Below are 252,447 nucleotides of genomic sequence, written 5' to 3' on the forward strand. Positions count from 1 at the left end.
GGAGTAAGAGGTATTAAACTGCTAAGAATAGTACTACTTAACACAACCTTGTTACCGTAGGTCCCAGACCACATGTCAGATTGTTGTACTTTGTTAGGCTAATTATATATCATGCCGGCCATATAGACCTCCCCGATAGGGGGAGTAACTGGTATTAAACTGCTAAGAATAGTACTACTTAACACAACCTTACCATGGGTCCCAGGCCGCATGTCTTATTGTTATACTTTGTAAGGGTAATTATATATCATGCAGGCCATATAGACCTCCACCAATAGGGGGAGTAACAGGGATGGAAGTGCTAAGAATAGTACTACTTAACACAACCTAGTTACCATGGGTTCCAGACCACATGTTTTATTTTTATACTTTGTCAGGGTAATTATATATCTATCAAATCTATCTATTTATCTTCTATCGATTCTATCTAACTATCACTCTATGTATATCTATCTATCAAATCTATCTATCTCATGTCCGGACTGTTTTGAGACAGCCACTTGTGTTTAGGCCAAATTTGAAGTAGTAGGACAGACCAATCACAGGGATTAAACTGCTAAGAATAGTTCTACTTAACACAACCTAGTTACCCATGGGTCCCAGTCCCAGACCGCATGTCTTGTTGTTATATTTGGTCAGGGTAATCATGCAGGCCATATAGACCTCCCCCGATAGGGGTAGTAACAGGTATTAAACTAATAAGAACAGTACTACTGAAATAAACCTAGTTACCATGGGTCACAGACCGCATGTTTTATTGTTGTACTTTGTTAGGCTAATCATGATGGCCATATAGACCTCCCCCGATAGGGGGAGTAACAGGGATGAAAGTGCTAAGAATAGTACTACTTAACACAAGCTTACCATGGGTCCCAGAGCGCATGTTTTATTATTATATTTTGTAAGGGTAATCATGCAGGCCATATAGACCTCCCCCGATAGGGTGAGTAACAGGTATTAAAATGCTAAGAACAGTACTACTTAACACAACCTTACCATGGGTCCCAGAGCGCATGTTTTATTATTATATTTTGTAAGGGTAATCATGCAGGCCATATAGACCTCCCCCGATAGGGTGAGTAACAGGTATTAAATTGCTAAGAACAGTACTACTTAATACAACCTTAGAATGTGTCCCAGAACGCATGTTTTATTATTATATTTTGTCAGGGCAATCATGCAGGCCATATAGACCTCCCCTGATAGGGTGAGTAGCAGGTATTAAAATGCTAAGAACAGTACTACTTAATACAACCTTACAATGGGTCCCAGAACGCATGTTTTATTATTATATTTTGTCAGGGAAATCATGCAGGCCATATAGACCTCCCCCGATAGGGGGAGTAACAGGGATGAAAGTGCTAAGAATAGTACTACTTAACACAACCTAGTTACCATGGGTCCCAGACCGCATGTCTTGTTATTATACTTTGTAAGGGTAATCATGCAGGCCATATAGACCTCTCCCGATAGGGGGAGTAACAGGGATTAAAGTGCTAAGAATAGTACTACTTAACACAACCTAGTTACCATGGGTCCCAGACCGCATGTTTAATTATTATACTTTGTCAGGGAAATTATATATCTATCAAATCTATCAGATTTATCTTCTATCGATTCTATCTAACTATCAATCTATGTATATCTATCTATCAAATCTATCTATCTTGTGTCCGGACTGTTTTGAGACAGCCACTTGTGTTTAGGCCAAATTTTTATGTAGGAGGACAGACCAATCACAGGGATTAAACTGCTAAGAATAGTACTACTTCAGACAACCTAGTAACCAGTACCACCATGGGTCCCAGACCGCATGTTTTGTTGTTTTACTTTGTCAGGGTAATCATGCAGGCCATATAGACCTCCCCCGATAGGGGGAGTAACAGGGATTAAAGTGCTAAGAATAGTACTACTTAACACAACCTAGTTACCATGGGTCCCAGACCGCATTTCTTGTTATTATACTTTGTAAGGGTAATCATGCAGGCCATATAGACCTCCCCCGATAGGTGGAGTTACAGGGATTAAAGTGCTAAGAATAGTACTACTTAACACAACCTAGTTACCATGGGTCCCAGACCGCATGTCTTGTTATTATACTTTGTAAGGGTAATCATGCAGGCCCTATAGACCTCCCCCTGATAGGGGGAGTTACAGGGTTTAAATTGCTAAGAACAGTACTACTTAATACAACCTTAGAATGTGTCCCAGAACGCATGTTTTATTATTATATTTTGTCAGGGCAATCATGCAGGCCATATAGACCTCCCCTGATAGGGTGAGTAACAGGTATTAAAATGCTAAGAACAGTACTACTTAATACAACCTTACAATGGGTCCCAGAACGCATGTTTTATTATTATATTTTGTCAGGGCAATCATGCAGGCCATATAGACCTCCCCCGATAGGGGGAGTAACAGGGATGAAAGTGCTAAGAATAGTACTACTTAACACAACCTAGTTACCATGGGTCCCAGACCGCATGTCTTGTTATTATACTTTGTAAGGGTAATCATGCAGGCCATATAGACCTCTCCCGATAGGGGGAGTAACAGGGATTAAAGTGCTAAGAATAGTACTACTTAACACAACCTAGTTACCATGGGTCCCAGACCGCATGTTTAATTATTATACTTTGTCAGGGAAATTATATATCTATCAAATCTATCAGATTTATCTTCTATCGATTCTATCTAACTATCAATCTATGTATATCTATCTATCAAATCTATCTATCTTGTGTCCGGACTGTTTTGAGACAGCCACTTGTGTTTAGGCCAAATTTTTATGTAGGAGGACAGACCAATCACAGGGATTAAACTGCTAAGAATAGTACTACTTCAGACAACCTAGTAACCAGTACCACCATGGGTCCCAGACCGCATGTTTTGTTGTTATACTTTGTCAGGGTAATCATGCAGGCCATATAGACCTCCCCCGATAGGGGGAGTAACAGGGATTAAAGTGCTAAGAATAGTACTACTTAACACAACCTAGTTACCATGGGTCCCAGACCGCATTTCTTGTTATTATACTTTGTAAGGGTAATCATGCAGGCCATATAGACCTCCCCCGATAGGAGGAGTTACAGGTATTAAAGTGCTAAGAATAGTACTACTTAACACAACCTAGTTACCATGGGTCCCAGGCCGCATGTCTTGTTATTATACTTTGTAAGGGTAATCATGCAGGCCATATAGACCTCCCCCGATAGGGGGAGTTACAGGGATTAAAGTTCTAAGAATAGTACTACTTAACACAACCTAGTTACCATGGGTCCCAGACCGCATGTTTAATTATTATACTTTGTCAGGGTAATTATATATCTATCAAATCTATCTATTTATCTTCTATCGATTCTATCTAACTATCAATCTATGTATATCTATTTATCTATCAAATCTATCTATCTCGTGGCCGGACTGTTTTGAGACAGTCACTTGTGTTTAGGACAAATTTGAAGTAGGAGGACAGACCAATCATCTTCTTCCATCTCCCTGTTCCAAAAATGCAGGTAGTAGTAAACTGCTAAGAATAGTACTACTTAACACACCACGGGTCCTAGACCACATGTCTTATTGTTATACTGTTATTGTTATATATATCTTTCAAATCTATCTATTTATCTATCGAAACTATCTAACTATCAATCGTATCTATCAAATGTATATTGCATCTATTGATCTATGTAATTCGTATCTATCAAATGTATATTGCATCTTTTGATCTATGTAATTCGTATCTATCAAATGTATATTGCATCTATTGATCTATGTAATTCTTATCTATCAAATGTATATTGCATCTATTGATCTATGTAATTTGTATCTATCATATGTATATTGCATCTATTGAGCTATGTAATCTATGTATCTATCTATCAAATCTATCTATCTCGTGGTTGTGCAAATGGACTGTTTGCGGTTGTTTGCGGTGCGTTACACTGGGAGTTTGGTCTGTCACTGTGAAGCGGGTGTAAACCTTACACTACCTGATCGATACAACATCATACCTGATGTTTTAAAGCACGTTATTCCAAACAATTTAGGAATGTTAGGTGATTTAGGCCCTTTATGAGTTAAAACCAGACTCTGCATCAACTATGTAATTTTCCATGGGAGTTTTGCATGGATCCCCCTCCAGCATGCCACAGTCCAGGTGTTAGTACCCTTTAAAAAACGTTTCCATCACTATTGTGGCCAGAAAGAGTCCTTGTGGGTTTTAAAGTTCGCCAGCCTATTGAAGTCAATGGCGGTTTTGCCCGGTTCGCCAGTTCGCGAACAATAGCGGAAGTTCGAGTCCGAACCGAAATTTTTAAGTTCGCAACATCACTAGTCAGGACTTCTAAGAAAACAGGATGAAAAAAATTTGCTCTCAAAAGAAGCAAATAGTTCCCCCTCAATACTATACTAGAATATATTCGCTGAGTTATAACGTCTAACTCAGTTAAGGGAAATTATCAAATGAATTAGCTAACTTCCATGAGATAGGAGCTGATCTAGGAAGGAAGAGCACTCTGTGGTGAGAGAGACAGGAGTCTACAAATAATACATACAATCAGGGATTTCAGGAACTAGTTAATTTTCACACTTGTGTATATCTATAAACAAGAGAAGTAAAACCGATTACTCTCTGAAAGTTCTTGAATACACAATTCTGTCTCGGAGAAATTTGCTAACTCATATTGGCATACAGTATAAAATTGTGATTTTATATGAAATAACTTGTGTATAAAATATTGATATAGATAATATACATCAGTACTGTATAAATGTACCTATATATAAATCGAGAATAATCTGAGACCTAACACACTATCAGCCAGATTACTAGTTTTGCGTTATGAGGGGTGCGTTGCTAACTTGCACGTTATTGTCACCGCTCACTTACCTACAGCGCTGGTATTACAGGTTTTTCTAAACCCAGCGTTATTAGGCAAGAAGTGAGCGTAGAGCAAAATTGATCTCCATACCGCACTCCAATACCAGCGCTGCTTAAGTCAGCGGTGAGCTGGTTGTACGTGCTCGTGCACGATTTCCCCATAGACATCAATGGGGAGAGCCGGGTGAGAAAAAGTCTAACACCTGCAATAAAGCAGCGTAAAGCTCAGTAACGCTGCCCCATTGATTCCTATGGGGAAACAAATTTTATGTTGACACCTAACACCCTAACATGAACCCCAAGTCTAAACACCCCTAATCTTACACTTATTAACCCCTAATCTGCTGCCCCCGACATCGCCGACACCTACATTATACTTATTAACCCCTAATTTGCCACTCCGGACATTGCCAACACCTACATTATACTGTACTTATTAACCCCTAATCTCCCGCCCCCAATGTCGCTGCAACCTACCTACACTTATTAACCCCTAATCTGCTGCTCCGGACATTGCCGGCACTAGAATAAACATATTAACCCCTAAACCGCTGCACTCCCGCATCGCAAACACTAGTTAAATATTGCTAACCCCTAATCTGCCGTCCCTAACGTCGCCGCCACTATATTAAATTTATTAACCCTTAAACCTAAGTCTAACCCTAACACCCCTAACTTAAATATAATTAAAATAAAACCTACAATTAATAACTAAATAATTCCTATTTAAAACTAAATACTTACCTATAAAATAAACCCTAACGGCTAGATTTGGAGTTTGGCGGTAAAAGGGCTGTTAACGCTCCGCGGGTTTTTTTCTGGCCGCACCATAAATTTAACTCTGGTATCGAGAGTTCAAACAAATGCTGCGTTAGGCTCCAAAAAAGGAGCGTAGAGCATTTTTACCGCAAATACAACTCTCGATACCAGAGTTGCTTACGGACGCGGCCGGCCTCAAAAACGTGCTCGTGCACGATTCTCCCATAGGAAACAATGGGGCTGTTTGAGCTGAAAAAAAACCTAACACCTGCAAAAAAGCAGCGTTCAGCTCCTAACGCAGCCCCATTGTTTCCTATGGGGAAACACTTCCTACGTCTGCACCTAACACTCTAACATGTACCCCGAGTCTAAACACCCCTAGCCTTACACTTATTAACCCCTAATCTGCCGCCCCCGCTATCGCTGACCCCTGCATTACACTTTTAACCCCTAATCTGCCGCTCCGTAAACCGCCGCCACCTACGTTATCCCTATGTACCCCTAATCTGCTGCCCTAACATCGCCGACCCCTATGTTATATTTATTAACCCCTAATCTGCCCCCCACAACGTCGCCGACACCTACCTACACTTATTAACCCCTAATCTGCCGAGCGGACCTGAGCGCTACTATAATAAAGTTATTAACCCCTAATCCGCCTCACTAACCCTATCATAAATAGTATTAACCCCTAATCTGCCCTCCCTAACATCGCCGACACCTACCTTCAATTATTAACCCCTAATCTGCCGACCGGAGCTCACCGCTATTCTAATAAATGTATTAACCCCTAAAGCTAAGTCTAACCCTAACACTAACACCCCCCTAAGTTAAATATAATTTTTATCTAACGAAATAAATTAACTCTTATTAAATAAATGATTCCTATTTAAAGCTAAATACTTACCTGTAAAATAAATCCTAATATAGCTACAATATAAATTACATTTATATTATAGCTATTTTAGGATTAATATTTATTTTACAGGTAACTTTGTATTTATTTTAACCAGGTACAATAGCTATTAAATAGTTAAGAACTATTTAATAGTTACCTAGTTAAAATAATTACAAATTTACCTGTAAAATAAATCCTAACCTAAGTTATAATTAAACCTAACACTACCCTATCAATAAAATAATTAAATAAACTACCTACAATTACCTATAATTAACCTAACACTACACTATCAATAAATTAATTAAACACAATTGCTACAAATAAATACAATTAAATAAACTATCTAAAGTACAAAAAATAAAAAAGAACTAAGTTACAGAAAATAAAAAAATATTTACAAACATAAGAAAAATATTACAACAATTTTAAACTAATTACACCTACTCTAAGCCCCCTAATAAAATAACCCCCAAAATAAAAAATTCCCTACCCTATTCTAAAATACAAAAATTACAAGCTCTTTTACCTTACCAGCCCTGAACAGGGCCCTTTGCGGGGCATGCCCCAAGAATTTCAGCTCTTTTGCCTGTAAAAAAAAACATACAATACCCCCCCCCCAACATTACAACCCACCACCCACATACCCCTAATCTAACCCAAACCCCCCTTAAATAAACCTAACACTAAGCCCCTGATGATCTTCCTACCTTGTCTTCACCATGCCAGGTTCACCGATCCGTCCTGGCTCCAAGATCTTCATCCAACCCAAGCGGGGGTTGGCGATCCATAATCCGGTGCTCCAAAGTCTTCCTCCTCTCCGGCAAGAAGAGGACATCCGGACCGGCAAACATCTTCTCCAAGCGGCATCTTCTATGTTCTTCCATCCGATGACGACCGGCTCCATCTTGAAGACCTCCAGCGCGGATCCATCCTCTTCTTCCGACGACTAGACGATGAATGACGGTTCCTTTAAGGGACGTCATCCAAGATGGCGTCCCTCGAATTCCGATTGGCTGATAGGATTCTATCAGCCAATCGGAATTAAGGTAGGAATTTTCTGATTGGCTGATGGAATCAGCCAATCAGAATCAAGTTCAATCCGATTGGCTGATCCAATCAGCCAATCAGATTGAGCTCGCATTCTATTGGCTGATCGGAACAGCCAATAGAATGCGAGCTCAATCTGATTGGCTGATTGGATCAGCCAATCGGATTGAACTTGATTCTGATTGGCTGATTCCATCAGCCAATCAGAAAATTCCTACCTTAATTCCGATTGGCTGATAGAATCCTATCAGCCAATCGGAATTCGAGGGACGCCATCTTGGATGACGTCCCTTAAAGGAACCGTCATTCGTCGTCTAGTCGTCGGAAGAAGAGGATGGATCCGTGCTGGAGGTCTTCAAGATGGAGCCGGTCGTCATCGGATGGAAGAACATAGAAGATGCCGCTTGGAGAAGATGTTTGCCGGTCCGGATGTCCTCTTCTTGCCGGATAGGAGGAAGACTTTGGAGCACCGGATTATGGATCGCCAACCCCCGCTTGGGTTGGATGAAGATCTTGGAGCCAGGACGGATCGGTGAACCTGGCATGGTGAAGACAAGGTAGGAAGATCATCAGGGGCTTAGTGTTAGGTTTATTTAAGGGGGGTTTGGGTTAGTTTAGGGGTATGTGGGTGGTGGGTTGTAATGTTGGGGGGGGGGTATTGTATGTTTTCTTTTACAGGCAAAAGAGCTGAACTTCTTGGGGCATGCCCCGCAAAGGGCCCTGTTCAGGGCTGGTAAGGTAAAAGAGCTTGTAACTTTTTAAATTTAGAATAGGGTAGGGAATTTTTTATTTTGGGGGTCTTTCTTATTTTATTAGGGGGCTTAGAGTAGGTGTAATTAGTTTAAAATTGTTGTAATATTTTTCTTATGTTTGTAAATATTTTTTTATTTTCTGTAACTTAGTTCTTTTTTATTTTTTGTACTTTAGATAGTTTATTTAATTGTATTTATTTGTAGCAATTGTGTTTAATTAATTTATTGATAGTGTAGTGTTAGGTTAATTGTAGGTAATTGTAGGTAGTTTATTTAATTATTTTATTGATAGGGTAGTGTTAGGTTTAATTATATCTTAGGTTAGGATTTATTTTACAGGTAAATTTGTAATTATTTTAACTAGGTAACTATTAAATAGTTCTTAACTATTTAATAGCTATTGTACCTGGTTAAAATAAATACAAAGTTACCTGTAAAATAAATATTAATCCTAAAATAGCTATAATATAAATGTAATTTATATTGTAGCTATATTAGGATTTATTTTACAGGTAAGTATTTAGCTTTAAATAGGAATCATTTATTTAATAAGAGTTAATTTATTTCGTTAGATAAAAATTATATTTAACTTAGGGGGGTGTTAGTGTTAGGGTTAGACTTAGCTTTAGGGGTTAATACATTTATTAGAATAGCGGTGAGCTCCGGTCGGCAGATTAGGGGTTAATAATTGAAGGTAGGTGTCGGCGATGTTAGGGAGGGCAGATTAGGGGTTAATACTATTTATGATAGGGTTAGTGAGGCGGATTAGGGGTTAATAACTTTATTATAGTAGCGCTCAGGTCCGCTCGGCAGATTAGGGGTTAATAAGTGTAGGTAGGTGTCGGCGACGTTGTGGGGGGCAGATTAGGGGTTAATAAATATAACATAGGGGTCGGCGATGTTAGGGGCAGAAGATTAGGGGTACATAGGGATAACGTAGGTGGCGGCGATTTGCGGTCGGAAGATTAGGGGTTAATTATTTTAAGTAGCTTGCGGCGACGTTGTGTGGGGCAAGTTAGGGGTTAATAAATATAATATAGGGGTCGGCGGGGTTAGGGGCAGCAGATTAGGGGTACATAAGTATAACGTAGGTGGCGGTCGGCAGATTAGGGGTTAAAAATTTTAATCGAGTGGCGGCGATGTGGGGGGACCTCGGTTTAGGGGTACATAGGTAGTTTATGGGTGTTAGTGTACTTTAGGGTACAGTAGTTAAGAGCTTTATAAACCGGCGTTAGCCAGAAAGCTCTTAACTCCTGCTTTTTTCAGGCGGCTGGAATCTTGTCGTTAGAGCTCTAACGCTCACTGCAGAAACGACTCTAAATACCAGCGTTAGAAAGATCCCATTGAAAAGATAGGCTACGCAAATGGCGTAGGGGGATCTGCGGTATGGAAAAGTCGCGGCTGTAAAGTGAGCGTTAGACCCTTTAATCACTGACTCCAAATACCAGCGGGCGGCCAAAACCAGCGTTAGGAGCCTCTAACGCTGGTTTTGACGGCTACCGCCGAACTCTAAATCTAGGCCTAAGATAGCTACAATATAACTAATAGTTACATTGTATCTATGTTAGGGTTTATTTTTAGTTCACAGGCAAGTCTGTATTTATTTTAACTAGGTAGAATAGTTACTAAATAGTTATTAACTATTTACTAACTACCTAGCTAAAATAAATACAAATTTACCTGTAAAATAAAACCTAACCTGTTTTACACTAACACCTAACCTAACCCTACAATTAAATAAATTCCCTAAATTAAATACAATTAACTAAATTCAATACAATTAGCTAAATTACAAAAAAACAAAACACTAAATTACAGAAAATAAAAAACAAATTACAAGATCTTTAAACTAATTACACCTAATCTAATAGCCCTATCAAAATAAAAAAGCCCACCCAAAATAAAAAAAAACCCTAGCCTAAACTAAACTACCAATAGCCCTTAATTAACTAAATTCAATACAATTAGCTAAATTACAAAAAAACCCCACAAAATTACAGAAAATAAAAAACAAATTACAAGATCTTTAAACTCATTACACCTAATCTAATAGCCCTATCAAAATAAAAAAGCCCACCCAAAACAAAAAAAAAACCCTAGCCTAAACTAAACTACCCATAGCCCTTAAAAGGGCCTTTTGCGGGGCATTGCCCCAAAGATATCAGCTCTTTTACCTGTAAAAAAAATTACAAACAACCCCCCCAACAGTAAAACCCACCACCCACACAACCAACCCCCAAATAAAACTGTAACTAAAAAAACCTAAGCTCCCCATTGCCCTGAAAAGGACATTTGGATGGGCATTGCCCTTAAAAGGGCATTTAGCTCTATTGCGGCCCAAACCCCTAATCTAAAAATAAAACCCACCCAATACACACTTAAAAAATCCTAACACTAACCCCCGAAGATCCACTTACAGTTTTGAAGAGCCGACATCCATCCTCAACGAAACCGGGAGAAGTCTTCATCCAAGCGGCAAGATGTCCTCAACTAAGCCGGCAGAAGTGGTCCTCCAGACGGGCAGAAGTCTTCACCCAGAGAGCATTTTCTATCTTCATCCTTCCGATGCGGAGCGGGTCCATCTTCAAGACATCCGGCGCGAAGCATCCTCTTCAATCGACAGCTTCTTCTGGAATGAATATCTCATAGGCAATAGGAATCTAAGGGACGCCATCTTGGATGACGTCACTTAAAGAGATATTAATTCCAGAAGAAGCCGTCGATTGAAGAGGATGCTCCGCGCCGGATGTCTTGAAGATGGAGCCGCTTCGTGTCGGAAGGATGAAGATAGAAGATGCCGTCTGGGTGAAGACTTCTGCCCGTCTGGAGGACCACTTCTGCTGCTTCTCCCCGCTTCGTTGAGGATGTATGTCGGCTCTTCAAAACTGTAATTGGATCTTCGGGGGTAAGTGTTAGGATTTTTTAAGAGTGTATTGGGTGGGTTTTATTTTTAGATTAGGGGTTTGGGCCGCAATAGAGCTAAATGCCCTTTTAAGGGCAATGCCCATCCAAATGCCCTTTTCAGGGCAATGGGGAGCTTAGGTTTTTTTAGTTAGGGTTTTATTTGGGGGGTTGGTGGTGTGGGTGGTGGGTGGGTTTTACTGTTGGGGGGGTTGTTGTTTTTTTTTTTTTTTACAGGTAAAAGAGTTGATTTCTTTGGGGCAATGCCCCGCAAAAGGCCCTTTTAAGGTTTAGTTTAGTTTAGGCTAGGGTTTTTTTTTATTTTGTGTGGGCTATTTTATTTTGATAGGGCTATTAGATAACGTGTAATTAGTTTAAGGATCTTGTAATTTGTTTTTTATTTTCTGTAATTAAGTGGGGGTTTTTTTTTGTAATTTAGCTAATTGTATTGAATTTTGTTAATTGTATTTAATTTAGGGAATTCATTTAATTGTAGGGTTAGGTTAGGTGTTAGTGTAAGACAGGTTAGGTTTTATTTTACAGGTAAATTTGCATTTATTTTAGCTAGGTAGTTATTAAATAGTTAATAACTATTTAGTAACTATTCTACCTAGTTAAAATAAATACAAACTTGCCTGTAAAATAAAAATAAACCCTAAGATAACTACAATGTAACTATTAGTTATATTGTAGCTAGCTTAGGGTTTATTTTACAGTTAAGTATTTAGTTTTAAATAGGAATTATTTAGGTAATGATAGCAAAATTTTATTTAGATTTATTTTAATTATATTTAAGTTAGGGGGTGTTAGGGTTAGGTTTAGACTTAGATTTAGGGGTTAATAAATTTAGTATAGTGGCAGCAACGTTGGATGACGTCCCTTAAAGGAACCGTCATTCGTCGTCTAGTCGTCGGAAGAAGAGGATGGATCCGCGCTGGAGGTCTTCAAGATGGAGCCGGTCGTCATCGGATGGAAGAACATAGAAGATGCCGCTTGGAGAAGATGTTTGCCGGTCCGGATGTCCTCTTCTTGCCGGATAGGAGGAAGACTTTGGAGCACCGGATTATGGATCGCCAACCCCCGCTTGGGTTGGATGAAGATCTTGGAGCCAGGACGGATCGGTGAACCTGGCATGGTGAAGACAAGGTAGGAAGATCATCAGGGGCTTAGTGTTAGGTTTATTTAAGGGGGGTTTGGGTTAGATTAGGGGTATGTGGGTGGTGGGTTGTAATGTTGGGGGGGGGGTATTGTATGTTTTCTTTTACAGGCAAAAGAGCTGAACTTCTTGGGGCATGCCCCGCAAAGGGCCCTGTTCAGGGCTGGTAAGGTAAAAGAGCTTGTAACTTTTTAAATTTAGAATAGGGTAGGGAATTTTTTATTTTGGGGGTCTTTGTTATTTTATTAGGGGGCTTAGAGTAGGTGTAATTAGTTTAAAATTGTTGTAATATTTTTCTTATGTTTGTAAATATTTTTTTATTTTCTGTAACTTAGTTCTTTTTTATTTTTTGTACTTTAGATAGTTTATTTAATTGTATTTATTTGTAGCAATTGTGTTTAATTAATTTATTGATAGTGTAGTGTTAGGTTAATTGTAGGTAATTGTAGGTAGTTTATTTAATTATTTTATTGATAGGGTAGTGTTAGGTTTAATTATATCTTAGGTTAGGATTTATTTTACAGGTAAATTTGTAATTATTTTAACTAGGTAACTATTAAATAGTTCTTAACTATTTAATAGCTATTGTACCTGGTTAAAATAAATACAAAGTTACCTGTAAAATAAATATTAATCCTAAAATAGCTATAATATAAATGTAATTTATATTGTAGCTATATTAGGATTTATTTTACAGGTAAGTATTTAGCTTTAAATAGGAATCATTTATTTAATAAGAGTTAATTTATTTCGTTAGATAAAAATTATATTTAACTTAGGGGGGTGTTAGTGTTAGGGTTAGACTTAGCTTTAGGGGTTAATACATTTATTAGAATAGCGGTGAGCTCCGGTCGGCAGATTAGGGGTTAATAATTGAAGGCGGGTGTCGGCGATGTTAGGGAGGGCAGATTAGGGGTTAATACTATTTATGATAGGGTTAGTGAGGCGGATTAGGGGTTAATAACTTTATTATAGTAGCGCTCAGGTCCGCTCGGCAGATTAGGGGTTAATAAGTGTAGGTAGGTGTCGGCGACGTTGTGGGGGGCAGATTAGGGGTTAATAAATATAACATAGGGGTCGGCGATGTTAGGGGCAGAAGATTAGGGGTACATAGGGATAACGTAGGTGGCGGCGATTTGCGGTCGGAAGATTAGGGGTTAATTATTTTAAGTAGCTTGCGGCGACGTTGTGTGGGGCAAGTTAGGGGTTAATAAATATAATATAGGGGTCGGCGGGGTTAGGGGCAGCAGATTAGGGGTACATAAGTATAACGTAGGTGGCGGTCGGCAGATTAGGGGTTAAAAATTTTAATCGAGTGGCGGCGATGTGGGGGGACCTCGGTTTAGGTGTACATAGGTAGTTTATGGGTGTTAGTGTACTTTAGGGTACAGTAGTTAAGAGCTTTATAAACCGGCGTTAGCCAGAAAGCTCTTAACTCCTGCTTTTTTCAGGCGGCTGGAATCTTGTCGTTAGAGCTCTAACGCTCACTGCAGAAACGACTCTAAATACCAGCGTTAGAAAGATCCCATTGAAAAGATAGGCTACGCAAATGGCGTAGGGGGATCTGCGGTATGGAAAAGTCGCGGCTGTAAAGTGAGCGTTAGACCCTTTAATCACTGACTCCAAATACCAGCGGGCGGCCAAAACCAGCGTTAGGAGCCTCTAACGCTGGTTTTGACGGCTACCGCCGAACTCTAAATCTAGGCCTAAGATAGCTACAATATAACTAATAGTTACATTGTATCTATGTTAGGGTTTATTTTTAGTTCACAGGCAAGTCTGTATTTATTTTAACTAGGTAGAATAGTTACTAAATAGTTATTAACTATTTACTAACTACCTAGCTAAAATAAATACAAATTTACCTGTAAAATAAAACCTAACCTGTTTTACACTAACACCTAACCTAACCCTACAATTAAATAAATTCCCTAAATTAAATACAATTAACTAAATTCAATACAATTAGCTAAATTACAAAAAAACAAAACACTAAATTACAGAAAATAAAAAACAAATTACAAGATCTTTAAACTAATTACACCTAATCTAATAGCCCTATCAAAATAAAAAAGCCCACCCAAAATAAAAAAAAACCCTAGCCTAAACTAAACTACCAATAGCCCTTAATTAACTAAATTCAATACAATTAGCTAAATTACAAAAAAACCCCACAAAATTACAGAAAATAAAAAACAAATTACAAGATCTTTAAACTCATTACACCTAATCTAATAGCCCTATCAAAATAAAAAAGCCCACCCAAAACAAAAAAAAAAAACCCTAGCCTAAACTAAACTACCCATAGCCCTTAAAAGGGCCTTTTGCGGGGCATTGCCCCAAAGATATCAGCTCTTTTACCTGTAAAAAAAATTACAAACAACCCCCCCAACAGTAAAACCCACCACCCACACAACCAACCCCCAAATAAAACTGTAACTAAAAAAACCTAAGCTCCCCATTGCCCTGAAAAGGACATTTGGATGGGCATTGCCCTTAAAAGGGCATTTAGCTCTATTGCGGCCCAAACCCCTAATCTAAAAATAAAACCCACCCAATACACACTTAAAAAATCCTAACACTAACCCCCGAAGATCCACTTACAGTTTTGAAGAGCCGACATCCATCCTCAACGAAACCGGGAGAAGTCTTCATCCAAGCGGCAAGATGTCCTCAACTAAGCCGGCAGAAGTGGTCCTCCAGACGGGCAGAAGTCTTCACCCAGAGAGCATTTTCTATCTTCATCCTTCCGATGCGGAGCGGGTCCATCTTCAAGACATCCGGCGCGAAGCATCCTCTTCAATCGACAGCTTCTTCTGGAATGAATATCTCATAGGCAATAGGAATCTAAGGGACGCCATCTTGGATGACGTCACTTAAAGAGATATTAATTCCAGAAGAAGCCGTCGATTGAAGAGGATGCTCCGCGCCGGATGTCTTGAAGATGGAGCCGCTTCGTGTCGGAAGGATGAAGATAGAAGATGCCGTCTGGGTGAAGACTTCTGCCCGTCTGGAGGACCACTTCTGCTGCTTCTCCCCGCTTCGTTGAGGATGTATGTCGGCTCTTCAAAACTGTAATTGGATCTTCGGGGGTAAGTGTTAGGATTTTTTAAGAGTGTATTGGGTGGGTTTTATTTTTAGATTAGGGGTTTGGGCCGCAATAGAGCTAAATGCCCTTTTAAGGGCAATGCCCATCCAAATGCCCTTTTCAGGGCAATGGGGAGCTTAGGTTTTTTTAGTTAGGGTTTTATTTGGGGGGTTGGTTGTGTGGGTGGTGGGTGGGTTTTACTGTTGGGGGGGTTGTTGTTTTTTTTTTTTTTTACAGGTAAAAGAGTTGATTTCTTTGGGGCAATGCCCCGCAAAAGGCCCTTTTAAGGTTTAGTTTAGTTTAGGCTAGGGTTTTTTTTTATTTTGTGTGGGCTATTTTATTTTGATAGGGCTATTAGATAACGTGTAATTAGTTTAAGGATCTTGTAATTTGTTTTTTATTTTCTGTAATTAAGTGGGGTTTTTTTTTTGTAATTTAGCTAATTGTATTGAATTTTGTTAATTGTATTTAATTTAGGGAATTCATTTAATTGTAGGGTTAGGTTAGGTGTTAGTGTAAGACAGGTTAGGTTTTATTTTACAGGTAAATTTGCATTTATTTTAGCTAGGTAGTTATTAAATAGTTAATAACTATTTAGTAACTATTCTACCTAGTTAAAATAAATACAAACTTGCCTGTAAAATAAAAATAAACCCTAAGATAACTACAATGTAACTATTAGTTATATTGTAGCTAGCTTAGGGTTTATTTTACAGTTAAGTATTTAGTTTTAAATAGGAATTATTTAGGTAATGATAGCAAAATTTTATTTAGATTTATTTTAATTATATTTAAGTTAGGGGGTGTTAGGGTTAGGTTTAGACTTAGATTTAGGGGTTAATAAATTTAGTATAGTGGCAGCAACGTTGGGGGTGGCAGATTAGGGGTTAATAAATGTAGGTAGGTGGTGGCGATGTTAGGGACAGCAGATTAGGGGTTAATAATATTTAACTAGTGTTTGCAAGGTGGGAGTACGGCGGTTTAGGGGTTAATATGTTTATTCTAGTGGCGGCGATGTCGGGAGCAGCAGATTCGGGCTTAATACATTTTATTATAGTGTTTGCTATGCAGGAGGGCCTCGGTTTAGGGGTTAATAGGTAGTTTATGGGTGTTAGTGTACTTTTTAGCACTATAGTTATGAGTTTTATGCTACAGCTTTGTAGTGTAAAACTCCTAACTACTGACTTTAAAATGCGGTACGAATCTTGTGGGATAGGCTGTACCGCTCACTTTTTGGCCTCCCAGGACAAGCTTGTAATACCAGCGATATGGAAGTCCCATAGATAGAAAAAAATCTATACGCAATTTGTGCAAGTTGATTTGCGGTAAGGCCAAATAAGTGTGTGGTGCCCCTAAATCTGCAAGGCTCGTAATACCAGCGGTAGTAAAAAAGCAGCGTTATGAGGCATAACGCTGCTTTTTTACTCATAACGCAAGACTCGTAATCTAGCCGTATATTAACTGTGAAGCAACTGGCACATACTAATTCCTAAAGTACTATTTTGTTTTAAAGGTGAGTTTTATATCCATAATTTGGTATTTCATAGATCAGTACCTTCTAGATAATAGTTATATTAGCATTGAGAGATTTTAATATTGGAGGAAAAGGGGTTCTGTATTAAATATTCTTAAATTGATTTTAAGTTACTTTAAGATATTTTAGAAATTGTATTTAAAGTTTAGCTATATTGTATTCATTGTTGTTTTAGTGATTAATAAGATTGATGAATTGGAATTATATAAGTCTATTTTTGGGTTAGATAGTTAAATTGTACTTCCTGGAAATTCTATTCGATTTGTTTGATTTAAGTTAAGATTTCTATTGTGATATTTGGCTTATATTCACCAATTAAACGTTATTAAGTAAGCCATATTATGTATTTTGTTAATGTTACTTGCGAATTCTAAATTATTCTATTATATTTTGATTGTGATATTTATCTTTTAATTAATTGTGGGTTAGGATTTAATTTCTCAACAATATCGGGTTCATATCCAAGGTAACAGACAATTAAATTGAATATAAAATAATGTATATATTTCTATAGCTTGCTTTATTTTTTAATATTGTAATAATCAGTCATTTATATCTGGTCATAATTGATACCTTGATTACTGCATAAATATAGTCGCTGTGTATATAATCACATACCTATCAGAACTTAGTATATACTGTATATTTGGGATTAACTTTTAACATTTAATAATAATTTTTTTTTTTTTTATAAATTTTCTTTTATTGAGATTCTTGAGTTAGATACAACATAGAAAAATTCAATACAATCCAGCTGCAATAAGCAATCTACCCTATTCAATACGGTGTTGACATCCGCATCTGAATTTGGCAGGCAGAAATATAAGTCCATATATATTTGCATTTGAAAAAATGTTGAGTATTTAAGTCTTTGAGAATCTAATTTTCTTCTTTATAATCTTAGTATAAACTTATATTTCCTTTACATTTTGTACTACTTTTGTTTTATTTTCATCTACACACCTCATACCACTAACATGAATCCAAATATGACCATACTGTTATTTGTGTTAACCCTTTCCTCACTCAAATTTTGTTCACACCACTACTGCCATAAGCACACACCTCAAACTGAAAAACAAATTATCATACACCATGGCCTGCTCTGTTGCTGCAACTTATCTGCTGAGTGCTGGTGGAGAGTTATAAAAAATAACTCTCCTACCCCCACCTCTCAGAACTATAAAATATCCCATTCACTAATTGGCAAAAAAAAAATATGCCTAAATTCCTATTCCTTCTGTTACTTGCCCTTGCAAATGATGTAGAATCTAACTCTGGTCCCCCAACAAATTCCATTCCTAGCCTTCCAGCTAAAAAAGGAATCTCCTTTGTGCACTGTAATATCCGCAGTTTACTACCAAAAATCGATGCACTACAAGCTTGGTGTTTACAATACAAGCCCAAAATCATTGTGATCTCTGAATCGTGGCTAACCTCAAAAATACCCGACTCTGCCATTGCAATACATGGGTATTCATGCCATAGAAATGACAGAGCAAAGAGAGGAGGCGGCATTGTAATCTATGTTGACAACTCCACAAAGTACACCCCCTTACAAAAATCTAGCTCTCCTGCCAACTTTGATTTCCTTTCTGGCACAATTGAGATCCCGTGCAGTAAATCAATCATTGTTGTTGGAATCTACCGCCCACCTAGCTCTCCTGTTCATTCACTTTCAGACATAGCCCATCTCCTTAGTGAAACCATAGCTCAAAACCCAAAAAGTGAAGTTTTGTTTTTTGGAGATTTTAATATTGATTGGCTGAATCCAAAAAATAATAGTTGTTGCTCTGTGTTTAAGTCTTTGCAGCTAACGCAATTAATCTCCTCCCCAACTCGCATAAACAACAAAAGCCATAATCACACCCTGCTCGATTGGATTCTCTCCACCTCTCCCGACCGAATCCAGGAGGCAGGTGTTCTCCCTAACAATTTCAGTGACCACTGCTTAGTGTACTGTGTGCGCAAAATAAAGGCAACTAAAACCTCTCCCAAGGTTAAAATCACCAGATAATTAAAAAAATTAATCTTCAATCATTTCTAAATGACATCAAGAACCTCCCCTGGCACAGATTAAACCTAATCCCAGACCTTGACTCTGCAGTTGAATTCTTTCAGTCCGAACTCCTACAAGTTTGGAATTTACATGCCCCGCTGCATAAGGTGAGAGTAAAAGGAGCACACTTGAATTGGATCACAGCTGACCTCATTCAAATGTACCAGTTTCGAGATTCATTGTGGTCAAAGTTCAAGCATACTGGCTCTATGAACGATCACTGTGTATATAGACAATGGCGAAATATATGCAATAAACAAACAAAATTGGCCAAGGCCCAATATTTCTGTGAAAATCTGAACAATAACATATCAAACCCTAGAAAGTTTTGGAAAGTCATAAATAATTTACAAACTCCACCAATCCACTCCCAACCCTCCACTGTCAATGTGGACAACCAAACCCTGCAACTCCCCTTAGATGTAGCAAATGCCTTTAACAAATATTTTGTCGGATGCTCCACCACCCTGATTGACAAACTAATAAATGGCACGCATCCTGAAGCTACAAATGTGGATCAGGCCCCACTAAATCAGCAAAGACCCAATATAGAGAAGTTCAATTTTAGACCTGTACCCATCAATGTCATTAAGAAACACCTTAATAACCTAAAAATGAAAAACCAGTCTGGACCTAATCAAATCCCAGCAATGCTGTTGAAGCTTAGTGCACCAGCAATTGCTAAACCTGTCACAACCCTAATTAACGAATCCTTGGTGTCTGGATACATACCCAAACTCTGGAAGACTGCAAGAGTAGTGCCTATCCATAAAAGTGGGGAGATAACCTTGGTTTCTAACTATCGCCCAATATCATTGCTCCCAGTATTGTCAAAAATCTTAGAAAAATGCGTCCATATGCAATTATGTGAATATTACCAACAATCTAACTATCTGACCCCTGATCAATCAGGTTTTCGTACAAATCACTCCACTACAACTGCCCTCCTAAAAGTTTGCAACGATATCCAAACTGGAATGGAACAAGGAGACCTAACTGGAACTATTTTCCTTGATTTTGCAAAGGCCTTTGACACAGTAGACCACGACATACTACTGCTCAAACTAAAAAACTCAGGTATTGGTGATCGTCCGCTAATCTGGTTTCGATCATATGTATCAGATCGATTACAATATGTCTCCATTTCTGACAGCGACTCCCTCCCTCTCCCAGTCACGTGTGGTGTTCCCCAAGGTTCCATTCTCGGCCCCCTGCTATTCACATTGTTTATAAATGATCTGCCTAATGTCTGCAAATCCTCAACTGTACACATGTATGCAGATGACACGGTAATATATGCAAACAATTCCGATCTACCGCAGCTTGAAGCAGTACTCCAAGACCAGTTCACAGAGGTAGAAAAGTGGATCTCAAAAAACAAACTCTTCCTAAACACTGACAAAACTGTCACAATGATCTTTGGAACAGGACCTAAACTACACAAACTACAAAATTCCCATCTATGCATCAAAACAAAATCAAATTGCACACTGACCGCAGTCCACTCTTTTAAATACTTGGGTATGTTGTTAGACCCCAATCTATCTTTTGGCCTCCATATAGAAAAACTGGCATCTAAACTTTATCCAAAACTAGGTGCCCTGTACAGAAACAAATCCTGCCTCAGCCCTACTGTAAAGGAAAAGATTGTACAGCAAATGCTGATGCCAATCGTGGATTATGGGGATGTAGTATATGCACCAGCACCGCAAACTCACCTTAATAAACTTAATACATTGTATAACTCGTTCTGCCGCTTTGTGCTACAATGTAACTACAGGACCCACCATTGTGACATGCTAAAAGAACTAAACTGGCTGTCGCTGGAATCCAGACGCACCCTCCATCTTTCCTGCCTAGTGTTTAAGTGCCTTTCTGGGAAGCTCCCACCCTACCTGAGCAGAATGCTCTCACCGGTTATTCCCACCTCCTATAACCTCCGATCCAGTACCAGCACATTATTTAGCGTGCCTCAATACAAAAAGAAAGCAGCTCAATCCTCCTTTTCCTACAGAGCACCACAATTATGGAACGACCTCCCACACACTTTCAAACCTTTCCCCAAGCTAAAATCCTTTAAGAGAGCCCTCTCTACATATCTCAAAACAGAATGCACCTGTCATGGTTGATTATATATTTCATACTTGTTCTATATTAAATTTTTGTGCACATATCATGTATTATTATTGTTTTGTATTTTATTGTACCCATTGTATCAATGCAATGTTTTGTGTACCCAGGACATACTTGAAAACGAGAGAAATCTCAATGTATCTTTCCTGGTAAAATATTTTATAAATAAATAAATAAAAATAAAATAAACAATGGTTAATGCGATGGTTCAAAAATTGAACCAATTGTTATAGGCAACAGGAATATAGAAATGGTAACCATAAAAAATAACATAGATACAGAACCACAATAACATTGTTCTAATACACAAAATAGTCTATATTTTTTGACACCTTCATCTTAAACATTTGGGAGCCCCCAAGGAGAGAAATGATAAAAGAGATAGTTAAGATCTAAAACCACTGTCTTTATCTCTTATAATAGGTTACCCCAGTTTGACTAACTTCAGCGGGTAAACACCACTTAGTAGTAGTCTAAAAGAGAGAGAAAAAGAGGTGTCAAGTTTCTAATGTAACAATGTATGAGGGGGGCAAAGAGGGAAATGCTAAAAGTTTGGAGGGGCATATATATAGCAAACTTTCCTAATGAGATAGCGCATCTTATAGGCTATAGTGGCGTGGGGGAGAAAGGTGTAATATAAGTTATGGGTTACGAGGGGGCAATTGCGATGAATTTGTGGGATAGACTATCCCAGATATTGAAAATTAAGGCATATATACCATTATTCAGCCAAGAATGTGAATACGTTATAAAACAGGTACATTAATGATAAGTAGTGTAAAAATCACCCGCAGTGTGCTGTGAATTGTGGTCGCTATATAAGACCCATAAAAAAGAAAAAAGAAGAAAAAATGATGGTGCCTATAAATAGAAATTATAACAAAGGAGTAGAAAGCTATTGCACACCTCGTTATTTCTGGAAATTATATCGATAGAGGCTCGCTATAGTAAAATGGGGGAGGTTTTCCCAGTTATAGTAAAACCATGATATATCCTAAGTAAGACTACAGGCGCATGTATCAATTACTTTTAAGGGGCATATAGCAAACACTAAATGTGGAACCTATCCAAAGGAGACAAGAGGGGGTCATTGCATTCACAGCTATTTGTGAAATAACAATCACACAGATACATAGCGATGTTAAACTACATTTTACCCTTTAGGCCATTAATAAATAGTCCCTATGAGAGCTAGGAGGGCAATTATAAGTATGCTAAGTGTCAGTGCCCTCAAGAGTTGGTAGAATTTATCCGAACAATGAACACCCACAATTAGAAGCTCATGTGTACTAGGATTATATCTACAGTATAACCAGAAGCAGTTCTTCAGCTTATGCAAAAGGAGGCATATGTACTCAAAGACCTCCCACTATATATGATCCTCTAATTCCCTCGCCGGCTGAGGGAAAGAGAGGAAAACATTGGCCAACTACTATGCAGATACATCTATCTATTACCTATAGACTTGGTATATTTATATAGACGACTTCTAGTAAAGGTTCTGTGCCAGGAGCTATCTATAGCACTTAACGGTATAGGCTATAATGATTCTGGGATTAGTAGATTAACCTAGGGGATACCGTGCTGTAAAAACTGCATAGCAGTGCAAGCATCTCAGGGGAGCCTTACTCTAATCACTAATATTATATATCTACACCATCAATGAACAATGCTTATAGCTAATTCACAGTGCGCTCCAATCAATGCTATGAGAATAGACAAGAAAACAGACATTAGAAGAAAAAAAAAACAACACACAAATTAGGTATGAATGTTAACATCGCTAAGTGTGCCCTTTAGTATAGCAAGGGAAAATATAAAACCCAACTCTCAGTAGAAGGCAATGTCCATTAATCAAACAAGAGAGTAAACTATGAGCCTATAATACTTCATTTTGGTCTCCATTGTAAACTGAGTCCCCAAACTTTCGTGACTTGACCCTCCGAATCTCCCATAAGGAATAACTTGCATGCTGCGAGTCAGTGGTATCTCCCATAGTGCTCCCGCTGCGCTCACAAATATATATGTCCGTATACCTCCGCAGCTTCTCTGTTACTGCTAAAGCATCTGCAGTACATGTGAGATGGGGAGCTTCCGATGGCCATTTCCTCTGCCTCGCCGCTGCGCTTAATTTCACTCTGCTGATTCTTCTAGATCCGCGGCGTGCTAAAGAGGGCTGGCGAGTAGCGTCGGGGCCCCAGAATGCTCTCCCGGTTGTGTAGGATGACTTTGCTGCTATTAGGTAGAAATGCAAGAGGCGCGGCAATAGAGGGTAAGTTGACCACAGTCCACAGTGTAGCCTTGCAGATCGCCTGATGATAATCCAAACGAGTGCCCAAATCCTTCAACAAAGAGATAATTACTTCCTGGGCGTTTGTCGGTCCTACATAGTTATAGGACTCATTCATTGTAATGTCTCTGGCTGGTTTGATGACATAGGGGAAAGGCAGCAGCGGTCAGTAGTGCGTAAGTTTTAGGCCTCTAAAGCCCCTTTAACTGCAAATCTTTGTCAGGGAATCTAGTCTCAGCTGCGATGTGAGCACAGGCTCTCAGAAAATGTCTCGAATTTTCTCGTGCAGGACTCAGCAAGATCAGGACTAGGAGTGCCGCATAGGCCTCAGCATACAGTGATGTAATGTGGCAGTCTCGGGAAAAGTTTGAACCACAAAAGGAAATTTAAGGAGTCCACTGTCCTCCACGGTGCTTATGCTTGGTAAAAGTGTCTTTTAAAGAGAGTAATACAGCTAGTTTAGCCACTTTCTTTCTTGGTTATAGCTGGAGCTCAGAGTAGATGCGACTGTGTCAGGATTCTCCTAGCTGACAGTCTAATTTTCTTTGACATTATACTGTTTCTTTAAATTTCAATTATCTTTTCCAGCCAGCCTATAAATCTCCCAGTATCCTTTACTTCATTGCTTGGTATTGGATTTTTCCTCATCTAGCTACTGAACAACACCCAGTTGTTACTAACCTAAAGCCATTTTGATCTTTGTCTATTTTGATTGCTGTCAAGTTCAAATTTATTATCCTCACTTGCCTGCATACCTCAACCAGGCTCCGCTATTAGCACTAAGCGTAGCAACTCTCCTACGTTTTCTCCCGGATCTTTTTCTCAGCCAGCAGTACAGGGATTCCTCCGCGGTGACGTCACACGCCAACTTCACGGAACTCACCAGCTCCTCACTGCTTCTACCGCTCCGGATTTTTACACACAGGTCAGTCAACTTGCCTTCCTGACTACCGAAGCAAACTCTGTAGTATACTCTAGCTTCACTGTTTTGATAAATATCGCTGTACCACCAACGACTTGTGTGTATATACTAGTGACATTCCATTCTCTCTAGTCTGCCTTATGAAATGTTGTTACTAGCAATGCCGGTTTATAATACATTTACTGCCTTTATATTTTTTTCCTATTTTTTCTTTGCATATTAAGTTTCTCATATTGGTTGGCGGAATAGTTCCCTGCTGCACATATTTCACACTGTGATACAAGATGCAGGAATAGAGTTCTATTTTCCAGTATTCCAATTACAATAAATGCTATTTGTTAATGGGGTTTGCAAATCACCTCTTAGGTGATTTATTTGCTCATCCCACACATCCTAGCTACAAACCTTAAACTATAAATATCTCAGCAGCTGAGACTCACATTATTTCTAACACTTATTTCTTTAGTGTTCTAGTTCGCCTGACAGAATACCAAGCCCTTTAACAAAATGAATCCAGCTGAGATGACTACACTTCTACAGACTCTAACTCAGAGAGTAGATTCCTTGACTGAAGGGTTAAGAAAAGACTAGAAGGAGAGAAAATAATCTTTGTCTCTACTGTGCATCAGATGAGCATACTGTAAAAGAATGCCCAGTTCTCCAAAAAGCTAACAGGGGTAAGTCCCTATTATTTTCCTCTTGTTGCAACACATATGATAGTAGAAGTGCCTATTGTAAACTTTCACTTCTTTTCCAGTGAGATCTCCATCGTCTCCACGTCCCCGCAATTATTGACTCAGGAGCTACTGCCTGCTATATTGATAAAGAATATACACTTAGAAATAAAATTCCACTTATGCAGAAAAAGTCTCCTGTTTTATTAAGAGGAATTGATGGTAACCCTATCTCATCAGGTCCAGTAGCTTATCAAACTATTCCTCTCTTAGTTAGTTCCACAGATCATCATAGAGAATACCTTACATTTGATGTAATCTCCTCCCCGGTTTCTCCGGTTATACTTGGTTTAAATTGGTTAACCTTACATAATCCCACTATCTCCTGGGACACTCTCTCTGTAACTTTTGACTCAAAATTCTGTTCAACAACTTGTTTCCCTATCAGTATTATGCACACTTCCACCACTGACTTAGATTTCCAGTTACCTAATGAGTATAAGGATTTTGCTGATGTCTTCTCCAAAACTGAATCTGAAACTCTTCCACCTCACAGGAAATACGACTGCCCCATAGAGCTAGTCCCTGGAGCACAGATTCCTTATGGCCACATTTTCCCCCTATCTAAACCTGAACTTACACACCTTAAAACTTATTTAGAGGATAATTTAAGGAAAGGTTACATACGGCCCTCTACCTCACCAGCTGGTGCCGGTATGTTTTTTGTAAAAAACAAAGACTGCAGTTTACGCCCCATAGTTGACTACCGACAGCTTAATAAGGTGACAGTAAAAAATCGCTACCCCTTACCGCTTATCCCAGAGTTAATAGAGAGATTGGAAGGGGCTAAATTTTTTACAAAATTAGATCTAAGGGGAGCGTACAATCTTATCCGAGTAAGAAGTGGTGATGAGTGGCTGACGGCTTTTCGTACTCGCTACGGCCTGTACGAATATACTGTGATGCCGTTCGGGCTATGTAACGCCCCGGCCACTTTCCAACACCTAATAAATGACTTATTCAGAGATTTCCTTGACGTTTTCTTAGTCATTTATTTGGATGACATTCTGATCTACTCAAAAACTTTCACCCAGCACATATCACATGTCAGACAGGTACTTTCTAGATTAAGAACTAACTACCTATATGCAAAACCTGAGAAATGCATATTTAATTCTAATAAAATAACCTTCTTAGGCTACGAGATTAGTTCTGAGGGTATACGTATGGAGGAAGGTAAAATTCAGGCGATTATTGATTGGCCTGTCCCCAAATGCAGAAAAGAGGTTCAGAGTTTCCTCGGTTTCGCGAACTTTTATCGCAAATTTATTAAAAACTTCTCTAACATTGTTAAACCCTTAAAAAATCTGACTAAACAAAATGTACCTTTCCATTGGGATCAGCTTACTCAAAAGGTTTTTGAAGATCTAAAAAATAGGTTCACAACAGCTCCTATCCTCAAATTTCCTAATCCTGAATTACCTTTTGTTCTCGAGGTAGACGCTTCTGATGTTGCCGTGGGAGCCGTGCTCTCTCAACGCCAAGGTTTAGATCAACCTCTCCATCCAGTGGCCTTCTATTCTCACAGTTTGTCCCCCCCTGAACAAAACTACCCTATTGGGGATAAGGAGCTTTTGGCCATCAAGATGGCACTTGAACACTGGCGACATCTCTTAGAGGGTACCAAGATACCAACTTTAATTTATACAGACCACCGTAATCTGCAATATCTCAAATCCACAAAGACTCTGTCGGCCAGACAGGTACGATGGAACCTTTTTTTTTCTAGATTCAATTATCAGATTGTTTATCGACCCGCAAACAAAAATCATAAGGCAGATGCACTATCAAGGCTTCCAATGTATGTCCGTTCAAAGTCCTCGGTAGAAAGCATTATACCTCCTGAAAATTTCATCTCCTTTGTTATTGACTCCGAATCTTACCTAAAGGGAGAACAACTAAATGATACACACAAACCTTTACATCTACTACAGAAAAGAAGTAACGGTCTCTACTATTTTCAGGACAAATTGTACATTCCACCTACTCTACGTCAGATGGTTCTTGAATCCTCACATGACTCTTTACTCGCAGGTCACCCTGGTGTTAGGAAAACCCAAGAACTTATAGGGAGGAATTACTGGTGGCCGGCTATGTCGCGAGATGTGAGGACCCATATACTCTCCTGTAGAAAATGTACCATATCGAAGAGGTCAAAACATTCTCCTTATGGCTTATTAATTCCTCTTCCTACTCCCAGTAGGCCTTGGCTAGAGATCGCCGTTGATTTTATCGTTGATTTACCTAAATCAATGAATAACACAACCATCCTGGTTATTGTTGACCTATTTAGCAAAATGTGTCATTTCGTTCCATATCACAAACTACCGACAGCATCTGAAACCATCCAACTTCTCATCTCTAACGTCTTTAAATATCACGGAATACCTGATAGCATCACCAGTGACAGAGGAACTCAATTCTCTAGTAAATTGTGGTCTGAGTTTTGTAAAACCTTTGGAATAAATAAAAGATTAAGCACCGCATACCATCCTCAGTCAAATGGCCAAACTGAAAGATCAAACCAGTGGCTAGAACAATTTCTCAGAACGTATTGTGCATCTCAACCTCAAAATTGGTCCACTCATCTATCGTACGCTGAGTTCTGTTTTAACAATACCGTTCACTCCACCACAAAAGAAACCCCTTTTTTCGTGAATTATGGGTTCCATCCAAGGTTTCAAATTCTACCTAATCTCCAGACTCCCTCATTGACTGTTTCAGAACTAGCTGATATGATTTCTTCTAATTTCACTACCATAAAGGCCAGTATCGATGAGGCTAAAAGAACTCAAAAGTATTATTATGATAGGAAAAGGACTCCGTCACCGGTCTATTCTGTAGGTGACTTGGTGTGGTTATCCACGAAGAACCTCAACATGAACACCCCTTCTAAAAAACTCTTGCCTCTGTTCATAGGGCCTTATCCTATATCTCACATCGTTAACCGGAATGCTGTTCGTCTCCAACTTCCAGATTCCTTCAAGATTCATTCTACCTTTCACGTTTCGCTGATAAAACCCTACAGAGCTCTCAGGGATTCTCTTCCTTCTTCTTTGGCTGTCCCGTTGGTAGTGGATCCAAACACCGAATATGAAGTACACTCCATCCAGGACTCGAGACTTTCCCGTGGAATCCTCCAATATTTGGTCCGATGGAAGGGCTATTCTCCAGAGGATGACTCCTGGGAGCCTGCCTGCAACATATCTGCTCCCAGACAGACTTGTTGCCTTATTCCATCGTAGGAACCCAGATCGCCCTAGACCTTGAGCCCCGGGGTTGCTCCTTGAAGGGGGGGTCCTGTCAGGATTCTCCTAGCTGACAGTCTAATTTTCTTTGACATTATACTGTTTCTTTAAATTTCAATTATCTTTTCCAGCCAGCCTATAAATCTCCCAGTATCCTTTACTTCATTGCTTGGTATTGGATTTTTCCTCATCTAGCTACTGAACAACACCCAGTTGTTACTAACCTAAAGCCATTTTGATCTTTGTCTATTTTGATTGCTGTCAAGTTCAAATTTATTATCCTCACTTGCCTGCATACCTTAACCAGGCTCCGCTATTAGCACTAAACGTAGCAACTTTCCTACGTTTTCTCCCGGATCTTTTTCTCAGCCAGCAGTACAGGGATTCCTCCGCGGTGACGTCACACGCCAACTTCACGGAACTCACCAGCTCCTCACTGCTTCTACCGCTCCGGATTTTTACACACAGTTCAGTCAACTTGCCTTCCTGACTACCGAAGCAAACTCTGTAGTATACTCTAGCTTCACTGTTTTGATAAATATCGCTGTACCACCAACGACTTGTGTGTATATACTAGTGACATTCCATTCTCTCTAGTCTGCCTTATGAAATGCTGTTACTAGCAATGCCGGTTTATAATACATTTACTGCCTTTATATTTTTTCCCTATTTTTTCTTTGCATATTAAGTTTCTCATATTGGTTGGCGGAATAGTTCCCTGCTGCACATATTTCACACTGTGATACAAGATGCAGGAATAGAGTTCTATTTTCCAGTATTCCAATTACAATAAATGCTATTTGTTAATGGGGTTTGCAAATCACCTCTTAGGTGATTTATTTGCTCATCCCACACATCCTAGCTACAAACCTTAAACTATAAATATCTCAGCAGCTGAGACTCACATTATTTCTAACACTTATTTCTTTAGTGTTCTAGTTCACCTGACAGACTGCTTGCCTCGGCTACTGGCTCCGCCCCCCATTTAATAATAATTTTATTGTCATTAATTACTAAACCTCTCAACATTTATTATTTGGAATGCACAGCTGAGAATACCCTAATATTTATTCAAGGGCGCTGCCAAGATATCCTAATATTATTTTGGAGGTGCTGCTGACGATAATTTTAATATTATTATTTATTAATATTCATAGATTACCTAATATTAATTGGAATACACCGCTGAGATATTCCATAACATCTAATAAGGTCTATAGTCACATTAAAGTGATGGTAAACTTGACATATTTTATAATCACGTCCGGAATCTAAACAATATTTTACAGGGTCGTACAATTTTAATACCCTGCACTCCTGACGCGGGTTTGAAAAAGTAATTTTTTTGGTGACCTGTTTGACCAGTTCTCCAATTGATGATCTAGCTACAAAAAAGTGCTGTATGGCTAGAGAGCTGGTTGGAGATCAGTTGAAACTGTTAGCTCACAATAATTATGACTTTAGAAGTGGGCGGCCGGAGCGCAGGGTTATAAAAATGGCACAGTTAGATTAAAAAATGAAGTTACAGGGGGCATGTACGACTAAGATGGCTGCTTTTTAGTTACGGATGCCTATAGTAGCTGATAAATCCGCTGCTTATTACTCCTTCATCCTAAAAATCAAGTTTTTCTTAAGTGGTGAAAATTTATACGCTTATTTGATCTACTTTTATATATGATTTCGGCCCGGCAGACCTGAAACGATGAGGTGCGCAGCGGAGGCCTGGTAACAGTATGGACCTTCATTTACCCCCACTTTCCTTATGAGTCAGACTAAAAAGCTATATAGGCTAAAGTTTCAGCATTTCATTCTGTAAGCTATCTATGATAGAGCCTCTGAGGTCAACTTTTGCAGGAGACACTGGATTACCTACTGTGTGATAATTTTTTGCAACTCAAGGAGAACGTGTTGGTGGCATGGGCAAGAAGCCGATGAGTTGGAGATACAGGGAGCTGAATTAAAAGCCCCAGAGAGTGATCCCATCTTGCAAATGGGGGACAGACCCACAGATTATGAGAACTCAAGAGCAATAACAGAGGCAGGGGAGAGAGACACTTCCCTTCATACCTTTGAAAATATTGTACTGCTGACTGCAGATCTGACTTACGCACCTTTTGTGGAACTTACAGACAACAAGACTTGGAGTGGATTGTACTGTGATGGTGTCTGAGACAGCCGGACACGTAGATCCCCAAATGAGAACGACAGCTGCTTTGGATCGGCAGACACTGGGGAATGTGGAGAGTCAGATTTATGGCCGAGAGAAAGCATCTGCTGAACCGGCATGGACAGAGGGGATTTGTCATACTGTTGGAGGTGACCAAGTATCTGTGATAAAACCCTGGTTTGAGTGTTCCGGGTTCGCATGGAGTAGATTGTGGCTAGAAGGTGGGACCTTGTTAAAACTCCATATCCAATGCACACAGTCTCAGTCTGGAGGTTGTATGGGCTTATTTAGAAGTCCTGTCTATGTAAGCCTGCACAAAAGAATTGGTATAGGATAAAAGAGACCCTTTGAAGTAGTCAGCATAGTGGTTCTCTTCAGATCACATAGCTATACCTCCGAAAGTTGATAAACTTTTATGTTATCAACATCTACCTATACATACCTTTAAACTTGTAGAGATTAATAATAATTATTTATTTTGTATTTATCATCCCCAAAATGTAGTATCTATGTGTAAATAATATTGAATTTACTGGGGTTATCTTTAAAGAGCAAGCACAAATACTCAGTAGGTACAACCTCATCTTTTGTTTAGAGGTCCTTATGGAAGAAATACCAGATAAGTTAAGAAACGTAGTGAGTTGAAACTAATTTCTCTAAGTTAGAACATCCTATCTGTGACTCATTTACCATTTATTTTTTTCTAGCTATTTAGGCCATAGTGAAGTGCTGCCAGCAATTAGGGTGGCATGACTGCACTGCTTTAAAAAAGATACTGCATACTTAAGCTAAGAATATAAGGCGAGATATGATAAATGAGTAGGTTTATGACCCACATCATTTAATGTCAAATCTAAAAATAAAAGGGTACGGAAAATTTCCTCATAGAGTAATATGTTTATAAAAAAAAAAAATATATGCAATTCCCCTGTGAAATGGCTACTCACAGACTTCAACCTCAATCGATATGAGGTAAGGATAACCAGGGCCACCCTTAGTACTTGCGGGGCCCTGGGCAAAATAAATTTGTGGGGCACTAACCCAGCCCAGCTCCCTTACTTGGGCTAAAGGGCCAATCTGGGACAAAAAAAGGCCTGGGAATTTTAGTGCAGAGCAGCCCCCCCCCCCCCCAATTGTTTTGTAACTATACACCAAATATGACAAGTATAATGCAGAAATCTATTTATTTGGATATATCTAGAGCATGCCCAATAGACGCAAAAGAGATACTATTAACTTGCCATAAGAGGTTTATGTGAGCTTCAATCCCAGATATTGTTCAGTATTTTGCAGTAGCGCATTAGACACACACATAAAAATATTTTGTTACAGTAAAAAAACGAAGAAAATTAAATGTCACAAAATTATATTAATATCTGAGTTTAAAGTGATACTAAAAGAAGAAAAATTTATACTAGGAGTAAATTAGAAAGTTGCTTAAAATTACTGCTCTATCTGAATCATGAAAGAAAAAATTTAGGTTTAGTGTCCCTTTAAGTTAAAAAGCATGAAAATTACACCATGAATTTCCCTCACCCAACATAGTTTAATAATATAATGCAACTATATATATATATATATATATAGGGAGTTCATTTCAGAATCTCTGTGCTTTTTAATGTTTTCTTGAGAATATAAACTCGGGCATTGATATAAATTTATTGCAACTTAATAAATAAAAACTTGATTAACACATCGTTTGACCTGTGTGATTGTCAGTAACAGATATGCAATGGCAGCAGTGAATGAAAACCCTGGAAACAAAATGGTTAACTACTGAATTGCATATTTGAAGATTTATGCTTATTCCCATAGACAGTGATGTGAGCTAGAACTAAATTGTCAGGAATGAGATGGCGAGTATTGAACCTGGCCTTTGGTGGACCTTTTACTTCTCTCCTCAAACCAGCGCATTTCCTTGGAGCCAAAGACCATTTTTAGGATCAGTTAAGTAATGGCTACAAAGATACCTATAATTATTACAAATAAATACAAGTGAAAAACAAACACATTTACACACACACACACACATACATATACAAACACATACACACTCATAGACGGAAAAAGAGGTATAAACCTCCTATGGATTGTACAGCTAGATAGCACTCCTATTCCCTATATTAGTGAAATATTGACAGAGTACTAAGTGACGGGTGAAACTAGGTAAGATAAAATTTAACTTTTATTGGGACTTATTAAAATCAATGGTAAGACAATACATTTAAAAATTGCAGGAACTAAATTAACTTAAATCCTGGACGGGAAAAACGGTGGGCTGAGTGTTTGTGAGGTAATCAGCATGGGCTGACAGATAGAATGATGTGGTGATATTAAGTATCAAAATATGTACTAATGCACTACTCAATATAGGGATATTAATGCTTAAAAGGTAAAGCCCGGGTATGGGCAGGCTTGATGTAATCACAATACTGTCTATTTACTAATTAGGGGTTTGTAATCTCATACGGTATAATGGATGTACCAATTATCAACAGAAATAGTTTAGGCTCAGTATATCCAGATAGTATCCTACTTGTGTGAGGTGATTTATGGTATAATGGGGTATACCATGTACATGTAATAGAATATTTGTATCGAGTCTTTTTTGATACTGCAATTAGCTTTGCCACAAAAAAGCTGTATGTATGAGTGTTTTTAAATAACACAAGACCAAAGTACTACCACAGTAGCTTCACAGTTAATTAACGTACTCTTGTTCTAATTCTACTATTCAACAGCATAGACACCGCAAACTATTAGTGACACCCCGCTTACAGGGATAGGTCAGTTATCGCAACACTCCTTCATTAAAGGTGGAGTTACTGGGTATATATACCCGCGAAACCGTAACCTCGGTAAACCCTTTTGATAAAGCCGTGTCTACGGCGAAACATGTCAGGGGAGGTGGGGAGTGTATGGGCTCCTATTGTGTGTAAATTTTAAATTCTAGCAAGAACTTAACTTAAAACCTAAACTTGAATTTTGTTAGTTTACTCACAATCCTAGCTGGCGTTATTGAGCCGCATATAGTTATATGTTAAGACGGCTGTGGGTAGCTATCAGCTATATTGTTTTAATATGGACGGGAAGCCAAGTATTTTTTGTTAATATCGGTGGAATGTAGGTTCACTCAGATAATCAATTCACTTTGATTATAGTCTAACAAGACAGTTATTTCAGTAAACTTAACTGCTAACAATTTATTAGTGAATTCTGTTAAGCATAACTGGCACATAGTTGTCTTTAAATATTTATTTAAAGATCAATTGGTGATAATCCTAGTGGTACACCAGTACTATTGTTCTGATTATATAAACTATTAGCCATACAGATGCAGCAATACTAATTTTGGGTTCTGTGTACGTTATTAATAAGCAACTTAGCCACTCCACAAGGGAACTGCTATCCACTACACCAGAGAAACGGGTACTAATTATATGTACTAGATATAACTAACATCATGCTATAATTTTAGTGGGAAACAAATATTACCACTTAATAATTAATTGAACAAGAGTACGTTAATTAACTGTGAAGCTACTGTGGTAGTACTTTGGTCTTGTGTTATTTAAAAACACTCATACATACAGCTTTTTTGTGGCAAAGCTAATTGCAGTATCAAAAAAGACTCGATACAAATATTCTATTACATGTACATGGTATACCCCATTATACCATAAATCACCTCACACAAGTAGGATACTATCTGGATATACTGAGCCTAAACTATTTCTGTTGATAATTGGTACATCCATTATACTGTATGAGATTACAAACCCCTAATTAGTAAATAGACAGTATTGTGATTACATCAAGCCTGCCCATACCCGGGCTTTACCTTTTAAGCATTAATATCCCTATATTGAGTAGTGCATTAGTACATATTTTGATACTTAATATCACCACATCATTCTATCTGTCAGCCCATGCTGATTACCTCACAAACACTCAGCCCACCGTTTTTCCCGTCCAGGATTTAAGTTAATTTAGTTCCTGCAATTTTTAAATGTATTGTCTTACCATTGATTTTAATAAGTCCCAATAAAAGTTAAATTTTATCTTACCTAGTTTCACCCGTCACTTAGTACTCTGTCAATATTTCACTAATATAGGGAATAGGAGTGCTATCTAGCTGTACAATCCATAGGAGGTTTATACCTCTTTTTCCGTCTACAAGTTGTGTACAGAGCACCCAGTTACAACAATAACTGACATTATTATACTAGAGGAGCTAAATTGTTATTCAATCATCCCCTCTGATTATTGTTTATAATTATATTCCCTATTATATTTCTTAGTAGTGCCATTGGGCTCTCGTTTTCTTGACATACACACTCATACATACACACATTGTATATATATATATATATATATATATATATAGAGTACTAGTAAGGAAGGAGGGCACTCACAGGACTTCATACATAAGGTAATCTTTTATTGTAGTTCTTAACAAAAGTGCATTGTCAACGTTTCGGCCTTTTCTTAGGCCTTCTTCAAGACAAGTTTCATAATCTAAAAACATGAACAGAAAAAATAAAATAAAATACATTGCAAATATATGATATCCAAATATACACCGAATCGTGACCCTCCACCAAGAAGGACCAAGATAGCCCAAGTGAAATTTAAAAATGCTTCAATTGAAGCAAAGAAGTCATGACATTCACCTACCAGGGTAGACGTGAACAGAAGATAAAAGAATAATGAAACAGACAAAAGAAAAAAGAAAAAAGTGAAGAATGAAAAGAAGAACAACAAATGATACAAAGTATAGCAAAGAGAATAAGATTGTAGCCAACAAAAAGAAAAAGGACCACATATGGAATAACCATAGTCCACTTGACAAGCGTATATCAAAATGCACTGACATAGAAATAAACCGCCTTAACAACAGTTCAACTAATAGGCTAAATAATTCAGGGATAGCACGCAACAAACTCAAACTATTTCAACACACCCCACGTAAATCCTATATCTATGCTCATATATTACATATAATCAGGACAATTGAAGATAACTATAGTGGGTACCATCCACTGATCACTTACTCTGTTATCACATCTCTATTAGACAAAACTGTCACAGCGGTGTACACCATATCAACCAAGATCCGTCATACAGTGACGGCAATAGTCTAAATGGCAACCATTAACCGCTGAATAACAGACCCCAAGGCAGCCTTACAGTTATCACCGCACCATTCACAACAGCTCAACTCGTAATCAAGCCCAAACAACAATCAGTGCAATACTTCACATAGTGATTAACCAACACGCATGCTGCCGCTATACATCTATACCAATAGGAAACCCCAACCTGAGTCATATGGATACAAATATTATCATAGCCGTGAACCGCGGCGAATCCTTGAACCCCTCACTCATAAGCATCAGCTCGTACAACAACCATTACCGTAAGCGTGTGAAATAAAAGAAAAACCTCATGGGCCATAGCCCTTCTTACCCGAACTCGTGCGGAACACAGCGTCCGCGTTATAGTCCTAGAACGACTGAGACATTAGTGAAAAAACAGCCGTCACATACGCCCTTAAAAAGGGGCGAGCCCGCCCCCCGCAGAGGCCAATCAAATCACGCGCCGCTGACACACCTCAGCTGGTCGCATACCAGAGACAAATGCATAACAAACCACTCTACGTGTGTGACAGGTGGCTAACCCTGTTCAGTTCATAACCACAGGTGCCGGTCCCCTAGCCCTGATCGTAAAAGGAAACAAAGTCCAATATAGATACTTAACAGACCTCAGTGCACTATTCATGGTGCAAGATCATGTCCCGGCTGCCATAGACAGAAGGGCCCGGTGTCAATCATATTGAGGGTACCCAAATACCAGTACAGTGATGCAACCCACGGCTGCGTGTGAATCCCAATTAAAATAAACATAATAATAGTGTGGGCAAAATACTGAACATACAGCCGCCACAAAAGTGGCATATCCCATCAGACATAGAATCTTACCATACAAAGACACACTATGGGACCCCTAGATCACGGAACAGGAGGTCAGATAGCTATGACTTATTAGTCTAATCATAAGGGGAGTTGCGTGGTGGAAAAAACACCAACCAATCACAGACATCCATACCCAAAAGTGGGGTAAAAACCCTCTAACTAGTGATCAGAGTGATCTAAAGAACTAACCTAAAATAAGATAAAACATACAATCATAACATGTCTATGTCGTACACCTATCCGTCTAGGGGTCATAAAATAATTCAACCAGTCCGTCAGAAGTAGTAGTAGAGCACCCCAAGTGGGGACCTAAGGATAGCAGGAAACCACGTAGATCCAATACCCACAACAAGTGTGCCCAAAGTGAAAAAGACATCCAAGAGGAAGACAAGCAGTAGATGAACCAGTGCAACAATGGGGCTAGACCTGTAAAGGCAACGAGATACAATACAAGAGCGATGAAAGGTTAAAAATGCATGAGATTATCAAAAGAATAAAGCATAGTCATTACTGGCATTTAAGCCATTTGGAGCAAGAGTATTCAATCTATGGATCCATCTGGCTTCACTCCTAAGGAGTTTTGAATTTCTGTCACCCCCCCCCCGTTTCAAGGGTGCCACCCTATCGATGAGCATGGCCCTAAGGGTGGATACAGCATGGCGTTGCTCCAGAAAATGTCTTGCCACAGGCTGGTCCGAGTGGCCATCTTTTAAGGCCGCTCTAATGGCGCTCTTATGATTAGCGAGTCTCTCTCGAAACGGGGTGATGGTTTTGCCTACATAGAACCTTCCACATGGACAGGATAATAGATAAACGAAATCAGATGTGCACGTTAATCTGTGCCTTATCACAAAGCTCTTATTGGTGGTAGGATGGTGAAATCGTTCCCCTGTGATGAGGGAGCTGCAAGTCACGCAACTCCCACACTTATAGCATCCATTCTTAAGTGGTTTTAGCCACGTTCTCTCTTTCTTCCAAGGGTCAGTTCTCATCAAATTTGATTTGAGGCTTCTTCCACTTTTGTGCACCACCCTAGGAGGGGGGTTTTCTTTGAACGGTAGTGATTTATCTCCACTTATGAGCGGCCAGTTCTTATAGATCACCTTCCGCAATGCACCTGTGGCCGGAGTAAACCTGGTCACCAGGTTCAGGGTCAGTTCATCTTTGGTAGGGTCTCTACCCAATCCTCTGGCTACTAAGCAACTTCGTTCCTGCTGCTTCACTTCTTCAAGAGTTTTTTGCACCATCAATGGATTATAACCTCTATTGAGGAATTTTGTTTTCATATCCTCAAGCTGGTGCAACATCATTTCATGGTCGGAGTTGTTGCGTATAACACGCATCAATTGGGACTTGACGATTCCCTTCTTGAGTTGAGGAGGGTGGTAACTGGTGAATTGTAGTAGTGTGTTTCTATCTGTGGGCTTGGAATATAAAGTCGTATTCAGTTTACATTCCCCAGCTCCCTCAGATTTAAAAATGCATAGGTCAAGGAAGTGTATCTTCTCACGGCTAATCTCATGCTTGAACTTGACTGGGATCAGAAAATCGTTAAGTGATTCAATCCACCTCTCCAGATCTCCTATTGTTCCACCCCAGATGACCAGCAGGTCATCAATATACCTGCGGTATAGTAATAAATATGGATTATTTTGGCTGAACACGTATTCCTCTTCGAACCATGACATAAACAGGTTCGCATAAGACGGGGCCAAGCTGGACCCCATAGCCGTCCCTACCATCTGAAGATAGAAGTGCTCCTCAAATCGGAAATAGTTGTGTGTCAAGCACATCAACAACCAGTCCAGTAAGATTTCAACAGGAGGGCCCAGATATTCATCTGATTTCATCAGTGACTGTCTCACAGCCTCCACACCAAGATCATGTGGGATGATGGTGTAGAGGCTGTTGACGTCAAGGGTAACAAGGTAGCAATCAGCCGGAAATGATCTCTCCTGAAGCAGATTGATGAGTTGGATCGAGTCTTGTAGGAAAGCCCTTGTGTGTTTTACAATCCCCTGAAGGTGAAAGTCAATAAATTTCGCCAGATTTTGGAACAGTGATCCCACCGCTGATACAATAGGTCGCCCAGGTGGTTTACATGCATCCTTGTGGATTTTTGGAATCGAATAAATAATAGGGTACCTGGGAAAAGTTGGTACCAAAAAATCCCACAGTGTCTGTTCAATGTGGCCACCATTTAGGGCAAAAGTTAGACTGTCTTCTAACTTTCTTTTGTAGGTCAAGGTAGGATTGGCAGTTAGCCTTTTGTAGGTGGTGTTATCATTCACAGCGAAAAAACTAATGGATATGGAAAACATGGTGATTAACATAAGTAATAGACCCATGGATGAAGATGAGATCAAATTACTCAGCAAGGGTTTAAGCTATGTACCCACACCACGTGTGGATGTTTTTGACAACTTGGTGGATATACACCGCCTGCAAAGAACATTAAAGATTAAGAACCATTTCAAGAACTCCAGGCCATTGGATGGCGACAATAGATTTATCATCAAATCTGGGTTCAAACCCAAGAACACGCATCCTACTATTAAGACATTCACTAGTGTCTGCTCCCGGCAGATTTCCAATTAACTTGGCGATATGGGCACGTGTAGAACAAATCTGGAAAAACAGGAATGGGCAGCCCTACAAAGACTGAAGAAAGATGATTCCGTAGTGATTAGACCAGCGGACAAGGGGGGTGCCATTGTTATCCTGGACTACCAGTATTACAGAGACGAATTAACTGCCAATCCTACCTTGACCTACAAAAGAAAGTTAGAAGACAGTCTAACTTTTGCCCTAAATGGTGGCCACATTGAACAGACACTGTGGGATTTTTTGGTACCAACTTTTCCCAGGTACCCTATTATTTATTCGATTCCAAAAATCCACAAGGATGCATGTAAACCACCTGGGCGACCTATTGTATCAGCGGTGGGATCACTGTTCCAAAATCTGGCGAAATTTATTGACTTTCACCTTCAGGGGATTGTAAAGAACACAAGGGCTTTCCTACAAGACTCGATCCAACTCATCAATCTGCTTCAGGAGAGATCATTTCCGGCTGATTGCTACCTTGTTACCCTTGACTTCAACAGCCTCTACACCATCATCCCACATGATCTTGGTGTGGAGGCTGTGAGACAGTCACTGATGAAATCAGATGAATATCTGGGCCCTCCTGTTGAAATCTTACTGGACTGGTTGTTGATGTGCTTGACACACAACTATTTCCGATTTGAGGAGCACTTCTATCTTCAGATGGTAGGGACGGCTATGGGGTCCAGCTTGGCCCCGTCTTATGCGAACCTGTTTATGTCATGGTTCGAAGAGGAATACGTGTTCAGCCAAAATAATCCATATTTATTACTATACCGCAGGTATATTGATGACCTGCTGGTCATCTGGGGTGGAACAATAGGAGATCTGGAGAGGTGGATTGAATCACTTAACAATTTTCTGATCCCAGTCAAGTTCAAGCATGAGATTAGCTGTGAGAAGATACACTTCCTTGACCTATGCATTTTTAAATCTGAGGGAGCTGGGAAATGTAAACTGAATACGACTTTATATTCCAAGCCCACAGATAGAAACACACTACTACAATTCACCAGTTACCACCCTCCTCAACTCAAGAAGGGAATCGTCAAGTCCCAATTGATGCGTGTTATACGCAACAACTCCGACCATGAAATGATGTTGCACCAGCTTGAGGATATGAAAACAAAATTCCTCAATAGAGGTTATAATCCGTTGATGGTGCAAAAAACTCTCGAAGAAGTGAAGCAGCAGGAACGAAGTTGCTTAGTAGCCAGAGGATTGGGTAGAGACCCTACCAAAGATGAACTGACCCTGAACCTGGTGACCAGGTTTACTCCGGCCACAGGTGCATTGCGGAAGGTGATCTATAAGAACTGGCCGCTCATAAGTGGAGATAAATCACTACCGTTCAAAGAAAACCCCCCTCCTAGGGTGGTGCACAAAAGTGGAAGAAGCCTCAAATCACATTTGATGAGAACTGACCCTTGGAAGAAAGAGAGAACGTGGCTAAAACCACTTAAGAATGGATGTTATAAGTGCGGGAGTTGCGTGACTTGCAGCTCCCTCATCACAGGGGAACGATTTCACCATCCTACCACCAATAAGAGCTTTGTGATAAGGCACAGATTAACGTGCACATCTGATTTCGTGGTTTATCTATTATCCTGTCCATGTGGAAGGTTCTATGTAGGCAAAACCATCACCCCGTTTCGAGAGAGACTCGCTAATCATAAGAGCGCCATTAGAGTGGCCTTAAAAGATGGCCACTCGGACCAGCCTGTGGCAAGACATTTTTTTGAGCAACGCCATGCTGTATCCACCCTTAGGGCCATGCTCATCGATAGGGTGGCACCCTTGAAACGGGGGGGTGACAGAAATTCAGAACTCCTTAGGAGTGAAGCCAGATGGATCCATAGATTGAACACTCTTGCTCCAAATGGCTTAAATGCCAGTATTGACTATGCTTTATTCTTTTGATAATCTCATGCATTTGTTAACCTTTCATCGCTCTTGTATTGTATCTCGTTGCCTTTACAGGTCTAGCCCCATTGTTGCACTGGTTCATCTACTGCTTGTCTTCCTCTTGGATGTCTTTTTCACTTTGGGCACACTTGTTGTGGGTATTGGATCTACGTGGTTTCCTGCTATCCTTAGGTCCCCACTTGGGGTGCTCTACTACTACTTCTGACGGACTGGTTGAATTATTTTATGACCCCTAGACGGATAGGTATACGACATAGACATGTTATGATTGTATGTTTTATCTTATTTTAGGTTAGTTCTTTAGATCACTCTGATCACTAGTTAGAGGGTTTTTACCCCACTTTTGGGTATGGATGTCTGTGATTGGTTGGTGTTTTTTCCACCACGCAACTCCCCTTATGATTAGACTAATAAGTCATAGCTATCTGACCTCCTGTTCCGTGATCTAGGGGTCCCATAGAATGTCTTTGTACGGTAAGATTCTATGTCTGATGGGATATGCCACTTTTGTGGCGGCTGTATGTTCAGTATTTTGCCCACACTATTATTATGTTTATTTTAATTGGGATTCACACGCAGCCGTGGGTTGCATCACTGTACTGGTATTTGGGTACCCTCAATATGATTGACACCGGGCCCTTCTGTCTATGGCAGCCGGGACATGATCTTGCACCATGAATAGTGCACTGAGGTCTGTTAAGTATCTATATTGGACTTTGTTTCCTTTTACGATCAGGGCTAGGGGACCGGCACCTGTGGTTATGAACTGAACAGGGTTAGCCACCTGTCACACACGTAGAGTGGTTTGTTATGCATTTGTCTCTGGTACGCGACCAGCTGAGGTGTGTCAGCGGCGCGTGATTTGATTGGCCTCTGCGGGGGGCGGGCTCGTCCCTTTTTAAGGGCGTATGTGACGGCTGTTTTTTCACTAATGCCTCAGTCATTCTAGGAGTATAACGCGGACGCTGTGTTCCGCACGAGTTCGGGTAAGAAGGGCTATGGCCCATGAGGTTTTTCTTTTATTTCACACGCTTACGGTGATGGTTGTTGTACGAGCTGATGCTTATGAGTGAGGGGTTCAAGGATTCGCCGCGGTTCACGGCTATGATAATATTTGTATCCATATGACTCAGGTTGGGGTTTCCTATTGGTATAGATGTATAGCGGCAGCATGCTTGTTGGTTAATCACTATGTGAAGTATTGCACTGATTGTTGTTTGGGCTTGATTACGAGTTGAGCTGTTGTGAATGGTGCGGTGATAACAGTAAGGCTGCCTTGGGGTCTGTTATTCAGCGGTTAGTGGTTGCCATTTAGACTATTGCCGTCACTGTATGGCGGATCTTGGTTGATATGGTGTACACCGCTGTGACGATTTTGTCTAATAGAGATGTGATAACAGAGTAAGTGATCAGTGGATGGCACCCACTATAGTTATCTTCAATTGTCCTGATTATATGTAATATATGAGCATAGATATAGGATTTACGTGGGGTGTGTTGAAATAGTTTGAGTTTGTTGCGTGCTATCCCTGAATTATTTAGCCTATTAGTTGAACTGTTGTTAAGGCGGTTTATTTCTATGTCAGTGCATTTTGATATACGCTTGTCAAGTGGACTATGGTTATTCCATATGTGGTCCTTTTTCTTTTTGTTGGCTACAATCTTATTCTCTTTGCTATACTTTGTATCATTTGTTGTTCTTCTTTTCATTCTTCGCTTTTTTCTTTTGTCTGTTTCATTATTCATTTATCTTCTGTTCACGTCTACCCTGGTAGGTGAATGTCATGACTTCTTTGCTTCAATTGAAGCATTTTTAAATTTCACTTGGGCTATCTTGGTCCTTCTTGGTGGAGGGTCACGATTCGGTGTATATTTGGATATCATATATTTGCAATGTATTTTATTTTATTTTTTCTGTTAATGTTTTTAGATTATGAAACTTGTCTTGAAGAAGGCCTAAGAAAAGGCCGAAACGTTGACAATGCACTTTTGTTAAGAACTACAATAAAAGATTACCTTATGTATGAAGTCCTGTGAGTGCCCTCCTTCCTTACTAGTATACATATCAATTGAGGATTGCACCCAGGCATTGGAAACAGTAATGTGGATGGAGTGCTAGGCCACCGGCTACCACTATATATATAAAGTAGATAAAAAACGCACTCACTGGACTTTTCAAAAAACTTTTACTGTGAAAAAGTGTAACGTTTCGGGGACAGAGTACCCCCTTCCTCAGACACAAAATATACAGAGTGATACAAACTTATAACAATTGCAAATATAGCCTCACCCCCTAATTAGGACAAAAAGACCGCCAAACGGTCGCCATGGTGACCACTACGTCACAAAATCAACAAAACACCTTCATGTGGTATATACAAGTGGCTATCTAAGCCTTATATCAAACAATATTAGTGAACAGTGACTCATATTTTAAAACAGGGGAAAAGCATAACATGATTTACAAAAATAGGAAGTATATACAGGCACAACCTTCCTACATATAATGAAAATATACAGACAAAATGCGGCATCAGTATTGATTCTAGATACTTGCATAATAATCGCATCTCTAACCCGTGCATTGGTGTTCATAAATTCACCCCCATGGCAACATCATAATCCGATCACCGGGACCGCAAACAATCCTTGCAGAGCGGCTGCGCTTGTAACCGGAAGTAACAGCATCCTACACTCCGGAGCACGTCATAGTCATGTGCTTCTCTAGAGCCAATCTGTGATTGGCCTCACGGTTGCCATGGAGATGAGTAAACAACCAACACAACGACAGGAGAGCTTGTCACAGTACGTCTTCTCAGGCACAATACAGGGGATAAGTTAACTCACAATGCTTGCTAGCGGTGTTATGTGCATTAACTTGTAAGGCTGCACTTGTATATAGGGGACCGTACAGTACACTACGAAATAATGTAGCACTATATATGCCTGAGAAATAAACAGCACATAGTACCTATATAGGGACAAAGCGGAGCCCAGCATATATGCAAAATCCAAAATATATACTACATACAGAATATATACAAATTAAAGCAGCCTCACTAAGGCCCAGTAGCTCAGAGCCAATATCTACAATCAGCATTACATATATACAGGCTATTTAAGAAGATTCTCTAGAGAATATAGAAGACTATCAGAATGGTCATTATTATGGACTCTCAATACAGGACAGTTGTACTCCAAAATAGGTTAGCATCAGTCAACTATAGTTCACAGGAAGCAATGCCAATCAAACATGGTGTTCAAACCATTTGGTTGTAGAGTGTTGAGTCGGTGGATCCATCTTGCCTTGATTTGTAATTGAATTATATTCCTATCTCCACCACATTTCAGGGAGGGGGACATGGTCAATCAACACAAAGCGAAGATTGTTGACCCCATGGCCGGACTACAAAAAGTGTCTCGCCACTGGCTGGTTACTCGTTCCTTTCTTAATGGCACTTCTAATAGCGGACCTGTGATTAACAAAGAGTGTCCTGGTGTCATCTGTGGTGTTGCCTACATAAAATCTGCCACAGCTGCAGTTTAGCATATAAACTACGTGGGTGGTAGTACAGGTCATGAAATGTCTGATATTGTATCTCTTCTGTTTGTGTGGGTGCCCAAAGGTTGACCCTGGAATCATTGCACTGTATGTTATGCATCCTGTGCACCTGAATGAACTGTGCTTCTTCCCCTGTTGGAGCCAAGTATCTTTTTTATAGCAATGGCTGGGATCTGTAATCTTTAGTGGATCTTTTAAGCTTCTGTTGCATTTAAAACCCACCCTAGGGTAAAAGGAAGTGTGGGGTCACTTTGTATAATATGCCAGTGTTGGTTCAAGCTTCCCCCCAATGATATTATAGACGGGCTATATGTGGTGGTGAAGGTCATTCTAAGTTCCTCATCCTTAGTTTCATCAGTGGATGCTAATATGGCACCCTCGGCACCCTCGGACATTGTCTTGCTCTGGCCAATCCAGCGTGGATTGTAGCCTCTCTGGATAAATTTCTGTTCCATTTCCAGTAGTTGGTCTTGTCTCTCCTGAACCTCACTATTATTCCTAATGACCGAGATCATTTGAGCCTTTGGAATAGCTTTCAGAAATGCGGTAGGATGACTGCTGGTTGCGTGCAGGAGAGAATTTCTGTCAGTTGGTTTCCTATACAGAACGGTACCCAACTGGTTATTGTCCTTCTCAAAGAACTTAAGATCTAAGAACTCAATGGATGTTTCACTGTGTAGGACCTTGAACTTAACCCGATTGTTCAGAGAATTTAACTGTATAAACCAATTTTCCAGTTGTTCTACAGTTCCCTTCCATAAAATGAGGAGGTTGTCGATGTACCGTCTATAAAACAATATTTCTGGTTTATCATAGATCTGCATCACTGTTACTTCATATTTCTCCATGAAAAGGTTGGCTAATGAGGGGGCCACATTGGATCCCATGGCCGTACAAGAGGTTTGTTGATAATATTGACCTTCAAAGCAAAAATAATTGAGTCTTAGACTCAAATCCAGTAGTTCTATTCAGAGCTTCTGTTAAACATGCTTTTCCTGCCTCATGAGGGATGATTGTGTAGAGGCTATTTACATCTGCTTATATTGTTTGATATAAGGCTTAGATAGCCACTTGTATATACCACATGAAGGTGTTTTGTTGATTTTGTGACGTAGTGGTCACCGTTTGGCAGTCTTTTTGTCCTAATTATGGGATGGGGCTATATTTGCAATTGTTATAAGTTTGTATCACTCTGTATATTTTGTGTCCCCGAAACGTTACACTTTTTCACAATAAAAGTTTTTTGAAAAGACCAGTGAGTGCAAGTTTATCATCTACTACTATCAATTCTACTAGCACCCTGGCAGTTATTTAAGAAAGTGAGAGTGCACTTCTCAGGTATATTTATCAATTTCATTGTGGCACCCACAAATAGATTGACCTCTTCCTAAATTGGACTATTTGCACCTGCACTTCACGTGCACCACATCAGCAGGATTGCTATTTAACATGGATACAGATGTGGAAGATATACAGACCCTAACCTTCACAGAAAGTGACACACCAAGGATTTTGTTTAATCCAGAAGATGATACCACCAATGGGGACACGGCACAGGCCGTTTATCTAGCCCTCCTCAAACTAAAGAAAAAGGAGGTAGATTTTAGACTCCATGGGGTCTATCTATCAGAATATTATAGGAGGAAAATGATACCCAGAGGGTTTTGAATTAGAAATCTCCCTACTTTCGGACATGGAAATCCAGAGTTCTGCAAGCGCTGGTGCGCTATTTTGAACAAGTGCTCTTTAGATTTAATCTTATTGGTCACTGAGGAAGTGAGAAATCTTCTTGATAAAATAAAAGTGGTAATCCAGGAGTGTAATAATCAAAAAGCACAAGTCCTGGTTGAAGACACATCTGAACAGTGGCTTGAAAAATTAGCCACACAGATCAAAGAATACAATGATACACTTGTACAATTTAAGAATAAGAAACTACACACAGTGTGTGAGGACCACAAAGAAAAAAACTGTATATATCGCTGGCTGAGTGGGGGTGATAACAGGAGACCCTTTATGCAAAGGAGAAGAAACCAACGCTACTATACGAAGCAGTCCTTACAAACAGTCGACAGTAGCTCAGGCTCTGACACTGATATGCCCCAAGGAGGAAGCGGCCACACCAGCAGTCAAACCAATGGGCATTAGGTTTTTCAGGGTGTCACCACCAGAGTCGGACCAAGAAGAAGAGGGGGAGGCCCCATATACGGAGGGGAGGCTGGAGAGAGAAAGCCGCCTCTACCACCGAGATAGATCAGAATATTGGAGAAAAGGATGACCTGGTAGTCAACATCAGTGACCGGGTCCTCACCACTACTGAACATAGCTTTATTGAATAAAGGATTAAGCTTTGTTCCCACTCGCATTTCAACGTGTATATAGATTGTCAGAAATTCCAGAGATCATAAGATTAAAGGAATTCTTCAGGGACTCTGAGAGTTTGGAAGCAACATACCCATTTAAGAAAAAGAGTTCCTTTGACCCCCACAGCAATAACTCCAGCATCAAAACCTTCATAAGGTTGGTGACCAGCAAAACAACAGCTATCGTAACAACTTGTCCAAACCAGAGAGGGAGGCCATTCGGTCACTATCACAAGATCCTGAGATAGTGATAAGGACGGCTGATAAGGGGGGTGCTGTTGTAGTTCTTAATTATGTGGACTATCAGGAGGAAATTATACAACAATTGAATTATGTCAATACTTATCAAGCCTTGAATAGTGATCCTACAAAGGATTTTCAGAGGATAATTGATCAAGCAGTGGAATGAAGTTTTAGGGGCGCTTGGGTTAAGGAGAATACTACCAAGTTTTTGAAGATAGAACATCCATCATGCTCGATTCTCTATACGCTGCCAAAAATTCATAAAGACCTAAGAAGGCCACCTGGCAGACCAATCGCCTCGGCCAGGAACTCTATTACTTCAAGATTGGCGGTCTTTGTGGACTTCTTCCTCCAGCCCCTTGTGAGAAATATGCGCTGTTATTTGAGAGATTCATCTCATCTGATTGAGGAACTAAAATCCGTGTCCGGCTTCCTCCAATCACAGCTTTACGCCCAGGGGAGTCATTGCCTGAGGCCATGCCGTGATTGGAGGAAGCCAGATTAGTCATTGCTGACGTGTGAAGAGAGGATCTCCGGTGGGGGGAAGCTGCTCCAGCTGTGAAAAGAAGAAAGGTATGTTTTTAAACAAAACGGCTGCTTTCTAAACTTTGATGAATAAAAGTGCCCCTGTTTTTAATAGTATTTTTTAAAAAATGGGCTTTCATTCATCAAAATTTACCTTCACTTGAACTGCTTGGATGCTCCCTTCAACCTGGGCTGCTGCATCCCTGTGCTTTCCACTAATCAACTGTACTACCAACAATTTTGTCCTGGTTTTGTGCGAGGCCCCCAAAGCGCGGGGCCCCGGGCCAGTGCCCCGCTTGCCCTACTCAAAGTGTGGGCCTGAGGATTACACTCAATACACTGCGCAGGTGAAGTAAAGATGTCCAAACAAGGCGATATTGAAAGGAGCAGGATTAAAAATAAATCCACAAACTAAGCCGTGTTATCGTATTGCAGTGCAGGTATAGTCCAAAACATATACGGGCAGTAAAAAATGATCCGGTATCTCCAAATATAGCTAGGAACTGAGTTCGCTACAAACACCACTTGTTAGCGTTGTAGAAACCTCTGCGTCTCTCACACAGTAGAATTGCATAATTAACAAGAGCATAATAAAAAGACATAGCAATAACACCTACTCTGCTCTGAATTTCAAATAAACAGTAGATTGTTTTCTGACAAAAAAATTTTTACCGGCCCCCTGTATCATGTAACAGAAATCAGCCAATCATAGACTAGTATACGTATATCCTGTGAGCTTGTGCTCAGTAGGATCTTGTTCCCCAGAAAGTTAACATAAAAAGACTGTGCAAAATTTGATAATGGAAGTAAATTGGAAAGTGTCTTAAAACTACATAATCTATCTGAATCATACAAGTTTATTTTCACTTGTGTGTCCCTTTAAAGGGACACTGAACCCAAATGTTTTCTTTCGTGATTCAGATAGAGCATGCAATTTTAAGCAACTTTCTAATTTACTCCTATTATCAAATGTTCTTCATTTTCTTGGTATTTTTATTTGAAAAGCAAGAATGTAAGTTTAGATGCCAGCCCATTTTTGATGAACAACGTGGGTTGTTCTAGCTAATTGGTGGATAAATTCATCCACCAATAAACAAGTGCTGTCCAGGGTTCTTGACTTTTTTTTTCAAATAAAGATAGCAAGAGAATGAAGAAAATTTGATAATAGGAGTAAATTAGAAAGTTGCTTAAAATTTCATGCTCTATCTGAATCAAAAAAGAAAACATTTGGGTTCAGTATCTCTTTAAGTTACAGTGCATCTTTATTAGAAGTGATGAATTAAAATCCCTCTAAAATATTGCTTAGATTCTGTACTTGATTTTTTACATTTTTGAAACCTGATTTTTTTTTTTTTTTTTCTTTTTCTTTGCAAACTGGAGAAATTAATGATTTTATGACCAGTGTGTAATTCAATTTGGGCTGCAGTTTACAAACATGTCAGTAGATGTCGCTCTTATAATACAAAAATACCAATGTCAATGACGTTACATTATACAGAGGCTTGTAATAAGTATAAACAGCACTTTTCCATTGCCGGGCACAGTGGCGCGTGCCTGTAATCCAAGCTACTTGGGAGGCTGAGGCTGGCGGATCGCTTGAGTCCAGGGGTTCTGGGCTACCCTGTGCTATGTCGATCAGGTGTCTGTACTAAGTTCGGTATCGATATGGTGACTCTGAGGGAGCTCGGAGCCACCAGGTTGATCTAAGGAGGGGTGAACCGGCCCAGGTCGGAAACGGAGCAGGTCAAAACCCCCGTACCGATCAGTAGTGGGATCGCGCCTGTGAATAGCCAGTGTAGGACAGCCTGGGCAATAAAGCGAAACACTGACTTTTTGTCCCGCAATATCGTCTGAATATTACTTATCTCTTTTAAATAAGTCATAAGAAACATAGCCAATTATTTTTTATTTACTTTAAACCTTTAACATAGACAAATCATTTTTATTTACTTTAAACCTTTAACATATGTTGGTAATTATCTTTAACATACACACCGGTAACTCATTTAATATGTTAAAAAATAAGACTAAATATCCCCTATTACTTAAGAGTCTAAAAAGATTTTTGCTTCATATCCATATGTGAATTGAAATTGTACGACTGGTACAGTCACTGCCTCCTACTGGAGAACGTATAGTAAAACCTGACAAGAGTATGTATTATTTTTAATGAACTGTTGAGGTCGCTGTTCTCGTTCTCAAGCTTTTGACAGATTTGTCCCTTACGATCCACCATATTTCTCTGCGCATGTACTATCGAGTGGAGTGAGGATCCATAGTTCAGTTTCCTGAACCAGTGTTATGGATCGGTGTCGTTAGTTTCTTGAATCATCATGAAGAACAGATTTAACACTATAGACATCCGGGCTGTCATTGCAGAGCTAAATGACAGGTGATGTTACTGTACAAAACATGTATATACTGATTTGATCACAGTTACATCTGTTCACTTTCATCACAATGTTTCTTTTTATTTTTTTGCTAAAATGTTAAGTAAATTAAGTGTAAGGCTGCTAATGGTGAGGGTCGTTGCTGTGTGTATGACATATGATACATTTTATTTTTATAGTAGACTAGTGCATTATTAAAAATACAATTATATTATATGATATTCATTCGTATACTTAAGACTCTTCCTGAAAATAAAATACAATTATAATTAATTTCTTTTTTTTAAAAAAAATACTTTATTGATAAGATAAAAAGTCATACAATGTTCACAATTAGACAGAATGATACAATGTAAGTAAGAAAGATATTTTTATTCTGACACAGGTACCTGTCCTTAGGAGAAAGGATAGACTAAAGTGAGGTACATTTAATCACCCATTAGAACTAGTTCTGTGCTTTATTAATAACAGGTCAAAATATATATGTAGGTGGTTATTTTGTAATACTTTTATTAGAACTGCATTTCACCCCAAACTGCTTATGCTCAGCATATGGCTGTATGCTGTTATACTGAAACATTTACCTGTGATCAAACACTACTTTATGTCTCCCTATTAGTAACATACACTAAAAGGAAATGTATCACTCTGTATTCACAAACAAATATATTTATTGGTCTATACCAGTTTGTTGCATAGTCAAAGCTGTATTAGCAAACTAGTGCAGTCCCAGTACACACCCCTTGTAGTTTAGTATTGTTTATCTTATCATCTTTGCTGTGACCAATCAGGGACAGATATGAATGTGCTCCTGCACTGGTCAAGCAATTTTTGTATAGCACGTCAGAGTTTTGAATTCCACTTAATGCACTTTAGGCACCCTGGAGGAAGTAGAGAATGGCCATTTTAAATGTAAGTTATAGGAAAATGAGGTAAAATAAAAGTGCATTGCACTTAAAGCGACTGTAAACAATGCAAAAGTTCCTCTGCAAACTACATTGCCCTGATGTATCTATCTATTTATCTATCCATCTATCCATTAAATATTTTATAAATACTAATTAGGCCCATGCTTGCTCCCAAATGTTTGTTTAGTGGGGAAATATAAGATGCGCATGTGCAGTAGCAGGTGCCGGTGGAATGATGGATTAGAACTCTCCTAGCACGACCTGTATGTGTGTGTGTCAGGCATGTCCTCACTGTAAAAGTCGCAGGCTTAAATGGTGATGTTGGTGGCTTCAAAGCAGGCTGTCTTTTTGGGCAGGGCGAGAGGGGCACCCCAAAGGCCCTGCACTTTCAGGGGTGGGGGTGTGAGAAGGTGCAATGTATATAATATATTTGGTTTATGAAGAAAAATTTATTGTATCAGGAGGTGTAATATATATACTGTTATTCTTTATAAAGGTAACACTGAATATTGGGACTGGGCGGGCCAATCAGGGGGCAGTACACACAAGGGGGAGGGGAATAAGAGTGCTGGGATGTGGTGTCCCTGCTTTAAAGTGAACATGCTAAGAAGCTGGTTGATTGATAGTGAGGAGCATGCACGTATCCCATGCACACACACATATATTTTACCTTGGTAGCCCTCTTTGACTGGACTCATATATTGAGTCTCACGGCTAAGAAGTACATAATAATTCAAGTAGTGAATGCAACAGAGAATTGCATAAGAAAAGTGATTTAAAAGACACAGTGCATCATCACTCACTTAAATCATATAATATGCATGGGAAATAGAGCAAAAGGTAAACCATCTTAGAACACACCCCTCGATACAAACACCCTAAACCCATCGCACAATAGGAGATGCAGACTCCAAATAGGCCTTTCCCCTCCATGAGTGAATTGTTTAACTTATAAAAACAAGGACATTGTGATGCTAAAGTTTCAATATTCAATGTTTTGTCCTCATTTGGTTGAACAAGCCGCCTTACTTTGTGCCTTGTAATGTAAATTTACTCTGATGACAACTCGTTTTGTAATCTATTGCTCATTCCAAATGTACTTGACTGTTCTTTTTCCTCTGTTAGTCAAATGTAAATGTTATTTTGAAATTTCAATACAAAAATTTAATACTAAAAGACACTGTGCATCAACTTTACACTATTGGAAACAAAATGTAGGGGTTTCATGTCCCTTTAAACCTCTCATGGGGGAAATTCCATTTTTTAGTTTGGTGTTCCTAATTGTCCTCAGCAAAGTAAATACTATAAACTACGCTCAAGAAGCTTTGTAAGTATATTATTTTTTACAGTTCAATAATTTGTCTAATGCTTATATATATATATTTATAAAAAAATAAGACTTTAAAGGCACATGAAACACTACTATTATCTAATGTGCTTTGTTTTCTTGGCATCCTTTGTTGAAAAGCATACCTAGGTCGACACAGGAGCTGGGAGATAGCTGCTGATTGGTGGCTCAACATAGAAATCTCTTATCATTGGCTTACTGATATGTTCAGCTCACTCCCAGTAGTGCATTGCTAGGATACAAGGAAAATGAAGCACAATTGATAATAGAACTAAATTGGAAAGTTGTCTTAAACTCTAGTGGATTTTGAGATGACAGTGAACACTCCTTGTGTGATTGTATCTGGGAAAGGAAACAATGGTTTAGCGAAGCAATTAGTTTTATTGTATAGAATTATTTGCATTTTCCACACCGTTTTACAAAGCCGTTCACAGAACTCTTCATCTCTTGAGCATGTTTTTCCCTGGCTCAGTAATATAAGATTGTAAAGAAATGATGGTCATTAAAAGAACATGAAAGAGCTTTTTATTACACAATTGCTTGTATATAACAATGCTTTTAGCCTCTGCAAAACAGCAATGCACTACTGGGAGCTAGCTGACTACATCTGGTGAGCCAATGACAAGAAGCATATGTGCTTGTGTGTAACCAAAACCATTAGCTAACTCTCAGTAGTATATTGCTGCTCTTGAGCCTACCTGGGTATGCAGTATGCATTTCATCAAAAGATACCAAGAGAATTAAGCACATTTTCTAATAGAAATAAATTGAAAATAGTACAATTTGTGTGAGTTATATGTATGATGTGTATGACTCAGAAGTGGAATTTTCTTTATTCTTTCATTCTTTATTATTTTTGCAGTTTGCTGGGCATGCGCGTGAATAACGTTTATGATGTGGACAATAAGACCTATCTAATTCGTCTTCAAAAGTAAGTTTTATTGTAGTAGACCTTCTATTACAAATGAATAATATGCTGGCATATCTTTCCGTAGGGATATATATTTAAAGTTGTGCACCCAGGTATAATGCATTACCACTCCTGAGAAGAACATATATACTTATCCACCAATCAGTGGCTGTGTCTTGCTAAGCATTTCCTGAGAGCACTTTGGGTGCATGATTTAAATATGCGTTTAATGTTTTTGCAGGTATTACACACAAGGAAAAATAAAATACTTTAATTAGATATTTGCATTCAGCAGTTTTGTTCACTGCTGAATGGGGAAGAAGGTGGACGCTTGCGTCATTCGGCTCTTTTCGGAGCCGGATTTATTCTTGTGAAAGAGCAACACACTAAGATGTATGCAAATCCAGATTTTAGTGTTCTGCACTTTCACAAGAATTAATCCGGCTATGAAAAGTTCCTTTAAATAAAGCATTTTAAAGGGACATTCCAGCCAAAATTGGAATTTACATGATGCATTTCAGTTTTAGATGGAAGAATTTTTGTAATATACATATATTAGCAAAAAGGCTTCTAATAAAATATATAGTTGTTTCAAAGTGTATTTAAGTATGCACCAGCATTTTAAATACAGCACTTTCTCAAAGAGATCAATAACCCCATTTGTTAATTGCTGACATTAAACAAGCCCCACTTGCTCTGAGCAGCTGCAGTATTTAAAATGCTGGTGCACTGACAATATCTAGTTATGCTTCACATGCACGTGCAGAGGAAGATGTTAACACTAAAACAGAGAGAACTTTTACTAAAAGCATTTTTGCTAATACATGTTTATTGCAAATATGTTTCTATTCAAATAAGTAATTAATCTATGTGCATTTACATTTTGGGCCAGACTGTCCTTTTAATTTTACAACTCTCTGTGCTATTTTAAAATAACAATGTAGCTTTGAAAAATGACAGAGTACATATTTAAAGAAAAAAAATTGTGTTTCATTTTTATTTAATATTGTGCTAAGAAACATAAAGGGTAATCCTCAGATAATATAATGATAGTCTATCGACAAATCCAGAAAGCCACAACTTTTAAAATTTGTGCTTTTGGCTCTTATTGTTTTAGGATTTCCATGCACATTTTGTGTGGCATCAAATTAGCTTAATTTAAAGTATTCGATAAAGTTTAGTTGCGATTTTATCAAAACTGTGAGTTTGTAGTTTGAAACTGCTTGTGTGAAAGATTTTGCTTTTAATTATCTCAACAGACCAGACTCAAAATCTGTACTTTTAATTGAATCTGGATACGAATTCATACTACAGAATTTGAATGGCCGAAAAATATGATGCCAGTCAGGGTTCGCCATGAGGTGAGTGTTACGGCAGCTACTTTCGTTTACCAAGCAGATAGCAAATAGTATGTTTGTTTAATTGGGATATCAGTAGGTCAAATGACCTAATATCAAATGATTAAAGTGAAATATGGGCACAATGTGGTTTTAATTAAATTCATTACATTAAAGGGACAGTCTAGTCCAAAATAAACTTTCATGATTCAGATAGGGCATGTCATTTTAAACAACTTTCCAATTTACTTTTATCATAAAACTTAATATGCTGCAAGGTCCTGTGCACCAGTATTCAAACACCACACCTTCAAAAATCTGAACTTGAATATTGGTGCACGGGTCCTCAAAGCATATGTGCATATGCCCCGGAAAAAAAAGGAATTACTTTTACTAGAAGCATTTTTGCTAATTGAAGTATATTGCAAAAAATGCTTCTATTTAAAATTGAAATGCACCTATGCGCTTTTCATTTTTGACCTTTCTATCCCTTTAATAGGAAGAAAGCAAGTATGCAAAAAAAAGTGACCTCACAAAAGTACATACTTTTAAAAAAAAAAAAAATAACCTCTAAAAAGCTTTTACATTTTTTGGAAGACAATATACATAATATCTTATGAGGATAATTATAATATTTGTTAGCCATGATATTCAAAGAAAAAATCTCTGTTGCCATTTTCATAAATTTATTTTGCATGCACAAAGTTTCCAAGCACGCTTTATTACACACATAGATATAAAGCATTGAAATAACGCAGTATATATCCCTAGTACAGTAAACCTAATCAGGCTTATAAGAAATGAATACATTTGTTTGTGTTATGTTGTTTTTCTTTAGTGCCGCAAACATTTGAAATCTCGGCGATTGGTCAGTGTTAAACAGCTGGGCGTGGACAGAATTGTGGATTTTCAGTTTGGCTCAGATGATGCCGCTTATCATTTGATTATAGAGTTGTATGATCGGGTAAGGAATAAAGTGGTTATAAAGTAACATTACAACCAACTAGACAGTTTTATATATACATGGCCATACACAAAACTGCTTTGTATTTGATTATGGTATTGATTTTAGTATATAATGATGATAACTGTGTTCTGTGGTATAATTGCTAAGATTTTTCAAACTATTTTGGCCTGATAGAAATTTCTTCATGAATTAAAAAAAAAAAAGTTTCCCAAGACTTAAATTCCAGTATAATTTGTTATTCAGTACAGCACAGCCTTTTAGGTTGAACCTATCTTTTTATAAAGAAGCTTGATAGGGGATTCCATTTTATTTATTTTTCAAGAAACTTTATTAAAAGGACAGTATACACAATTTTTCATATAACTGCATGTAATAGACACTACTATAAAGAAGAATATGCAAAGATACTGATCTAAAAATCCAGTATAAAACCGTTTAAAAGCTTACTTAGAAGCTCCTAGTTTACACTGTTGATGAGGTTAGGCTGGGACACCCACTGAAAGGGGATTGGAAAGCAAGAAGAGCAGGCACCCCCCCTCTCTTGCATATGAAAAGACCAATTATACAAACAATTCAAGCAGGAGTCTGTAGACATCAGTATACAGCTAATACTTTGGGGCTTGGTTAGGAGTCTGAAAATAAGCACAATGTTATTTAAACACAAATACAAAAACGCCCCCAGATGGGCTATATAAATTGATCATCTACAAAACATTTATACAAAGAAAAATCTAGTGTACAGTTTCCCTTTAAGTGATACAACACGATTTTGGTACAGGCAATTACAGCAACTAAACACCTAATGCTCATTTGACTTTTTAGGGTAATATTGTTCTCACAGACCACGAATATCTGATTTTAAACATCTTGAGGTTTCGCACAGATGAGGCTGACGACGTGAAGTTTGCTGTTCGAGAGCACTATCCTGTTGATAATGCAAAACCACTGGAGCCCCTTCTCACCTTTGATAGGTAAATATTAAGTTACATTAGCACATTCTTCTCAGGTGAATCTAAAGGTTAAAGGGCCACTGTACGTAAATATTTTCTATGCCTGTTACTAACTAACTACCCCAAATACGCTTTTTATCAATAGCATTTCATTAACATATCTCTACCGTATATCAGAAATCTTGTCTGAAAATTTAATTGTTTTCCAAACCCACTCCGTGGGTATCCTTTGCTCTGTACCAATCCGTTTACAATACCTAGGTTTCAAAATGGCGCTTTAAACACAAAGTTATTGGTTTAAGTATTTTGAACATGCAGTGCTGAAAATAGTGGGCAGGATAACGTGACATCATCGGCGAATAAAAGATATAACGTTTAGAACGTTATGAAACGTCGTTTTGGAGAAAATATAGGTCAGTAGGTTTTAATTAATGTTTATTAACTTTAATATGTTAGTTGTTTAGCTTAAAATTATAACAGAAAGTAATCCTTTAATATGAGATGAAAATACCCGATGGATCAGCTTAAAAGGACATATAGTCAAAAGTGAAATGGTATTGAGTGCATTTTAATGTTGAATAGATGCATTTTTACAATATTCTTGAATTAGCTGTAAAAGTTATTACTGTTTCAGGGGTCTATGTACATATGCTGCATAAACTGCAAACATTTCAACTCAGGCACAATGTTTAATGCCAGCTCATTGGGCATGTGCAGAATATGTATATATTCCACAAAACCAGGAATAACTTCTACTACTCGAATAATGTTTGCTAATGCAAGTATATTGCAGAAAGACTTCTATTCAAATGAAATACACCCATGCACATTTCAATTTTGACTAGTATTTCCCTTTTAAGCAGCTTGAGTAATGTAGGATAACTATTTTGACAATTTCGCTTAAAATAAGTAATCATTCTGATACTATTTTCCTAACGCTGTGTGGTCCATTTATCAAGATGCTGGGGAATGCATAACCTTCTATTGTGTTTAAAGTGATTGAAAACGTTTAATGAATTAAAGCCCAGTATCAAAAAAATATCTTAAAAACAGGGGCACTTTAATTCATTAAAGCTTACAGATGCTTATTTTTTAAAATACCATTGCGTTATGGGAAAACATAATGCCGATCCTCTGCCCTCAAAAAAGTAAGCGTCTGTAAACTTTAATGAATTAAAGTGCCAGTTTTTTAAGATTATTTTTTGATACTGGGCTTTAATTCCATTAAAGTTTACAATCACTTTAAAGAAAGACACAGCTGATAAGACAATAATAAGGAGCAGAACACATCTTTAACATCTAGTCACCAATTGTATCCTGATAATTAATAAAACATTTTTTACCTTTTTATTTGTTTAAAGAGTTTTTTTGCGTTTAATGATTTAACTTAAATGTGTCACAAACTACCGGTAAGTGGCTGCCTTTCCATGTGTATATTCATCGATTACAGAGGTTTTGTTTTGAAGCATCTCCCTCTCTCTGAAAGATTGTGATTAGAAAGAAATAACTTTTTCCGTTCCTTTTTTGAAAAGGAAATGCAGTAACATACCAGTGGTGTGGTAAACATTTAACTTATTTATTATTACATTTTATAATTCACAGAGTAATTGAATTTAAGTGACTTTGACTGACTTGTATACAAGATTCTTTCTTAATTTGGAGATAATACGTATTAATTTATTGATTGCTGAAGACCTTTAGAAATGAGTTGACAAGTCGATCGTACATACTGTATATTCATCTGGCTGCATAAGAGAACATTGTGTTGTGTTGTATTTTGTTTCTTTCTGTTGGAGTCCCTTATTATTGTTTTCTGAGCTGTTTCATTCCATTTATGTTATTCTACTAAGTCAATATTATGAACCAGACCTGTTTAATACTGGGTCTTACTATGTTGTATTGTGCAAAAAGAAGAAAAAAAGAAAGAAAAGGATCCTTTAGCACACACAACAAACAAATTCTCAAACTGTATCTCCTTGGTCTAGACTCAAATATTGTGAACTGGGTAAAATGCTGGCTTAAAGGGACATAAAACAAGTTGGGATAGAGACAACATATAATAATATGTACTTTAATTACTTTAGCTGCAAATTTATACTACAGTGCCTCGCCATTAACCCTTTATTTTTAGCTTCTGAATTGTAAAGCTTTAACTCCCCCCACACATTTCCTTCTATGGCTGTATCTATATCTATTATTGTTTTGGTAGAATACAAAAATGCATAGGGATTATCTGCTGGAGCATGCCTAGAAGCTGTGAACTCAGTTAAAATACAATGCCTGTGTCTAAACACTGATAAGGGGGGCGGGGTTGGCTTCTTCAGGCAGCTTAGCTATGTAATTAATTTTGCTTATTTTTGAAAATTATTTTAAAATACTTGCCAGCAATTCTTAAACAAATTTTTATGCAAACTATTTTTAATTAATTAGCTTTTTTAGGATATGCACCGATCTCAACCTGTTTTATGTCCCTTTAAGGATATAAAGCAAAGTGTCTTAGTAAACAGATTACATTCAGCAGAGGGGGCAGTAACTAGTGGTGTTCCTCAGGGGTCAGTACTGGGGCCTGGTTTGATTTATCAGTGATATAAGCAAAGGGCTACAGGGAAAAGTATGTTTGTTTGCAGATGATACAAACATTTGTAATAGAGTAGATGTTCCAGGGAAAAATAAAAGTTAATTACAGACTCAATGACACTTTCTGGCTGTTATAAATGAGGAATGGGACTTAGGAATTATTATTTCAAATTATTTTAAATTTTGTAAAAAATGTAGTATTGCAGCGAGTAAGGCCAGTAGAATTTTTGGTTGTATTAGTTGAGGTATTTGCAGCAGAAATTAGTAAGTTTCTTATACTACTTTACAGATCACTAGTTAGGCCTCACCTTGAGTACTGTGTGCAGTTCTGGAAGCCTCATCCCTAGAAGGATATAAACAAACTGGAATCTGTAGGTGGTAAATAAGTCCTCGGATGATAAAATTGAAACTGAGCCAACCTAAATAAACTACTCTTCCCAGAAAAAAGTTTAGAAGCAAACAATATCAGAAAAACAAGGTGGCGCCACTAACATCGCTAGTTTTAAAATTATCATACAATAATAATTACTCACAAATAAAACATGTTGATTTAGTTTAAAAATGTATTCAATGACATGACTTCAATTAAAAAAGTAAATTGCTCAGATGGACACCGGTGTCAAAAATAACAAAACAATGTTCTAAAATTACACAGATTTGTTAAAACAAGTAAATTATTAAAAAGTGTTGCATGCTGTTATCACAGATATTATTACAATCAAGCGGTAGTTGTAAAAGTGAATATGGCAGTCTGCATCAGCTGTGTTGGTAACGGAAATGCTGAAACAGCACGCCACAGTTTTATAATTTAGTTGTTTTATTTGTGAGTAATTATTATTGTATGGTAATGTTGAAACTAGCAACGTTAGTTGCGCCACCTTGTTTTTCTGTGTAAAGAAGGGCTACAAAATGGTATATGGTCTAAAAAAATAAAACATACCAGGAGAGGCTCAATTATCTGAATATGTATAACTTAGGGGAGAGAAGGGAACGAGATGATATGTTAACAAAATTCAGGGACAAATACCTCCACTATGCTGAATTGAGCACAGTATTAAATAAACAATATGTAGGTTGTGGAAAATTTAAAGAAATACACATTTAAAAAAATTTAACTTTATTTATAACCATATTAAAATTCCTTCAAAAAAGTAAACAAGGAGGATACATTTAATTCCTTCTTGTTATCTGATCAAAGGGTTAACTCTCACTACTACCCTTTGGTAACATCACTAGTCAGAAATACAGGAACGATACAAACAAGGGAACATTAAAATGGGCCATGGGCTTAGGGTATACACGTGCAAAAATGATAGTTTGTTGTGTGCTTTAATTCTGCTACTGCTGAATATACGGGAGTACACCTCCACTATAAATATATAGAGTTACTTTACACTCCCTCATATATTGAATATCAATATATTCAAGACATCCAATGGATAGTAACTATTTAATATTTTATAGCCCACCTATATTTTGATGGTAGTGATGATTTATCGACTCCACGGAGTATATATCATATCAATCTCTTACCAGTCAGTAACTACAAATCTTAGCCACACCACCACATACAAATTGGTACTGCTCTCTGTTTACATATATAAATGTATCAGTGTGTCACAGCGTTATTTGCATATAATGAAACATCCATAGTTTAAACATACTGACTCATCTCATAGCTAAGTCTTTATAATTCAACAGGTGCCGATATTTTTCAGGCCAATAACCCTGTGACACTGATTCATTTAAGGCTTTGAGTATTTTACATAAAAAGAAAAATTCAAGAACAAGTGGTCATGATCTCAAGCTGAAGGGTAGTATATTCAGGAGTAATTTGAGGAAGCACTTCTTTACAGAAAGGGTGATTGATTCATGTTTCTATAAAAAAAAATTTTTATTAAAGGGACAGTCTACTCCAGAATTTTTATTGTTTAAAAAGATAGATAATCACTTTGTTATCTATTCCCCAGTTTTGCATGACCAACATGGTTATATTAATATACTTGTTACCTCTGTGAGTACTTTGTATATAAGTCTTTGCAGACTGCCCCTTATTTCAGTTATTTTGACAGACTTGCATTTTAGCCAATCAGTACTGACTCATAAATAATTCCACGGGCACGAGCACAATGTTATCTATATAGCACACATGAACTAGCGCTGTCTAGTTGTGAAAAACGGTTAAAATGGTAAGAGGTGGCCTTCAAGGGCTTAGAAAAAAAAGCACATGAGCCTACCTAGGTTTAGAATACCAAGAGAACAAAGCAAATTTGATTATAAAAGTTAATTGGAAAGTTGTTTAAAATGACATGCCCTATCTGAATCATGAAAGTTTTATTTTGAACTAGACTATCCCTTTAACTGGGAATTGGCAGAGCTATTAACAAAAAATTGAAAGCTACTTTTATGATTATAGATAAACCATAAGCAAAATCAGTGTCAGTTGTTTTTGATGTTTCAGATACGGGATGCTCTTTGATAAGAAGCACTTAAATGGACATGAAACAACATTTTTCTTTCATGATTCAAACAAAGAACCCAGCATATAACTTTAATCCCTTTACTGAGTGTGATGAACAGGGTCATCATCTGCAAAATGCTTCTAATGTGAATGACAACCTTGTGTAGTCATCCTGTAGGGTGGGGTGGGCAGGTGTACTCTTTCAGAGCCTGCACATCCCTGGTGATCTAGGGGCCTCTGAGGATGCTCCGCATAATTAATCACACATGAGGGGTCCAATTTAACTAAGGAAGAATATTTGGGAACAAGCGCAAGATCCATCTATTGTCATTTGTAGTCCAGATAAGGGCGGGGCAGTCATGAATTATGCTGAATATAGAAATAAGTTTGTCTCTCAGCTCAGTGATGTACAGACATATAAAGCTCTATCCAATAACCAAACTGCTAACTACAAAATGTTGATAGATACAGTATTGGAGTCAGGTCTGAGTGAGAGCTGGTTTGGACACTTGACTATCTACAAGTGAAGCACCTAAAAAGAAATGTAGGTTCCCATCTGAGGAGAAGATGAGGCATCCTGACATCAGATCCCCATTTACCATTTGATGAAAGCAAACCACCTTGAATGAGATACTGTAGGGGTAGAAGTATTAGGGACAGACTGATGTTGTCTGATCCCATACAATGCTACAACAACAATACTTGGCTTAAAACCATAGAGATGCTTCCAATGCATGCTACAGGGCATGTCCTTACTGCACACTAACCAACGGTTAGACATTAAAGGGCCATGATACCCAAATGTTTAAACACTTGAAAGTGCTGCAGCATAGCCGTAAAAAGCTGACTAGAAAATATCAGCTGAACATCTCTATGCAAGAAAAGGATTCACAACACATTGTAAAGGACTTTAAGCAGCAAATCAGTATGTCTGTCCTGGGACAGGCAAGGGAGCGAGCTTTGTGCACACTCATCTTATTTCCCTATTCAGTTTAAGGAAGTTTACTATGAAATCTCATGAGAGTTAAGTGAAATCTCGTGAGATCACAGTTAATGAGTTCATGACCTGCTGAAGATGATTGGCTGCTGTTCATTTCTTCCTTTTTTTTTTAAACCTGCAGCTGGGCAGTAACTGAAGAATAATTTTTTACAGAATACTTACTCTGGTGAGCTGAGGAAGTTGCGAGTTTAAATATCTACCCTTTTTACATAGAGATTCTCAGGTGATATTTTCATGTCAGCTTTTTACAGTTATTCTGCATCACTTTCAAGTGATTTAGCATATGAGTATTTTTTTCCTTTAAGTATTATCTCACCTGTGCCACCAAGTTTGTCATCTACCCATTAAAGTGTTCCTGTGAAAGATTCTAAGTTGGCAACACTTAAAGGGACACTCAAGTCAAAATTGAACTTTCATTATTCAGATAGAGCAGCAGTTTTAAACAACTTTTCAATTTACTTCCATTAACAAAATGGGCACAGTCTTTTATTTATTTAAACTTTTTGAGTCACCAGCTCCTACTGAGCATGTTCAAGAATTCACAGAATAAGTGTGTATGCATTTGTGACTGGCTGATGGCTGTCACATGGTACGTGTATGCATTTGTGATTGGTTGATGGCTATCACATGGTACAGGGGGAGTGGAAATAGACATAACTTTTAATATTGTCAGAAAAAAATCTACTATTCATTTGAAGTTCAGACTAAGTGTTATTGCATTGTCTTGTTATCTTGCATATGTTAATTATGCAAATCTACTGTGTTGACTGGTCCTTTAACACAACATTCGTACAAGGGTGGTGAACCATAGAGCAGAAATCAGAGCAGTGATTAAAGGGACAGTAAAGTCAAAAGTAGACTTTCATAATTTAGACAGATCATACAATTTTAAACAACTTTCCAATTTACTTCTATTTAATTTGCTTCCTTCTCTTGTTATCCTTTGCTGAAAGGTCTATATATGGAAAGCTCAGGAGCAGCAAAGAACTTAGGTTCTAGCTGCTGATTGGTTGCTGCATATATATACCGATTGTCATTGGCTCACCCATGTGTTCAGATGGAAACCAGTAGTGCATTGCTGCTCCTTCAACATCTGATGACCAAGAGAATGAAACAACTTTGTTAATAGAAGTAAACTGGAAAGTTGTTTGAAATTGTATGTTCTACCTAAACCATGAAAGAAAAATTTTGGGTTTCATGTCCCTTTACGTGACACTTTACTGAGATGGGTCACACAGTCAGTGACTTACGTTTCATTTTGATAGATCATATCTCCCCATTTGGGCATGATGGATATATAACCTCAACACGGTTCAACACCCTGATTGACCTTTGTAGTGATCGACCAATGATTTTGTTTTGGTGAGGTCAGTTTATTGCAGTTTGTAAAATTTTGTCCACCCTTTTGACCTTTGTGATAACGGACTAATAATCATATTGTTGTAAAGTTAGTTATAGTGAACTGCCACAGGGCTCTATTAGTCTAGATATGATCAACATTGCAGCATTGTGGAGCGTGTTTCTGGACACTATAACATTGCTAAATGGTTTATTTACTATGCATTATAACTATGTTCTGCTAAGGTTCTTTCTGCTATGTACTCTAGTTCTACTGGGGAATTTCAATAGCTGTTATGTTTTACACCATTGCAAGTATCGTAGTAAATACTTATAGTCCCTACATGCGATTGATTCTAAGTATCAGATCATTGTCTTTGTTACAGATGTTCAATATGAAACAGTTTTATTTCTGTCTGTGATAGGTTAAGATCCCAAATAGCCACTGTGTTTCAACCCCTCATGAGCACCTTATTAAGAACTCAGTTTCCTAGAACTCCTTACATGCATTGGTGCTCCATTATTAACGATTCATTGTTTTATATATATATAGTTGGAGGGAGGGGTTGATGAAATTGACTCCTGTAAGAGTCTGTTTCGGTTCTGACATTGCAACTATGCCCCCTCGCACTGATTGGATTTATAGTTGCTTCTTGTAATCTGATTGGTCTCACAATTTACAACGATTATATTTAGCATATTGTTGTTTGTTATTAATTTAAGATATCAGGTTGGCCTCTTTAAATTGGGCATGGCTAATAGTAGTTATCTATGATCCACAAAGGTGTATCCACATCCTTAGTCACACACAGATTAGTTATTAGGCTTGAGCGGCTGTGTTGATTATGTTCCTATAAATAGCTGTTTCATCAAGTGACACTTTATCCCCGCAATCGGCACTCTATACACTGATCCCTGTTATACTTAGGTCAGAGCCGAATATCTATACAGATATCTTGCCTTATCTAATATGGTCATATGTGTTAACCACTTACATTGATGTTTTACACATTTAATCACACATAGTGCTAGCGGGTTCTTTGGGATTTTTTGTTTATCTAACTACTAGGCCATAAGCCTGCCCAGAGGGCAGTCTATTTAAAAAAAAAAACTCTACAACCCCCAAAGCAAAAATTACAAAAAATAAAAAATTTAAAATTAAAGAAAAAATAAAGCTATCCAAAATAAAAAAATTAAACCTAAACTAATACCCCTATAATAATAAAAAATCCCCCCCAAAATAAAAAACACCCCCCTAATCTATTACTAAACCACCAATAGCTCTTAAAAGGGCTTTTGTAGGGCATTGCCCTAAGTTAAACAGCTCTTTTACATTTAGAAATTACTAAATCCCCCCTAAGAGTAAAATTCCCCACCCCCAAAATAAAAAAAAACTAACACTAGAAAAACCTAAACTACCCATTGCCCCTAAAGGGGCATTTGTATGAGCATTGCCTTTTAAAAGGGCATTCAGCTGTTTTACTGCCCTTAAAAGGGCAATTAGCTAACACTAAGCCCCAAATAGGTACTCACCGTTCCTGAAGTCCGGCAGAGAAGGTCTTCTTCCAGGCAGCTCTATCATCTTCTATCTTAATCCGGAGCAAAGGCGGCGTGGAGCGGAGGTGCGGAGCTGTGGATCCTCAGCGGCGACCCTCACCGGCGGCGCGGTGTGGAGCTGTCTTCCCCTACGAGTTGATCCTCAGCCGCAGTCCTCAACGGCAGCGGTCCTCGGCAGCATGGAGGCTCCTCTTCACTCCGATGTCCGCGTACCCTAAAGATTGAAATGCAAGGTACCGCAATCAATTTGAGTTACCTTGCATTCCTATTGGCTGAAATTTTGAATTCAGCCAATAGGATTAGAGCTACTGAAATATTATTGGCTGTTTAAATCAGCCAATAAGATTTCAGTAGCTTCAGTACCTTGCATTTAATCTTCAGTGTGCGATGGATGATCGCATGAAGAGGAGCCTCCACGCCACTGCGGACCGCTGCCGCCGAGGATGGCGGCCATTTAGGACTGCTGCTGAGGATCCATGCATCGGGGAAGCCAGCTCAGCACCTCCGCTCCGGATTAAGATAGAAGATGATGGAGCCGCCTGGAAGAAGACCTCCGCCGGACTTCAAGAATAATGAGTACCTATTTGGGGCTTAGTGTAAAAATATCATGAATAACATATGTCTAGTGTATTTGTGTTTTGGAAACCTTTATTATATGTAGGTAACAAGTGTGGATTTGTACTTTGCAGACTGACAGAAATCCTGACAAATGCACAAAAAGGAGAGCAACTAAAAAGGATTCTAAACCCGCATCTGCGTAAGTATTGCAGGTATCTGTAATCACTTACAATGTGAGTATACAAAGCTAATTTATCCTCCGTCTCTTGTAGCCTATGGTGCCACTATGATTGAGCACTGTCTGTTAGATACTGGCGTACCGAGCAACATTAAGATAGACCAACTCTCAGGAACCACAGGTCAGTGAAATTACCTACATTTAAAGCCTTTACATGGAACTGTTGCTTCTGCATTGTCATCACTTAAATTTAAATTAATATATGTGGTTTGAAAATCCAGTTGTTTAATTGGTTGTAACTTTGCAATGTATTTTAGTTGGATTATTTCTACATATTGTTCTGTTTTGTTTTGTGAAGATTTTGAAAAGGTTCATGCGGCCTTGAAGAAGGCAGAGGAATATCTGGATCTCACCCTGAACTTCAAAGGAAAGGTAAAATGTTATTACTAGCATGTATACGGAGCATTCTAGTCTAATGATGTATTATTAAACAAATGCTTATTGCAAACTGTAAATTAGATCACAATCCTTTAGAAAAGCTTAGCAACTGATTTAGCCACAAAAATCCCCATAGATTTTACTAATGAATGTTGTAGAAAAATCATTAGATAAACTTTTTGTATAGGATGTGTACAAAGTTACATCTCAGACACCAGGCATGCTCCAGTGCTGTTCCCGACAGAACATGGCTGTAGATTTGTAACTCTACATTTGTCACTTCTGTAACTACTGAGCTTGACTTTACTTTTCTACGCATTAGATTGATAAAACAATGATCTAACAAGTTAAGGCATTTTATTATTAGACTAGCAAGTTCATTTTAAGGGACAGTCCAGTCAAAAAAAACTTTCATGATTCAGATAGGTCATGTAATTTTAAACACTTGTGCTTTGTTCTTTTGGTATTCTTAGTTGAAAGCTAAACCTAGGTAGGCTTATATGCTAATTTATTAGCCCCTTAAAGATGTTAGTTCATATGTGCCATATAGATTACATTGTGCTCACGCACATTGAATTAGCTGTCAGCATTGATTGGCTAAATGCAAGTCGGTCAAGGTAATCACAGAGGTATAACTAGGTGTATTAATATAACGATGTTGGTCATGTAAAAACTAGGGAATGGGCAATAAAAGGGATTATCTTTCTTTTTAAACAATACAAATTCTGGTGTAGACTGTCCCTTTAAGTTACCTCCTGGCATAGTTTGATCCTGGGTGTGTTGAGTGGCATAAAACCCTAAATTTTTTCTTTCATGATTCAGATAGAGCAAGCAATTTTAAGCAACTTTCCAATTTACTTTAAATCATAGTTTTCATTTTTAGAATAAAACGTTTTCAGCTTAGTTTTCCGGTTATATCAGACCATTACTGATTTGGTTATATATCATTAGATATGCATAGATAGATCATTGAAATGAATGATATTATTGGTAGGTGAACTATCTGCAGTTTAATAGGTTAATCTTTCATATTTGATCAACTTTTGAGCTAAACTTTAGTGGAAGGAGAAAAATAATGATTGCCTGAATAATAACAATTAAATAGTTTTATTTAACTAAAGAAAAATAACCATTTACTTAATAACAATTTGAATAGTTTTATTTAACTAAAACAATAACATATTTCATTTTTAATGCTTGTCCCTCCCAACTCACACTTAGGTCCTTGTGCAGATCTATTCCACTCAAGCAATCTTCTATTCAGAGCACTTCTTGAAACTTAGTAAGGGATTGATTCTGTGTACATAGATTTGCAGGGGAGCAGTGGCATTAAAGGGACAGCAAAGTCAAAATTAAACTTTCATGATTCAGAAAGAACATGCAATTTTTTAACTATTTTCCAATTTACTTCTCTTATCTGATTTGCTTCATTCTCTTGGTATAAATTGCTGAAAATGCACTACTGTGAGCTAGCTGCTTGTCACTGTGTCACCCTATGTGTTCAACTAGGCCCCAGTAGAGTATTGCTCTCCTGTAACAAAGGATACCAAGAGAATGAAGCAAATTTTTATAATCGTAGTAAATCTGAAATCTAAAAATTGTATGCTCTATCTGAAACCGGAAAGTTTTCTGTCATGATTAAGGTTTATTTTTCAACTCTGTATCTTATCCCATTCTTGCTGCTGTAAAGAAGGGGCTTGTTATTTCTGCAGACACAAATTAACAGTTTTGAGAACCACAAAATGATCTAAAAGCACTTCTATTCCTATACCAAATAATTGGGACATCGATATGTTTTGTAAGTTCTACTTTTTCCTAATCCTTTTTTCCCCCACAAAACTGATCATTTTTATAATTTATTACAAAGACGTGGTAATTTAAACAGATATATTATAGCAAATTGACAAGTTTTGTACTCTCATCCATACAGGGCTACATTATCCAGAAGAGAGAAAAGAAACCGTGCCTGGAGCCTAACAAACCCTCAGAAGATATCCTCACGTGAGCATTCTCATAGTGTCCTCTCACTGTAAATGACCTACCTAGTATTCCCAAACCCAACCACAACCGTACTATGTCTTCCAGAAACGAGGAATTTCACCCCTTCTTGTTTGCACAACATCTGAACTGTCCATATGTGGAGTTTGATTCCTTTAATAAGGTTAGTTCAAGTGTTTTAACTTTTAATGAATAATGCATTTGAGTAGATATTGAAAATATGTTGTTGCTAAATATATTTTATCCTTATTATACTGTCTTCAGTCTGGCTCTAAATTCAAGATTTAAAAATAAATAGCACTCGGCTAGGTTACGAGTTTTGAGCGCTATAGGGAAATTAACGAATGCAACAAAAGCGCTGCCATTACAAGTTTTAATAGCGGAAAGAAAAGCTCTGTAACGCAGCCCCATTGATGTCTATGGGGAAAGAAAACTAACGTATAAACCTAACACCTTAACATAAACCCTGAGTCTAAACACCCCTAATCTGCTGCCCCGACATTGCCGACGCCTCCCTACAGTTATTAACCCCTAATCTGCCGCTCCCGATATCGCCACCCCTATTCCCCTGCACCCCAACATCGCCCACACTATAATAAATCTATTAACCCCTATTCTGCCACTCCCCAACATTGCCGCAACTAAATAAAGCTATTAACTCCTAAACCTCTTTCCTCCCACATCACTAAATAAACCTATTAACCCCTAAACCGCCAGCCCCCCACATCGCAACAACCTAAATTAAACTATATTAAGCCCTAAACCTAACCCTAACGTAACCCTAAACCTAACCCTAAAACCCCCTAACTTTAACATAATTAAAATATAGCTAAATTAAACTTACAATTATTAACTTAATAAACCTATTAACCCCTAAACCGCCAGCCCCCCACATTGCAACAACCTAAATTAAACTATTAACCCCTAACCCTAACACCCCCTAACTTTAACATAATTAAAATAGATCTAAATTAAATTTACAATTATTAAATAAATAATACCTATTTAAAACTAAATACTTATCTGTGAAATAAAACCTAAGCTAGCTATAATATAACTAATAGTTATATTGTAGCTAGCTTAGGTTTTATTTTTATTTCGCAGGTAAGTTTGTATTTATTTTAACTAGGTAGACTAGTTAGTAGGGTTGCACCGATACCATTTTTTTAAGACCGAGTACAAGTACCGATACTTTTTTCAAATACTCACCGATACTTTTTTATGTCATGACAGTTTACCAAGCACAATACAGACTATTGATTTAAGATTGCTTCTTTATAATTATGAACTGTATCTCAAAAGACATTTTGAAATAATAAAACAGTTTTTGTGCTTGTTGTCACAAAGTTTACAGAACATGTTTATAAATAAAAATATTACAATAACATATATTAATAATAACAACAATAAATAACAGCAGCTGGGGCTGGAAAGCAACAATTTAAAGGGGTGATTACTGGACGCAATTGGGTTGTAGGGTGCTTGTATAACTCATCAATCTGACATTTGTATTTAATACAAAGTAATATAATTTAATTCTGAAAATAATATTGGGGAAGGAGTATCCGAGTAATCCTCTTTGAGAAAAATGGGGCATTTGCATTCTACTGACTCAACAGAAAATAGGGCCGGTCTTCATATTTTTCCAGGGCTGCTTTGTATTCCCAGTCCAGCCCTGGCTAAGGATGTTCCCCAGAGTACAGTATGTTTTGAGCACAATTGTGCAAGATGAGAACTAGCAGTATAACAGGCAATCTAGCAATTAGAGTAATTTTTCAAAAGCAAGTTCTTATTAAGGAACAGAAGCATCTCTGCATATTCAGCTATAAGTCTGTTTCTGCTATCAGTAAGGACGTTTGACACTAAGCTGAACAGTCTTTCACTTTTCACACTACTGCATGGGTCAGAAAGATATTTTTGGGCAATTAAATCTCAGTTTTTTAACTGCCCAGTACTTCAGGGGTTTGATTGAGGTACAGTGATCTCTCCCAGGTAGGCCTCCAGCTGTAAAGTAGCAGCTTTTGGAGCACTGCTCTGACGTACAAAAATACAAATAACAGCAATTTGTATTGGCAGAACAGAAGTGAACAATTTTTAGTTAAGTCTCCACTCCAGCTTAAAATGAAATGAGAACATGCAGTTTGAAAAACGCCACAAGATGGCATATGGGTAGGAATTGGAGGTATCGGTTTAAGTATCGGTGCATTGGTACTTGGTATCGGCACCGATACCGATACTAGTATCGGTATCGGTGCAACCCTACTAGTTAGTAAATAGTTATTAACTATTTACTAGCTACCTAGTTAAAATAAATACAAAATTACCTGTGAAATAAAACCTAAGCTGCCTTACACTAAAACCTAAAATTACAAAAAAAAAAAAACTGAAAATTATCCAAAAAAATAAAAATGATATCCTATTCTAATACCCTTTAAAAAAAAAAACAACACCCCAAAATAAAAAACCCTAATCTAGAATAAACTACCAAAAGGGCCTTTTAAGGCCTTAAAAGGGCCTTTTTGGGGCTTTTAAAAGGACCTTTTGGGGGCCCTTAAAAGACCTTTTGTAGGGCATTGCCCTAAGTTAAAACGCTCTTTTGCTACAAAAAACCCCCCCACCCCCAAACTACCAAGGGCCCTTAAAAGGGCCTTTTGGGGGGCCATTAAAAGGGCCTTTTGTAGGGCATTGCCCTAAGTTAAACAAGTCTTTTGCTAGGAGAAAAACACCCCCTAAAAAAAATACATTACACAAAATAACAAACAAATTATCAAAAATTATTGAAATTATTCCTATTCTAATACACATTCAAATAAAATCCACCCCAAAATAAAAACACCTAATCTAAAATAAACTACCAATGGCCCTTAAAAGGTCCTTTTTATAGGGCATTGCCATAAAGATATCAGCTCTAATTTGAATTAGCCAATAGAATGAGATCTGCTTAAATCATATTGGCTGATTTGAATAACCAATAGGATTTTAGTAGCCCTAATTGGCTGATTCAAATTTTTCAGCCAATAGGAATGCAAGGGACACCATCTTGAATCGCGTCCCTTGCATTAAAGATTCAGTGTACAGCGGCGACCGTGTGAAGAGGATGCTCCGCGCCGGATGGCTTCAAGATGGATCCCCTCCGGGATCAAGATAGAAGATGCCGACTGGATGAAGATTTCTTGCCGCTTGGATCAGGATTTCAACGCCGGGATGAAGATTGAAGAGGCCGTCTGGATGAAGACTTCTTGCCGCCTGGATGAGGACTTCCACTCCGGGATGAAGATCGTTCAAGCGGGACTTCAAAAACTGTAAGTGGATCGTCGGGGGTTAGTGTTAGGCTTTTAAGTTTTTTTTTGGGTGTTTGTTTTTTTTTTAGTTTAGAGTTTCGGCAGTAAAAGAGCTAAATGCCCATACAAATGCCCTTTTTCAGGGCAACGGGTAGCTTAGGTTTTTTTAGAATTAGGTTTTTAATTTTGGCGGGTTGGTTGGGTGGTGGGTTATACTGTTGGGGGGGGTCTTTGTTTTTGTTTTTTTTACATATAAAAGAGCTGATATCTTTGGGGCAATGCCCCACATTGGTAGTTTATTGTAGGCTAGGGTTTTTTTTTTATTTTGGGTGGGCTTTTTTATTTTGATAGGGCTATTAGATTAGGTGTAATTCTTTTTTGTTTTGGATAATTTCGTTTGTTAATTTCCGTAATTTAGTGTTTGTTATTTTTTGTAATTTAGTATTTTATTTTGTTTGTAATTAGATACTTTGTAATTTTTAGAGTAGTGTTAGGATTTTTTTAATGTGTAGTTTAGTTTATTTAATTGGTAGTTAGTTTAATTTTAGTTTAATAATTATATTAGTTTAATTGGTAGTTTAAACTTAGTTTTTTTAATTTGACAGGTACGTTTTAATTTAAGATAGGGAAATTATAAATGTAATATAAATTTAGGGGGGCATTAGGTTTAGGGGTTACTAGTTTAAATTAGTTTATTGCGATGTGGGGGCTTTCGGTTTAGGGGTTAATAGTTTAATTTGTTATGTTTCGTTGTGGGGGGCTTTCGGTTTTAGGGGTTTATATGTTGATTATAGTGGCTTGCGGTGTAGGGCTTAATAGCTTTAGTATAGCGGGGCGATGTGGGTGGACGGCAGATTAGGGGTTAATAATATTTAAATAGTGTTTACGATGCGGGAGGGTGGCGGTTTAGGGGTTAATAACTTTAGTATAGTTGTGATGATGTCGGGGAATGGCGGAATAGGGGTTAATAAACATTTTTGTGGCGGCGATGTCGGGAGCTGCAGATTAGGGGTTAATACATTTATTATAGTGTTTGCAATGCGGGAGGGCCTCGGTTTAGGGGTTAATAGGTAGTTTATGGGTGTTAGTGTACTTTTTAACACTTTAGTTATGAGTTTTATGTTACAGATTTGTAGCGTAAAACTCATAACTACTGACTTTAGATGGCGTTACGGATCTTGTAGTTTTAGGCTGTAACGCCGTTTTTTTAGCCTCACCACAAAACTCGTAATACCAGCGCTATGGGAATCCCATGAAAAAAACGTCATTTTTACGAGTGCGGGACTGACGTTGCGTTACAGGCTAAAGGGCTTGCGGTACACCTATATGGACAAGACTTGTAATGGCTGCGGTGCTGTTTTAACGCTGAAAATACCATATGTTCAGCGTTAAAAGACGAACGCACAAACTAATCTAGCTAGCTGACTGTTTTTTCTTGAAACAACTGAAAAATTTGGTCGAATCACAGTAATACTGTTGTTTTACCAGTCACATTGTATAATACTTTGCATACAAAGAGAGAAGCGCTTGTGACTTCTTTATAGTCTATAGCCTTGTAATTTAAAGGGATGTTGTACTCAAAAGTTTTCTATCGTGCATTACAGAGGAGCATTTCATATACAAATTTTTTTATTTATTTTTTTAAAATGTTAAGTTTAAACTAATACTGCAATATTGGTTTCGTACTTCTTTATTAATCATCACTGGCTTATAAGTAGGGTGACCATATTGCTGCTTTAAAAGGGGACACATATGAAAAATGCATATGTCAGGGCTGTTTAAAGAAATAGTTTGTATAAGAACCCTGACATATGTATTTTTCATACGTGTCCCTTTTTAAAGCGGCAATATGGTCACCCTACTTATAAGGGGAGCTACCTACCTACCTACCTACGATGTTATAGTCAGATAAAAATAAACGTATGTACACAGAACATGTTCCCAGCCTAACTCAAACCATCCACCCACTCTCAACAGATGCAATATACTAATGCTTCTAAACAAAAATATGAGTAGCACTACTAGCAAGGGAATAAATGAGTTTAGATTATATTCGTATACGCTTATTAAAATGTTCGCAGTGTTCTCCACTTAGAAACTGGTCAGCCAGGCGGGTGTTATGAAGTAGCCGGGTGCCATTATGAAGTGGCCGGTGGTGTAATATTTTGCAATATTATAACCTTTTCTGTTATTTATAAGTGTTACTTAAAGAGACAGTAAACTAAAAGCTAAATGTTCATAATTTAATGTCTTAAATTTGAAACAATTTTTCAATTTACTTCTGTTATCAAATTTGCTTCATTCTCTTTGTGTCATTAGTTGAATAGTAAATCTGTGCAGTCTCATAGGCGTTCAGGAGCGTGCATGTGTCTTTAGTTCTCTATGGCAGTAGTGTTTTGCAACAATGTTATATATTGTTGTACACACTACTGCCAAATAGAACTAAAGATATGTGCACGCTCCTGAACTCCTATGAGACTGCATATATTTACTATTCATCTAACGATATAAAGCACATTTGAAGGGGGGCGGAGCTAGCTCTGGAGCCAAGTGGTCGCATCTCACTGCAGCTCCGTAATGAACATTACTTTAACCTAATAATTTGACCGCTTGGCTCCATATATCTATACCTACTTGGTCTACTGTAGACACTAAGGGTTATTGTCCACAAGTCCTGACCTCTGAGGACTAATATGGGAATATAAAGAATCTGACTTTGCTTGTGCCTATCACAGAAACAATTGTGGCGCAGTTATGGCGCAAAATCTACATCGGCTCAATGAGTGGCTGGATACCTTTAGTACAGCACTTGTGGAGGCAGTGGCCGCAGCTTTCAACTCGCCTGCTATATGTAGTGCATCTTTGGAGGACCAAGTTGATTTTGAGGAGGCATGCGACAGTGAGGGAGAGCAAGAAGCGCTTGGACAGCCGCCATATTTATTGACAAGAAAGCAGCATAGTAAAACATGTGCCGAAATACAACAGACCTGGGCGATCAGCGGACCAGATGTCGGTGTGAGCACGAAAAAAAACAATAATGTGGACACTGCACTATTAGAAGCTTTCTCTGCAGCTTCAGGAGTGGGGTCACTGGCTGCTCCACCTCAGATTGCCGGAGGGCGGAAGTTGCCGCTAGGATCGCTTACAATCTTCTCAGGTCAGCCAACCCACCGGAGCCCCTCTGGGCTACAAGTCTTGTCATGTAACAGTAGGGCAAGGTTTGATGAACTGGACACTAGCTCTAGATGGGACATATCGCAGCCTTATAAAAACTTGCCAATTTACAAAAAAGTGGTCGCCACGGACTGGCAGACTTTCCCTGAGCCTAATGATAGTGGAAATCTGGTGAGAGCAGCGATATTTGACAAAGGCCCCAAGTTTCTGAGACTTGGTAAAGCCTCACAGATATTTTATGACATTGCTAGAGGGATTCACTTGCATTGGCCCTCCGGTATAGGATGAGTAATGAGCTGACGGCAGTTCCTAGATGTGTGCAGAGCCATGCTGGCTGGGACATTCCTCCATTTGGTTTTTCTGTGTCACTGATTTATATGTCGATTTTTGCTTTAACACATCTGGCTTTATGGACATACATTTGAATCTTGCTCCAAGTTAATACTCCTGTTGTCCCTTAAATAGTTAACAAATTGTCTTTTTATATCGACCAAAATGGATATTAGTGTTAGCTCTACTATATTACTAGGTTACTGGTTATGTTTTTGTTATATGCTAGGAATCCATTACTTGGGCTGACAACTGGTCTCCTCCATTATACTTTTGATTAATATCTTTTCTTGTAATACTCAAAGTTAGAAATCTATTATTGTAGACCTGAAAGTAAATAAGGTTATATATTGTGCTATGTATTGTATGTAGGGTATATAACATTTGCATACACTATTTTACCTCTAGGCTATTAGATAGGAACCTAAGACTTAACCTACCTACACAATAATATAATAACAAGGATGACTTTATATTGTTAACTATGGAGCTGCCGGCAGCCGAGGCAGCAGATCCCTTATAACATCCTTGCTGTTGTTAATTTTTATGCGTTAAGTTTAGGGAAAGCTGTATGTGTCTATTTCCACTCCTAGTATTGGTTCATATCCAACCCTAATATTTGTTGTTTCTAGAACATTTCTATATCTATAGGTTCTACCCCCCTCAAGGGGCTTATTTCCTAAGCAACTCCTTTAGATGTCCTTATAAGGGTCAGATAGTTAGTTTGATGTGTTATTTATTGGTATGAGTATTATTTATAAGATCGTAGAACGGGCCAATTCTTACCCCTTATGGTTTATTTTGTATCTCATATTTTAGTTCTCTACCTTTTAGTTATAAAGTAATACATCCTAAGATGGTATGAATCATTATAAAACCAAATAGTTGTACACAGGAAGGGCTGCTTTTTTTTTTTTCTTTCTTTTTTTCTAAAAATATACGATTCTCCTACTAACTTTTTCTTTCTACTAACAGGAGGTTAAAGATCATGTGTGTTTACTCTCCATAGCTAGTAAGATGCCTACATTAATATGGCCATACTCATTGTTAATTGGCTCAGGCCAACCCTAGTTTTAATGACAATAATAACTTCTTATGTATACCTGGTATGGGATCATAAAGGAGTAAGCTTTATCCCTGATAGTTATACAGTAACCTAACTCCTACACACCACGTATTATTATCTATTTATCTCTACTATTTGTGCGCACTCCTCCCCCCACAGCTTCCTTCGGCTTATTAGATAAACATGAGAAATTATTTCTTATGGAAGAGTTCAATGTTACCTTTATAGATTTGCATATTAAACTACAGAAATAAGAGCAGGCCTCTATATTACATAAAATATGAAACTTAAGATTCATAATTTGAGATCCAAAAGTGGTCTCCTACTGTCCTTGAGTTACCACACTTTTCCCCTACATTATGCTCCCCCCCCCCCCCATACTCCCATCGGCTTATTAGTTAAGCATAAAAGAAAATGTTATCTTATAGAAACTTTATATTATTGTCTCTATATCCCCTTTAAATCCTTCCCATGCAAAAGGTACTATTTTGAGGTCCTACAGGTGACCCTAGCTTACTATAAAAGGATTAAGATTTCTGAGCGACTTTATTATGTGTCTCAGGGGAAATTGTTCATATTTTGTTTATATTGCATAGACAAGCTTTGTTATTGTTTATATTATAAAACCTTTATATATTGTTATCTATTCTATGGAAAAAAAAAAAAAAAGGTTCCTCATTTGAGACCCATAAGAGGTCCCCTTTTGTCTCAGTTTACCAACTGTACGACTCATTATGTATATATAGTTGAGAGGTCCAAGAGTGGCCTCATTTGACTTATTGTTGGTATACAGATTGTATGGCAAAAATTTTTTTTTTCTCTTTTCTGCAATGAATGTAGAAAGGAAAAAATTCATGTTATATTATATCTATCCTGATATGTTTCAGATGGAAGACATGTAACCATGTATTTCTGTATTGCCTGATAAGTCTTTGACTTTTAATACTTGTAAACCTGATTGAACCTCAATAAAAGTTGGAAAATAAAAAATAAAAAAAATTAAAGCACATTTGAAAATGTAAATAATTTGGAAAGTTGTTTAAAATTGCATGTTGCAAGTTTAAGTTTACTGTGTACTGAATTGCATAATTTAACATACATTGATTCAGTGATAATTTGTGCAAAAAAAAGTAGAAAACAAGGGTGTTCAGTAAATCAGTCGGGTGGTGCACCCATTAAATTATGTCCTGAGGAGAACACTGTATACGAATTAGACAATAATGCATTCTATATATTTATTCCCCTTGCTACTAGCACCATTTATTCTTGTGTTTAATACTACTGCTAATAGAGGCAACGCTCCTCCCTACGTGTAACAATGAACATGTTAGCTAATGCAGGAAAGGGACATGAGGTTTTTTTTATGTTTAAAGCTGAAATCAAAGATCAGATTGACTATATTGTTCTTAAAATAAGCAAAACATTGACACTCATTGTTATTTGTCAATTTAGGCTGCTGATGAGTTTTATTCCAAGCTAGAAGGTCAGAAGATAGATTTGAAGGCACTTCCATCAGGTTTGCTATGCGTGTTTTACCTCAAGTAATTGTGTGTTTGTATATATAATTGCAATATATAGTCAATCATTTATTTATTTTAATAATATGAATAAAATTTACTTTGTTAGTTACTATTTCTTTGTAATTATTTAAGAATACATCTCTAATTTATATTACACAGTCACATTTGGTTGCTACCTATACTCCCCCTTTTTTTTTTTTTTAAACAGGAAAAACAAGCCTTGAAAAAGTTGGAAAATGTCCGTAAAGATCATGTACACGAGACTTGAATCACTTCATTCTGCTCAGGTACTCGGTTCTATCACTCAAACATTTCTAGATTGGAGCAATCCGTTATGACCTGGTTCAAAATCCCGAAAATATCATCTGCATTTCCTGTTAACATTATGCATCAATTAAATAGGTTTTTCAAACTTGATGTGATCATAAGCATTTTACTCAGCATTATGAGTGAATCCACCTATTGCATAGTTATAGTCATAGAAATGCTTCTTGACCAAATCGATACATTTAACATTCAAAAAAATATCACCTACAGAGTTAATTGTTCAAGATTAAAAAATCTGTCTCTCCGTCTTGCATTCTAGTTATTAGTATGGGTCTTTTTTATATACATAGACATCAGCATTGCAGTAAGTCCACATCCAAAGTAATTGTTTTTAAAAACCATTTAAATGTGTTAATCTGTTAGTCAAATTTGAATTGTTTTGCATTCCAAGGATACACCATTATCTCTTTTGCTGAGGCAAATGAGAGAGAGATTTAGGTTTGCAAATGATTATGTAGTCACTGTGTAGAATTTTATAAGGTTCAGACTCTTTCATTCTGCTGGGTACAATACAGCCACTCTGGGCAGTTTAAAAACACATACATATTGAGATGTAATTACAGGAAAAGTAAATAAAATAAATAATTAAAAGTGCATGTACAGTTTTGTTTTTTTTAGAATGTTTAATTAAAATATTTTGTGTAAATTATGTTTTGAGTTTTAATGTCCCTTTAATTACTTAAAGGGACAGGAAACCCCAACATTTTATTTCATTATTTGGATAGAACATACAATTTTTAAGACACTTGCAATTTACTTCTATTATCAAATTTCTTCATTCTCTTGTTATCCTTTGCAGAAGAAAACAGCACTGCACTTCTGGCAGCTAGATGAACACATCTAATTAGCCAATCACAAAAGACAAATGTGGTGCTGGCACCAATCAGCAGCTAGCTCCCACTACAAAGCACATTTGAAAATTGAAGTAACATTTTAAAGTGTTTTTAAATGACATGCTCTATCAGAATCATGTCAGTTTTAATTTTGTAATTTCATATCCCTTTAACTCATTTATTTAACTAGAGTCCCTTATAGAAAAGTAGCAGTGCACAATTAAAATAACTTTGTGTGTTTGAATATGTAAAGTATCTTATAACATGCCGATCTTAATTTTAATGACTCACTGTTACTCTATTTTAAGGAAATTGACAAAGTGAAAGGGGGAACTGATTGAAATGAAACTTGGACATTGTAGATAGAGCCGTTCAAGTGGTGCGCAGTGCTCTAGCGAATCAGATTGATTGGACGGAGATTGGAGTCGTCGTTAAGGAAGCGCAGGTTCAGGGAGATCCAGTCGCACTGGCTATCAAAGAATTGAAACTCCAAACAAATCATATCACCATGATGCTGAAGTAAGAATATGTTATATAGCGAAACCAATAAGACAATAACAGATTATATTGCTATAGGTTTGTGTGAATATGTATATATTAGTGTCTATCATTATTTTCTTATTTGGTATCTTGTGCTCTTTGTCACTCTGCATTACTCACAACCTGTCATGATTTTTGCGCCCACACTGTGCATGCCCTTCTCACTTCTGCAGACCGTTCTGGATCCTGCTGATTCTTATGGCTGGGAGGTCTGCCGGCTGTTATTTTTTTATAATTCATGCAGTAGTCTAGGGTGATCTAAGATCTACATGTTGGATAGGTGAGAGCCAAGCCCTGACCTACCCCTTGGTGCAACAGGTGCAGTGGCACAGGGTCTAAGTGCTGGCTGTGTGTCTATGTGGTCATTATCTGTGTATAAAAACCTTCACTATAATAGTGCAGCGTGTTAGTGTATAGATATTCCATCATTATACAGTTGCAGCGTGTTCACTATTTGTGTATAGATATTCCGTCACTATACAAGTGCAGCGTGTTCACTATTAGTGTATAGATATTCCGTCACTATACAGTGCAGCGGTGTTCACTATTAGTGTATAGATATTCCGTCATTATACAGTGGCCTGCGTGTTCACTATTAGTGTATAGATATTCCGTCATTATACAGTTTGCAGCGTGTTCACTATTTGGTAAAGTATTCTGTCATTATACAGTGCAGCGTGTTCACTATTAGTGTATAGATATTCCGTCTTTATACAGTGCTGCGGGTGTTCACTATTAGTGTATAGATATTCGTCATATACAGTGCAGCGTGTTCACTATTATTGTATAGATATTCCGTCATTATACAGTGCAGCGTATTCACTATTAGTGTATAGATATTCCGTCATTTTACAGTGCAGCGTGTTCACTATTAGTGTATAGATATTCTGTCATTATACAAGTGCAGCGTGTTCACTATTATTGTATAGATATTCCGTCATTATACAGTGCAGCGTGTTCACTATTAGTGTTTAGATATTCCGTCATTTATACAGTGCAGCGTGTTCACTATTATTGTATAGATTTCTTCTGTTATGTGTGATCAGTCCAGCGGTCATCATTACTTCTGGGATATAATCACCTCCCCAACAGGAAATGCAAGAGGATTCACCCAGCAGAGCTGCATATAGCTCCTCCCCTCTACGTCACTCCCAGTCATCTCTTGCACCCAACGACTAGATAGGATGTGTGAGAGGACTATGGTGATTTATACTTTGTTTTTATAACTTCAATCAAAAGTTTGTTATTTTAACAATAGCACCGGAGCGTGTTATTACCTCTCTGGCAGAGTTTGAAGAAGAATCTACCAGAGTTTTTACTATGATTTTAACCGGTAGTAGTTAAGATCATATTGTGTTTCTCGGCCATCTGAGGGAGGTAAAAGCTTCAGAATCAGGGGAACAGCGGGCAGATGAATCTGCATTGAGGTATGTAGCAGTTTTTATTTTCTGAATGGAATTGATGAGAAAATCCTGCCATACCCGTTATAATGACCTGTATGTATACTCTACACTTCAGTATTCTGGGATGGTATTTCCACCGGAATTACTCTGTTAAAAGTACACCTAAACCTTTTAATAGGTATTTATCATGTTAAACGTTTTTGCTGGAATGTAGAATCGTTTGCATTTTCTGAGGGTACTGAGTGAATAAATATTTTGGCATTATTTTTCCACTTGGCAGTTGCTTGTTTTAATTGTGACAGTTTTCGTTTCTCTCTCACTGCTGTGTGTGAGGGGGAGGGGCCGTTTTGGCGCTCTTTGCTACGCATCAAAAATTTCCAGTCAGTTCTCTTCTGTATTTCCTGCATGATCCGGTTCAAGAACTAGGTGTCTTCAAACTTCTTTGGAGGGAGGTAGATTCTCTCAGCAAGAGCTGTGAGACTTATATATTGACTGTGATTTAAAAACGTTTGCTCTGTAATTTTTATTTTCAAATTTAATTATTGTTACTTTACTAATGGGAACAAACCTTTGCTAAAAGTTGTGTTGTTTTTAAGGATTGATGCTGAATAACTGCCTTTTCAGTTCATTATTTCAACTGTCATTTAATCGTTTAGTGCTTCTTTGAGGCACAGTACGTTTTTGTTAAATAAGATTGTAACCAAGTTGGCAAGTTTATTGCTAGTGTGTTAAACATGTCTGATTCAGAGGAAGATACCTGTGTCATTTGTTCCAATGCCAAGGTGGGAGCCCAATAGAAATTTATGTACTAACTGTATTGATGCTACTTTAAATAAAAGCCAATCTGTACAATTTGAACAAATTTCACCAAACAGCGAGGGGAGAGTTATGCCGACTAACTCGCGCCTCACGTGGTCAGTACCTGCATCTCCCGCCCGGGAGAGTGCGTGATATTATGGCGCCTAGTACATCTGGGCGGCCATTACAGATAACATTACAAGATATGGCTACTGTTTATGACTGAAGTTTTGGCTAAATTACCATGAACTAAGAGGCATGCGTGATCACTCGGGGGTGAGAACAGAGTGCGCTGATAAACTAGGGCCATGTCTGATACTGCGTCACAGCGGTTGCAGTAGGCATGAGGACGGAGAGCTTCATTCTGTGGGTGACGGTTCTGATCCAAACAGATTGGATTCAGATATTTCAAATTTTAAATTTAAATTGGAAAACCTCCGTGTATTACTAGGGGAGGTTTTAGCGGCTCTTAATGATTGTAACACTGTTGCTAATACCAGAGAAATTGTGTAGGTTGGATAAATACTTTGCTGGTACCGGCGAGTACTGACGTTTTTCCTATACCTAAGAGACTAACTGAAATTGTTACTAAGGAGTGGGATAGACCCGGTGTGCCGTTCTCACCCCCTCCAATATTTAGAAAGATGTTTCCAATAGACGCCACCACACGGGACTTATGGCAAACGGTCCCTAAGGTGGAGGGAGCAGTTTCTACTTTAGCTAAGCGTACCACTATCCCGGTGGAGGATAGCTGTGCTTTTTCAGATCCAATGGATAAAAAAATTAGAGGTTACTTATGAAAATGTTTGTTCAACAAGGTTTTATATTGCAACCCCTTGCATGCATCGCGCCGATTTACGGCTGCGGCAGCATTTTTGGATTGAGTCTCTGGAAAGAGAACCCTTAGTTCAACTACGCTGGACGACATTTACGACAGGCTTAGAGTCCTTAAACTAGCTAATTCATTCATTTCGGAGGCCGTTGTACATTTAACCAAACTTACGGCTAAGAACTCAGGATTCGCCATTCAGGCACGTAGGGCGCTGTGCTAAAATCCTGGTCAGCTGATGTAACTTCTAAGTCCAAATTACTTAATATACCTTTCAAGGGCAAAACTTTATTTGGGCCCGGTTTGAAAGAAATTATCGCTGACATTACAGGAGGTAAGGGCCCACGCCCTGCCTCAAGACAAAGCCAAAGCTTAAGGCTAGACAGTCTAATTTTCGTCCCTTTCGGAATTTCAAAGCAGGAGCAGCAATCAACCTTCCACTGCACCAAAACAGGAAGGAGCTGTTGCTCGTTACAGACAAGGCTGGAAACCTAACCAGTTCCTGGAACAAGGGCAAGCAGGCCAGGAAACCTGCTGCTGCCCCAAAGACAGCATGAAACCGGAGGGCCCCCCGATCCGGGGACCGGATCTAGTGGGGGGCAGACTCTCTCTCTTCGCCCAGGCTTGGGCAAGAGATGTTCAGGATCCTGGGCGCTAGAGAATCATTTCTCAGGGATACCTTCTAGACTTCAAATTCTCTCCCCCAAGAGGGAGATTTCATCTGTCAAGGTTGTCAACAAACCAGATAAAGAAAGAAGCGTTTCTACGCTGTGTACAAGATCTGTTATTAATGGGAGTGATCCATCCGGGTCCGCGGTCGGAACAAGGACAAGGGTTTTACTCAAACCTGTTTGTGGTTCCCAAAAAAGAGGGAACTTTCAGGCCAATCTTGGATTTAAAGATCCTAGACAAATTCCTAAGAGTTCCATCGTTCAAAATGGAAACTATTCGGACAATCTTACCCATGATCCAAAAGGGTCAGTACATGACCACAGTGGATTAAAGGATGCTTACCTTCACATACCGATTCACAAAGATCATTACCGGTATCTAAGGTTTGCCTTCTTAGACAGGCATTACCAGTTTGTAGCTCTTCCATTCGGATTGGCTACGGGCTCCAAGAATCTTCACAAAGGTTCTGGGTGCCCTTCTGGCTGGTACTAAGACCGCGAGGAATTTCGGTAGCTCCGTACTAGACGACATTCTGATACAAGCTTTAAGCTTTCAAACTGCCAAGTCTCATACAGAGTTAGTTCTGGCATTTCTAAGGTCGCATGGATGGAAAGTGAACGAAAAGAAGAGTTCTCTTTTTCCTCTCACAAGAGTTCCCTTCTTGGGGGATCTTATAGTTCTGTAGAAATGAAGATTTATCTGACAGAAGACAGATTAACAAAGCTTCTAAATGCATGCCGTTGTCCTTCATTCCATTCAACTCCCCGTCAGTATAGCTCAATGCATGGAGGTGATCGGCTTAATGGTTAGCAGCAATGGACATAGTTCCCTTTGCACGTCTACATCTCAGACCGCTGCAATTGTGCATGCTGAGTCAGTGGAATGGGGATTACTCAGACTTGTCCCCTACTCTGAATCTGGATCAAGAGACCAGAAACTCTCTTCTATGGTGGCTTTCTCGGCCACATCTGTCCTGGGGGATGCCATTCAGCAGGCCGGACTGGACAATTGTAACAAACAGACGCCAGCCTACTAGGTTGGGGCGCTGTCTGGAATTCTTGAAGGCTCAGGGACCATGGAATCAGGAGGAAAGTCTCCTGCCAATAAAACATTCTGGAATTGAGAGCAGTTCTCCATGCCCTTCTGGCTTGGCCCCAGTTAAAAACTCGGGTGGTTCTTCAGGTTTCAGTCGGACAACTCACGACTGTAGCTTTACATCAACCATCAAGGAGGGACAAGAAGCTCCCTAGCAATGATGGAAGTATCAAAGATAATTCGCTGGGCAGAGTCTCACTCTTGCCACCTGTCAGCAATTCCACATCCCGGGAGTGGAGAACTGGGAGGGGATTTCTTGAGTCGCCCAGACTTTTCCATCCGGGGGGAGTGGGAACTTCATCCGGAGGTCTTTGCCCAAATACTTCGACGTTGGGGCAAACCAGAGATAGATCTCATGGCGTCTCGCCAGAACGCCAAACTTCCCTCTACGGGTCCAGATCCAGGGATCCGGGAGCGGTTCTGATAGATGCTTTGACAGCACCTTGGAACTTCGGGATGGCTTATGTGTTTCACCCTTCCCGCTGCTTCCTCGATTGATTGCCAAAAATCAAACAGGAGAGAGATCAGTGATTCTAATAGCGCCTGCATGGCCACGCAGGACTTGGTATGCAGATCTAGTGGACATGTCATCCTGTCCGCCTTGGGTCTCTACCTCTAAGACAGGACCTTCTGATACAGGGTCCATTCAACATTCAAAATCTAACTTCTCTGAAGCTGACTGCTTTGGAAATTGAACGCTTGATTTTATCAAAACGAGGTTTTTCTGAGTCGGTTATTGATACCCTGATACAGGCTAGGAAGCCTGTTACCAGAAGGATTTACCATAAGATATGGCGTAAATTACCTATAATGGTGCGAATCCAAAGGTTACTCCTGGAGTAAGGTTAGGATTCCTAGGATATTGTCCTTTCTACAAGAAGGTTTAGAAAAGGGTTTATCGGCTAGCTCATTAAGGGGACAGTTCTCAAGCTCTGTCCATCTTGTTACACAGGCGTCTGTCAGAAAATCCAGACGTCCAGGCCTTTTGTCAGGCTTTAGCTAGGATCAAGCCTGTGTTTAAGCTGTTGCTCCGCCATGGAGTTTAAACTTAGTTCTTAACGTTTTACAGGGTGTTCCGTTTGAACCCCTTCATTCCATTGATATAAAATGTTATCTTGGAAAGTTCTGTTTTTGATGGCTATATTTCCTCGGCTCGAAGAGTCTCTGAGTTATCAGCCTTACATTGTGATTCTCCTTATCTGATTTTTCACTCAGACAAGGTAGTTCTGCCGTACTAAACCTGGGTTCTTACTAAGGTAGTCACTAACAGGAATATCAATCAAGAGATTGTTGTTCCATCCTTGTGTCCAAATCCTTCTTCAAAGAGAGGAACGTCTTCTACACAATCTGGATGTATTTCGTGCCCTCAGTTCTACTTGCAGGCAACTAAGGATTTTCGACAAACGTCTTCCCTGTTTGTCGTGTACTCTGACAGTGGAGAGGTTCATAAGGCTTCGGCTACCTCTCTCTCCTTCATGGCTTAGTAGCATAATTCGTTTAGCCTATGAGACTGCTGGACAGCAGCCTCCTGAAAGAATTACAGCTCATTCTACTAGAGCTGTGGCTTCCACTTGGGCCCTTTAAGAATGAGGCCTCTGTTGACAGATTTCAAGGCTGCAACTTGGTCTTCGCTTCATAATTTTTCCAAATTTTACAAATTTGACACTTTTGCTTCTTCGGAGGCTATTTTTGGGAGAAGGTTCTTCAGGCAGTGGTTCCTTCTGTATAATGAGCCTACCTATCCCTCCCGTCATCCGTTGTACTTTTGCTTTGGTATTGGTATCCCAGAAGTAATGATGACCCGTGGACTGATCACACATAACAGAAGATACATTAATTTATGCTTACCTGATAAATTCCTTTCTTCTGTTGTGTGATCAGTCCACGGCCCGCCCTGTTTTAAGGCAGGTAAATATCTTTTAATTATACTCCAGTCACCACTTCACCCTTGGTTTCTCCTATTCTCGTTGATTCTTGGTCGAATGACTGGGAGTGACGTAGAGGGGAGGAGCTATATGCAGCTACTGCTGGGTGAATCCTCTTGCATTTCCTGTTGGGAGGAGTTATATCCCAGAAGTAATGATGACCCGTTGGGACTGATCACACAACAGAAGAAAGGATTTATCAGGTAAGCATAAATAATTATGTTATTCCGTCATTATACAGTGCAGCGTTTTGTTCACTATTAGTGTATAGATATTCCGTCATTATACAGTGCAGCGTGTTCACTATTAGTGTATAGATATTCCGTCACTATACAGTGCAGCGTGTTCACTATTAGTGTATAGATATTCCGTCATTATACAGTGCAGCGTGTTCACTATTAGTGTATAGATATTCCGTCATTATACAGTGCAGCGTGTTCACTATTAGTGTATAGATATTCTGTCATTATACAGTGCAGCGTGTTCACTATTAGTGTATAGATATTCCGTCATTATACAGTGCAGCGTGTTCACTATTATTGTATAGATATTCCGTCATTATACAGTGCAGCGTGTTCACTATTAGTGTATAGATATTCCGTCATTATACAGTGCAGCGTGTTCACTAATAGTGAATATATATTCCGTCATTATACAGTGCAGCATGTTCACTATTAGTGTATAGATATTCCGTCATTATACTGTGCAGCGTGTTCACTATTAGTGTATAGATATTCCGTCATTATACAGTGCAGCGTGTTCACTATTAGTGTAATAATATTCCGTCATTATACAGTGCAGCGTGTTCACTATTAGTGTATAGATATTCCGTCATTATACAGTGCAGCTTGTTCACTATTAGTGTATAAATATTCCGTCATTATACAGTGCAGCATGTTCACTATTAGTGTATAGATATTCCGTCATTATACAGTGCAGCGTGTTCACTATTAGTGTATAGATATTCCGTCATTATACAGTGCAGCGTGTTCACTATTAGTGTATAGATATTCTTTAATTATACAGTGCAGCGTGTTCACTATTAGTGTATAAATATTCCGTCATTATACAGTGCAGCATGTTCACTATTAGTGTATAGATATTCCGTCATTATACAGTGCAGCGTGTTCACTATTAGTGTATAAATATTCCGTCATTATACAGTGCAGCATGTTCACTATTAGTGTATAGATATTCCGTCATTATACAGTGCAGCGTGTTCACTATTAGTGTATAGATATTCCGTCATTATACAGTGCAGCGTGTTCACTATTAGTGTATAAATATTCCGTCATTATACAGTGCAGCGTGTTCACTATTAGTGTATAGATATTCCGTCATTATACAGTGCAGCGTGTTCACTATTAGTGTATAGATATTCCGTCATTATACAGTGCAGCGTGTTCACTATTAGTGTATAAATATTCCGTCATTATACAGTGCAGCCGTGTTCACTATTTGTGTATAAATTTTCCGTCATTATTACAAGTGCAGCGGTTTGTTTCCACTATTAGTGTATAAGATATTCCGTCATTATACCAGTGCAGCGTGTTCACTATTAGTGTATAGATATTCCGTCATTATACAGTGCAGCGTGTTCACTATTAGTGTATAGATATTCCGTCATTATACCAGTGCAGCGTGTTTCAATTTAGTGTATAAATATTCCGTCATTATACAGTGCAGCGTGTTCACTATTAGTGTATAGATATTCCGTCATTATACAGTGCAGCTTGTTCACTATTAGTGTATAGATACAGTTGAGCATATTTATCAGAGTTTACATACTCATATATACAGAGCACTGTACTTTTCAGGGTATAGTGAATAGAAACTCAACTCATTATACAGCACAGTGTGCTCACTGGCTGTTTATAAATACTCAGTATCATTATAAAGGGCAGCGTGCTCATTTTCAATGTGTGTGTGTGTGTGTGTATATATATCTATATATATGTTAAATAGCGCTTTAGTTGTTTTAAAAAATAAATCAATGGGTGGATCGGTGAAAGATGACAGACTTTTTTTTAAGCTCTGGTGAAGCCTGACTTATCTTTTATTTATCAAAGGAATCCGTCGGTATTCAACTGAGGTATAAGACTAGTTGCAATTAGGTTACTACTCAAGGAATAGTTTATTTTCCTCTGTGGCTGATATATGAACCCTGAGCTATCTGTTATACTCTCAGTTTTAGTATATTCATATTATGTAGAATGCTTTTTGTGCTTACTAGGTTTCTTGTTCATATATAATATATTTATGCTAGTATTGTTCGATTGTACTACTGTATTTTTTATTAGGGGTGTGCTGTCTGCTGCTGAGACAGATTATTATTACATCACTATAACAGTCAGCCAAATTTAGTCTTGGAAAGCTTTTTATCCTAGTATTCACATAAACAAATATATTTTATACTGAGCTTCTTTACTATTCAGATGTATATAATCTAATATTAAAGCCCCAGGTTCTAGTCGGAAATTTTCCTAGTTCCCATATACAACAGCAATTATTGATTTGATAGAATCTCATTATATCTCTATAATTGCCTATGTAGGTGTATTTCACAGAGAAATCGGTTTTAATTCTTAAAAGGGCTATGATCTCTTGATAAACCTGCATATTCAGAACTCATTGTTCCTTTATTGTACACTTGAGCCATATTAAATGATTTCTGTAATTATTATTTATGAGACTATTAGTAACATGCCTTTATCTCACAGTTATTAGGGTCTATATTAATTGGCCCAATCAATTTAGCTATAATACTCCCAAAGAGCCATAGCTATATTATAGGAGGTTCAAGAGTGGCTTCATATTATGGTTGGGAGGTATCTATATTTATAAATCCTCCTGCACATACAGAGATTATACACGATTTTGAAGTCAAAGAGTGGCTTAAATTTACTAAACGAGGTCTATGTTAAGTAGACTTTAAAAGTGGTTCGTTATGAATATTACAAGTTGGGTTTATAAAAGCAACTAAATATTCCTGTAGAAAACAAAGCAAAGGGGCGCCACATGTGTGGTAAACAGGACCACATAATGTTCTGAGCCAAATGGGTACTCACATGGCTATAAAGCACACCTATGTGCTTGTAGGGACAGGCTGCAGATTTAACAGGTGTGGCAGCTCACCCACAAGGGAATCCGTCGTCTAATGCAGTGAAAAATGAAGCACAAAACAAGCACCAATTGTGCAGATCACTCAGGATATAGTTAATATTCACTTTACACAAAAATGGGTGCTCACATGTTGGATGAGCACACCAATGTGCTAGAAGGAACAGGCTGGCAGATTTTAATATGGTGTGTCAGCTCACCCACTAGGGAAACTTTTCCTCAGTGTATAGTACCAGGTAAAGCAAAGTCTTGTTGATTAGGCTCCCATTCAAGCAGGTACAGGTAGTTATAACCACTCACAAAACTGTTTAAAAAGTATATTTATTTCTATAAAAACAGATTAAAATATATGTACAAATGAGTGGATAGGGGGTGTGCAATCTAGCCCCCTAAAAATGCAACGCGTTTCTCGGCTATAAGCCGTTTCCTCAGGCATAATATTTACCTTGCTTCTACCCTGCTTTATATGTCTACTGCCTAATACCACTAACAAACAATTGCATTCCTACAAGAGGGGCGTGTTCCCTAATTAGTATCAATAACACCTGATTGTTTCAGTGGTTAGTTACATGAGTAAGGATAGACAAATTCAAATGAGGTGCAACGAAACAGCAGTGGTGAATTAGGATTTTCTTTATTGCAATTAAAAATCTTTTCCCACCAGGGATACAGGAATCTCAGGCTTAGCAGTGAGTGGAGATAGCTTCACTCTAGTGACTGTCTGCTGACATGTTTCGGCAATGAAGCCGTAATCGTAGCTACAGTCTCAGGTGTGCACCAGTCGAATAAACTAGTTCCTGTTACCCTGATTGGTTAAAAATATAATTAAAACCATACCTAGAGTGAAGCTTAAATCCAACTCTCCCTCACATAGATTATAACAGGATAACAATTTCCATTACAAAGTATAAACAAATACAGTCTTGCGAAATGTAATCATAAACAAATCAGCCGTGTATAAGAGATTATTAATAAATCAAAAATTTGACCACTTATAGGATCATTGAACCCTAGCATATATGATGAGAGTCATATCGGTAATTAACAAGAAATCAGAAAACTAGAACAGTACATAAAGTACAATATACAAACAAATATGAGAAATAAATATACAAAAGGAATAAACAGTTGTTTAAATGCATAAAGCATAAAGCATACTCATACCCACATATCTTGCAACATATATATACAAGAGCCGCAATGTGTTGCAAGAGTTACAAGAGTGTCAAAATTGTATACTTTCTATAGTACATCAAATACATGTGTACACTTGATACTCTGCACACTAAATAACAATTATCTCATAAATATAAATGACCATCAATTCATATACATATTAAATATTGTAAAAATATAACTACATCAATTCATATATACATAAAATATTCAACATATACAACGTATTAATAAAAATGCATTAATAAAAAAATTTTTTGCAATACACTTGGTTCATTGGTAATGAAGGGTGTAGTAAACAAGCGCTAAAAGGTCTAAAGCTCACTTCCAATGCAGTCCCCTAGCGGACTGAAGGAAACAGTATATAAACAAGGAATGGAAGGGAGTGCTACAAGCTTAATAGGGTGAATGCTACTAATCCTAAGTACATAAATGCAAATTACATAAAGGTACATAAAAAAGCAATTTTTAAGAAAATATATATATATAAAATGAAACACTTGATACAATGACCGCGGTCTAAGAGTATAAAATGTTAAAACTAGCATGGATCCATGATACATACAGTATATCTAAAAATACAATGAATAGTGAGTCTATCAATAATGCTGCACAATGTTATACAATAAATTGAATAATCAGAGATAGAGTACGCGGGTACAAGGTATAGCTACAGGTGGTACCAATGAGTAGAACAATAGGGGGGATGAAAAAAATATATGTATAATATGATGGATAAATCAAAAACATGTCTCTAAGTCCCAACAGTGAAAATAAAAATAAAAACTCAAATCCTCAAAAAACGTTCAAATTAGGCCCTCAAATTTCCAATGTGATTATGTCCAAAACAATGGTGAAAATCCAAAATCTGCAAAGTAGTATCCAACAAAAAAATAATCCAACACAAATTGTTTGAGAAAGTCAAAGTGATGCATTTGTGAAAAAAACAATTGACAGAAAAAAAGGAAAAAGAGTTATAAAATGTGGGAGTAGGTGTAGATCCTGTGTTATCCAACATAAAAAGTCACATGTGGTGTTGAAAACTGTGTTTCCAATGAGGAAAAAAGGTGCTGGTAAAAACTTAGTACAATGGAGAGTGTTGGTGATGATGAAAAAGTTACAGGTAAAACATAGTAGAAACTTCTAAACCTGTAAGAAAAACAAACAAACAATGGTGCAATAAAGTTTGTTACACTTTAAAGATAATAGGGAATAGGCCTTACCAGTATGTCTGTGTCAACGCGTTTCGGCCTGTACCAAGGCCTTTCTCAAGACTATATCTTCTTGTTATATCCTATTATCTTTAAAGTGTAAAGTGTAAAAACTTTATTGCACCATTGTTTGTTTGTTTTTCTTACAGGTTAGAAGTTTCTACTATGTTTTACCTGTAACTTTTCATCATCACCAACACTCTCCATTGGTACTAGTTTTTACCAGCACCTTTTTTCCTCATTTGGAAACACATTTTTCAACATCACATGTGACTTTCTATGTTTGGATAACACAGGATCTACACCTACTCCACATTTTATAACTCTATTTCCTTTTTTCTGTCAATTGTTTTTTTCATGAATGCATTCACTTTGACTTTCTCACACAATTTGTGTTGGATTATTTTTTTTGTTGGATACTACTTTGCAGATTTTGGATTTTTCACCATTGTTTGGACATATCACATTGGAAATTTGAGGACCTAATTTGAACGTTTTTTGAGGATTTGAGTTTTTATTTTTATTTTCACTGTTGGGACTTAGAGACATGTTTTGATTTATCCATCATATTTTATATATATATATATATATATATATATATATATATATATATATATATATATATAAAAGAAATTTCATCCCCCCTATTGTTCTTCTCATTGGTACCACCTGTAGCTATACCTTGTACCCGCGTACTCTATCTCTCTGATTACTCAATTTATTGTATAACATTGTGCAGCATTTATTGATAGACTATTCATTGTATTTTTAGCCATACTGTATGTATCATGGATCCATGCTAGTTTTAACATTTTATACTCTTAGACCGCGGTCATTGTATCAAGTGTTCTTTTATATATATATTTTTTATTAAAATTGCTTTTTTATGTACTTTTATGTAATTTTGCATTTATGTACTTAGGATTAGTAGCCTTCACCCTATTACACTTGGTTCGTTGTCAATATCAGACTTCATTTTTTGTATCCCTCTATTTTAGATACATAATGTATAATGTTAGCCCCATTGGCAATACTCCCTATACATGTGTGTGAATGGAAATAGTTAACAAATTTAAATTCGAATCACTCATTCGCAGCTGACAACCGCAGCTCTTAAATAAATAAATGCGGTCCTATGTTTAACATCGATAAGGCTTCTATACCGTATGATTTTTTTAGGTTGCCGTATGTATTTAGTTCTCTAGAGTTATTGTGGTTTATCGCTTCTGTTGTTATAACTATTTACAAGTTATCCAGTTTGATCGTATCCATTACATTGTGTGGCCATGTTTTTACACATACAATGTACTGATTGGTTCCTATACTCTATACTGATTGGTCCAAAATAAAGCTTTAGCCTATTGAATTGGGGGGGTGTCGCTCCCTACTACAGCAAGCTCGATCTGACTATTAGCAAGACTCTAGCATCCGCCCACTTTCTATGTGAATCCACAGACACATTGCTTCCTAACCATGTGAATCTCTCCAAAGATTTCAAGATAACATTAAATCCCCCTAAAAATGCAACGCGTTTCTCGGCTATCCGAGAAACGCGGATAGCCGAGATAACATTAAATCTACGCTACATATAAATCAGCACATATTTTCTCCACATCATTAGGGGTTAACCTAAACATCCGATCATAACTATATGCTATACCTGGTTTTAGTTGTTAGTTTATAACTTTACTTTGTGGAAGGATGGTGATTAAGGGTTAACAGTTTATTTTGTTAGTTTGCGATGTGAGGGGATGGCGGTTTATGGGGTTAATAGTGTAGTTTATGGGTGTAAGTGTACTTTGTAATGTATTTTTGTTGTATTTTGTGCAACTTTTTTTATTTTGGAACACACTTTACCAGAGCTCTTAGATCGCGGTATGGAATGAAGCGAAAAAGACTATTGCGCTAGCGCAATCGTAAGATTACTCCCAACTTGTAATATCAGCGGGAGACAAATGGATCGCAAAGTTGCCATTGCGCTAGCGCAGTCTGTTGCGCCTCACTTGTAATCTCACCCTGTAAATGTATATTGTTCACTAGACTATTGTATAGTTTTATCATTGGAAAACTTGTATCCATGTACTATTATTCTGCTTTGTAACCTCAATAAAAAGATTATTTCATAAAAAAAACAAAAATCAATGGCTTTTTTATGATGCTTTTTCATACACCTGATAGAATTGTTTAATTTGGCTCTTAAATATTACAGGTCTTTAAAATTCAGTTTATTAATATAGAAGCTTTTTAAATTGTTGCCTTGCCAGCTGGCCCAGCTCTCTCTCTTTACTTTTTAGTGTGTCTGTCTCTTTTTTTTGTCTTACGCTTTTTTTTTGGCGTTCTACTTCGTATTATCTGTTATTTTTCCAGTCCCCATATTAACTAGCATGTTGTATGCCTGTGTTTTATGTTACAATTTGTACACAAACTGGAAATTGACAACTTTATTTGCTTTTATTCTTAATCTAGAAACCCATATGCATTGTCAGAAGGAGAGGAGGAGGATGGGGAAGACGAAAAAGTGGAAGCAGAAGAACCAAAAGGAAAGAAGAAGAAAAATAAAAATAAACAGCAGCCGAAGAAAGCTCAGAAAAACAAACCTGTACTTGTGGACGTGGATCTTAACCTGTCTGCCTACGCCAATGCCAAAAAGTAAACCGTTTTACTATTGCATAAAAATGTTTCAGAAATGCTTGTTTACAAAACTGAGACTTTTACATCACACGAATCGCTGATCAACACACACACAATCTTCAGTGCTTTTTGTAATGTGTTTCTTGGTACATGTAGTGAGGTCTGAATTTGTTGGTTGATGTCATTAAATTTTTTTTAGTTTTTAAATCTCTATGAAATAATTTTTAAGAGAACATTTACCTTAAAGGGACACTGTACCCACATTTTTTCTTTTGTAATTCAGAAAGAGCATGCAATTTTAAGCAACTTTCTAATTTACTCCTATTATCAATTTTTCTTCGTTCTCTTGCTATCACTATTTGAAAAAGAAGGCATCTAAGCTTTTTTTTGGTTTCAGTACTCTGGACAGCACTTTTTTATTGGTGGATGAATTTATCCACCAATCAGCAAGGACAACCCAGGTTGTTCACCAAAAATGGGCCGGCATCTACACTTACATTCTTGCATTTCAAATAAAGATACCAAGAGAATGAAGAAAATTTGATAATAAGAGTAAATTAGAAAGTTGCTTAAAATTTCATGCTCAATCTGAATCATGAAAGAAAAATTTTGGGTACAGTGTCCCTTTAAAGGAAAACTGACACCTAAGATTTTTAATTTATTTTCTGTGCTCGTAGAATGTTCAAAGTCTATATTATTACATGTAGGTTCTTTACTAATAGGAACTTAAATGTCGTTTTGTTTTGCTGCATTATACCAAAAAGGAAGGTGGGAGGGCAACTTACATGCAAAGGATGAATTTCTTTGCATTAAAGAGAGGTACACGGTCTTCCCATAGCCAATGATACCACTGCTATGGTGTTTTGCCTTGGTCTTTCATGATATTTCATCTTCATATTACTTTTTCAGTGGTAATGAGATGATTTTTAAGATACCTCCTAACATTGTAAAATTGGTGCCTGGCACGGTGCAAAGAGCTGGGGAGTTTGCAGTCATGTGTGGAGTCTGTGTTGGATAAGGGGTTGGCTCTAGGGGGGACTGAGGGCAAAATGTTAATATTTGGGTAGTACTTGTTTTAGAGAATAATTTATATTTATAAGTTATGTGCTAGTACATTAGCTGAATTTTATTTAGGTGGATCAGCTGCACATACAGAAGGTGGATCAGCTGCACATACAGAATGTGAAGCAGCTGCACAGAGAGCAGAACTATGCCTGATAACATTACAAAAGTGTTCCTCATTGACAGCTAAGATAAATTAATAACAAAAACTGTGGTTATGTAGAGAATATAAACTCCCAATTCATTGATAATCAGAACCACAGCACACGAAACCCTAATTCGAACCCTGCAGGTGCATCACAGAGACACGTCCCCCAAGTATTCACAGCCGATATACTGGAACCTCTGCATCAGTCTGGCTGATGTGTATGAGCGCCTAGCAGACAAGCACACAAACGATTCGACCCTGCAGGGTTCGAATGAGTGAGTGTTTCCTGTGCTGTGGTTGTGATTAGCACTGAATTGGGAGTTGATATTCACTACATAACCACAGTTTTTGTTATGAATTTATCTTAGCTGTCATTTTGTAACCCTTTAGTAATCCCTGGCTGTTAGTGAACTGGTTACAATATAACCAATACGTTAGAATAGCTCATTTTAATAATTTAAGAATAAAGTATTACTGTTTTTAACATATTGGTAGGAAATAGTGCTCCCAATCTCTCTCTTCTCATTTCTCTCTTTTTTCTTTTCTGTCATTCTGGTTTTCTACTTTTGAATTATATATAAAGACACAGATATTGCCCAGCGCAGTTTTTCTCCCTGACCAACAAATAAAACTATTGTACATGCTAACGTACCTCAAAAACAGCTTTTTACTGCCCTTTTCCAATTAAATTGTAACGTATAAGAAGGTGGAGAAAAGCAATAAATATTTAGTAAAAAAATAAACGCAGCTTTGTGTCTCTGCTCTGTGAGCTACAGTATAGTCAGTGGCGTGGGGAGGCAAAGTGAAGGAAATGGAATGTAAATGGTAAACGTGCAAACTTTAAAACGTAGTATCAGATGTTCAGCAGTGACACATTCTATGTACGTTATTGTTCATGGAATGTTCTATTCTTTTCTCAGATACTATGATTACAAGAGACACGCAGCAAAGAAGCAACAGAAAACTGTGGAAGCTGCAGAAAAGGTACAGCAAGATATTTACACATCACAGAACATGCTGACTGTTCCCGGCCCACTGGGCCTAAGGCACTGGTTAATAGACCTCCATGTCATTTCTAGTGTTAGGTTAAAGTATTACCCGCTTTAGCATTCTTTTAAACAAGTCGTACACATAACATAAAAAATAAAAGGACACATTAGAGCATTTTTTTTATACCAGACGTTGTGGATCCTCTTAGTCTTGAGTACATTAGTGTAAATATCATTATCACTGGTCATGGCACTTTACAGAATGCATTAAATGTTTTTAGGCAAAATTCTAACTGCGTTGCATAAAGGTTATTAATTAAGCTTGTTAACCAGAGCTGGCAAAGTGTCCTATAATTCTACAAGGATTGCTCATGATGCAGCATAAGATTCATACTCTGTAGCTGGAGGATGACAGACTCTGTATAAGTAAGAACCTGCAGTTACAAAACTCACTGAATAGCCTCTCAGTATTGGTAAAGCTAACCAAGAATAGAAAGATGTCACTTGTACTTAAAGTGACATTGTAGTGCCAGTTACATGCTTTATCATTTGTAACAATATAAAATATTATAAAATAAACAACAGCTTTGTCTCAGGTATATTACTTGGGAAGCTGGGGGGGGGGGATTACTGTAATTCATAGCATGATCCAAAACAAAGTGCGAGGTTCATATATAGAGCCAGAGGAAAATAAACTATTCTAAAGTAGTACTATAGCAACCAGTTCCATAAGTAACTATGGCTGAGATGATGTGAATAAATATTTAGTGCTCTGTTCCAGTCAAAATGGATTTTCACACACAATAATCTTTTCAAATTTAATCCCTTCCAGTCCATAAAAAGGCTCAGTTTCTAATGTTTTTCAGGTCAGTCTAACTTGTCTTCGTCTTTACATTGGTATTCCTGCCCATCTGAAAACACGTTTTACACCAATTTTCGTATAATTCTTTGAAACGTCTAAATTGGGCCATTTTTGCCTCGCATATTTTATCTTTTCGCACATCTTCTTTCTTTTGCCTGTAAACGTTAAATATGGTTTCCGTTAACGTTTTACTACACACTGTTATTTCCTGCATTTATGAAAATATTAACGTAGTCTTAAAATTGTAACATATGTGAATGTTTACTATTTGCAATTTAGTTTTCGGACGCTTTACAAATGATTAATTATTAGAATTAATTATTAGAATTCAAAATGAAAATGTTCTTAAAGTGTACAGATATTACAAAATTCAAAGAAAAAAGGCAACCAAACACACTCATCATTCATTATTAATCATTTCTTAAATAAGTGCCAAAATTCTGGTTTGGAATTCCAGAGTTCATGGCTCATTGTTGTGAAAGGTCATCAATATTTATTTTGTTAAACTATATATGTTAGACAGAATGCTAAGGGTCATTCTGAAATAGTAATAAACATATTATAAGTGATTCCTTTATTTGTTGTATAAAATAGGCGTTTAAGTCAGCGGAAAAGAAAACCAAGCAAACCTTGAAGGAAGTCCAGACTGTCAGCACCATTCAGAAAGCCAGAAAAGTGTATTGGTAAGTCTGGGTCACATAATCTTCTAGATGATTTATAGTCTGTTAAGGGAATTCTTAGCTTGATACTTTTATAAGACTTGAAAATAAATATTTATATAAATGTAATGGTGACCAAAAGAAATATTTATATAAATGTAATGGTGACCAAAATAAATATTTATATAAATGTAATGGTGACCACGACCAGGTACTCGCATCTTCTTTCCTGCCTGGGATGTCTTCTGCACTGTTATTTGGTTCTGACTGTGTATGGTTTGGTGAGCAGAAGAATGCAGATGTTTATTTGATGATCAATGTGTTCATGACCAGTGTGATAGACATTTATTGATGCCTTTGCCTGCCTGACAGGTACCTTGTTACTGTGTTCCTGTTGCAGTTACTTATATACAGTTTTCCTATTGGCCAGTTCCTGCATATTCCGCTCCTGCAAGGCTTTACACACTTTTGTGTCCTACTGCTGTATACCTGCTATTGTAGCTTTTGCCCTTTACTCCCTATATCTTACTGGCCTCTATTTTATCACCATTATTTGTCTCTTGGATTCTACTGATGGATTCCAGCATTGGTACCTACTGGCCATAGCTGCTATTGACCTGTCTTTGACCTTATGACTATATCTGTTGGCATTACTTGATCCCGACTCTGCTGAGTGTAGCCTGATACTGAGCCCTGCTGGCTGTTACTTTGTACTCAAGTTCAACTACCTTGTTATCCAGGGTCTTTTTCTATGGCTACCTTCTAGGTTGACCATCTTCAGACTCAGACATTTAGATAACTCATTGCATCTGTTATGTACCTGTCCAATTATCTGTTTACTTCTATCTGAATCTGATATATTTTATTTCTTTATTGATGCCCTGGGAGCTATCATATCTGTGAACTTTGTAAACGAAGATCAGCTGACATTATAACAAATGTTTTTTTGCTTTTAGATGCTAATTCCATACACTGATTTCTTTTGAACAGGTTTGAGAAGTTTTTGTGGTTCATAAGTTCAGAGAACTATCTGATCATTGCTGGGCGAGACCAACAGCAGAATGAGATGATTGTTAAGCGGTATTTAAAATCAGGTTAGTGACCACTGTCTGTGATGATTTTTTTTGTAGTCTAAGTTTGATTTCTGTTTTATTCCCATGAATGATCATGTTTTCTGGTACAGTTTGATTTCCTATTTTATTCATTTGTTTTTTTTATGTGTGTCTGCATAAATTCTAAATAATTCAAACCGGTGAATTTTTGAAAGGAACAACTTGTCCCAAAACTCTCTAAAAGCTTCAGGAATGTTTCTATGTTCATTTTGCATTGAAAAATCAGCACTTTTTTTTTATCAATGACTTGTGTACATTTTTTTAACTGAGGAAAGTGGGTTCTATCTCATCTATTTCTCTTTTAATCATTTTAAAGACAGTTGTCATTCAGAAACATTTTAATCCTGTGATTTTTACACATACATTTATTTTTCAAAAGAATATGTCATACTTCCCATCTATCCACTTCAGAAAGAGTAGGTGTAAATTAGTTTTATCGATATTTACCCTGTATTACAGGTGACCTATACGTTCATGCTGATCTCCATGGAGCCACAAGCTGTGTTATAAAGAACCCCTCAGGTAACATTAATAATTTAATGAGGGGACACTAACAAGTGTTATTATTTTCTTTTTATGGTCCGATATATATTGCTCCATTTATCATTCATATTCTCCTATATTTTCTCCTAAAAGTTCTCATGAAAAATAAATCGCCTATTTATCATTCAAAAATGCGCCTAAAATTGGGCAAGTTCGACTGTAAATTTCTCCTACTTCATGTTCTCCATAAAAAGGGTTAAATTAGATCATTTTATATTCTCCTGTGGAGGACTGAAGGTTCTCCTGCAAGTTCCTGCATTAAAGTTCTCCATAACTACTGTGGTGAACAGCATTAGCAATCTAGTCTCTATCAGTTGTGGAAGCAATTACACACAAAAAAGGGCTCTACAAGGTGCAAAAATGATCTATATCAAAGCGCAAAAATAATACTTATTGGAGCGCAATAATAATTTATATTGGCGTGATAAAAAAATATATAATGAAGCACCAAAATAATATATAACAGAGCACAAAAGTTATATCTATTGGGGCATAAAAATAAGACAAAAAAGAAGCACTAAAATTGAAGCACAAAAACAATGAATGCTGAAGAGGGGCGTTTACAAAGCTACTAGGAAGGCTGTATAAAGATTTCGATTGGCTTATATATGACTGACATGGAGAATAGTTGCTTATTTTTAGTGATAAATAAGGAGAAGATACTAATCTGACTGGAGAAATTTATCATTAGTTCTCCTCAGCTCTCCTATGGAGAAAAAACAACTTTTGTGTGCGCCTCTCCTAAGTAGAGCTGCGGAGAACTGATAGGAGAACAGAAAGGAGAATTTCCCAAATGACTGATAAATGGAGCCCGTAGTGAACTATCGATATGAAATCCAAAAATGTTCTTTTGTGATTCAGACTGAGCATACCTTTTTAAAAACGTTTCTATTCTATTGTCAAATTCCTATGATATTCTGTGCTGAAGAGATACCTAGGTAGGCATCTGGAGGACTACATGGCAGAAATAGTTCTACAATCTAGTGCTCTTGCAAATGGATAACATTCTTGCAAAACTGCTGCCATACAGTGCTCCTGAAATGGGCCGGCTCCTAAGCATACGTCTTTTCAACAAACAATACAAAGAGAACCAAGAAAAATTGATAATAGAAGTAAATTAGAAAGTTGTTTAAAATTGCCGCTATATCTAAAGCATGAAAGACAATTTTTTCGTTTCATGTCCCTTTAATGTTTTACTTTCTGACAAACTGAAATAATAGTAAATTGCTAGGACTCTGAAGTCTCACAAGAAGGTTCTCATCGTATTATAAAAATGAATCTTGTCACCCTTTGACTGCAGTTTTAAATATTCATAATGAGACATTCCTAACTATGGCTGTCTCCTGTACCTCTCCTATCTGACTTGTTCAGAAAACAAAGCTCTGAATTCCATCTTGAGTGAAATCATATTAAAGGGACAGTCTACACCTATAACAACCTTAGCCCATAGCTACGATCTTTTGCTGGCAATTGTATTGAACCCCTGCATCCATATTTTCGCTTATTCACTCACCCACATTTTCTCAAAAGAAGTTTATATTTCATGATTCAAGTATGGCCGCCAAACTCCTCCCAATAGCTTCTCCTCCTACCTTATCAAGTGGTTCTCCTTCCCTATAACACTCGTGCACGGAGCACCTAGCGACGTCATAGGACTCTAACACACATGCTCATAGAGGTGCAGCTCGAAACCGGAAGTCTGTCAGCGTTATCTGAGCAAACCCAAAAGCGCTCCCTTTTTTTTGTGGTTCCTCCGTTGAAGCTATTCTAACACTCTGAAGTACTTCTGATATTTGAATGCAGCAGAAACATAGAGATAAAGTTTGGTTCCGGATAGCTGGTTTCCAGTGATGTTGCGCATGCGCGAAGCACTGAAAGCGCAATACAGTATTTTAATCAGTGATCAATTTTCTATTGGTCAGTTGAAAATAAGAGAGTGGGTGATGTATTGGGTAGGTGGAGCGGAGCGGCCATTTCTAACCGTCGGAATATAACTTGTCATTTAGAACAACTCTGGATGTGTAGATGACTCAATATGGTTGCAGGGGTGAGTAATGAAAATCAGAAAATAATCTAACGGATGGACTAAGGTTGTTATAAGTGTAGACTGTCCCTTTAAAGGGACACACTACATCATTTCACTTTCAAATGGTGTAAGAAAAAAAATGAATACAAAAGTTTATATAATAAAACAGCTTTTATCCTTATGTACCTTACTCCTTCTCTTCCCCATGCGCCCACCCGTCTCTTCCATTATAGAAACAGAGCAATACCGCCAATCCAAAGCTGTGACGCTAGCTTCTATCAAGGGAATAGGTGCCTGCTCACGCCGCCTTCATTAAACCTCTGCTCAAGAGTCACTCCTGCAAGACCCGACACTTGAGTAGATGCTGACAGCGAGAATCCTGAGCTTGCACCTGTTCTCTATACAAGCTGTAGTGCTCTGCTTCTATAACTGAACAGATAGTGATGCACGAGTGGGGAGGTGGATGATTAAGGCTAAATTCTATTTGATTATATAAACTTAGGTGTTTAACTTTTTTATTCTTACATCATTTGAAAGGTGAATATATTTAGAAATGAGGTGGTGTTTCTTATGGGATTAGTTTTGTGTTCTTTCAATGACACATGATTTGGAGACAATTGTACATTTTAAACCCTTGTATCCATCAATATATATCAATAAAAATAAAGCACTGTAGTCATACGTTTCTAAAAGAAGATAGCCGTCAATATTGCTTTAATTATGCTGCGTATACGGTTATTTTGACTCACTATATAATGTTCTACAAATAGACTGTATTCCTGTTAAACATAAATACAAACAAGAAAATAGAGAGATGCACTCAGCTGAGACAGAACAAAAGCTAGAAAAACTCAGGGTGCAGTCTCTTTAGCACATTATGCCTTTTACAGAGAAGAAATATCCTGTAGCATATCAGTGTGACCCTGCCCAATGACAGCCCAGCGCCAAAATACCAGGCAATTCTTCTCTGAACAAGAGAAAATAACAAACCCCAGACATACGGGTAAACCAGGCGTGGACTCCTTGCACACATCCCCTAGAGAGATGCAACTGCACCTCACTGACGAGGCCCAAAGGAGGCCAAAACGTACGTCTGGGGTTTGTTGTTTGTCTTGTTCAGAGAAGAGTTGCCTGGTATTTTGGCGCTGGGCTGTCATTGGGCAGGGTCAGACTGATATGCTACAGGATATTTTTTCTCTGTGAAAGGCATTGTGTGCTAAAAGAGACTGCACCCTGAGTGGCACTGGCCTTGTGGACAAGCACAGAAGTTTTTTTAGCTTTTGTTCTGTCTCACAAGTAAAAAAATGTTTTATATTGCCAGATCATTTTATTTCTTTATTTGTAACTGTTAAGTCCCCTGTGGCAAGTGCAGCTGCAACTAACTGTAGGTGACACACACTGCTAGCTGCCCTCTCTGCACATTCTCTGTCATTTGTGCAGTAAAATAAGGGAGGAAAAAATACACTTTGATCTAAATGTTACTTAAAGGGCCATTATAGTAAAAAAAAGGTTAGATGGTCTTATAAATTAGAGCATGTCATTTTTTTTTTTTTTAAACTATTATGGCCCTTTAAAGGGCTGATTTGAAGAGTTAGGGTGCATTTTACCAAAACCAGAGCCCCCCAAGAGGGTAAATAAGCATTTTTCATCCCCTTCCCATGGTTGTGTAAGGCTGAAGCTAGGCCTCCCATCAGTACATACGGTACCTCATATTGTCCTGTGTTATTGTCATAGGGGAGCCGATACCCCCGCGCACACTGACTGAAGCTGGCACCATGGCTGTTTGCTACAGCGCTGCCTGGGATGCGCGAGTTATTACTAGTGCCTGGTGGGTGCATCACAATCAGGTAATGCTTTTTTTTCTGGGCTTTGTTTGCTAGTTCAGTTTTTGGCACCTAATCAAGGGTATGCTACTGTACTTGTAATGCCTCACTAGGGACGCACATGGTTCTCTATCAGAAAGAAATACCCAGAATTATTCAGTATTTCCTGGCTTTTTACCTTAAACCACATCTTGTATAAATATGAAGACATCTTTACTCGTTTTAAGTCAGTATAAACTAACTGAATAGTGGTTATTTATTTATTTAATATTACAGGTACTACACAGTCAACTTATTTGCTTTATGTTAAAAGGCATTTAAAAAATTATTTGAATTTATTGAAAAAATAATGTTCCTGTCCTGAATAAAGCAATTATTTCTTGTCATACTTTTCCTTATCAGCCAATGAGGTTTAATAGGAAGTACTAAAGCAACACTGCAGCATTAGTTTCGGGGGTGTTAAAGGGATACTGAACCCAATTTTTTTATTTCATGATTCTGATAGAGTGTGGCATTTTAAACAACTTTCTAATTTACTCCTATTATCAATCTTTCTTCATTCTCTTGTTATCTTTATTTGAAAAAGCAGGAATGTAAACATAGGAGCCGGCCTATTTTTGATTTAGTACCCTGGATAGTGATTGCTAATTGGTGGGTATATTTAGCCACCAATCAGCAAGCATTACCCAGGTGCTGAACCAAAGATGGGCTGGCTCGTAAGCTTACATTCCTGCTTTATTAAATAGATACCAAAAAAACTAAGAAAAATGTATAATAGGAGTAAATTAGAAAGTTACTTAAAATCGCCTGCTCTATCTGAATCATGAAAGAAAAATTGTGGGTTCAGTATCCCTTTAAACATCTTGAGATTTTAATATAAAATACTTAGTTATAATAGCTAATATTTTTTTTTAATAATTTTTATTTTATTTTTAAATATGAATGTGGTACCTAACAACAACAACAACAACATATCATCATTTTTTTCTCAACTAACAACACAAACCGCACATGTATAATTTCCTTTAGTAAGTAAATGAGGCCACTTATGGACCTCACAACATATATGTGTGTCAGAAGGGAAAAATAGCAAAACAATCTCAACATTGATGGAGCCCTCTTCTGAGCCTATGATTAGTATATGTCAATCATCTCATTCAAGATTTACAGAACTAATTTCAGATCAGATATTTCAGGTAATGAATGGCAGCACCGGCCTTTGCTGGTAGATGACATCAGGACTCCTTTTCAAATGAATTTCTGGAACAAAACGCAAACGATAGTACAAAAACATTTTTCACCCAACATGCACGAAAGGAATTTACTCAATACAATAAAAGAGTTTTTGTCTCCTAAGATATGGTGAGTCCATGACGTCCTCAATTACTAGTGGGAATATCACTCCTGGCCAGCCGAAGGAGGGAGGGAAAGAGCACCACACCCAAGCTGTTAAGTGTCATTCCCATAACCCCTAGTTATTCGCTTTTTCTCTGTCAATGGAGGAGGTGAAGTTTTGTTGTCTGAAGAAAACTGGAATATTTTTCACTACAAGCAAGAATTTTGGGTCTAGCCGTACTCCACGTTAGTCTCTTCAGTAGGGCAGTGGTGGCTTTAAAGCAGTTAGGAACTTGTAAGGTGGGCCTTGCTGCGTTTTCCTAACATATTTGCTGCCCATGATATAGAAAGCCAGAGTAGGTTTACTCTGTTCTTTCTTTTTTCCACAGGTCTCTGAGGAGTATGTGTCTTCTCATACCAGGTAAGCTGTCCATCTGCAGGACGGCTAGATGCTTTTCTGTTTTCTGAGTAGTAGACTAGCACTTTTTAGATCCTGAGTAGGAATAATTGTGGCAGAATGCAGGCACGTGTATTGTATGTGATGAGAGACTGTATGGGTTAAGCCTTCTTATAGTTAGGAAGGTATTAACATAATTTTAGTTGGCTCTGTGGAGAATTGTTGTGAAGGGGTTACAAATTTTTCAGGGACTGTGTGTCAGTTTGTGTATACCGGCTCTGCTAAATATAGTTTATTTGCCAGGCAGTTAGTAAAAGCCGTTGCGCAGGAGTGCTGGGGTTTTTCTCTCAGTAGCAGCAGCCGGAGGGCCGGCTTAGCTGAGTGAGCTGGTTTTTCCGCATGCTTTCAGCTCTGTGTGTTATGCAGTTAGTCTTCCCTGCGGGTCACATGATTGTCTTCCCTTCCGATCCTAACGACGGAGCAGTTTCGGCACTTGCGTGTCGACTTTGTGCGGCAGAACTCAGACGTTTATCTTCCTTTGAAGCGGAGGGGGCAGGTAAGCACTTCAGTTTAGCTGAGGTGTAAAGGTTAGCACTGTGAGGTTCATGTCAACTAGAGAACCGCTCTTCCAGGAGTTAATTAAGCGTATTTTTTTGTGAGGACATGTATTTTTTTTCCTAAGACTAAGACAGGTTTATCTGTTTTTCAGTTATATTGAGGAAAATGTCTGACATGGAGCAGGAGGCTGCTTTCATGAATACGTGTCTTTTGTGCACAGAGATCCAGATTGTCTCCCATATGCAATTTTGTTCCTCATGTGTTAAGAGGACACTAAAATGCAAAGATAAATTATTTTCTCATGAGCCTAATGTCTCTCCGGTTGATGCTGTTAAGGCAATTCCACAGCTATGTCCTCAAACGTCCCTAGTCTCTATGGCGTCACATACAGTGCCTTGAAGGTCCTCTCAACCCCAGGGTGGGGTTTATTTGCAAGCAGAAATTGCTGCCCATTTTTTTAAGCGGTATCTGCGGCATTAGCTGCTTTTCCTATACTAAAAGGAAAACGCAAGAGGAAAGTTAGAGATTCAGATCCTGCTGCTATCACCAGAGTTGATCTTCCTCAGGAGTCTGATGAAGATACTTCGATAGCCTCTGAGGGTGAAATCTCAGATTCGGACAGTATAATTCCTTCGTCTGACGCTGAAGTTGCAACCTTCAAATTCAATCTGGAACACCTCTGTACACTGTTAAAGGAGGTTTTGGCTACATTGGATGACTCAGACACTCCTGTCGTTGTCAATCCTACAAAATCTAGAAAACTTAATAAATATTTTGATGTTCCTTCCTCTATAGAGGTGTTTCCTGTGCCAGACCATGCTACTGAGATTATAGCACAGGAATGGGAGAAACCAGGGGTACCCTTTAAAGAGTCATGGCAATCGGTGCCTAAGGTAGAAGGGGCCATTTTTACTCTGGCTAAGAGAACTACTATTCCTATTGAGGATAACTGCTCTTTTAAGGATCCAATGGACAAAAAGCTGGAGGCTTATTTGAAGAACATGTACGTTCATCAAGGTCTCCAATGGCAACTTGCAGTGTGTATTGCCACTGTGACAAGTGCGGCATCCTATTGTTTCGATGCCTTGTCTGACTCTCTTCAGGTAGAGACTCCTTTAGAGGAGATAAAAGACAGGATTAAGGCTCTGAAGTTAGCCAATTCCTTTATTTCTGATGCTTCCATGCAGGTTATTAGACTGGGAGCCACGATATCTGGCTTCGCTGTTTTAGCCCGCAGGGCGTTGTGGCTGAAATCTTGGTCAGCAGATGTTTCTTCTTAGTCCAAGCTTAGGGTAAGACCTTGTTTGTTCCTGGTCTGGCAGAAATTATTTCTGATATTACTGGTGGAAAAGGGTCGTCAGAGTAATTTTCGTTCTCTTTGTAATTTCAAAGGAAAATTCTCCTTGTCTTCTTCCAAGCAGGAACAGTCCAAGGCCTCTTAGAAACCCAATCAGTCTTGGAACAAGGGAAACAATCAAGGAAACCTGCAGTTGAATCTAAATCATCATGAAGGGTTTGTCCCCGATCTGGGATCGGATCATGTGGGGGGCAGACTTTCTCGGGTTTGAATTCAAGATGTCCAAGATCCTTGGGCTTTGGACATAGTTTCTCAGGGTTACAAATTGGAATTCAAAACTTCCACCCAGGGGCAGGTTTCACCTCTCAAGATTATCTGAAGACCAGATAAAAAGAGAGGCATTCTTGAAATGTTATTAGGATCTTTCTTCCCCGTATGTGATAGTTCCTGTGCAGGAACAGGGCCTAGGTTTCTATTCCAATCTGTTCGTAGTTCCCAAAAAAGAGGGAACTTTCCGACCTATTCTGGACTTCAAGTGTCTAAACTAATTTCTCAGGGTAGTGTCCTTCAAGATGGAAACTGTTCGTTCCATTCTTCCCTTAGTCCAAGAGGGTCAGTTCATAACGACCATAGACCTGAAGGATGCGTATCTTCATGTTGCCATTCACAGGGATCATCACAAGTTCCTGAGATTCGCTTTTCTAGACAAACATTTTCAGTTTGTGGCTTTTCCCTTTGGCGTTGCCACAGCTCCCAGAATTTTTTTAAAGGTTCTGGGGCTCTTTTGCCAGTAAGCAGGTCTCAGGGAATTGTGGTGGCGCCATACCTGGACGATATATTGGTTCAGGCACCATCTTTTCAACAAGCAAACTCTCATACAGAGATCTTGTTGTCTTTCTACGTTCCCACGGTTGGAAAGTGAATCTGGAAAAGAGTTTCCTTGTTCCAGCTACAAGGGTGGTTTTCTTAGGGACCATAAAAGATTCCCTAGCTATGAAGATTTTTCTGACGGAGGTCAGAAAATCAAAGATTCTTTCCTCTTGCCTCTCTCAGCAGTCTACTGTTCGGCCATCTGTGGCTCAATGTATGGAGGTAATTGGTCTGATGGTCGCTTCCATGGACATCATTCCCTTTCCTCGGTTTCCGTTTGAGACCTCTGCAGTTATTGCTCAGGCAATGGAACGGAGACCATTCGGATCTCTCTCAGAGGATAGATCTAGATCAGTAAGCAAGAGACTCCCCTCCGTGGTGGCTTTCTCAGGAACTTCTGTCTCAGGGTACATGCTTCAGGAGACCTTCCTGGGTGATTGTGACCATGGACGCCAGCCTGTTGGGCTGGGGAGCAGTCTGGGATTCATTAATGGTGCAAGGACTATGGACCCGGGAGGAGTCCACTCTCCCCATAAACTTCTTTAAATTGAGAGCGATTTACAATGTTCTGATGGCTTGGCCTCAGTTGTCCTTAGCCCAGGTTATCAGGTTCCAGTCCGACAATATCACCTCAGTAGCTTACATCAACCATCAGGGAGGAACTCGGAGTTCCTTAGCCATGAAGGAGGTGACTCAGATTAATTAGTGGGCGGAAGCTCACGATTGCTGTCTATTTGCCATCCACATTCCAGGAGTGGACAACTGGGAAGCGGACTTCCTGAGCAGACAGACGTTTCATCCAGGGGAGTGGGCTCTCCATCCCGGAGGTGTTCTCCAGGTTAATCCTCAAATGGGGGGGGGGGCGGAATTGGATCTGATGGCATCTCTGCAGAGCGCCAAGCTTCCAAGGTACGGTTCGAGGTTGAGGGATCCGCAGGCCGCCCTGATAGATGCTCTGGCGGTTCCTTTGGATTTCAACCTTCCATACCTGTTTGCTCTCCTTTCATGAGTCATTGCTCGTATCAAGTAGGAGAGAGCATCAGTGATTCTTATAGCTCCTGCATGGTCTCACAGGATCTGGTTTGCAGACCTAGTGGAGATGTTGTCTCTTCCACCTTGGAGGTTGCCTCTGAGGAAGGATCTTTTAACTCAGGGTCCATTCCTTCATCTAAATCTCGTTTCTCTGAATCTGACTGTTTGGAGATTGAATGCTTAGTCTTGTCTAAGCTTGGTTTTTCTGATTCGGTCATTGAGACCTTGAATCAGGCTCGTAAGCCTGTTACCAGTAGGATTTACCATAAGGTATGGTGTAAATACCTTTATTGGTGTGAATCCAAGGGCTTCTCTTGGAGTAGGGTCAGGATTCCTAGAATTTTGGCTTTTCTCCAGGAAGGTCTTGACAAGGGTTTGTCTGTCAGTACTCTGAAGGGTCAGATTTCTGCACCATCTATTTTGTTGCATAAGCGTTTGGCAGACCAGATGTTCATGTTTTTTGTCAGGCCCTGATTAGAATCCGGCCAGACCAGATGTTCAAGTTTTTTGTCAGGCCCTGATTAGAATCCGGCCTGTGTTTAAGTCTGTTGCTCCTCTTTGGAGACTTAACCTTGTTCTTAAAGTTCTACAGCAGGCTCCATAGATTTTAAGTTGTTATCTTGGAAGGTTTTGTTTCTTGTTTCTATCTGTTCTGCTCAGAAAGTCTCAGAACTCTCAGCTTTGCAGTGTGATTCGCCTTATCTTATCTTTCATGCCAATAAGGCGGTTCTTCGTACTAAGTTAGGTTTCCTTCCTAAAGTTGTTTCGGATAGAAATATTAATCAGGAAATTGTTGTTCCTTCTCTATGTCCTAATCCTTCTCATATGGTCAGCAGCCTCCTGAGAGAATTACAGCTCATTTCACTAGGGCTGTCTCTGATTAGGCCTGCCTGTCTTATTATCCCTCCCTTGTAATCCATGTCCTCTAGCTTGGGTATTGGTTCTCACTAGTAATTGATGACGTCATGGACTCACTATATCTTAGGAAAGAAAACAATATTTGTGCTTACCTGATATATTTATTTATTTCCGGATATGGTGAGTCCACAACCCCACCCTTTTAGTTTTACGACTTTTTGTCTAAACCTCAGGCACCTCTACACCTTTGTATTATTCCTTGTTCCATTTCCTTTTGGTAGATTGACTGAGTGTTATGGGTAGGGGAGTGACACTTAAAGGGACATTAAACACTTTGAGATGGTAATATAAAATGATAAATTGTATATATAAAACAACTCTGCAATATACTTTAATTATTTATTTTGTCCTCTTTGCCTGTAATTCCATTCTGAAATTGTGAGCTTTTCAGTTCTAGTTAGAAATGGAAGTGCAGAACACTGTTATATCCCACACAGCCATTGGCTGCACACTCTAGTGACCTATTTATAACTTTCTCTAATTGGCCACAGCAGAGAAGGTAACACAAGTTACAACATGGCAGCTCCCATTGTTTTATAGACACTAAAACTTTACACTTATTTTCTCACTATTTAAACAACTAATGAAACTTTAAAAAATAAATCTACATGTTAGTCATGGACTAATCTTTTCTTTGAATGCATCATTCTATCTAGCATGTATTTAGTGTTTAATGTCCCTTTAACAGCTTGGCTGTGGTGCTCTTTGCCTCCTCCTGCTGGCCAGGAGTGATATTCCCACTAGTCGTGGACTCACCATATTCGGAAATAAATAAATTTATCAGGTAAGCATATATTTAGTTTTTTTTAATTATTTTTATAAAAAATAGTTTGAAGATATATCTGTTGAGAGTCTTCAATAAAACAAGTTTGGAATCTAAATCAGCTTCTTAGTGAGTACATTCCTTTCGTGCAGTTTGGTGAAAAACTTTTTTGCACGATCGTTTGTGAGAAGAGTCCTGAAGTCACCTACCTGCCGATGCCGCCATAAATTACCTGTTTGATATCTGTAGTTGGAGAGATCAGGGCTGGCAGCGACCCAGAAGAGAAGTTAAATATTTCCACTCTCTTGTATCTTGTTTGTTTTTTTTTATATGATATTTGAACAAAGATTGATAGCAGGCGTGGAGGGAGCAGTCTGGGAAACTACTAAAGCTCATGCATTAACACTAATGATATTAGTTAAACAATTAGCATAACCATTATAGCAGTAACAGTTTAGATATCCAGTGTACAGGGATGAGAAATTAGAAGACAATACATTTGCTCTTTCAACTATACACATCAAACTTAAAGGGCCATAATACCCAAATGTTTAAACACTTGAAAGTGATGCAGCATAGCTGTAAAAAGCTGACTAGAAAACATCTCTATGTAAAAAAGAAAGATATTTTACCTCAAAAGTTCCTCAGTAGCCACCTCCCATTGTAAAGGATTTCTAAGCAGCCTTTTAATGTGTCTGTCCTGGGACATCTTAGGGGATGAGCATCGTGAACTCTCATATTATTTCACCAATCAGGTAAAGGAAGCTTACTATGAAATCTCATGAGAGTTAAGTCAAATCTCATGAGATCACAGTAAGAGTTCATGACCTCAGCACTGCTGATGCTGATTGGCTGCTGTCCATTTCTTCATTTTTTTTTCTCCAACATTGGTGTGTCCGGTCCACGGCGTCATCCATTTACTTGTGGGATATTCTCCTCCCCTACAGGGAAAGGCAAGGAGAGCACACAGCAAGAGCTGTCCATATAGCTCCCCCTCTGGCTCCGCCCCCCCAGTCATTCTCCTTGCCGCTCTGAACAAGTAGCATCTCCACGGGGATGGTGAGGAGTTTGTGGTGTTAGTTGTAGTTTTTTTATTTCTTCTATCAAGAGTTTGTTATTTTAAAATAGTGCTGGTATGTACTATTTACTCTGAAACAGAAAGAGATGAAGAGTTCTGTTTAAAAGAGGAGTATGATTTTAGCAGCAGTAACTAAAATCGATTGCTGTTCCCACACAGGACTGTTGAGATGAGAGAACTTCAGTTGCGGGGAACAGTTTGCAGACTTTTCTGCTCAAGGTATGACTAGCCATTTTCTAACAAGACTGTGTAATGCTGGAAGGCTGTCATTTTTCCCTCATGGGGATCGGTAAGCCATTTTCTTAGACTTAGAAAGAATAAAGGGGCTTATTATGGGCTATTAACTGGTGGACACTCTTAAGGGCTAAATCGATTGTTTATTTAAGTTTTTATTTAAAGTTTGAAGTGGATTTCACACTTTTATTATTTGGGGAACGTTTTTTATCGCCAGGCACTAGTTAAGACACCTTCCCAGTCAGGAAGGGCCTTTCACTGTATTAGGCAGAGCCTCATTTTCGCGCCATTTTTGCACAGTTTCTTTTAAGTACAGTGCATGCAGATGCATGTGAGAGGGTCTGGTGTCCACTGAAAACGTTCCTAGAAGGCTTGAAATACCCTCCTGGAATAGTTGAAGTCACAACAAAGGCTGTGGCTGGGACTGTAGTGGGTGTTAAAATTGCAAACGGCTCCGGTTTCCACATTTTAAGGGTTAACAGCTTGAAAATTGGGTGCATTACTTTGAATGCATTAAGACACTGTGGTGAAAATTTGGTAAAGATTGGATAATTCCTTCATAGTTTTTCACATATTCAGTAATAAAGTGTGCCCTGTTTAACATTTAAAGAGACAGTAACGGTTTTGTTTTAAAACGGTTTTTGTACTTTATTAACCAGTTTAAGCCTGTTTAACATGTCTGTACCTTCTGATAGATCATGTTCTGTATGTATGGAAGCCAATGTGGTTCCCCCTTCAAATATATGTGATAATTGTGCCATAGCGTCCAAACACAGTAAGGACAGTATTGTCACAAATAGTAAGGTTGCCCAGGATGATTCCTCAGATGAAGGAAGTAGAGATAGTTCTACATCTTCTCCTTCTGTGTCTATACCAGTTATGCCCGCGCAGGCGACCCCTAGTACTTCTAGCGCGCCAATGCTTGTTACTATGCAACAATTGACGGCAGTAATGGATAACTCCATAGCTAATATTTTATCCAAAATGCCAGCATTTCAGAGAAAGCGCGATTGCTCTGTTTTAAACACTGTAGAGCAGGAGGGCGCTGATGATAATTTTTCTGTCATACCCTCACACCAGTCTGAAGTGGCAGTGAGGGAGGGTTTCTCAGATGGAGAAATTTCTGATACAGGAAGAATTTCTCAGCAGGCAGAACCTGATGTTGTGACATTTAAATTTTAATCAGAGCATCTCTGCGCATTACTTAAGGAGGTGCTATCTACTCTGGATGATTGTGACAATCTGGTCATCCCAGAAAACTTGTGCAAGATGGACAAGTTCCTAGAGGTCCCGGTGCACCTGATGCCTTTCCGATACCTAGAAGGGTGGCGGACATAGTGAATAAGGAGTGGGAGAAGCCAGGCATACCTTTTGTTCCTCCTCCTATATTTAAGAAATTGTTCCCTATGGTCGACCCCAGGAAGGACACATGGCAAACAGTCCCTAAGGTCGATGGGGGCGGTTTCTACACTAGCCAAACGCACGACCATTCCATTGAATACAATTGTGTTTTCAAAGATCCTATGGATAAAAAATTGGAGGGTTTGCTTAAAAAGATTTTTGTACAGCAAGGTTACCTCCTTTCAACCTATTTCGTGCATTATTACTGTCACTACAGCGGCGTGGTTCTGGTTCGAGGAACTGGAAAAGTCGCTCAGTAGGGAGACTCCGTATGAGGAAGTCATGGACAGAATTCACGCACTTAAGTTAGCTAATTCCTTTATTTTAGATGCCCCTTTGCAGTTAGCGAGATTAGCGGCGAAAAATTCAGGGTTTGCAATTGTGGCGCGCAGAGCGCTCTGGCTAAAGTCTTGGTCGGCGGATGTATCTTCCAAGACAAAATTGCTTAATATCCCTTTCAAAGGTAAGACCCTTTTTGGGGCCCGAATTGAAAGAAATTATTTCAGACATCACTGGGGGAAAGGCCATGCCCTCCCCACAGGATAGGCCTTTCAAGGCTAAGAATAAGTCCAATTTTCGTTCCTTTCGCAATTTCAGGAACGGACCGGCTTCTAACTCGGCAGCCTCTAGACAAGAGGGTAACGCTTCCCAGACTAAACCAGCTTGGAAACCAATGCAAGGCTGGAATAAGGGTAAACAGGCCAAGAAGCCTGCTGCTGCTACCAAGACAGCATGAAGGGGTAGCCCCCGATCCGGGACCGGATCTAGTAGGGGACAGACTCTCTCTCTTTGCTCAGGCTTGGGCAAGAGATGTTCAGGATCCCTGGACACTAGAAATAGTCTCTCAGGGTTATCTTCTAGAATTCAAGGAACTACCCACAAGGGGAAGGTTCCACATTTCTCACTTATCTTCAAACCAAATAAGTAGACAGGCATTCTTACATTGTGTAGAAGACCTGTTAAAGATGGGAGTGATACACCCAGTTCCAACTGTGGAACAAGGTCAGGGGGTTTTACTCAAATCTGTTTCAGAGGGAACTTCAGACCAATTCTGGATTTAAAAATTCTAAACAAATTTCTCAGAGTTCCATCGTTCAAAATGGAAACCATTCGAACAATTTTACCTACAATCCAGGAGGGTCAATATATGACTACCGTGGATTTAAAGGATGCGTATCTACATATTCCTATCCACAAAGATCATCATCAGTTCCTAAGGTTCGCCTTTCTGGACAAACATTATCAGTTCATGGCTCTCCCATTCAGACTAGCCACTGCTCCCAGAATTTTCACAGGTGCTCGGGTCCCTTCTAGCGGTTCTAAGACCAAGGGGCATTGCAGTGGCACCTTATCTGGACGACATTCTAATTCAAGCGTTGTCTCTTTCCAAGGCAAAGGCTCATACAGACATTGTTCTAGCCTTTCTCAGATCTCACGGGTGGAAGGTGAACGTAGAAAAGAGTTCCCTGTCTCCGTCGACAAGAGTTCCCTTTTTGGGAACAATAATAGATTCTTCTCTCTATTCTGCAGCCTTCCATAACTCAGTGCATGGAAGTAGTAGGGTTGATGGTTGCAGCAATGGACATAGTTCCTTTTGCTCGAATTCATCTAAGACCATTACAACTGTTCATGCTCCAGTAGACAGGATCACCTGTCTCAGGGAATGAGTTTCTGCAGACCAAAGTGGGTCATTGTCACGACCGACGCCAGTCTATCAGGCTGGGGCGCGGTCTGGGATTCCCTGAAAACTCAGGGTTTATGGTCTCGGGAAGAGTCTCTTCTCCCGATCAACATCCTGGAACTGAGAGCGAAATTTAAAACGCTCTCCGGGCTTGGCCTCATCTAGCGAAGGCCGGATACATAAGATTCCAGTCAGATAACATGACGACTGTAGCTTACATCAACCATCAGGAGGAACAAGGAGTTCCTTGGCGATGAGAGAGGTATCCAAGATCTCAAATGGGCAGAGGATCACTCCTGCCACCTATCTGTAATCCACATCCCAGGAGTAGACAACTGGGAGGCGGATTATCTGAGTCGTCCAGATTTTCTATCCGGGGGAGTGGGAACTCCACCCGGAGGTGTTTGCATAGTTGACTCAATTATGGGGCATTCCAGACATGGATCTGATGGCGTCTCGTCAGAACTTCAAGGTTCCCTTGCTACGGGTCCAGATCCAGGGATCCCAAGGCCACTCTAGTGGATGCATTAGTGGCGCCTTGGTCGTTCAACCTAGCTTATGTGTTTCCACTGTTCACCTCTCCTTCCCAGGCTTGTAGCCAGGATCAGACAGGAGAAGGCCTCGGTGATTCAGATAGCTCCTGCGTGGCCGCGCAGGACTTGGTATGCAGACCTGGTGAATATGTCATCGGCTCCACCATGGAAGCTACCTTTGAGACAGGATCTTCTAGTTCAAGGTCCATTCGAACATCCAAATCTAATTTCTCTGCAGCTGCTGCTTGGAAATTGAACGTTTTGATTTTATCCAAGCGTGGGTTTTCAGATTCAGTGATAGATCCAAAAAACCTGTGTCTAGAAGATTTACCCATAAAATATGGAAAAGATATATCTGTTGGTGTGAATCCAAGGGATTCTCCTGGAGTAAGATTAAAATTCCTAAGATCCTCTCCTTTCTCCAAGAAGGTTTGGATAAGGGATTGTCAGCGAGTTCTCTAAAAAGGACAGATTTCTGCTTCCTTATCAGTCTTGTTATACAATCGACTGGCAGCTGTGCCAGAGCTACAAGCTTTTGTATAGGCCTTTGGTCAGAATCAAACATGTTTACAGACCCTTGACTCCTCCTTGGAGTCTAAATTTAGTTATTTCAGTTCTTCAGGGGGTTCCGTTTGAACCCCTTACATTCCATAGATATCAAAGTTGCTATCTTGGCAAGTTCTGTTTTTGGTTGCTATTTCTTCTGCTAGAAGAGTTTCTGGAATATCTGCTTTGCAGTGTGATCCACCCTATCTGGTGTTTCCTTCAGATAAGGTTATTTTTGCGTACCAAGCCTGGTTTTCTTCCAAAGACAAAACTCATCCTTGTTTGTCGTTTACTCTGGTAAGAGAGAGGACAAAAAGCTATTGCTACCTCTCATTCTTTCTGGCTGAAAAGCATTATCCGATTGGCTTATGAGACTGTCCGGACGGCAGCCTCCTGAACGAATCACAGCTCACTCCACTAGGGCTGTGGCTTCCACATGGGCCTTCAAGAACGAGGCTTCTGTTAATCAGATATGTAAAGGCAGCGACTTGGTCTTCTCTGCACACTTTTGCCAAATTTTACAAATTTGATATTTTTGCTTCTTCGGAGGCTGTTTTTTGGAGAAAGGTTTTGCAAGCCGTGGTGCCTTCTGTTTAGGTAACCTGAATTTGCTCCCTCCCTTCATCCGTGTCCTAAGCTTTGGTATTGGTTCCCACAAGTAATGGATGACCGCCGTGGACCGGACACAACCAATGTTGGAGAAAACAGAATTTATGCCTTACCTGATAAATTATCTTTCTCCAACGGTGTGTCCGGTCCACGGCCCTGCCCTTTGTTTTTTTTAATCAGGTTTGAAAATTTTTTCTTTTTCTTTATACACTACAGTCACCACGGCCTATAGTTTCTCCTTTTTCTCCTAACCGTCGGTCGTAATGACTGGGGGGCCGGAGCCCAGAGGGGGAGCTATATGGACAGCTCTTTGCTGTGTGCTCTCCTTGCCTTTCCCTGTAGGGGAGGAGAATATCCCACAAGTAGATGAATGACGCCGTGGACCGGACACACCATTGGAGAAAGTAATTTATCAGGTAAGCATAAATTCTGTTTTTTATTTTTACCTGCAGCTGGGAGCAGGTGAAGTATAACTTTTTACACAGAACTTACTCTGCTGAGCTGAGGGGATTGTGAGGTAAAAATATCTTCCTTTTTTACATAGAGATGCTCAGGGGATATTTTCCTGTCAGCTTTTTACAGTTATACTGCATTAGTTTCAAGTGATTTAGCATATGAGTATTATGTCCCTTTAACACACATAACTATTATCTGCTTACAATATTATCTTTATATATTAATGAATCTTAGTACCATAGGTCCCAGTAGGTCAGAGCATGACAAAGGTTGTTTTCATGATATTTGTTATAATATGCAGTTTATAACGAGAAAGCACTGCTCTCCAGAATCCAGAATGACACCACTGAGGGTGGGGGTGGGGGGGTTAATTTTAGGCGACCACTTCCATCAAAGAAAATCCTCCATAAAGAGTTCAGGAATACTAGAGCCGGACTAAAAGCCATACGTGTATAGATGTTAGGTAGATGTCTTAAATATTCAGATATATTTATTTGCAAGTTTTACATATTCCCCCCACAGCACTATTACAGCAGATGTTGTACAATACCCCAGGAGCTTCTAGGACGGACAGCATTGTTCAGACATTGGCTAAGAATAACAGTTTTCTGCGAATACACTTCTTCTGTATAGTCCTTTCCCGGCTTGTGAAGGCCTTGTCAATGTTGTAGAGATTGAGTGTGAATGGGGGTGTGTGCTGGAATACTGATATTTCACTCTTAACGGATTGTGGTTATTTAGCTTGTTTTATAGTTTTACTTTGTAGTTTTACTATATGAGATCAAAACTGTTAAGCAGAATATTGCAGAACTTGAAGAACAGAACAGAAAAATATAACATTCTCAGAAAATGTGTGACGTTTTAAATGCTTATTTTAGGTGTCAAAGACAGCGCCATCTGGAGAGTATCTGACCACAGGAAGCTTCATGATCAGAGGTACAGAAATCTCTTCAAGTACCTTCTATTGGGTGGATCACATAATACTATGTATTAAGGTTACATTAAACTGAAAATGGAATCCTTCTTAAAGTGATAAGTTTAATTAAAAATTGCACTTATTTTGCTTGCCTTTAATGAAAGTATTTTGCAAAACTGAGTTGCTTCATATAATTTTAACATTTTAGTACCATCTCAAAGTGTTTAATGCCCCTTTAAGTGAAGAGTTAAAGGGTTATGGAAGTCAGTAGTAAGCTGGGGCTGCACCGCTGCTGTGTACTGTTACTAGGCACTTGGCAGTGCAGTGTATGTTAAAAAAAAAAAAAAAAAAAAAAAGTTGCAGACATGCACAGTTACTGATTGGTAGGTATGCACAGAGCGCTAGGAGTACTTACCAATCACCTTTTGGTTTCCAGCATACGACCAATGTTCCTTTTAAAGATACAGTAAAGTGAAAATGTCATGATTCAGATAGAGCATGGGATTTTAAACAACTTTCCATGTTAAGTTTATTATGAAATTGGCTTTGTTTTCTTGATATCCTTTGTTGAAGAGTAAAGCTAGGTAGGCTGATAGGAACTCAGGAGCATGCACGTGTCTTTAGAACTCCATGGCAGAAGTGTTTGTAACTATGTATTACATTGCTTTAAACAATTTTACAAACACTGCTGCCAGATGGCTTAAGACATGTAAATCCCCTAAGCTCACCTAGGATTACTCTTCAACAAAGGATACCAAGGGAACTAAGCAAATTCAATAACAGAAGTAAATTGGAAATGTGTTTAAAAATTTTATTCTCTATCCGGGGGCGTGTCTAACCAGCAGCCATGGCAGACTGAAATTCCAGTAGCTCTGAGAATGCATAAGCTAATCTGAAAAATATCATAAGAAACCCCTGGCATCCACACTCACAAGTTATCTATTTGGTTTCTTGAGGGGAACCTGAGCATGGATATATAATTTTTTTTTTTGCATAGATTACTTTGAAGAAGCTGGACCGGGCGGACAACTATTTGCCATTGGCCTACTATATAAATCTAATTTATCATCTCCCCCCCCCCCCCCCGGTTTACCTGGTACAGAATTATCAAGGAGATTGCTTAAACGTTCTTTATTAAGAGCAATACAGATATCTTACTCTCATATCAACTTAGCATGAGCTTCAAAGACAAGTGTCAAGAGGAGGCCGCTTTAAGTCCCGTGATGGCCTTCGACAGATGGGAGGTTCGTGTGCAGCAGATGCTGGATGACTGTTTTAACAGCTTATCAAGACATCTCCTTAATTTGCTTGAAAGCCTGCCGCCTGAACGTAACGCTGATGAACCAGCCACTTACCTAGCCCGGAGCAGTCGCCAGGAAGCCGCTGGAGTTGGCTTGCGTCGCAGTGTTGGGGGAGGCAGGGTTGCGCACTTGGAGTCCACGGCCCTGGATGGCCCTTTCACTGTTGGAGCTACGCATAAATGGCGATTGTCCGCTCCTTTCAACATCACTATTGCGGCACAGCATATTGAGATAGCGGCTGCGACGGAGCAGTGCTGCAGGAAGATTTTTGACCTTTCGAGCTCTATATGGCCTACTAACCCTAAGACAACCCATATGGGTGCAGAGACCTGGATTATAGCGCCCGCAGGGCTGACGCTGGAGGATACCTGGAGAATATGCGACTTGGTCAGGGTGTTGGCTCCGGTCCCATCACATTTGAGCTATAGACAAATTTACTCCGGCATGTGCCTTACAGATAAACATACTAAAGTCACCAGTCTGTTTTTTGAGATCCGGTGTGGGGTGACTGATATCTCTTGATTATACCTAAGGGGGGGTGAGTAGGGGGGCCCAAAGGCTCTCTTTGAAACCTGCACACTTGCCACCCCTCAGACTTTGATTTTAGCAACTAAAAATTAACTTTGGTTTGTTAGAACATATATTCTGTTTATGTGCGTTTTAGTTTTCTTATTCTGTCTATGCTTCCATTTGCAATTTTGCCTAGTTATTCACGAGTCTTCCTACTGTTGGACTCTCTCGGCATCAGACAATGGTATAAATTGAGACGTTAATTTTGTACAGTTCTATCCTGTTTTTCAGGGAAAGCTACGTGAAATGGATTTGGGATGGGTGCTTTACTAATATTGATAACCTATACTTGTTTTAATCTTTGTTGTAATGGTCCTGTGTTTGCTACACTGTCTATTTGCCCGTGTTTATCTGACACTCACACCAGTTGACAATAATGCAGATTGGGATGTTTAAAGGTTCACGTTACCATCAGAGAACACCACAGAATTGTGGTGTGTCAGCCTTAACTTTCTGGCCCTAACTTAAACATAGGGTACTGATGAGTTTATCGAATAAGTTAAGATTCTTGGGGGGAAAGCACTTTATCAAGGCCCATGTGACTCTCAGGGTATAGTAACCTTTTAAAATAAGCCAATATAATCATTGTATTTACATGTTAAGACGCCCTTCTACTTTTGCCTAGATAGGAGGCAACAGTTACCCTTTATATGCATGTGTGTGTGGCATAGGGTCGCCTAACTTTATCAGTCTCTTACTCGTACTGGGGGACTTTGTTCTCCACCTTATACATATGGCTTCCTATATGCTAGACTACATGGACGTAAAAGCGCACGTTATATATATTACATCCCAGCACATCTCTTAGCGTTTCTTCTCTGGCTCTCTAAATGCTTAACTAAGTCCATCTCCACCTATTGGGGTTAAGTGGATTGAATCAGCAGACTAGGAAAAGGGTATACCATCCACACTGGTCAAGTAAACTCCCTCCCAAGGAAATATGCACTCTAAATCCCGTTAGTATCTTTTATCAGGCGTGTAAACAGCTCGCTAAATAACCCACCAACCTGCTCATGCCGAGTTATTAGACTCCTTACTTAACGATCAGCTGAGATATTATATAAATAACACTGATATGCTCTAACTATATCGATCATATAGGTCCAAAAGTGGCCTTTCAGTTTTAGCAGTTTCCATCCTCCAGCTTTATTAATCTTGTTTAACTTAAAAATTCCCAGGCTATGTACTGGGTTTATAACTTAGCAGCTCTTTGTCTGCTCTTAACCCCAATATCTTACATTTGCGTCATATAGTTTATAAATTATGTGTCAGGGTCCGAAAGTGACCGTATAACATTCTAGTTATATTTCCTCCAGCTACTCAAGATTTATGGTATAGGTACATGAGCAACCTATATATTTCTAGGGAGGTCTATAACACTATATATCATTACAGATTACCTCCATTGATACTAGATAGTGTGTGAGGGTCCAAGAGTGATCTACTAAAGACATAGGAGGTTCTTATGAATATATAAAAAGAGGTTTCGGTTACATATGTTTATTATTACTTGGCCTATATATCTTTATATGACTAAGTGTGTATTGTAATACCTATAGTAAAATACTTGGTGTTTATATTCCTACCACTTGGCTATTGCTAGGTATGAGATATTAGCCATGTGTACTAAGGATGTGTGTTTGAGTTATATAAAAGGTATCGTTATGTATATTAATACACTATATGGCTGTTACCCAAGAAAGAGCTGTTACAAGTGATATATTGTTCTCTTTTCGCTAAATGTCAAACTGATATGCACCAACGTTTATGTACCTCACTGTTTTGTTTTTGGCATATGTTGTAGGTGTATAATACCTCACTAAAAAGAAAATGTATAAAAAAAAAAAAAAATTTTTATTCTCTATCCAATCAATTTCTTTAATTTTGACCTTATCTGTTATTCTTTTTTCTAGGCAAAAAGAATTTCCTGCCACCGTCATATCTGATGATGGGCTTTGGATTTCTGTTTAAGGTTTGTTTGATTGTATTAGTGATTTACCCATGAATATAAAGCGTCTATAGAGGCTACAGATGCTTTTCATTTCTACAGGTGGATGAGCCTTGTGTTTGGAGACATAAAGGTGAACGAAGGGTTAAGATACAGGATGAAGATCTGGAGAGTGTAACCAGCAGCAACACAGAGTTGGCTGCTGAAGATACGGAACCCTTAGGTGAGGGAACTGGAATAAAAATGTGTAGTTTATCCTAACAAATAACAGGTTTAGCTCCTTGTGCAATAGCCCTATGAGATTCCATCTTAGCAATATTTACCTTACAACATATTAATATACTAATGCGGCATTAAAGGGACAGTCTAGTCAGAATTAAACTTTCATGATTCAGATAGGGCATGCAATTTTGCACAACTTTCCAATTTACTTTTATCATCAAATTTGCTCCATTCTTTTGGTATCCTTTACTGAAGGAGCATCAATGCACTACATGGAGCTAGCTGATCACATCTAGTGAACCAATCACAATAGACAAATGTGTGCAGGCACCAATCACCAGCTAGCACCCAGTAGTGTAGGACATGTACATATTCTTTTTCAACAACTGTTTTAAGAGAACAAAGTACATTAAAAAAAAGAAGTGTCTTAAAATTACCTGCACTAACTGAATCATGCAAGTTTAATTTTAAATTTCCTCTCTCTTTAATGGACTATGTTATTGTGTTTAAAAACAACATATTGTCCAATACAGTAGGCTTTTCATCCCCATAAAATGTTAGTGTATTCAAAAGTCCCATTGAGCTTGATTTATCAAGCAAGGGCGTGTGATTGGCTGTTTGCGGGCAGAAGCTGTCAATCTTGGTCAGATGAGAACCTGCAGTCATAGGGAGGCGAAGGGCGTGATAAATCGAGTCCATTATGCCTCTCTAGTTTCCAATTGGTGTCACATGTATTTACACATGCGCCTGCACTCACACATACACCATATGCACGCACATACATAAGTACTCAACTTGGTTATATTCTAACAACTGTATATATTCCTTGTGTATCTGTACTATTTTCAGAAGTTCAAGAACAGGAGGATGAGAGCAGCAGCAGTGAGAATGAAGAGGGGGACAAATCAGACCTACAACACACAAAGAACGCTAAATCTGAAGAACAAAATGATGAGGGTGATGAGGATCCCGAAGAAGCTTTATCATCAGAAGAAAGTGATCACGACAGCTCTCACTCTTCTGAAGTAAACAGCGCAGTGAAGGAAGAACAAACCTCAGAGTTTAGCTTTCCTGACACCTCTATAGACTTGTCTCATCTCCAGGGAAAGAGGTACTGAATCATGCACTTCTCTATAGACTTGTCTCATCTCTAGGGAAAGAGGTACTGAATCATGCACTTCTCTATAGACTTGTCTCATCTCTAGGGAAAGAGGTACTGAATCATACACTTCTCTATAGACTTGTCTCATCTCTAGGGAGAGAGGTACTGAATCATACACTTCTCTATAGACTTGTCTCATCTCCAGGGAAAGAGGTACTGAATCATGCACTTCTCTATAGACTTGTCTCATCTCTAGGGAAAGAGGTACTGAATCATGCACTTCTCTATAGACTTGTCTCATCTCTAGGGAAAGAAGTACTGAATCATACACTTCTCTATAGACTTGTCTCATCTCTAGGGAGAGAGGTACTGAATCATGCACTTCTCTATAGACTTGTCTCATCTCTAGGGAAAGAGGTACTGAATCATGCACTTCTCTATAGACTTGTCTCATCTCTAGGGAAAGAGGTACTGAATCATGCACTTCTCTATAGACTTGTCTCATCTCTAGGGAAAGAGGTACTGAATCATGCACTTCTCTATAGACTTGTCTCATCTCCAGGGAAAGAGGTACTGAATCATGCACTTCTCTATAGACTTGTCTCATCTCTAGGGAAAGAGGTACTGAATCATGCACTTCTCTATAGACTTGTCTCATCTCTAGGGAAAGAGGTACTGAATCATGCACTTCTCTAGAGACTTGTCTCATCTCCAGGGAAAGAGGTACTGAATCATGCACTTCTCTATAGACTTGTCTCATCTCTAGGGAAAGAGGTACTGAATCATGCACTTCTCTAGAGACTTGTCTCATCTCCAGGGAAAGAGGTACTGAATCATGCATTTCTCTATAGACTTGTCTCATCTCTAGGGAAAGAGGTACTGAATCATTCACTTCTCTTTAGACTTGTCTCATCTCCAGGGAAAGAGGCACTGAATCATGCACTTCTCTATAGACTTGTCTCATCTCTAGGGAAAGAGGTACTGAATCATGCACTTCTCTATAGACTTGTCTCATCTCTAGGGAAAGAGCTACTGAATCATTCACTTCTCTATAGACTTGTCTCATCTCCAGGGAAAGAGGTACTGAATCATGCACTTCTCTATAGACTTGTCTCATCTCCAGGGAAAGAGGTACTGAATCATGCACTTCTCTATAGACTTGTCTCATCTCTAGGAAAAGAGGTACTGAATCATGCACTTCTCTATAGACTTGTCTCATCTCTAGGGAAAGAGGTACTGAATCATGCACTTCTCTATAGACTTGTCTCATCTCTAGGGAAAGAGCTACTGAATCATGCACTTCTCTATAGACTTGTCTCATCTCTAGGGAAAGAGCTACTGAATCATGCACTTCTCTATAGACTTGTCTCATCTCCAGGGAAAGAGCTACTGAATCATGCACTTCTCTATAGACTTGTCTCATCTCCAGGGAAAGAGCTACTGAATCATGCACTTCTCTATAGACTTGTCTCATCTCCAGGGAAAGAGGCACTGAATCATGCACTTCTCTGTAGACTTGTCTCATCTCTAGTGAAAGAGCTACTGAATCATGCACTTCTCTATAGACTTGCCTCATCTCTAGGGAAAGAGGTACTGAATCATGCACTTCTCTGTAGACTTGTCTCATCTCTAGTGAAAGAGCTACTGAATCATGCACTTCTCTATAGACTTGCCTCATCTCTAGGGAAAGAGGTACTGAATCATGCACTTCTCTATAGACTTGTCTCATCTCTAGGGAAAGAGGTACTGAATCATGCACTTCTCTATAGACTTGTCTCATCTCTAGGGAAAGAGGTACTGAATCATGCACTTCTCTATAGACTTGTCTCATCTCCAGGGAAAGAGGTACTGAATCATGCATTTCTCTATAGACTTGTCTCATCTCTAGGGAAAGCGCTACTGAATCATGCACTTCTCTATAGACTTGTCTCATCTCTAGGGAAAGAGGTACTGAATCATGCACTTCTCTATAGACTTGTCTCATCTCTAGGGAAAGAGGTACTGAATCATGCACTTCTCTATAGACTTGTCTCATCTCTAGGGAAAGAGGTACTGAATCATGCATTTCTCTATAGACTTGTCTCATCTCTAGGGAAAGAGGTACTGAATCATGCACTTCTCTATAGACTTGTCTCATCTCCAGGGAAGGAGGTACTGAATCATGCATTTCTCTATAGACTTGTCTCATCTCTAGGGAAAGAGGTACTGAATCATGCATTTCTCTATAGACTTGTCTCGTCTCTAGGGAAAGAGGTACTGAATCATGCACTTCTCTATAGACTTGTCTCATCTCTAGGGAAAGAGCTACTGAATCATGCACTTCTCTATAAACTTGTCTCATCTCCAGGGAAAGAGGTACTGAATCATGCACTTCTCTGTAGACTTGTCTCATCTCTAGTGAAAGAGGCACTGAATCATGCACTTCTCTGTAGACTTGTCTCATCTCTAGGGAAAGAGGTACTGAATCATGCACTTCTCTGTAGACTTGTCTCATCTCTAGTGAAAGAGGCACTGAATCATGCACTTCTCTATAGACTTGTCTCATCTCCAGGGAAAGAGGTACTGAATCATGCATTTCTCTATAGACTTGTCTCATCTCTAGGGAAAGAGGTACTGAATCATGCACTTCTCTATAGACTTGTCTCATCTCTAGGGAAAGAGGTACTGAATCATTCATTTCTCTATAGACTTGTCTCGTCTCTAGGGAAAGAGGTACTGAATCATGCACTTCTCTATAGACTTGTCTCATCTCTAGGGAAAGAGCTACTGAATCATGCACTTCTCTATAGACTTGTCTCATCTCTAGGGAAAGAGGCACTGAATCATGCACTTCTCTATAGACGTGTCTCATCTCTAGGGAAAGAGGCACTGAATCATGCACTTCTCTATGGACTTGTCTCATCTCCAGGGAAAGAGGCACTGAATCATGCACTTCTCTATAGACTTGTCTCATCTCTAGGGAAAGAGGTACTGAATCATGCACTTCTCTATAGACTTGTCTCATCTCTAGGGAAAGAGGTACTGAATCATGCACTTCTCTATAGACTTGTCTCATCTCTAGGGAAAGAGGCACTGAATCATGCACTTCTCTATAGACTTGTCTCATCTACAGGGAAAGAGGCACTGAATCATGCACTTCTCTATAGACATGTCTCATCTCTAGGGAAAGAGCTACTGAATCATGCACTTCTCTATAGACTTGTCTCATCTCTAGGGAAAGAGCTACTGAATCATGCACTTCTCTATAGACTTGTCTCATCTCTAGGGAAAGAGCTACTGAATCATGCACTTCTCTATAGACTTGTCTCATCTCTAGGGAAAGAGGTACTGAATCATGCACTTCTCTATAGACTTGTCTCATCTCTAGGGAAAGAGGTACTGAATCATGCACTTCTCTATAGACTTGTCTCATCTCCAGGGAAAGAGCTACTGAATCATGCATTTCTCTATAGACTTGTCTCATCTCTAGGGAAAGAGGTACTGAATCATGCACTTCTCTATAGACTTGTCTCATCTCCAGGGAAAGAGGTACTGAATCATGCACTTCTCTATAGACTTGTCTCATCTCTAGGGAAAGAGGTACTGAATCATGCACTTCTATATAGACTTGTCTCATCTCTAGGGAAAGAGGTACTGAATCATGCACTTCTCTATAGACTTGTCTCATCTCTAGTGAAAGAGGTACTGAATCATGCACTTCTCTATAGACTTGTCTCATCTCTAGGGAAAGAGGTACTGAATCATGCACTTCTCTATAGACTTGTCTCATCTCTAGGGAAAGAGGTACTGAATCATGCACTTCTCTATAGACTTGTCTCATCTCTAGGGAAAGAGGTACTGAATCATGCACTTCTCTATAGACTTGTCTCATCTCTAGGGAAAGAGGTACTGAATCATGCACTTCTCTATAGACTTGTCTCATCTCTAGGGAAAGAGCTACTGAATCATGCACTTCTCTATAGACTTGTCTCATCTCCAGGGAAAGAGGTACTGAATCATGCACTTCTCTATAGACTTGTCTCATCTCTAGAGAAAGAGGTACTGAATCATGCACTTCTCTATAGACTTGTCTCATCTCCATGGAAAGAGGTACTGAATCATGCACTTCTCTATAGACTTGTCTCATCTCTAGGGAAAGAGCTACTGAATCATGCACTTCTCTATAGACTTGTCTCATCTCTAGAGAAAGAGGTACTGAATCATGCACTTCTCTATAGACTTGTCTCATCTCCAGGGAAAGAGGTACTGAATCATGCACTTCTCTGTAGACTTGTCTCATCTCTAGGGAAAGAGCTACTGAATCATGCACTTCTCTGTAGACTTGTCTCATCTCTAGGGAAAGAGGTACTGAATCATGCACTTCTCTATAGACTTGTCTCATCTCCAGGGAAAGAGGTACTGAATCATGCACTTCTCTATAGACGTGTCTCATCTCCAGGGAAAGAGCTACTGAATCATGCACTTCTCTATAGACTTGTCTCATCTCCAGGGAAAGAGGTACTGAATCATGCACTTCTCTATAGACTTGTCTCATCTCTAGGAAAAGAGGTACTGAATCATGCACTTCTCTATAGACTTGTCTCATCTCTAGGGAAAGAGGTACTGAATCATGCACTTCTCTATAGACTTGTCTCATCTCCAGGGAAAGAGGTACTGAATCATGCACTTCTCTATAGACTTGTCTCATCTCTAGGGAGAGAGGTACTGAATCATGCACTTCTCTATAGACTTTTCTCGTCTCTAGGGAAAGAGGTACTGAATCATGCACTTCTCTATAGACTTGTCTCATCTCTAGGGAAAGAGCTACTGAATCATGCACTTCTCTATAGACTTGTCTCATCTCTAGTGAAAGAGGTACTGAATCATGCACTTCTCTATAGACTTGTCTCATCTCTAGGGAAAGAGGTACTGAATCATGCACTTCTCTATAGACGTGTCTCATCTCTAGGGAAAGAGGTACTGAATCATGCACTTCTCTATAGACTTGTCTCATCTCTAGGGAAAGAGGTACTGAATCATGCACTTCTCTATAGACTTGTCTCATCGCTAGGGAAAGAGGTACTGAATCATGCATTTCTCTATAGACTTGTCTCATCTCTAGGGAAAGAGGTACTGAATCATGCATTTCTCTATAGACTTGTCTCATCTCTAGGGAAAGAGGTACTGAATCATGCACTTCTCTATAGACTTGTCTCATCTCTAGGGAAAGAGCTACTGAATCATGCACTTTTCTATAGACTTGTCTCATCTCCAGGGAAAGAGGTACTGAATCATGCATTTCTCTATAGACTTGTCTCATCTCTAGGGAAAGAGGTACTGAATCATGCACTTCTCTATAGACTTGTCTCATCTCTAGGGAAAGAGCTACTGAATCCTGCACTTCTCTATAGACTTGTCTCATCTCTAGGGAAAGAGGTACTGAATCATGCACTTCTCTATAGACTTGTCTCATCTCTAGGGAAAGAGGTACTGAATCAGGCACTTCTCTATAGACTTGTCTCATCTCTAGGGAAAGAGCTACTGAATCATGCACTTCTCTATAGACTTGTCTCATCTCTAGGGAAAGAGCTACTGAATCATGCACTTCTCTATAGACTTGTCTCATCTCTAGGGAAAGAGGTACTGAATCATGCACTTCTCTATAGACTTGTCTCATCTCCAGGGAAAGAGGTACTGAATCATGCACTTCTCTATAGACTTGTCTCATCTCTAGGGAAAGAGGTACTGAATCATGCACTTCTCTATAGACTTGTCTCATCTCTAGGGAAAGAGGTACTGAATCATGCACTTCTCTATAGACTTGTCTCATCTCTAGGGAAAGAGCTACTGAATCATGCACTTCTCTATAGACTTGTCTCATCTCTAGGGAAAGAGGCACTGAATCATGCACTTCTCTATAGACTTGTCTCATCTCCATGGAAAGAGGTACTGAATCATGCACTTCTCTATAGACTTGTCTCATCTCTAGGGAAAGAGCTACTGAATCATGCACTTCTCTATAGACTTGTCTCATCTCTAGAGAAAGAGGTACTGAATCATGCACTTCTCTATAGACTTGTCTCATCTCCAGGGAAAGAGGTACTGAATCATGCACTTCTCTGTAGACTTGTCTCATCTCCAGGGAAAGAGCTACTGAATCATGCACTTCTCTATAGACTTGTCTCATCTCTAGGGAAAGAGGTACTGAATCATGCACTTCTCTATAGACTTGTCTCATCTCCAGGGAAAGAGCTACTGAATCATGCACTTCTCTATAGACTTGTCTCATCTCCAGGGAAAGAGGTACTGAATCATGCACTTCTCTATAGACTTGTCTCATCTCTAGGGAAAGAGGTACTGAATCATGCACTTCTCTATAGACTTGTCTCATCTCTAGGGAAAGAGGTACTGAATCATGCACTTCTCTATAGACTTGTCTCATCTCTAGAGAAAGAGGTACTGAATCATGCACTTCTCTATAGACTTGTCTCATCTCCAGGGAAAGAGGTACTGAATCATGCACTTCTCTATAGACTTGTCTCATCTCTAGGGAAAGAGGTACTGAATCATGCACTTCTCTATAGACTTGTCTCATCTCCAGGGAAAGAGGTACTGAATCATGCACTTCTCTATAGACTTGTCTCATCTCTAGGGAGAGAGGTACTGAATCATGCACTTCTCTATAGACTTGTCTCATCTCTAGAGAAAGAGGTACTGAATCATGCACTTCTCTATAGACTTGTCTCATCTCCAGGGAAAGAGGTACTGAATCATGCACTTCTCTATAGACTTGTCTCATCTCTAGGGAAAGAGGTACTGAATCATGCACTTCTCTATAGACTTGTCTCATCTCTAGGGAAAGAGGTACTGAATCATGCACTTCTCTATAGACTTGTCTCATCTCTAGGGAAAGAGCTACTGAATCATGCACTTCTCTATAGACTTGTCTCATCTCTAGGGAAAGAGCTACTGAATCATGCACTTCTCTATAGACTTGTCTCATCTCTAGGGAAAGAGGCACCGAATCATGCACTTCTATATAGACTTGTCTCATCTCTAGGGAAAGAGGTACTGAATCATGCACTTCTCTATAGACTTGTCTCATCTCTAGGGAAAGAGGTACTGAATCATGCACTTCTCTATAGACTTGTCTCATCTCTAGGGAAAGAGGTACTGAATCATGCACTTCTCTATAGACGTGTCTCATCTCTAGGGAAAGAGGTACTGAATCATGCACTTCTCTATAGACGTGTCTCATCTCTAGGGAAAGAGGCACTGAATCATGCACTTCTCTATAGACTTGTCTCATCTCCAGGGAAAGAGGTAGTGAATCATGCACTTTTTTATAGACTTGTCTCATCTCTAGGGAAAGAGGCACTGAATCATGCACTTCTCTAGAGACTTGTCTCATCTCTAGGGAAAGAGGTACTGAATCATGCACTTCTATATAGACTTGTCTCATCTCCAGGGAAAGAGGTAGTGAATCATGCACTTTTTTATAGACTTGTCTCATCTCTAGGGAAAGAGGCACTGAATCATGCACTTCTCTAGAGACTTGTCTCATCTCTAGGGAAAGAGGCACTGAATCATGCACTTCTCTATAGACTTGTCTCATCTCCAGGGAAAGAGGTAGTGAATCATGCACTTTTTTATAGACTTGTCTCATCTCTAGGGATAGAGGCACTGAATCATGCACTTCTCTAGAGACTTGTCTCATCTCTAGGGAAAGAGGTACTGAATCATGCACTTCTATATAGACTTGTCTCATCTCTAGGGAAAGAGGTACTGAATCATGCACTTCTCTATAGACTTGTCTCATCTCTAGGGAAAGAGGTACTGAATCATGCGCTTCTCTATAGACTTGTCTCATCTCTAGGGAAAGAGGTACTGAATCAGGCACTTCTCTATAGACTTGTCTCATCTCTAGGGAAAGAGGTACTGAATCATGCACTTCTCTATAGACTTCTCATCTCCAGGGAAGGAGGTACTGAATCATGCACTTCTCTATAGACTTGTCTTATCTCTAGGGAAAGAGGTACTGAATCATGCATTTCTCTATAGACTTCTCATCTCCAGGGAAGGAGGTACTGAATCATGCACTTCTCTATAGACTTGTCTCATCTCTAGGGAAAGAGGTACTGAATCATGCACTTCTCTATAGACTTCTCATCTCCAGGGAAGGAGGTACTGAATCATGCACTTCTCTATAGACTTGTCTCATCTCTAGGGAAAGAGGTACTGAATCATGCATTTCTCTATAGACTTGTCTCATCTCTAGGGAAAGAGGCACTGAATCATGCACTTCTCTATAGACTTGTCTCATCTCTAGGGAAAGAGGCACCGAATCATGCACTTCTCTATAGACTTGTCTCATCTCTAGTGAAAGAGGCACTGAATCATGCACTTCTCTATAGACTTGTCTCATCTCTAGGGAAAGAGGTACTGAATCATGCACTTCTCTATAGACTTGTCTCATCTCTAGGGAAAGAGGTACTGAATCATGCACTTCTCTATAGACTTGTCTCATCTCTAGGGAAAGAGGCACTGAATCATGCACTTCTCTATAGACTTGTCTCATCTCTAGGGAAAGAGGTACTGAATCATGCACTTCTCTATAGACTTGTCTCATCTCCAGGGAAAGAGGTACTGAATCATGCACTTCTCTATAGACTTGTCTCATCTCTAGGGAAAGAGGTACTGAATCATGCACTTCTCTATAGACTTGTCTCATCTCTAGGGAAAGAGGTACTGAATCATGCACTTCTCTATAGACTTGTCTCATCTCTAGGGAAAGAGGCACTGAATCATGCACTTCTCTATAGACTTGTCTCATCTCCAGGGAAAGAGGTACTGAATCATGCACTTCTCTGTAGACTTGTCTCGTCTCTAGGGAAAGAGCTACTGAATCCTGCACTTCTCTATAGACTTGTCTCATCTCTAGGGAAAGAGCTACTGAATCATGCACTTCTCTATAGACTTGTCTCATCTCTAGGGAAAGAGGCACTGAATCATGCACTTCTCTATAGACTTGTCTCATCTCTAGGGAAAGAGGCACTGAATCATGCACTTCTCTATAGACTTGTCTCATCTCTAGGGAAAGAGGCACTGAATCATGCACTTCTCTATAGACTTGTCTCATCTCTAGGGAAAGAGCTACTGAATCATGCACTTCTCTACAGACTTGTCTCATCTCTAGGGAAAGAGGTACTGAATCATACACTTCTCTATAGACTTGTCTCATCTCTAGGGAAAGAGGTACTGAATCATGCACTTCTCTATAGACTTGTCTCATCTCTAGGGAAAGAGCTACTGAATCATGCACTTCTCTATAGACTTGTCTCATCTCTAGGGAAAGAGGCACTGAATCATGCACTTCTCTATAGACTTGTCTCATCTCTAGGGAAAGAGCTACTGAATCATGCACTTCTCTACAGACTTGTCTCATCTCTAGGGAAAGAGGTACTGAATCATACACTTCTCTATAGACTTGTCTCATCTCTAGGGAAAGAGGTACTGAATCATGCACTTCTCTACAGACTTGTCTCATCTCTAGGGAAAGAGGTACTGAATCATACACTTCTCTATAGACTTGTCTCATCTCTAGGGAAAGAGGTACTGAATCATGCATTTCTCTATAGACTTGTCTCATCTCTAGGGAAAGAGGTACTGAATCATGCACTTCTCTATAGACTTGTCTCATCTCTAGGGAAAGAGGTACTGAATCATGCACTTCTCTATAGACGTGTCTCATCTCTAGGGAAATAGCTACTGAATCATGCACTTCTCTATAGACTTGTCTCATCTCCAGGGAAAGAGGTACTGAATCATGCACTTCTCTATAGACTTGTCTCATCTCTAGGGAAAGAGGTACTGAATCATGCACTTCTCTATAGACTTGTCTCATCTCTAGGGAAAGAGGCACTGAATCATGCACTTCTCTATAGATTTGTCTCATCTCTAGGGAAAGAGGTACTGAATCATGCACTTCTCTATAGACTTGTCTCATCTCTAGGGAAAGAGCTACTGAATCATGCACTTCTCTGTAGACGTGTCTCATCTCTAGGGAAAGAGGTACTGAATCATGCACTTCTCTATAGACTTGTCTCATCTCTAGGGAAAGAGCTACTGAATCATGCACTTCTCTATAGACTTGTCTCATCTCTAGGGAAAGAGGCACTGAATCATGCACTTCTCTATAGACTTGTCTCATCTCTAGGGAAAGAGGTACTGAATCATGCACTTCTCTACAGACTTGTCTCATCTCTAGGGAAAGAGGTACTGAATCATGCACTTCTCTATAGACTTGTCTCATCTCTAGGGAAAGAGGTACTGAATCATGCACTTCTCTATAGACTTGTCTCATCTCCAGGGAAAGAGGTACTGAATCATGCACTTCTCTATAGACTTGTCTCATCTCCAGGGAAAGAGGTACTGAATCATGCACTTCTCTATAGACTTGTCTCATCTCCAGGGAAAGAGGTACTGAATCATGCACTTCTCTATAGACTTGTCTCATCTCCAGGGAAAGAGGTACTGAATCATGCACTTCTCTATAGACTTGTCTCATCTCTAGGGAAAGAGGTACTGAATCATGCACTTCTCTATAGACTTGTCTCATCTCTAGGGAAAGAGCTACTGAATCATGCACTTCTCTATAGACTTGTCTCATCTCTAGGGAAAGAGGTACTGAATCATGCACTTCTCTATAGACTTGTCTCATCTCTAGTGAAAGAGGCACTGAATCATGCACTTCTCTATAGACTTGTCTCATCTCTAGGGAAAGAGCTACTGAATCATGCACTTCTCTATAGACTTGTCTCATCTCTAGGGAAAGAGGTACTGAATCATGCACTTCTCTATAGACTTGTCTCATCTCCAGGGAAAGAGCTACTGAATCATGCACTTCTCTATAGACTTGTCTCATCTCTAGGGAAAGTGGTACTGAATCATGCACTTCTCTATAGACGTGTCTCATCTCTAGGGAAAGAGGTACTGAATCATGCACTTCTCTATAGACTTGTCTCATCTCTAGGGAAAGAGGTACTGAATCATGCACTTCTCTATAGACGTGTCTCATCTCTAGGGAAAGAGGTACTGAATCATGCACTTCTCTGTAGACTTGTCTCATCTCTAGGGAAAGAGGTACTGAATCATGCACTTCTCTATAGACTTGTCTCATCTCTAGGGAAAGAGGCACTGAATCATGCACTTCTCTATAGACTTGTCTCATCTCCAGGGAAAGAGGTACTGAATCATGCACTTCTCTATAGACTTGTCTCATCTACAGGGAAAGAGGCACTGAATCATGCATTTCTCTATAGACTTGTCTTATCTCCAGGGAAAGAGGTACTGAATCATGCACTTCTATATAGACTTGTCTCATCTCTAGGGAAAGAGGTACTGAATCATGCACTTCTCTATAGACTTGTCTCATCTCTAGGGAAAGAGGTACTGAATCATGCACTTCTCTATAGACTTGTCTCATCTCCAGGGAAAGAGGTACTGAATCATGCACTTCTCTATAGACTTGTCTCATCTCCAGGGAAAGAGGCACTGAATCATGCACTTCTCTATAGACTTGTCTCATCTCTAGGGAAAGAGGTACTGAATCATGCACTTCTCTATAGACTTGTCTCATCTCCAGGGAAAGAGCTACCGAATCATGCACTTGTCTATAGACTTGTCTCATCTCTAGGGAAAGAGGTACTGAATCATGCACTTCTCTATAGACTTGTCTCATCTCTAGGGAAAGAGGTACTGAATCATGCACTTCTCTATAGACTTGTCTCATCTCTAGGGAAAGAGGTACTGAATCATGCACTTCTCTATAGACTTGTCTCATCTCTAGGGATAGAGGTACTGAATCATGCACTTTTCTATATAGACTTGTCTCATCTCTAGGGAAAGAGGTACTGAATCATGCACTTCTCTATAGACTTGTCTCATCTCTAGGGAAAGAGGTACTGAATCATGCACTTCTCTATAGACTTGTCTCATCTCTAGGGAAAGAGGTACTGAATCATGCACTTCTCTATAGACTTGTCTCATCTCTAGAGAAAGAGCTACTGAATCCTGCACTTCTCTATAGACTTGTCTCATCTCTAGGGAAAGAGCTACTGAATCATGCACTTCTCTATAGACTTGTCTCATCTCTAGGGAAAGAGGTACTGAATCATGCACTTATCTATAGACTTGTCTCATCTCCAGGTAAAGAGGTACTGAATCATGCACTTCTCTATAGACTTGTCTCATCTCTAGGGAAAGAGGTACTGAATCATGCACTTCTCTATAGACTTGTCTCATCTCCAGGGAAAGAGCTACCGAATCATGCACTTCTCTATAGACGTGTCTCATCTCTAGGGAAAGAGCTACTGAATCATGCACTTCTCTATAGACGTGTCTCATCTCCAGGGAAAGAGGTACTGAATCATGCACTTCTCTATAGACTTGTCTCATCTCCAGGGAAAGAGCTACTGAATCATGCACTTCTCTATAGACTTGTCTCATCTCTAGGGAAAGAGGTACTGAATCATGCACTTCTCTATAGACTTGTCTCATCTCTAGGGAAAGAGGTACTGAATCATGCACTTCTCTATAGACTTGTCTCATCTCTAGGGAAAGAGGTACTGAATCATGCACTTCTCTATAGACTTGTCTCATCTCTAGGGAAAGAGGTACTGAATCATGCATTTCTCTATAGACTTGTCTCATCTCTAGGGAAAGAGGCACTGAATCATGCATTTCTCTATAGACTTGTCTCATCTCTAGGGAAAGAGGTACTGAATCATGCATTTCTCTATAGACTTGTCTCATCTCTAGGGAAAGAGGCACTGAATCATGCATTTCTCTATAGACTTGTCTCATCTCTAGGGAAAGAGGCACTGAATCATGCACTTCTCTATAGACTTGTCTCATCTCCAGGGAAAGAGGTACTGAATCATGCACTTCTCTATAGACTTGTCTCATCTCTAGGGAAAGAGGTACTGAATCATGCACTTCTCTATAGACTTGTCTCATCTCTAGTGAAAGAGGTACTGAATCATGCACTTCTCTATAGACTTGTCTCATCTCTAGGGAAAGAGGTACTGAATCATGCACTTCTCTATAGACGTGTCTCATCTCCAGGGAAAGAGGTACTGAATCATGCACTTCTCTATAGACTTGTCTCATCTCTAGGGAAAGAGCTACTGAATCATGCACTTCTATATAGACTTGTCTCATCTCTAGGGAAAGAGGTACTGAATCATGCACTTCTCTATAGACTTGTCTCATCTCTAGGGAAAGAGGTACTGAATCATGCACTTCTCTATAGACTTGTCTCATCTCTAGGGAAAGAGGTACTGAATCATGCACTTCTCTATAGACTTGTCTCATCTCTAGGGAAAGAGCTACTGAATCATGCACTTCTCTATAGACTTGTCTCATCTCTAGGGAAAGAGGCACTGAATCATGCATTTCTCTATAGACTTGTCTCATCTCTAGTGAAAGAGGCACTGAATCATGCACTTCTCTATAGACTTGTCTCATCTCTAGGGAAAGAGGTACTGAATCATGCACTTCTCTATAGACTTGTCTCATCTCTAGGGAAAGAGGTACTGAATCATGCACTTCTCTATAGACTTGTCTCATCTCCAGGGAAAGAGGTACTAAATCATGCACTTCTCTATAGACTTGTCTCATCTCCAGGGAAAGAGGTACTGAATCATGCACTTCTCTATAGACTTGTCTCATCTCCAGGGAAAGAGGTACTGAATCATGCACTTCTCTATAGACTTGTCTCATCTCCAGGGAAAGAGGTACTGAATCATGCACTTCTCTATAGACTTGTCTCATCTCTAGGGAAAGAGGTACTGAATCATGCACTTCTCTATAGACTTGTCTCATCTCTAGGGAAAGAGCTACTGAATCATGCACTTCTCTATAGACTTGTCTCATCTCTAGGGAAAGAGGTACTGAATCATGCACTTCTCTATAGACTTGTCTCATCTCTAGTGAAAGAGGCACTGAATCATGCACTTCTCTATAGACTTGTCTCATCTCTAGGGAAAGAGCTACTGAATCATGCACTTCTCTATAGACTTGTCTCATCTCTAGGGAAAGAGGTACTGAATCATGCACTTCTCTATAGACGTGTCTCATCTCTAGGGAAAGAGGTACTGAATCATGCACTTCTCTATAGACGTGTCTCATCTCTAGGGAAAGAGGTACTGAATCATGCACTTCTTTATAGACTTGTCTCATCTCTAGGGAAAGTGGTACTGAATCATGCACTTCTCTGTAGACTTGTCTCATCTCTAGGGAAAGAGGTACTGAATCATGCACTTCTCTATAGACTTGTCTCATCTCTAGGGAAAGAGGCACTGAATCATGCACTTCTCTATAGACTTGTCTCATCTCCAGGGAAAGAGGTACTGAATCATGCACTTCTCTATAGACTTGTCTCATCTACAGGGAAAGAGGCACTGAATCATGCATTTCTCTATAGACTTGTCTTATCTCCAGGGAAAGAGGTACTGAATCATGCATTTCTCTATAGACATGTCTCATCTCTAGGGAAAGAGGTACTGAATCATGCACTTCTCTATAGACTTGTCTCATCTCTAGGGAAAGAGGTACTGAATCATGCACTTCTCTATAGACTTGTCTCATCTCCAGGGAAAGAGGTACTGAATCATGCACTTCTCTATAGACTTGTCTCATCTCCAGGGAAAGAGGCACTGAATCATGCACTTCTCTATAGACTTGTCTCATCTCTAGGGAAAGAGGTACTGAATCATGCACTTCTCTATAGACTTGTCTCATCTCTAGGGAAAGAGGCACTGAATCATGCACTTCTCTATAGACTTGTCTCATCTCTAGGGAAAGAGGTACTGAATCATGCACTTCTCTGTAGACTTGTCTCATCTCTAGGGATAGAGGTACTGAATCATGCACTTCTCTATATAGACTTGTCTCATCTCCAGGTAAAGAGGTACTGAATCATGCACTTCTCTATAGACTTGTCTCATCTCTAGGGAAAGAGGTACTGAATCATGCACTTCTCTATAGACTTGTCTCATCTCTAGGGAAAGAGGTACTGAATCATGCACTTCTCTATAGACTTGTCTCATCTCTAGGGATAGAGGTACTGAATCATGCACTTCTCTATATAGACTTGTCTCATCTCTAGGGAAAGAGGTACTGAATCATGCACTTATCTATAGACTTGTCTCATCTCTAGGGAAAGAGGTACTGAATCATGCACTTCTCTATAGACTTGTCTCATCTCTAGGGAAAGAGGTACTGAATCATGCACTTCTCTATAGACTTGTCTCATCTCTAGGGAAAGAGGTACTGAATCATGCACTTCTCTATAGACTTGTCTCATCTCCAGGTAAAGAGGTACTGAATCATGCACTTCTCTATAGACTTGTCTCATCTCTAGGGAAAGAGGTACTGAATCATGCACTTCTCTATAGACTTGTCTCATCTCCAGGGAAAGAGCTACCGAATCATGCACTTCTCTATAGACGTGTCTCATCTCTAGGGAAAGAGCTACTGAATCATGCACTTCTCTATAGACTTGTCTCATCTCTAGGGAAAGAGGTACTGAATCATGCACTTCTCTAGAGACTTGTCTCATCTCTAGGGAAAGAGGTACTGAATCATGCACTTCTCTATAGACTTGTCTCATCTCCAGGGAAAGAGGTACTGAATCATGCACTTCTCTATAGACTTGTCTCATCTCCAGGGAAATAGCTACTGAATCATGCACTTCTCTATAGACTTGTCTCATCTCTAGGGAAAGAGGTACTGAATCATGCACTTCTCTATAGACTTGTCTCATCTCTAGGGAAAGAGGTACTGAATCATGCACTTCTCTATAGACTTGTCTCATCTCTAGGGAAAGAGGTACTGAATCATGCACTTCTCTATAGACTTGTCTCATCTCCAGGGAAAGAGGTACTGAATCATGCACTTCTCTATAGACTTGTCTCATCTCTAGGGAAAGAGGTACTGAATCATGCACTTCTCTATAGACTTGTCTCATCTCCAGGGAAAGAGGCACTGAATCATGCATTTCTCTATAGACTTGTCTCATCTCCAGGGAAAGAGCTACTGAATCATGCACTTCTCTATAGACTTGTCTCATCTCTAGGGAAAGAGCTACTGAATCATGCACTTCTCTATAGACTTGTCTCATCTCCAGGGAAAGAGCTACTGAATCATGCACTTCTCTATAGACTTGTCTCATCTCTAGGGAAAGAGGTACTGAATCATGCACTTCTCTATAGACTTGTCTCATCTCTAGGGAAAGAGGTACTGAATCATGCACTTCTCTATAGACTTGTCTCATCTCTAGGGAAAGAGGTACTGAATCATGCACTTCTCTATAGACTTGTCTCATCTCTAGGGAAAGAGGTACTGAATCATGCACTTCTCTATAGACTTGTCTCATCTCTAGGGAAAGAGGTACTGAATCATGCACTTCTCTATAGACTTGTCTCATCTCTAGGGAAAGAGGTACTGAATCATGCACTTCTCTATAGACTTGTCTCATCTCCAGGGAAAGAGGCACTGAATCATGCATTTCTCTATAGACTTGTCTCATCTCCAGGGAAAGAGCTACTGAATCATTGCACTTCTCTATAGACTTGTCTCATCTCTAGGGAAAGAGCTACTGAATCATGCACTTCTCTATAGACTTGTCTCATCTCCAGGGAAAGAGCTACTGAATCATGCACTTCTCTATAGACTTGTCTCATCTCTAGGGAAAGAGCTACTGAATCATGCACTTCTCTATAGACTTGTCTCATCTCTAGGGAAAGAGCTACTGAATCATGCACTTCTCTATAGACGTGTCTCATCTCTAGGGAAAGAGGTACTGAATCATGCACTTCTCTATAGACTTGTCTCATCTCTAGGGAAAGAGCTACTGAATCATGCACTTCTCTATAGACTTGTCTCGTCTCTAGGGAAAGAGGTACTGAATCATGCACTTCTCTATAGACGTGTCTCATCTCTAGGGAAAGAGGCACTGAATCATGCACTTCTCTATAGACTTGTCTCATCTCCAGGGAAAGAGGTACTGAATCATGCACTTCTCTATAGACTTGTCTCATCTCTAGGGAGAGAGGTACTGAATCATGCACTTCTCTATAGACTTGTCTCATCTCTAGGGAAAGAGGTACTGAATCATGCACTTCTCTATAGACTTGTCTCATCTCTAGGGAAAGAGGTACTGAATCATGCACTTCTCTATAGACTTGTCTCATCTCCAGGGAAAGAGGCACTGAATCATGCATTTCTCTATAGACTTGTCTCATCTCCAGGGAAAGAGCTACTGAATCATTGCACTTCTCTATAGACTTGTCTCATCTCTAGGGAAAGAGCTACTGAATCATGCACTTCTCTATAGACTTGTCTCATCTCCAGGGAAAGAGCTACTGAATCATGCACTTCTCTATAGACTTGTCTCATCTCTAGGGAAAGAGCTACTGAATCATGCACTTCTCTATAGACTTGTCTCATCTCTAGGGAAAGAGCTACTGAATCATGCACTTCTCTATAGACGTGTCTCATCTCTAGGGAAAGAGGTACTGAATCATGCACTTCTCTATAGACTTGTCTCATCTCTAGGGAAAGAGCTACTGAATCATGCACTTCTCTATAGACTTGTCTCGTCTCTAGGGAAAGAGGTACTGACTCATGCACTTCTCTATAGACGTGTCTCATCTCTAGGGAAAGAGGCACTGAATCATGCACTTCTCTATAGACTTGTCTCATCTCCAGGGAAAGAGGTACTGAATCATGCACTTCTCTATAGACTTGTCTCATCTCTAGGGAGAGAGGTACTGAATCATGCACTTCTCTATAGACTTGTCTCATCTCTAAGGAAAGAGGTACTGAATCATGCACTTCTCTATAGACTTGTCTCATCTCCAGGGAAAGAGGTACTGAATCATTCACTTCTCTATAGACGTGTCTCATCTCTAGGGAAAGAGGCACTGAATCCTGCACTTCTCTATAGACTTGTCTCATCTCTAGGGAAAGAGCTACTGAATCATGCACTTCTCTATAGACTTGTCTCATCTCTAGGGAAAGAGGCACTGAATCATGCACTTCTCTATAGACTTGTCTCATCTCTAGGGAAAGAGGCACTGAATCATGCACTTCTCTATAGACTTGTCTCATCTCTAGGGAAAGAGGCACTGAATCATGCACTTCTCTATAGACTTGTCTCATCTCTAGGGAAAGAGCTACTGAATCATGCACTTCTCTACAGACTTGTCTCATCTCTAGGGAAAGAGGTACTGAATCATACACTTCTCTATAGACTTGTCTCATCTCTAGGGAAAGAGGTACTGAATCATGCACTTCTCTATAGACTTGTCTCATCTCTAGGGAAAGAGCTACTGAATCATGCACTTCTCTATAGACTTGTCTCATCTCTAGGGAAAGAGGTACTGAATCATGCACTTCTCTATAGACTTGTCTCATCTCTAGGGAAAGAGGCACTGAATCATGCACTTCTCTATAGACTTGTCTCATCTCTAGGGAAAGAGCTACTGAATCATGCACTTCTCTACAGACTTGTCTCATCTCTAGGGAAAGAGGTACTGAATCATACACTTCTCTATAGACTTGTCTCATCTCTAGGGAAAGAGGTACTGAATCATGCACTTCTCTACAGACTTGTCTCATCTCTAGGGAAAGAGGTACTGAATCATACACTTCTCTATAGACTTGTCTCATCTCTAGGGAAAGAGGTACTGAATCATGCATTTCTCTATAGACTTGTCTCATCTCTAGGGAAAGAGGTACTGAATCATGCACTTCTCTATAGACTTGTCTCATCTCCAGGGAAAGAGGTACTGAATCATGCACTTCTCTATAGACTTGTCTCATCTCTAGGGAAAGAGCTACTGAATCATGCACTTCTCTATAGACTTGTCTCATCTCTAGGGAAAGAGGTACTGAATCATGCACTTCTCTATAGACTTGTCTCATCTCTAGGGAAAGAGGTACTGAATCATGCACTTCTCTATAGACTTGTCTCATCTCTAGGGAAAGAGGTACTGAATCATGCACTTCTCTATAGACGTGTCTCATCTCTAGGGAAATAGCTACTGAATCATGCACTTCTCTATAGACTTGTCTCATCTCCAGGGAAAGAGGTACTGAATCATGCACTTCTCTATAGACTTGTCTCATCTCTAGGGAAAGAGGTACTGAATCATGCACTTCTCTATAGACTTGTCTCATCTCTAGGGAAAGAGGCACTGAATCATGCACTTCTCTATAGATTTGTCTCATCTCTAGGGAAAGAGGTACTGAATCATGCACTTCTCTATAGACTTGTCTCATCTCTAGGGAAAGACGTACTGAATCATGCACTTCTCTATAGACTTGTCTCATCTCTAGTGAAAGAGGTACTGAATCATGCACTTCTCTATAGACTTGTCTCATCTCTAGGGAAAGAGGTACTGAATCATGCACTTCTCTATAGACTTGTCTCATCTCTAGGGAAAGAGGTACTGAATCATGCACTTCTCTATAGACTTGTCTCATCTCTAGGGAAAGAGGCACTGAATCATGCACTTCTCTATAGACTTGTCTCATCTCTAGGGAAAGAGGTACTGAATCATGCACTTCTCTACAGACTTGTCTCATCTCTAGGGAAAGAGGTACTGAATCATGCACTTCTCTATAGACTTGTCTCATCTCTAGGGAAAGAGGTACTGAATCATGCACTTCTCTATAGACTTGTCTCATCTCCAGGGAAAGAGGTACTGAATCATGCACTTCTCTATAGACTTGTCTCATCTCCAGGGAAAGAGGTACTGAATCATGCACTTCTCTATAGACTTGTCTCATCTCCAGGGAAAGAGGTACTGAATCATGCACTTCTCTATAGACTTGTCTCATCTCCAGGGAAAGAGGTACTGAATCATGCACTTCTCTATAGACTTGTCTCATCTCTAGGGAAAGAGGTACTGAATCATGCACTTCTCTATAGACTTGTCTCATCTCTAGGGAAAGAGCTACTGAATCATGCACTTCTCTATAGACTTGTCTCATCTCTAGGGAAAGAGGTACTGAATCATGCACTTCTCTATAGACTTGTCTCATCTCTAGTGAAAGAGGCACTGAATCATGCACTTCTCTATAGACTTGTCTCATCTCTAGGGAAAGAGCTACTGAATCATGCACTTCTCTATAGACTTGTCTCATCTCTAGGGAAAGAGGTACTGAATCATGCACTTCTCTATAGACTTGTCTCATCTCCAGGGAAAGAGCTACTGAATCATGCACTTCTCTATAGACTTGTCTCATCTCTAGGGAAAGTGGTACTGAATCATGCACTTCTCTATAGACGTGTCTCATCTCTAGGGAAAGAGGTACTGAATCATGCACTTCTCTATAGACTTGTCTCATCTCTAGGGAAAGAGGTACTGAATCATGCACTTCTCTATAGACGTGTCTCATCTCTAGGGAAAGAGGTACTGAATCATGCACTTCTCTGTAGACTTGTCTCATCTCTAGGGAAAGAGGTACTGAATCATGCACTTCTCTATAGACTTGTCTCATCTCTAGGGAAAGAGGCACTGAATCATGCACTTCTCTATAGACTTGTCTCATCTCCAGGGAAAGAGGTACTGAATCATGCACTTCTCTATAGACTTGTCTCATCTACAGGGAAAGAGGCACTGAATCATGCATTTCTCTATAGACTTGTCTTATCTCTAGGGAAAGAGGTACTGAATCATGCACTTCTATATAGACTTGTCTCATCTCTAGGGAAAGAGGTACTGAATCATGCACTTCTCTATAGACTTGTCTCATCTCTAGGGAAAGAGGTACTGAATCATGCACTTCTCTATAGACTTGTCTCATCTCCAGGGAAAGAGGTACTGAATCATGCACTTCTCTATAGACTTGTCTCATCTCCAGGGAAAGAGGCACTGAATCATGCACTTCTCTATAGACTTGTCTCATCTCTAGGGAAAGAGGTACTGAATCATGCACTTCTCTATAGACTTGTCTCATCTCCAGGGAAAGAGCTACCGAATCATGCACTTCTCTATAGACTTGTCTCATCTCTAGGGAAAGAGGTACTGAATCATGCACTTCTCTATAGACTTGTCTCATCTCCAGGGAAAGAGGTACTGAATCATGCACTTCTCTATAGACTTGTCTCATCTCCAGGGAAAGAGGCACTGAATCATGCACTTCTCTATAGACTTGTCTCATCTCTAGGGAAAGAGGTACTGAATCATGCACTTCTCTATAGACTTGTCTCATCTCTAGGGAAAGAGGTACTGAATCATGCACTTCTCTATAGACTTGTCTCATCTCTAGGGAAAGAGGTACTGAATCATGCACTTCTCTATAGACTTGTCTCATCTCTAGGGATAGAGGTACTGAATCATGCACTTCTCTATATAGACTTGTCTCATCTCTAGGGAAAGAGGTACTGAATCATGCACTTCTCTATAGACTTGTCTCATCTCTAGGGAAAGAGGTACTGAATCATGCACTTCTCTATAGACTTGTCTCATCTCTAGGGAAAGAGGTACTGAATCATGCACTTCTCTATAGACTTGTCTCATCTCTAGAGAAAGAGCTACTGAATCCTGCACTTCTCTATAGACTTGTCTCATCTCTAGGGAAAGAGCTACTGAATCATGCACTTCTCTATAGACTTGTCTCATCTCTAGGGAAAGAGGTACTGAATCATGCACTTATCTATAGACTTGTCTCATCTCCAGGTAAAGAGGTACTGAATCATGCACTTCTCTATAGACTTGTCTCATCTCTAGGGAAAGAGGTACTGAATCATGCACTTCTCTATAGACTTGTCTCATCTCCAGGGAAAGAGCTACCGAATCATGCACTTCTCTATAGACGTGTCTCATCTCTAGGGAAAGAGCTACTGAATCATGCACTTCTCTATAGACGTGTCTCATCTCCAGGGAAAGAGGTACTGAATCATGCACTTCTCTATAGACTTGTCTCATCTCCAGGGAAAGAGCTACTGAATCATGCACTTCTCTATAGACTTGTCTCATCTCTAGGGAAAGAGGTACTGAATCATGCACTTCTCTATAGACTTGTCTCATCTCTAGGGAAAGAGGTACTGAATCATGCACTTCTCTATAGACTTGTCTCATCTCTAGGGAAAGAGGTACTGAATCATGCACTTCTCTATAGACTTGTCTCATCTCTAGGGAAAGAGGTACTGAATCATGCATTTCTCTATAGACTTGTCTCATCTCTAGGGAAAGAGGCACTGAATCATGCATTTCTCTATAGACTTGTCTCATCTCTAGGGAAAGAGGTACTGAATCATGCATTTCTCTATAGACTTGTCTCATCTCTAGGGAAAGAGGCACTGAATCATGCATTTCTCTATAGACTTGTCTCATCTCTAGGGAAAGAGGCACTGAATCATGCACTTCTCTATAGACTTGTCTCATCTCCAGGGAAAGAGGTACTGAATCATGCACTTCTCTATAGACTTGTCTCATCTCTAGGGAAAGAGGTACTGAATCATGCACTTCTCTATAGACTTGTCTCATCTCTAGGGAGAGAGGTACTGAATCATACACTTCTCTATAGACTTGTCTCATCTCTAGGGAAAGAGGTACTGAATCATGCACTTCTCTATAGACTTGTCTCATCTCTAGGGAAAGAGCTACTGAATCATGCACTTCTCTATAGACTTGTCTCATCTCTAGGGAAAGAGGTACTGAATCATGCACTTCTCTATAGACTTGTCTCATCTCTAGGGAAAGAGGTACTGAATCATGCACTTCTCTATAGACTTGTCTCATCTCTAGGGAAAGAGCTACTGAATCATGCACTTCTCTATAGACTTGTCTCATCTCTAGGGAAAGAGGCACTGAATCATGCATTTCTCTATAGACTTGTCTCATCTCTAGTGAAAGAGGCACTGAATCATGCACTTCTCTATAGACTTGTCTCATCTCTAGGGAAAGAGGTACTGAATCATGCACTTCTCTATAGACTTGTCTCATCTCTAGGGAAAGAGGTACTGAATCATGCACTTCTCTATAGACTTGTCTCATCTCCAGGGAAAGAGGTACTGAATCATGCACTTCTCTATAGACTTGTCTCATCTCCAGGGAAAGAGGTACTGAATCATGCACTTCTCTATAGACTTGTCTCATCTCCAGGGAAAGAGGTACTGAATCATGCACTTCTCTATAGACTTGTCTCATCTCCAGGGAAAGAGGTACTGAATCATGCACTTCTCTATAGACTTGTCTCATCTCTAGGGAAAGAGGTACTGAATCATGCACTTCTCTATAGACTTGTCTCATCTCTAGGGAAAGAGCTACTGAATCATGCACTTCTCTATAGACTTGTCTCATCTCTAGGGAAAGAGGTACTGAATCATGCACTTCTCTATAGACTTGTCTCATCTCTAGTGAAAGAGGCACTGAATCATGCACTTCTCTATAGACTTGTCTCATCTCTAGGGAAAGAGCTACTGAATCATGCACTTCTCTATAGACTTGTCTCATCTCTAGGGAAAGAGGTACTGAATCATGCACTTCTCTATAGACGTGTCTCATCTCTAGGGAAAGAGGTACTGAATCATGCACTTCTCTATAGACGTGTCTCATCTCTAGGGAAAGAGGTACTGAATCATGCACTTCTTTATAGACTTGTCTCATCTCTAGGGAAAGTGGTACTGAATCATGCACTTCTCTATAGACTTGTCTCATCTCTAGGGAAAGAGGTACTGAATCATGCACTTCTCTATAGACTTGTCTCATCTCTAGGGAAAGAGGCACTGAATCATGCACTTCTCTATAGACTTGTCTCATCTCCAGGGAAAGAGGTACTGAATCATGCACTTCTCTATAGACTTGTCTCATCTACAGGGAAAGAGGCACTGAATCATGCATTTCTCTATAGACTTGTCTTATCTCCAGGGAAAGAGGTACTGAATCATGCATTTCTCTATAGACATGTCTCATCTCTAGGGAAAGAGGTACTGAATCATGCACTTCTCTATAGACTTGTCTCATCTCTAGGGAAAGAGGTACTGAATCATGCACTTCTCTATAGACTTGTCTCATCTCCAGGGAAAGAGGTACTGAATCATGCACTTCTCTATAGACTTGTCTCATCTCCAGGGAAAGAGGCACTGAATCATGCACTTCTCTATAGACTTGTCTCATCTCTAGGGAAAGAGGTACTGAATCATGCACTTCTCTATAGACTTGTCTCATCTCTAGGGAAAGAGGCACTGAATCATGCACTTCTCTATAGACTTGTCTCATCTCTAGGGAAAGAGGTACTGAATCATGCACTTCTCTGTAGACTTGTCTCATCTCTAGGGATAGAGGTACTGAATCATGCACTTCTCTATATAGACTTGTCTCATCTCCAGGTAAAGAGGTACTGAATCATGCACTTCTCTATAGACTTGTCTCATCTCTAGGGAAAGAGGTACTGAATCATGCACTTCTCTATAGACTTGTCTCATCTCCAGGGAAAGAGCTACCGAATCATGCACTTCTCTATAGACTTGTCTCATCTCTAGGGAAAGAGGTACTGAATCATGCACTTCTCTATAGACTTGTCTCATTTCTAGGGAAAGAGGTACTGAATCATGCACTTCTCTATAGACTTGTCTCATCTCTAGGGAAAGAGGTACTGAATCATGCACTTCTCTATAGACTTGTCTCATCTCTAGGGATAGAGGTACTGAATCATGCACTTCTCTATATAGACTTGTCTCATCTCTAGGGAAAGAGGTACTGAATCATGCACTTATCTATAGACTTGTCTCATCTCTAGGGAAAGAGGTACTGAATCATGCACTTCTCTATAGACTTGTCTCATCTCTAGGGAAAGAGGTACTGAATCATGCACTTCTCTATAGACTTGTCTCATCTCTAGGGAAAGAGGTACTGAATCATGCACTTATCTATAGACTTGTCTCATCTCCAGGTAAAGAGGTACTGAATCATGCACTTCTCTATAGACTTGTCTCATCTCTAGGGAAAGAGGTACTGAATCATGCACTTCTCTATAGACTTGTCTCATCTCCAGGGAAAGAGCTACCGAATCATGCACTTCTCTATAGACGTGTCTCATCTCTAGGGAAAGAGCTACTGAATCATGCACTTCTCTATAGACTTGTCTCATCTCTAGGGAAAGAGGTACTGAATCATGCACTTCTCTAGAGACTTGTCTCATCTCTAGGGAAAGAGGTACTGAATCATGCACTTCTCTATAGACTTGTCTCATCTCCAGGGAAAGAGGTACTGAATCATGCACTTCTCTATAGACTTGTCTCATCTCCAGGGAAAGAGCTACTGAATCATGCACTTCTCTATAGACTTGTCTCATCTCTAGGGAAAGAGGTACTGAATCATGCACTTCTCTATAGACTTGTCTCATCTCTAGGGAAAGAGGTACTGAATCATGCACTTCTCTATAGACTTGTCTCATCTCTAGGGAAAGAGGTACTGAATCATGCACTTCTCTATAGACTTGTCTCATCTCCAGGGAAAGAGGTACTGAATCATGCACTTCTCTATAGACTTGTCTCATCTCTAGGGAAAGAGGTACTGAATCATGCACTTCTCTATAGACTTGTCTCATCTCCAGGGAAAGAGGCACTGAATCATGCATTTCTCTATAGACTTGTCTCATCTCCAGGGAAAGAGCTACTGAATCATGCACTTCTCTATAGACTTGTCTCATCTCTAGGGAAAGAGGTACTGAATCATGCACTTCTCTATAGACTTGTCTCATCTCCAGGGAAAGAGCTACTGAATCATGCACTTCTCTATAGACTTGTCTCATCTCTAGGGAAAGAGGTACTGAATCATGCACTTCTCTATAGACTTGTCTCATCTCTAGGGAAAGAGGTACTGAATCATGCACTTCTCTATAGACTTGTCTCATCTCTAGGGAAAGAGGTACTGAATCATGCACTTCTCTATAGACTTGTCTCATCTCTAGGGAAAGAGGTACTGAATCATGCACTTCTCTATAGACTTGTCTCATCTCTAGGGAAAGAGGTACTGAATCATGCACTTCTCTATAGACTTGTCTCATCTCTAGGGAAAGAGGTACTGAATCATGCACTTCTCTATAGACTTGTCTCATCTCCAGGGAAAGAGGCACTGAATCATGCATTTCTCTATAGACTTGTCTCATCTCCAGGGTAAGAGCTACTGAATCATTGCACTTCTCTATAGACTTGTCTCATCTCTAGGGAAAGAGCTACTGAATCATGCACTTCTCTATAGACTTGTCTCATCTCCAGGGAAAGAGCTACTGAATCATGCACTTCTCTATAGACTTGTCTCATCTCTAGGGAAAGAGCTACTGAATCATGCACTTCTCTATAGACTTGTCTCATCTCTAGGGAAAGAGCTACTGAATCATGCACTTCTCTATAGACGTGTCTCATCTCTAGGGAAAGAGGTACTGAATCATGCACTTCTCTATAGACTTGTCTCATCTCTAGGGAAAGAGCTACTGAATCATGCACTTCTCTATAGACTTGTCTCGTCTCTAGGGAAAGAGGTACTGAATCATGCACTTCTCTATAGACGTGTCTCATCTCTAGGGAAAGAGGCACTGAATCATGCACTTCTCTATAGACTTGTCTCATCTCCAGGGAAAGAGGTACTGAATCATGCACTTCTCTATAGACTTGTCTCATCTCTAGGGAGAGAGGTACTGAATCATGCACTTCTCTATAGACTTGTCTCATCTCTAGGGAAAGAGGTACTGAATCATGCACTTCTCTATAGACTTGTCTCATCTCTAGGGAAAGAGGTACTGAATCATGCACTTCTCTATAGACTTGTCTCATCTCCAGGGAAAGAGGCACTGAATCATGCATTTCTCTATAGACTTGTCTCATCTCCAGGGAAAGAGCTACTGAATCATTGCACTTCTCTATAGACTTGTCTCATCTCTAGGGAAAGAGCTACTGAATCATGCACTTCTCTATAGACTTGTCTCATCTCCAGGGAAAGAGCTACTGAATCATGCACTTCTCTATAGACTTGTCTCATCTCTAGGGAAAGAGCTACTGAATCATGCACTTCTCTATAGACTTGTCTCATCTCTAGGGAAAGAGCTACTGAATCATGCACTTCTCTATAGACGTGTCTCATCTCTAGGGAAAGAGGTACTGAATCATGCACTTCTCTATAGACTTGTCTCGTCTCTAGGGAAAGAGCTACTGAATCATGCACTTCTCTATAGACTTGTCTCGTCTCTAGGGAAAGAGGTACTGACTCATGCACTTCTCTATAGACGTGTCTCATCTCTAGGGAAAGAGGCACTGAATCATGCACTTCTCTATAGACTTGTCTCATCTCCAGGGAAAGAGGTACTGAATCATGCACTTCTCTATAGACTTGTCTCATCTCTAGGGAGAGAGGTACTGAATCATGCACTTCTCTATAGACTTGTCTCATCTCTAAGGAAAGAGGTACTGAATCATGCACTTCTCTATAGACTTGTCTCATCTCCAGGGAAAGAGGTACTGAATCATTCACTTCTCTATAGACGTGTCTCATCTCTAGGGAAAGAGGCACTGAATCATGCACTTCTCTATAGACTTGTCTCATCTCCAGGGAAAGAGGTACTGAATCATGCACTTCTCTATAGACTTGTCTCATCTCTAGGGAGAGAGGTACTGAATCATGCACTTCTCTATAGACTTGTCTCATCTCTAGGGAAAGAGGTACTGAATCATGCACTTCTCTATAGACTTGTCTCACCTCCAGGGAAAGAGGTACTGAATCATGCACTTCTCTATAGACTTGTCTCATCTCCAGGGAAAGAGGTACTGAATCATGCACTTATCTATAGACTTGTCTCATCTCCAGGGAAAGAGGTACTGAATCATGCACTTCTCTATAGACTTGTCTCATCTCTAGGGAAAGAGGTACTGAATCATGCACTTCTCTATAGACTTGTCTCATCTCCAGGGAAAGAGGTACTGAATCATGCACTTCTCTATAGACTTGTCTCATCTCTAGGGAAAGAGCTACTGAATCATGCACTTCTCTATAGACTTGTCTCATCTCCAGGGAAAGAGGTACTGAATCATGCACTTCTCTATAGACTTGTCTCATCTCTAGGGAAAGAGGTACTGAATCAGGCACTTCTCTATAGACTTGTCTCATCTCTAGGGAAAGAGCTACTGAATCATGCACTTCTCTATAGACTTGTCTCATCTCTAGGGAAAGAGGTACTGAATCATGCACTTCTCTATAGACGTGTCTCATCTCTAGGGAAAGAGGTACTGAATCATGCACTTCTCTATAGACTTGTCTCATCTCTAGGGAAAGAGGTACTGAATCATGCACTTCTCTATAGACTTGTCTCATCTCTAGGGAAAGAGGTACTGAATCAGGCACTTCTCTATAGACTTGTCTCATCTCTAGGGAAAGAGGTACTGAATCATGCACTTCTCTATAGACTTGTCTCATCTCCAGGGAAAGAGGTACTGAATCATGCACTTCTCTATAGACTTGTCTCATCTCCAGGGAAAGAGGTACTGAATCATGCACTTCTCTATAGACTTGTCTCATCTCTAGGGAAAGAGCTACTAAATAATTCCACTTTATGGAACATCGGTTTTGGTGAAACTAAGTTTTGTACTGTTAGGATCTAATCTCTTATCTTTGCATATTTTATCCAATCCTATGTAAAACTAATATACACCATGGTTACACCTCTTGATAATTGGAAATAAAAATAGGTTGAAAGAGTTTATTAAACAGTTAAACTCAGAAACAGATTTCATAGAAATAATAAAATAGAATAAAGGAAACATAATTTGTTGAGATTTAAAAAAATAAAATAAAATCCAGTCTCAATGGAATCACCTAGACAGCTTTAGCATACTTGTCAGGATAACAGTTTGCATATTCCACACAATTACTGAATGTAATCCCAGGACCAGGGAGCCATTGCTCCTAAATTTCTAGATCTGGTTACTGGATTTTTATTCTCTTAATACGTCACTATATAAAATGATTTTTAATTGCTACAACATTATATGGCTAGTTTTGCAGTGTTCTGTGTGGCTCCCAACTTTCAGATAAAATTGTCAACACCACAATGAGGGCCCGATTATGAGTGGCGCCCTAACTGTTGCGCGCGAGTGATATCGGGTTTATCACAGCTGTTTGCGTACGTCGGAAGTAGTGCGTATATTACAAGTTGAAAGATATGAGGTCTCAGATGCTAAAAAAATGGACTGCAAAAGTCTTTAATATAGAGATACACACATATATATATGTCTAAATATGTATATTGTCTACAACAGTGCAACTCTTGGCAGGGCCCTCTACCCTATAATTGTTTTGTTGTACTCCCCCTTTGTTTATAGCGCTGCGGAATCTGTTGGCGCTCTACAAATAACCGATAATAAATAATAATAATAATATTGTACCAAAATACCATCAGATATATGTATTTATGAATAAACAGAACATATTCTGCTATGTGAAGAACATTGGAATGTGAAATATTCATATTTTCATGTTGGGTTAGCACACTTGAGAAAACGCGATCGTGTTTGCGTGCGAGTAGGATGTACTTTCCCCCCCCCCCCCCCCCCCCCCCCACTTTTGTGCTCCCCTGACATCTTTGGAGGAATACGTGAATGCAATCTTGATATTCAAAGTCTGGCTTTTTATGCACGTTGGGTTAGTGTATGAGCGAAAAACTCAGCAGAGTTAAAGCGCAAGCGGGAGTGATAAATAGCGTTCCACTCGTAATCTAGCTCTTAATATATCCCATTGTTCTTGTCCACGTTCTTTAAGTGCTGGGTCTTTCATCGAATAGTATGTAGAAGCATAGCTATAGGACTTATATTTTAATAATTCACACACAAAAAGAAATATTTTTTTTTTAAATAGCTAATAATTTAATTCTAACTTGCATAACCCTTATCATTTTTAACTATCATGTTGTATTTTTTAATAGAACATTAAACAGACCTGTCTCTGTGGAGTCCACAACAAATGCAGAGGTAAGACGTTTTTTTCCCCCTGAAAACCTTATATATTATTCTATGCATTTTCTAAGGACATAGTATAATTTAATTTTTTTTTTGCTTTGTTTTTTTAACAGGATAACAGGAATGACAACAAATCTCTTGGTCGAAAACATATGTCTGCTAAAGAAAGACGGTAAGGAGATGCACCATTTTATTTCTGTATAACTTTTGCGTTAATGTGCCTCTTAGCGTTGTCAGGGTTTTGCTGTATACTGATGCCTATGTGCAATAGATACAAAATGGAAATAAACTTCCCTTTAAGAGGATTCTGCCAGCTTTAGTCTCTCCTTCAACTGATACACGAATCCCAGTTTGTGGTGGCGGCAACTTGCAATGAGGATCTTTAAAAAAGACAGATCACAGAATATTCTATCTTCTAGTGTGATCCCCACTTAATGAAAAATACTCACTGGGCAGTAGGATCCAAAACGAAGTTTATATTATCTTCATAACAACAAATATCACCCAGATGTATCAATTCTTCACACCTCAGGTGGATAGATAAAATAACATTTAATAAAACTAAGTTTACAGCTACAATTAAAATGCTGCAGGGCCACATCCGTTGGGCAGAGGTGAAGAGGTCGCTACTACACCAGGACTTGTAGTCTCGGAGCTGTATTGTGCAGTTTGTGCAGTGCATGATGGGACATGTAGTCCTACCCACGCGGCTTGTAGCACAGAGGCAGCAGCAGAAGGATAAATTAGTATTCAGGATGCAGGTGGCTGAGGATGAGAAGCTCAGAAGCAGGGAGCCAGGCAGAGCGCAGTCACATAGGTCAGTGTGTACTCTTGTGTTACATAGAAGACAGTGTATGGAGGGCTTTGGTGTCACCTGTCACTTGCAGGTGGGTGCTGGGGCCGGTTCAGTCCACACTTTCCACTCGATACTCTCAAGAGCAAGGCAGTGTTTACTGTATTTACTGGACTACAAATTTATTTTTATGACAGTTGATCCGCATTAAGGTACTATAATGGAATCTGCAATTGCAGCAATAATATTGGTCTTCTATAAAAAAAAAATGTAAATCTAGAAATCCAGTAGTGCTGTCTGCCTCAGACAGTGAGATAAACATGGTTAACATACATTTGATAGAGCAAATCTCTGGTTCTGGCCTTACAATAGTATAAATGGTATTTACAGCTAAAGCTAGTCCCTTATACACAAATTGTCTGTATAGGCCTCACTACTGGAGTTAACGCAAAGGGCAAGAGGTCTGGTTGCCCCATCAGCTCTATAGAGATTACTTACCATGAGATTGTCAGACAATTGTACATGTCCAGTGATTTAATATATATAAGGCTTTGTGATGTTTTACTAAGTAAATTATATCACCAGTATGCAGGAAGGTTACTTGTGATTGTTTGATTTAAGTGAAATGAAGAAAAAGAAGAAGCCTGGTGAGCTGGATGATAATGAACTTACAGGAGATAAGGAAAATGAGAGTAAAGCTGAGGCACAAACTTCCCAGAATACTACACAAGGCGGAGCAGAGCAGCAGCCAGTTAGAAGAGGCCAGAAGGTACCAAACATGAATTACGTTGTTTTATGTTGATAGTTTTCCTTATTTTTTATTTATGCATCAGAAAAAAATGTCATTTTGTTAGTTGTTTTGCGTCCTCCAGACGCACCCTTTTGAGAAACCTCTTGAATGTTATTTAGCTTATGTACTTTGTTGCAGCCAATTTGTAACACATATAATAAAGCTTCTACACATATCAACCAATCATAGTGCAGCGTGTTGAACTGTCAGGGTTCTGCATTCACTGGAACGCTCTCCAGACTTTCTGGGGGAACGGGGGACACTGCAGTTTTCAGAATTAAATTACAGGAAAAGCAGGCAAAATAAATAATGAAAGTGTTGTTTAAAATGATTTAGTTGTGCACAATTATACATTTTATGGGGAACACACTTTTGAGCATAATATTCCTTAAAGCTCAAAATAATCGCAGAGCCTTGTTAAACGTGGCCCAGAACTGTACGTCATAAAACGCTACAGCAGCAGATCTAGCTTTTGATTCCTGAAAGAAAAGTGAGGAACACTTGGTATCCTTAGTTCACTAAGAATATTGTGGCCTTTCCAGTGGGAAACCTCCGCCCAATTCTTCTGTTATTTTCTGGGGTCTTTTTTTACTAAGCTGTAAAAGATCTAAGCAGGGTTAAATAAAAGGAATTAAATAGGCCTCTCTATTCTTAAGAAGCCTAGACCAGTACTGTACAACCTTAACAAAAATGTTAAATCAAAACAGATTGTTAAAAAAAAAAGCAAACAACATACTTGTTTTATTGCTAAATGAGCACATAGAAAGTTTAATTGTAGCCACAGCCCTAAGGGAAATAAGAGAGGAGACATGTTTTAAACTTAAAGGGACATGAAACCCAAACATTTTCTTTCATGATTCAGATAGAGCATACAATTTGAAACAACTTTTCTTCTTACTTCTGTTATCGAATTTGCTTTGTTTTCTTGCTATTCTTTGTTGAAAAAGATACCTAGGTAGGCTCAGGAGCTGTGAGCTAACTGCTGATTGGTGGCTGCACATATATGCCTCTTGTCATTTGTGTACAGATGTATTCAGTAGCTCCCATTAGTACATTGTGCTGCACCCTTCTATAAAGGATACCAAGAGAATGAAGAAAAATTGACAATGGAAGTAAATTGTATAAAATGTAATGCTCTATCTGAATCATGAAATTAAAAAATTGTGTTTCATGTCCTTTTTTAAGTTGCATTCTGCTTCTTCTGAGCATGAGCAAAACAAACTTACCGTCTCTCTAGCATTATCTGAATAGAAAATGCTTATGTTACCCTAGAAGTTTTATAACAAGCTAGATAAATCTTCCTGTAAAGACTCCATCCTCCTTGTAGGGCTGTTACAGGAAGTAATGGACACTGCACAAATGAGGTTATAAAAAAAACAGTAAGTAAGGTAAAACCCACTGCTTTTACAACAAAGAAATGGACTGTTTAATATCCCTTTAAAGAAAATGGGTTTATATTTGTTATTCTTGTAGGGGGTCTAAAGTCAATAATGCAACTGAAATGGATATTTCAGGATTCATTTCTGTGTGTGTGTTATAATTTAAATACCCTAACTCTGAGCTTTTGCAACAGTAAAACCAATTAATGTCTTGGACTTTTATGCTGCAAAACACTTTTTGACCTGTTTCATATATTACGAATTATGTACATGTATATTATTATTAAAGGGACAATCTACTCAAGAATTGTTGAAAAAGATAGATAATCTTTTTATTACCCATTCCCCGGTTTTGCATAACTAACAATGTTATATTAATATACTTTCTTTCCAATGACATGGAGAGTCCACAAATCCATTCTAATTACTAGTGGGAATTCAACTCCTGGCCACCAGGAGAGGCAAAGAACACCCCAGCAGAGCTGTTAAGTATCACTCCCACTTCCATAAGCCCCCAGTCATTCTTTGCCTTGTACATCAGGAGGATGTCTGAAGATATTAATCCTTTAATGGGTACTTTTCCCTGCAAGCAAGGATTTGGGGCTATGCTGTGTCCATGTAATCCTCTTTAGTAAGCTTGGTGGCTTTTAGCAGTTAGAAGACGGTAAGGTAGTCATTGCTTACCTTCTAGCATTTATGCTACGCCTCTATAGAAAACCAGGTTTGGTTACTCTGTTTTTCTATTTCTACAGGTCCCTGTCAGATGTCGGTTGAGTCTGTCATACCTGAGGAGCTGTTTCCTGCCCTGCAGCTGGATCCACAGGTAAGTGTTTCCCCTTCTAGGTGAGAGGGTTTCAGCAATATGGGAGTTAATACTCAGTGGATCATTATGGGACAATTTATCTCTTATATGAAGATATTCTTAAGGGCAGCTCTGTTGGGCACTATGTCTTCTAAGGGGTTAATAGTAACTAAAAATTATGGTTACTTCATGGGAGGCTGTCAATGAGAGTGGTATAATTTCTAGGGCTATTGATTATGCCCTCTTATATTTCATGTGGGGTATGTTTTTATTCCTTTTATAATATGGTCGTTATACAGTTAAGAGGTATAATTAAACGGATATACTATCTGCAGCAGAGGTGCAGACAGATAACCTGAAAGAGGCGCCAAGGATTCTAAAAAATTAAACTAGTGATGGTGATAATAATGTGAGAATATAGCAATAATAGTTAGTCAAAGAAAGTTAATCATAAAATGTGCTATATAAATATGCTGTGGAAAAAAAAAAAAAAAAGTGAATATCAATTCAAAACTTGAAGTAAAAATAATATATATAGTTTGACATAGAAAAAATAATATGTCAAATCAGTCACAATAAGTGATCATACTAAAAAAATTAGATAAAATAAAATAAAATAGAAATAAAATAAATAAATTAAAAAAAATTTAAAAAATGAGTGTTATGGATATGTGGCAATGTCCCCGCAAAATCTAATCAAAAATCAAATTAAATCAGAGCATAAACCACAAATAACAGATAGATTGCTATTGCAAATGAGAGGCAGAGTCCACACAAAGTTAGACAAACACAAATGAGTGTTACGGATATGTGGCAATGTCCCCGCAATAATGAGTCAAAAATCAAATTAAATCAGAGCATAAACCACAAATAACAGATAGATGGCAATTGCAAATGAGAGGCAGAGTCCACACAAAATTAGGCAAACTGTCAGAGTTAGTTTAGAGCAGTGATGTGCAGTCACTAGAGGCAGGTGAGGCAGTGTTTCACCTCTCATATGGGCAAAAATATATATTTTTTTATTGGCTTTAAAAAAAAAAATGTAATTTTTTTTTTTCCCCAGCATTTTTTTTCTCACAGCTATATGTTGTGTAATGGTGAGGCACAAGCAGGTCTGCCCACCATTACACAACATGCTGCGCCACCTACTGGATGCAAGTGTTAAGATCATTGCATGGCCCATTAACTGCTTATTTGAGGCAGTCCTATTTGGGCTGAACCAATCCATAAAGAGGCATTAGTAAGTGGAACTTAGGGTTGGGGCTGGATGTTAAATCATTTAAAACAAAACAAAAACGGAAAAAAACCACTTTCATATATTTTGTTGCTGTCCTGTGAACCTGCTAGCTTTGCTAAAGTGAAAAAGAGAGTTCTGTTCTTCCCCTCTAAGTACAGTGGAATGTGCCACTGTCACTTCCTGAATCCTTATACAGAGCAGGAAGAGAGGCAGAGAGAGCACTGCAGTGTTTCAGCCACATCTTATTAAAGTAAGATTTTACTGAAAGGGATTCTGTTAGTGAAAATGATAATTTAATGAATGTGGTTTAGTGTTTTTTTACTCTTTTACAGCAAGGTCGTTTTTGTATTTTGTTTACTCAAACTTTACACCCACTAACTTAGCAGCTTGCCTCTGTACTTCACACTAATTTATAGTCTCATTTCTGAACTCTCTGTAGCTCTGCTGTTTTATTTCTTTAAAATGCAGTGGTCCCTCTCCCCCCCCCCCTTGTGTGTGTGTGTGTGAGTCTCTCTCTCTCCATCTATCCATCTCTCTCCTTATGTGTTGTTCTCCCCCATGGTCTCTTTTTCTCTCTGTCTCTCTTCCTCCCCCTCTGACTCTCATCCCTTATGTGTCTCTCTAACCCTCTGTGTGTGATTGTGTCTCTCTCTCTCTCTCTAACCCTCTGTGTGTGATTGTGTCTCTCTCTCTAACCCTCTGTGTGTGATTGTGTCTCTCTCTCTAACCCTCTGTGTGTGATTGTGTCTCTCTTTCTCTCTCTCTCTAACCCTCTGTGTGTGATTGTGTCTCTCTTTCTCTCTCTCTCTCTCTCTAACCTTCTGTGTATGATTGTGTGTCTCTCTCTCTTTCTCTCTCTAACCCTCTGTGTGTGATTGTGTCTCTCTTTCTCTCTCTCTCTCTAACCTTCTGTGTATGATTGTGTCTCTCTCTCTAACCCTCTGTGTGTGATTGTGTCTCTCTTTCTCTCTCTCTCTCTAACCTTCTGTGTATGATTGTGTCTCTCTCTCTCTTTCTCTCTCTAACCCTCTGTGTGTGATTGTGTCTCTCTCTCTCTTTCTCTCTAACCCTCTGTGTATCTCTCCCCCCGAGTGCTTTTCTGTGTTTCTACCTTTTATTTATTTAATTAATGAATTGGTAGTGCCATCTGATGCTGTGGCTTTATTTAAAGGGGTGGGGTCAAGGGCCCCACCATCTTTTAATTTCACCAGCCGCCACTGGATCAAGACATTTTTATATTTACTGAATAATGAAAGAATCTATAAGCATAATTTGCAGCATTAAAGTAAAAAGTATGTTTTAAACATATTTTAATGGGCATGGATTTCTAGATCTCATAATCAGAGCAAGCATTGTGTTATCTGGCAAGAGTTTCTGTTACAATCCTTTTAGACTAAAATCAGATGTTTACTAAGTTGACCAGTTTTCCAAGACACCATTTAGGTTGAAATATTTTTTATTGGTACGTATCACAACATATCAATCATGACAATAGCATTTTAGAGTTTAACAATGGTCAATCTATGCTTTACGGTGTAAACATCCTTTATTTTTGTATAACTATCCCCTCCCCTCCCCCCCCTCCCCTCTAACTTTAACAACAAACCAAATGTTTAACAAAATTAAAACATTAATTCTTCCCGTTGAGCAGTCAATAATGTCTCTTACTTTATTATCTACATTTTTCCTTTTTGATTTCGGTATTTGTTACCACTGGTTATTCTCTCACACTAACTGTTTTTCTGATGGATGAGGAGTATTACGGCCCTAAGCTTTTATTCCCTTAAGCATTCTGTGTTCCCTCCTGACCCAGATCAGTGATCCTACGAGCTCCGTGTTTATTCATTATCCAATGTACCCAAATATTCTGAAAGTGCCCCATCTTGCTCTGTATCCATGCTGCTGACTCAGACATTGCATAAATGCCTTCTATTTTATCTATTACTTCTGACCATCCAGGCGCTCCTACCTTCCAGTACCTGGCTATACAGAGTCTTGTGGCTGTACATAAAATGTTGATCAGTGTATTAACCGCCGAATTTAACGATTCCTGTGGAACATGTAGTAAAGCCTGTGATGCTGTTAGCTTAAATGTATCTCCTAACATTTTTATGAGGAGGTTTTCAAGTTTATGCCATGTAGGTTTTATTTTTGGACAATCCCACCACATATGGATATAGGATCCAATCTCTGAACATCCCCTGTAACATGATCTGCTATCCTGAGGAGTGTAATGTGACGATTTCAAAGGTGTGAGATACCATCGATATGAAGTCTTAAGTGCGTTCTCTATGAGGTCTGCTCCTATTAATCCCTTACTGATACTAGCATAAATATTCCGCCATTCCTCTTTCTCGTACCGAGCTTCTAAGTCTATTTCCCAGTTCTCATGTAACTTCGGTTTTGTTTTGTTTTTGGCTTCCTGCAGCGCTAAATATAGCCGCGATATTACTTTTTTTCCCCTATCTGATGATTTTGTAAGCTGTTCTAGGGTAGTGAGTGTAGCGGGTATATGGCCTTGCCTATATTTATTGATTGCACTGGATACCTGGAGATATAAAAACCATGGTAAAGTGACTGGGTGTATTTTTTCTTTTATCTGTGTATATGTCATCACTTTTCCTTTATCTAAGACGTCCGCTACTCTGTAGAGTCCCTTATTCTCCCATTTGGCTACTTGTCTTTGAAAATCTATGTGTATCAGTGCTCTAAGTGGTATTGTCGTGGATTGCTGTGGAATGAGTTTCAGTGTTTTAGTCAATTGATGCCATAGCTGCTTAGTTTCCTCTGTGATCTTCAGTTTTTGCTGTGACTTCTGTGTTTGCGTATTGAGGTTCCATATAATGTCTATTGGGTTACTATAGCCTCCTATGTCTGCTTCGATGCCAGGCCATGTAAGACCTCTGCAGCCCTTAACTATTAATGTAGTCTGTGCTAATCTGGCTGCCTGATAATAGTCCACCAAATTGGGCACACCTATGCCTCCTAAGTGTTTATGCTGTTTGAGTATGTGTGCAGCAATTCTGGCCGCTTTATTGCCTCTTATAAATCTAATTATTTCTGACTGCAAATCTTCCAAATCCTTTTGCGGGACTTTGATAGGTAGAGCTCTAAACAGATATAGTAATCTAGGAAGCACATTCATCTTTACTGCCACTAGTCTACCGTACCATGAAAAACTGCCCTTCCGCCACTTTCTTATATCGTTTCTTATAGTTTTAAAGAGAGGAGGATAATTTGCTTTGTATAAGGTTTCCGGTGAGGATGTAATTTGTACCCCCAGGTATTTAATTGCGTTTTTAGCCCATTTAAAGTCGAAATTGGCTTCTATTAATTTTTGTGTATGTGTCGGTATTGACAATGGGAGAGCCTCACATTTGTCTGAGTTAATTTTGAACCCCGAGACCCTGGAGAATTCATCTATTAATTGATACAGATTAGGGAGGGACCTCAAAGGTTTTGTGAGCGTAAGTAAAATATCGTCCGCAAATAAAGTTAATTTGTGTTCCCCCTTTTCTAGTTGGATTCCCTTAATATCTGTGTTGGTCCTAATGCAAGCTGCTAAAGGCTCCACGCAAAGGGCAAACAAAAGGGGTGACAACGGACATCCCTGTCGTGTGCCATTTAATATATTAATGGGCCTTGATTGATACCCTGCTGCTCTTATCGTGGCTGTAGGTGCTGAATATAGACTCTTTATTGCCTTAATGAATTTGTCTCCGAATCCCACATGTTTTAGAATGTCTAGCATGTATAACCAGTCCACCCTGTCAAACGCCTTCTCCGCGTCCAGTGAAAGGAGCAGAGAAGGCGTTTCCGTTTTCTCCAAATACTCCACCAGGGCTATAGTACGTCGTACATTGTCAGGGGCTTCCCTATCCTTAATGAAACCGACTTGGTCGGGGTGAATCAGTGAGGGGAGATATAGCTTTAGTCTATTCGCTAAGATTTTTGTGAAAATTTTCACATCTTGGTTAATTAACGAAATTGGCCTATAATTTTGGGGTAGTTTAGGGTTTTTTCCTGGTTTCGGGATTACTACTATCTTAGCTCTTAGTAGGTCTGGTGGGATCTGGGCCCCCCCCAAAATATCATTACAAAATTTATGTATATGTGGTAACAGATTTGTTTTGTAAAATTTGTAGTATTCTCCCGAAAACCCGTCTGGTCCGGGCGCTTTGCCATTTTTGAGGTCTTTTATTGCTAGACTTATTTCCTGCATTGTAATCTCTGCCTCCAACGCCTCTACCCCATCTTTATCTAATTTGGGCATATCTGCTTTCTCTAAAAGTTGGGACTTGATAAGTTCTGTTTGGGTGGTATGTTGTGCTGTATGCCCATTATAGAGCGTCTCATAATAATGTGCGAAGCAATCTGTAATTTCTTGTGGGTTTGATGTTACTGTCCCGTCTGTTTTTTGTATTTGTCGGATAGACATAGTTTTTGTCCTTTCCCTCAGCTTGTGGGCTAGATATCTGTCAGGTTTATTTGCGTGTAGAAAATAAAATGTTTTCAGTTTATGTAGTGCTCTAAGGGAATTATCATTTAAGATTTTATTCAGGTCTTTCCTTTTTTGTGTTAATTGTTCTAAAATTGCTTGGGTCTTGGTGGATCTATGTGTTCTCTCTAAGTCCTCAATGTCTCGCTGTAGGGTGTCTACCGTACTTCTAATCTTTTTCAGGTGTTTTGCTTTTTCTTTGATCAACATGCCTCTAATGAATGGCTTATGGGCTGCCCATATAATGCTCGGACTGCTTAGAGAATTAGTGTTTATACTCCAGTACTCTTTAAGGTGTCCGAGAATTGTAGATTGTATGTTTGGCTGTTTTAAGAGCACTGGATCATACGTCCATGATCTCTGTCTGTTTACATTTATTATGCCGTCTAGTTGTATTTGTATAATAGAATGGTCAGACCATACTGATGCGTGAATTTTAGAAAATGTTAGGTTGGGTAGCAGAATTTGGCTAATGTAAATATAGTCCAGTTTAGTGTATAATTTGTGTGCAGGTGAGTAATATGTATGGTCCGAGGTCTGGCCATATAGTGTTGTCCATGTATCCAAAATATTGTGGCTCTCTAGTGTGTCTCTAATGGATTTAGAGATAGAGTTTAGTCTTAACTGTTTGCTAGAAATTTTGGATGAAGTGTCCTTCCTAGTTGTACTTAAGTTTATATTAAAGTCACCTGCTAAAATAATTTTTGTTTGCGACCATTGGGTCAGGATGTGGGATAGATTTGTAAAAAAGGTATGTTGTTGTTCGTTAGGAGCGTATAAGTTGCACAGTGTGACCTGTGCTCCCTGTAAATTACCCCTTACTATAATATACCTTCCCTCCTTGTCCTTTATGATCTCTTCCTTAGTGAATTGGAGTGAGTTGTGTATGAGGATAGATACCCCCCTTTTTTTGCTATCAGCGGTGGCATGAAAATGTTGCTGAAAATGTTTTGACCAGTGTCTAGGGATTTGTTGTTGGACGAAATGTGTCTCCTGGAGGAATATGATTTTGGCCCCCAAGTTTAAGTATTGTGTGATCGCTGTTTTCCTTTTTGTGTCTGTGTTTAGACCCCGTACATTGTGGGATATGATATGTAACTTAGCTGCCATATGTAGTGTCCCCCCTCCTCATCCCCCTATACCTGAATAGTACGTCCTCCTCATCCTCACTTCTGTTTTTGTTATTCTGATTTTCAGTTTTCTGGAGAGAAAATTTTTCATTATACTGCTCAACGGAACTTGAAATAAACAAAAATAACCAAATTTTAAACATAGTCACAATCATATATACAACATTAATATTTGTCTGGTGTTTTAACTTCCACCCGAACATTTCACTTTAGTTGGATATGTAGTTATGTTAACAAAAACTGCTGGATTGCACCCTATACATATTAAAACATGAGTGCTCTAGAAACTAAGCGAACTGGCTTATCTAGCCCTGGTTATAAACTGTATAACATTAGATATAGCAGATTTGATTTAATACCTATTCATCTTTTATCTATTGTAATTAACCTAATCAACTGATGTCAAAGAATTTCAAACAATTCACATTGCATAAACTGGATCCTACCCCACATCAGGGGGCTCACACCTGTGTCACCTATTTACCATCATAGGCTTACAGTGAATCGTAAACATTATGCCCCCAGATTATGTACTCTCCTCCCTATTGTAGGAGAAGGTTTAGAAGCACAAAAGTCTACATAAATACCGTCTCATTTTTGTCTCTGGTTAGTCCTTCAAGGTCTTTGTTTTCTTTTGGGAACTTTTGTCCATCTCTCAGTTTGTTGGATGTTTGGGGGTCTTCTGTTGTTATCCTGTTGATTATCTGGATCCTCTGGGCACTCTAGTTTAAGTATCTGACAGATCCCTGGAATATCTTGTTTATCTTTGAGCGTAATTGTTTTCCCTTCATGGTGTATATGGAGGGCAAAGGGGAATCCCCATCTGTATATGATCTGGTTCTTCCGCAATAGCTGTGTTAGAGGACGAAGGGAAGACCTTTTTTGTAGTGTCTTGATACATAAATCCTGATATAGTTGTACAACAGTCCCTTTGAACTTGAAGGTGGGGTTTTTCCTCGCCGCCAGCATGATCTCCTCTTTTTCAGGAAATCTCAGTAGTTTGGTGATCACATCCCTTGGAGGTTCCGTGTCCCTCGGTTTAGCTCTCAGAGCTCTATGAGCTCTGTCCATCTGAAACTTTCCTTCCTCCGAAGATCCTGTGACTGCTTGAAAGAGTTGTAGTAAATAGGAAGTTAGATCTGGTGTTGTTATGGATTCCGGAATACCCTTTAGTCGAATATTACATCTTCTATTCCTATTTTCTAGGTCTTCTAATTTTTCATTAACTTCTGCTAGTTCTTGTTTTTGTTCAGAAATTTGTTGCAAGACTGCTGTTATCTCTTCCTCCATGGTCTCCTCCTTCTCCTCCAGGGACTCAACCCTTGTGCCCAGACTAGTGATATCGTTCTTAATCTCAGCTAAACTGTTTGTTACAGTAGTCTGAAGTGTGTCCATTTTCTCCCACATCTTATCAAAAATTGAAGTGATGTCCTGTTTAGAGACTAGATTGGTAATGTCAGCTTTAGTGACTGGGGCATGGGATTCCTCAGCTATTATTGATTCCCCATCAGACTCCATTTCCTCTTCTGGTAGTATGTCTCCTTTATCTTTGGTTTTATCTCCTTTAGAGAGTTTAAAGAAATCCTGCACAGCTACTGTTTTGAGTGGAGTTGCTGGTTTATTTTGTCTTCTGGCTGCCATGCTGTGTTTTGCAAAGTTATGCCAATGAGATTGTATTTTGTCTTTTCCCTTTCCCCTTATCTGCTTAGAAAAATAAGGCAAGAGAGGTAGAGAATGCTGTTAAAGCTTTATAGTATATATATAGTCCCTTTTTCTTAATGTTTGTAATCACTTCTTCTTTCAGTAGCACATAATAGGGTTTTTATTGCTTTTTGTGTTTTGTTGTCTAAAAAAAAAAAAGAGAAAAAAGGAGCACCCTTCGTTATATTATATAAGATATGGAACCTGTGGGCTACATTAAATGCCTTGTGAACGTTAATATGCCTTCATTCTGCTGTGTTTTCTCCTTATTTCCCTTCATTGGGGCATTCTTTCTTCTCCAGTAAATCTCTCAATAAACATCTATATATATATATAGCCCAGAGTATTTTGATAGTATCCTTTTGCTTGCTGGCCCCTTTTCTAGAAGTAGCTTCCCACGTGGCGTTTCAGCCTATATACTTTTCCCCAGTGTCTCTGTGCCTTTCGCCCTATATCATGGCGTAATTTCAGATATGGTGTAGCTTACCGGAGCTCTAGCCATATGTCCTCCGTCTGTGAGATCTCTAATCTTGACTGTGGAGTGGCTTCTTTTCGCTTAGTTCTAGGCCGCCCTCTCATTGCGCCATTGCGTTGCTTCTCCTCCGCTTCTTTTGCAGCCTGTCAGTGTCGGGCAGCGATTAGGAAATGCTTATGATGCCACTTAGTGCCGTTCTCTGTGCATTTTCTGTAGCAAGCACTCAGGTTTTGCTATAACTACATCCGGAGCTACTCCTTCATGCGTCTACCATTATGGCTGGCCCGGGGTAGGCCGCATCCATGGACTTTCCTAGTTTCGGCCTGGTCCTGGGAACCGGACCGCTCGAAAATTGCTCCAAAACGTCCAAAATTTGTCCTGCTGCTTCCCAAAAGTGTTTAGGAGCTGACAGGTCTTGATGATTAGGTCTTTTGGTGCCAAAACCAACTTAAAAAGTGCTTATTTTTATGCTTTTTGCACAGAGCTTAAGCTGAAAGCTTCCTCTCAGCTTGCTGGCTAGCTCCGCCCCCCCCCAAGACACCATTTAAAGGGACATGAAACCCATATGCAAATTTAAATAACTTTCCAATTTACATCTAATATCTCATTTTCTTCATTCTTTTGATATCCTTTGTTGAAAATCATATCTAAATATGCTCAGTAGCTGCTGATTGGTGGCTGCACATATATACCTCATGTGATTGACTCACCCATGTGCATTGCTATTTCTTCAACAAAGGATATCTAAACAATGAAGGCGTATCATAGCCACTGCCTCACCAGCCTCTGACGTCACTGCACGTCACTGGTTTAGAGCATATACCACATATAACGGATATGTACCAATGTCCACACAATAGTTTCCAGGCAGCTCCTCTGGTGCGTCGTGCCCTGACACAAGATGGCAATCTATAACAGAAAAGACAGAGGGCGCCACATAGTGCAGATCAATGAGTAAAAAAATTTGAAGAAGAGATGTATACGTAGCAGGTATCTCACTCACTTGGTAGTAAGCACTGATGTGCAATATAAGCAGGCCGAGTCCAAAGAGTCGCTCGGCAGACTCACCATGCACCTGGAACAGATGGTCTTTGTTGTCCCGGCAACAAGAGAATCAGGAGCGGTGCAGTTCCCAAAGGACTTCTTTGCTGTTACACAACTGTTGTTAGGTGGATAGCAGTCTCTGCTAGTTTGGCAGCAGCAGCACTTAGGTAACAAGTGCAAATGGACATCAAACACAGTGCAACAAATGCTTCAGAAATGATCAGGAGTACAGCAGCAATGAAACAGATTCAAAAGGGTTTAATACAGCATAAAAGCATATAAAAACAAGCAACGCGTTTCTCCGTGTCCCAGCACGGTTACATCTCTTCTTCAAATTTTTTTTACTCATTTATCTGCACTATGTGGCGCCCTCTGTCTTTTCTGTTATAGACAGTTAAGAGGTGTTTGACTTGATTAGCCCAGCGCAGCGTAACTTGCGCGCTTTTGTCTTGTGGCGCAGATTCAAAGATTTTTTTCTGTTGTGGTCAAGTGACCACCCTCCGCTCTTCCGCATACGGCTTTCATTTTTAGCCGATCCAGAGTTTCTAAAATCTTCTCTGGAGTGGTTCCTTAGCTGAGTCTGCCACTAATTACTGTTGCTAGTGGGCTATCAAACTGTGTAAAGCAGTGCTGAGGTATAGAGGTGCATTAGGTGTTTGCTCAAGTATTTTTTTCTTACACAATACTGAGATGTTCAAATCCTATTGAGGTAAAAAAAAAATTTTTTGAAAACTTTATTTCTCAATCAAAGGTTGCCATGGAAAAACAAACAATTCTTCAACATTAATCAAATGTGGTTACATCTCAAAGGTTCTGTTACAAATTCAAGTCTTCCCCGGCATCACCTTTAGTTTCAACATTTTCCTTCATAACTGCCCTCCCTCTCCTCTCCAATTCTTCCCTTCTGTCCTAAATTTTATTGAGCTGATACCTTACACAATCTGAGATATTGTTTGTCAAAATTTAAGATATTGTTTTTGGGAAACCAATATTCTAGTTATGGATCCTGATACTAACTTAGCCTTGTACTTTGACGAGTGTTTATATTGCTTGGAGGCTCAGATTATTCCTCCTGTGCAGTTTTGCTCCACATGCTTTTATCTAAGGATAAGAATACCCATCTGTTTTTTTCAGGATAATGTTGTCCATGCCATGTCTCAGCTTTCCCCTCAAATGTCCCAAGCTTTAGCAGTTTTACATGTAGTGCCCTGCGGTTCCTTGCAACCAGTTCCTGGGGGTGTTTATTTACCAGGAGATTTTGCTGTGCAATTAAAGGGCCACTAAACCCAAAATCTTTCTTTCATGATTCAGATAGAACATACAAATTTAAACAACATTACAATTTACTTGTATTATTTATTTTGCTTAATTTTTTAGATATCCTTAGTTGAAGAAAAAGCAATGCACATGGTGAGCCAATCACATGAGTCTTCTATGTGCAGCAACCAATCAGCAGCTACTGAGCATATCTAGATATGCTTTTCAGCAAAGAATATCAAGAGAATAAAACAAATTAGATAATAGAAGTAAATTAGAAAGATGTTTAAAATTGCATTCTCTTTCTAAATCATGAAAGAAAAAATGTGGGTCTCATGTCCCTTTAACTTCTGCAGTTTCTGCAGCCTTATCAGCCTTATCTATTGCTGGTAAGAGAAAGGAAATCTAAAAACATATCTAATACCAAGAGTTCTGACTCTGCTAAGGCTGCGTTAGTCAGCCTGTCTCGGTTATCTGAGGAAGATCATTCCTCAGTGGCTTCTGAGGGCGAGATCTCTAATTCTAAATCTGATGTTGCTAGTACAGCAGATTCAGAGGAGGTCAATTTTAGATTTAAGCTTGAGCACCTCCGTTTACTCTTGAAAGAGGTCCTAGCTACATTGGAGGACTCAGACTCTACTGTCGCTGAAACTCCTAAGAGGTCTAATAAACTTAAGAGTTTTTAAAGTCAAACCTACATCTGTGGAGGTGTTCCCGGTTCCAGATCGCATGTCTGACATTATAGCTCAGGAATGGGAGAAGCCGGGGATCCCTTTTTCCCCGTCCCCTGTTTTTAAAAAGATGTTTCCTATTGCTGACTTTGTGTGGATACTTCAGAAAAATTTCGGAGGAGACTACCATAGAGGAGATCCAGTATAGGATCAAGACTTTAAAGCTGGCTAATACTTTTATCTGTGATGCAAGTCATTAGGCTGGGAGCCAAAATTTCTAGCTTTGCGGTTCTAGCTCGCAGAGCTCTGTGGCTAAAATCTTGGTCTGCGGATGTAACATCCAAATCCAAACTTCTGTCATTACCTTTTAAGGGCAAGACTTTATTTGGTCCTAGTCTGGCCGAGATAATTTCCGAAGTTACTGGTGGAAAGGGAGCTTTCCTACCTCAGGACAAGAAAGGTAGACCTAAGGGTCGCCAGAATTCTAATTTTCGTTCCTTTCACAACTTTAAAGGACAAAAGCCTTCTGCCTCTTCTTCCAAGACAGAACAATCCAGGACTTAATGGAGGTCTAGTCAACCTTGGAGTAAAGGGAATCAATCCAAGAAACCTTCCTCTGAGTCTAAGTCAGCATGAAGGGGTCGCCCCCGATCCAGTCTTGGATCAAGTACGGGCAGGCTGTCCTTCTTTCAACAGGCTTGGATTTGCGATGTCCCAGATCCTTGGCCAGTGGAAATAGTCTCCCAGGGATACAGGATAGGATTCAAATCGTGACCCCCCAGGGGCAGATTTCTCCTGTCAAGGTTATCTGTAAATACAGAAATGGGTATAAGGAAACAGCACACCTCAGTTGAGCAGTGAGTGAGCTTACCATGCCCAAAATATTCAAAAGAAAAGAAAGTCCTCCAGCTGCTAGTATAATAAAAAGACCTTTATTTCATAGTGCAGGGTCCCATATGTTTTTTAATTAATGTTATTGAACTAAACTTTGTATTTTTATATTTTTATGTTGTTGTATTTGCCTTAAATGAACTGTGTATAAGGGCATTTAATATATAATATAACATTATATTATTTAAAATATATTTATATAAAATTTTTGAAATATATTTATATAATATTTATTTTTTAATTGATATAACTTTGGAGGAACTAATGATGTTTATACCACTAGAGGGAGTGCTAGTCCTAAAAATATTTATGTTCACATTTTCTCTTATCCACTAGGTGGCAGTATTGATTTGTTACCTTTTTGGCGCTCTAATTTTCAAATTCTCTATTTAAGGCACTGTGTCCGTAATGTTTGTTAAGCATGAAACGTCACTTTTATTTATGGGACCCTGCACTGTGAAATAAAAGTCTTTTTATTATATTAGCAGCTGGAGGACTTCATTTTCTTTTGAAGGTTATCTGTAAACCAGGTAAAGAGAGAGGCTTCCTTAAACTGCGTAAAGGAGCTAGCTTCTCTGGGAGTGATTGTCTCAGTTCCTCTGAAGGAACATGGTCAAGTTTTTTATACCAACCTCTTTGTGGTTCCCAAGAAAGAGGGAACTTTTTCAAGTGTCTCAACAAATTTCTCAAGGTTCCATCCTTCAAAATGGAGACTATACGTTCCATTCTCCCTTTGGTTCAGAAGGTCAATTTATGACTACCATAGACCTGAAGGACACTTATTTTCATGTTCCTATTCACATGGAACATCACCAATTCCTGCGATTTGCCTTTCTAGACAAACACTTTCAATTTGTTACCCTCCCCTTTGGCCTTGCCACACCTCCCCGAATCTTTACAAAGGTTCTAGGGGCTCTTTTGGTGGTGGTCAGATCTCAGGGAATTGCGGTGGCTCCATACCTGGACGATATCTTGGTTCAGGCGCCATCTTTTCATTTAGCAAGATCCCATACAGACTCTCTGTTGGATATTCTACGTTCCCATGGGTGGAAGGTAAATCTGGAAAAGAGTTCCCTGGTACCAAACACCAGGGTATGCTTTTTGGGGATGGTCATAGACTCGCTGTCCATGAAGATTTTCCTAACGGAGGTCAGAAAATCCAAGCTTCTTGTCTTTCTCTTTAGTCCTCTATCTGTCCATCAGTGGGTCAGTGTATGGAAGTAATTGGTCTAATGTTTGCTTCGATCGACATTATTCCTTTTGCTCGTTTACATCTGAGGCCTCTACAGTTATGCATGCTCAGACAATGGAACGGAGACCACTTGGACCTCTCTCAGAGGATAGTTATGGACTCCCTGACGAGAGAGACTCTATCCTGGTGGATCTCCCAGAACCATCTGTCTCAGGGCACATGCTTCCTGAGAACATCTTGGGAGATTGTGACCACAGATGCCAGCCTGTCGGGCTGGGGAGCAGTTTGGGGCTCTTTAAAGGCTCAGGGTCTTTGGACTTGAGAGGAGTCTTCTCTCCCAATAAATATCCTAGAGTTGAGAGCAATCTTCAATGCTCTTAACAGCTTGACCTCAAGTGTGTTTGGTCTGGTTTATCAGATTCCCGTCGGACAACATCACCCCAGTGGCGTATATCAACCACCAGGGAGGAACTCGGAGTTCCTTAGGTATGAAGGAGGTGACTCGCATACTCCAGTGGGCGGAGTCTCACAATTGTCACCTCTCTGCCATTCACATCCCAGGGGTGGACAACTGGGAAGCAGATTATCTTAGCAGGCAGACCTTTCATCCAAAAATAACCCTCAGGTGGGGGGTTCTGGAGTTGGATCTGATGGCGTCTTGTCTCAACGCCAAGCTTCCAAGGTATGGGTCAAGATCAAGAGATCCGCAAGCAGTTCTGATCGACGCTCTGGTGGTTCCTTGAGACTTCGGTCTTGTGTACCTGTTTCCTCCATTTGCCCTCCTTCCTCGAGTAATAGCTTGTATCAAACAGGAGAGGGCGTCAGTGATTCTAATCGCCCCTGCCTGGCCTCACAGGATCTGGTTTGCGGATCTGGAAAAGATGTTATCTCCTCCCCCTTGGAGGTTGCCTTTGAGGAAGGACCTTCTACTTCAGGGTCCCTTCCTCCACCCAAATCTAGATTCTCTAACGCTGACTGCTTGGAAATTGAACGCCTAGTGTTGTCTAGGCACGGTTTTTCTGAGAAGGTCATTGATACCATGTTTCAGGCTCATAAGCCGGTAACTCGCAAAATTTAACATAAGGTGTGGCGTAAATATCTTTATTGATGCGAATCAAGGGGTTTCTCTTAGAGGTGGGTGAGGGTTCCTTGCATTTTGTCCTTTCTTCAGGATGTTCTGGATCAGTACTCTGAATGGTCAGATCTCTGCACTGTCTATTCTTTTTCATAAACGTCTGGCAGACCTGCCAGATGTTCAATCTTCTGCCCAGGCCTTGGTCAGAATCAGGCCTGTGTTTAACTTGTTGCTCCTCCATGAAGCCTTAATCTTGTTCTTAAAGTTCTGAAGTTCTGATATTAAGTTGTTATCTTGGAAAGTTTTTATGTCTTCTCGCCATTTCTTATGCTTGCAGAGTTTCAGAGCTTTTGGCTCTGCAGTGTGATTCCCCTTTCTTCTTAAGGTAGTGTCGGATCGCAACATCAATTAGGAAATTGATGTTCCTTCTTTTGTCCTAATTCTTCTTCTCAGAAGGAATGTCTGTTGCATAACCTGGACGTTGTACGTGCTCTAAAATTTTATCTACAAGCAACTAAAAATTTGCAGCAATCTACTACCCTGTTCGTTATTTTCTCTGATAAGTGTAAGGGTCAGAAGGCCACTTCTACTCTTTCTCACTGGTTGAGAAGTGTTATCCGGTTGGCTTATGAGACAGCTGGACAACAGCCTCCTGAGAGAATTATGGGTCATTTCACTAGGGCTGTCTCTTCTTCCTGGGCCTTCAAAAATGAAGCTTCTGTGGAACAAATCTGCAAGGTGGCCTTGGTCCTCGTTTCATACCTTTTCCAAATTCTACAAATTTGATACTTTTGCCTCGGCTGAGGCTTCTTTTGGGAGGAAAGTTCTTCAAGAGGTGGTGCCTTCATGCCATTGGAAAGAAAACAAAATATATGCTTACCTAAAAAAATCTTATCTTTCCATGCATGGAGAGTCCACAACCTGCCCTTAATTTGATTTAAGACGGCTTTTTTTGTATAAACCTCAGGCACCTCTACACCCTTGTGTTATCTTCTCTTTTCATATTCCTTTAGCTGAATGACTGGGGGCTTATGGGAAGTGGGAGTGATACTTAAAGTGAATGTAAATTTTGTATGTTATGAAAGTAAAATTAAATAGTTAATAAGTATATTAAAAAAAACGCCACTTTAATTTTCTCATAAAATGTGTAATAAAAATTTTATATACATTTCTAAATATCGGTCTTTGTCTATACCTGCTCCTCCCACTCTCAACTTCCTTATTCTGTGCAATATTACGTATACAGCGGTCCCACCCGCTGTTTACGTAGTGGCAATGCGCGCTCCCGTCTCTGCTAATCAATGCGCATGCGTCAAACCCCGATTCCGCTGTCAATCAACATAGTATTCAGTGAATTAATACATTCACTGAATACTAGCGTTGGGTAGCGAAGCAAAGCATATGATCCTCATCCCCATAATATTCCCAAGTTGTATTTTTAATAATATATTAATAGTAATAAAATTTGGTAATCAATGGTTAAAATAAACTTTATATATATATTAGAAAAATGTTGCAATCATAAAATAAATCTTTATAACAATAAATATATACATTATTCATATGTGATTGTAGAATACGGAGCCCCTTTAAAATTAAACTTACCTAGCGCTATAAGATTTCTTGAATGAATTAATGAAGTCCGAGAATTTTCCAATTGCGCATGCGCAAAATGTGAACGAGCTTCAGAGTAAAATGTAGGACGAGCTGTCTAACGCAAGCGCAATACAGACGCGTGACGACACAGAAAGGGGTTTGGTCCCCCCGTGGTTAATCCAGTTATTGGTTGTAAGGATCGTGCATACAATCGAGTTAGCGAAAATGCCGGGCGGAGGATTACAATGACGGGTGCAAGGCTATAATCAATAAAAATCACGGTAATTACAATGTTTTTAAAAATTTCATGAATTAAACTCATGTTATTTATAATTCACTGTTACGCCGAACTTTAGAGAGCAAGCTGACTTTACATTCACTTTAACAGCTCTGCTGGGGTGTTCTTTGCCTCCTTCTGGTGGCCAGGAGTTGAATTCCCACTAGTAATTAGAATAGCTTTGTGGACTTTCCATGCCAGGAAAGAAAATAATTTATCAGATAAGCATACATTTTGCTTTTTACCTCTTTGATTACCTTGTATTTAAGCCTCTGCAGACTATCCCCCTTATCTCAATTCTTTTAGCCAATCAGTGCTGACTCTTAAATAACTCTGCGGAAGTGAGCACATGGTTATCTATATGGCACACATAAACTAGTGCTGTTTAGCTGTAAAAAAAATTCAAAATGCACTGAGATAAGAGGCGGCATTCATGGGCTTAGAAATTAGCATATGAGCCTACTTAAAGAATAAAGAATATTAAAAAACAAAGCAAATTTGAGAAAAATAAATTGGAAAATTGTTTAAAATGTGCCTGCCCTATCTGAATCATGAATGTTTAATTTTGACTAGACTGTTCCTTTAAATTAATTTCTGATAAGTTGTCATTAAAATACCTGCATGTGCTTGATTTGAGAGAAATTATGGTGTACTTCCAGAGTAAACTAAAGAAGATGAAAGAAAAGTACAAAGATCAAGATGAGGAAGACCGCGAGCTTATAATGCAGCTACTCGGAGTAAGCTATAGATTGTATTATGCTGGGGCTTTACACAGCCTTTTGGGTTCTGTACTAGTGGTAAGATTCATTTTTTTGTAACAAAGAAAATAAATGAAAGGCGCCTCATAGTGTGATAACTAGGAGACAAATAGGATATAAGGTGTTAATGTACAATTTATTTAAATAAAAATGATAATGGGATATTTCCCCAATATCATTTAATTAAGTAGGTTTGTCCAAATTCTTAAAACCTCAATTAACACCTTAGGGACTGTTTGTATCCCAGATAATGTACTATTGGGGTGCCCTATCTTTTTCTCTGTAATTGAACAGGAGAAGCAATGCAGAGCTGTTTTTTTATCCACAGAAATATTTTTATTATATTCTCAATCCTCTGTAAAAAAATGTTCTACATTTGGGTTTATATCTAATGGGTGGTAGAACATATTGAACTTTCTATCCAATTCTTTGGAGGGTATTTTTGCTTTGTTTAAAGATTAAGTTTTTATTTGCAGTCTGCCGGTTCAAACAAAGATGATAAAGCAAAAAAGGGGAAGAAAGGTAAAATAAAAGAAGAAGTGGTGAAAAAACAGCCGCAGAAAGCAAAAGGTGGCGGGCGCGGTAATATACCTGTAAAGAAGGAAAACCCAGATGTGTTCTTGACGGAGGACATGCAAGACCTGACCCTAGAGGAGCAACAGGAAGAAAAGGTGAGAGAGCAGATATCAAATCCGCTACTGCTACCATTATAAATAAATGTAAAGTGATACTTATAGTTTGATTTAAACACATTATATAAAAAGATCATCTGGAATAGAATATTTAAAAGGTACTGCTGCCGGCTTTTACTAAATCTGAAATGTTACGTTCTGAACTTATGTGATACGTTTCTCATCACATCAACTATGGGCTAGATAACAAGTGGAGTGCAATTTAGCGCTCCTGCATGAGCGTAAACTGCGTTAGATGGAGGCTTTTTGTGCGGCGTTGGGTTGAGCTTGTATTACAAATTGAAAGTAAAAAGTGCGTGCAAGCGAAAACCCGACGCATGCTAACAAAATATTGCGGCCGTGTTAACTTCTTTTCCCATAGACTTTAATAAAGCATGAAAACTGCAAAAAAACAAAACAAACAACCATTAACACCCATACTCGCGCAACAACCCAACAGCGTTTATTCAAATGTGCTCAACTGGACGTGAATTATAAATATTTCACATCCCAATGTTTTTTCACATAGAAGAATATGTTCTATTTATTCTTAATTACATATTGATATATATATATATATATATATATATATATATATATATATATATATATATATATATATATGTGTATATATGATTATTTTTTGGTAAAATATATATCTATACTTGTATATCTGAATGATTATATGTAGGTATAGATATATACAGATATATATATATATATATATAGGACTATGTATTTACAATAAAAAGTACATTACCCTGCAAGTGAAGAACATTGTAATGTTAAAAATGTACAGTACATATACAGTAAAACCTAAATACTTAAATACATATGTACTCACATATAAACATATATATATATATATATATATATATATATATATAACCAGTGCACAGGCACTGGGTAATTACCGCTACACATAATTTGATAAACGAATGTTCTATAAGTAACGTTAGTGGATATTATTTGGTCACTTTAAAGGATTACTTTCTGTTATAATTTTTAAGCTAAACAACTAACATATTAAAGTTAATAAACATTAATTAAAACCTACTGACCTATATTTTCTCCAAAACTAAGTTTCATAACGTTCTAAAAGTTATATCTTTTATTCGCCGATGATGTCACGTTATCCTGCCCACTATTTTCAGCACTGCATGTTCAAAATACTTAAACCAATAACTTTGTGTTTAAAGTGCCATTTTGAAACCTTGGTATTGTAAACGGATTGGTACAGAGCAAAGGATACCCACGGAGTGGGTTTGGAAAACAATAAAATTTGCAGACAAGATTTCTGATATACGGTAGAGATATGTTAATGAAATGCTATTGATAAAAAGTGTATTTGGGGTAGTTAGTTAGTAACAGGCATAGAAAATATTTACTTACAGTGGCCCTTTAAATAAACACACATATGTTGTTAATTGTTGTATAGATTCTACTGCTTAGGTGTATTAAGAATTCTTACGGCTAGATTACGAGTCTTGCGTTAGGCTTAAAAAGCAGTGTTGGCCGGTCCCAGCGCTGCTTTTTAACGCCCACTGGTATTACGAGTCTTGCAGGTACAGGTGTACCGCTCACTTTTTTGGCCAGACTCGTAAATACCGCAAATCCACTTACGTCAATTGCGTATCCTATATTTTCAATGGGACTTGCTTAGCGCCGGTATTACGAGTCTGACCAAAAGTGAGCGGTAGACCCTCTCCTGTCAAGACTGGCATTTAAAAGTCAGTAGTTAAGAGTTTTACATTACAACGCTGTAGCATAAAACTCTTAACTAAAGTGCTAAAAAGTACAGTAACACTCATAAACTACCTATTAACCCCTAAACTGAGGCCCTCCCACATCGCAAACACTAAAATAAAAATTTTAACCACTACTCTGCCGAACAGGACATCAACGCCACTATAATAAACTTATTAACTCCTAAACCGCCGCACTCCCGCCTCGCAAATACTAGTTAAATATTATTAACCCCTAATCTGCCGTCCCTAACAACACCAACACCTGCCTACATTTATTAACCCCTAATCTGCCGCCCCCAACGTCGCCGCCACTATATTAAAGTTATTAACCCTGTGACAGACCCTTCTGTCAGTACTGAAAGAGTTAACTTTGTTCAGCTTTAAGAAGCTATTTTCTAAATACAAGGTTGCTGGCATCAGCTATTGTGTGTTGATAAACATTCACATTGTTTAATCCCATCCAGAGAGCAGACGCCCAAGTGATAAGAAAAGGCTCAAGTGTGTCTTGTGTTTAACTTGTTTATCTGCTTAAGGAATGTAATTCTATTGTGGCCTGTCAAAGGGCGTTTTCCCTCTATCTAATGTACAATATTCTTTCAACCCCCCACCTGGGGTCAGGCCTGCATAAATACTGGGCATACAGCCTTCAATAAATTGCATTCTGTTTTAACCTTCAATGTGGAGCCTGGTCTCATGTTTGAGGGGGGAATTAGCTGGGTTGTGAGTTGTTGATCTCACATTCAGGGCATCTTCCATCTGGTATTAACCCTTGGTATCCTGTTGGTACCGTAACAATTGGTGGCAAGCGACGGGAGGATCCTTATCACCCAGAAGAGCAACTACACATCCAGACCGAATGGGAATACCATATGAAAGGCTAAAAAGAGCTACCCTTAAAGACCTGCTAGAACAACAGGGCCAACAAACCAGTAACCTCAGGAAGAGGGAGATTATTACAAGACTGACCGAGATGGACGGAGTACCAGGGCCCGAAGGAACCAATGAGCCCAGCATATCAGACAGAACCCCCGAAGAAGCAAGCTTTGACCGGGCGGTCAAAATAAGACTGGCACATTATGGCCCCAACCCATCTGGGGAAATTATCGACCAGGTCATAGCAGCTGTGGAGGCCAACCTACTTCGCCAAAGCGGCGCTGCAGCAGCCCAAGTCACAGCAACCCCAGTGGAAAAGAGAAAAGTGCATTTTACAGCTTTTAAAAACTTCTTGGAAACAGAAGGAGAGATTGATGGGTACCTTGCGGATTTTGAGAGGCAATGTGCACTACACCAGGTACCCGCAGAGGACTGGGTCATGATATTATCCGGAAAATTATCCGGCCGGGCCAGTGAGGCTTTTCGGGCCATTCCAGATGAGGAAGTCGGGGATTATAATACTGTAAAAGAGGCTCTGCTCTCCAGGTATGCGGTTACACCGGAGGCGGTTCAGAGACACTGTTAAATTGGCTGGTGATTCCTACGTTGAGTGGGCATGTAAGGTGCACCGCACAGCAGCTCACTGGATGGCGGGGTGCCAAGCCGTATCTGGGGAAGAGGTGCTGCAGCTATTCTTGTTGGAACATTGCTTTGACAAGTTATCAGCAGGAGTTAGAGAGTGGGTTCGGGACCGTAAACCCTCCACCCTGCATGAAGCTGCTCGCCTGGTAGATGAGTATACGGATGCCCGCAAACTGGATACTGCTACCACTAAGCCCCCTGCTAGAGTGGAGTACAGACCCCCAGTCACCCCAGCAGCTGCCAGTTACCAACCCCTGGTGCACCGCTATACCACACCGCCTTCAGCCGCGAACTACCCTCAGACAGCCCGGTTCACCTTACGGGATTACTCACAGCCTATTCGGTGCTTTGGATGTAAGCAACTAGGGCACAAAAGATCGGAGTGTCCCCTAAACACTGCGAACCAAGCACACTCCTGGAGGAGACCCGCCAGCGGAATCCCACGTAACCCTCAGCCTGCTGCCCACTGCGTAGAGGGGGAAGAATGCTGGGGCATCCTACATGAAGCAGACCCCGGTCTACGGGATACTGGCGGTACCATGACCTTGCTCCAAAAGAACTTGGTGTCCGAGAACCAGCACACCGGAGACACTGTGGCTGTGAGGGTGGCAGGGGGCACTGTGTTCCGCCTACCTGTTGCTCGGGTACATTTGGATTGGGGAGTGGGCGCTAGACATGTGAATGTGGGGGTCATGAAGGATTTACCAGCTGATGTTCTCCTTGGAAATTACTTGGCCCCCCTTGTTTCGGCCTACGCTCCCATGGGTCCCGCTGATGTTAACCCTGTGACTACCCGTGCCCAGACCCGTGCCGCCGAGACCGACCCACCTGCTGCTGAGACCCAGGTAAGACTCTCTTCCCCGACTTGTACCCTAGATAAGGCCCCCTTAGGCTGGGATACCCCAGAGACATACGGGAGGGAAACCTGGGAGGATCCGACCCTTCAGAAGTACAGGGCTAGGGCAGATGCTGGAGAAGAGGGGGTAGATGAGTGGATGGGGGATAGGCTATATAGAATCCCCAAACCTGCCCAGAAAAGTACTGCCCCTCCACAGAATCGGCAGCTGGTGGTGCCTGCGAAATACCGGCAAGAGATTCTGCGGATTGGGCACGATGTACCATTAGCTGGACATCTAGGGTCCCGCCGCACAGCTCATAGGATCACCCAAAATTTCTTCTGGCCCAATTTTAACTGAGATGTGCGGGTATATTGTAGTACTTGTGACACCTGTCAATGGGTGGGTAAGCGGGGGGATCACCCAAAAGCTAGGCTTATGACTATGCCTGTCATTGGGGAACCCTTTTCCCGCATAGCCGTTGACATTGTGGGTCCACTGGCCAGGGCTAGTCCATCAGGTAAGAAGTATATTCTCACTGTGGTGGACTATGCCACTCGTTACCCAGAGGCAGTAGCACTGTCGAATATAGAGGCAGAGACAGTCGCTGACGCCCTGGTTAAGGTTTTTACTAGGGTCGGGTTCCCTAAGGAGATTCTCTCTGATCAGGGGACCCAGTTTACCGCTGTGCTCACCCAGCAGCTGTGGAAGGTGTGCGGCATTAAACCATTGCTCAGTTCGCCTTATCACCCACAGACTAACGGTCTCTGCGAGCGCTTTAATGGCACCCTCAAGCAGATGCTGAGGACCTTTACTGACACTTGCAGAGACTGGGAACGATTCCTGCCTCATCTGCTATTTGCGTACAGAGAGGTGCCCCAGGAATCTACTGGGTTCTCTCCCTTTGAGTTACTCTATGGGAGAAGGGTCCGCGGCCCCCTGGATCTCATTAGAGGACACTGGGAGGGAGAGATAGAGCAAGAGGGGATCCCCATAGTGCCATATGTTCTGGAACTCCGGGACCGCATGGAGAAACTGTCCCTGATGGTAAGAGAGAATCTCCAGGTGGCCCAGGGGAGACAGAAGGGGTGGTACGATCGGGGTGCCCGGCAGCGGGTCTTCCAGGTTGGACAGAATGTTTTGGTGCTCAAGCCTGTGAAGACCAACAAGATGCAAGCATCTTGGCAGGGCCCGTATAAGGTGTTATCTCAGGTGTGTGATACTACCTATATTATAGCCAGCTGTGCAGATGAAAGGATCCAGCGATCCTTTCATGTGAACATGCTAAAGGAGTATCAGGAGAGGCCAGAGGATGTCGCTGCAGTGTGTGCCCATGCTGCAGACGACCCATAGAATTTACCCCTACCCGACTTATTAGAGAAGGACCCCCAGACTGACCTCACTAGTCTTGTGCAGCTAGGGGACCGGTTAAACCCTACCAAGAGGGTACAGGCAAGACAGCTCCTGTGGGAGAAGCAGGCGACGTTCTCCCAAGAGCCCGGCTACACTACTCTAGCTGTACATAAGGTAGAGACCCCTGGACAGAATCCCCTGCGACAGCCTCCCTACCGTATACCCGAAGCAGTCCGAGAAGCAATGCGGAAGGAGATACAGGAGATGGCTTGGATGGGAGTCATCGAGCACTCCGATAGTCCTTGGGCTTCACCTGTAGTCCTGGTACCTAAGAAAGATGGGACCACCCGGTTCTGTGTGGACTACAGGCGGCTCAACGAGAGGACCACCACTGACGCTTACCCGATGCCCCGGGTAGACGAATTACTAGACCGTATTGCTAGGGGACGCTATCTGACCACCATAGACCTGTGTAAAGGCTATTGGCAGATTCCCCTGGCCGAGGATGCTATCCCCAAGTCGGCATTCGTCACCCCATTCGGCCTGTACCAGTTTAAGGTCATGCCCTTTGGGATGAAGAATGCTCCGGCTACCTTCCAGCGTATGGTGGATAGACTCCTCGATGGGTTCCAGGAATTTGCTTGTGCATACCTGGACGACATTGCGGTTTACAGTGAGTCCTGGGAAGAACACCTTATCCATGTAGGGGTGGTTCTGGACAAGATTCGGGCCGCTGGCCTGACCTTGAAACCAGACAAGTGCCATCTAGGTATGGCTGAAGTACAGTACTTGGGTCACCGAGTGGGGTGTGGGAGCCAGATACCGGAGCCAGCCAATGTAGAGGCTGTGGCTAACTGGCCCACACCTATCACTAAGACCCAAGTGCTAGCCTTCCTGGGGACGGCCGGGTATTACCGACGTTTTGTCCCAGACTACAGTACTATCGCCAAGCCCCTGACTGACCTGACTAAAAAGAACCTCCCCAAACAGGTCCTGTGGTCTCCAGCTTGTGAAGCCGCATTTCAGGCGCTGAAGGGGGCTCTTGTGAATGCCCCTGTCTTGGCTGCCCCAGTCCCTAACAAACGTTTTCTCATTCATACAGATGCTTCCATGTATGGACTGGGGGCTGTGCTGAGTCAAGTCGGGGAGGATGGAGGAGAGCACCCTGTCGCATACCTAAGCAGAAAGTTGTTACCTCGGGAAGTAAGTTATGCGGCAGTAGAGAAGGAATGTTTAGCCCTGGTCTGGGCACTGAAGAAGTTGAACCCTTATCTATACGGACAGGAATTTTCCCTCATAACGGACCACAATCCCTTAGTCTGGCTTAACCGGGTCTCAGGAGACAATGGTAGATTGCTGCGGTGGAGTTTAGCCCTCCAACCCTATAACTTCACCATCAGCTACCGGCCCGGTAAGCTAAACGGGAATGCAGATGGATTGTCCCGGCAAACTGACATGCCTACCACCTCCTAGTCCGGTCATCCCCAAGTTGACCCGCCAAAGGGTCAAGCCGGGTCTGCCGGAGTGTTCCACCAGGGGGGAGCCATGTGACAGACCCTTCTGTCAGTACTGAAAGAGTTAACTTTGTTCAGCTTTAAGAAGCTATTTTCTAAATACAAGGTTGCTGGCATCAGCTATTGTGTGTTGTAATTAAGTTTAAGTGATAAACATTCATATTGTTTAATCCCATCCAGAGAGCAGACGCCCAAGTGATAAGAAAAGGCTTAAGTGTGTCTTGCGTTTAACTTGTTTATCTGCTTAAGGAATGTAATTTTATTGTGGCCTGTCAAAGGACATTTTCCCTCTATCTAATGTACAATATTCTTTCAACCCCCCACCTGGGGTCAGACCTGCATAAATACTGGGCATACAGCCTTCAATAAATTGCATTCTGTTTTAACCTTCAATGTGGAGCCTGGTCTCATGTTTGAGGGGGGAATTAGCTGGGTTGTGAGTTGTTGATCTCACATTCAGGGCATCTTCCATCTGGTATTAACCCTTGGTATCCTGTTGGTACCGTAACAAACCCCTAAAACTAAGTCTAACCCTTACCCCCCCTAACTTAAATATAATTTAAATAAATCTAAATAAATATTCCTATCATTTATTAAATTATTCCTATTTAAAACTAAATACTTACCTTTAAAATAAACCCTAAGATAGCTACAATATAACTAATAATTACATTGTAGCTAGCTTAGGGTTTATTTTTATTTTAACTAGGTAGAATAGTTATTAAATAGTTATTAACTATTTAATAACTACCTAGCTAAAATAAATACAAAAGTACCTGTAAAATAAAACCTAACCTAAGTTACAATTACACCTAACACTACACTATAATTAAATTAATTCCATAAATAAAATAAAATTAAAGTACAAAAAAAACACACTAAATTACAGAAAATAATAAACAAATTACAAGAATTTTAAACTAATTACAACTAATCTAATCCCCTAAAAAAAAAAAAAAAAGCCCCCCAAAATAAAAAAAGCCCTACCCTACACTAAATTACAAATAGCCCTTAAAAGGGCCTTTTGCTGGACATTGCCCCAAAGTAATCAGCTCTTTTACCTAACTAACACTAACCCCTTGAAGATCACCTTACCGGGAGACATCTTCACCCAACTGGGCCGAAGTCCTCAACAAAGCCGGGAGAAGTCTTCATCCAAGCCGGGCGAAGTGGTCCTCCAGACGGACAGAAGTCTTCATCCACACGGCATCTTCTATCTTCATCCATCTGGCGGCGGAGCGGGTCCATCTTCAAGACATCCAACGCGGAGCAGCTCTTCTCGAATGAAGGTTCCTTTAAATGACGTCATCCAAGATGGCGTCCCTTCAATTCCGATTGGTTGATAGAATTCTATCAGCCACTCGGAATTAAGGTAAAAAAATCCTATTAGCTGATGCAATCAGCCAATAGGATTGAAGTTCAATCCTATTGGCTGATCCAATCAGCCAATAGGATTGAGCTCACATTCTATTGGCTGTTCCAATCAGCCAATAGAATGCCAGCTCAATCCTATTGGCTGATTGCATCAGCCAATAGGATTTTTTCTACCTTAATTCCGATTGGCTGATAGAATTCTATCAGCCAATCGGAATTGAAGGGACGCCATCTTGGATGACGTCATATAAAGGAACCTTCATTCCAGAGGAGCCATCGGATGAAGAGGATGCTCCGCGTCGGATGTCTTTAAGATGGACCCGCTCCGCGCCAGATGGATGAAGATAGAAGATGCCGTCTGGATGAAGACTTCTGCCTGTCTGGAGAACCACTTCGCCCGGCTTGGATGAAGACTTCTCCCGGCTTCGTTGAGGACTTCGGCCCGGTAAGGCTATTTGTAATTTAGTGTAGGGTAGGGCTTTTTTTTATTTTGGGGGGGCTTTTTTATTTTTTTAGGGGGATTAGATTAGGTGTAATTTTGTTTAAAATACTTGTAATTTGTTTATTATTTTCTGTAATTTAGTGTGTTTTTTTTGTACTTTAGATAATTTAATTGTATTTAATTTAGTTAATTTATTTAATTATAGAGTAGTGTTAGGTGTTAGTGTAACTTAGGTTAGGTTTATTTTACAGGTACTTTTGTATTTATTTTAACTAGGTAGTTATTAAATAGTTAATAACTATTTAGTAACTATTCTACCTAGTTAAAATAAATACAAACTTGCCTGTAAAATTAAAAATAAACCCTAAGCTAGATACAATGTAACTATTAGTTATATTGTAGCTATCTTAGGGTTTATTTTATAGGTAAGTATTTAGTTTTAAATAGGAATAATTTATTAAATGATAGGAATATTTATTTAGATTTATTTAAATTTTATTTAAATTAGGGGGCGGTTAGACTTAGGTTTAGGGGTTAATAACTTTAATATAGTGTCGGCGACGTTGGGGGCGGCAGATTAACGATTAATAACTATAATGTAGGTGTCGGCAATGTTGGGGGCAGCAGATTAAGGGTTATTACATATAATGTAGGTGGCGGCGTTGTCCGGAGCGGCAGATTAGGGGTTAATAATATAATGCAGGTGTCGGCGATGTCGGGGGCGGCAGATTAGGGGTTAATAAGTGTAACATTAAGGGTATTTAGACTCGGGGTTCATGTTAGGGTGTTAGGTGTAGACATAAATTTATTTTCCCCATAGGAATCAATGGGGCTGCATTAGGAGCTAAACGCTGCTTTTTTGCAGGTGTTAGGTTTTTTTCAGCCGGCTATCCACCATTGATTCCTATGGGGAAATCATGCACGAGCATGTTTAGCCAGCTCACCGCTAACGTAAGCAGTGCTGGTATTGAGGTGAGATGTTTAGCAAAATTTTGCTCTACGCTCACTTTTTTGCGGTTAACGCCAGGTTTGTAAAAACCCGTAATATCATCGCTGTCTGTAAGTGAGCGGTTAGCATAAACTGCTCGTTAGCACCGCATAGCCTCTAATGCAAAACTCGTAATCTAGCTGTTAGTGTTTGGTTGCTAGGCTACATGCAATGCTTATTAGTGACATATGCTAAGTGCTTGCTAACACCTGATTTTGCAAGGTAATTAACGCTTATTTGAAACACATGTATGGTGAACAGGGTATTTAAGGGAGGTTGTTGAGCATTTCATTGTTGTTGTTTGAGTCTGAGGACGGGGGTAAAACCCCGAAACGTCACTCTGTTGGAATAAAGTTTTTTGCCACTTCAAACCCACTGAGTGCCTGCTTTTATTGGAGGTATATATATATATATATATATATATATATATATATATATACATATATATATATATATATATATATATATATATATATATATAAAATGTAGAGAAAATAACTCATTGTGTAAACTATTTACAAATCTAGACAAGTCAGAAGACTTGCTTTTCCCACAGAAACTCTCCGATTACACTGTTTCCAATGCAGCAAAGGAATCTGGGTAAGATATGTCTAGATAATACATGTCTAGATTTGTAAATAGTTTACACAATGAGTTATTTTCTCTACATTTTGTATTTAGTGGAGGATTTTAAAACTCACTTTTCGCCTCCCCATAATTTTAATTGTTGTTGTATTTCCCCCAGAAATGAACTTTATCAAGCAATGATTCAACCTACTCCCAGCTGATGAGTGGCAATAACCACGAAACAGCTGTCCTGGGATTGGTCTGAATCACTGTACTAACCCTAGCTAAACGTAAAAGCTGTGTAATGCGGCGATGCTATGGCGTAAAGTCTGCCTTAAAAAGCAGGCTAAAAGTAAAAAGGTGAGCCATTGTGAACCTCATTTTCATATCTTACCCAGATTCCTTTGCTGCATTGGAAACAGTGTAATCGGAGAGTTTCTGTGGGAAAAGCAAGTCTTCTGACTTGTCTAGATTTGTAAATAGTTTACAGAATTAGTTATTTTCTCTACATTTTGTATTTAGTGGATGATTTTAAACTCACTTTTCGCCTCCCGATAATTTTAATTGTTGTTGGTACATACATATAAATGTTTATCTGCCTTTTTTTTCAAACTTCTGAGACCTCACATCTTTGAGCCCTAATAACTTTTTAATGTAATTTTTGTTTTTAATAATTTTTATCAGTGTTTTTATGAGTGTAACTGTATTATTTAAATGTATTTTTGATGTGTTTTATGCAACTTTGCTGTGTTGCATAAGAATTAACCAGAGCTCTTAAGTCACGGTAACCCTACGCAAGTTAAATTGGATTTTGCTCAAGCGAACACGTTTATTTTTAACTTGTAATACGCACGCTTTTTACATCACACGAAAAGAGCCACAAAATACCCCTTATCCCTTGCACCCTTTGTTCATAATCTAGCCCTATGTTGGAAAACAAAGCTGAATACTGATATATTGCACTCAAAGTGAAATCTCTTTAAAGCATAATGAGCTCTCCCTTCGAAAGTTAGTTTGACATCCTTCATGCAGTGACAATGAAGATGAAAATTATTAGATCAAACGGCTTGAACAGTTACGCAGTTTGGCCTTATTTGGTTTGTAAGGAAATAACCCATTGACAAGGCAATATTGTCCAGCAGACGCATCACTCCTACTTTATTAAACTCAAAAGCTCAAGTCCATGTGAGTTTAAATGCCTGAGTAAATGCTTATAAAAGTATAATGTACCCCAGTAGCAAGAGTGACCACATCACAAAAAAACAAAGTGTATGTCCATGCAAGATAATAAAACATCTAGTGACTCGGCGTCCCTATATGGAATTTTAATAATGAGGCATATTTTGTACACCGTTCACTCTTTATAACATATAACTATACACTTGATATGCAAATGGAATACTTATAGTTAAACAACGGATAGTAAGTTGGAATCCTCAGTGATATGCAGCAGTAAATAATATAGGTTTTTGTGATACAAGCTTCTGCAGTATTGGCCTAAATACCATTTGAGGTGTAACTTTTAGTGGCAGGTTGCTATCAATTATGACTCCCAGGCAAAAACATTTAGGTGGAAAAAAAAGAGCATCATCAGGTGATATCTAACAATATGAAGTCTTAAAGGGCATTTTAACACTTCATATAAATAATGCTGCTGGGCGACATTGCCCTAACACTATAAATTTTCAATTCCAGCTTCTGAAATTATTAATAAAGTCGAAATCATATTTAATGTCCATCAAAAAATAGATTAAAATTCCCTGCCCCTCTGAGTTAAATGGTACCTATATGATGTTGGTACTAGTGTTTTCCTTTTATAACCCCCAGAGCAATACCTGATCCCTCCATACATCTTTAACCATTAACTCTTACTTCAGCCCTCTTCCAGTGCTAGAACCCTGCAAGAGACCTCTACCATCCATAGAATTCACCCCATCCAAGGGACCTTCCTACAAAACCCTAATTCAGTAGCTCCCTTACACAACCCCTCCTTGCAGCCCAAAAATCCCAGCCCCTAATGGATCTCACCTAATTTGTTTTTATCTGCCCATTGGTCATTGAAGAAGGTCCTAAACGTTGTCTTCCTCTCCACAAACTGAGCCTGTTGTGGATTTCCTCCTTTTTGTAGGATTTTTCTTTTTTTAAATTTTTATTGGTTAAGTAGTTAATCAATTAAACCTTAAAATAGAGCCCTGCTCTTTTGATTGGTGGATCACGTGAATCCTGTTAATTAATCTTGAATCAGATCTTAATTAGCTGTGGGCACATTCACAGTTAATCCAGAACTTTGCAGGAGTAATTCATGGGGCATGTATTTGGAGGCAATGGAAAGTTCTGATTTCAGTATTGCTTTCAAACAAAGCCAGGAGGTTTTTTTAAGTAAAGTAATTTATTGTATGTGTTGATTTCTGTTATATAATTTGTAGATCAGGAATTCATACATAAATCTGTTTGTGTTGGTTACAGGACGAGCAAGAGCAAGATCCACAAGGAACAGAGGTGCGTTCTATGTCCTTTATCCGTCAATCTTCAGTTGTCACTGTTTATTTTTATCTAAGCCTGTACCACAGAATGCTGGGAATGTGAGAAGCTACTGGAAACAGATTGCAAACACTTTACAAAGAGCCCTTCACATTATAATCCAGCACTTTAGAACTACAGGCACCTGATAATCTCTAATATTGTCTCTGAGCTGTATCTGTCCAGTTCTGCAGCAAAAGTGAAATTAATTAACGCCAGTTTGTCTTTCTTGGTTATAGCGCTGGATTTATGATGCACATTCCTCAAGTGTAACATATTATGTCAATTATATAATCTCAGTGCTGAAATATTTTAATCTGTGCTTGTAACTGAGATAATGCAGCTCATATGACTTATGTCTGTTGATAAAATAATGTTACTTACATTGTGTGCATTGGGTATTTGCATTCAGCATTTGTTTATATAAAGATATGCCGAACATGGCTGCAAGTAGTAAAGAGCCGGATTTATTCATGTGACAGCGCAACACACATACACACAAACATCTGGATTTGCTTTTGTTTTGCACTGTCTCAAGAACAAATCCGGCTCCGAAAGAGCTAAATGCCGCTACCCGTGGCCATATTCGGCATTCGTTTATATGTTAAAGAATGCTGAATGCACCTGCTCAGTGTGCATAATACTGATGAAAAAAAAACCAGCAACAAAAAAAGAGCAACCAATAAAAACTAGAGTCTTTATATCCCTACAGGAAGCAGAAAACCTTCTTGACTCGCTAACTGGGCAGCCACATGCGGAGGACGTGCTTCTGTTCGGTGTGCCAGTGTGTGCGCCCTACACTGCCATGACCAGTTACAAGTATGTAGATAAATATTTTATTTGACTATGCAATTAGCAACGCATATTCTACAATACGCTTACATTTGTAACAAATTACATCCAGAGCAGTAGTTCTCAAATGACTGTGGCACACTTGGCAATACCACTGGAAATTCTGCAATGACATAGTGTGCCCTGGCTGCAGGATGATTAGTTTATGGCATTGCTTTCACAGGTGGTTACTTACTCATCATTTTGTGATTCAGACAGAGCAAACCATTTTAAAAAAAAGTTTCCAATTTCTATTATCAAATTTGCTTCATTCCTGTGGTATTCTTTGTTGAAGAGATACCCAGCTAGGTGTCTGGGGCACTAAATGTCAGGAAGTAGTGCTGCCATCTAGTGCTCTTGCAAATGGATAGCATTCTTGTTGCCATATAGTGCTCCTGATCTTACATTACCGCATCAACAAAAGATACCAAGAGAAATAAGAACATTTGATAATAGAAGTAAATTAGAAAGCTGTTTAAAATTGCTGCTCCATCTGAATCATGAAAGAAAAATGTGGGTTGCCTGTTTCTTGAAAGCTCTTCCTTATAACAACTTGTCTCAAGTGTGTGCTAAGTTATGGTTAAAGGGACGTGAAACCCAAATGTTTTCTTTCATGATTTAGACAGAGCATACAATTATAAACAACTTTCTAATTGACTTCTATTATCTATTTTGCTTCATTCTCTTGATATTCTTTGCTGAAAAGCATATCTAGATATGCTTAGTAGCTGCTGATTGGTAGCTGCACATAGATGCCTCCTCTGATTGGTTCACCGTGTGCATTGCTATTTCTTCATTAAAGTATATCTAAAGAATGAAGCAAATTAGGTAATAGAAGTAAATTGGAATGTTGTTTAAAATTATATTCTCTACCTTAATCATGAAAGAAAATGTTTGGGTATAGTGTCCCTTTAAGTGGCTCTCCCTTTTCATCTAAATCTGTTGTATAATGGTTTAAGAAATGATTATTTTCACATGTACAATGCAAAATGTAACATAAGACATTTTTCTAGTGAGTGGTTTTTAGACTTAACTACTTAGGTGCCAGGGGATGGCAGGGAGACATTTTTTTTTACATATGCTGTGTAGCGGACATCTGTATCTCTTTCCTGGCTCTGAAGTAGCTGAATTGGGAAGGACTCTAGATCTGATTCTTGGGCATAAACAGTAAAAACAAACATAAGACATTTAACTTTTTCTATTGAGTGTTTTTTATACGTACACGTTTTCAAACCTCTGAACTAGGGCACAGGTGAAAAAATCAGCTGCTTAGTAAACATGGTTATTTCACCTGCTCCCATCCAAGGTAATCCTGAAAACCTAGTCTGTTGGGGAGGCCTGAGGGCAGGTTTGAAAAAGCAGTGCTGTAGTATACTGGGTTAGGAAACTGCCATTTTTATATCAGCCACAAAAGAGTAATGTTGTTATCGTTTATTTATAAAGCGCCAACATAATACGCAGCGCTTTAACATTAAGTACACGTAATGGAGTACAATAAAAGAAGACATGAAATACCCTCATCTGCTGTGTTTAGATTTTTTTTTTACCGTTTATGCCCAAGAATTAGGTATCCAGTCCTTCCTACTTCAGAACCAGGAAAGAGATACAGATGTCCTGTACATAGCATATGTAGTTAAAACTAAAAAAGCTTGAAAGTCTAAAATCTGACACATTTCTCAGAAATAAAAGAGTTAGCATAACACACCAATGTAACAAAGGACAATTTGATACACTAACTCTTCTTCACACAAAACTCATTGGTCACTTGAATTAATTGTATAGTAAAATGTATTGTCAAGTTTGTATCTTATTTTTCAGATATAAAGTAAAATTAACCCCAGGGACACAGAAGAAAGGAAAAGGTATGATTACATTGAATACAAGACTTACTAAAAGGGTTGACAATTCTTCACATGGATATAAAGCTACATCAATGAAAAATCAATTAAATAAAAATATCTATCAAAATCTATTAACCGGTCTCAGTTGTGGTATTATATAGGGCTGGATTACCAAGCCATAAGCATTCACATATTAACCTCATTCTGCATAACTGTTCAAGCCTCAGTTTTATTTATATCTGACTCAACGTTAAACTGAGCCTTTCTTTATTGTCAGTTCATTTCAGAAAAACCTTTTATTTTCTCAGTGTTAGATGTCACTTCTTGCTGTGTTTATATAGTGCAATGCTGCAAGTAAAGTAATATGCATGACCTAACTATTTAAAAAAAAACAACTTATTAAACAGATTGGAAGAAACGAATGATAAACATAATGCATTTAAAAAGACCGTAAAATGTATATATTGCTAGTCTTTCCTTTGAATATACGATCTGTCTTTACATGACAGTGAAAATAGTTTGTTTTAATTGTTATTTTACTTTTTACTATCAATCTCATGGCCAACCCCCAAACTGATAGTTTTCCCTTCTGTGCGAGGCAGTACAGTCAACAGTCAGGCACCAGCCCGGCCTACTTACTCCTTATAGTGATCTGATTTGGTTTTACCACACATGCTTTTACTGTTTCCATCTAAAAGAGAAGGAGAGTCCACGGCTTCATTCATTACTTATAGGAATTAAGAACCTGGCCACCAGGAGGAGGCAAAGACACCCCAGCCAAAGGCTTAAATACCTCCCCCACTAACCTCATCCTCCAATCATTCTTTGCCTTTCATCACAGGAGGATGGCAGAGAGGTGCCGAAGTTTCGGAGGTCTCTTATGGAGAGTACTACTTTTCGCTATGGGACGGGAGTTTAAGTAGCCCTAAAAAGCCTTTCAGTTGAGGGCCTGGGTAAAAATTTGAGTCCGGAGATGCAGGGAGAGCTCTCCTCTGTGACACCATCCCGACTCATATAAACAGCTCCTACAGCAATCAGCGTTGACGAGTTTCGCAGACTGCTTTCTTCTCTAAAGTCCATGTCAGGAGCGATGCTACGACCTGTTACACTTGAAGGGCCGTGTTCCTGTTCCACGTCGTGGATTCTGGTAAGATCGTTTAATTTTTTATTATATTGATAACACAGAAGACAGGGCCACAGTGTGGCACCTTTTATCTTTATAGAATGAAGGGTTAATATTCCTGGTAAGGGGATTATTGAACAGGGGGGGGTTATGCATGATATTCTTTATTGTGTCATTGCTGCGGAGGCTCTGGCAATGTGGTGGAACTGACAGGTTCACTTCCGGGAGTTTTTGCTAGCCCTTTTTTGGCACGTTTTCTCCTTTAGGCAGGGCCGGTCAGGTTAGGGCTCTTCACTTCTGATCTGCGACTGAGGAGACGAAGCGGTTTCTCTAGTCCGGGTCCGAGGAGGTGGTGAGTGCACCGGCCATTGGCGGTTATAAAGGTGCCTGTTCTTAATTTTGCTAATTAAGATAAAAGCTATGGAGGATTCTGACGCGTTGGAAGGTACTCCCTCTTTATCTAAGTCTTTTACCTGTGCTTATTGTGAGGTTCCGGTAGACCAGCCTGCGCAACTATGTTCCACATGCCTTGAAAGAGCTACGACATCTAAAAATAAGAGAATGTCTAGTACTACTGAGCCGTCCACCTCTGAGGTCTCTCTGTCCCGTGTGGTGCGTTCCCTAATTGCGTCCCCTATTCCACATGCAGCACCCCAGGGTCCGACTGTTACCCCTTCAGGGGGAGGTTTGTGGGCCGCCAGATTTTGCGGACCAACTTCAAATGGCAGTCTCTAAAGTGATCCATGCTTTACCGCGTTCTGCTAAGCGCAAGCGTAGAGCTTTCCAGAGCGGCCCGACTCAGGAAACTCCTGCGGAGTGGTACGACGATGAGGCCCACTCCGTCGCTTTGGAGGGTGTTCCTTCTGGTTCTGAGTCCGTATCATCTAAACCTCCGGCGGCGGAGGAGCCTGGCTATAGGTTTAAAATGCGCTTTTTGCTGAAGCAAGTGCTTGCTACTCTGGAGGTTCCGGAAGAACCTTCCATTCCTAAACTGGACAGGGTGTATGAGGACAGGGTGGTGCCCCATACCTTCCTGGTTCCTGTAAAGATGGCAAATATTATAAAGAATGAATGGGATAGATTAGGTTCATCCTTTTCTCCTTCTAATTTTAAAAAGCTTTTCCCCGTTCCAGAGGCCCAGCTTGATCTGTGGGGAACCATTCTAGAGGATAGCTCGTCGTTCAGGGAGCCCATGTATAAAAAGTTGGAAAACATGTTAAGGAAAATGTTTCAACACACAGGGTTTGTTTTTCAACCGGCAGCGGCCATCGCCATGGTTACCAGAGCTGCGCCATATTGGTGTGATTCTCTGTGCGAGATGATTGAGGACGAGCCCTCTTTCAAAGAAGTTCAGGAAAGGATTAAGGTGCTGAAGGTTGCCAATTCTTTCATTTGTGACGCCAATATGCAGATTATTCGTCTGAACGCTAAGGTGTCAGGTTTTTCCATTTAGCACGCAGGGCGCTGTGGCTAAAATCTTGCTCGGCGGACATGACTTCTAAGCTGAGGTTACTGTCCCTGCCTTTTTAAGGTAAGATTTTGTTCGGTCCAGGCCTGGACTCTATTATATCCATGGTTACGGGAGGCAAGGGTGCCTTCCTGCCCCAGGATAAGAAGGCTAAGCCTAAGGGTTCTAATTTTCATACCTTTCGCGCGGACAAGGCCCAACGTGAAGGCGGACCCACCTAAGGGAGCCTGGAAGCCTGCTCAGGCTTGGAACAAGTCTAAGCAGAACAAGAAGTCTGCTGAAACAAAATTGGCATGAAGGGGCGGCCCCCGACCAGTCTACTGACCGAGTAGGGGACAGATTGTCTCTTTTCTCCGACGCCTGGTTGGAGGATGTTCAGGACCCATGGGTTCTGAAGGTTGTCACCCAGGGTTACAGGATATGGTTCAGGTCACTTCCGACCCAGAGGCAGATTCCTTGTTTCAAACCAAGAGGCCTTCCTAGAGTGTGTGAGGGATCTATCATCTCTAGGCGTTATCATACCAGTACCCCATGCAGAAAGGGGTCTAGGGTACTATTCAAATCTGTTTATGGTTCCAAAGAAGGAGGGCACGTTCCGCCCGATTCTGGATTTAAAATGTTTAAACAAGTTCCTGTCCATTCCATCGTTCAAAATGGAAACGATCAGGTCCATTTTGCCTCTAGTTCAAGAGGGGCAGTTCATGACCACAATAGACTTGAAGGATGCCTACCTGCATGTTCCAATTCACAGGGACCACTTCAAGTTTCTCAGATTTGCGTTTCTGGACCAACATTTTCAATTTGTGGCCCTGCCCTTCGGTCTCCGAGAGACTTCACAAAGGTTCTGGGGGCACTACCTGGACGACATTCTGGTTCAGGCGCCGTCCTTTCATCTGGCAGAAGTCAACTCAAGGGCTCTGCTTCTTTTACTTCAATCTCACGGTTGGAAGATCAACTCCAGAAAGAGCTCCCTGGTTCCCAGTCACCAGAGTGGAGTTTCTGGGCACGATACTAGTCTCCGTGTCCATGAAGATATTCCTCACAGACCAGCGACACAGGAAGATTGCATCCGCCTGTCTTGCCCTTCAGTCCTCAGGGAGTCCCTCAGTGGCTCAGTGTATGGAGGTGATTGGGCTCATGGTCTCCAGCATAGACATCATTCCATTCGCAAGATTTCATCTCAGACTTCTTCAACTGTGCATGTTGAAGCAGTGGAACGGCGATCATACTGATCTGTCAGAGCTGATATCCATGGATGTGCGGACTCGATCTTCCCTCTCTTGGTAGATCCGTCTGGTCCAGTTGTCCATGGGGACATCCTTCTTGAGACCTTCCTGGGAAATTGTGACCATGGATGCGAGTCTGACGGGATGGGGAGCTGTTTGGTCCCGGGATGGGGAGCTGTTTGGGGTGCCAGGATGGCACAGGGAAAATGGTCTTGGATGGAGTCTCTTCTTCCGATAAATATCCTGGAACTGCGAGCGATCTACAACGCTCTGAAGGCATGGCCCTGTCAAGAGGGAATGCAACTTCATCAGGTTCAAGACGGACAACCTTACCTCGGTGGCATACATCAATCACCAGGGGGGTACGAGGAGCTCCCTGGCAATGAGGGAGGTGTCTCGGATTCTGGAGTGGGCGGAGACCCACATCTGTTCGCTCTCAGCAATCCACATCCCTGGAGTGGACAACTGGGAAGCCGACTTTCTCAGCAGGCAAACATTTCATCCGGGAGAATGGTCTTGTGGAGATTTGTCTCAGATGGGGGACGCCAGAGATCTATCTCATGGCGTACCTATTAAATTGAATTGCAAACTTCCCCGATACGGATCGAGGGACCCCCAAAAGGAGCTTATACAGGGAGTGCAGAATTATTAGGCAAGTTGTATTTTTGAGGATTAATTTTATTATTGAACAACAACCATGTTCTCAATGAACCCAAAAAACTCATTAATATCAAAGCTGAATAGTTTTGGAAGTAGTTTTTAGTTTGTTTTTAGTTATAGCTATTTTAGGGGGATATCTGTGTGTGCAGGTGACTATTACTGTGCATAATTATTAGGCAACTTAACAAAAAACAAATATATACCCATTTCAATTATTTATTTTTACCAGTGAAACCAATATAACATCTCAACATTCACAAATATACATTTCTGACATTCAAAAACAAAACAAAAACAAATCAGTGACCAATATAGCCACCTTTCTTTGCAAGGACACTCAAAAGCCTGCCATCCATGGATTCTGTCAGTGTTTTGATCTGTTCACCATCAACATTGCGTGCAGCAGCAACCACAGCCTCCCAGACACTGTTCAGAGAGGTGTACTGTTTTCCCTCCTTGTAAATCTCACATTTGATGATGGACCACAGGTTCTCAATGGGGTTCAGATCAGGTGAATAAGGAGGCCATGTCATTAGATTTTCTTCTTTTATACCCTTTCTTGCCAGCCATGCTGTGGAGTACTTGGACGCGTGTGATGGAGCATTGTCCTGCATGAAAATCATGTTTTTCTTGAAGGATGCAGACTTCTTCCTGTACCACTGCTTGAAGAAGGTGTCTTCCAGAAACTGGCAGTAGGACTGGGAGTTGAGCTTGACTCCATCCTCAACCCGAAAAGGCCCCACAAGCTCATCTTTGATGATACCAGCCCAAACCAGTACTCCACCTCCACCTTGCTGGAGTCGGACTGGAGCTCTCTGCCCTTTACCAATCCAGCCACGGGCCCATCCATCTGGCCCATCAAGACTCACTCTCATTTCATCAGTCCATAAAACCTTAGAAAAATCAGTCTTGAGATATTTCTTGGCCCAGTCTTGACGTTTCAGCTTGTGTGTCTTGTTCAGTGGTATTCGTCTTTCAGCCTTTCTTACCTTGGCCATGTCTCTGAGTATTGCACACCTTGTGCTTTTGGGCACTCCAGTGATGTTGCAGCTCTGAAATATGGCCAAACTGGTGGCAAGTGGCATCTTGGCAGCTGCACGCTTGACTTTTCTCAGTTCATGGGCAGTTATTTTGCGCCTTGGTTTTTCCACACGCTTCTTGCGACCCTGTTGACTATTTTGAATGAAACGCTTGATTGTTCGATGATCACGCTTCAGAAGCTTTGCAATTTTAAGAGTGCTGCATCCCTCTGCAAGATATCTCACTATTTTTGACTTTTCTGAGCCTGTCAAGTCCTTCTTTTGACCCATTTTGCCAAAGGAAAGGAAGTTGCCTAATAATTATGCACACCTGATATAGGGTGTTGATGTCATTAGACCACACCCCTTCTCATTACAGAGATGCACATCACCTAATATGCTTAATTGGTAGTAGGCTTTCGAGCCTATACAGCTTGGAGTAAGACAACATGCATAAAGAGGATGATGTGGTCAAAATACTTATTTGCCTAATAATTCTGCACTCCCTGTAGATGCGTTGGTGGTACCTTGGGAGTTCAGTCTAGTGTACATTTTTCCTCCGCTACCACTTCTACTTCGTATAGTGGCACGCATAAAGCAGAAGAGAGCGTCGTCCATTCTGATTGCTCCTTCGTGGCCGCGGAGGACGTGGTTTGCGGATCTGGTGGAGATGTCATCCTCTCCGCCGTGGAGGTTACCCTGTCGCAGGGACCTGCTGAAACAGGGTCCTTTTCAACATCAGAATCTAGATTATATGAGGCTGACTGCGTGGAGATTTAACGCTTAGTCCTAGCTAAGAGATGTTTTTCTGAAACCGTGATTGATGCTTTAGTTCAGGCGAAGAAGCCAGTCACTCGACGCATCTACCATAAGGTGTTTACTTGTCCTGGTGTGAGAGACATAAATATCCTTGGCATAAGGTGAAGGTATACAGGATTTTGTCCTTTCTCCAAGAGGGTTTGGAGAAAGGTCTTGTCGCCAGTTCCTTGAAGGGACAGATCTCGGCTCTATCAGTGTTGTTGCATAGGAAGCTCGCTGAGCTACCTGACATTCAATCCTTTGATCAGGCCCTGTTCTTAAAGTTTTACAGAGGGCTCTTTTTGAGCCTATGCATTCTCTTGACATAAAGATCCTGTCTTGAAGGTTCTGTTCCTGTTAGTCATTGCATCGGCCCGCAGAGTTTCCGAACTGGCGGCCTTGCAACATGAGCCCCCTTATTTGGTGTTTCACGCGGACAAGGCTGTTCTTCGCACTGGCTTGGGATTTCTTCTGACCATAACATCAATCAGGAAGTAGTTGTTCCTTCTTTGTGTCCTAGCCCCTCTTTTTCTAAGGAGAGGCTACTTCATAATCTGGATGTGGTTTGTGCCTTAAAGTTCTATCTTTTAGACAATCTAACTCTCTTTTTGTAGTCTATTCAGGGAAGCGCAGGGGTCAGCGGGCCTCTGCTACTTCTTTGTCTTTTTCTTCATAATGGGAAAGAGGCCACAGCCGCGTTCATTACTTGTGGGAAATAAGAACCTGGCCACCAGGAGGAAGCAAAGACACACCAGCCAAAGGCTTAAATACTCCTCCCACTTCACCTATCCCCCAGTCATTCTTTGCCTTTCGTCCCAGGAGGTTGGCAGAGAAGTGTCAGAATTTTTTATTTTAGATTATTGTATTTTATTTTTACATATGTCTCTTATGGAGGGTGCTACCCTTCGACATGGGACGGGAGTTTTAAGTAGTCCTGTCAGTCTCTCCTGGAGGGCCTGGGCGAAAGAGTCCGGAGATGCGGTGGGAGCTTCCCCTGCGACACCATCCCGACTCGTATTAACAGCTCCTTCAGCACTCGCCATTGCCAAATTTTGTTTTGCTACCTGCTATTTTCTCTCAAGCCCATGATGGAGGCGATGCTACTATTTGTCACACTTGAAGGGCCGTGTTCCTGTTCCACGGCGTAGATTCCGGTAAGATCGTTTCATTTTATTACACTGACTGTAAGGTGATTTATTGCGACAGCTAAGTATGGGTCTCAGTGAGGCACCTTCTGTACCAAACTGGGAATCAAGGGCTAATTTCCTCCTTAGGGGGGGATTTGTGAACGGGGAGGGGTCTTTAATCATGTTTCTTATGTGATTAAACCTGCCTTGTATAGTGGGTATGGGCTCTGTGGCCGAGACATCTAGCGTTAATCTTTGTTGAGCATAGTGGCTTATTTTATGGGCTTGCAGACAAGGCAAGGCCTGGAATTACACCTTCGGGTGTAAACCTATTCTTGTTTTCCGACTTGCTTAACTTTCTATGTGGGCCTAGTTGCCACCTTTTGGTGGCACGTTTTTTAGATTACGCTGGGCACCTGGTGACCAGGCGTCGTTGCGCTTGGGTGGTTTCTCTTCCGCATTCCTGACTGTGTGGCGACGACGGAAAAGTCTGCTCCGCTGAGGTCTGGTCATAGGAGGTGGTGAGTGCCCCAGCCATTGCGTGTGTCAGGTGCCGGAAGTTTTTCCAATATAGTGCTTAATTGATAGTCTTAGCCATGGAGGATTCTAATGCCGGGACTATCATCATTTCAGATTCGGAGTCATCCTCGGACGAGGACTGTACTTTGGCCCCGTTGTCGCAAGTCCACCAGTCGTGTGTCTCTTGTGCCTACGTAGTATGTCGGGTCCCTCGGGCTCGGGGGACCTTGGGCCTGCTGAGTCATCGGCCTCTGGGGCTCTGTTCCTCACGTAGCACCTTCCCAAACGCACCCTTCTTCTACTCTTGCGGGTGACCCTGACGTTGATGTGTCTTCCACGCAGGGTGGATTGTTTCCCCCGGGGATGACGGGACATTTTAATATATTGATGGCGCTTGTTCGCCTGCAGGACCCCGAGGTTTCCTCACAGTTGTGTTCCTGCCCACCTATCCAGGGCGTTCAGACCATGTGGTCTATATATATATATATATAATATTTCCCCTGGGAGTGATTGTTCCCCATGTTGTTCTTTTCGGTATAGGATTGTGCGGCTGCGTGTCCTCCTACGTTGCCTTTTTGAGCTATTGGGGGATCCTTTCCTTTATCGGACGGGGACTTCTTAGTTCTCATATGGGTTTCCTAACCAGACTAATAGGCATGATGTAATCTCCTGTCGGTCCGTTGCGATCTTTCCCAGATTTCTTCTGAAGGTTCCGATCTCCGTTTGGCGGGTCCTACGGAGACCTGGTTCCTTCTGGGCGGATACCTACGGGTGCCCTTATTTCTTTTATCCTGTCTGGATTTCTTTCTTTTAATTAGCTTTCCTACGGGAATTCCTGGGATGGATTGCTGAGTTACTTCCACGGAAGTTGTTCCCAGATTGTGGTCTGGAGTTTTTTTCTGTGTGCCTTGTTATTTGGTTAGTGACGCATGTTGCGCCTGGCTGGTCTGGGATACTTGCTTGTTCACTTGTTGTTGTTGTTTGTTTGTTTGTTTTTATAAACTATACTATACAGCTCATTGTGGCCTTCAGGTCAGGATGTCAGGAGCGCTTGGGCTGGCCCGGGTCAGTCTGCTTCTGATGACTGGGTCGGTGGTTTCTTTTTCCGCCATGTCGCTTCGCTTCCCCTTTGTGAGGGGTACAACCTTCTCCGCTGTGTGCTGTTATGGATTTAGAGCTGCCTTGGGTGGTTCCTCTGGAGTCTCCTAGGTCCGTTCTCTTTGACTTTTTGTTCCCATTTTTTTTGCGGGACTCAGTCGGGGTGCTTTGAGGCCGGTGCCGTCGGGTGGCTATCCTAGGGTTTGCCACTGCAGGGGTGGCTTGTTTCCTCCTACCTGCGACTCTGGGAGCCTTTGGCTTCAATGGGATCCCAGACGTGTGTTGTGCCTTGGTTAAGGGAGATGTGGTGTAGTGGTTAGCTCCACCACTTCTGAAGCAGTAGGTTGTGGGTTGATCCCCGGTAAAGCTCCTGTTTTCTTTCTCTGGGTACTGAACCTAGCGTTTCTGGTTGTCTTTTTCTGCCCTGTTGGGTCGGGTGCCGAGGTGAGCTCTGTTTCTATGGGGTCTTGTACCTCGTGGCTGCTGTCCGAAGTTTTTTCATTGGCATTGTTCCGTGTTGTTTTTTTCCTGTGTCCTTTTGAAGTTTCTCTGTTTGAGGTCCTTTTCTCCTAGATGAGATGGTCTGCCAGTTTTTTTAATCTGGTAAGGACTCGGTCATGTTGACTCAGGTTCTGGCTCATGGAATTTCTGGCACGGTCTCAGTCTGGGGAGGGGCATTCAGGATTCAGACAGTGTTGATGTAGCGATTCTATTCTTGTCCCTGTTTTCCCCTTGGGGGTTAGGTCAGGATGGGGTTTATTGTCTCTCCTTTGGGTAGTCTGGACCTTTTCTGGTTGGTTAGCCTTGTTATAAGAAGGGTGGGCTCTGGGCATTTTTTTCTAAGGAGTTATTTTGTCCTGTTTCCCTTCTTGTCTAAGACATGGATCTACCCATGCTGTGGCCTTTTCCCCTGGTCTGTCTCTACATTCTGCAGACTTTCCACACAGCATGTGGTTTTGGCGTGATGTTTTGCCTTGCTGCCTGTGTTGGGGGAGTTTGAGAGGTTGTCTCTTGGAGGTTTTGCACCCTTCTTTTGGGCTCTGGAGGGTAGACCTGTCTTGGATCTTCTTTTGTGTCTTGGACACATGCTCCCTGTCTCGTGTCTTCCTCTGGAGGATTCGTGTTTCTCTATAGGAATGGTTGGTCACGTTGCTCCTCGTTTGTTGATAGTGCTGCCTTGTGGACTTGTCTTTTGGGGGTCTTGCCCTCCTTTCTCTGTGAGGATTCCCCGTGTTTCGGGTCGCAATTTTTCTAACGCGTAGCTTCTTGCTACCTAATTTTTTTGCGATGGGGGTGGGATTCCATTCCCTGCACAACTTAGTTTCCTGTGTGTGTGCGCTCTCATTGGGCTTCCTGCTCCTCCCTCACCTTTTAGGCTGCTTGGGGTTCCAGATGAGGTGTTCTTTGAAACCTCTGTGGGGTTTGGATCCTTGGGGATCCCTCTATAGTCGGGAGGATTGATTCAGGAATGAGGTTTCAGCTGCCCTGCAGCCTGTTGTGGTCGAGTCCCTATCTGCGCAGTCTAAATGGTGTGCAAGGTCGAGAGTTTTGTCTCCTTCCTGGTGGGTACTGCATCTCCTCTTCAAGCACAACTGGCTAGGTTATCCCTCTTGAATATTCTCTGGCTGCAGAATTGTTCTTTTGTTACAGGACGCTCACAGTCTCTTGTGGTCTGGGCCGTTGGACTTGGTCTTCAGCTGGTTAGCTGGGGTAGGGTATTTTCCCCTTTTCAGCCTCGTCTTCTGGGGTTGATGCTGGTCACCGCTGTTTAGCTGTCTATGCATCTGCTGGGTCTTGAGATTCTTCTGTTTCTCCTCCGGTCCTTCACTTGCGTTTCCTGTGATACTCCTTTTATTCGGACATATGTCTAGGCTTTTTGAGCCTATCGAGCGGATCTTGGTGGTCTTCTGTGAGACCTGGTTTTGTTTCTTCTTCCCTCTGGGAATTGTTAGTCGGGGGCCTCTAGTCTAAGGGGGTGTGGTTGGATATTTCTTTCACTGTTCCTTGTTCCTCGGCAGAATGACTGGGGGATAGGGGAAGTGGGAGGAGTATTTAAGCCTTTGGTGTGTCTTTGCCTCCTCCTGGTGGCCAGGTTCTTATTTCCCACAAGTAATGAATGCGGCTGTGGACTCTTTCCCACGGAAGAAAATAAAATTATCAGTTAAGCATAATTTGTTTTTGGCGGAGGAGCTTGATACACCTCGCCTATGAGACGGCGGGACACAAGCCCCCTCAGAGGATTATGGCTCATTCCACTAGAGCAGTTGCTTCATCTTGGGCCTTCAAAAATGAGGCTTCTATTGAGCAGATTTGTTGGGTATATGTTTCCCATAAGTAATGAATGAAGCCGTGGACTCTGCTCCCCTTTAGATGAAAAACATAAATTATGCTTACCTGATAATTTCATTTCCATCATGGGAGGAGAGTCCACGGCTCCCGGTTGGCGGCGCTAAATTTAATATTTTCTTCTGGCACTATTTATACCCTGATATTTCTCCTACTGTTCCTTGTTCCCTCGGCAGAATTACTAGGGTGTCTTTGCCTCCTCCTGGTGGCCAGGTTCTTAATTACCATAAGTAATGAATGAAGTCGTGGACTCTCCTCCCCCTATGGAAATGAAATTATCAGGTAAGCATAATTTATGTTTTTCATTGCTTTGCTGGTTGTAAAGTAAGTACGGCTTGGTGGAGGCCAGCAGAGCCCTCCCAGACTGATGATAAATTCTAGATTAAAACAAGCAATGCTGTCATGTAAAAATAGCATTATCTTTAAATATGCAATCTAACAACATATGATAAGAAAATATTTACATTTACTTTGCCTTTAAGGAAGTTGCAAAAAAGGTGCCACTATATCTTTGTATCTCTGGTATTTTTTAAACACAGAGTTTCTCTTTGCTTTTTCTCTCTTTAGATTTGTAGTTTAAAATGCTGCTTTATGTTTTATTTTCACAGCTGCAAAAACAGCTTTGAATAGTTTCATGCATTCCAAAGAATCCACATCCAGAGATAAAGATTTACTGCGCAGTGTAAAGGTAAGTACCAGATCAAGGAAAACGCCTGCAGTTTCTATCCTATGACATCATTACCAATCTCCTCTCTCTCTGTTGTAGGACACTGACCTGTCAAGAAATATGCCTGGCAAAGTAAAAGTGTCGGCACCAAACTTGATGAATACAAAAAAGAAATGATCACATATATTTTATTGGTACAATAAGTATTATTGTAAATACGAATTACTACCGCCACGTTCATTTATGGAACCGTCAAATGGTCTTTATGTCCGATTCACTTGTGGGACCTTCATACATCAATATTAAAAATAAGAAATGTTTTTAAATGCAATAAAAAGCATAACTGTTGTGATATAAATCATTTTGCTACCGGAGGACATTTGTCAAATCCATCTGTTCTTTTCAAAGTATTGCTGGAGGCGTTTAACACAAGGATGCGCATATTAAAGTATGTTTGTGAAATTGAAAAAGAAAAAAGGACTGATTTCAATTATTTGCAAAGAGTTTTTAAATGTCCTGTTTGGCCGTTTTAATATAAATACTTGTGGATTATGACGACACACAATTAAAAGTAATGGCTTTCATTTGTTTTGGCAAGTTTTATTTGTAAGAATGTAGCACTGTATTTCCATTAATTATAGGGCTATTATAAAAAAAATACCTGCTCTTATCCGTTAGAGCAGACATCCTCAAACTTGGCCCTCCAGAGGTTTTAGAACTACATTTCCCATGATGCTCAGCCAGCATATCAGCTGGCTGAGCATCATGAGAAATGTAGTTTCAAAACCTCTGGAGGGCCAAGTTTGAGGATGACTGCGTTAGAGCATGTGTATTTAGCGCTCATGAAGGGGTTAAATACACAGTAGAAATACCGCTCAGGACTAACAGAGCATAGCTGGTCCCGAGCAGAGACTGAGATGTGGAACTAGCGCTTCTGATTGGATCAGTGGGGGTTTTCTTCCCAGAACCGAGCAGTATTTCTACTGTGTATTTTGCCTGTTTGCAGGGGACGAACACACATTAGTCTAGGGATCGATAGTCTAAAAATTGCATCAATGTAGAATTTTTTTTACTATTATGGCCCTTTAAATCTTCTGAATCTAAAAAATGGTAACTATAGATTGTTTAATTTTTCTCTACTATGTCCAATCAATATTTAACTAACAATAGCTCATATTTTTCTCATATCTCAGCTGAGATGGTCATAGGAAAACAATTTATACTGGCAATAAATTATTTTTCTTTCTAATGACACAGTGAGTCCACGGATCATCTCTAATTACTATTGGGAATATCATTCCTGGCCAGCAGGAAGAGGCAAAGAGCACCACAGCAAAGCTGTTAAGTATCACCTCCCTTCCCTCCAACCCCAGTCATTCTCTTTGCCTATGTGAAAAGCAAGGAGGTGGTAAAGTTTAGGTGTCTGAAAGAAAATTCTTCAATCAAGATTTTATTATTTTGAAGCAGAGCAAGATTGTCCTGCCTCCTCCTGGGGTTTAGCTGTAGCCCATGTCAGTCTCTTCAGTAGAGCAGTGATGGCTTTTAAGCATTTGGGAACTTGTGGGGTATAATCCCTCTCAATCAGTTATTGCTGCCCTAATTTGAAAGCCTGAGTAAGATTATTCAGTCTTTCTTCTTTCCACAGGTCCATGTGAGGGAGGAAGCCCTCTCAAACCAGGTAAGCTGCCCTGCTGCCGGGCAGATTTACATTTAGGTAAGTGCCAATTTTTATTCTCTGAAAGAAAAAGGGAAATCCTGGCACTTTGACAATTAATTCTGTTTGGAATTTTATACAATCAGCCTATTACGGGGTTAATAGGTAATTGTATTGCAGTTATGCAGGCACTGGGGACGATATATGGAGGCTCAGTTTAATTGGTGTATAAGTATCTGTGTTTGGGAAATTATGCAGCACTGTTGTTTAAGATCAATCTCATGACTTACTTTATGTACTATGATGCAGCTTTACTTCTCTCTCCCTGCGTTTTTTCCCTAAAGGGAAGTTAATGGCGACCGGGAGGTTCAGTTAGCCACGCCCACGATGGGCGGGCTTCTCTGAAGCGGCAAGGACGTTTCTTTGCACGCCTTTTTTCTGCTTCCTGTATGTCCCGGATGCTGAACATCCGTTGCGTATCTCCTCCAGAAGACGGTTCAGCGATCTCTAGAGCTGGCTGGTGTAGCTGTGGTGGGAGTCCGGATCGCTATCTGCTATTGATTACGGCAGCCAGCAGAGCTTGCTGAGGTGTGGAGGTTGCCTGTTTTTTCTGTGGAGCAGCTGCTCTGCTGTTAAAGAAAGTTTGAATTTAAAGGGACAGTAACGTTTTTGTCACAATTAAATTCTAAGTTGATATGAGTATTTTCTTCTGTTAAGTGTGATCAGTCCACGGGTCATCATTACTTCTGGGATATTAACTGCTCCCCTACAGGAAGTGCAAGAGGATTCACCCAGCAGAGCTGCATATAGCTCCTCCCCTCTACGTCACTCCCAGTCATTCTCTTGCACCCAGCAACTAGATAGGTCGTGTGAGAGGACTATGGTGATTATACTTAGTTTTATATCTTCAATCAAAAGTTTGTTATTTTAAAATAGCACCGGAGTGTGTTATTATCTCTCTGGCAGAGTTTGAGGAAGAATCTACCAGAGTTTTGCTATGATTTTAGCCGGAGTAGTTAAGATCATATTGCTGTTCTCGGCCATCTGAGGAGTGAGGTAAACTTCAGATCAGGGGACAGCGGGCAGATGAATCTGCATAGAGGTATGTAGCAGTTTTTATTTTCTGACAATGGAATTGATGAGAAAATCCTGCCATACCGATATAATGTCATGTATGTATACTTTACACTTCAGTATTCTGGGAGAATGGTACTTCACTAGAATTACATTGTAAGAAAGACATAAAGCTGTTTAATAACTAGAGATTATGTTTAACGTTTTTGCTGGAATGTAAAATCGTTTTCATTTGCTGAGGTACTGAGTGAATAAATGTTTGGGCACCATTTTTCCACTTGGCAGTTGCTTAAATCTGTTTTTTCTGTCAGTTTCTGTTCTCCCTCACTGCTGTGTGTGTGGGGGAGGGGCGCTTTTACTATGCATCAAATATTTCAGTCAGCAACTCATTGTATTCCCTGCATGATCTGGTTCATCTCTACAGAGCTCAGGGGTCTTCAAAACTTATTTTGAGGGAGGTGATTTCTCTCAGCAGAGCTGTGAGAATTATAGTTTGACTGAAATAAAAACTTTTATTCTGTAATTTGTTTCCTGCTTTCAGAAATTGTTATCTTTGCTAATGGGATTAAACCTTTGCTAAAGTTGTGTTGTTTACAAGGATTGAGGCTATAACTGTTTCAATTTATTAATTTTTAACTGTCATAGATCTTCTGTGCTTCTTAAAGGCACAGTACGTTTTAATATTATTCTATTTGAATTGTATTTCCAAGTTGCAAGTTTATTTGCTAGTGTGTTAAACATGTCTGATTCAGAAGATGATACCTGTGTCATTTGTTGCAATGCCAAAGTGGAGCCCAATAGAAATTTATGTACTAACTGTATTGATGCTACTTTAAATAAAAATCAATCTGTACAAATTGAACAAATTTCACCAAACAACGAGGGGAGAGTTATGCCGACTAACTCGCCTCACGTGTCAGTACCTACATCTCCCGCTCAGAGGGAGGTGCGTGATATTGTAGCGCCGAGTACAGCTGGGCGGCCATTACAAATCACATTACAGGATATGGCTACTGTTATGACTGAAGTTTTGGCTAAATTACCAGAACTAAAAGGTAAGCGTGATCACTCTGGGGTGAGAACAGAGTGCGCTGATAATATTAGGACCATGTCAGACACTGCGTCACAGGTGGCAGAACATGAGGACGGAGAACTTCATTCTGTGGGTGACGGTTCTGATCCAAACAGACTGGATTCAGATATTTCAAATTTTAAATTTAAACTGGAAAACCTCCGTGTATTACTAGGGGAGGTGTTAGCGGCTCTGAATGATTGTAACACAGTTGCAATACCAGAGAAAATGTGTAGGTTGGATAAATATTTTGCGGTACCGACGAGTACTGAGGTTTTTCCTATACCTAAGAGACTTACTGAAATTGTTACTAAGGAGTGGGATAGACCCGGTGTGCCGTTCTCACCCCCTCCGATATTTAGAAAAATGTTTCCAATAGACGCCACCACAAGGGACTTATGGCAAACGGTCCCTAAGGTGGAGGGAGCAGTTTCTACTTTAGCTAAGCGTACCACTATCCCGGTGGAGGATAGCTGTGCTTTTTCAGATCCAATGGATAAAAAGTTAGAGGGTTACCTTAAGAAAATGTTTGTTCAACAAGGTTTTATATTGCAACCCCTTGCATGCATTGCGCCGATCACGGCTGCAGCGGCATTCTGGATTGAGTCTCTGGAAGAGAACATTGGTTCAGCTACTCTGGACGACATTACGGACAGGCTTAGAGTCCTTAAACTAGCTAATTCATTCATTTCAGAGGCCGTAGTACATCTTACTAAACTTACGGCGAAGAATTCAGGATTCGCCATTCAGGCACGCAGGGCGCTGTGGCTAAAATCCTGGTCAGCTGATGTTACTTCTAAGTCTAAATTGCTTAATATACCTTTCAAAGGGCAGACCTTATTCGGGCCCGGGTTGAAAGAGATTATCGCTGACATTACAGGAGGTAAAGGCCATGCCTGCCTCAGGACAAAGCCAAAGCCAAGACTAGACAGTCTAGTTTTCGTTCCTTTCGTAATTTCAAAGCAGGAGCAGCATCAACTTCCTCTGCACCAAAACAGGAAGGAGCTGTTGCTCGCTACAGACAAGGCTGGAAACCTAACCAGTCCTGGAACAAGGGCAAGCAGACTAGGAAACCTGCTGCTGCCCCCAAAACAGCATGAATTGAGGGCCCCCGATCCGGGATCGGATCTAGTGGGGGGCAGACTTTCTCTCTTCGCCCAGGCTTGGGCAAGAGATGTTCAGGATCCCTGGGCGCTAGAGATAATATCTCAGGGATACCTTCTGGACTTCAAATACTCTCCTCCAAGAGAGAGATTTCATCTGTCAAGATTGTCAACAATCCAGACAAAGAAAGAGGCTTTTCTACGCTGCGTACAAGAGCTCTTGTTAATGGGAGTAATCCATCCAGTTCCACGATCGGAACAGGGACAGGGGTTTTACTCAAATCTGTTTGTGGTTCCCAAAAAAGAGGGAACTTTCAGACCAATCCTGGACTTAAAGATCCTAAACAAATTCCTAAGAGTTCCATCGTTCAAGATGGAGACTATTCGGACACACTGTAGATTTAAAAGATGCTTACCTGCACATACCGATTCACAAAGATCATTACCGGTACCTAAGGTTTGCCTTCCTAGACAGGCATTACCAGTTTGTGGCTCTTCCATTCGGATTGGCTACAGCGCCAAGAATCTTCACAAAGGTTCTGGGTGCTCTTCTGGCGGTACTAAGACCGCGGGGAATCTCGGTAGCTCCATACCTAGACGACATTCTGATACAAGCTTCAAGCTTTCAAACTGCCAAATCTCATACAGAGTTAGTGCTGGCATTTCTAAGGTCACATGGATGGAAGGTGAACGAAAAGAAAAGTTCACTCGTTCCACTCACAAGAGTTCCCTTCCTGGGGACTCTTATAGATTCTGTAGAAATAAAGATTTACCTGACAGAGGACAGGCTATCAAGACTTCAAAGTGCTTGCCGCACTCTTCATTCCATTCAACACCCGTCAGTGGCTCAATGTATGGAGGTAATCGGCTTAATGGTAGCGGCAATGGACATAGTACCCTTTGCACGCTTACACCTCAGACCACTGCAACTGTGCATGCTAGGTCAGTGGAATGGGGATTACTCAGACTTATCCCCTTCTCTGAATCTGGATCAAGAGACCAGAAATTCTCTTCTATGGTGGCTTTCTCGGCCACACCTGTCCAGGGGGATGCCATTCAGCAGACCAGACTGGACAATTGTAACAACAGACGCCAGCCTTCTAGTTTGGGGTGCCGTCTGGAATTCCCTGAAGGCTCAGGGACTATGGAGTCAGGAGGAGAGTCTCCTGCCAATAAACATTCTGGAATTGAGAGCAGTTCTCAATGCCCTCCTGGCTTGGCCCCAGTTGACAACTCGGGGGTTCATCAGGTTTCAGTCGGACAACATCACGACTGTAGCTTACATCAACCATCAGGGAGGGACAAGAAGCTCCCTAGCTATGATGGAAGTATCAAAGATAATTCGCTGGGCAGAGTCTCACTCTTGCCACCTGTCAGCAATCCACATCCCGGGAGTGGAGAACTGGGAGGCGGATTTCTTAAGTCGTCAGACTTTTCATCCGGGGGAGTGGGAACTTCATCCGGAGGTCTTTGCCCAAATACTTCGACGTTGGGGCAAACCAGAGATAGATCTCATGGCGTCTCGACAGAACGCCAAGCTTCCTCGTTACGGGTCCAGATCCAGGGATCCAGGAGCAGTCCTGATAGATGCTCTGACAGCACCTTGGGACTTCAGGATGGCTTACGTGTTTCCACCCTTCCCGTTGCTTCCTCGATTGATAGCCAGAATCAAACAAGAGAGAGCATCAGTGATTCTAATAGCACCTGCGTGGCCACGCAGGACTTGGTATGCAGACCTGGTGGACATGTCATCCTGTCCGCCTTGGTCTCTACCTCTGAAACAGGACCTTCTGATACAGGGTCCCTTCAAACATCAAAATCTAACTTCTCTGAAGCTGACTGCTTGGAAATTGAACGCTTAATTTTATCAAGACGTGGGTTTTCTGAGTCAGTTATTAGTACCTTAATACAGACTAGGAAACCTGTTACCAGAAAGATTTACCATAAGATATGGCGTAAATACCTACATTGGTGTGAATCCAAAGGTTACTCTTGGAGTAAGGTTAGGATTCCTAGGATATTGTCTTTTCTACAAGAAGGTTTAGAAAAGGGTTTTTCTGCTAGTTCATTAAAGGGACAGATCTCAGCTCTGTCCATTCTGTTACACAAACGTCTGTCAGAAGTTCCTGACGTCCAGGCTTTTTGTCAGGCTTTGGCCAGGATTAAGCCTGTGTTTAAAACTGTTGCTCCACCATGGAGTTTAAACCTTGTTCTTAATGTTTTACAGGGCGTTCCGTTTGAACCCCTTCATTCCATTGATATAAAGTTGTTATCTTGGAAAGTTCTATTTTTAATGGCTATTTCCTCGGCTCGAAGAGTCTCTGAATTATCAGCCTTACATTGTGATTCTCCTTATTTGATTTTTCATTCGGATAAGGTAGTCCTGCGTACTAAACCTGGGTTCTTACCTAAGGTAGTTACTAACAGGAATATCAATCAAGAGATTGTTGTTCCTTCTTTATGCCCAAATCCTTCTTCAAAGAAGGAACGTCTACTGCACAACCTGGATGTAGTCCGGGCTCTAAAATTTTACTTGCAGGCAACTAAGGAATTCCGACAAACGTCTTCTCTGTTTGTCATTTACTCTGGGCAGAGGAGAGGTCAAAAAGCTTCCGCTACCTCTCTTTCTTTTTGGCTTCGTAGCATAATTCGTTTAGCTTATGAGACTGCTGGACAGCAGCCCCCTGAAAGAATTACAGCTCATTCTACTAGAGCTGTGGCTTCCACTTGGGCCTTCAAGAATGAGGCCTCTGTTGAACAGATTTGCAAGGCTGCAACTTGGTCTTCGCTTCATACTTTTTCCAAATTTTACAAATTTGACACCTTTGCTTCATCGGAGGCTATTTTTGGGAGAAAGGTTCTTCAGGCAGTGGTTCCTTCTGTATAAAGAGTCTGCCTATCCCTCCCGTCATCCGTGTACTTTTGCTTTGGTATTGGTATCCCAGAAGTAATGATGACCCGTGGACTGATCACACTTAACAGAAGAAAACATAATTTATGCTTACCTGATAAATTCCTTACTTCTGTAGTGTGATCAGTCCACGGCCCGCCCTGTTTTTAAGGCAGGTAAATATTTTTTAATTTATACTCCAGTCACCACTTCACCCTTGGCTTTTCCTTTCTCGTTGGTCCTTGGTCGAATGACTGGGAGTGACGTAGAGGGGAGGAGCTATATGCAGCTCTGCTGGGTGAATCCTCTTGCACTTCCTGTAGGGGAGCAGTTAATATCCCAGAAGTAATGATGACCCGTGGACTGATCACACTACAGAAGAAAGGAATTTATCAGGTAAGCATAAATTATGTTTTTTTTGACTGGGGATTTTCTTTTGGGTAAAGATGGACCAAGAGGCCCTGCAAAATGTTTCTGGTTTGTGTTTTGATGCTAATGTAGAACCACCAATCCCTTTTTGTTCCTCATGTATTGAGAGAACATTGCATTACAGGGATAGACTTTTTGATACTGAGCCATCATTATCTAAGGTGGAGGTTGTTCAGGAGTCTCCTGTTCAAGACATGCCGCAGCTTTCTCCTCAAGTGTCCCAAACCCTATCGTCCACACATGCAGCGCCCTGCGTTTCCTCTCGCACTCCGGTTGGAGTTACTTTACAAGAGATTGCTACCCACATATCCTGATGCCCTGTCTGCTTTTCCCATGCTGCAGGGAGTAAGGTTTCTGACACAGTCGTGGCTATTACGAATGTTCCCTCCCAGAAGTCTAAGGAGGAGGATACTTTGGTGGCATCTGAAGGGGAAATCTCAGACTCAGACAGTGTAATTCCTTCTGATGCTGAAGTTGTATCTTTTAGGTTTAAGCTAGAACACCTCTGTTTGTTACTTAAGGAGGTTTTGGCCACCTTGGACGACTCCGACATGACAGTTGTAGTCAATCCTAAGAAGTCTAGTAAGCTAAACAAATACTTTGATGTACCTTCCACGATGGAGGTTTTTCCTGTACCAGACCGGGCTACAGAGATTATTGCTCGGGAATGGGAGAGACCTGGTATTCCCTTTTCTCCATCCCCAATTTTTAAGAAGATGTTTCCAATAGCTGACTCTATCAAGGAGTCTTGGCAGATGGACCCTAAGGTGGAGGGAGCAATTTCCACTTTAGCTAAGAGAACTACTATCCCCATAGAGGATAGCTGTTCTTTTATGGATAAGAAGTTGGAGGGGTTGCTTAAAAATATGTATGTACACCATTGGGGGGATTAGCTTTGCCAAATTTAAGATGTTATAATCTCTGCTTTTTAGCCCGCATATTAGCAGATTGGTTCTCTACTAAGAACTATGTTCTAAACAATGATCTTGAACTCAATGTCTGTGAACCATATTCTCTAATAGCCCTGGCTCACATGGAACTCAGAGACCTTCCAACAGGCATAAAGGAACTTAAATTCATTCTGAACCCGCTTAAAGCATGGTACAAACTATCCAAATCTCTTTCAATATGCTCTATGGTTTCAAAATACCTCCCTTTAATCAGAAACCCGAATTTTCAACCAGGGCTGGACTCAGTTGTCTTTAATAGATGGCACAACAATGGGTTGGATAGAATTATTCATTTAATTAGCCAGGAAAGAAAATGTGTTAAATCTTTTGAGGAGCTGCGGTCTGAATTCAATTTGTTAAACAAAGATTTTTATGCATACTTACAGATAAGACATTACATTGAGGACCTCACCCATAAGTTTGGATGGAACTGGACTCTGGGTAGCTTAGAAACCTGGTTAACAATAACTAAGAATTCTTCCATGTCCATTGCTCCGTGTTATTATACACTGAGCCTTAACAGGGCCTTTCCTATGTTAGAGAAACTGGCCATGACCTGGAATAGTTTAATTCCGCATAGCAATATTGATTCTGAAATTATTCAACTCTCAGTGAACAGAGTAATAAAAACGACACTCTCTTCTAATTGGCGCGATGCTCACCTGAAACTTTTACAAAGGGCATACTTCACCCCGGAAAAAGGCCTCAGAGTTCGAAATAATGAATTTAACAAATGCCCTAAATGTTCGTTTTTAGCCGCTGATCTAATTCATATGTTTTGGCAATGTCCTAAACTGAGAAATTTATGGAGCAAGTTGGAATATTGGCTCAAGAATAAACTCAAAATTGAGCGAACAGTTCTTTCATTGTTCCAGATCATATTTTGTCTAAAACCTGAAGATGGGCAACAGCCTAATGAGAAGTTAGTTAATCTATCTATCCTAGCTACCAGATACCTGGTATGCAAGAAATGGAAGTTGAGGTCGGTACCAACTATTACTGAAATTAGAGATCATTTTAAGAAACAATGCGTCTTAGAACAGAAAAATACCAATATAGATAATGAACTTGATATAAAGAAATTCTTTGATAAATGGGCGCCATTCATTAAGATTTTCCCTGAGAGAGAAATCGATTATCTGATTTCCCCTTTTAAGAATTCGGAAATAATATTATTGGGTATCTGGTGATTTAAAGGTATCTTGAAAGAACCGGGACTTTCTCTTATTCCCTATTTTTCCCGTTATTTCTTCATCGTTCCTTTTCCCCTTGGAATAAAAAAAGGGAAGAAAAATTATGATTTTTTTTTTTTTCTCTCTTTTCTTTTCTTTTTTTCTCCTTTTCCTTCCTTTAAATATAAATAAAACACTCCAACAATGAGTAAAGAAAGGATAGACAGATGACTTAGCTTTAGCCGATTAGGTATATGACGGGAAATATGCAATTTTTGTTTTTTTGATTGTTAAAGGCCCTTTTTTCCCTGGATTTTTTTTTTTCAGTATGTATTGCTACCGTCACCAGTGCGGCAGCATACTGGTTTGATGCATAGTCTGATTCTATTCAGATACCCCTCTTGAAGAGATCCAGGATAGGATCAAGGTCTTAAAGTTGGCCAATTTCTTTATTACGGATGCTTCCCTTCAAGTTATTAATTTGGGAGCAAAGATTTCTGGGTTTGCAGTACTGGCTCGCAGAGCTTTATGGTTGAAATCCTGGTCTGCGGATGTGTCATCTAAGTCTAAGCTTTTTGCGATTCCCTACAAGGGTAAGACCTTGTTTGGGCCGGGCTTGGCTGAAATTATTTCAGACATTATGGGAGGAAAGGGTCATTGCGTCCCTCAGGATAAGCGGAATAAGCAGAAGGGACGTCAGAGTAATTTACGTTCCTTTCAAAACTTCAAGGGTAAAAATTCTTCTCCCTCTGCCAAGCAGGAACAGTCCAAGCCTTCCTGGAGGTCCAACCAGTCTTGGAACAAGGGGAAGCAATCTAAGAAGCCTGTTAGTGACTCAAAGTCTGCATTAAGGGTCTGCCCCCGATCCAAGAGCTGGATCTGGTGGGGGGCAGACTTTCTTTCTTTGCTCAGGCCTGGGTTCGGGATGTGCTGGATCCCTGGGCAGTGGACATCGTGTCCCAGGGATACAAACTAGAGTTCAAAACCTTTCCTCCCAGGGGCAGGTTTCTGCTCTCAAGGTTATCTGTAGACCAGATAAAAAGAGAGGCGTTCATACACTGTGTCCGGGACCATTCCGACTTATGAGTGATAGTTCCTGTTCCAATTCAGGAACAGAATCTGGGATTCTACTCTAATCTGTTTGTGGTTCCCAAAAAAGAGGGAACTTTCAGACCAATTTTAGATCTCAAAAGTCTAAACAAGTTGCTCAGAGTATCGTCCTTCAAGATGGAAACTATTCGTTCCATTCTTCCCTTGGTTCAAGAGGGTCAATTCATGACAACAGTAGATTTTAAAGGATGCATACCTACATGTTCCCATCCACAGGGATCATCACAGGTTTCTGAGGTTTGCTTTTCTAGACAAACACTTCCAGTTTGTGGCTCTTCCATCCGGCCTTGCCACAGCTCCCAGGATTTTCTCAAATGTCCTGGGAGCCCTGTTGGCAGTGCTCCGGTTGTGGGGCATTGCAGTGGGGCATTGCAGTGCCTTATCTGGATGACATTCTGGTCCAGGCCTTCCTTTCAACAAGCAAACTCTCACACGGAGATGTTATCTTTTCTGCATTCTCACAGATGGAAGGTGAATTTGGGAAAGAGTTCCTTGATTCCAGCTACAAGGGTAGTATTCCCGGGAACCATAATAGATTACTTATCAATGAGAATATTTCTGACAGAGGTCAGAAAATCAAAGATCCTCGACTCTTGTCTGGCCCTTCAGTCCTCACCTTGGCCGTCTGTGGCTCAATGTATGGAGGTGATCGGTCTGATGGTAGCTGCCATGGTCTGGAGAAGGGATTATCTGCTAGTACCTTGAAGGGTCAAATATCTGCCTTGTCTTGTCTATTTCGTTGCATGAACGTCTGGCGGATGTACCAGACGTGCAATCTTTTTGTCAGGCCTTGGTCAGAATCAGTCCTGTGTTCAAGCTGGTTACTCCTCCCTTGAGTCTTAACCTTGTTCTTAAAGTTCTTCAGCAGGCTCCGTTTGAGCCTATACATTCCTTAGATATTAAGATGTTATCTTGGAAAGTTTTGTTTCTTGTTGCAATTTCTTCTGCTCGCAGAGTCTCAGAACTCTCTGCGTTGCAGTGTGAATTCCTTTACCTTATTTTTCATTCTGATAAGGTAGTTAGGTTTCCTTCCTAAAGTGGTTTCGGATAGGAACATTAATCAAGAAATAGTTGTTCCTTCTTTGTGTCCTAACCCTTCTTCTCATAAGGAGCATCTGCTGCACAACCTAGATGTGGTGTGTGCATTGAAATACTATTTACAGGCAACTAAGGACTTTCGCCAGTCTTCTGCCTTGTTCATTGTTTGCTCTAGGAAACGCAAAGGTCAGAAAGCTGCGGCTATTTCTCTTTCTTTGTATAATTTTTTGGCCTATGAAACTGCTGGACAACAGCCACGGCTCATTCCACGGGGGCTGTTTCCTCTTCCTGGGCATTCAAAAATCAAGCTTCTGTGGAACAGATTTGCAAGGCTGCAACTTGGTCCTCTCTAAACACTTTTTCAAAATTCTATAAATTTGATACTTTTGTCTCGGCTGAGTCTTCTTTTGCTGGGAAGGTTCTTCAAGCAGTGGTGCCTTCCGTTTAGGTTCCCTGTTTTGTCCCTCCCTTATCATCTGTGTCCTCTAGCTTTGGTATTGATTCCCAATAGTAATTAGAGATGATCCGTGGACTCATCGTGTCATTAGAAAAAAAACAAAATTTTTGCTTACCTGATAAATTTATTTTTTTATTTCTTGACAAGGTGAGTCCACGGCCCATCCTGTTTATTTAAACAGTTTTTTGTAGTATAAACCTCAGGCACCTCTGCACCTTCTGTTACTTCCTTTCTCTCTTTCTTTTTAAAGACACGATGAGTCCACGGATTTCATCCTTACTTGTGGGATTTCACCTCCTCGTTAGCAGGAGGAGGCAAAGAACACCACAGCAGAGCTGCTATATATAGCTCCTCCCTTTCCTCCCACTCCAGTCATTCTCTTTGCCTACGTTAGTGATAGGAAGAGGTAAAGGGAAGTGTTAGAAAAGATTCTTCAATCAAGAGTTTTTTATTTTTAAAGTAGTGCAAGATTCTGCTGCTTTGTTCTGGGGTGTAGCCTAGTCCATATCAGTCTCTACAGGAGAGCTTTTGGTGGCTTTAAAGCATTAGGAACTGGTGAGACATAATTCTCACTGCGCCTCCTATACATTTATGCTGCTCTAATCCAGATAGCCTAAGCGCATGTAACTCAGGCTTATCTTCTTCCACAGGGCTATGGGAGTGAGAGGACCTCTTACACCTGCTGGGCTGGCCTGCTGTCGGTCAGCATTTAAGGTAAGTGCTAGCTTTATTCACTCTGGGGAGTACTCTCAGAAGAAAGAGGGCACTTTATTTTCTTTACAGTGGCATAAGTCTTAGGGAATTACTAGGCTTCTTATGCTGGGACGTTATTCCCTCTTGTATGGAGGGTGTTTGTTTTTGAGACAGCCATGAGTACAGGCATAGGGCTGGGAGAAAGCGTGGGTGCTTACAGAAGAGTACAGACTGTATACAAGGTTCTGGCTCACTATTATTGGGATGGTGGCTGCGATTCTTAATTTTAATGTGCTCCGTTTCGGGTTCTGAGTTACGCCCAAGATGGGCGGGGCTATGTTCAGCGCGCTGCTTTCTCCATTGCGCAGTTTTCAGTCGACTGAGGACGTTCATACTCGAGGTTCTACTACCGCATGTCTTTCTGATCTATCAGACAAGCGGTTGCAGAGTTTTTTTTGTACCTTTGAGTTCCGGATCGTTGCTGCATGGGCTAACTAAGGTTCCGGTCTGGGAGTAATCTGTGTGGCAGGTAGGCACCTCAGCAGAGTTGCTGAGGTGTATAGGTATCTGTATTGTCTTATTTTTTTGCATTTGACAACTGCTGGGGTACGTTTTTTATGAACAGTAAAAAAGGTGACTGTTTAAAATTTAAAGTTACAGTATCGTGTTTATGTCACAATAATTTTTTGTTTGAACATATACTTTGTTGCCATAGTATTATGGATATTGTTACAAGCTCTTAAAGAGACAGTAACGTTTGTTTTTTCATTTTTTTGTAAAAAAAAAAAAAAAAAAAAAAAAAGGAATAAATTGTTTATTCTTTATCTTAGTATGGACCTAGGAGCTGTGCAAAATGTTACTTTCTCCATGTGTTTGGATGCTAATGTAGAACCACCAATCCCTTTCTGCTCTTCATGTATTGAAAGGGCTTTGAGTTATAAAGAAAAGATTTTTCATGAGCAAAATTTTTCCAAAGCAGATGCCTCTCAGGAGTCTAATGCTGAGATTCAGAGTACGCCGCAGCTTTCTCCCCAAGCGTCCCAAGATTTAACGCCCACTCAAGCAGTGCCCTGTACTTCTACTCCAGTGATTGCTGGTATTATCTTAAAAGACATAGCAACAGTTATGTATTCCACAATTTCTGATGCGTTGTCTGCTTTTCTTATGCTTCAAGGCAAGCGTAAGAGGAAGGAAAACCATGCAGTAAATAAGGTTTCTGATTCTATGGTAGTAATCTCGGAGGTACCCTCCCAGGGAACTGAGTTGGAGGGTATGGAGGTTCTTTCAGAAGGCGAAGTTTCAATACCTTTGACTGATTCAGAGGTTGTTTCTTTCAGGTTCAAATTAGAACACCTCCGCCTGTTGCTCAGGGAGGTTTTACTTACTTTAGATGACTGTGATTCTACAGTAGTGGTTGCTCCTGCAAAGTCGAGCAAGTTGGATAGATATTTTGAAGTTCCCTCTTACTCAGATGTTTTTCCAGCGCCATAGCAGAATTTGGAGATTATTTCCAAGGAATGGGAGAGACCAGGTATTCCCTTTTCTCATATCTTCAAAAAGATGTTTCCTATAGCGGATGCTGTCAGGGAAACTTGGCAGACGGTACCTAAGGTGGAAGGAGCTATTTCCACTTTAGCCAAGCGAACTACTATTCCCATTGAGGATAGTTGTGCTTTTAAGGATCCCATGGACAAAAAATTGGAGGGACTACTTAAAAAGATTTATGTTCACCAGGGTCTGCTATTGCAGCCGGCTGCATGCATTGCTACGGTCACTAGTGCAGCAGCTTATTGGTTTGATGCTTTGTCTGAGTCTCTCAAAACTGAGACCTCTTTAGAGGTGATCCAAGATAGGATTAAAGCTCTGAAGTTGGCTAATGCCTTTATTACAGATGCTTCTCTGCAAATTACTAAATTAGCAGTTAAAAGTTTAGGGTTTTCTATTCTTGCCCGCAGAGCTTTATGGTTAAAACCTTGGTCTGCGGACGTGTCATCCATGTCTAAGCTTCTGGCTATTCCTTACAAGGGAAAGACCTTGTTTGGACCTGGCCTGAAGGAAATTATTTATGACATCACGGGAGGTAAGGGTCATCTCCTTCCTCAGGATAAGAGAAATAGATAATAGATTCCTTTCGTAATTTCAAGGGAAATTCTTTCTCTTCCTCCTCTAAACAAGAAGGAAATTATTCTCAATCTAAGCCTACTTGGAAACCCAACCAGCCTTGGAACAAGGGTAAACAGTCCAAGAAGCCTGCTGCTGACTCTAAAACAGCATGAAGGGCATGCCCCCTATCTGGGACCGGATCTGGTGGGGGGCAGACTTTCTTTCTTAATTCAGGCTTGGGTGCAAGATGTTCAGGATCCCTGGGCTATAGAGATAGTGTTACAGGGATACAAACTGGAGTTCAAGAGTTTTCCTCCCAGAGGAAGGTTTCTTCTTTCAAGATTATCTGCAAACCAGATAAAAAAAGAGGCATTCTTACATTGTGTAAGAGACCTCTCCTCCCTGGGAGTAATTGTTCCCGTTCCAGCACAGGAACAGGGGCAGGGGTTTTATTCAAATTTGTTTGTAGTTCCCAAAAAAGAGGGAACCTTCAGACCTATATTAGATCTCAAGAGTCTAAACAAGTTTTTCAGAGTTCCATCATTCAAGATGGAAATTATTCGGACCATTTTTCCATTGATCCAGGAGGGTCAATTTATGACAACAGTGGATTTGAAGGATGCATACCTTCATGTTCCTATCCACAGAGATCATCACAAGTTTCTGAGGTTTGCTTTTCTGGACCAGCACTTTCAGTTTATGGCCCTTCCTTTCGGGCTGGCCACGGCACCCAGAATTTTCACAAAGGTTCTGGGGTCTTTGCTGGCGGTTCTAAGACCACGGGGCATTGCGGTGGCTCCTTATCTGGACGATATTCTGATTCAGGTGCCATCTTGTCAACAAGCAGGGTCCCATACCGACATTGTACTGTCCTTCCTGAGGACTCATGGGTGTAAAGTAAATCTGGAAAAGTTCTTTAATCCCGAAAACAAGGTGACTTTCCTGGGAACTGTAATCGATTCTATATCCATGAAGATATTTCTGACAGAGGTCAGGAAATCAAAGATTCTAGATACCTGTCGAGCCCTTCAGTGACCCAGTGCATGGAATTAACCGGACTGATGGTGGCCATCATTCCGTTTGCTCGGTTTTACCTCAGGCCTCTGCAGTTAAACATGCTCAGGCTGTGGAATGGAGATTATGCAGACTTGTCTCCTCAAATAACTCTAGAGCAGGAGACAAGGGATTCACTTCAATGCTGGTTGTCTCTGGATCTGTCCCAGAGAACATGCTTTCGCAGACCATCATGGGTGATTGTGACAACAGATGCCAGCCTTCTAGGGTGGGGGGCTGTCTGGGGGCTTCTAAAAGCTCAGGGAGTGTGGACTCTGGAGGAGTCTGTTCTTCCTATAAACATCCTGGAACTGAGAGCGATCTTCAATCCTCTTCTGGCCTGGCCTCAGTTGGCTTCGGCCCAGTTCATCAGATTCCAGACGGACAACATAACGACAGTGGCCTACATCAATCATCAAGGAGGAACGAGGAGTTCCTTAGCGATGACCGAGGTAGCCAAGATAATCCGGTGGGTGGAGGCCCATTCTTGTCAACTGTCAGCGATTCATATCCCAGGGGTGGACAACTGGGAGGCGGACTTTCTGAGCAGGCAGACATTTCATCCGTCCGGAGTTGGATCTCGTCAGAATGCCAAGCTTCCAAGATATGGGTTGAGGTCCAGGGATCCCCAGGCAGAACTGATAGATGCTCTGGCGGTTCCTTGGTCCTTCAATCTTGCATACCTATTCCCTCCGTTTGCGCTTCTTCCTTGAGTCACTGCTCGAATCAAACAGGAGAGGGCGTTAGTGATCCTCATTGCTCCGGCATGGCCTTGCAGGATTTAGTATGCCGATCTGGTGGACATGTCATCCCTGCCACCTTGGAGACTGCCATTAAGGAAGGATCTTCTCATTCAGGGGCCCTTCCTTCATCCAAATCTAGCTTCTCTGAAGCTGACTGCTTGGAGATTGAACGTTTAATCCTATCCAAGCGGGGGTTTTCTGATTCGGTCATAGAGACCTTAATTCAGGCACGTAAACCTGTAACTAGAAAGATTTACCATAAGATATGGCGTAAATATCTTTATTGGTGTGAATCTAAGGGCTACTCATGGAGTAGAGTTAGGATTCCCAGAATTTTGTCCTTTCTCCAAGGAGGATTGGAGAAGGGTTTATCGGCAAGTTCCCTAAAGTATCAGATCTCTGCCTTATCTATTTTGTTACACAAACATCTAGTGGATGTACCAGATGTTCATTCCTTTTGTCAGGCTTTAGTTAGAATCAAGCCTGTGTTTAAACCAATTGCTCCTACATGGAGTCTGAATTTAGTTCTCAAAGTTCTTCAAGGGGCTCCGTTTGAGCCTATGCATTCCTTAGATATTAAGTTATTATCTTGGGAAGTTTTATTTCTTGTTGCCATTTCTTCAGCTCGAAGAGTGTCTGAGCTTTCAGCATTACAATTCAATTCGCCTTAGCTTATTTTTCTTTCGGATAAGGTAGTTTTACGTACTAATCTAGGGTTCCTTCCTAAGGTTGTTTGAAACAGGAACATTTATCAGGAAATTGTTGTTCCTTCCTTGTGTCCTAATCCTTCTCCAAAGGAACGTCTTTTGCACAATTTGGACGTGGTCCGTGCTTTGAAATTTTATTTACAAGCGTCTAAGGACTTTCGTCAATCATCTTCTTTGTTTATCCTTTTCTCTTGGAAACGTAAGGGTCAGAAAGCTACGTCTACCTCTCTTTCTTTTTGGTTGAAGAGTATCATCCGTTTTGCATATGAGACTGCTGGACAGCAGCCTCCTGAAAGAGTTATGGCTCATTCCACTAGGGCTGTTGCTTCCTCATGGGCATTCAAAAATGAAGCTTCTGTAGAACAGATTTGCAAGGCTGCAACTTGGTCTTTTCTTCACACTTTTTCTAAATGTTACAAATTTGATACTTTTGCCTTGGCTGAGGCTGCTTTTGGGAGAAAGGTTCTTCAAGCAGTGGTGCCTTCCGTTTAGGTTCCCTGTCTTGTCGCTCCCTTATCATCCGTGTACTCTAGCTTTGGTATTTGATCCCACAAGGATAAAATCCGTGGACTCATCGTGTCTTTAAAAAGAAAAGAACATTTATGCTTACCTGATAAATTTATTTCTTTTTAGACACAATGAGTCCACGGCCCGCCCTGTTCTCTGAGACAGGTTATTAATTTTTGTAAACTTCAGACACCTCTGCACCTTGGCTTTTCCTTACTCTTCCTAACTTTGGTCGAATGACTGGAGTGGGAGGGAAAGGAGGAGCTATATATAACAGCTCTGCTGTGGTGCTCTTTGCCTCCTCCTGCTGACCAGGAGGTGAAATCCCACAAGTAAAGATGAAATCTGTGGACTCATCGTGTCTAAAAAGAAATACACTTATCAGGTAAGCATAAATTTTCTTTTTTCCTTCGATCGAATGACTGGGGTTGGAGGGAAAGGATGTGATACTTAACAGCTTTGTTGTGGTGCTTTTTGCCTCCTCCTGCTGGCCAGGATTGATTGGAGATGATCCGTGGACTCAGTGTGTCAAGAAATAAATAAATTTATCAGGTAAGCATAAATTTAGTTTTTTTATATCCAAAGTGGGGATAGTGCTATGTGCCCATGGGTTTGGGAAAAACAGAACAGACGTTAACCCATATAGTCATTTGACCATGCACAAAAAGCTGTAGTAAAATGTTGATTGCTGTGTATTACCCACCAATTTGAATGTTATATTAGTTAAACACCTAAGTGCGGTTTGTTTTACGGATTGAATATGTACTCTGCTTCTTGCAAGCAAGATGCTACGGCAGTAGGCACACTGAGTCACTATGAATCACTGCCACTATTAGATATTAATTCTCGCAAGTGAAAGTAAACATAAGATCCTAAAAACAGCTCCTCATATATCAGACGCCAACAAGTTAATGTCCTAAATAAATAATAGTTACAATATAATTGAACTTGTTGTTACAAATGTTATTATTGCAAATATTGCAACTTGTGGTTGTTAGGCTTTAAATATATAGGATCTGCAGATATTCTTTAAATCAAACCATTACTGGTCATATGATGTGGTGTGTGCCTTTAAAGCAAATATTATTGATGGTTATATATTCAACGGTTTGCACAAATTTTATCACCACTGAAGCATAAAGTTATTATAATCAGTTTTCTATATTAGTTGGTGCAAACGTTATTTGTTCCCATACCATGCTCAGACTCACAGGTGTGAGCCACCAATTTGATTTCTATATATTACCCACCAATCTAAATGCTGTGTTGGCTAAACATCTAAATGCTGTATCTTTTCAGATAAAGTATGTACTCTGCTTTTTTGCAAGAGAAATGCCACAGTAATAAACACACTGAATCTTTACAAATCACTGGCACCATTAGATATTAATGTATCAAGTAAAAGCAAACATAAAATCCTAAATACTGCTCCTAGTGTATAGGACGCCAACCAGTTAACGAGTGGAAAATCAAAAAAGACTAAGCTGCAGAGCGGAGACCTGATTAACTTTTAACTGTCTATTTTATTCAAGAGCATAATAAGAGTGCTATTGACTGAGTCAGCGATTAAAAAGATAGAGGTTCCATAACCTCGTGCTAGTGCCCCTGACGCGCGTTTCACATAACGCTTCCTCAGAGGGGTTGCTTATTTCCCACAATGATGTGGTGCTTTTTGTAAAGTATAATAAATTTATTAGACATTACGTTTCTTTACTGTCTATAATTATTTGTGCACTTCCAGGGATTAATTACCTGTATGAACTAATATATTATATATATTCCCTGGTAGTTACAAATCACAATTTATTTAAGTACTTTTTGATAATTATTTCATTATCTGAGTTCCAGCATGTTTTAACTGTATGTATGTGTGCGTGTGCATGAGTATGAGTCCAGTTGGACTTTTTTTTTTCTCCAATAAAGTTATTTTGTATAAATGGGTATGTCTGTGATATTTCACAAATATATTTATCTATTTTTCTCAGTCTGACCTAATTTCCAAGTGGGTTTGAAGTATTTAAACTAGTCCAGTAACCTGCAGTCTTTCTCTTCGTGTTGCAAGTCTTTGTACATTCTGATGTATATTACTGCTAGAGGTTCTGGAATTCAGGGGCTATAAGTAATATTAAACAATTTTGATTTATCCCCTGAATTTGGATAAATAAACCCATTTAATTCTCCCTCACCATCTATAGTCAAAACTGACGTTATGTTGTCCGACTGGAAACTGATAAACTGAGCCGAAGCCAACTGAGGCCAGGCCAGAAGAGCATTGAAGATCGCTCTTAGTTCCAGGATGTTTATAAGAAGAACAGACTCCGCCTGAGTGCACACTCCCTGAGCCTTTAGGGAACCCCAGACAGCTCCCCACCCTAAAACGCTGGCGTCCGTTTTCACAATCACCCAGGACGGTCTGTGAAAGCAGGTTCCCTGGGCTAGATGATCCAGAGACAACCACCATTGAAGTGAGTCCCTTGTCTCCTGTTCCAGGGTTATTCGAGGAGAAAAGTCTGCATAATCTCCATTCCTCTACCTGAGCATGTTTAACTGCAGAGGCTTGAAGTGGAACCGAGCAAACGGGATGATGTCCATTGCCGCCACCATCAGTCCGATTACTTCCATGCACTGAGCCACTGACGGCTGAGGAGTGGACTGAAGGGCTCGACAGGTATCTAGAATCTTTGATTTCCTGACCTCTGTCAGAAAAATCCTCATAGATATAGAACCGATTAGAGTTCCCAAGAAAGTCACCCTCGTATTCGGGATTAAGGAATTTATTTCCAGATTTACCTTCCACCCGTGAGTTCTCAGGAAGGATAGCACAACGTCGGTATGAGATCTTGCTTGTTGACAAGATGGTGCCTGGATTAGAATATCATCCAGATAAGGTGCCACCGCAATGCCCCACGGTCTTAGAACTGCCAGCAGAGACCCCAGAACCTTTGTGAAAATTCTGGATGCCGTGGCCAGACCGAAAGGAAGAGCCACGAACTAAAAAGTGTTTGTCCAGAAAGGCAAACCTCAGGAACCTGTGATGATCTCTGTGGATAGGAACATGTAGATGTGCATCCTTTAAATCCACTGTCGTCATAAATTGACCCTCCTGGATCAATGGAAGAATGGTACGAATAGTTTCCATCTTGAATGACGGAACTCTGAGAAACTTGTTTAGACTCTTGAGGTCTAAGATAGGTCTGAAGGTTCCCTCCTTTTTGGGAACTACAAACAGATTTGAATAAAAACCCTGCCCCTGTTCCTGTACTGGGACGGGAATAATCACTCCCAGGGAGGAGAGGTCCCTTACACAATGTAAGAACACCTCTCTTTTTTAATCTGGTTTGCAGATAATCTTGAAAAAAGAAATCTTCCTCGGGGAGGAAAATTTTTGAACTCCAGTTTGTATCCCTGAGACACTATTTCTATTGCCCAGGGATCATGAACGACCCAAGCCTGAACGAAAAAGTAAAGTCTGCCCCCTACCAGATCCGGTCCAGGATCGGGGGCATGCCCTTCATGCTGTTTTGGATTCAACAGCAGGCTTCTTGGATTGTTTACCCTTGTTCCAAGACTGGTTGGGTCTCCAAGTAGGCTTAGATTGTTCTGGTTTAGAGGAGGAAGAGAAAGAATTTCCCTTTAAATTTTGAAAGGAACGAAAATTACTCTGTGGCCCTTTCTGCTTGTTTCTCTTATCCTGAGGAAGGAGATGACTCTTGCCTCCCGTGATATCAGAGATCATTTCTGTCAAGCTAGGTCCAATCAAGGTCTTCCCCTTGTAAGGAATCGCTAGAAGCTTAGATTTAGATTACACGTCCGCAGACAAAGGTTTTAACCATAAGGCTCTGCAGGCTAGGATAGAGAACCCCAAACTCTTAGCTGCTAATTTAGTAATTTGCAGAGAAGCGTCCGTAATAAAGGCATTAGCTAACTTTAGAGCTTTAATCCTATCTTGGATCTCCTCTAAGGAAGTCTCAGTCTTGAGAGACTCGGACAGAGCATCAAATCAATAAGCTGCTGCACTAGTGACAGTAGCAATGCACGCAGCCGGCTGCAATAGCAGACCCTGGTGAACATAAATCTTTTTAAGTAGACCCTCCAACTTCTTGTCCATGGGATCTTTAAAAGCACAACTATCCTCAATGGGAATAGTAGTTCACTTGGCTAAGGTGAAAATAGCCCCTTCCACCTTAGGAACCATTTGCCAAGCTTCCCTGACAGCGTCAGCTATAGGAAACATCTTTTTGAAAATAGGAGATGGAGAGACGGGAATACCTGGTCTCTCCCATTCCTTAGAAACAATCTCCGAAGCTCGCTTAGGAACTGGAAAAACATCTGAGTAAGAAGGAACTTCTAAATATCTGTCCAATTTACTCGACTTCGCAGGAGCGACCACTACTGTGGAATCACAGTCTTCTAACGTAACCAAAACCTCCCTGAATAACAGGCGGAGGTGTTCTAGTTTAAATCTGAAAGAGACAACCTCTGAATCAGTCAATGGCAACGAACTCTCTGAATCTGAAATTTCGCCTTCTGATAGAACCTCTATACTCTCCATTTCAGTTCCCTGAGAGGGTACATCCAAGACTGCCACCATGGCATCAGAAACCTCACCAATAACATGGTTGTCTTTCTTCTTACGTTTGCCTTGTAGCATAGGAAAAGCAGACAATGCATCAGAAATTGTGGAAGACATAAGTGCAGCTATGTCTTTTAAAGTAACTCCAGCAGGTGCTAGAGCAGAAGTACAGGGCACTGCTTGTGTGGGCTTTAAGTTTGGGATGTTTGGGGAGAAAGCTGCGGCATACTCTGAATCTCGTCAGACTCCTGAGAAGCATCTGCTTTTGAAAAATCTTGTTCATGAAATATCTTTTCTCTATAATTTAAAGCCCTCTCAATAAATGAGCGACAAAAAGGAATTGGTGGTTCCACATTGGCATCCAAACACATGGAGCAAGTAACATTTTGCATGGCTCCCAAGTCCATACTGAATCACAATAAAAAGGCAATGTAATAAAACTTGACTTTTACACAAAAAAATTGTATTACAATAAAACGTTACTGTCCCTTTAAAATTTAAAAGGAAACTTTTTTACTTGCAGGAAGAAAAAACGTCTCACCAAAAATCAAACCTCTAAAAACCTTTATTAAGTATACCGTTACTGTGACTTTAAATTTTAAAACGTCTACTATTTTACTGCAGTAGGAAAAAGACGTATTCTCAGTTAAATAAAGTAAATTCAGACTCCCTTACACCTCAGCAGCTCTGCTGAGGCGCCTACCTGCCAACCGGACTCCCTGCTATGTCTGTAGCAATCCGGATACTAAGGTCTGTATAGCGCAACAACCGCTTGCTCAATTTATACCACAACCATGCGGTTCAAGTGTGACGTTGCTCAGCCGTTCATAACACACAAGACAAGGCTGAATACTGCGGAGTTCAGAGAAATGTGCAAAAACAATAGCCCCGCCCATCGTGGGCGTTACTAACAAACATAACCCAACCGTCTTCAAAGAAAATTAACCCGTTAGGGAATTATTAACCACTGTAATATAAAATAAACTTATCTCCCAGCCCCAGTGCTCCTGTACTTGTGCTGTCCAAAAGAAAAACTCATCACCACAAAGAGTAAATGTCCCAACATAAAGAGCCGCATGTTTATGAGCCTTATGTGTATGTGTCTCATTTAAAGTGCCCACTTTCCTCTGAGCTTTTGTTGTCCCAGAATAAAAAAGTCAGCACTTACCTTAATGCTGTCCGACAGCAAGACAATCCAGCAGGTTTAAGAGGTCCTCTCCCTCCCATAGCCCTGTGGAAAATAATACAGCCTGAGATAAGATTGCTTGGGCTATCAGGATTAGGGCAGCATAAATATATGGGAGGCGCAGTGAGAATTATGTCCCACCAGTTCCCATTGCTCTAAAGCCACCAAAAGCTCTACTTAAGAGACTGATATGAACTATGGCTACACCCTAGAACAAAACAGCACTCTCGGGCACTACTTTAAAAATAATAAACACTTGATTGAAGAATCTTTTCTAACACCGAACTTTACCTCTTCCTAGCACTAACGTATGCAAAGAGAATGACTGGAGTGGGAGGGAAGGGAGGAGCTATTTAACAGCTCTGCTGTGGTGCTCTTTGTCTCCTCCTGCTGACCAGGAGGTGTATATCCCATAAGTAATGAAGATGATCCGTGGACTCATTGTGTCTTTAAAAAGAAAGCCAAAATATTAGCTTAGAATATTGCTCGCTCGATAACCTATTCCCCCTATAGAAGTCAATCGAGCAAATAAAGTGGAAAAAACCCAACTCACGCACAAACCAGATCGCATATTCTCAAATGCGCTAAACCAACATGACAATATTAATATTTCACATTCCAATGTTCTTCACATTGAAGAATATGTTCTATTTATTCATAAATAAATATTTCTAAATATATATCTCTTTTTTTTGGTACTAATATATAAATATATATATATATATATATATATATATATATATATACACACACACACACACACAATTATATATAGGTACAAATATATATAGAAATATCTATTTATAAATACGTCGAACATATTCTGCTATGTGCAGAACATTGGCGTGTGAAATATTTACTGTATATACGTAGTTAAAACCTTTATTAAATATGAATATTGCATTGGTTTTTTTTTATGTTTCCATCTTCTTAACTGCAAAGGACTCCATTGCACTTATATACCAGTATATGTCTAGCCACATAATTACATAAAGCCCTTTGCCTTTTTATCCCTGAGACCTCATATCTTTGAGCCCTTATAACTTTTTTGTGCAGTTTTTAAAAAATATTTTTTTTTTTAGAGTGTTATTATGAGTGTAACTGTACTTTGTAATGTATTGTTGATGTTTTGTGACACTTTTTTGTTTAGTGAAACAGTTAACCAGAGTTTTGAGGACACGCTAACCAGACGAGCGTTAACTTGAGTTGCGCCCAAGCGATCGCATTTACTTTCAACTTGTAATACAAGTGGAAAACCCACGATATTCCCCTTTTCGCTTGCGCGTAACTGCTAGCACTCCATTCGTAATCTCTAAGTTGTTGAAGCCAGATATTTAAAGTCACACATTCAGTAGCAATCGCTGGCATAAAACAAACGTAACTGTTTGGAAAACAATACCCAGGATAGCCCTGTTCTTACCTAGGTCCCCAACCTACGGAGATTACATATATAAGGATCAATATAGAATAGTGTAGCAGACATGAAAAAATTCAGATTGCTGAACCTCTCTTGGAAGGTGGGTAAAAGATTATTCAAGGCATATAAGAGGAATTCAGTGGCATCTGCCATATTCTTGTATTTTTTAACGTAATAGTAAGTTCAATAGCAGCGTCCCAATTGAGGTGGGGGGTAAGGCTTAGGGTTAACACAAGCAGCGCACTAATCTTAAGATCCACCGTTAAATGCTCCAGCCTTTAACTTCTCACTTTTTTTTTTTAAAAACTTTTATTTTATTCAGCATCAGGTACATAACAGTATAATCCAACCAACAAAGTCACCATAAGTCAATTACATAGTTACATAGATAAATGAAGTATACTTAGTTAGTTAAAAGCCCTGAAGGGCGTTTCCCTCTGTGGGGCAGTAAGTTACAATAATACCCATTGCGTCACTTTTTTCATTATTACATAAAACCTTTGAAATAGCAGATATCCTAGATCCCAGGGTAATACTTTTCTCAATTTTCTGCAAGAAAACAAGGTTAAACAAACATCAAAACAAACAATGCCATGTGTCATATCAAACAGCAGTTCTAACTTTAAGGATATTAAATGAGCTTAGAAGAGAGGGAGAAGCTACTCCCCCATCTCTACCTGCCTCCTATCTCCCCCCCCCCCCACCAGATATTCCACTCGCCTCTGAGGTTTGCCTCCAGCATGTATATGGTATTTTTGAATGGGTTTAGTTTCTGTCTTAGGGTCGGGGGATCTAAAGACTCTAAGAAGAGTCTCCATTTCCTAATAAAGCGAGCTACTCTCTCCCCAACATCATATAAAGTGTCATATTGCTCAAACAACAGCGTTTTCAGTAGCAGATGTTTCAGAAAGCTAATGGATGGGGCTGTGTTCTGAAGCCATTTTTTAAAAATAAATTTCCTTGCCAGTAGTATAATATTTATGAGGAGTTTTCTATCTTGTTTTGGAACTGGCAATTGATTTAAAAATAATACCTGCAGGGGCGTGAGTGCAATGGGAATTTTTATGATTCTGGAAGCCAGAATGAAACCTGATGCCAGAATTTGCAAACCTTGGGACAGTACCAAATGTAGTGTAAAAAGTCTGGGTTTGGGTAAGAGCACTTACCACATACATTTGAGAAGTGCGTTTTCCATTTACTCAGTCTCCTAGGGGTAATGTAGTCTTGGTATATAACTCTTATCTGCGACTCTCTGAGGTCAGCCGCTAGTGTCACAGTCCAGGTGAGAGTAAGACTGTCTAATATAGTTTTTCCTGAGGATAGGCCGGGTAGTTTCCTATGCCAATTGTTGAAGAGGGGAGTCAGCATAATAGAGGCTTTAGTATTTAATAGCTCCTGATAAATAGGTGAAATTGCAAAATCATGTGCCTTAAAATGTGCAATGGTGCGGGTCAGGGGCGTGGGCAGCCAGAACGACTTGCAGTTATGTAAGATATGACTAATGTAGTGTCGTGCTTGAAAATAGGCGAATCTGTTGGCATAGGGGATTAGGAATTGTCTGCAAACAACATCGAAGGGAAGGACAGACTTGGTTGCATGATCTAGTAGTTTGTCAATATTGTCTATGCCCCGGTCTCTCCAAGTGCTAAAGATGGGGTACAGTACACCAGGTTGGAATCTCAAGTTTCCAACAATAGGTAGGTACTTCGTGTGAGTGGGGTCCCAAGCCAGTGCTTTGGCCAAAGCTCTCCAACCCAGAAGCACATCTCTAAACATCGGATGATGCTGTATATTCACTGGCAATTCAGATAGAGCGGCATGTGGCAAAAAGGCAGGTGATATCTGAGGCAGCGAGGCTTGCTCCAGGTGAGCATCAGAGAAATGTTGCGTATTAAGCTTCCAGTCTAGTGCCAGTTTTGTCAAGGAGGCCCAATTATAATATAAGAAATTTGGTAAGCCTAGTCCCCGCTTTGAATAAGGGAGGTACAGTTTATGGATTCCTATGCACGATCTACCACCCTTCCAAAGGAAGGTTCGGACCAAAGTATTTAAGTAGGCCAAGTCCTTCTGTCTGAGCAGTATGGGGAGCATCTGTAAGGGGTACAGAAGTTTGGGGAGAATCATCATCTTGATGACGTGGACTCTGCCCATTAAAGATAGCGGCAGGTTTTGCCAAGTGGTCAGCTCTTGCTTAATTTGCCTAATCAGTGGGGAAAAATGATGGGAATACCATTGCAATGGGTTTGGTGAGATGTGAATACCTAAATAGGTTAAGTGTGAGTCTACCGCTTGAAAGGGATATAAATCTATGTGGGCAGGAGATTTACAGTGTAGCCATAATATTTCTGATTTTGAGATAACAATTTATGTAAGAACTTACCTGAAAAATTCATTTCTTTCATATTAGCAAGAGTCCATGAGCTAGTGACGTATGGGATATACATTCCTACCAGGAGGGGCAAAGTTTCCCAAACCTCAAAATGCCTATAAATACACCCCTCACCACACCCACAATTCAGTTTAACGAATAGCCAAGAAGTGGGGTGATAAGAAAGGAGCGAAAGCATCAAAAAATAAGGAATTGGAATAATTGTGCTTTATACAAAAAAATCATAACCACCACAAAAAAGGGTGGGCCTCATGGACTCTTGCTAATATGAAAGAAATTAATTTATCAGGTAAGTTCTTACATAAATTATGTTTTCTTTCATGTAATTAGCAAGAGTCCATGAGCTAGTGACGTATGGGATAGCAGATACTCAAGATGTGGAACTTCCACGCAAGAGTCACTAGAGAGGGAGGGATAAAATAAAGACAGCCAATTCCGCTGAAAAAATAATCCACAACCCAAATCAAAAAGTTTTAATCTTATAATGAAAAAAACTGAAATTATAAGCAGAAGAATCAAACTGAAACAGCTGCCTGAAGTACTTTTCTACCAAAAACTGCTTCAGAAGAAGAAAAAACATCAAAATGGTAGAATTTAGTAAAAGTATGCAAAGAAGACCAAGTTGCTGCTTTGCAAATTTGATCAACAGAAGCTTCATTCCTAAAAGCCCAGGAAGTAGAAATTGACCTAGTAGAATGAGCCGTTATACTTTGAGGCGGGGACTTACCCGACTCTACATAAGCATGATGAATCAAAGACTTTAACCAAGATGCCAAGGAAATGGCAGAAGCCTTCTGACCTTTCCTGGAACCAGAAAAGATAACAAATAGACTAGAAGTCTTTCCAAAACCTTTAGTAGCTTCAACATAATATTTCAAAGCTCTTACTACATCCAAAGAATGTAAAGATCTCTCCATAGAATTCTTAGGATTAGGACACAATGAAGGGACAACAATTTCTCTACTAATGTTGTTAGAATTCACAACCTTAGGTAAAAATTTAAATGAAGTCCGCAACACCGCCTTATCCTGATGAAAAATCAGAAAAGGAGATTCACAAGAAAGAGCAGATAACTCAGAAACTCTTCTAGCAGAAGAGATGGCCAAAAGGAACAACAGTTTCCAAGAAAGTAATTTAATATCCAGAGAATGCATAGGTTCAAACGGAGGAGCCTGTAAAGCCCTCAGAACCAAATTAAGACTCCAAGGAGGAGAGATTGACTTAATGACAGGCTTGATACGAACCAAAGCCTGTACAAAACAATGAATATCAGGATGATTAGCAATCTGTCTGTGAAAAAGAACAGAAAGAGCAGAGATTTGACCTTTCAAAGAGCTTGCAGACAAAACCTTATCCAAACCATCCTGAAGAAACTGTAAAATCCTAGGAATTCTAAAAGAATGCCAAGAGAATTTATGAGAAGAACACCAAGAAATGTAAGTCTTCCAGACTCGGTAATAAATCTTTCTAGACACAGACTTACAAGCCTGTATCATAGTATTAATCACTGAGTCAGAGAAACCTCTATGACTAAGAATCAAGTGTTCGATCTCCATACTTTCAAATTTAATGATTTGAGATCCTGATAGAAAAATGGAACTTGAGATAGAAGGTCTGGCCTTAACGGAAGTGTCCAAGGTTGGCAACTTGCCATCCGAACGATATCCGCATACCAAAACCTGTGAGGCCATGCTGGAGCCACCAGCAATACAAACGAACGTTCCATTAGAAATCACTTTTGGAAGAAGAACTAGAGGCGGAAAGATATAAGCAGGTTGATAATTCCAAGGAAGCGACAACGCGTCCACTGCTTCCGCCTGAGGATCCCTGGATCTGGACAGATACCTGGGAAGTTTCTTATTTAGATGAGAGGCCATCAGATCTATTTCTGGAAGTCCCCAGATTTGAACAATCTGAAGAAATACCTCTGGGTGAAGAGACCATTCGCCCGGATGTAACGTCTGGCGACTGAGATAATCCGCTTCCCAATTGTCTACACCTGGGATGTGAACCGCAGAGATTAGACAGGAGCTGGATTCCGCCCATACAAGTATCCGAGATACTTCTTTCATAGCCTGAGGATTGTGAGTCCCACCTTGATGATTGACATACGCCACGGTTGTGACATTGTCTGTCTGAAAACAAATAAACGATTCTCTATTCAGAAGAGGCCAGAACTGAAGGGCTCTGAAAATCGCACGGAGTTCCAAAATGTTGATTGGTAATTTGGCCTCCTGAAATTCCCAAACCCCCTGCGCTGTCAGAGATCCCCATACAGCCCCCCAACCTGAAAGACTCGCATCTGTTGAGATCACAGTCCAGGTTGGACGAACAAAAGAGGCCCCTTGAATTAGAAGATCGAACATTGGGATTTAAGGATATTAATTGTGATATCTTTGTATAATCCCTGCACCACTGGTTCAGCATACAAAGCTGGAGAGGTCTCATGTGAAAACGAGCAAAGGGGATCGTGTCCGATGCAGCAGTCATGAGACCTAGAATTTCCATGCACAAAGCTACCGAAGGGAATGATTGAGACTGAAGGTTTCGACAAGCTGAAACCAACTTCAGACGTCTCTTTTCTGTTAGAGACAAAGTCATGGACACTGAATCTATTTGAAAACCCAAAAAGGTTACCTTTGTCTGAGGAATCAAGGAACTCTTTGGTAAATTGATCCTCCAACCATGTCTTTGAAGAAACAACACAAATTGATTCGTATGAGATTCTGCAGAATGTAAAGACTGAGCAAGTACCAAGATATCGTCCAAATAACATAATTTATGTAAGAACTTACCTGATAAATTCATTTCTTTCATATTAACAAGAGTCCATGAGCTAGTGACGTATGGGATATACATTCCTACCAGGAGGGGCAAAGTTTCCCAAACCTTAAAATGCCTATAAATACACCCCTCACCACACCCACAAATCAGTTTAACGAATAGCCAAGAAGTGGGGTGATAAGAAAAAAAGTGCGAAGCATATAAAATAAGGAATTGGAATAATTGTGCTTTATACAAAAAAATCATAACCACCACAAAAAAGGGTGGGCCTCATGGACTCTTGTTAATATGAAAGAAATGAATTTATCAGGTAAGTTCTTACATAAATTATGTTTTCTTTCATGTAATTAACAAGAGTCCATGAGCTAGTGACGTATGGGATAATGACTACCCAAGATGTGGATCTTTCCACACAAGAGTCACTAGAGAGGGAGGGATAAAATAAAGACAGCCAATTCCTGCTGAAAATAATCCACACCCAAAATAAAGTTTAACAAAAAACATAAGCAGAAGATTCAAACTGAAACCGCTGCCTGAAGAACTTTTCTACCAAAAACTGCTTCAGAAGAAGAAAATACATCAAAATGGTAGAATTTAGTAAAAGTATGCAAAGAGGACCAAGTTGCTGCTTTGCAGATCTGGTCAACCGAAGCTTCATTCCTAAACGCCCAGGAAGTAGAAACTGACCTAGTAGAATGAGCTGTAATTCTTTGAGGCGGATTTTTACCCGACTCAACATAGGCAAGATGAATTAAAGATTTCAACCAAGATGCCAAAGAAATGGCAGAAGCTTTCTGGCCTTTCCTAGAACCGGAAAAGATAACAAATAGACTAGAAGTCTTACGGAAAGATTTCGTAGCTTCAACATAATATTTCAAAGCTCTAACAACATCCAAAGAATGCAATGATTTCTCCTTAGAATTCTTAGGATTAGGACATAATGAAGGAACCACAATTTCTCTACTAATGTTGTTGGAATTCACAACTTTAGGTAAAAATTCAAAAGAAGTTCGCAACACCGCCTTATCCTGATGAAAAATCAGAAAAGGAGACTCACACGAAAGAGCAGATAATTCAGAAACTCTTCTAGCAGAAGAGATGGCCAAAAGGAACAAAACTTTCTAAGAAAGTAATTTAATGTCCAATGAATGCATAGGTTCAAACGGAGGAGCTTGAAGAGCTCCCAAAACCAAATTCAAACTCCATGGAGGAGAAATTGACTTAATGACAGGTTTTATACGAACCAAAGCTTGTACAAAACAATGAATATCAGGAAGAATAGCAATCTTTCTGTGAAAAAGAACAGAAAGAGCGGAGATTTGTCCTTTCAAAGAACTCGCGGACAAACCCTTATCTAAACCATCCTGAAGAAACTGTAAAATTCTCGGTATTCTAAAAGAATGCCAAGAAAAATGATGAGAAAGACACCAAGAAATATAAGTCTTCCAGACTCTATAATATATCTCTCGAGATACAGATTTACGAGCCTGTAACATAGTATTAATCACGGAGTCAGAGAAACCTCTATGACCAAGAATCAAGCGTTCAATCTCCATACCTTTAAATTTAAGGATTTCAGATCCGGATGGAAAAAAGGACCTTGAGACAGAAGGTCTGGTCTTAACGGAAGAGTCCATGGTTGGCAAGATGCCATCCGGACAAGATCCGCATACCAAAACCTGTGAGGCCATGCCGGAGCTATTAGCAGAACAAACGAGCATTCCCTCAGAATCTTGGAGATTACTCTTGGAAGAAGAACTAGAGGCGGAAAGATATAGGCAGGATGATACTTCCAAGGAAGTGATAATGCATCCACTGCCTCCGCCTGAGGATCCCGGGATCTGGACAGATACCTGGGAAGTTTCTTGTTTAGATGAGAGGCCATCAGATCTATCTCTGGGAGCCCCCACATTTGAACAATCTGAAGAAATACCTCTGGGTGAAGAGACCATTCGCCCGGATGCAACGTTTGGCGACTGAGATAATCCGCTTCCCAATTGTCTACACCTGGGATATGAACCGCAGAGATTAGACAGGAGCTGGATTCCGCCCAAACCAAAATTCGAGATACTTCTTTCATAGCCAGAGGACTGTGAGTCCCTCCTTGATGATTGATGTATGCCACAGTTGTGACATTGTCTGTCTGAAAACAAATGAACGATTCTCTCTTCAGAAGAGGCCAAAACTGAAGAGCTCTGAAAACTGCACGGAGTTCCAAGATATTGATCGGTAATCTCACCTCCTGAGATTCCCAAACTCCTTGTGCCGTCAGAGATCCCCACACAGCTCCCCAACCTGTGAGACTTGCATCTGTTGAAATTACAGTCCAGGTCGGAAGAACAAAAGAAGCCCCCTGAATTAAACGATGGTGATCTGTCCACCACGTTAGAGAGTGCCGAACAATCGGTTTTAAAGATATTAATTGATATATCTTTGTGTAATCCCTGCACCATTGGTTCAGCATACAGAGCTGAAGAGGTCGCATGTGAAAACGAGCAAAGGGGATCGCGTCCGATGCAGCAGTCATAAGACCTAGAATTTCCATGCATAAGGCTACCGAAGGGAATGATTGAGACTGAAGGTTTCGACAGGCTGTAATCAATTTTAGACGTCTCTTGTCTGTTAAAGACAAAGTCATGGACACTGAATCTATCTGGAAACCCAGAAAGGTTACCCTTGTTTGAGGAATCAAAGAACTTTTTGGTAAATTGATCCTCCAACCATGATCTTGAAGAAACAACACAAGTCGATTCGTATGAGACTCTGCTAAATGTAAAGACGGAGCAAGTACCAAGATATCGTCCAAATAAGGAAATACCACAATACCCTGTTCTCTGATTACAGACAGAAGGGCACCGAGAATCTTTGTGAAAATTCTTGGAGCTGTAGCAAGGCCAAACGGTAGAGCCACAAATTGGTAATGCTTGTCTAGAAAAGAGAATCTCAGGAACTGATAATGATCTGGATGAATCGGAATATGCAGATATGCATCCTGTAAATCTATTGTGGACATATAATTCCCTTGCTGAACAAAAGGCAATATAGTCCTTACAGTTACCATCTTGAATGTTGGTATCCTTACATAACGATTCAATAATTTTAGATCCAGAACTGGTCTGAAGGAATTCTCCTTCTTTGGTACAATGAAGAGATTTGAATAAAACCCCATCCCCTGTTCCGGAACTGGAACTGGCATAATTACTCCAGCCAACTCTAGATCTGAAACACAATTCAGAAATGCTTGAGCTTTCACTGGATTTACTGGGACATGGGAAAGAAAAAATCTCTTTGCAGGAGGTCTCATCTTGAAACCAATTCTGTACCCTTCTGAAACAATGTTCTGAATCCAAAGATTGTGAACAGAACTGATCCAAATTTCTTTGAAAAAACGTAACCTGCCCCCTACCAGCTGAACTGGAATGAGGGCCGTACCTTCATGTGAACTTAGAAGCAGGCTTTGCCTTTCTAGCAGGCTTGGATTTATTCCAGACTGGAGATGTTTTCCAAACTGAAACTGCTCCTGAGGACGAAGGATCAGGCTTTTGTTCTTTGTTGAAACGAAAGGAACGAAAACGATTGTTAGCCCTGTTTTTACCTTTAGACTTTTTATCCTGTGGTAAAAAAGTTCCTTTCCCACCAGTAACAGTTGAAATAATAGAATCCAACTGAGAACCAAATAATTTGTTTCCCTGGAAAGAAATGGAAAGTAGAGTTGATTTAGAAGCCATATCAGCATTCCAAGTCTTAAGCCATAAAGCTCTTCTGGCTAAGATAGCCAGAGACATAAATCTAACATCAACTCTAATAATATCAAAAATGGCATCACAGATGAAATTATTAGCATGCTGGAGAAGAATAATAATATCATGAGAATCACGATTTGTTACTTGTTGCGCTAGAGTTTCCAACCAAAAAGTTGAAGCTGCAGCAACATCAGCCAATGATATAGCAGGTCTAAGAAGATTACCTGAACATAGATAAGCTTTTCTTAGAAAAGATTCAATTTTTCTATCTAAAGGATCCTTAAACGAGGTACCATCTGATGTAGGAATGGTAGTACGTTTAGCAAGGGTAGAAATAGCCCCATCAACTTTAGGGATTTTGTCCCAAAATTCTAATCTGTCAGGCGGAACAGGATATAATTGCTTAAAACGTTTAGAAGGAGTAAATGAATTACCCAATCTATCCCATTCCTTAGCAATTACTGCAGAAATAGCATTAGGAACAGGAAAGACTTCTGGAATAACCGCAGGAGCTTTAAAAACCTTATCCAAACGTATAGAATTAGTATCAAGAGGACTAGAATCCTCTATTTCTAAAGCAATTAGTACTTCTTTAAGTAAAGAGCGAATAAATTCCATCTTAAATAAATATGAAGATTTATCAGCATCAATCTCTGAGACAGAATCCTCTGAACCAGAAGAGTCCAAAGAATCAGAATGATGGTGTTCATTTAAAAATTCATCTGTAGAGAGAGAAGATTTAAAAGACTTTTTACGTTTACTAGAAGGAGAAATAACAGACAAAGCCTTCTTTATGGATTCAGAAACAAAATCTCTTATGTTATCAGGAACATTCTGCACCTTAGATGTTGAGGGAACTGCAACAGGCAATGGTACATCACTAAAGGAAATATTATCTGCATTAACAAGTTTGTCATGACATTTAATACAAACAACAGCTGGAGGAATAGCTACCAAAAGTTTACAGCAGATACACTTAGCTTTGGTAGATCCAGCAGGCAGAGGTTTTCCTGTAGTATCTTCTGGCTCAGATGCAACGTGAGACATCTTGCAATATGTAAGAGAAAAAACAACATATAAAGCAAAATAGATCAAATTCCTTATAAGACAGTTTCAGGAATGGGAAAAAAATGCCAAACATCAAGCTTCTAGCAACCAGAAGCAAATGAAAAATGAGACTGAAATAATGTGGAGACAAAAGCGACGCCCATATTTTTTGGCGCCAAATAAGACGCCCACATTATTTGGCGCCTAAATGCTTTTGGCGCCAAAAATGACGCCACATCCGGAACGCCGACATTTTTGGCGCAAAATAACGTCAAAAAAATGACGCAACTTCCGGCGACACGTATGACGCCGGAAACGGAAATGAATTTTTGCGCCAAAAAAGTCCGCGCCAAGAATGACGCAATAAAATGAAGCATTTTCAGCCCCCGCGAGCCTAACAGCCCACAGGGAAAAAAGTCAAATTTTTGAGGTAAGAAAAATATGATAATTAAAGCATAATCCCAAATATGAAACTGACTGTCTGGAAATAAGGAAAGTTGAACATTCTGAGTCAAGGCAAATAAATGTTTGAATACATATATTTAGAACTTTATAAATAAAGTGCCCAACCATAGCTTAGAGTGTCACAGAAAATAAGACTTACTTACCCCAGGACACTCATCTACATGTTTGTAGAAAGCCAAACCAGTACTGAAACGAGAATCAGTAGAGGAAATGGTAAATATAAGAGTATATCGTCGATCTGAAAAGGGAGGTAAGAGATGAATCTCTACGACCGATAACAGAGAACCTTATGAAATAGACCCCGTAGAAGGAGATCACTGCATTCAATAGGCAATACTCTCCTCACATCCCTCTGACATTCACTGCACGCTGAGAGGAAAACCGGGCTCCAACTTGCTGCGGAGCGCATATCAACGTAGAATCTAGCACAAACTTACTTCACCACCTCCCTTGGAGGCAAAGTTTGTAAAACTGATTTGTGGGTGTGGTGAGGGGTGTATTTATAGGCATTTTAAGGTTTGGGAAACTTTGCCCCTCCTGGTAGGAATGTATATCCCATACGTCACTAGCTCATGGACTCTTGTTAATTACATGAAAGAAAAGAAAATACCGCAATACCCTGTTCTCTGATTACAGAGAGAAGGGCACCGAGAACCTTTGAAAAGATCCTTGGAGCTGTTGCTAGGCCAAACGGAAGGGCAACAAACTGGTAATGCTTGTCTAGAAAAGAGAATCTCAGGAACTGATAGTGATCTGGATGAATTGGAATATGAAGATATGCATCCTGTAAGTCTATTGTAGATATATAATGCCCTTGCTGAACAAAAGGCAGAATAGTCCTTATAGTCACCATTTTGAATGTTGGTATCCTTACATAACGATTCAATATTTTTAGATCCAGAACTGGTCTGAAGGAATTCTCCTTCTTTGGTACATTGAATAGATTTGAGTAAAACTCCAGACCCCGTTCCAGAACTGGAACTGGCACAATTACCCCAGCCAACTCTAGGTCTGAAATACATTTCAGAAATGCCTGAGCCTTTACTGGGTTTACTGGAATGCGTGAGAGAAAAAATCTTCTCACAGGCGGCCTTACCTTGAAACCTATTCTGTACCCTTGTGAAACAATGTTCTGAATCCAAAGACTGTGAATCGAATTGATCCAAATATCTTTGAAAAATCGTAACCTGCCCCCTACCAGCTGTGCTGGAATGAGGGCCGCACCTTCATGCGGATTTGGGAGCTGGTTTTGACTTTCTAAAAGGATTGGATTTATTCCAAACTGGAGAAGGTTTCCAAAGGGAAACCGTTCCTTTAGGGGAAGGGTCAGGCTTCTGTTCCTTATTCTGACGAAAGGAACGAAAACGATTAGCAGCCCTATATTTACCTTTAGATTTTTTGTCCTGAGGCAAAAAGGTTCCTTTCCCCCCAGTAACAGTTGAAAGAGAAAGCAAAGTTGACTTAGAAGTCATATCTGCATTCCAAGATTTAAGCCATAAAGCTCTTCTAGCTAAAATAGCTAAAGACATATACCTGACATCAATTCTAATGATATCAAAAATGGCATCACAAATAAAGTTATTAGCATGTTGAAGAAGTTTAACAATGCTATAAGCATTATGGTCTGACACTTGTTGCGCTAAAGCCTCCAACCAGAAAGTGGAAGCTGCAGCAACATCAGCCAAAGAAATAGCAGGTCTAAGAAGATTACCTGAACATAAATAAGCTCTCCTTAGAAAGGATTCAAGTTTCCTATCTAAAGGATCCTTAAAGGAAGTACTATCCGCCGTAGGAATAGTAGTACGTTTAGCAAGAGTAGAGATAGCCCCATCAACTTTAGGGATTTTGTCCCAAAATTCTAATCTATCAGATGGCACAGGGTACAATTTCTTAAACCTTGGAGAAGGAGTAAATGAAGTACCCAGACTATTCCATTCCCTAGAAATTACTTCTGAAATAGCATCAGGAACTGGAAAAACGTCTGGAATAAGTACATGAGGTTTAAAAACTGAATTTAAACGCTTAGTAGATTTAGTATCAAGAGGACTAGACTCCTCCATAGCTAATGCAATCAACACTTCTTTAAGTAAAGAACAAATAAACTCCATCTTATATAAATATGAAGATTTATCAGTGTCAATATCTGAAGCAGAATCTTCTGAACCAGATAGATCCTCATCAGAAACAGATAAGTCAGAATAATGGCGGTCATTTAAAAATTCATCTGAAATATGAGAAGTTTTAAAAGACCTTTTACGTTTACTGGAAGGAGGAATAACAGACAGAGCCTTCCTAATAGAATTAGAAACAAATTCTTTTACATTAACAGGGACATCCTGAACATTAGATGTTGAAGGAAAAACAACAGGTAAAGGATTATTACTAATGGAGACACTATCTGCGTTATAAAGTTTATCATGACAACTAACACAAACTACAGCCGGAGGAACAGTTACCAAAAGTTTACAACAAATGCACTTAACTTTGGTAGAACCAGCATCAGGCAGCGTCTTTCCAGAAGTAGATTCTGATCCAGGGTCAGGTTGTGACATCTTGCAATATGTAATAGAAAAAACAACATATAAAGCAAAATTATCAAATTCCTTAAATGACAGTTTCAGGAATGGGAAAAGATGCAAAATAAACACGCCTCTAGCAACCAGAAGCAATGAAAAAGTGAGACTTAAATAACGTAAAAAAAGGTGGAGACCAGAATGACGCCCACATTTTTTGGCGCCAAGTATGATGCCCACATTATTGGCGCCAAATACAACGCCCATATTTTTTGGCGCCAAGTATGACGCCACATCCTCTGACGTCAAAAATGACGCCCACATTTTTTGGCGCAAAAAATGTCTGTAACACATACGTCAAAAAATGACGCAACCACGAATGACGCAATAAATTTAAGCATTTTCTGCCCCCGCGAGCCTAACAGCCCACAGGGAAAAAAGTAAATTGAAAATTTTTAAGGTAAGAAAAAAATTATTTATTCATATGCATGATCCCAAATAATGAAACTGACAGTCTGAATGAAGGAATACTGATTATCCTGAATCATGGCAAATATAAGTTTAAACACATATATTTAGAACTTTACATATAAAGTGCCCAACCATAGCTTAGTGTGTCATAAATAAAATAAGACTTACTTACCCTAAGACACTCATCTACATATAGTAGATAGCCAAACCAGTACTGAAACGAGAATCATTAGAGGTAATGGTATATAAGAGGATATCGTCGATCTGAAAAGGGAGGTAGGAGAAGAAATCTCTACGACCGATAACAGAGAACCTATGAAATAGATCCCCTAGAGGAAGACCATTGTATTCAAATAGGCAATGCTCTCTTCACATCCTTCTGACAGGAAAACCGGGCTTCAGCCTGCTGCAAATCGCATATCAACGTAGAATCTAGCACAAACTTACTTCACCACCTCTATGGGAGGCAAAGTTTGTAAAACTGAATTGTGGGTGTGGTGAGGGGTGTATTTATAGGCATTTTAAGGTTTGGGAAACTTTGCCCCTCCTGGTAGGAATGTATATCCCATACGTCACTAGCTCATGGACTCTTGCTAATTACATGAAAGAAATTAATTTTATATCCCGAGAATTGTCCAAACAACTCAATGATATTTCAAATATTTGGGACATGCAGTTGGGGATCTGAAATAAAAAGTAGCATATCATCAGCATATAGGGACATCTGGAGTCTATGAGAGTTAATGCAGATACCCGGAAAAATGTCTCTAAGACGAGCTGCCAATGGCTCCAGCGCCAGATTAAAAAGAAGGGGAGAAAGAGGGCAACCCTGACGGGTTCCCCTGTGCAATGGGATCGGGGGAGAATAAAGGCCATTAACCATAAGATATGCCACGGGACTCGAGTATATATCTTTGAGGAAGGCAGTAAATCGGCCTGAGATACCAAAAGTTTCCATAGAGTGAAAGAGATGCGTCCACTCCACTCTATCAAAGGCCTTCTCTGCATCCAAGGATAGCAGGAAGGCCTCCGGGAGAGACGAAAGAGTTCCCTCCTGCTTTATCTTCTCACTTTTAAAGGATCCAACCCAAATAAAAGACAGCTCACTGGGGTCGGGTACTCTTTAGACAACCATATTGATGAAATTCAGAGCAGGGTGGCAAAATAAAAAGCAGGTATATCAAGGATTATAAGATCCCTCTAAGTGCTGGAATTTTTTAGCAGCTTCTAAGATTGCTCCACCAGATCCTTATACTCGAACAAATAATATTATAAATATTATTTATGGAAGCATATTAAAAACAAAAATAACCTGCATGATCACAAGAAATTTGTATTGCATGCTCTTTTAACACTTCCTAATAATTATTAATATTAATTGAACACTATAGGTAGAAAATCCTAAATGCTGATGTTTTGGGAAGGTGAACTGATGCTAAATGTCGACAATGTTTGGGTATTAAATATTTAAGAAATAATTACTCCTGTTATGATATTGAAAAATACATAAAATGTCATATTTCTACAAATTAGTTATTTTCTAAAAATATTTTGTCTGCTGGGAAAAAAAATGGGTATAATTTGTATAAGTACCTTGTGTGCGGGCCAAACAACTGAAAACATCTCTAGCAGAGGTGTGAAAATGGCTCAGCAGAAAAAGGGTTAATTTACTACCTGTAGTATTCTCTCATATTTTCATACATAGAACAATTCCAGTAGTTCTGCACTAGTAAGAAATGTCAGTGGTCAAAGTTTTTTCCTTTATTTAACTTTGCATTGAATAGTAACGTTTCTTTAACACGACTAGTAACTTACAGTGACATATTTTCAACTCTGGTCTTAACTTATGTTAGAGGAGCTAAGCTTTGGGGTAGGAGAAAATAAAAATCTTGTCTAAGATTGTGAAGAGCTTCCTACCAATATGCAAAGACACAAACATATCAAAGCCATATAATTTAATGAGCAAAAGTAAGTAGAACCAGGTAATTTATACTATACTATCTAATAAAATGCAACTTCATATTGGAAAGTAGATGGTTCTTCCTGAGCATATTAGGGGCAAACCCAATTGGCTACAGATATCTAGTTTCCCTTTGAAAGAATTGTGGCTTTATTAATCCTCTGGGAAAGAGCTCCCTTGTCATTCTTGTGATTTGAATAGAATGATGGAACAACATTCTAACAATATTCTGGGAATTCAGTAAAAATAAAAAAAAAATAATGATGTCCCGATAACTTTCTTATCCTGATGATGAGAAAAAAAAGGAGGTGCAGAGCAGTCAGCAGTAAACAAAATATTAAAGGTCAATAAATTAAATAGTAAGATTTTACACAAGCTAAATAATTATGTTGCAGGTCTGCATTTAAAGAGAAATAAAGCTCTTTGAGACTGTAATATAAAAAGAAAATTTATGCTTACCGGATAAATTTGTTTCTTTTTAGACACGATGAGTCCACGGATCTTCATCTTTACTTGTGGGATTTCACCCCCTGGTCAGCAGGAGGAGGCAAAGAGCACCACAGCACAGCTGCTATATATAGCTCCTCCCCTCCCTCCCACTCCAGTCATTCGACCGAAGTTAGGAAGAGAAAGGAAAAGCCAAGGTGCAGAGGTGTCTGAAGTTTACAAAAATTAATAACCTGTCTCAGAGAACAGGGCGGGGCGTGGACTCAATGTGTCTAATAATAAACAAATTTATCAGGTAAGCATAAATTTTCTTTTCTTTTTAAAAGACATGATGAGTCCAAGGATCTTCATCCTTACTTGTGGGATACAATACCAAAGCTAGAGTACACGGATGATAATGGAGGGACAAGACAGGGAACCTAAACGGAAGGCACCACTGCTTGAAGACCCTTTCACCCAAAAACAGCCTCAGCTGTGGCAAAAGTATCAAATTTGTAAAATTTAGAAAAAGTGTGAAGAGAGGACCAAGTTGCAGCCTTGCAAATCTGTTCTAAAGAAGCTTCATTTTTGAATGCCCATGAGGAAGCAACAGCCCTAGTAGAATGAGCAATAACTCTTTCAGGAGGCTGCTGTCCAGCAGTCTCATATGCAAAACGGATGATACTCTTCAGCCAAAAAGTAAGAGGTAGCCGTAGCTTTCGGACCCTTACGTTTTCCAGAGAAAATGACAAACAAAGAAGACAACTAACGAAAGTCCTTAGTCGCTTGTAAATAAAATTTCAAAGCACGGACCACGTCCAAATTGTGAAAAAGACGTTCCTTTTAAGAAGAAGGATTAGGACACAAGGAAGGAACAACAATCTCCTGATTAATGTTTCTGTCTGAAACAACCTTAGGAAGGAACCCTAGCTTAGTACGTAAAACTACCTTATCCAAATGAAAAATAAGGTAAGGTGAATTGTATTGCAATGCCGAAAGCTCAGACACTCTTCAAGCTGAAGAAATGGAAAAAAGAAATAAAACTTTCCAAGATAACAACTTAATATCTAAGGAATGCATAGGCTCAAACGGAGCCCCTTGAAGAACTTTAAGAACTAAATTCAGACTCCATGGAGGAGCAATTGGTTTAAACACAGGCCTGATTCTAACCAAAGCCTGACAAAAGGACTGAACGTCTGGGGCATCCGCCAGACATTTGTGTAACAAAATAGATAAGGCAGAGATCTGACCCTTTAGGGAACTTGCCGATAAACCCTTCTCCAATCCTTCTTGGAGAAAGGACAAAATTCTGGGAATCCTAACTTTACTCCATGAGTAGCCCTGGGATTCACACCAATAAAGATATTTACGCTATATCTTATAGTAAATCTTTCTAGTCACAGGTTTACGAGCCTGGATCATGGTCTCTATGACCGAATCAGAAAACCCCTGCTTGGATAGGAATAAGCGTTCAATCTCCAAGCAGTCAGCTTCAGAGAAACTAGATTTGGGTGAAAGGAAGGGCCCTTGATTGAGAAAGTCCTTCCTCAACGGAAGTCTCCAAGGTGGCAGGGATGACATGTCCACCACATCTGCATAACAAATTCTGCAAGGCCACGCAGGAGCAATGAGGATCACTGATGCCCTCTCCTGTTTGATTTGAGCAATGACTCGAGGAAGAAGCGCAAATGGAGGAAATAGGTATGCAAGATTGAAGGACCAAGGAACCGCCAGAGCATCTATCAGTTCTGCCTGGGGATTCCTGGACCTCGACCTGTATCTCTGGAGCTTGGCATTCTGGCGAGATGCCATGAGATCCAATTCCGGCCGAACCCATTTGAGAATCAGGTTGGAGAACACATCCGGATGGAGTTCCCACTCTCCCGAATGAAAAGATCGATGACAGATGGCAAAAATGGGCCTCCGCCCACCGGATTATCTTGGCTACCTCGGTCATCGCTAAGGAACTCCTCGTTCCTCCTTGATGATTGATGTAAGCCACTGTCGTTATGTTGTCCGTCTGAAATGTGATGAACTGGGCCGAAGCCAACTGAGGCCAGGCCAGAAATGCATTTAAGATCGCTCTCAGTTTCAGGATGTTTATAGGAAGAACAGATTCCGCCTGAGTCCACACTTCCTGAGCCTTTAGAGGACCCCAGACAGCTCCCCACCCTAGAAGGCTGGCATCTGTTGTCACAATCACCCAGGATGATCTGCGAATGTTCCCTGGGAGAGATGATCCAGAGACAACCACCATTGAAGAGAATCCCTTGTCTCCTGCTCCAGGGTTATTCGAGGAGACAAGTCTGCATAATCTCCATTCCACAGCCTGAGCATGTTTAACTGCAGAGGTCTGAGGTCAAACTGAGCAAACGGGATGATGTCCATTGCCGCCACCATCAGTCCGATTACTTCCATGCACTGGGCCACGGACGGCCGAGGATTGGTCTGAAGGGCTCGACAGGTATCTAGAATCTTTGATTTCCTGACCTCTGTCAGAAAAATCCTCATGGATATAGAATCGATTACGGTTCCCAAGAAAGTCACCCCTGCTTTCGGGATTAAGGAACTCTTTTCCAGATTTATCTTCCACCCGTGAGTCCCCAGGAAGGACAGTACAATGTCGGTATGGGACCTTGCTTGTTGACAAGATGGCACCTGGATTAAAATATCGTCCAGATAAGGCGCCACCGCAATGCCCCGTGGTCTTAGAACCGCCAACAAAGACCCCAGAACCTTTGTGATAATTCTGGGGGCTGTGGCCAGCCCCAAAGGAAGAGCCACAAACTGAAAGTGTTTGTCCAGAAAAGCAAACCTTAGGAACTTGTGATGATCTCTGTGGATAGGAACATGAAGGTATGCATCCTTCAAGTCCACTGTCGTCATAAATTGACCCTCCTGGATCAATGGAAGAATGGTACGAATAGTTTCCATCTTGAATGATGGAACTCTGAGAAACTTGTTTAGACTCTTGAGATCTAATATAGGTCTGAAGGTTCCCTCTTTTTTGGGAACTACAAACAGATTTGAATAAAACCCCTGCCCCTGTTCCTGTGCTGGAACGGGAACAATTACTCCCAGGGAGGAGAGGTCTCTTACACAATGTAAGAATACCTCTTTTTTTATCTGGTTTGCAGAAAATCTTGAAAGAAGAAATCTTCCTCTGGGAGGAACATTCTTGAATTCTAGTTTGTATCCCTGAGACACTATTTCTACCGCCCAGGGATCCTGAACGTCCCGAACCCAAGCCTGAACGAAAAAAAGAGAGCCTGCCCCCTACCAAATCCGGTCCCAGATTGGGGGCATGCCCTTCATGCTGTTTTGGAATCAGCAGCAGGCTTCTTGAATTGTTTACCCTTGTTCCAAGACTGGTTTGGTCTCCAGGTAGACTTAGATTGCGAATAGTTCCCTTCCTGGTTAGAAGAGGAAGAGAAAGAATTCCCTTTGAAATTCCGAAAGGAACGAAAATTACTTTGTCATCCTTTTTGTTTACTTCTCTTATCCTGAGGAAGGAGATGACCCTTGCCTCCTGTGATATCAGAAATAATCTCCTTCAGGCCCGGTCCAAACAAGGTCTTTCCCTTGTAAGGAATTGCTAGAAGCTTAGACTTAGATGATACGTCCGCAGACCAATTTTTTAACCATAAGGCTCTGCGGGCTAGGATAGAAAACCCTGAACTCTTAGCTGCCAATTTAGTAATTTACAGTGAAGCCTCCGTAATAAAAGAATTGGCTAATTTCAGAGCTTTAATCCTATCCTGCATCTCATCTAAAGAAGTCCCAGTCTTAAGAGACTCAGACAAGGCATCAAATCAATAGGCTGCCACACTGGTGACAGTAGCAATGCACGAAGCCGGCTGCAATAGCAGACCCTGGTGAACATAAATCATTTTAAGTAGACCCTCCAACTTCTTGTCCATGGGATCTTTAAAAGCACAACTATCCTCAATGGGAATAGTGGTTCGCTTGGCTAGGAAAGGAAATAGCTCCTTCCACCTTAGGAATCTTCTGCCAAGTTCCCCTGATAGCATCCGCTATAGGAAACATCTTCTTGAAAATAGGAGATGGGGAAAAGGGTATACCTGGTCTCTCCCCTTCCTTGGAAATAATATCCGAAGTTTGTTTTGGTACTGGAAAAACGTCTGAGTAAGAAGGAACTTCAAAATATCTGTTCAATTTACTCGACTTCGCAGGAGCGACTACTACTGTGGAATCACAGTCGTCTAAAGAAACCAAAACCTCCCCGAGTAACAGGCGGAGGTGTTCTAGTTTAAACCTGAAAGAGACAACCTCTGAATCAGCCAAAGGTAAAGAACTTTCTGAATCTGAAATTTCGCATTCTGATAGAACCTCCATACCCTCCATCTCAGTTCCCTGAGAGGGTACATCCGAGATTGCTACCATTGCATCAGAAACCTCACTGTCAACATGGTTGTCTTTCCTCTTGCATCAGAAATTGTGGAAGACATAAGCGCAGCTATGTCTTTTAAGGTAACTCCAGCAGGCGCTAGAGTAGAGGTACAGGGCACTGCTTGTGCGGGCGTTAAAGATTGGGACTCTTGGGGAGAAAGCTGCGGCATACTCTGATTCTCGTCATTAGACTCCTGAGAAGCATCCGCCCTTGAGAATTTTTGCTCATGAAAAATCTTATGTTTATAACTTAAAGCTCTCTCAATACATGAGGAGCAGAAAGGGATTGGTGGTTCCACATTTGCATCCAAACACATGGAGCAAGTAACATTTTACATGGCTCCTAAGTCGATATTGAGCACAATAATAAAAAAATAAATTAAAAAAAAAAGGACGTTACTATCTCTTTAAATTTTGTCTACTACTAAGAAAAATTTGCTCAAAACAAATTTACTATCAAAATGTTAAATATCAAAACATTTGATGATAGAGAAAAAACAAACCGGTACTGTGCCTTTAAATTTAAAAGTTATCTTTTTTACTGCAATAGCTAATAGCGTATCTCATAGCTAAACAGAAAAATATTTTCAAACACCCCTACACCTTAGCAACTCTGCTGAGGTGCCTACCTGCCAAACCGGACTGAATTCTCTGTATTCAACCTCCTTTGGGCTGGAACGATCCGAAGTAAAGATCGACAACGCTATAACCGCTTGCTTAACTGGACCATGCGGTTATAGAGTCCCACTGTGCCGATATCCTTACAGACTATGGCAGCTACTGCTGAGAGTTGCGCAGTTAATATCGGAAGCGCGCAAAGCACTAGCCCCGTCCATCGTGGGCGTCATAGAAAAACCTAACCCGATCGGCTTAAGTGTCTAAATTGAAGCCGATAGAAAATAGGCAGCAATAAAAAATAAGCGCCCCAGCCGCAGTGCCTGTACTCATGGCTGTCCTTAGTACTCTCTATTAACAAGAGAGATAAATGTCCCCAAACAAGGATCTCTGTGATTGAGCCTTATGTCATTATGAACAGGATAAAGTGCCCACTTGCCTCTGAGATACTGATTCCCAGAATAAAAACAAAGTTAGCACTTACCTTTGTATTCTGTCCGACATCAGGGCAGCTTAGCAGGTCTAGGATGTCCTCTCCCTCCCATAGCCCTGTGGAAAATCAGAAAGCCTGAGTTAACATTGCTTAGGCTGTTAGGAGAAGGGCAGAATCAATGTATAGGAGGCGCAGTGAGAATTATGTCCCAACAGTTCCTATTGCTCTAAAGCTACCAAAAGCTCTACTGAAGAGACTGATATGGACTACGGCTACACCCTAGAACAAAGCAGTACTCTCTGGCACTACTTTAAAAATAATAAACTCTTGATTGAAGAATCTAATCCAACACCTCACTTTACCTCTTCCTATCACTAACGTAGGCAAAGAGAATGACTAGAGTGGGAGGGAGGGGAGGAGTTATATATAGAAGCTCTGCTGTGGTGCTCTTTGCCTCCTCCTGCTGACCAGGAGGTGAAATCCCTGGTGAAATGTTTTTATTATGCATATGAAACAACTTAGTATATCAATATTATTTATTGGACTTCCAAAATAAGGCAAGTGGTTGGTGGAGCTTGTTCACTGAAAAACAGCTGGGGGCTTTTTTTATTTTGATAGGGCTATTAGATTCGGTGTAATTGTTTTTATTTTAATGACTTAATGCATTCAAAAAGTTTTCACACTCACTTAGTATGTTAATAGCAGTTAAACTGCTAACCTGTTTAAATAGATTGAAGTGTTAAACTAATAAATGTCTATAATATGTGTGTTGAGAAGTGGATAGGTAAACAAAAAAACAAAAACACCTTTCTATGGTAGAGGCTCTAATGATTTAGCCCAAACAACCAACCAGGTTAAAGTACCTTTTAACACACTTAAATGGCTGTGGAACATTTTGTTTATAGATACTGTGTATCAGGAAAATGTATGTATTAAAAAAAAAAGTTATTTAACATGTTACGTGTCACAAATGTACATAAAAAAACATTACCCAACATATACAGTGAATACACAAAGATAGAAAATAAATTTGCCTGCAATCCACATGGTGCACTACTTTTGTAGTTTATCTCCTTACTTAGAGTGTGGGGTCCAGTATGTGGGCCACACTTTAAGAGAAATGAGGTCAAGAATTCGGAGGTATCTTTGTAAAATCAAATCAGGTACTCTAACTACCCCATTGATCCAACACTACTATGAATGATCATCAAATAAATCATACAGTAAAGGCACATAAAACCCATTTTTTTCTATCATGATTCAGATAGAATATATTATTTAAAAAAAAACTATCCAATTTACTTCTATCATCAAATTGTTTTAGTTTTTTTTGTTATCCTTAGTTGAAAACCAGGAAGGTATGTTCAAAAGTGGGCATATGTCTGCATCACTATATAGCAGAAGTTTTGCAACAATGTTATGCATCAGCAAGAGCACTAGATGACAGTACTATTTCCTGTCATGTAGTGCTCCAGACATGTGAATGCTACCTATCTAGATATCTCTTCAACAAAGAACAAGAGAACAAAGCAAATTTGATAATAGAAATAAATCGGAAACTTTTTTAAACTTGTATTTGCTATCTAAATCATAAAAGATACATTTTGGTTTTCAGATCCCTTTAGGATGGGCAATCATTGAAAGAGTCAAGGCCCCTCCCCAGGGGTCAAGACAGGGAAAATGCCTTTGCAAAAAAGGGAAGTTTGTTGGATTTTTAAACTACGCACTAGGATCCCTAGCAGGATCCCTGACCTGATAAACTTAGGAAAGAAAGAAGCCAGGTAAAAAGCAATGGAGGACCACACTGTAGCGCTAAGTCCTTCATCCTTGT

The 252,447-nt window shown here is 39.9% G+C and overlaps 1 protein-coding gene across 1 annotated transcript; it reads left to right on the forward strand.

Annotated features, from left to right (window-relative positions):
- The first annotated feature begins 50,033 nt into the window (after positions 1-50,033).
- Positions 50,034-204,013, forward strand: NEMF (nuclear export mediator factor). The gene is given in 36 exon segments (XM_053697652.1): positions 50,034-50,166; positions 53,283-53,351; positions 54,590-54,624; positions 54,627-54,691; positions 55,506-55,631; positions 56,457-56,605; positions 66,207-66,274; positions 66,348-66,434; positions 66,612-66,685; positions 68,622-68,692; positions 68,777-68,852; positions 77,993-78,050; positions 78,264-78,319; positions 78,321-78,347; positions 79,529-79,555; positions 79,558-79,739; positions 94,456-94,638; positions 96,751-96,814; positions 98,276-98,364; positions 99,331-99,434; positions 99,912-99,974; positions 103,756-103,868; positions 118,431-118,488; positions 122,253-122,311; positions 122,390-122,510; positions 123,359-123,620; positions 153,579-153,624; positions 153,726-153,784; positions 155,027-155,174; positions 175,080-175,157; positions 175,655-175,849; positions 188,653-188,685; positions 189,419-189,525; positions 191,356-191,399; positions 203,371-203,450; positions 203,529-204,013. Coding segments are annotated over 36 exon segments (3,213 nt in total). The 5' UTR covers positions 50,034-50,107; the 3' UTR covers positions 203,607-204,013.
- The last annotated feature ends 48,434 nt before the right edge of the window (positions 204,014-252,447 follow it).

This window comes from Bombina bombina, chromosome 1 (assembly GCF_027579735.1).
Source record: "Bombina bombina isolate aBomBom1 chromosome 1, aBomBom1.pri, whole genome shotgun sequence".
Classification (NCBI taxonomy): Eukaryota; Metazoa; Chordata; class Amphibia; order Anura; family Bombinatoridae; genus Bombina; species Bombina bombina.